Genomic DNA, 244,805 nt, shown 5'->3' with positions numbered 1-244,805 from the left:
GATCCCAGCCTATGGAAACCACCCAGAGCGGTGTCAGGAGCTTCCATGGGGCAAGAACTGAAGCCACTGCCAACAACCTTTCAATGCTTTCAGTATCTAGAGCATCATCTGATAGGCTTTTTTTTAAAGCAGACACTCCTGCTGAACACGAACGTATTTCTGTGTGGTGAGCAAGAATGATGGTGCAGATCAGTTGGAGCACCCAGTCAGTGGAGAAGAGAAATGCCTCTGATATTCTCCTTATACACTGCTTCTCCGTTACTGTCTGTCTTGTCTACTGCAAGCTCTTCAAGATAAGGATTGTCTCATCCTGTTTGTTAGTATAGGACTGTTCCAAACTGGATGATGATCTCTCTAATACTCATGCTCTGTGGTTACAATACGGGCTTAATCTTCAGCAAAGGAGATTTAGTGTAGATATTAGGAAAAACTTTCTAACTAGAAGTGTAATTAAGCTCCAGAATAGGCTTCCCACGGATGTTGTAGAATCCCCATCACTGGAGGTTTTTAAGAACAGAGTTGGGCAAACAGGTGCTAGGAATTATTTAGATTTTCTTGGTTCTGCCTCCATGCAGGGAGCTGGACTTGATGACCTCTTGAGATCCCTTCCAGACCTATGTTGCTATGATTCTATGAATATGGCAGCGGCATTGTCTTGGTCTTGATCACAATCTCTACATCTTCCTTAAATGTTAAAGAACATCCAAGAAAGAAGACAACATAAGTGTATCATTAGCAATATTTATACAAAGCAGTCAGCGTAGCTGAGCTCACCTATGTCTTAGGTCTGTGTGCGATCTGCATTGGGGCAAGTTTTTGGCCATCATTTTCTTTGAAAATCACATCACAAGTAAAATATGATGCCATTAATTTTATATTATAGCGCTTTTCAATCAGCCTTTCTCCCCAGTTCTCCAGGTATGCTATTGGTCAGTTGATTTAACACTAGTTTATTCTCCTAACTTTGATGTATTGCTTCATATGCTGTGGAAGTAAAACGCTCCCTTGTAAGAAATAGGTGCAAAATGCAATGACCCAGATCCTCACTTACTTGCATTTTGCATTACTCAATTGACTTCAATGGACTTATGCCAATTTACATCACTGAAACTCTGAAGGTTTGTCTACACTTCAAACACTACAGCAGCACTGCTGCATCTGCAACTACACTTTGGCACTTCAGTGATGGGAAGGATTCTCCATTCAACATAGGTAATCCACCTCTACAGGAGGTGGTAGCTAGATTGACTGACGAATTCTTCTGTCGACTTAGCATTGACTCTGCAGGGGCTTAGGTTGGTTAACTACATTGCTTAGGGGGTGTGGATTATTCACACCCCATGTGCAACATAGTTGGACTGACCTAATTTTCTAGTGTAGACTAGCCCTGAAGGCTTGTCCACATGGGGAAAAATGACAACATAATTATATTGATGTAATTATACCACTATAATTATACTAGTATAGCTCTCTGTGTGAACACTTATCGCAGAAGAAGAGTGCCTACATGGGGTGTTCATACTTCTATAATAACGCTAGTAAATTTCCCTCTGCAGGCAAGTCCTGACTCGATCAGTACATTTTCTCCCATATTTATTGTTGAGTATCTGCTGAAATCAGCTATTAGATTACAAAGCTGAACCAACTCTGTATTTTTTCCCCAGCTCTGGTTGGTGATTTAGTACAGCCCCAGTAGCACCATGATGTCAACACCAGGCACATCCACAAAAATAAACTTTGCAGCCTTGTGGACACAAGGCTGCTAAAGATAATTCACGCTCCCACCCAAAAAAAGCAATTGTAAACCATTTTGAGATTGCCATTGGGTGTGCCTGGCCCCTTTAGAGGACATTTACATTATTTTTAGCTTAAAAGAGAATTAATTATGCGGGTAAAACAGAGCTCCCTTTACAGGAACATTCCAGAAGGCTGTGACATGTTTCTACTAGTCAGCAAATAATACAGGTGGCCAGATTGTACCGAGTCACAGTGCTGCCTGGAGTTCCTTCTAGTGTTCTCCAGATGCACATTACCCCCACACTCTAATGGCTTTAGATCAGAGACTTGTGCCTTAATTGCATAATGTGGTCCAGGAGGCTTTATCAGTGTCTCTGTAAAGTATCAATCCCTTTCAGATATTTCTGAAGTTGTGTTAGCATAAATGTGTCAATTAAGAGACTATTTCCAAAGTAAATGCATGCAGCTGTTTATGTACTTTAACTCTAAAGACTAACAGTGCTCTACCTCTACAATCCTTTTGGAAAGATCATTACATGGGGATAGCTACTCTGGCACCGCCTGTCTGAAGAATCATTTTGATAATGGAAGTGGAGGTAAATGACTATCTGAAAACAGTAAAGCTCATCAATTCCTTCTTTGCCAGCCTAGGAAACTTAGCACTTAAGATGCCATTGACATCATAGAAAGGAAAGCACACTTTAAAATGGGATGGAAAATGAAAGCTCTCATATTATGTAGCGATAAAAGAGACAACAAAACTGATGACAGCATCATATAGCCTAAAACATAGTGTATTTATGTGCACTGCAGTTTCTAGAAACTATTGACCTAATCTGCCTTCATTTTTTATCGATACAACCCCATTGACCTCAGGCCAGTGGGGTTAATGGTTGGAATGGCCTTCCATAGAATAATGTACAACCTAAAGGCCCAGTCTTTCAGCATTGTGTGTATATTTGAGTGCCTATTTTACACGAGTTTGTGGCAAATCGCTAGATAAGTGTGTGCAGTGTTGAAAAATTAGACCATAGTAAGCTTTTGATGCCCAAATGTAGGATAAATCTACATGGTACGCTCTCTTGAATGATTAGTCTCTCTTATGCCTGTGAATAGAAACCTGAAGACTTGTGTAGCATAAATGTCAAGTGCTTTGGTGGGTTCTTGTCTTTTTTTTCTTTTTTTTTTTTTTAAGTTCTTTTCTCTTACAAAAGAATTATAGAACTGTAAAATTAGACATGGAAAATACTCGGTCTGTCCCCCATGGCAATGCATCAAGAATGCCACATCCAACCTATATCATCAAAAGAACACATGCTATGATTAAGTTTTTTACGAAGTCTTTTCAGTTCTAGCAGTGAATGAATAATAAATACAGGCTTTCAGGGGAGGTGGTGTAGTCTAGTGAAGTCAACAGCACTATGAGACAGACCCCAATGTAACTAGAAGCAGTATTTGGCCCCTTGAAGAGAAGCATGCTATTGATTATGTTAGAATTAATTTTTAAAAACTCAATATTCAGGATATGGGAGACCTGAGTTCAGTTCCTGGGTCTTTTCTGGATGACTTTTGGCCAGTCACTTACTCTCTCTGCACCAGTTCCCCTTATGTTAAAATGGGTATAATAATCCTTCCTTTTTCTGTCTTATCTACTTAGATTGTAAAATCTCTGGAGCAGGGACTCTCCCTTATTATGAGTATGTATAGTGCTTAGCACAATGGGATCTGATCTTGGTTGGGATCTCTATACTAATAGTAATATACACTTTTAGGTTTTGTCATTAGATCTTTAATTCTATCCATCATGATATTAGCTCATTTTGCCCCCCAGGTTTGTAGACTTTGAAAGGGGAAGGTAGGTTGTTTGTTTGTTTTAAAGTCTTTGTACCCATATGAAATGAAGACAGACTTTCAGCCAGAAAAATGTGGGGAGTCTGTATATAGTGTGTGAGATGCCCAACTAATCATCCCCACAAAAAACTGAAATAAGAGAATAATCTTCAATGTCCTTTTGCAAACCATCTAGAAAGATGTGCTAATGAGAGAGGCTTGCTTTTGAAACCTTATTTTACCATCCCTCAAATGCCATGTAAAGGTTCTGTGGCTATGTCTTCACTACGAAAAATAGGTGTGGGGGTTTTTTATGTCAGGAAAGCTATCTTGATTCAAAATCTTGTAGTTCTTACTTTGATGTACTTACTTCAGGTAAAATTACCAATGACTTGTCTCCTATAGAAGTTTACATCAAATTAAACAAGTTACATTGTTTTACAGTGAAGACACAGCTTAAGGTTCTCATATAGTTTAAAGGAAAAATCTGCAACGATTTATTAGTGAAATGTATAGTTTGCTAGAGGTGGGAAGGCACTGCAGACCAGTGTCAATACTGTGCCATAAATCAGACGTAATCTGGTCTGTATATAGGATAGGTAACGAGAAACTCCCCACTTTTAAAACCTGTCCTGATACTGACTGACACCCTTTGTGTATTTTGGAATCACATAACATCTGAGCATCTGGTTCCCCACTGCAACATGTGAATAACAATAGAGTGACTTAGAGTTACTATGAGGTTGGGTAATGTTTGGAATAATGCTCGTTAAAAATTATGAACATTTCTATGCGTTTTTTCCAAAAAAATCAATTATTTTATTTTTAGGAAAAAGGATCATTTTTGGTTGGTTTGGGGTTTTTTTGTTTTTGTTTTTTATTTTGAGGTGTGAACATTTTCTCAAAAACTCTTTTCTATTTTCCAACCAGTTCTAAAACAGATGGCTTTATTCCCATTATAGGTACATCTTTGGCTGCCATTTCTTTCAATATGGGACAATAATATGTCTTGCTTACAGCATAGGCAGTAAGAGAAAAGTTCTCTGTGGGTACATCTATCCTGCAATAAAAGGCCCACTGGTCCAGCTCAGCTGACTCAGGCTCATGGGGCTCAGGCTGCAGGGCTAAAAACTGCAGTGTAGACGTCCAGGCTCAAGCTGGAGCCTGGACTCTTAGCCCCACCCCTCTCATGGGGTTTCAGAGGTCAGGCTCCAGTCCAGCCCAAATGTCTATGCTGCTTATTTTTATCCTTGCAGCCCAAGCCCTGCGAGGTTGAGTCAATTGGTCCAAGGCTCTGAGACTTGCTGGTGCAGATTTTTTTATTGCAGTGTAGACATCCCCTGTACGACTCCATTTGTAGCACTCTTGTTCCTGATCCTGATCCGTAATTTCATCTCACCCCAGTGCGGACACTGCAATACAGTGCTCTCATCCAGGTGAAGAGTCTCAGAAGAGATGTCAAACCCAGGTCAAAAGACTTTGCTAGTCGCCCCCCTGCCCTTGGGTTTTCTACATACTCTTCCGTAATGATGCTGAGAGGGCATCATATAGCACTTTACATTTTCAAAAGGAAGTTACAAATAAGAGGCTTAAGGAACCCTATTTCCCGCACTGACTTGCAATCTTTCCCTGGAGGCTCTTCCATGCAGTCCAGCCAAGACTGAACTTACTAACATACCTCTTTAGAGCAACAGAGGGGAATATTCGTTAGCAATGAGTCACTCCCTCCTCCCAAACTTGAACATGCCCCTTGGACGATGCTCCTAGCTCTTTTCTCAGCAAAGAGAAAGAGATCAGGACCAGGAGTTATCAAATTCTTCTTTGGTAGAAATCATTAGGAAGATGGAAGCTATAAGAACGTATGGTAATAACAGCAAAATGCAACCTTGATAGGGGGTTCAGAAACAACATGAAATGTTTCCCTAAACCTTTTTTTCTTTTAATTCCAGTGGAGAAAATTGTACAAAGCAATTAACATTTCTCTGCAATATTTGCAGCCCAAATATTGCAACATTGGCTAATGTCTGAAAACCTGAAGGTATCTGCATCAATTAGAAACAATCTGTGGAAGAGCAGAGAGAAATGCAAATAAGAAAGAAACAGCACAGCACAAATAATGAGAAGTGAATTTGATTTTTTTTAAATATTTCCATTTTTAATACAGGAAGTGTCATTAGCAATTGGCTAAACTAAATTCATGGATAAGTTTAAAAACACTTTATTTATGTCCCTTTAACTCTTATTCCGCTCACTATGATAAGGCACCGAGTTGTGGTATTGCCAAGAGGAACGTGCAAGCCATTATAGCAGTAATAGTGAAAAAGAGCAAAAGCTTGTCTCTTTCACGAACAGAAGTTGGTCCAATAAAAGATATTATGTCACCCACATTGTCTTTCTATTACAGCAGTGACATCTAGAGGATGAGAATTGCCTACATTGTCTACATCTTTGTATCCAGTGAGATCGGTGATGTTCTTTCCAAACCCTGGGCCAAATTCTGCTGCCAGTTAATCTGAGTTGACACTGGTGTAAGTAACTGAGAACAAAATTTTGCTCCATATATTTGTAAAAATCTACAGAGAAAACACTTTGACTTTATGCTTCTCAGTGCCTCATCAGAGTTCCATATTTAATTAACGATAGTGTTAGCTCTGCTACGGCAAACAATAAAAGCACACAACCACTGTTCTTCCTTCAATAGACAATGCATGCATACCTCCAATTAGTGTCAATGTATCTTGCTGCCTTCGGGATGTAATTGCAATGACTTGTAAAGATGCCTGTGTCAAATCTGAGTGAGTGGCACTGCAATCCTGTGTGCCAGGTCATAACCCCACTCACTCAGATTTAGCCCTCCCCATCCTCCCGCACCCCATCCCCCATCATGACAGAGGGCTGGGGAGGGGCCAAACCTGAGCCGGGCTGTGACCTTGTGCGCCAGGTCACAACGCCCAAAGCAAGGAGCGGCCCAGCCCCACAAGACAGGAGCCGCGGGAACTGCCACTGCAGGGTGAGTTGTTCATTTCATTTCACTGTTTTGTTCTATTTCATGTTATTTCACATTTCTGAGAAAACACGGAGCTCTAATAATAAATACAAGCAGGACTGGGTTAATTAGAGGACTGAGGACAACAGCCTTCTGAAGTGACCTTACCGTCATGTTAAAAGGTGCCAATGGCTGCCATCAGGTGAGTCTTTGATCCAAAGAAAATCACAGACAGAGTTAAAGTCAGTGAGCATTCCAGCCAAGCACTCTATCAGATTCAAAAGAAGGAACAAATGAGCGTCTTTCTGTAGCAAAGACAACTACAAACTATTCAGTACTCAAGCAGAAAGAAAGGAAAGAACCAAGAGAGGGCAACATTCAAGCTTTATTCCTTCCTCCTCGTATGGTGTTCTCTTTCATCAATCACTTCTCGGCAGCAGAAGTTTCTAGACATAGTCATAGTATTGTACTCCCTACTGGGACGTCCTTTATAGTAACAAACAACGGAGGCACACAGCAGCTCAGAACTTAGCAGTGTGGGATGCAGGGGTCCCTGGATTGCAAACACAGGAGTTATGATATAAGCTTTGCCACCTATGCGGGTTAGAGGCAGAAAACCTGGAGAAGCAGCTGTGAACATGACCCTTAGGACAGGCAGAGCCAGAACTTCTTGGGATCGAGCCCGCTGGAGTGATGCACCTGACATTTTCTGAACAGGGAAACTATCTGCTGTTGCCTGTTTCTACTGTGTTCAGGGAAACAGGACTTTGTGTAAATAAACAAGATTATACCGAAGAATTTAACTGACTCATATAATTGATTTCTCTTCCTAACAAAATACCCCTGTAAGGCCTGAATGGTGACTAACCACTTTGGCCAAAAGGGCAACATTACTCAATGTGGGCAGGTCAGTCAAATTCTTGTTTGTACTTACAATTTTTAATTAGGTTAAATATTACTAATGCTAATCAATCTCTCTTGCACCAGAGCAGAGAGCTCAAACAATCCCTCAGTTGCAGACTTGCCCTGTGTCCACACGCCGGCTGTTCTACACGATTTCAGCAACAACATTCAGCCCCCTTATTATTGTTTTATTTTATTATGGTAAAGAGTCCTGCAATAGCAGGGCTGGCAGGACTGCCCCCAATGCCCACAAGCAATGGGTGCACTAGAACTCTCTGTCTCCAGTCCCAGAACTGCATGGATTTGGTCTTCTGACACCTGGGAGAATGCAAAGTTCCTTCTTTGGAGGAACTCGTGTCTTTTCATTATGAAAGTATGTTCTTTCCACTTTGCATTTAACTTCACAGGTGTACATGAGAACAACAGAGACTAAGAGGCAAAGTTAGGCTGGCCTCACACTTCAGCATGAACTGTTAATCTTCCAGCAGCTCGGAGAAATGAGGAAATCTTTATTGGTAGAACTTTAACTAGCTAATCACTCTTGAGTAAACTGGCTGCTATTTTTAAAGCACTGGAAGATAAGCTAATTCTCTATTAAATTATTCCAAAGACTAAGCAGCATAAAGTGCCTTTAAAGTCAAAGGCACAGTTGATTCTCTCTCTGTTTTGGAAGTGGGGTTTTAATGGAATGTTGTTGGAAGGTGCAAACTAAGATATTGTTGCCCCTTGGCCCAAGCTGGTAGCCAACAATTGGGGCCTTGCCAGGTTGTTTCCATTAGAAGGAGAAATTGCTGATCGAGTCATGTATTCCTTTTGTGCAATCCTCTTTCTTTACAAAGAATGTTCATGAAGTTGTGTTTCCCTGGACACAGTAGGAACAACAGCTGGCCGTTTCCTTGTTCAGAAGCCCAAGTCTACCTCTCTAGTCAGTCCTGTGCTCCAGAGAAGCTTTCTTCTTCCCAGGACCACACTCACACTACTTCTCCTCACACACACATACACACCCACACACACAGACATTCGTTTCTGTTGTTCTCATGCATCCCAGCCCCTGCACTTGCAAATAGTCTATAGGGAAACTCCTTGGTTCATCTTCCACTCAGGCCTTCCTATACTGGTCCATGCCTTGCCTTCTATTGTTTTTGCTATCACGAGAAAAAGGGGCAATTAATTGCTCCCTCATTTAGCCTGAATAGAAGGTGGTGACCATGCCCACTAGCTTCACTGAGGTCCATGATTGCCTATAGATCAAAGACCGGCTTGCTGGCAAGCCCCAGCAGCTCCCAGTATAAGAATATACTAAAATAATATTCTAGGGCCAGATGCCCAGGAGTAGCCCCAATGGCACTAATCACAGGAATACGATTACTCACCCATGTAGTTGTAAAATGGAAATTTCCATCAAGAATGGACTCTGGCTATTTTCCTGAACATCTGATTGCCACTCCCTGATTATATCAAACACAAAGGTTACGTCTACACTGCACTTTAAGCCTGGGCTCTGACTCAGGTTTGAGCCCAAGGGTCCATTCTGTCCCCACACAAACCTGGTCAGCAAAAACTCAGGACCCAGTCCTAAGACCCTGCTGGGGATTAGTCAGAGCCCAAGTCCTGCTATGACTCAGGTCCAAGCCCTGTCATTTTGCAGTGTGGATGCAGCTCAAGCAGCAGTTGTGAGTCAGAATGTCTGAGTAGTGTAGTATGGAGATGTTAGCATGCCTGTGAGGCCTGGGTCCAGCAACTGTAAACTCAGGTTCACAATGCAGGGTGGACACTCAAGCACAGGCTTGAACACACCAAGCCCCACTCCCACAGACCCTCATTTAGTGTGCAGTATAGACATACAGAAAGAAAGCCTGCACACTTAAGTAACTTCACTACTCTAAATGCAATTGTTGTTCAACTGGATCTTAAACTTTCTTATCAAAGAATTTGTATGTAGAGCTGGCCGGGAAATGGTTTTCCCATCCAACAAATGTCAGGAGTTAGAAAAACTGAACTTGTCCCTAACTGTGATGAAAAGTCAAAATATTGAAAATGTTCACAAATTTAAAAAAAAAAATGTTTTTGGATTGGGTCAATCAAGATGAAACTTTTTGATTTTTGACCTTTTTTAACTTTCTAAATTTTTCAGTCTCAGTTGCTTAAATTTAGAAACAAAGTCATTCTGAACTGGAAAGCTGGAAGTTTTCACTTTGAAAGTGTCAAAAAAAATTTTACGATAGAATTTTTTCAACATTTTTTTTTTTTGTCAAGGGATTGTCAAAAATATTTTGCAAAGACTTTTGGTTTTGATAAATCAGCATTTGTGACGACACACAATTTGCTGACCAATTCCCATCCAACTCTAGCTGTATGATTCTTGTTTAGGTACTGATTCAGGAGAGAGTGCAAAGCATATGTTAAGTCCCATTGAAGGGATAAGACAATATGCATAAAGTTAAAGTTAAGCATGTGGTTTCTTGTAGTGGGCCTTAATTTTGTCTCCCAGTATGTCAACTGGTGTTTGGCCATATTTACTCCTGGGGGAATTCTGCACCACTGCATGCATGCAGAATTCATGTTCCCCACAGAAAAATGACTTTCTGACGCGGAAGCAAAAGGAAGCCACAAGAGTGGTCGTGCACCCCTCCCCAGCAGCATGGGCACATCATTTTTGGCATCCGGAGCAGCTGGTGGAGAGGTAATCCACCTCATGGGTGGGGATGCCCTGGCCAATGGCTCCTACTCTGCACCAGCCTGACCTGCTAGTCCCGGCTGGGCTGGGGGTAGAGGAGGATGGGACTTCCTCTTCCTCTGCAAGGAGTGTCCAGGGCCAGGTCAGAGCCACCCCCAGAAACCTCCCCTGGCTGCAGGAAGCTCCGCATACACACCCCATTTCCTGCTCCCTTGTCCACCCAACCCCCGTGCATCTGGATTCCCCCCAATTTGCAGACCCCCTTGCCAAGCCTCACACCCCCACACACCCAGAACCCCCCCAACCAGCCCCCCACACCTGAACCCTCACCCCGCTGAGCTTTACCCCCTGCATCCAAGCCTCCCTGCACCCAGACTTTCCTGCCAAGCCCCCATCCTGCACCCAGACACCGCCCCACTGAATGCCCTGCACTCAAACCCCCACCCTGAGAAGCCCACCCTCCCTTCACCTGGACCATCCTGATGACTCCCTAGCACTAAGACCCCCACCCCACTGATCTCCAACCAGCTGCACCCAGAGCCCCATCCCACCAAGCCCCACTCCTTCAGTTCCACAACACCCCCACAGATCCCCAACGACCTTCACCTGGCCCCCCTGCAGAGTCCCATTGCCCCTGCACCCAGAACCTTCCAATGAGCCCCGTGCACTCAGCTCCCCCACTGAGCCACCCGCACCCAGATTGCCCCACACAGAACCCTCTCACCCCACACCAAGCCCCTCCACAATTGAATCCTGCTGGGCTGATCCTGCCTGCCCACACCTGGTGCAGAAGGGCAGGGCCCAGGAGATGTTTCTGGGGAGGCCCAGCCCTTGTGTTGTGTCAGGAGCCTCCACATCTACGTATTGGCATATAAAATTTGCAGACTTTTAAAATAGTGTGCTCAGGATTTTTTATTTTTTGGCACCAGAATTCCCACAGGAGTACAGTACGTATTGTTAAAATGTAGTGAGAGCTGCACTTCGTACAAAAATAAAAAGACATGATTGCCAGTGATGAGATTGTCTTGACACAACAATACGAAATTTGGAGAACAGTAATTTTGCCAAGTGCAGGCCAATGAGTAATCACCAGCTGGATGCAATCCAGTGTTATTACAAGATTCTTTGCCCAGTTATCTGCTTCAGTCCAGGGGCAATATCTCCTCAGTGCTGGAAACTGTTTTACACCACCTTTATTGATAGGGGCCCACAGATGTCAGTACAGCCTGAATAACAGGGAAAGTCTCAATTACAAAAGGCTGTGCAGCTACTGGACATACCTGTTTCTGCAGAGCCAACCTTCTGTGGGAGTTTCCCCATAGCACAAATGTAACTGCACTCATGATGGGGAGAGAAATTTCCCTGTGAATAGAATAAATCTGTGGCCTAAGGAAAGATTAAGAGGATCCCACCAGTTAAAAATATCCAGTGCTGAATACGTTTAAAAACACTTTCAAGGGTGATTATATACATGCAGTCTCTTACAGCCGGAACGAGACTTTTAATTTACATTGTGTATTATCTTTGAAAACATGGCCTGTTTACATAAGGAGTTCAGTCATAGGTGCCACAATGTGATCCCAACAACACAAGTCACTTTGTCTTGTAGAAAGGAGGGTAACAGTAAATGACTTCATGCTTTAGAGAAACCAGGTTCAGAAACAGAAAATAGGCCATTTAACCAAAATGTTATAATTCTGTTTTCACGAGTACCATCCTCCTGGCCAGGGATAATTATTTTTTGTCAAGGTCCAAATGTCTTGGTCAAGGTCCAGACTCAAGAGGAGAATAATAATAATTAATATTAATAATGATAAGTAAATAAAAAGTTTTCAGGGTCCATTCAAAAGCATCTGGCGGTCTGGATTTGGCCCACACTATGCCTATTGACTACCCGTGCTGTAGGCCCCTATCCCTATTCGGGAAAGCCTTAAGTGCGTAACTTTAAATACATACTTAAATCCCATTTAAATCAATGCGACTTCTGCAGATACTTAAAGTTAAGCATCTACTTAAAATTATTTCTTGAATAGGGATGGACTTAAGAATGTGCTTCCCATTTTTCTGAATTTAGGGACACTAGTCCTTATACAGAAAAATAGGACTGGGCCCCAGGTCACTCTATAAACAGCTTGAAGGAGGGTCCTGGCCCATATTTAGTCGTGTGAATTCAGTGAGTATTTTGTGTCCACAAAGTGAAGTTTGATAGTGACAGCATGAGCCATATAGGGGACCAAATTCCACACTGGCCTAGGTGGGCACAATTCCACTGAGGTCATATTGGACCCACTTACACCAGTGGTCAATTTGGACCATGGTGCTGTCAAGGCCAATGCACAATAATCTCAGTTTATCAGAGACCTCAGGCTCTCCTGAGCAGAGACAACCATTTTTACCACATGATGGTTAAATGAGTGGTGACTGTACAGGAAGTGTGAAAATAAACCCTGGGGCCAACCAACTCACTTTCATTTGTAACTTTAACACAGATTTGAACCCATAACGTGCAACCCAGAGAAACACACAGGCCGCAATGGTAGCTGTGCGCTCTGACACCCTAGAAAATTCATTACAATTGCCAGCCAGCCAATACAGATAGCGGACATGAAATACAGCTGTGAAGCAGCACACTGGCATGATGATTGGGAGGACAAATCTCGGGTAAGAGTACCAAGGAAAACACATAGGCCCAGATCCTTAAAGTTAAGTGATTTAAGTGGGAGTTAAGTGCTTAATGACCTTTGAGGATACAGGCCATAATCTTATTAAAAAAGTACCTAGGGGTCTGCAACAGTACCTAGTGAGTTTCTAGGAGCAGAGGGGCACAAGCCCAACTGCATCAAAAGGCCCCTCCCTCAGTAATGAGGCAAATGGCCTTGAGCAACATCTCCAGGGGGGCTTGAACCACCATCCTTTAGGTTAACAGCTTAATGCAGTGATCCATATAGCATCACAGAGACACTGGGGAGAGTGGAATGGGGGTGTCTGTGACAGTATCTATTGAATCCTGGGGGCAGGTGGGCACAAGCCTGCCTACCTCTGAAAGCCCTCCCCAAGCCTAAGGGGAGGAGCTATGAGGCCCAGGGTTCAAATAAGAAGGGGGGACAATCAATGATAAAATGGGTGGGAAGGGGTGTGAGGGCTATAGGTTCAAAACCAGGGAGAGGTCTGTGACAGCAGCTGAGCGAGCGCTCTGGTCACTACAACTCTAATTATTTACTCCAGTGCAAATCACATTAAGAAGAGCTGGGCCTAATTGATGGGCTGAGGAGCACTAAGAGGCTAATTAAGCCATTAGGCAGCTGATACCAAAGGCACAGGAAGGCAGTAGGAAAGCAGAAAGAGAGTGTTCTTCCTTGCTTGGGTCAGGATCTGTGGGCTCTCTAGGATTGTAAGGGTGAGACTATATAGTGTATAAGGGTAGTGAAAAGTAGTATTGTAAATGGCTTAATGGGATGTTTGACCAGCAAAAAGGTCTTTGTGCTGTTTGTTGACTTGAGCAGCACCAGGAGAAGTGGGCTCTGCCGCAGTCTTTAATGCCCACAAAAGCAGATCATTACATAAGTTACCTTGACGTTTAAGGTGTCAGCTAAGGGAGCTACATACAGTAAACTGTATAGCACTGTGCCCAGTAATTTCAAAGCCTGAGGGTATTAAAAATGAAGCTTAGACCAGTCAGCCATCTCCTCCAGCTACTGTATCCCTATGCTACATTCTCATCTCATCAGCAGAAAACCTTCATTCAGTTTGTACTTCTGATTCATTTGAATCTGTTCTTTGCTCTCAGATTGATCTACGTCCTCCTATTGTATTTGTGATGCTAGGATGAACTGTTGAGAACATCTTGCTCAGCAACACATACGGCATTTGTTGTCAGTCCCACAGGAACCTCTGCTCCCTTGACTGGAAGCATTTGTAATAATTATTTTCATCTTACATTGTGAAAGTACTGTTCACATATTAACTAATTAATTCATTTCACATCCTCCTCCTCCTTCCCGCCCCCCTGTGGGAAATGAGTAAGTATCATTATCTTCACTGTCAAATAATCTGGGTCATAAGGAAGTTAAGTGAGATGGCAAAAGTCTCTGCTAGTAGAGGTAGGGTTAGAGATTAAGAGTTTCTAATTTACAATCCCCTATCTGTTCTAATAGATTTAATGTCTGTCCAGAAGGGCAAACAAAGGAGTTAGGTACCTAGTGTAGGTCATTGGACAAGGACAGCAAACTCCTGATGAAGTGAGGCATAGCAAAAGATGGAGAAGAAGAGTTGGACCTTGCTCCCATTAAAATCAATGGAAAATATCCTGAGTCTTCAATAGGCACGACTGCTTAAATACTCAGAACCAAATTTTCAAATGTGTCAAACTTGAAGTACCTAAATCCATATTTTTGCACTGATGTGACCTGTTTTTTCAAAATGCTGAGCGCGCTCAGGTCCTATTAACTTCCTTGGGAACTCTAGGTGCTCAGCAGCACCAAAAATCTAGCTACTTTAAGGTAAATGCCTATGTACGATCACCTTAATTGGAGCCTGAGTGAGTGAACTTTACAAGGCCTGAGCTTGGGAGGTGAGCACCTTACAGGTTGCACAAAAGCCTACCATGTTAATACTCTGCAATAACAAACACAAATCTCAAGTATATGAATTAATCAAGTGTGGGGTTTTTTGGTTTTGTTTTTTCTGAGCCTGCTTTTACCTGAATCATTTTCTTTCCATTCCCTGGAAGAAATAAATACTAATTTATGTTTCTTCTGCTGACATTTTTCCTGGTGTTTATCCAAGAGTAAAGTTCTCATGTACTTGTGCACTTTTTACACCCAGACCTCTGGCCCTGTTCCTTAATCCCACAATTTCTTCATACTGCAGATGGTTGTCCATTTACCTTCCAATTAATTAATTTCACATGACTCTACTTATTTACAGCATTCCTAACAAACTTTCCATAGAAAACAGAGATGAACTTAATGGCTTGTTAGAAATGCTGATTCCTATGAAGAGTGGTTATCTCGTACAGGGTTGGATGAGGACTCTCGAAGGGAGGAAGGAACAAGGAAGCTCAACATCCTTTGACAGTTAGGAAAGTATGACCTGTTTTAAATGACTATCTGTGTGTGTGTTGGAAGCAGAAATGCCCCCACAAGGTACAAGACTGCAGGGATGTAAATGAATATGTTGTACTGTATGGCAGCCAAAACAGCTATAACCTACCTTGATGTTATTCTGAATAAAATGCAAGAAACACCGTCTACTCCATAGCTCTAGATGATATTTCTCCCAGTTATCCCACTCATCTTCTTTAGTCTTGATGATTACCTGTTTTGTTCATTCCCTCTGAAGCACCTGGCATCGGCCACTGTCAGAAGACAGGATACTGGGCGATGGACCACTGGTCTGACCCAGTATGGCCACTCCTATAGATCACTTGATGACTCTCTAGGTTGTCTCAGCAATGCAAAGCAGCTAGGATAGGGGCTGAGGATCTGGTCCTTAAATTCAAATAACTTAATAAACTGGATCCTGGCATACTGATGACAGTTTCCAGGAAAAATTAATGGTATTCTATTTAATATAAACACAGAAGGTGACATTTTCAAAAGTGCCTGAATCTCTTAGGACCCTAAATCCTGTAGATTGAGGGAATTTAAGAGCCTAAATCACTTTGGTACTTTTGAAATTTTTATCCATCATCCCTTTTATTTAGTATGGGCCTGATTCTGCTTCTTTTACTTACACCAAGTTGGAAACGTATTCCTCAAATAGTCTCACTGCAATCAATGAGCTAACTAAGGCACTGTGGTTTGGTGGACAAGGCAGCAAGTTAAACAGCAGGAGGTCTGCATTCTATTCCCACCTCTCCCACTAACCTGCTGGTGTGTGGGCTTGAGCACATTACTTCAACTCTCTGCTCTAGTTTCTGGGCCTAATGATCCTTACCCTCCTTTATAAAGCATTTTGTGATCTACAAGTGGAAATAGCCAAATATTATTACACCTGGAGTACAATACTGTACAATGTAAGTAGACCTGTCAGAATTGGTTCCTATAATAATACACTTTATGTAGCACCTTCTATTCAGAGAGCATTAAGTGCTTTAAAATATGAATGATTAAGCATCAGAGCGCCCCTGCATGCTGAGTATCATCAACCCCATTTTATAGACAGTGCAGGCTGAAGCACAGAGAAAGGATGTGATTTGCATGAGGTCACATAGTCACTGGCAGCAGGCAAGAAGAGAGCCCAGGTCTTCCCCTGACTCCTAGCCTCATGTTCAAAACATGAAATCTTAACCCAAATCATGTTCTCTTGTTGCTTTAAATAAGCTGAATCAGATGCCACTGCCTTGCAGCATTCCTTTGATTTTCTACAGCCCGAGGGCCGAATCCTGCACTAAGATGTGTGTGCATGTGCCCCATTTCTACTGACTTCAAAGAGAGTCCTGTGCATGTGTCTGAGGGCAAACTTTGACCCTTCCTACTTCAAATGTATTTTGCGATAAGATGATTTGTATGAAGTGCTCAATTCCCAGTATAACTTGAAACAAATTCTGTGTTGTCTCCACAATACCATGGTGACAGGAATCTGGGAACCAGATTTTGCCTGGCCCTTATGCAGGGACATAGTGAGGTGTAAGCAGAGAGTATAAGGAGTTTCCTTCCCTTTGCGCAACCTGAATAAATATAAAGTCTAGTAGACAGAATCGCAATCCCATGCTGGTACTCCTCCATTCCCTGGGTGTGGGAAAGTGGCAGGGTTTCAGCTCATCTCCACTCTATGCATCAGTCAGAGGGGGAGCATGTAGGGGAGCAAACTGCACCCCGTCGGATGGATCAGGAGGCAAACCACTTCTGTGTACCCAGTGGATCAGGGAGGAATTCTTGAAGTAGAGTGGCCGCAGGTACTCTGCACCACTTCTAACACAGGGCCTAGTGGATAGTGCACTAGACCGAGATTCAAGAGAACTGTCCTGTCAGTGCATTTTGTGTATACTATGATTGAACCTCTGCTTTTGAAGCCAAATTCTGTTCCACTGTGTAAATGCCCCTACAATGTTCATGCACATATGTAGCAAAAGATACTTTGATCTTCAGGTATCATTCAGATGGGTGTGACTTTCAAAATTAGTCAATATCTTTGTAATACACATAACTATGAAATAGAAAACTAAGAACCTACTTTGTTGCCACTGAATTCAATAAAAGTTTTGCCGTTGATTTTTAATCTGAGTAGGCTGGTGGCTAATAAACAGTACAGAAATTCTGATCAGAATAGTGAGAAGACAACTTTATAGGTGGAAGTTGAATGAATTTAGAGTTATGCAGTAACTATAGGCATGGATGTAGCCAGAAATAGACCAGGATTTACAAATTTGTATTTCAAGCTGTTCCTATGTTTCCTTTTCTTACCGGATACCTGTGTCTAACTCCACCTGCTGTTTTAGTATGGTGATGTCATGTTTATTCTAGGAATTTAAAGACCTACTGTGAGCAGAGGGCAAAGGATTGGCTAGTGTGTCTCTGAGTTTTAAATTGCTAGCTAAGACTCTTGTCTATATTTTGGTAGGGAACAGCTTTTTACAAGGGTCATTGCAGCAAAGATGTAAAATGCCAAAACACTTGGAAAGAAGTCATCATCTTTGGAAAGGTTTCCAAATGTTAGTTGCAGCCAAACAAACTAATCCTAAAATTTCAAAGTCTCATTGTTGTACATCACAAAAAACCTGAAAATATTTTTCCTTCTAAAGCCCTGAGGCATCTGATTTTTTGGCTGCCTTCTGTTCTATCCTTTTACTGTGTCCTTTTTTTCTCATGGCCAGTCTAGGGCTCTTATTCCTTTTTCAGGCATACACTGACTTTTGTAACATAGTGTGCCTCAAAGAATCATCTCAGCTCTAAATATAACCTTACTCTTGTTCTAGTGCCTCTCTAAAAGCCACAGATGTGTTGGGGGTGGGAGGAAAGAGATATTAATAATACTCCTCAAATCCACTTGACTGGCCTTTATATTCCCTCAGCATCTTACATTTTCTTCTCTGGAGTATGCCTATGAGACAGACAGACAAGCTCAGTCCTGGGAGAAAGACACTACAATGAGTGACACAGAAAACTAGTAGTGAAGAAACCTCAGTAGGATGTGGGATTGGTTCATTTCTGCAGCACAAAACAACTGTTTCTACAATTTTGGGGTCATGGCCACATAGCTGTGGTGAATTTTTCTGGTGTGCAGTAGTTTGTATAGCTAATCTAATCTATTTCTGGTATTTACAAGGCACCAATCACTGTAACATCCAGGCACCAGATCACTGAATGGGCATCTAAAGCATTGTTTAGGTACATTATAATAAACTGGAAAAAACAAATAGCAAAGGGCTTGATTCTGCCTCCCACCTTGCTCATGATTAGCGGTACTTTACTCCGGGAGTAGTCCCAATAACTTCCATGGGACTACTCATAGAGTGAAGTACTACTCGGAGTGAGTAAAATTGGGATTATCTGGCCTTAAATTATCTACTATAACAAAAGTGAGAGAACACTGTGTCAGATGGAGTTAAGCTTTGGTTTGAAATGAGCAACTTCCCCATAGTAAGACACATTTGTGGCCAGCTCGAAAGTTCCAGAAACTCACTCTTGTGGTTTAGCTGCAAATTTACCTTTGTCCTACTCATTGTAATGCCAGCTCCCAGAGAAGTTAGTTTGTAAAAGGACAGTGGAAGCAAGTTTAGGATAGCCCCCAAATTTACATTCTGCTTATTAAAAAGTAAAATGAAAACTAACTTCAGAGAGGGCTATGCATCTGGATTCTTCAGGGACTCAAGAAAGCCTCCCAAATAATGTGTGTGTGTTATCAAGTAGTTTTGGCTTTGCCTAAGGGAGCTACTGATAAATTTTGCAAGATTGTGTCTTCTCATAGTATTTCCATTCCTGGATCGTGAAAATGTCATGAAGACAGGCTCTCTCATTACTTAGGCCCAGAAATGCCTCCCTCAGGAATTCATAAAGCACATTAAACTATAAACTTAAATAATAACATTAAAAGCAAACACTGAAACTGACAAACGCCCTTATTATGAGTAGAAATTTTCTATGGGTTTTTTTTAAAGGGACTCCACATACTTGAAATCTAGTCAGTTTTTAAAAAATGAGTTCAAGTTAGTTTCAGGTAGTACCCTGGCCTTGGCTCCCCCTGTTTATTTTTATGGTTTTACAATCACATTTTCTTATTTCCTAAGGGTTAAATTGTACTGTAGCCCTGAATGGCTGTGTAGGGGCGTAAGAGAGCATACGGCAATGCTCCCACACACACAGACCTGCGTGATCATGGGAGTCCAAACACAGGAACGAGAGCTGGTTCTATGGATCAACAACTCTCCGTAGCACACAGGGGGACAGAAAGGGACCAGAGATGCATAGGGAAGGTCAGGTATTTGGTGGACTCCTGGCTTTGCCCACCCACCACACATGTGCCAAATGGCTAAGCTAACAGAGCACAAAGGAGGGAAAGTGCTATGTACATCAATGGGCTGATGGAACAGTCTGTCTCCCCTGCTTGTGCATCAGAGGATCTCATGAGGAATTATGACTCAGAGGGGGACTGTTGAGTCAATTTTTTTCTCCTGAGGCAGTGCAATTGCATGACATGTCTTTTATAAGCAAAGCTTCAATTGAGCCCTATCTGCTTTTCTCTCTCCTGAAGTCCCCCACAATAACCCTAGATCTCCAGTTATACACACGAGTTCATAAAGTTACATATTGCAGGATCAGGGCAAACAACATCCCTTTGATTAAAATCATGTTTTTGTTTTAAGAATTGCTTTGCATTGTTCACACAGCAGACATTGCAGCAACGTCTTGCTATTATTATTTCCAGTTTTTTTTTGTTCAGTGCCTAGCACATTGATGCTGCCAGAAATAACGTATATAGCAACAAGAGAAACAGAAAGTGAAAATGGTCAGTCTGTTTCCAGTCTAAGGGTCTGATCCAGAAAATACTGAATCGCATGATTATTCTTTCACAGCAGTCAGTGTTGGTTTCCCAACTCCAGAAACAGCTCTCATTTGAATGAAGCTGCTCCAGGACAAGTCCTTTCTCTCCCTCCCAGACATACACAATTAGCTGCTCAGTTTCCTTCTCCTTTATCAAAATCAGCTCAGCAGCACAGTGGCTAGCTTCCAAAGCCATCCTGGTGCATGATCACTAATGCGTGTGCAGCAGCCTCTGTATATTAATGAGTGTCTGGACCATGACACACAGCTGTGTTCCTTCTATGCTGGCTGAGGGCCATTTGAAAATGGCCCTGATTCGCAAAAGATGGATAAATCATGGGATGCCAGCAGAGGGTTCATAGGAATTTGCTACTGTGACCCCACATCCCTGAATTCTGATGGCTTCTTGTAGCTATCCCACAATGCACTGTGAGAAAAATCCCAAAATACATAGAGCTCATCAGCAGGACAAAGCACCAGTGGAGACCTAGTCAGAATTCTGAGCACTTGTTTTGGAAAAAAAGTCAGTACCACGTGTCTACATTGATTCAGAGAGGAAGTAGGTAAAAGCTAGACATGTGGATGCAATTATTCCAAAACTCTTTATGCATGCAAACCTAATCCAGGGGGAAAATCACTTATGTCAACAAGCCCTGACATAGGAGAGTAACTTGAAGAAGCATGGCTCCCTAATGCCCAGTTCTTATTAATTCAAAGCCATCCCATTGACTTCAATGAGATGAATAACATGTGTAGAGATTACAGGATTGGGCCATATAATACAAAACTATTTGGGGCAGGGACCATCCCTCTGTTGTATGTTTGTGTGTTGCCTAGCGCAGTGGGACTAAGCCCTCCAGATGCAATCACAATGCAAATAACTAACCAGATCCAAAGAGTAAAGAAACAGCAAAAACAGCATTGCAAATTGGATTTTTAAAATTCTTGCCACTAAAAAACAGGCCAGGTCCTGAGCTGGTGTAAATGTCCCATCTGAGCATTGGGTAATGGATTTATTGTTGACACAGTACCAATCTATATAATCTTCCACTAAAAATTGATGTTGCCCATCAATATCTTTCTCCCTAATATGCATTGTATGATGGGGATCTATTTGTCCTCAAATAATTCTTGCCTTTATATTATCCAATAAGTGAACTGACAGGGAAGCAAAAAAAAAAAGTCCTCATTCATCAAAAGCCAAGGCTGATTAGAAGACACACAGAGATTCAAAGCAGATCCATCCATTCATTTAGAATTTTTTTTTTTCTAGCCAGCACAATAAAACAGTCCTCACTTCTGGGCAGACTTGTCCTCGTCCCTTCTGATAGCTCAGGTGTTAGCCCTCGCCCAGGAAAGAAGTTGTGATGATTTAAAAACGCATGATGTTCCTCTGGCGGTGTCACTTTAATGTAGGACGGGCTCTGAAGTGTCCTGGGCTGGACGAAGCCTTCTCAATTAAAAAAGGGAGTTTTGCTGCCTGTGTTTCCAGGAGATATTTGCACAGCTCCGTCGTCATCTTTATTTTAAATCTCCGATTGCCCAGCTTCCAACAGCCCGGGCAATCCATTCCCAGGCCACCTCCAAAGCTGAAGAGGGGCCGGTGTTTTGCTAACTGAGGAGGAGACGTGAAACTTTTTCTTTTTTCAAACACAACCCAGCACCACACAGCCAGCAGGCAAAACCATTTTTAACACACACACACACACACACACACACACCCAGTCTCGTTGCGCCTCGGTTTTCGGGAGAATACGGTAAACACGTCTGGATCACGTGTGTGTTTCCCCTGGATGAGTGTGGAAAGGGGGGGGGGGGGAAGGCGAATGAACCACAAGGGGGAGGGGGAAGCGTGCTCCTGAGCGCAGGGGAAGCGGTGCTGCCGGGGGAGAATCCCCACGCGAGCGCCCAGCCCTGCCCTGCCCTTCCCAGCCGGAGAACATGCCCGGGGCTCGCTGCTAGCGGGCCAGAGACAGGGACCCGCTGCCTGCCCCGGAGCGCGCGCGCCTGCGGCCGGCCCGGCTGCCTGCCTGCCTGCAGCATGGGGATGTGTTACAGCCTGCGTGCCCGGCTGCTGGGCGCCCACCCCTCCATCGCCTACGGCGGGGACGGGGAGCCGCACGCCGGCGGCCCGCTGGAGCACACGGACCCGCAGCTGATCCACAGGCTCCGGCAGGAGCTGGCGGCCCGGGAGAAGGCGGACAAGAAAAGGAGCAAGAGCATCGACAAGACGCTGAAAGCCGAGAAGCGGGAGTACAAGCAGACCCACCGGCTGCTGCTGCTGGGTGAGTCAGCCGGTACCGGCCGGCCGGCCGGCCAGCGCTACTTTGTTTCGGGGCGGCGGCGGCGGCTGCTGGGGGGTGGCGGGCAGGGGAGTCCGCTGACTTGGGAGAGAAGGTCTGGTTCGGCTCCCGGGGGCTGGCCGCCTTGACAGCCGGGGGTGGGGGTGCCTAGCCCCGGCTTGCAATTCCTTGGGCGCCTCTTTTCTCCGCGGCGGCTGCCTCTGGGTCTCCCGAGTTTGAAACTCTCCGGCTTCGGTTTGGTTTTTTTTCCGCCCCCCCTTGCCAAGCATCCCGGAGCCCGGGAGGTCTGGCTCGGTGGCGCGGAGCTGGAGCCAGGGGGCGTGTTAGAAGCGGGGGTGGTAAAGGTGCGAACCCTCCGAGCGCCCGGCGCAGCGGTGCGGCAGGTTAACGTGGAGTGGCCGCGCTGTGATTGGGACAGGCGTTCGTCTACTGGCCCGGCTGCACTGCTGGGAACCCAAAGGGGTTAAGAGGTGACTTTAAAAATGGAAATAAACAGTTACATGCTGCAGGCTTGATTTCCTCCCCCCCCTCCCCCCCCGGTTATTCCAAGCAGGATTAGAAGGTCCTGTAAAGTGTTCAGAGTTTTTGATTCTTTGCTTCATGGGTTGTCCTTTTATATTGCAATTAAGGAATTTCTTTCACCCTATCCCTTTGCTCTAATCTGTGGTATTTATCGAGAGGAATCACTGTGGTGTATCTAGGCGCTGATAAATGTCTTTAGTCCAATTATCTTTTTATTTTTAATGAAACTGCGATCTGATAGGTATCCTTTAAACTGCTGTTGTATCTTCCAGCGCTAAGCATTGACTCTTTGCCAGTGATCTGTTCCATGTGATTCTTATCTGCGATCAAGATTATATCAGCACCAGCCTTTTACATTCAAAAATATGTATTTTGGGAGCTAGTCAGAAGCACAGTGGTGGAGAGAATTATTGGCATCCCTGGGAAGAAAGCCAAGAGGGACCTAAAACTTTTTTCTTCTGTTTTATAAAGCATATAGTTTATGCCATAATATAATACATGAGGGAGGACTTCATCGTAAAACAGGGATCTAACCTCTTTGTAATTTGTGAATAATACAGTGTATCTTCTTCAAATTACAGCATTTACTCTTTGAGGACAGTGTTTTGTTTGTTTTTTTGAATTTCCAAGTAATCTGTTACTGCGTTAAAATAATGTTAAGTGGACCCTTTTAAGAAATACTTTAGTTAGTTTAATTTATTTTTTTCTCCTCAGCAAATAAATTGCCAAGTTTTGAAATCTGCAAACTTTCACTTCATGACTATAGCTAAGGTCTAGATCACTTTTGAAAGTTTATTAAAGTGTGAAAGGCCCTGATCCTGCAGTTTACTGTGTGGGGGTGGATTGTGTCACCTGGGCAGAAGCCTGACCTAAGTGGACCTCTGTAACGGCACAACAGTCTGACTTCACACTGTAAATTGCAGGATTGAGGCCTTAGTAATAACCACTTCTATTTGTGGGTTTGATCCAATGCCTCTTGAAATCAGTTGGTGTCTTTCCATTGACTTCAGTGGCTTTTACATTACGCCTGAAGTCATCATGTTGTTGACAAATATTTTCATTTATCTGTATTTGTCACTGAATAGATGTTCCAGAATCTAAGGCCTGGCCTACACTACAAAGTTAGGTTGACATAAGTCACTTTGCTTGCTCAAATTTGCTTCTGGCTGATATAAGCACCTTATTACAGCAGCACAGTAAAATCACCTCCCTGAAGGGCACAGAGCCATGTCAACCTACTGAGGTTGACACAGTGTGACTATAGATACTGCATGACTTGTGTTGACTCTAACAGCTGTCCCACAGTGTCCCATTCCCTGGGACAGTGGCTGCTCTGGTCACTACTTTAAACTCTACTGCCGTGAGGTCACAGAGACTGGCAATCACGTACACACCACTTAAAGCCCCCTGCATGTTTTTTAAATGTCTTTTCCTGACTCTGCACCTTGGTAAACACACCTAGCAGCTCACCCCTCTACCGTGCAACTGCCCATCCCAGCTCCATGCACTGGATGCATTCCTGCCTGGAGCAGACAGGATTTTGGGCTTTTGAGGAGAAGAGGCGCTGCAAGCACAGCTACAGATCAGCCATAGAAATGTAAACATCTACAGATTGCACAGGGGATGCAAGCAAAGGGTTACGACAGGGATCAGAAGCAATGCCATGTGAAAATGATGGAACTTTTCCTGGGGGTACCACAAGGCCAGGAAGTACAACAATAGAACTGGCGCTGCACTGCGGACCTGCTCCTTCTACATGGAACTGCATGCTATTCTGGGCGGAGACCCCTCCACCACCCTCCAGAGCACTGTGCATACCTTGGAGGAGTCTGAGACAGAGACCCCTGTCATGAACAGCAAGGAGAAGGACTGGGGAGACATGGCGTGGGACTCCAGCCGGGCTGCAAGCCAGGACTTGTTCTGAGACTCTACCACAGGCGAGCAGGGATAAGCCTGATGAAAGGGAAGAGAACCGAAGTAAGTGCGTGCATGCATTTTTCCTTACAATGCTTAAATTTCAAGATGGTGCCCAGCCCACCCCCAACCTAAAAAGAAGACTGTATTGACCTTTCATTGTTTTACTCCTATCAGAAGAGGTTGAGTTGGTATCTGCTTTTCATTCTCTTGTGGGATTAGGTAGCTGCTGAGGCAGGAGGGATGGGAGGACGGACATGTTTATGTGCATGGGGACATCCCTTCAGTTTTTCACGTGGACACTGTAATCATCTCCCGAAAGTTTCTAGGGATGGCTGCCTTATTTCTTCCTCCACAGTAGGACATGTTCCCTACTCTGTTCATCTGGCACCGTTGAAGTCCACAGACTAGCAGCGTATGGGCCCAGGCAACCTCGGAACACCAATAGCAGCTGTGTTCTTTGTGCTTTTGTTACCTGCAGGAGTGAGAGATCAGCTAAAACCACCAATGCCTGTGAAAAACCATGTCAGTGTTCAATGCCACTGGGCTACATTGGAACCCATGGAACCAGGGACTGAAATTTTACAGCTTTGTGCAACAGAAAATCCATCCCATCCCATCCCATCCCTGGTGAGCAGTACTCACCATGGCTGGAGCTGGAGAGCCCTGCTGTGCTGAGCAGCTCCAAAGCAGAAGTGTCAATAAGTGTTTCTTATTACAAGTATTTGTGGGAATAACTTTCAAAATTCCCTTCCCTTATCTTTCCCTTTCTGTTGTGACTAGAAGTTCAGTGGTATGTATATTTATTTTTATCAGCGGCTTCTGGTGTAGCAGCCTTGAGAGGTGTCCCCTCTGCATCTACAGAACACCTGACCCTGATGAGGAGCAGAAAGAAGAGGAGTAAGATGGATATATTCTGTGAAATCTTGCAAGCCAGTGCTGGCATAAGACTGTGAACAAAGGGCTTGGAGGGCCAATATGACCAGCAGCCTGGAGAAAGACAGAGGACAGGAAAAAGGCCCAAAGAGTCCCAGCAGGACGAAGAGGGAAATGCACCAGGTACTTAAGAACAGCCATACTGAGTCAGACCAATGGTCCATCTAGCCCAGTATCCTGTCTTCCAACAGTGGCCAATGCCAGATACTTCAGAGGGAATGAATAGAACAGGCAATCATCAAGTGATCCACCCCTGTCGTCCACTCCCAGCTTCTGGCAACAGAGGCTAAAGATATTCCAGAACATGGTGTTCCATCCCCGACAATCTTGGCTAATAGTCATTGAAGAACCTATCCTCCATGAACTTATCTGTTGTTTTTTGAACCCTGGTATAGTTTTGGCCTTCACAGCATCCTTTGGCAACAAGTTCCACAGATAGATTTTGTGTTTGTGTGAAGAAGTACTTCCCTTTGTTTGTCTTAAATCTGTTGCCTATTCATTTAATTGGGTGACCTCTAATTCTTGTGTTTGTATAGTAGTAAATAACATTTCCTTATTCACTCAGTTTATAAAATCATGACTGGTGTGGACAATCATATCCTCTCTTAGTTTTCTCTTTTCCAAGATGAAAAGTCAGTCTTTATAATCTCTCCTCATATAGAAGCTCTTCAATACCCCTAATCATTTTTGTTGCCCTTCTCTGTACTTTTTCCAATTCTAATGTATCTTTTTTGAGTTGGAGCGACCAGATCTGCACTCAGTATTCAAGATGAGTATACCAGGGATTTATATAGACAAGAGGCATTATGTTGTTTTCTGTTTTCTTATATACTCTTTTCTAATGGTTCCTAACATCATTAGCTTTTTTGACCACTGCTGCACATTGAGAGGATGTTTTCAGAGAATTCTCCACAGTAACTGCAAGATCCCTTTTTTTTAAGTGGTAACAGCTAATTTAAACCCCAGCATTTTGTATTTATAGTTGGGATTATGTTTTCCAATGTGCATTACTTTGCATTTGTGAACATTTGAATTTCATCTGCCATTTTGTTGCCCAGTCACCCAGTTTAGTGGGATCCCTTTGTAACTCTTCATAGTCTGCTTTGGACTTCTTTATCTTGAGTAATTTTGTATTATCTTCAAATTTTACCACCTCACCTCACTGTTTACCCCCTTTTTCCAGCTCATTTATGAATATGTCTGGTCCCAGTACAGACTCCTTGGGGAAACCACTATTTACCTCCATTCTGAAAACTGACCATTTATTCCTACCCTTTATTTCCTATCTTTTAACCAGTTACTGATCCAGGAGAGGACCTTCCCTCTTATCCCATGACTGCTTACTATACTTAAGAGCCTTTGGTGAAGGATCTCGTCAAAAGCTTTCTGAAAGTCCAAGTACACTATATCCACAGGATCACTCTTTTCCACATGTTTGTTGATCCCCTCAAAATATTCTAATAGATTGATAAGACATGGTTTCCCTTTACAAAAGCCATGCTGACTCTTTTCCAAAAAATTGTGTACATCTGTGTCTAATAATTCTGTTCTTTAATATAGTTTCAACAAGTTTGCATGATACTTAAGTTAGATTTACTGGCCTGTAATTGTTGGGATTGCCTCTGGAGCCTTTTTAAAAAATTGGCGTCACGTTAGCTATCCTCCAGTCATCTGGTACAGAAGCTGATTTAAATGATGTGTTACATAACAGAGTTAGTAGTTCTGCAATTTCACATCTGAGCTCCTTCAGAACTCTTGGGTGGATACCATCTGGTCCTGTTTAATTTATCAATTTGTTCCAAAACCTCCTCTGACACCTCAGTCTGGGGCAGTTTCTCAATTTGTCACCTAGAAAGGATGGCTCAGATGTGGGAATCTCCCTCTTGTTTTCTGCAGTGAAGACTGATGCAAATAATTAATTTAGTTTCTCCACAATATCCTTATTCTCCTTCAGTGCTCCTTTAGCCTTTATCCTCAATCATCCAGTGGCCCCACTAATTGTTTAGCAGGCTTCCTGCTTCTGATATACTTACAAATTTTTTTGCTGTTGGTTTTTTGACTCTTTGGCCAGTTGCTCTTCAAATTATACTTTCACTTGACTTGCCAACATTTATGCTCCTTTCTATTTTCCTCATTAGGATTTTACTTCCAATTTCCAAAGGATGCCTTTTTTGCCTCATGCTGCAGTAGAAGCTCATGCATTTAGCTCAAGAGGTCCCAGGTTTGATCTCCACTACTGACACCCCTGCCCGTGGGTTGGCGTTATACTTTCTTTCACATATAGTAGCACTCCCCCACAGCCTATTCTGTCAGTCCTATATATTTTGTTACCCTGTTATTATTATTACCTTTGAATACCTGGTATTATCATTACCATTGATTATCATTCCACAAGTTTCTGTATTGCCCATTATATAAATATCCTCACTGAGTAAGATGCACACAAGTTACACCCATCTTAGTATTTAGACTTCTAGCATTAGTAAATAAGCACTTATACAATTTTCACTTTTTAGCTATCTGCCATTATCTGATGTAATTGAATGGGACTATTTTTCAGTTGACTTTCCTGTCAGATCCTACCTGAACTTTATCATCTTCTATCCTCTCCTCCTTACTAGTATATAGAGAATCCCCATTAATAGATCCTCCCCTGAGGGATGTCTCCATCCAACCGGTGTGCTCCTCCACACCTGTTGGCTTTCCCCAGCCCTTAGTTTAAAAACTCCTCTACAACCTTTTTAATTTTACATGCCAGTGTGACGCCCATTCTTCCTGTATAGGCTCCACCTTTACCAAAAGGTTCCCCAATTCATAATAAATCTGAACCCCTTCTCCCTATGCTATTGTCTCATCCAGGCATTGAGACCCTGCAGTTCTGCCTGTCTAACTGGCCCTGCACATGGAAATGGAAGCATTTCAGAGAATGCTACCAATGGAGGTCTTGGATTTCAGTCTCTTACCTAGCAGCCTAAAGTTGACTCCAAGACCTCTCTCCTACCTTTCCCTTTGTCATTGGTATCTATACCTACGTTGGTTGTACCATGACCACCAGCTCCTTCCCAGCACTACACATAACCCTGTCCAGATGTCTCAAGAAATCTGCAAACTCTGCACCTGACAGGCAATTGACCATGCAGTTCTCCCAGTCATCATAAATCCAGCTATCTATGTTTCCAGTAATTGAATCCCCCATTACTATTACTTGTCTCTTCCTAATAACTAGGGTTCCCTCCCCCACAGAGGTATCCTCAGTGTGAAAGGATACCACAATATCATCTGGATGGAGGGTCCCAACCATGGGGTCATTTCCCTCCACTCTACTTTGTGGTTCTCCTTCCTTGAGACTTTCATTCTCCTCAAAAGCACAGAAGCTGTCAGACTGGGGGTGTGACTACACTACTGGAAAGTCTCCGTCTCCCTTAGCTCCTCCAGTCACAATGGAGAGGAACTAACAGCTAAAGCAGGGCCACTGTGATCCAGTTCAGCCACTCAGGTCTCCAGAGCATGTACTTGGTCTCTGAGGGCCAAGAGCTCCTTACACCACATGCACCCATAAGGCAGATGATCATACATACTGCATTCAGTGCAGTAAACTGGATAGCCCCCCACTCTGATGCTAGACTTCTACCTGGATTCTCTTTGTACTCCTGCAGCTTTTTGTGGTTTTTGTTGGAGGAGGTGGTTATTGCTTTAAGTTTAGAGATTGTTAATCCGGTGTATCAAGCTCTCCCACTCCCTCTCTAAAAACTCCCGCACAAAACTCTCCTGTTAGCTGCTCCTGTTTGCTAGCCCAATAACATAACAGGTCTTCTCAGACAGCAAATGCTGCAGATCTTGGCTGACCAGACTCTCCACCCTTTGCAACCCTTGCAGATCTTCATAGTCGCAGCTCCCTGTACCCCCAGTATACCAAGTGCCATCACAAGGTGCACCCCTACCACTCCATGCTGGGAGACAGAAAGGAAACTACAGCTGCATATATACCCACCAGCAGTCTCACAGGTCAGTTTGTGTATAGCCACAACGGACTATGGGTGCACTCAACTGGCCATACGTGTTTACTTCCTTTCCAATTTTAAATTATCAACCAATTAAGTTATGTTAAAAACTTGCTTTCATTACTTGCAGATTTTCTGCACTGTTTTTTTCCGCTCAGTAAAGTGTTTTTGGAGAATGAAATTATCTTTATTAGTTCAAAGCAAATATTGCAGAATGCATAGCAGCAGTCAAAGCAAACAGTACTTAGACTCATTAAAGATTAGAGTTGGAAGGAACCTCAGGAGGTCATCTAGTCCAATCCTCTGCTCAAAGCAGGACTAACCTCAGCTAAATCATCCCAGCCAGGGCTTTGTCAAGCCACACCTTAAAAACCTCTAAAGATGGAGATTCCACCACTTCCCTAGGTAACCCATTCCAGCACTTCACCACCCTCCTAGTGAAAAACTTTTTCCTAATGTCCAACCTAGACCTCCCCCCACTGCAGCTTGAGACTATTGCTCCTTGTTCTGTCATCTACTACCATCTACTACTTCTGAATGCACACCAAGCAGCACACTCTAATTCCGGTCATGTTATTCCTTTTCCTTTTCCATGCTGCCTGGGCACAGGGAACATTTAGAGCACAAGTGGCGTTCTCCCTGCTTTCAGTTTTGGTGCCTGGCGCCACAGTGACTTGTAACATGAGGAAGAGCATTTGCAGGAACAGTACTGTTCAACCGCTACAGCTGTACCCTGGAGTATGCTCAGTGGGACTGGAGCACATTGTAACGGGCATATAGGAACTGTGTGGGGATGGAACATGGTCCGTCCCTACAGAATTTAGCCCTGGCCTCTAACAAACTTCTACTGTGCAAACTTTACATGTGCAAATGGTGATTTTTCAGAGGCATACAACTCAGCCAAATTTGGGTATATTTTCTCAAGGGTGGCAAAAGGCATGTAGCTGACCCCAGGCCCGGGCCCCAACCAAATTTCAAGTCCCTTCTCCAAACCATGAAGGTGCTAAAGCTCCTCAGTGAAAAGGTTGTTTTCTTAACACTTAATGTTTTTTTAACAGTGGGCAGAACAGTGCATTCCCCCCCCCCCCCCCCCCCAACCTCGTTCTTGAAAACAATGTAATCATTTTTAATAAATTTTTTTTTATTTTAAATCTGCCCCAAGCAGACAGCTGGAATGGAAAATTTCAGTTTGAATATTTAAAGTTTGGCATCAACTGGAAACCGAGTTTTGATGGAAAGTGCTGGACAACCTATGGGCAACACTATCGGATAACATAATTAGGTTATGACAAAAGGTGCTAATGGATAGCACATGAGGAGTCACTCATGTATAAGCACCCTGCTCGAAACTCTCCCTGGAAAGGGCTTGAGAGACCATTAATAAGTGCTTTCAGAGATATTAAAGCTTTCATGGGAGGGAAGGAAGGAGGGAGGAAGGGAGAGAGAGAGAGAGTGTGTTTTAAAACACTCTCTTTGTCTGAGCCCTTAGACCAGTGGTCCTCAAACTTTTGGCCCCGCACTCTCCCTTACTCCTGTCCACACTCCCTGCACCCTCCCACCCAGCTGGGGCTGGGAGTGAGGCCACTGTTTGGGGGAGGGGGGGGGTTGTAGTTGGGGATAGCCTCGGCCCTGAGGACTAGGCCCTGCGGACCACGGTGGCCAGGGGCTGGGGCGGGCCTTGGTGGCCAGGAGCCAGGTGCTGAGGCCGCGGGCTGAGGTGGGGTCTGGGTGCTGAGACTAGAGCAGAGCTTGGGGCAGAGCGGGCCTGGGTGGCGCTCCCTCCCCACCCTCTGTGGGCACGCCCCACAGATTGAACACCTCTGCCTTAGTCCTTTCTGAGATTCCTTTGTGTTGCACAGCAAAGGCGCAAAAGGAGGATTAATGAGCCGGTCACCTATTCCAGACCACACTTTCTAGGGAGAGATTTAGGTTTTCCAGGTGTAAAGAGCAGGGGCTGAGGGAAACAGAGGGTCACCGAGTGTGTCCAAGCGGTTGGATCTTTCTGAATTAGTGAAAGTCCCAGAGAGAGACAGACCCATGGCAGCTGCTTCTTGGGATAGGGCAGTGGTGCCTTACCTGAAGGAAGCAGCCTGGATAGTGGTTGTACCCTCCCCTGTTCAAAGGAACAGGGCTTGTGTACATGTTTTAAATTTAACAAATTACACTAAGAAAATACCTTACTCATCGATATCGGTAATGATCATAAGAGCTCTGGAGTAGGAACCAGAGTTACACCTAGCGTTGTCTGAGGGAATCATTATATAGTTAGCCTTATGAGCCTTCTCCCCAGAAACAGGTTGCTAAAGCACTTGGAGCCAGGCAGACAAGCCAGCAGCACCTGCCTGTACAGTTCTCAGCAGCAAGGTAAGTGTTTACTGTTACTTAAAAAGTCTTCAGAATCTTTTCGCATGTTATAATAGCAAGTTGGCAACAGCTATTACGATACCTGCTCCAAATGGGAAACTGACCTACAAGGCCTCGACACCGGCTTTTGTTCAGCAACGGGTTAGTAGTGATGATAATGTTGTTATCCCTTTTGACCCTGTATTGGGAGACTTACAGGTTCTTTCTGTTAGGAGAAATTGATGATAGTCAAGTATTTCTTTGGTGCAATTCTCTTTATTTACACAGCGTTTACCCAAAGTCCTCTTTCCCGGAACACAGTAGGAATCAAACAGTAGACCGTTTCTTTGCTCAATATTCTGCTGATCACTGTCTCCATTTCTCACCCAAACTACGCAATGGTTTTCCAATACTGGCAAACTCAACAATATATTTTCTATAAGGCGCAGAGTCCTCCAAAACTTTGCACATCTATGAACATCTGGGGCGTTGGCCAGTTCTGCACAGCCTCAGTTTGCTTTTCATCCGTGGAAATTCTCCCCCTTACTAATTGTGTAATCAAAGTAAATTACCTCTTTTTGAAACAACAACACTCTCTTCTGGGTCAGTTTCAGTTTGGCAGCCTTAATACCACAGACCATCTGTAAATGTATCAGTTTAGAAGATTTTAGTATGCACCAGGATATCATCTAGATATAACAAATAGGCTGAGAGAGAAAATACCCTCTGTTTGGTGCATTAAACATGCCAAAAGCCATCACTTTAACACAGGCCTTGTCATGTTGTGAAAAGTGTATTTCCTGTTCTTTGGATCCACTTCCACTTTCCAATACCCACTTGGACAATCCAGTGTGAAAAATTAGATTAAACCTGCTATGGCATCCACTGTATCATCTATACATGGTAATGGTTAAGAATAATTCATCCTTTAGTTAAAGGGACATCCTTTAGTTTTCTGTAGTCCACATAGAATCTGGGGCTGCTTTCTTTTTTCTTAACCAGAATTTGTGGTGAGGTCCAAGGAGTGATTGAAGGCTCATTTATGCCTTCCTGATAAATTTGCTCAATGACCTGTAAAACTTCTTCCCTTTTTGCTACAGGTAAACAATGTGGTGGCTGTTTGATGCTGACAGAAAACAGTCTGTTAATCTTGTGCTGGACCAGAGCAATACAACCTGTATCTTTGTTGGATCAGGAGAACAACTCCTGATTCCTAATCGGAAAGTCTCTTAGAATGCTTTGCTGCTCCTCATTTATATGTACAGCACTGCATGGGAAAGTTCAATAGAAACTCTGGGAGTTCACCTTCTCCCGCTTCCTTCTTGTAGTTTTCTTCTATACCAGCATTTACTAGATCTATTGGTTTACATTTTGTTGCTGTGGTTCTCATTATGACTATTTGCTGCTTATTAGAAACATTCCACAAACTGGAATCTGTTCCTCCTTTAGATCGTCAAGAGCGTTAGCAGCTAAAATTTCCTTGAGATCCTGGGTTTTAAAGCGTGTTTCAACCATTCACCATCTTTTCTTTGCTGGGAGGTTACCACAGGACGTAGTGGTTACAGCATCTGCCCTGGAGGCAGGACAACTTGTTCACTGTAAACCAATTGCCTAAAAATCATTTACTTCATATGGGTCACATCTCTAAAGAGAATTTCCACGGACTGAATGTGTAGGACACCTTTCCTGATATTTGTTATGCAGTTATTAACCATAATGAAATCCAAACCGATTATTAGCTCATCTGCTATCTTGGCTATCTAGAGTCCAGTTTGCAAGCCCACTTTCCCCGTGTTTGGGCAGGTGCACATTCCCCAGTCATTGTCTCAATTTGAGACCAACTAGGAGATCAGGTTTATGAATCCCCATTCCCGGTCGTTTTAGCACGTCTAATCTAGTAACTGTTACGTTTGAGCCAGCGTCTATTATTCTTGTGTGTTTCATAGATCCTACTACACACTTAATACCCAGACTCCCATTATTTTTGTTTAGCTGCCGAGACCTAAACAAAAACTGTGCAGATGATCCTTGTATATCCAAGCTTTGTCCCTGCAGCTTGGTATCCCCCAATTTCCTGAGCTGGGTGAACGGCTTTCACTAGACACTTGTGCTCTGTCCTGTTCTGTCTTATATTTGTAACAGTCCTTGATTATGTGGTCAATTTTTTTCACACTACCAGCATTTAACTCAACTGCTTCCCTGACTTTTTGTGCCATTGCCTGTTTTCTCTGTATTACAGACTGAATCATCAGTTTCCCTAAATGTTCAAAAATGTCGTCATGAGCCTGTTTAGAATCCCTGTTCCATCATACGTGTCAGACACACAGCTGTACTTACAGGGCTCACGTTGATCAGCTTTCATCTTCCTTGCTGGTGGCTGTTTCCATTTCTGGTGAACTGTTGCAAGGAAATATTTGAATTCCACGGCAAATACCACAGCCTCTCCGAGTAACTTTGGCCTCCTGTCACAGACTTGGATTTGCAGATCAAGATCAGTCTGAATGTCTATAAATTGGTCCATTGCCGATTTATTCTGGCATTGCGTGTTAGTACCTGGATATTCCAGAAACACAAGTCTCTGCAGGTCCTCTGCCAGTTCAGGTAGTGTCTCTTCTTTCCCTCTCCTAGCCCTTAGCTGTGCCCTGTAGCCTGGTTGGCTCCAAACTACATATCAAAGGCTTGCACCAGGTCTGGATAACTCAGTCTTTTTTCTGGGGCTAAATTGGGCCTCTCAAGTTGGCTGCTAGAGCCTTCCTTTCTGTTCATCTGTCCAGCCATTCATATGGGCTGTGATGTTGAATTGAGCCAAATAAGCCTCTCAGGGAGTCTTGCCTTCAAAGATGGTGTTTTTTTCATTAGCTGAGTTGAGACCATCTGACCTCTCCCCTCTGGGCCTCTGTGGATTACAAACAGGATAGTGTTGTAAATGTCCTGTTACCCAAGCTCTGTGGCTGGCTCAGTTCCATATCCAGGCAGCTGACTTCCACTATGGTCTGTGACTCTTTGATTTTCTTTTCAAGGTGATTTTTTTTTTTTCAGCCCCTTAAGTCCTTGCTGCAGCTCATCTCTGTTAGTAAGTTCCAAGTTGACCAAAACTTTCTCTGTCTCCCCTCTTTCATAGAAAACCTTCTGGTCCATAGCAGTCCAGTTGCCGTCACCTCACTGATCCATCTTACCAGTCCAGAGAGGGAGTGTTGCGCTTCCCAATTTGCCCTGACAATTTGTAGTTGCTGCCCCAACAAAGCTTTCATCTCCACCTGCAGGTCATCTCTCAGTCCTTTCTAGGAAGCCTCCCATGGGCTACATTAATTCCATTTTTTAAACCTCTCACTCTTTTAAATTCTTTTGGCTATCTTTAAGTTTTGTGAGCACCTCCATTATTTTGGTTCAACAGGAATGCCAGCTCACAATTTCTCTACTTGGAAACTGGATCCTACTATGAACACCAGAGTTACTTCTTTGGACCTGAGCAGTTAGCCAATATTCAGGGTCTTGTGGGCTGTTCCCTTTAGGAGAATAAATTGATGATAGGTATTGGGTGCAGTTATGTTTCCCTGAACGCAGCAGGAATAAAACAAGAGACAGTCTCTTTGCTCAATTTTCCAAGCCTCTTTTTCCAGCTGGCACTCTACCCAAAAAGCTTTTCTCTCCGCTTTCCCTCAAGGTGAAGCTACAAGTGCCCCTCTAGCGGTCTATGGCTTTCTGTTGTGTTTTTTCTCTCTCTCTCACTCACTCACACATGCTTGCTTTCACCAACACAATACCCAGCCTTCTGCATTTGCATTCAGCCCCCAGCGAATCCCCTCCACCGACATCACTCAGTTCCTGACCAGCCTGTGTTTTGGGTGGCCTGTGGCTCCTATTGTTCCAGCTATATTATCCCAAAAGGAGCTTAACCGCTTGCTTCCTTTTAACCTGAATAAAAGGTGGCTCTTAAGCCCGTCAGCTTCAATGAGGTTTTTGCCCAGTCCCCACTCTAGCAATAGTCTCTAGATTATGGAGCGGGTGACCACCATATAACACTGTCTGAACTGGATTGTATAACAGCTTCAGATATTGCTTTAAGAAGTTAAGGATGACTTGGCATAACCCCCAGCAGGAATCAGAAGTGAGCAAAGCATATAGACTGTGGCTGAATCTTATCAGGTTCCTCTGCAGCAAAAAATGAGGCAATATAATCTCGTTCTCCAGAGCAAGTAACTAGCCTGACTGAAAGGCTGACTCAGTAAAACAATAACTCCAGTTTGTTGGTACTGGAAATCCCTGTTTATAGCCTTCAGTTACAAGTTCAGAGCGTCATTGCCAGCCAAGCACAGTAACAATTAAATTGTGACACACAAATCTTGTCTACACTGTAATTTTGGAATGAGTTTGTAACCAATTAGTGGCATGGTGGGCTCCAAAACGGTTGGTGTTAGTGCACCACATGGCTAATTCTTGACTAGTAGCACTGGCTTCTAGCAGTGCTTGGCCTCTACCAGAAGACTTGGCTGCCATATGGTTGAATGTCTTCCTGTAACTAAGATGGCACTGTTTGTTTTCAGTGCAAATAGAACCTCTTAAAGCCACCTGTGTAACCAGTTGGCCTAGTCCTCTTTCCTCCAAGCAGTGTGTGCAGTGAATATTTCTGAGTGTATTTCCCATCCCCATGATATGACATAGAAAGAGCCCCAGTAAAGGGAACTCAGAGTTCCAGCAAGAGATGAAGGGAGGCTGAGACCCTCAGCAGGGGAAATAGAGAACCCCAGTGGGAAGGAATCCCAGAAAATGTGATGGGCACTTGAAACTCCAAAAGAAGGTGGCTGATGGGTGTGTGGATCTGTCTGTGTGCGGAGGAGGTAATGTGTGGATTCATGGGAATGTGGTGGGGTCCGCAAGTGATGTGTGTGCAAAGAGTTGGTTGAGTGAGCTCATGGGTGTCTCTGGATGTTTTAGTGGCAGAGATGGAGTGATGGTATGGGGAGGTAGTACAGAAGGAGGACGGAGTGAATTGAAGCAAGAAAAGTGAGGTTGGGGGAAAAATTATGATAATTGGGAAGTTTGGGATGGGGAAGAAGATGGAGGAGGAGGAGGAGGAGAAGGGGGGAAGAGAAGAAAAAAGACTAAAGGGAAGGTGGAATCTTTTTGAAAAAACATGAAGGGTAAACCTTGGAAAAGAAAGTGAGAGAGAGAGAAGAAGGAATAAATCTAAAGAGAAACATCCTGAAAGACAAAGGAGAGAAGATCATGTGGGACACTGCTCTTGCTCAGCACACTTCTGTGTTCCCTGACATCACCTACTAGCTGTGAGATATGATGATTGGAAAAAGGCAAATATAATGCCCATCTTCAAGGAAGAGAAGAAAGAGAATCCAGGGAACTACAGACCGGTCAGCCTCACCTCAATCCCTGGAAAAATCATGGAGCAGGTCCTCAAGGAATCCATTTTAAGGCACTTGGAAGAGAGGAAGGTGATTAGGAACAGTCAACATAGATTCACCAAAAGCAAGTCATGCCTGACCAACCTGATTGCCTTCTATGAAGAGGTGACTGGCTCGGTGGATGTGGGGAAAGTGGTGGATATACCTTGACTTTAGCAAAGCTTTTGATACAGTTTCCCACAGTATTCTTATCAGCAAGTTAAAGAAGTATGGGTTGGATGAATGGACTATGAAATGGATTGAGAGCTGGCTAGATCATGGGCTCAGTGGGTAGTGATCAATGGCTCCATGTCTAGCTGGCGGCCGGTAACAAGTGGAGTGCCCCAGGGGTCGGTCCTGGGGCCGGTTTTGTTCAACATCTTTGTTAATGATCTGGAGGATGGGGCAGATTGCACCCTCAGCAGTTTGCAGATGACACTAAACTAGGGAGAGTGATAGATACAGAATGACCTAGACAAATTGGGGGATTGGGCCAAAAGAAATCTGATGCAGTTCAACAAGGACAAATGCAGAGTCCTCCACTTAGGACGGAAGAATCCCGTGCACAGCTAGAGACTGGGGACCGATGGGCTAGGCAGCAGTTCTGCAGAAAAGGACCTGGGGGTAACAGTGGATAAGAAGCTGGATATGAGTCAGCAGTGTGCCCTGATTGCCAAGAAGGCTAATAGCATATTGGGCTGCATTAGTAGGAGCACTGCCAGCAGATAGAGGGAGGTGATTATTCCCCTCTATTCTGCATTGGTGAGGCCGCATTTGGAGTATTGTGTCCAGTTTTGGGCCCCCCACTACAAAAAGAGTGTGGACAAGTTGGAAAGAGTCCATCGGAGGGCAACAAAAATGATTAGGGGGCTGGAGCACATGACTTATGAGGAGAGACTGTTTGTTTAGTCTGCAAAACAGAAGAATGAGGGGGGATTTGATAGCAGCCTTTAACTACCTGAAAGGGGGTTCCAGGGAGGATGGAGCTAGGCTGTTCTCGGTGGTGGCAGATGACAGAACAAGGAGCAATGGTCTCAAGTTGCAGTGGGGAGGTCTAGGTTGGATATTAGGAAAAAGTTTTTCATTAGGAGGGTGGTGAAGCACTGGAATGGGTTACCTAGGGAGGTGGTGGAATCTCCTTCTTTAGAGGTTTTTAATCTGTGGCTTGACAAAGCCCTGGCTGGGATGATTTAGCTGAAGTTAGTCCTGCTTTGAGCGGGGGGGTTGGACTAGATGACCTCCTGAGGTCCCTTCCAACTCTAATATTCTATGATTCTATGATATCCTGCGATGCAGCGTCATTCGTGCAGATATGAACCATCCCCAATGGATCCTTGCCCATCAATTTCAGAAGCCTACCCAATCTTAGACTGAGGTCTTGTGTCTTTTGTTCTGGGAAGGCAGCACACCATCCTGTTGTCCATCTTTCCCTTGCAAAATGTTCTTTTGAATCTTCTGAGTATTGAATCACTAATAAGGCTCGTCTATCTTCTTTGGATGGTCAGAGAACTTCAAAAGATTGGGATGTGGCCTGGGGAAGTATTTTTCAAAAACTAAAGGAACCTGCTTTGAAAATTCAGCCGATGCTTTAGGAGTTCGCCTGTCAGGCTGCTTAACTCTGATGTATTTTTCTAAACATCCCTTTCGTTTTGAAGAAATATTTCTAGCGGTGGGAAGTGAACTGGTCTAGAAAACTTAACGTGGCCACTGCTCCATTTAGCCTATCTCCTGCAAGGCTAAAAATGCTACACACAACTGGAAAGCTGGCATTGGTATCAAATCTAATTGAGGCCAGATCTGACTGCCACTAAAATCAAGAGCAAAACTCACACTGACATCAGTGGGACCAGGATTTGGCTCATGAATCATAACATCATTTTCAGTAATTCTGCCTTAAGCATTGTGTTTCAGGCTGTGTCACAGTATATTGTGAACCTTGTTTCCCTGTAGCACTGCTGACCTTGTCACTTCAACATAGCTCCACTATGCAGGAGACCTCCTCTGAGAATTAGGTTCAGAGTCTTTAAGTTTTAAGAGTCATCACGGGGCCTGGCTTTCAGAAGCGCTGAGTCCCCACAACTCTAGCTGGAGTCACTGAGAGTCTGGTTCACATGTATGTCTCTTGAAACTTCCATTCATTTTCTCACCCTAAAACGTCTTGAGCCTATCATTTCTCTATGCTGTTTCATAATGTTTTGGTTCTGTCATTGGCATTGGTTTAGTGGAATTCCTCCCCTTGAAATCCATATGGATGATGTGTCAATTCTTTTCAATTTAGGCTCAAAACATTAATTAAAAAACCCATTTTAAGCTAATATTTGTGTTGCTGGGTGTTTGTGTTCCACTCGTTTTGTGGTATATGTTTGCGCCCTTGAAAGCCACAGGGAGTTCTGTCTTTGACTTCCGTGGGAGATAGACATACCCATCATGCTCTACAAGATCCTGATCTCACAGGGTCAGTAATCCCCTCAACATCCTCTACCACCCGTTGATGTCTGTGATTATTGAGGGCATTTCCTCCTACCTCACAGGATTAGGTCCTAAATCAAGCGCTTTACACTGTGGTGCAACTCTTCAGTTTAAAGGGAGCTGAGTTTTCCTATCTATGCACCAGACCCTTCTGTGTATGCACCGGGCCATACTTCCGTTGTTCTTTCTCCCTCTTAATTTTGGTCCTATGCTTGTACACAAGTATATATAACCATTTTATTTTAATTTAATTTAATTTTTCCTTCTGATTGGTATAATCAATAATCGTATAATAAGAGGCTTGGTAATTCTCTCAAGTGAACAAAACTCCATATGCTTGTTGACTGAATGGAGCCTCTGAAAAGTGATTATACTGGATGTATAGATCCATAGACTTCTTGGGTTTTTGAAGGTGAAGGATTTGTAACAAGAAGGGAACATTAGCTGTGTGACTGGTTCTAATTTACATTTGGCTCAGTGAGGTATTTGAGAAACAAGAGAGCTTGTATTTTATAAATAGGACAGATGGAATATTTTTTACTTCCTCTGAGTTCCCCCGGCAAAGGAAACCTATAGTATCAGCTGATTAGTAGCCTGTCACAAGCTTTGTTGTCACTTAAAAAAACAGATGACTATTTCCTGCATTGGGTACCTTAGCTCAGGGGATTTCAACTTGGAGGTGAACAGCTGTCAGGTGGTTGCTACCACCTTCTGCTTCCCAAATTGCTAGATGGGAAGGGTGGGTCCTGGCTCCGTCCCGTCTAGATGGAAAGAGGGCTTTGGTGAGGGTGGAGCATTACGAGTATGTAAATGTTGAGACCCATTGTCTTAGCCTGTCTACCTGTTTTCCTAGTCTTTCTTTGCAGTAATGTGCTGGAAGGCGGCTGTTGAAAACCCCAAGGGGACCCTGGTAAAGGTCTACCCCCAATCTGCACGAAGAGTTTGCATGATTTTCCTGGCTCTGATGGAGTCTTTCTGCTCCTGCTTTCCCCTCCCCCACCCCCAGATGCAACTAAATCACTCAGACCTGAGAGGACTTACTCTTGTAGCTCATAAAAATGCTTCCGGAGAGATTTTTTTGCCTTGGGAATGAACCAGATTTCCCAGAGATGGTACCCCCGCCACCTGCCAGAGGTCTTAACCTACCTCTCACCCCACACCAAATCATAAAGGTTGAACATTATGCTGTGCTGACAGTAGGCTCAGAATAGTTTTCAGGACCAAAGTACAAAACATTTCCAGCCAAGGGCAGCTTCATATAAGTTTGTTTGTTCAGTAATGTTTTCTCCCTACTTGGCTATGGTCATGAGGAAGTGTTCTTATGTCAATGGAAAAACAAATGAATAGATGGCCCAGCCCCTCACTTCTCCCATTTGTGAACGCACACATATCGCTGCTTGTCACGATCTAGAAGGAAAAGAATTGCGGGAGCATTTGTTTAAAATATCAGCAGCCCATCCCTTGGTCCAATAAGCCCCCCACAATGAACTAAAGATGATTTGTGAGGGATTTCTTACTTCCTGCCCCAGACTGCCATTAATAGCTGACGAGTTTCAGCCGCATGGTAAATAGAGTGATCCCTGTATAGAGAGGGATGTGATATTGTAAAGCACGTTAGGCTAAAAGACGCTGATGATAGCTTATTTGTTAAGTGTTTTCTGAGTAGAGCTGAGTGAAATTTTTCCACCAAAATGTTTTTCAGTTAATAATGCAGATTTGATCGCACTAAACGTTTTGCATGAACTCACGTCCATTTCACTGAATTTTTCATTAACCAAAAAAAAAAAAAAAAAAGAACTACAAAAATGCAGCATGTCAAAATGTTTGTGTTTTGGTTTCAATGGTTTTGAAACTACTTCATTTTGTAATTTCCTTTTCTTTTTTTAAATAAAACATTTTGAAATGCCTGAAATTAAAATGAAATGTTTAGTTTGACCCAAATTGATTTTTTTTACTTTTTTCAAAATTGCCAACAAACTGAAAAATCCGTTATTCTCCCAGCTCTAGTTTTGAGTTACACCGGATGCAGAAGAAGACACAATCCCTGCCCCAAGCTGCTTAAAACCTAAAGGTGCCCATTTCAGGAAGAGTCACAGGAAATTGCTGAAGTCTTTTATGACCCTATTTTGGGGAAGAGGTAACGCCAGCATTTTATCTGGGAGATTCTCACATCTACATGGGGATAAGTCAGCAGCATTTCTCAAACCAGCATCTATTACGAAATATAACCGCACAATCCTGTTGGCAGAAAGAGCTAGGAAACATGATCAAAATATTTAGGGTAAACATCTAAAACCTGCAGTTTGAATCAGCATTAGGAGCATTAATTAATTCTTGAAACACATTGTTACCTCTCCCTATTTCTGGCTGAAATAAAACAACGTGTTACTATTACACTAGAAATCAATGAGCTTACCGTAAGAAGCTAAGAAGCTGTAAAAGGTGAACCTTGCTGTGCCCTTCACACCCTGCAGTCCTTGTGGCCCACAGGTGAAGTGAGCACAAACTAAGGGGTCTCTACACCCTCTAAATGCTGTAGAAAGGGTCCCCGTGTCAGACAGTTCCAGATAGTCCTGTATGATCACAAGGAGAAAAATGTTGGCTAACATGTTAAAATTCTAGTGTAGACAAGGCAAACTGTAGTTTTTTAACATGGGTTAGCTGGTCATGCCTCCCACCTAGGGATTACCCAACCAGTTAATACATGTTAAAACTACAGTTTCTGGCATTTACACTAGGATTGCTCCACATTAGGTAACATATGTTAAAAATGCACCTCCTAGTGTAGATGGAGCTTAATTAGAGTGTTGGGTGCAGTGCTGTGGCCCAGGAATTTTGCCTTAGGGAGTATGTATTGGCCACTGGCACAGCCTGGACTAATGGCCACACAGGGGCTGCCTGGCTGAGGGGTTGTGAATACCTTCCTTCCTCATCACTACAAGATTCTCTGCACTATTCCTTGGGCTTTGTGTGAGTTACACGCCCAATGCACTGGAAGTTCTTGGAGTGCAAGGAAGAGAGGGACCAAAGTACATGGTTCTTAACTTTGCTGTAGTGCTTCCAGTCATGGCTTTGCATTTTATGTTCCTTTTTATGTGAGGTCTATTTTCATACATCAGGAAGGCTTTTTAATTTCTATACACTAAATTTCTTCCGTTGCCTTTTGCTCTCTTCACACCATGGCACACAGGAGTTGCCACAGTAGATCAGTCTAATTGTCCCCATAGTCCAATAAACTGACAATGGCCAGTAACAGATGCAAGAAACCCCATGGTAAGCCATTAGAAAGTTTGTTGCTCATAGTGGGAGTTTGCAGCTAACCCAGTCAATTGGTGGTTGACCTATGCCCTGAAACATGTCTCTCTGTTTTAAAAAGCTTTTACAATGTGTGTATTCTCATTGAGAAAGACAAGATAGATGAGGTAACATCTGTTATTTTTCGACTCTCTTTATCCATATCAGTGTTTAATCTTTCTTGAAACCTACACTGCGCTTGATCTTGATGACATCTTGTGGAAGCACATTCCCCAGGTTTTCTCTGCAATGTTTTTTTTTTTTTTTTTTTTTAAAGGTATCGCTTTTTAAAATGTTGCTGTTCAATTTCATGAAATGTTGCCTTGCTCTTGTATTGAGAGAGGGGAAATAGGAAAACTCTTTATTTTGAATGCCTGTGATGTCCCTTATTGTTCGTTTTTGTCACTAAACTAAAACAGTCCCAATCTTTTAAAATAGGAGACTGTCCACACCTCTGACCGTTTTCATCCCCTATCCCTGAACCCCCTCTATTTCTGCTATGCCATTTTTGAGGTGGCCAGAACTGGGCACAATATTCCAGGTGAGGGTATCTGACTGACACACATGCAATTACATTGTAATATTTTCACTTTTAATTTCTGTACCATTCCTTATCCGTCCTTTTTGTTAGCTGTTCTGAGTGCTGGTGCACATGGAACAGAGATCTTCATTGAACTGTGGGGAATAGAACTTAAAGCTCTGTTCCTCTGTCTGCCATAGAAAAAAAAAAACCACCCAGAAATGATTGTATCAATGATGTGAGGGAAGGGCTGTTTTTGGCCAAGCTCCCTATCCTGTTCAAACTAGCATAGCGATTGGCAGTTTTTGGTAAGGTGGGATGTTCTACTCAGCAGTGGTGGTGTCTGTCTGGCTGTTGCTCCTTTTGGGTCAATTCTACATTGTCTGTGTCGTCACCTGTAAGTTTAGGCCATGGTTTTACTGCCCCCGTGATGAGTGTCTGCAAAAGCTTTTCAATAGGGATGTGTTGGTGGAGAGCACGGCTCTATTTTCTCATCAGTACATTAGTTTTTATTTACAAAAGCTGAATTCAACAGGTTTTCAGAAGAGCAGAATCCTCTGAACCTGAGATAGGACCTCGGTAATTTGAGATCCAAATTCTAGTTTTCTGCCCAATGACTTGGAAATATCAGAACATTCGGTGATGGGAGAGTTCTTTTGGCTGTTGTAATTCGACCATTTATTTTTGCAATTTAAGCATTAACAAGGGTCAATTCACTTTTGCAACCATTTTATAATTAAAAATATTACTTCAATGCTTGGGCTGACATCTGTTCTAGGAGGGAAGAAAATTAAGGTCCAAGGAGCCGTGAAGGTGAAACTCAGCTGTGTTGTGGATGATCTTCAGCATCCCTGAAGCTAGAGCAGGGCTGTAACTATGCAGAGGGAGCTCTGTATCCATTTCACATCATAAAGGGTGCTCCATTTCAGTGTCAGATAAAGTGGTCCATAGAGGAGATTGGAGATGGGCCTTCAGTGTGTTAATCCCGGAGCCCTAAAACCAACTCAAGAACAAGGGAATCTGGGGGAGAGAGAAGGGATGAATGGTACCCACTGTGCTATCAGGCTGCCCAGAGCCCTCTAGCTTAATTGCAATAGTTCCCAACCTGGAGTGCGGGACCCACTGAGGGGGCACCAAAGATTACAGGGGGTCCTTGAGGCTTCAGTAATATTGAGGTCATTTAGCCCCCCGAGCTCCGTGCTGGGCACAGCCCCTCCAAACTCTGTGCTGGCCGGAGCAGAGGAGCAGCTCCTCCAGCCCTGCACTGACTCAGTGTCTGGCCAGAGAGGAGCAGCCCCGGCCAACCTGCTGGGGCTCGCCTCCATTACCCTCAGTCCATTAGGTACGGGAAGAGGCAGGGCCACACGGGGCCATGTGGTGGCAGCTGTGCCAGGGAAGGCTTAGCTTCTCACTCAGGTAAGAGTAATTTATTATTATTTATGTAATTTAGTGTTGTTATCATTATCATTACACTCTAAGGTGGGGATGGAAACGATACTGATATACAGCCTTCTGAGGAGCTCTGTGTCAACTGGGGACACCACTAACATGGGGACTATACCACAGGCATCATTTCTACCCTCTTTATTGATGCTTTGTGCCGCTGAGCAACATAAAGGGGCCCATACAACAACGGAGACTCAAGCCCTTTAGGTGAAATGATGAGGAGTAGCTGTTGTTGCAGCTCCAGGGTTTGAGAAACAGTTGCATTTATCCCCACACCACTTCCTTAATACCTGTCCTTGCACCACTTCCTTAATACCTGATTAGCCTGGGCTGTGCCCAGAAGTGGGAGGTTTTCACCTTTGAAGAAATCAAACAACCCAAGGTGAGCATAAATATCATGCAAAAGGGACATTGTTATTCAGAGGTTTAACCTAGTCAAGTTGCTGTGGACTGCGGTAAACAAAGACTCTTGGTCGGCCAGGGAGTACAGTTAGATCAAGGTAACCATTCCACTCTGTTCAGTCTGTCCCAGCCAGCTCTCTAACTTTGCATATGTTAATTTTCACACTAGCACTGAACAGTGAATTTGCATTCTTGACTTTCACTGAGTCTATACATTCTGCTTGCTGCCGAATTGAGCTTACGGACTCTGATTTATAACATTTTTTGGCTGTAAAAATACTGGTCAATCCAAGGCATAAAGTGAAAAATCATTAAAATAATTTTACAATGAAAGTTACCAGTTCTCTTGATTTCTTCCTGAGCTACTGCAGGAGTCTTAATATTTAGATCCTGATTGGGAGCTGTGATTTAAACTGAGTAGGTCAGGAGGAGGAAGAAGGGGGGAAATGTGACTGTACACCACTCCAGATTCTGGGACTGACCTGAGATCAGTGGAGTATCCAGTGTAATCTAGAGGTTGCTCTAACCTACTCGTGGCTGCCTGTGTAGAAATTGGGCATAGGCAGAGTGCAGTAGTAGATCTCTGGTTGTGGCCCCTTAAATTGTTGCAGTGGTTTGAAGTATGGCATTAAAATGAGAGATGGGGAAGTTTTATTTTTTGTTTACAGATGTGGATTTGTCCAGTCTTTGTTTCTTTGTGATGCATAAAAAAGAGATTTGTTTGAAAAGGACAGGGGTGGTGGGGTAGGGTAAGCTTGCAGTTTTCCCCCGGATTGGTTTTTTACATTAGATATCTCAAATCTCACTGTCCCTTTTTTTAGCTGGAGGGCTGTTGGGCACACTGGAGAATTTGGGGGATCTTTACTCATTTTTATTGCGCTCCTCTGGACTTTCTCCTAATTTTCCCTTAAATTTGGTGCCCAGAACTGGACACAGTACTCCAGTTAAGGCCTGATCAGTGCTGAGTAGAGCGGAGGAATTGCTTTCTCATGTCTTGCTTACAACACTCCCGCTAATACATCCCAGAATGATGTTCGTTTTTTTACAATAGTATCACATTGTTAATTCATATTTAGTTAGTGATCTACTATGAGCCCCAGATCTTTTCTGCAGTACACCTTCTTAGGCAGTCCTTTCCCATTTGTATGTGTGCAGCTGATTATTCCTTCCTAAGTGTAGTACTTTCCATTTGTCCTTATTGAATTTCATTCTGTTTATTTCAGACCATTTCCCCAGTTAGTCAAGATCATTTTGAATTTTACTCCTGTCCTCCAAACTGCTTGCAACCCCTCCCAGCTCTGTATGGTCTGCAAACTTTCCAAGAGTACTCTACTCTCTGGCCACTATCCCAATCATTTTTGAAGCTATTGAATAGAACTTGACCCAGGAGTAGATCCCTGTTGGACCCCACTCGATATGTCCTTCCAGATTGATTGTGAACCATTGATAACCACTCTGAGTATACTTTTTCAACTAGTTGTGCATTCACCTTCTAGTAGGTTCAAATTCCAGGCTACATGTCCCTAGTTTGTTTATGAGAAGATCATGTGAGATATATCTCAACTTTAGCAGGGCTTTTGAGACTATCACATCCACTCTTTCTTCCCATCAACAAGGCTGTCACAGAAGAGTATGGAGTTGGTTTAACATGATTTGTTTTTGACTGTTACTTATTCACTTATTTTCTTCCAGGTGCTTACAAATTGAGTGTCTGATTATTTGCTGTTGTTGTTTTGTGTTGTTTTCTGAGGTTTTTTTTAATTAGAATTAATAAAGTGTGCTGCAAAGGAAGGGCTTACAAGACTTTGGTGAGGTGGTAGTCCTTGGGGAGACAGGCCAGTAGCACTATACCTGTTTAACTCAAACTCCTGACAGATATTTGGAAGACAGGCTCTATGTGTAGAATGTAACACACTCCTCACTTCCCCTGTGGGCTGACAAATGCCCTCTCCATTTCTCCTGTCTGAAGACAAATGCTAGGACAAGGCAGCCCTGATTTCTAAAGTGGCAAAAGACACAGAAAAAATCATACTTTTTCAGATTTTAAAAAATGAAAGGATTTTAAAGTCCGTTTCCTTGACACTATTCATGCACTCTGTTTATTTCCTACCTTTCTTTCAGCATCTGTGAAGTCTACAGGCAGTTTAACTTTCAAATTCTGGGCATTGCAATGTTTAGGTGGCAAATACTACAGGGGAAGGTTTGTTTTAAAAAATCTGTTTTCATTTATTTATTTTTTTAATGATGAAAACATTCCTTTTGGACTTATGCTTAATAAAAGCTTGTTTTTACAGTGTAAGTTTAGGGTTACATTTTAAGTGTACGCTGTCCCTTTAACTTGCCCATGTTCTGCAGGATTCCACTACTGTACTGTATATAAAAATCTCACATGCGCTATTAGAAGGCCAGTGGTAATATGCAAAAAAAAGGGCCAGATTCAAAGCTCTTTGAAGTCAATGGGAGTTCTTCAATTGACTTCATTGGGCTTTGGATTAGGCCCAAAGGCTCTGATTCTGCAAACACGTGTGAGTAACTGTGCTTGCATGAGCAGTCTCACTGATTTAATAAAATCATAGAAGATTAGGGTTGGAAGGGATCTCAGGAGGTCATCTAGTCCAACCCCCTGCTCAAAGCAGGACCAACCCCAACTAAACCATCCCAGCCAGTGATTTGTCAAGCCACACCTTAAAAACCTCGAAGGATGGGGTTCCTCCCTAGGTAACCCAATCCAGTGCTTCACCACCCTCCTAGTGAAAAAGTTTTTCCTAATATCCAACCTAGACCTCCTCCACTGCAACTTGAGACCATTGCTCCTAGTTCTGTCATCTACTACCACTGAGAACAGCCTAACTCCAACCTCCCTGGAACCACTTTTCAGGTAGTTAAAGGCTGCTATCAAATCCCCCCTCATTCTTCTCTTTTGCAGACTGGACAAGCCTAGTTCCCTCAGCCTCTCCTCGTCAGTCATGTGCTCCAGCCCCCTAATCATTTTTGTTGCCCTCCGCTGGACTCTTTCCAATTTTTCCACATCCTTTCTGTAGTGGGAGGCCCAAAACTGGGCAGAGTACTCCAAATGAGGCCTCACGAGTGCTGAATAGAGGGCAATAATCACTTCCCTCAGTCTGCTGGCATTTCAATGGGATTATTCCCATGAGTCAAATTATTAATGTGAGTACGTATTTGCGAGTTCGGACCCAAATAAAGAAATGTATTTTTAAGTCAGTTTTATTTTAATGAATTGAGTAGAATATTATTTTCAACACATATGCTTGCGGGAGAGGGGACGACTTTCTTCTAATAATCCTATTTTGTAAAGGTCTAGGAATCAGTTGCTTCCAATTTAAAGCTAAGCAAAAAAATAAATATTGCAAAAAGAAATGTTTAAGATTCAGTGTTCAAGGTTTACTCTGGGGGGAAAGGCAGGGTAGCCTGATAAGTTATGTACTTGACCGCATGTAGTTAAAAATATTATATGAAATATAAACTTCCTTGTCTGAAGACTAGGTTTATACAGCAAGTCAAACAGCACAAAAAGCAGTTCTCCTCCCTCCCCCCATAAGTATACCTTAACGCTGAAGAATCCTGGAAATTATACAGGGTGTGTTTTTTTTAAATGTTGATTTTGACTTCTTGCCTGGTACCAAGTGTAAAGTCTTTCCAAGGAAATGCTTAGAAGACACACAAAGGAACCCTAACACTGCTGCCAAAGCTTAGCTTTAGAAAAGTGTGGGGAGAGGAGGGGAATCTGGACAGGTAAAACCTCGTCATTTTGTAATTAAATCCACTTTTTTTGTACACAATGAACATATACTTTAAAAAAAATCATTTTACCTAATACTTACGTGGTTTAGTTCGTTCTTTGGCCACTAAAAATCAAGTGATGTGCTCTCTTTTTTTTCTAGTTTTTGGAAGGTAAATTTAAAGATTGCTGGAAACTGGGAAGCTACAATGTAAAGTGTCAATGAAAAGCAATGACTCACTCGTTGTTAATATCGCATAATATAAGTGCAAGCAACTGATGCAAAATTATGGACATAAACTGAAATAACTCTGAAAATGTTTTTGCCAGTCAAGCAGGAAAGACCCCACCCTGAGAAGAGAATATGTTTTCCCCATCATACTTTGAAAGACAATGAGGAAGTATTTACATCTCATGTAAACAGACCCATCAAGCTAACAAGGGGAGACGGCAAGCCTCATGCTATCACAGCGGGGAAGGAGATTGACGATAACATGTCTAATGTTCATTCAGTTGCACCAGAGGGCAGAAACTAAATGATATACATTTTAGCAGATAACTCCGGGGGTAAGGGGAAACCAGCAGGGCACTTCCTTCAAGATAGACTCTGTTGTCTACCTGACAGCTGGAAATACCTTTTTGTCTGGGGGGAACCTTCAGAAGAATCCATTTCGAAGGTTCATTGGACTATAAAAGAAAGGAGCAAAGAAACCCCCTATTATCTATCTTTCACCTAAGAAGAAAAAGGTAACACTCCTTTGACTTTGGAGGATAGATCCTGACCCAGGACTTTTTTCAGCCATCTTGATAGAAACATATGGTGAGGATCTTACCTTGAACCAAATCTCGCTTGTTAAGTTTTAGTTACTAGAAAGTGTTTAATCTTTATTTCACTTGTAACCATTTCTGACTTTAATCCTTATACTTGTAGTCACTTAAAATGTCTCGCTTTGTAATTAAATACACTTGTTTTATTTTGAATCTAAACCAATCCAGTGCTGTGTTTGAACCGAACTTTTTGGTAACTCCAGTTGAAGTAACAAACCGTTGAATGTTGACTCTTCACAGGAGCAATGAATCTTAACGTTCCTCTGATTTGTTCCAGGACAGGGCTGGACATTTCAGAACGCATGTTTTTTGGGGAAATCGGGGGTTGGGGAGAGTCACCTGACTAGTTGTTACCCAGGGCAAGTGGAGACAAGTAGAAGTCTGTGGTATTGCAGGCAGGCTCCTGAATCCAAATGTTGGACCAGGGCTGCCCAATACATAGACATAGAGTGTGCGCCTGTTGTTGATGGTGGCATCCCAGGTAGTACATTACCATGTAACCCTGAGTGCCTTACAATGCCTGGTTACTGTAAAAGACGAGAGAACTCTTCACTGGTCGGGATTGCTCCCCAGAATGTGACACCCACCCTCCTATAACACCAATCTCACCATTCCCATCAGTTCCTTCTCCCACTCCCAGCTTCGTCCCTCCTTCACTCTGCCCCTGTGGCTGGCATGGCCGCCCAGTCCTAGTAACCCAGGCTCTTTCCCTCTCCTCCTTCAAATCCCTCTGGCAAACCCACTCCTGATGACCCACCACTATATCTGGCCATCTTGCTCTAAGTGAATAACAGTTCATAATAATAAAAGCTAAACTTCCGAACAAAAACAGATCTCCAAGGAGCCCTAATTAACCCAGGTGCTTATGCAAATCTCGGTAACCCTTGTTTCACGGGGCACAAATACCCTGTAAGTCCTCACAGTTTACATGACCAGATAATTACATAAAACCAAATTTTGCATGCTGAAGTTAATAAAAGCAATAGCTGTGCATTTGAGGGTAGATTTGGCATGCAGCAGAGGGATGTTTTGGTGATAATTACCATATCAATTATAGATGCTGGCGACTAAATTGAAGTTGGGTGACATGGTGGTTTACCTTCGGATTGACAGCACTAAACCGAACATCAATTCATAGCAATCTTACGGAGCAGAATGTTGTCAGCTGTTTCCTAAATTTCCATTCCTCGGTGGGAGGGATGAGTAATTTTGTTTTTGGTTTGGCTGGTTGGAGAGAAGGGGATTGATTTGTCCTCGTCCCCCCCTCGCCCCACTGAATGTGATTATTTTTACACTCTCTCCATCTCCCGCACCATTAAGTTTGTGTGCAATTAAGTTTGTGTGCACCATTAAGTTTGTGTGCAATTGTGTACAATTGTGTGAAAACCTTCCCCTTTCCCTGACATTCAGATCTGTCTGCAGGATAACTTTCTCCCTGCACCTGATCAGAGTTTAGCCAATATCTAGTCTGTGGCTGAAGTTAATTGCTTTGTGGTCCTTGCTTTCGGGTCCCAGGCTTTCCATTACTCAGCCACTTCCTATCAGTTGAGTATGCATAGACTGTTACCCTGCAATGGACATGATCTTAAGGGCCGTGCATGTGCTTGTGCTGAAGATACCCTCCTCAACCATGAGAGTGGCCTTACAGTCCTGGTTAGCCAAGCCTTGAAACGATTGCTTGCTTGTAAATTCATGGGGTGACACCATTTGCTGGCTGGCATGTGTATCACCATTGTTCTTCTGTTGGATTGAATGTTGGACCTGCTCGGAGATAATAAGGATTATCTCTTCCTACTGAATAACAAAGAAGAAATCAACCTCAATACTACACAGCTATTGTTACTCCAGCTAACAGAGATTTGCCTGCAGCAGAAGTGGTAAAGTGCTGCCAGCCTTCGTGATCCGAATGATGCACTATATCTCAGATGATGCCTGGTGTTAGTCTAGCTGATGACTATGATGTTTGAATATAGAGAGAGCAACATATTAATGTTGTTGCTTTGGCCATGAAAGAACACAGGAAATACTAGCAATCCAGAGCATACCACATATGAACAGTTCAGTAAATACATTAATACAAAATTTTAAGATTTTTACATGAACAAGAGTCACGTAACTCAACATTATGATTCCCACAGCAACTGTAACTTGGCCACATGGCATTTTTAATTAGAAGCCTCATAATTCAGTATACATCTTAGGTTGCTGACCTACTGGGTTTTGTCTAAAAATTGTAATAGCATCGAGTGTCCAGCAGAGGGCAGGAGGCAGCACAATATTGATGCTGTTTAAAAAAATACAGAAAATGTCTTACAACCCTTTCAATTTCAAAAAAACGTTATGGGTACATTATCTCTGTAGATTTTACTGCATTTTAGTTTAGTTTATTCCCAGAATCCTGGTTGTGGTGTTGGATTTTTTTACGATGTCCGTTCTTCAGCTTTGTCTCCAGATGGAGCCAATATTAACTATGGATATATCTCCAAAAATATACATAATTAGCAATAATACTTACCGTTTTTCACCTTCAGATCATAATGTCCTTTACAGAGGGTAAGTCTGTATCTATTGTCCTTTATGTGGAACTCAATTTATATCTTTTTGGACCTGATTCTGCTCTGATTTACATAGATTTTTATACTGGTGTAAAGTCTAAACAGAATTGGACCCTTTGCCTCTAGATTTTTCTGTCATAACCATTACTGTGGTATCTGAGTGCCTGGCATATACTTCAGCAACCTGTCCTGATAATTCATTCTATTATTTATTTTATTTTGAATAAAATTAATTCTTCCTTAGACGCCTTATTTGCTCATACTGATTCTTAATTTTTAAATGATCTGAGATCTTTACTGGTGAGAGGAAAAAAGGTGTCTCTGTTAATGATCAGTTCTGTTTGGTTTTGCATCTTGAACTTATTTTTAGTCTTTGTTATCTTCTACAGTAAGAGCAAGCCCAGCTCATGTAACCTTTTCTCATAATTTAAATTCTTTTGACCTGGTGTCATCTTTGTTGCAAAGTTTCACCCACTCCAAGGCAATAAATACCCTCCTTGTGGTGTAGGAAATAGTATTGCATACAGTATTCCATTTCGCCCCCCTAAATAAACAAATACCTTAATGGATATTTTTTGTGGCTTCCAGACTATAATGTCATTCAAGTGACATTTTGAGCTAGATTTTGAATCCCCTGAAATACATCAGGACCAATTTTCAAAGGGCTTCCAAAAATGCTTGTGCAGACAAAACAAAATTAGTTTGTGTATATGTTACAGATGCATTTTATGAGTGCCTTTTTTGGAAGCCTATTGAAAATAAAAACTTCTTACATTTTTGTTTTAGGTAGAATTTTCTGTTTTAATCCATTTATTAATATAGACTTTAACCTGTGTACATTGCCATGAAATAAATTAAATACCTTTTTGATTAGTAAACTGACTTATTTGGGTTTTTTAAAATCATTTTAAAACCATGTAATTTTGGACAACTTATTCCCTTCCCCAATGAAAAGAATCTTAATTATTTTAAAGTTCCCCAAAGGAATTGAGACAAAAACCTGGCTCATAAAATGAAAACAATAGAATTAGTGCTGCAGGTTTGTCAGTTTCACAGACTTCTTTAAGGGTTAAGGACTAGATTGGAAAAACCTGTGTTGGAGACAGGAAATTCTCTGTATGCTCCATAGGGTGGAGTCCCCTTCAACCAGTGGAGAAAAATGGGACAATTTGGGTTTATAGCACTAAACCCTACATTTTCAAAGGAGTTGCAAAGGATTTAGCTGCAAAACTGTCCTTGACTGGGAATTGCATGACTGAATATCGTGCGATCCTGGAAAACTTTGGAGTGAATCTATTGTACAGCACTCAGAGTGGGATGCATTGAGTAATCTGGCATGCATATGTCCAGTGATTTAGATTTCCTGTTGAAGACTGAGGAAAGCTGCCTCTTAAAGAGACTATTCAAAAGTCTATGGGAAACCAGCAATCAGAATAAACATACTGTGCTGAGCCAGCACAAATGGCTTGATTGATTGACAATGGATGGAAAGTATTAGAACTTTTCTCTTAGAGGAACATGCATCTGGCTTATTGCAATAGGTAGAGCAGTTGGCACCTGATGCAAAGAAGCCATATTTAATACTGCAGCTACAAATCATGAGGAAGTTTCCTATACTGTAACCTGAGATGACTAGATGAATAATATTGATATATTTTTCAGGCTTAAACAGGCACTGAAAATCTTTTGAGCAGTTCAGCTGTTTGTTGGTAGAATGTCTAGACACAATTGTTTATTTTGACCCACACAGATACTTCTGGTTGTCAGCAGTTTAATTGTCAGGATCTCTGATAATTTTATACATGTGGGGGGATTTTTGTGTTTTTAATCAGCTGATTTTGTCTCACACACTGATGGGATTTGTAAGAGATTGTCCATATCTATAGCCTGAGTTTATTTGGGCCAGGAGAAGAATTCTAGGATTATGAATTAATTATTTGCTTAGCATGATTGATGTGGTCAACAACCTACTATCACAGTTTCCTAAGAATATAAGAACGGCAATACTGGTTCAGACCAATGGTCCATCTAGCCCAGTATCTATCTTCTGGCGGTGGCTGGTGTCAGATGCTTCAGAGGGAATCAATGGAAGAGGACAATTTATCGAATGATCCATCTCCTGTCATCTAGTCCCAGCTGCTACACCATCACGTTGGGCCATTCCAAGAGTTCCCTCTCTGGTCTCTAGCCATCCCCAGTCTCTGGGCAGGAACTCTTGTCCTGCTGCCTTCTGAATGGGGTTTTTAAGGCTGCACAGCTCCCTTTGCTTACACTGTGATATCTGCAGCAAGCCAGTCTGCCTAAAGGCAAACACCTATGCTTTCCTTTCTCTCTGCAAGCTGTGAAAAGTGCATTGCCAGCAGCTACAAGGTACCACATGGCTCTTTCTAAGCAAGCACCTTTATTTTTAAGGTAACAGAGGAAACATAATAAAAACAATAAACAGATTGAAGCAGCACTAAACATACCAGGATCTAAAGATTCAAACACATGCCTTAAAGACTCAAGAAGCAAAATCAATTCATTTTAACAAAGAGCAGGTTGTGGTGACTTCATTACAGTCTGTAAGTACCTACATGGAGAACAAATATTTAAGAATAGGTTCTTCTGTGTGTCTCGCAGAGGAAGGTATAACGTGATCCAATGGTTGGAATTTGAAGCTAACCAAATTCAGACTAAAAATAAGGTGTGCATTTTTAGCTCCACCACTGGAGCAATCTACCAAGGTTTGTGGTGCATTCTCTTAAATCAAGCTTCGATGTTCTTCTAAAAGATCTGCTCTAGGAATTATTTTGGGGAAGTTCTGTGGCCTGTGTTGAACAGGATGGTAGACTAGCTGATCACAATGATCCCTTCTGGCCAGGCTTTGAAATCTATGAATCTGCAAGGCTCTGGGCAAGCACTAGTTCTGAGCAAGAACATCTCTTTGTGTTTGTGCACTCAAACACTTCTTGTGTGTGAAGTGTAGCGATAAATAATGTCTCATCCATTGTGTGGCCGGATGCCTGCAAGATGCTAGTGGAGCTCCTGTGTTTTACAAGAAGAGCTATAGCTGAAGTTCTAAAGTTGTGGCTTTGAGAAATGAGGGATCCCTGGTAAGTCGCAGTGGGAACAAACTTTGTAAAGTATATGGAGGAATTTCGCTCTCTCCATGGGAGCAGTTCAATTAGCCAGAACTCTTTTACAAAGATGAGGCAGAGCAATACTAGCCTCGGCTATAAAGGGTATGTCTTCTTAGCACCCAGAAAGAAAAACTTCTGATCTAGGTTTGGAGGTGCTTTCAAGCCCAGGCTAGCATACCTGGTTGAGTAGAGGGATCAGTTAGAACCTAGGTTCTGCTTTAACTTGGGCTGTAATTCCCTCACTTTGCAATGAGGATGGGGGCTAAATCATCTGAGTACTGACAGTCCTCCAATGAGCTTCCCACAATTCTGCCTGAAGGACAGACAAGTTCTCCCACAATTGATGCAATTGACTGGGAAAGGATCCTAGAGAATCTCAGTACAGAGAATTGTGGCTTATGGTTGGACACGCATGCGCACGCGCACACACACAGAGAGAGGACTCAGTAATGTGAGCAGGACGTTGCAGTGGGGATGCTCATACCAAGGCTAGGCTAACCTGGTACCAATCACCAGGGGTTAACTGTAGTGTAGACACAACCTAGATTGCTAATTTATAGTGATTATCTTCAAGAGAAAAGACTTTTACATTTAAAAAAAAAAAAAAAAAAAAAAGACCCAGGATCCAGAGTTATGGCTTTCCATTAACTTCATTTGTGTGGACGCACTGGTCATGGCTGCACTGTTCAGTTCCTTTCAGAGACAAAAACCAGAAGCTGCAATCCCATATGTCAAGGGAGCCACAATGCTTAGCTCACACAAGAAATTGTTGTAAAGTCAGTGACTGATGGGTTTTTTCCCCACTGAAAGTTAGATAAAGAACCTCCTGTATATATAAGATGGAGTTATAAGGAAAAGGAAAATTAGGAGTGTAAGATGTGCCATACATTTCATTAAAAGATGTCCTTTTAATATTAATGTTAAAACTATTCTTATTACAAAGGAACAATTGCTTTTCTCGGTGGCTCCTAATCTGCTGTTGTACTGTAGCTTGAAGCAGTACAAATCTATCGAAAATCAATTAGCAAAGCATTTCTAAATTGTGACAAGACATTGAACTTCTCACAGAGGCTGCCTTCAAGTGAGCCAGAGGACCAGAAGGAATGGATTATCAACAGCCTTGCAGTGGAGCCCTAAGAAGTCTCGTTCTCATTGGGGCAGATGGATGTTGCAGTTGGCACGTGTGTAAAGGATGTGAACGAGAGGCAGCTGCAACTGTAAAGCCAGTTGGGGGAATTTTATTTGTAAGTGACATTTTACGTCTTTCCAGTTTATTGCAAACTGTAGGAATGGTTTAAGGCCAAATTCTGGACTTAGATACACAAGACCAGCTCCCATTGACTTCAATAGGCACTAGTAACTGAGAGCAGTCTGGCTTAGGGTAAGTCTACACCGTTTTTGGAGAGCACAGGAGCAAGCCTCCCAGATTGACAGACTTGGGCTAGCAGGGCTCTTACTAGTGCTCTAAAAGCCCATCCCCTCCCTAGGCTTTAGAGGCCTAACTCCAGCCCAAGCCACCTCTTCAAAGCACTGTCTATGCAGCTATCTAAGTATAGTTCAACTCTTCAGGGATGTGGCAGGTAAAACAAGGAACTCCGGCTTCGCACAGAAACTTCTTAAATGGACATCTCACTCTTAGACACCACAAGAGAGTTACAGATCTATGTAAGATACTAAACATCTGAATGCAATCCCTCCTCAGAGTCCTTCCCACTCCCAAGAGGAGGACTTCTGGGTGCAACCAGTCTCAAACCTTTGCACCTGTGCGGCTTGTCAAGCCTGGAGATAGGTAGGCCTTTAAAAGGGAGGATCCCTACTCAATGCAGAGTGGTATTCTGAAAGCATCAATGCTCCCCAGCCCATGGAGCAGGGAATGCTGACTGGGGGAATGGCTAGAGAGCTGTGGCTATGCAGGCCTTCTCAGAAAGGAGAAATGTCAGTACTTCCCTTTTTTTCTTTGGTTTCCCAAAGGCCTAGGACTCTTCTTTTTGTGGACTTTGGAAGCATACTGACTCTTTTGGACTGCTTTAGCTTCTTCCTGCAAGGGGGCCAACACCTTGATCTGCACAGCAGGAGGTTCTATGCCCTGAACCCTGAGACAGAAGCAGCATCCACCCTTTTCCCAAGGGGATGCTAGAGATGTAAAGCCACTGCCTGGGGCTGGTCCTGGACCAGTGGGACTAGCCAGGTTAGGAGAACCACAGGACTGCCTTATGGGGAGTTCAAGATCTACAGGACACCCATCCCAGCCATAGACAAGAGCAGTAGCTGGGCAATTGCCATTGCCAGAATTTGAAACCCTGAGTTGCAATGCAGATTCTTTCTGCGAACAGGGCTGAGGAGGGTCTGCAATCAAATTTGCTGCCAGGAACAATGAGGTGATAAAACCCCCATGCCTGAGGCAGTTGCCCCATTTTTCACTCTGGGGACAATGCACAGATTGCATCATGTGATTTAAAAAAAAAAAAAAAAAACCTGGGAAGGAAAGAACCCAATTACCGGTACCTCATTGTACTGCTGCGAATACCTGCGACTAGCACATGACATGCCTGGGAGAAGACCTTGTCCTGAGCAGTGGCTCATTTCTACTGGCCCAGTGTCCGCTAAAAGGTCAGAGAATACTATGCCTCCTGCCCAATCAGTCTCAAATAGTGCACACCTGTGAGGCTTGTCAAGCCTGGAGAGGGGCGGGTCTTCAAAAGGAGGATCCCTGCTCAATGCATGGTGGCACTCAGAAGGAGCAGACCTGCAACTCAGAGCTGTCTGGCCCCTGGAAGCTGGGATTGCTGACCGGAGAAACAGCTTGAAAGCCTTGGCCACCCAGAAAGGAGACAGGCCTCTACTTTGCTTGGGTTTTTTTTCCCTCCCCTTGTTGGCTTCCCAAAGGCCTAGGACTCTGCTTTTAGTGGGCTGTGGGAGCATACTCACTTTGTTTGGGCTGCTTTAGCCTCCCCCACCCCAGCCCCCAAAAGTGAGGTGACACCTCGAACAGCACAGCTCAAGAGCATTGCCTGGACTCTGAGACAGGAGCAGAGCCCACCCTCTCCCAAAGGGGTGCTAGAGAGGTATCGCCTATTACATTGTCATAGTTCAAAACATTTTGCAGTGATGTCCAGCCAATTATGATACGCTGTATTCAGTTTATCAGATGACCCAGAGATCGTATCAGAGCTCCCATTAAACTCTAAGACGTTTTGTTTTTTCTTAGTCATTGTAAATGTCAGCAAAGCTTTATTTATGTTTCCATATGACTTTGGTCCTTTTCTTTTGGACCCGTCTGCCCCAGGGTGAGTAGAGCTCCTTTCTTGCAGCAGTGCTTGAACTTGCAAATTGTGACTTCCCCGCGTAACCTTATCTGCACTTTCTAGGCAGGAACTTCTCTTCATTCTTTTCAAGTCATAAAACACGGCCATTAAATGGAGCAAATGTTTTTATTTCATCCACGGTAAATGGATCAGTCAAGAGGCTGGACTGAGCTTTTGCTGACATAGATACTATAACAGCATTTCTTTGGTGGCCCCATCAGTTTCTGCAGAATATAAACCTTTCATTTATCCCAAAAATCATCTAGCCTTTCTGGTTTGAAGACTGAGTGTGCCCTGCAGACTGAAATTATGGGCCAAATTCAGCTCTGGCATACGTAAACACAGCTACCACTGATTTGCATCCTCTGGCACTATGGCTCACTTTGGTCCAACAGCTCCAAAGACCTGATCTTGCATGTTGCTGAACATCTTCCCTAGGTGCTGAATGCCCTCGACTTCTGTCAGCCAGTTTGGGCTGATAACGCCCAGCACCTAGCACGAGACACTCAGCGCATTCTGGAATTGTCCGTAGGCGCTTTGAAATGCTAACTCTAAAGCTCAGTCTCGGTGTTATTTAAAATACCTGTGCTGATCGTGTTCACAGACAATTCCAGCTACTTGGAGTTTGTGGGCAATAATCTGGGATCATGTGATTCCCTCCCTCCCCCAAAAGCTCTAAAGTATTAAGAGGAGGCCTGTGGTTTCAGTCTGTCTGTCTGTCTGCAGACTCTGGAAGGCAGCATGGCTCTGAGGCCCATTCAGGCTTCCCAACCCAAAGGGCTAGTTAAAAAACCAAACAAAGCTGAAAAAAATAAAGAATTCTGTTCAGGTTGGGGCCAACAGATACAACCAGAGAGATACAGTAGCAAAGGAAACCGCTAGAATCAGGTATGCATGTTGCTGGGTTTTTTCAAAGTTTCAGTTCTCTTTAATTTAACTGAATGTAGCAGCAAATAGTCATGTTTTATCCCTGGAAGTAAGGTATTTTTTCTCGGATACTTTGTACTAGGGTATTATTTGTTTCCCTTTCTTTTCCTACGTGTTAGACGAGGATTCTGAGATAATTTGCAACCATTGCCTTTATTTTAGTAGCTTCACCCATGCTGTTTCCATTACAGATTTATTTACCGTATAGGCCTGGTCCTGCAAACATGCATAGAAACATTAAAGTCAGTGAGATTATTTACATGCATAAACTTTACTCCCATATGCATTTGCAGAATTGAGGCTATAGTTGGCTTCAAATTAATGAACTTTTTGTCCATGCTCATGTGCTTACTTCAGTTCGTGCTCTCAAACTCTCCTGTTACAGTATAGATACTGTTTTTGGTAATGAAGATTATGGTTGATCAATCAAAGTTTCAAGGCATAAAAATACTATCAATTTTCCAAAATATTCCCAGGGAAACCTTCATTTTTCAAAAGTCTCAGGAGCACACTCCAAAAGTTTCATAAACTGAGTGAGGAAATGCGTCTAAGGGTTTCAGAGGTATTTCAGATGAAAAGGAATTTCATGAAATTCAAATTCATTAAATTGGGCCTAACCCTTTTTGAAATGAATGGCTGGTATTAACCCACATGAAGACTTCTCGTTTCCCTAAAATTGCTTTCGTGTGATTTTGTTTTGTTTTTGTTTTTCCTAAATACCAATACATATTTGTGTTGGAGAAAACTGCAGTAGTTTAAAGTGCTGCAGTGAAAATTGTTGTTGAGCACGGCAGCCAAAAATACAGAAATAGCACTAAATATGAGAGTCCTGTGATATAAAAGGAATGTTATCAAATGCAGAGCTGTTGAATGGAATCTTTTGTCAGGCTGGCAAGTTATAGCTTTACTTAAATAAAAAAGACGGTTTCTAACACAACATGCAACATTTTGCTTCAGACTGGAGCAGGAAGGTTTGTGGGGGAGGAGGAGTGATTTACTTAAATAAGGAAAGTCACAAACCTTTTCATAGTACATGGAAAACTTGCGGTGACACAGGAGCGCTAATAATCTGATCCAGGGAAATCTCTGACTTCATTGGGGTTCGGATCAGGCCCTGTAGCCCTGCAAGAGAGATGGAGGGAGAAGGGACATGGCAGAAGGGGTGCAGACGGGTGGCAGTAGAGGCTCATCACCATTCAGTGCCCAGTGAATTCCAGTGGTTCCAGATAGGCAGTTGTGGAGAGAAAGTGATGACAATCACACAGCCACAGTGAACCTAAACCCACAAAAGTTGGGTGTAGAAGAGCAGTGGCAGCTATTCCTGCTCCATAGGCCAAGGACTCAGGTTTAGAGGGTGACTTCCATCCCCCTGACGCCTTCTTAGTGTGCTAAAAACCGCCCCTTTCCACTTCGTGCAGGGGAAGGTGAGTAAAATCTGGAGAAGAGAAGAAAAACAAAAACCCTGTCCATCCAAAGCTAACAAAACTTCTTTCTCTTCCTCCCCCAATTTATCACTTCCTCATGTAAATATTTTAAATAATAACTGGTGCTAACCTTGAATGTTTAATGCCAGAATGGACCTCTTTCATTATTTACCACAACAGTGGGGCCACTGTGTTACAGCAAGAATGTAAGTAGCCGCTAATGTGGGTAACTGATATTGTAATAGAAGGATTTAGTTCATAACAAAGCTAACTGGGACGGCTTTGGATGAGATAAATTTGTTACAGCAGCGCCCTCAAGTGCTCTTGCACTTTAAAGGTCTGCAAGTGACTATCGTAAGCCACTTTTTCTTTTCTTTTCTTTTTTTTCCTCTTTTCTTTTCTTTTTTAACTTGCAGGGGTTTATGATTCTTCTGTAAAATCTCATGCCAGGTTGACTCCAAATTCAGTCTCAACGAGAGAGCGCAAATTATTTATTTTTTCTGCAAATTTGCTTTAAAAATGTGTTTTGCTTTTTAAAAAAACTGTTAATGCTACTTTTAAATAATAACAGCAGTGCAAAAGAGTGTATACTGGTTTCAGGGTTTGTTCGGGTTTTTTTTTTTAAACTGCTGTATGGTAAATATGATTCTGTTCAGACCAGTTCTGGTAGGAAGGGCAGGTTAGAAAAGAGGTCCCAGATGCATCTTCCTCACCCACCCAGCCTGACAAAGGGCCCAGATCCTGCAAGATGCTAAGTGTCATCAGCTCTCCTAGTACTCAGCACCAACAGAATCAGGCCCTTATTTTATATATCAGAAAGACTTCAGCTCCCAGGATGGTGGTGGCCCAGTTTAGGTTGTGAATTTAATGGATAAAATTAATCTCTGATGTGTCTGGAGTTACCTACAGGATGCTTTTGTCTTGACTTTACCGGTCAGTTACTATGTCATTTAGGGGGGTGATTTTCTTCTTATCAAAGTAATTTTACTAGTACAAGCCCAAGTGTGGATGTAATTATACCAGAATAAAGCACTTTTATACTGATTTGGCTGTATCCAAACATACCACTTTACCTATACCAGTATTGTTAAAACGGTACAGGGCTTCACCACGCTTACTGGACCATCGTTTTATTTAGTAGAATCCCATCTCTCTCACCTTGTTCATCAGCAGTTCATCACTGTATCAAGGGCCCCTTAATTACAGGTTCAGTCCCTGACTTTCTAGCCAATAGGGTTCACAGTCCTTTCCAAGGTTGAAGTGACTTTACTTGGCTGACAGAATGCCAACTGTATGGTTCTCTAGAATCCACTTTCCCCGCAGCACTGGCTGTGCCTTCTCCTCATGACTGTGCTTTGCCTTTATTTAAAAATACAGGAGCGAACCCAGCTGCTCATAGAAGTGAATCATGTGACTGTGATTCCTTAGAGTGCAATTCAATAATAGCACCTAGTGACTAGCCAGGACCCTCACCGCATTTGAAGGAGTAATGAATGTTTGGGACATTGGAGAAAGCAGAGAGAATCACTCTTTTTTAAAAAAAAACAAAAAAAAAAAAAAACACATCTGTGTTATTAAAAGTCCCTAAATTTTAGAGAGCCACTGTGTACAGATATCTCAATGAACATAGGCTGTAATATTCTGCTAATCTATATTGTATACAGTTCCAATGTGTGGTGTTTTTTACATAGCTTTATATGGAATTGCAAAGCCAAATTCCCCTTAGTGATATCAATTTGTGGGATAAAGAATTGCAACATTTAAACCATGTTCTGCTGTTAATATTTGTGCTTGGAAGGAAGGTTGAATGTACCCCAATATTCAAGATTCCTCAGCTTTTCAGGAAAAAAACAGGACCACAAGTAAAAGAAAGGGAAGGGGGAAAAATCTATAAGTAGCTAAATTGTTTGACTCAAGAGGAAAATAAATAGCCAAAGTGTCTTAAAAATTAACAAATCTAAAAGATCAGTGATTGAACTTAAACTAAATAGCCTGGGGATCATGCTGCAGAGATTTGTCTGCTTGGTAACAGGCTTCACTTTCTGGCTATTGTCATTGACTTAAACTTTAAATAAATAAATATGGACACTTTAGAGCCTTTGTGTCAAATTCTGGTCTCAACTCTGCCTGTGCAAATTTGGAGTGACTCCATTGCAGTGGAATTACCTTGGATTTACACCAAGGTAGATGAGAACTTCTCTTCTCTAGAAAACGTTACCATGCTTGAACACAATCATTAAGCGTTGAGTTCCCTGACACGATCCTAACCACAATTGGCTAGTGTTGTGCCTGACATTGTTTGGGGGAAAGGATTCTCACAAATGATTAAGTGCTGATTTTCTATGACAGCACTATGGAAGCTATTGCTGCTTGTGAGGATTTGATTGTTCCCTTTAATGGCTGCAGATAAGTTTGATTCATGTGAACTGTAGGTTTTTCACCTTTTGGCCATCATCTAGTAGTTGGAGCACACTTCTGAAGGTGGTAAGATCTAGGTAGTCTTCCCAGCTCTGCCACAAACTCATTTTGTGATACTAGGTGGGCAAACTGGTGAAACACTGATGAATGTACCATGGTGATCATCAACAGGAAGGGGATACAATATCTGGCTGAATACTGAAGTCTGGGGGCAGGGGGAGAGGGAGCAGGGGACAAATAATAGGCACCTGAATCGTATCAGTGGCCCTTCTGTACAACTCAGGAACCCCAGCCATGTAAATCCATCAACAGCCTCCTGTGCATTGCCCAGTTTTATTATATCTGCCGCTGCAGCACCCTCTTAATAGCAATAGCACCTTCAAGACCACAGTCCTGATAGTTCATCTACCAACATCAAAGTGGTGAGTTGCTGACTGGTAGCAATCCGGGATAGTGAGGTTCTAGATGGTGATGGCCACATGCTTGTCCACATTAAGGCGAATTCTCATGTTGGTGTGCTGCTGCAGCTCCAGGGTGAACTCTGCATAGAACTTGAGGGGGGAAAAAAAGGCAACTTCTGCATCCTGAAGTTCAGCTACCACTTCTGGTCATCCCAGTTCTGCAGCACTATCCTGCCCCACCATTCAGTGCTGGTTGGCCAAGCTCAGAAGTGTTGCTTTGCCGACTGAAGCCATTCTAGGAGAATACCCTCCAGAAGGAACTGCTCAGTGCTGTCACCATGGTACTCCTCTTCTTCCTCCTCCTCCTGTGCTAGCAGTATTTGTGCAGCATAATGGCAGCTATGCTGGTGGCTCTCTCCCAATTCCTCCAAAGCCATCTGGCTGTGTGACAGTCAATACATCTGGAGCACCCTGTTTATGTTCATAACTCTAGAATTATGGCACTCAGCAGGCAGAATGAAGGAAACACGGACAGCAATTTGAAAATGGTGTTGGATTGCTAAACTATGGGACAACAGGAAAGGAATCCTGGGAGTTTTAGTTTGACCCAAAGTCCCGGAATTCTGGTAGATATCCCAGAATGCTGTGAGAAAAACCCCAGAATGCATAGTCTAGTGGCAGAACTTTTCTCCATCTGCCTAACTTAGGTATCTGCCTAAACTGCTGGGTTGTTATTTCAGAAAAGCACAGAGCTGTGTGGATGCAATCATTCACACAGGAAGTATTTTAAGTCAACATAAACAAAGCAGTGTGGACATACTCTTTCAAGATTGTTATAGTGGAAAAACAGTGAAAAACTTTCCCGAGTAGACAAGGACTAAGATAATGTGATTTACCTGCTGAGAATCCAGAATTGAGGCGAATAGCCAGACACGCAAGTAACACAAAAGTTTTAAAAGGTGTAAATGAAGGTACTTTACAGTGTTGCCAGCTCTTGCAATGTTATCACAGGTCTCATGATAGATAGATAGTATTTTTTTCTTAATGTCACAGCTTCTGGAGTCATGGGATTATCTCAGCTTTCTTTTAAAATAATAAAAAAGCAAGTTTTTAGCTTTCATGGCTACAGAAAAAGGATAGAAGATATGCACCTTAAAGGATCAAAAGTCAGAGAACAAATAAAAACTATCAAATTGATTTGTTTTGGTGTTTCTTTTGGGGTTTTTTTGTTTTTTAGTCTCATGATTAAGGTACTTACGTTTTTTGGGTCTGACCCATGCACACACAGGGTTGGGCAATACTGAAGTAAGCCACTCTAACCCCTTCTAACAATCTTCTAGTCTGTTAATGTGTAACTTATACCTATTTATGCTCCTTTACACCCACTTGCTGATATGTAATTTTCACTCCCTCTTAATTTGGTCCTCCAATGCTTTTGTAAAATGAGAATACCTACCTCCCAGACAAACTGTGAGGCTTAGTTAATTCATGTGCATAAAGTGCTAGCAGGGACAAAAGTTAGAGGCAATAGTAGTAGCTGTTTAATATCTGATGTGTCTAATTGGGGGAATATCCTCCACTTGTAGAGGACCTGACTGTACCTCTTGTTTCAAAGTCCATCACTCATTTTAGTCTCAAAGTTACTTACATTCCACACAGATTTTGTGTCCTCCTCCCACTCTCCCCCCCCCCCCCCTTTTTTCCTTCTTTTTAACATCAGAAATAAAAGATCATGGAAGTGTAAAGCTGTGGAATGAGTTCATTATACTGGAGAAATTAATCCCAGAGGTTTTGAAGTATCCTGTATGAATTTTGTGTGTTCTTCCTTTGGAGTCTTGCGCACTCACTGTGTCCCACACTTGGAAGATCTGGGATGATCTATAGTTTGTTTCTTTCCACCTGTTATCCTAAGGGCGTGTCTGTAGTAGAGCGGCACAGCTCCAGCAGTACCATGGTGTAGATGCTTCCTACGTTGATGGAAGGGGAATGTATTTAAATCATCCCTCCAAGAGGTGGTGGCTAGGTTGACGGAATAATTCTTCCATTGACCTCACCGCATGTACACCAGGGGTTAAGTCAACCTAACCATGCTGCAAAATTTTTCACAGCTCTCAGCCATTTAGCTAGGTTAAGCTAAACTTTTAAGTGTAGACCAGGCCTAAGAGTCTGATCTCCCCTGGAAATTACAGTGATTTAAGTGTGTGCGCTTTGGAGGAGTTTTAGTTGTCTGACCCCTTTAAATGCCCAATGAGCTCAGGTAGAAGGAACGCAAAAACCGCCAGTCATCAGCCAGAGGCCCCGTCAGCAGCTCCAGGGCAGGTCGGGCCAGTTATAAATGGATCATGTGTTGCTATTTTTAGCCCGAAGAGGATTGTAAATATGAAAGGGTATAAAGTGCAAAACTTAGCAACAGTCCCGTTTGTTTGCTCTCTTCCCCTCCCCCCCGTCCTTGGACAGGAATGTGCTTGGAGAGAGGAATGAAGCTAAAGCAGGAGGAGATTTGTTGGGTGATGAAGTTTGGACTTTGCACTGTGCACATGTTGGGTGGTTTTTTTTTTTGTTTTTTTTTTTGAAAGGGGGGAAGGGGGAGGGTGAAGACAAGCTTTTCAAATATTGTTTTAAGAACACAGCTCTGCCAGAACTGATGCACAGTAGAAATGAAAAAAAAGAACTTGGGGAATGGAGGAGGACCAGGAGTAGGGGCCATTTTGGGGGAGCTAGAGGGATGTGTGCAAGAAGGAGCGTGGGTATGAGGAGCCAGTTGTGGAGGGTGTGTGTGAAAGAGAGAGAGGGCAGTTCAGGGGGAAAGGTTGTGTGTGTGTGTGTGGGGGGGAGGGGGGGTAGTTTGACTGAAAGAGTGTGTTGGGTGGAGAACTGGGGGGGAGGAGCAGATTGCTGCCTAGCTGAGGACAGAGTTCAGCAAATGGAAAGCACTGACATTTATAAAAATAGCAACAGCTGGTTTAAAAATAGCATCTGGTGAAATAAATGTGCTGTAGCTTGTGAAAGTCTCTTGAGAACATTTCCCTTCTCATCCAGTCCTGCCCTCCTGCTCCCTATCCCTCCTGTAGAGAGAAATCCCCAGGCAAATCCCTCTGTAGAACGAAAGACTCAATCGGTGACTTGTGCATGGCAGAAAATGAGTTTTGGCTATTTTAATTTAATTTAATTGTTTTAATGTATTTGTTTTTGAGATTCAGTGCCAATGAGGGAGGGAATATTCCCATTTTGCTGAGCCTCATGCCCAGGGAACAGGAAAGACAAATTAGAAGTTTCTTCTTTTTCCCCCCTTTATTCAGTTTTTCTGGGTTTATATGTTTGTTTTTTGAAATACTTTTCTTTTGCTTTTATCAAACCAGTTTTGAATGTTCTTTTCCTGCTCCAACCCCTCAATGCTGGCCACAAGCAGCCAGGCAGATGGATTATAAATCTTCAACAGATTTGCAGATCTTTGACTTTTAAGAGCAGCAGCTTTCCCCTGCGCTCCTCCATTTCCTATGGGAGATGTTGGGATGCAGTGGCGTTCTACTGTGTTTCCTACAGATGAGAAGGTGCAGGCTCTTCTCCAGGGGACTGTGTGATGGCAAAAGGGAAGCCATTCAACTGTGTGATAGAAAAAAGACAGAGATCTTGAATAGCTTTTTTCTTTGGAGCAGGGCATTGACTGGCCCCCTTTTCCTGCCAGAACTAGAGAGATTAGGGGATCAAGGAATAAGGTGGTTCCAGAAAATGGATGAGGGAGGGGGGACAGGAGGAAGGTAATGGGCAGGCTTCCGTTAAGGAAGGACAGGGGACTTGGGGAGATTCTTGGCTCTGATGAATGTGGAAAGATTTGCAGCTTTTTTAAATCGCTCGCAGCCCTGGCTGTAAGCATGGTGCTTGTTTTGACTGGACTAGATAACTGAGGCAGAAACATTTAGAAATCACAGACAGACAAACCTGTTATTGAAGCTCTCTTAGCTGATTGGGGGTGGAAAAAGTGAAGTTTGTTTAGTTTAGAGATTACAGTAACTTTCTTAATTTTCTATCAACACATCTAGAGCATTCCACCCCTATTAATCACCCAGGTGAAAGACATCCATGGATCTAAAAGTGTGTTATTTTGACTTTAGAACAGCTCACTTCCTAATCAATCCTATTTTCTCTTTAACTTTAAACATTGTAACTATAGGCAATAAGAAATGAAATATCCCAATAGTGTTTTGCATCCAGAGAAACACAGAGGCGTTCAGACCACACAATTTTGTTGAACTATTACAATAACATCTGGAGACTACTGAGTCTAGAATGGAGTTTAAACAATACTTTTTTTTTAAAAAGCCTGAGATTATCCCCAAAGGTGTTTTGTCAGATGTTTTTCTGCAGATCTCTCTCATGTCTTGTGTGTACATTATGTCAAGCTAAAGTGAATGAGAAGGTGAATGTCCAGCTAATTGCTTTTTTGAGGATTGGATATTCCACAGCTTGTTTCTCTAGGTCATTTTAAATTAGTTTTGATGTTTAAATATACTTCATATGAAGTAGAACTCATTCCTTTAACCAGTGTAATTCAAAAAACAGAAAAGTGCTTTCATTTACTATAAAGTAAATAGAAAAAATGTTTTTGTATTCAGTTAAAACTGTTGCCCGGTTATGTCTGTTTTATTTTAATTAAGTTGCTGGTGATTTTTTTTAATTTGATCATCACTTACTAGACTCAGGACAATTAACAATGCAGAAATTTCCGTGCATAAATCCAAACTGAACATTCACTTTCCTATCCAAATATTAGTATGGAAGAATATTGTAGATTTTCCATGTGGCACAATAAGCAAAAAAAATTATGTTGATGTGTTGATTTATTCCAGAACCAATCAATTGGTATGGTTTAAATAAGTAAGAAATGCTTTTTGCCTATTTAATAATTTGCTCACATATAGCACTAATTGCTAGATGTCTAAAAAATATATTGACCATCTCTAATCTTCAACAGATTTTTGGTTACAATGTGTGGACTGTTCCAGAAATCATTATTCCAAAGGGACTGTTTTTTTGTTTTTTGTTTTTTTACACATTTACTTTCTTCCAGTCTATAATTTATTGTGCCAAAAATGTTTGGGGGGGGGGGAAGGAGGGGAAATTAGGTAAAATGTATTCTGAAATTACTCTCTTGGGAGTCTGAAAATGAATAAATTAGTAACTTTTAAACCTGAAGATGTAGTTTGAGATGCAGTTGATGAAAAATGAAGAGATTCAGATACATACAAGATAATGAATGGAAGATTTCTTAATATAGTTAACTATTTAGTAGTATTATGCTATGTGAAATTGTATACAGTTGAAAAAAATATAAATTGTATTGTCAGTATAGGATTGCTGTGAAATATATTCATGTTAAATTAGAATAAAAATTGTAATCTGTTTATCGTACTATTGTAGCCCAAAGCTGCTTTATCAGTAATGTATGAAATAAGCCTGATCACTAACATCACTCTGCTAGAAAGTTCTTAGTGTTTTCTCTTTGAGTTATTCTACTTCATGCTCATAATAACACATTCTTTTTCCAGATTGTTTTACTTTTCTCACTTTTAGAACACAGTTGACACCTCTTTTCATGCTGATAATTAACAGCTAACTAAGAGTAAAGTACTGGGATTATGCCATTTTAGAGTAAAAGAATTCCACAATTTATATTTTTTCACCTGCCTGAGAGTTACATAAATCAAACTTGTAATACTGCTATTTCCAAGTTAAAAAATAAATAACAGTAATATGTAAACTCCTTCTGCAGCTGGCAAGGTGTTCAACATGAAGTCCAACAATTCCTCCAGTAAAAACACAGAAAATGATTAAAATGCCAGTATATAGTTTTAAAACAGCCTCTAAACTAAAAAACAAACAAACACCAAACCCCTAAATAAATACATAAGTAAGGGAAGGAAACACATGATAGGTGACACGTGATTTTAAATGGAGAACATTTATAATTAGAATGCTAGATAAACTTTTTAAAAAATTTAATTTAATATGGTGGCACAAATAAAGTGAGGTAGTCTGGGGGGGATTTCAAATATGAGTCAATTTTTATAGGAGTAACATGCTCTATTTCTTAGGCATGAAAACAGAAAGTACTGTTGGACTATTTTATTTTTGTTTGTCTGTCCAAAATGACACTGACATCAGTAGAAGTTTTAGATTAGGGATTCAGAATAGAGCCCTAGAAAGTTAACAGAGATGTGACTCTTCATAAGGATATTAATGCCCCTAAAAGAATTACATTAACTTATGTTTTTCCTGGTGAATTTATCTGTTGTCTGACATCATACAGGGCACATAAAACATGAGAGAGAAAAAGCAAATTTTGAATAACTCCTTTGATATTTGGACTTCTAATGAGGAAAATACCTCTCCATTCAATTTTTGAACTGTAAATGAAAAAACTAAACTAAAATAACTGGAAAGCCACATCATATGTATTGCAGCAAATTTCCAGATGGGATATTTGAAATACTGGAGAGTGTGTCCCTTCATTTTCTGTTTGTATTAGTTAAAATATATATCTCTATCTTTTTAAAGAACTAAATAAAAATATCATTCTGAATTTTAGATCCAAATGAGAACAATTTAGGAATCATTAAAATTTTCCTTCATCAAAATCATGGAAACATTTCATTTATTTTTAGATCTTATTATACCTAATGAGATTATAGTTGATCAGATTTTCAGTTAAACATGAGATAAGTATCAGATTCATACTTAATTTAGTCCATGTAGTTTTAAAATATGCTAAAATCCATGGAGACTATAAATTGATATCAAATTAGTTCACAAATATTTTAGGGTTTTTTTTGGTTTTTTTTAAATCTTTACGCTATAAACTCTTTGGAGCAAGGATTCAACTTTGTGCCAAATGTGGTATACATCCACAGTATTAAATATTTAATAACAATAACTACATTTCAAAGAAAATGTAGTAGGAAATCTGCTATTAATAGAAACTATTGCATATAAGAAATTTATGAATTTTAAAATGGGAAAAACAAATAATTTACAAAATGACTATAACACAGACATTTAAACATTTAAAATCTAAAGATAAAATTAAAATAACAGAATCAGCCAGTTGATGAAAATGACAAACTCAACCCCACGTACATGTATTCTGGGAAGTAATAACATATTTCACTTTTATATGGTTTTAAAATTGCATTTTTAAATAACAGAAGCAGTGTAACCACTGAGACATTAATTGGGGAATTTTAAATTGATCCCTTATAATTTTTGCTGGGGCAAAATTCATAAATTCAGACAAGGAAAATTGTGTTTTCTTTTGGTGGAGGAGGATGGAGTCAGCTCATGTTTGCTGAGATTGTTCAAATCATGAAATCACCATATACTTATCTTCCTTAATTGAAAAAGACTGATGGCTAGCTTGGAAAATTGCACAGAACTGTGTTTGACAGATAATCACTAGAGGTCTTATGCTGCTTTCTTGGTGTTCCCAGATCAACCCCTTTCCTCACTTATCCCCTTTCTATGCAAGGAGTGCAGGAACAAACCCTTAAGTAACTTTATGCTAATATTGCACTTGTTTTTGTAAATTCACACTAGACAAAGGGGACATTGTGAGGGGCTTGGCAAAGCTCATTGGTCAATTATAATATTTGAAAAACCAAACCCACTGAAGGTTTGGATCCTGGTCCTCTCTTAAAAATAAAATAATCAGGAGTACTTTCTTGAGTTAAGCGAGAGGATAAGAAGGCTCGGGCAAAGCTTTCAGTGCCCTGTTTTGCAGACCTTAAAAGTATTGTCTTTGCCAAAGCATCAAGGATATTTCAAACTGAAAAGACAAACTCTTTAAGTTCTCTCATGTTAAAACCACTGATATAATAATTAACAGACACAACTATGTAACACTGCAACCGGTGATAATCTAATACAAGAAAAAAACATTCAAACTTAATGCTAGCAATCCATCCCTAACTAATTTTTGCTCTTGGACATGGAAGCAAACTTTATAGGTGACTATGATCTGAAAGCTTTATAGCACTTTAAGATAGTTAAGGTTGAAGTGTCAACCTCCACTGAGAAATTAATTGTTTTGTTCACCTGTGTTGCAACTAAGTTTCTGAGCTCTGATTTCCTGAGAGTTATTTCAGAGTCTTTTTCAATAAATCCCTGGATGTGTGTAAGAGTATACATGATAGACTGTAACAACTCTGAGGGCCTGATCCAAAACCCACTGAAGTCTATGAAAGATTCCCATAGATTTCAATGGGCTTTGGATCAGGCCCAAACAATCATGTCAATGTGCATTTCAGATTTTTGCAACCTTGAGTGTAGAAAATCTGTGTTTAGAAACTTGAAAATAATAGCTGGTTGATCCACGTGGCTTTAACCACTGTGAAAAATATGTATTGAGGATTATTTAGTGATTAGTAGTGCTTACTCAGACAAAGCTTTTATGCTGTGTAAATCCCTCTGTCATTTTGGGAAGGAAAAGCCAAATATCTACTGCATACTGTTGACCCCTTACCAAACCACTCAAAAATCTCTTCCTAAGACAGCATATGCCTGCTGAAAACAGACGCCTGGGGAGCATTACGAGGATCCTCTACAAACAAATGAAGAATCTCCCGAAGAATCTCCCAAATGAAGAATCTTCCATTGAGAGGACAGTTCTATTCAGCACAAACAGAACTGCTTCAGTTATATATTTCTCATCATATCCATCTTGCTCTGCTTTAAGAGGTTGTGAATGTGCTCTCCTACTGCTAGGTTTGCTTCTGTGAGCAGATACGCAATTTGGTTTAGTTGAAATGCCTCGCAGTTTGTTGTACCAAATCCATGAAAGAGATCTGTCTTCATAGCACTCTCTCTTTTATTGAGAGGCAACATTTAAAATCAGTATAAAATTCCTCTAGCTGTCTTTTGAGGTGACTGGCTTCCCTTATCTCACTATGCTATTGATTTCTGTAGGGCTTTATATGAATTTAAAATAATAGAATCTTAATTGCATAGAAACACTTAAATCACTGACGATGGATCGGACACAACTCCCCTTCCCTAAACAGTCAAGTTTTGTGCAGGGAACTCTGCTGTGGGAGATGGGTGATAGGAGAGGAATTATTCAGTCCATCAGCTAGAAAAGCAGACCCAGTTCCTCCAGCCTCTGTGGGTGATTCCCTTCACGGGAGCCGCATAAACATTATTATTCAAATGATCTTCATGCAGCTCTAGTGAAGAGGCTACTAGCACTTCCATTATAAGGGACAGTTTTCAGGAGTTTCAGAAATTAGCTGCAGCTTGAAACTTGGCCACACACAGTCTCAACTGTGATTTTTGTCCGTCATGGGCAGTACTTCCAGACCTGGCTCCCTAAAATTAGGCTCTGTATTTTTTGCCCCTAAATTTAAAATGGCCTGCGGAATGACCACAAAGCCAATGGGAGTGGCAGGTGCTCAGCAACTCTGAAAATCAGGCCTCCTTTATTTCGGTGCAAAGATAGGAATCTAAGAGCCTCACTGGAGGCAGCCAGTTTAAAAACTTTAGCCTTTTGAAGTTACCAGCCACATTGATCCATTATTGTTCATGCAGGTGAGTGAGTCAAATGTAAGAGAACAAATTGACTGCATGCTGCCTTGCAAATCCTGACTTGCATTTAACTACATATTGTAATTCAGTGCTGAGCATTCACATCTCCCATTCAAGATAGTGGAAGCTGCAGGCAGTCAGGACTTCTCAAGATCAAACTGCTGTTCTGTGATGGTGCTTGGCCTGAGAAGCTGCACAGCAGGTCAGCTTTCCCATATATGGGAAAACCGTGCTCTAATTTTTAAAGCTCTGTGTTGTGGCCATGCTGAATATGGGAATTTTATAAGCCAAGTTGGATGCTTGTTGTGATCTTTTGCATGCCAGTACCCAGAACGCAGTAGTTCTAGTCTTAGCTCTAAGCTCAGTTGCTGCCTTTATGCAGGCAAAGTTCCCAGTTATTTTTCTGGGAACTTTGCTTGAGTAAGGCATGCAGGATCTGGCCTTGTGTGATAGCAGTGCTGATCTCTGAGATCTGGACACAAATCAAACAGCTGGGGCATGAAGGGGTGGGGAAAATATTCTTTATTCTGCTAAACATATAGTACAACTTTTTTTGCCATTTTTTCTTGGTTTTTCTTGAGTGTCTAGCATTTTGTAATCAAAAGTATGAGAATGATATTACCAAAGGTTTATGGCACACGGTACTACAAAAAGGCCAATATGTGGCCATTGGGTCTAATCCAGCCCTGGTGTAATCAGGCTCAGGGGAGATGCTCCAAGACTCGGACCCATTATTCATATTTGGGCTGTGCTAATATTCAGGAAACATTTGACTTCCCAGTACAAATAGCCTATTTGCCAACCCCTACAGCTGGACTTCTCTTTCTTCCTTGGCAGCAGCTGTCCCTTATTCCTACAGAAGAGATGAGGAGGCTGCCATTAGGTGCCGCTGAGTAGGGCCAACCCTAGACCAAATGGTGCTCAGGCAAGGAGCGTCTTCATCACACCCCTCCCCCCCATTTGTTAAACTTTTTAATATCTTATTTTTTATTGCATTTGTAGCCCATTTCATGCCTCTGATACATGATTTGCATACATGATTTTCGTATAAGGCGATACATTTTTCCTATGTCACTAACAACAAAAACAGCCCCCAAGCACAGCACCATCTGGGTCACCTACCCCTGTATCTGGCCCTGCCAGTGAGCACCTCTTCCCTTGACTCCAGCTTCTTATGGTCCTCAGACCTTAAAGGAGGCCCAGGGAGGCCTTTGCTCGACCAGCTGGGCTCCTCCTTCCTGCAACGAGACAATGGTGGACAGAATACTTGAGTATTAGTCAGTTGTATTTAGCCTGAATTTGGCTTTGCTTAGGTCTGTCTGGTTCATCCATTCATGCCATAGACAGATAACAGGATGGTAATGGTGTAGACTTAGAGGCCATGTCTGCATGATTCAGGGAGTTGTAATTGACAGTGGACGTCACCTACAGACGTGGCTCCAGATCTCCAGGGGCCCACTTTATTCTCAGTGAACATCCCCAAAAGTGTGTTATGCCCCCTGTGGGAATGAGTGTAGTGTAGATAAACATTAGCTCACTATAATGCCCTAACTCTCTGGGCTTAAGTACTACTTGTGTGGAAAGGGGTTTCACTGTGACATAGTAGTCCACAGTGCATATTTGTTTCCAGCATAAAACCATCCAACAGTGTGGTGAATCTGCTGGTCTGGTCAAAAGGGTTTCAGGACTGAAAGAACAGGTTGCAATGGTAAATGTGCTAGTTAGGAAATAAATAATCGCTCATGTAAGGATTTATACTAAGCTCATCACCACTATATCAGAACACATTTCAAGGATTACTGAAACCATAGTAGGCCAATGATCTATTTACTGTTTGGCAGTCCTGGATTGATGGATAAGTGCAATCTAATTATTTACTGCCTGCCACATGAATTAGTAACCTGGGGTGTGTGGACTTGACAAGTATGCCTGATCAGAAGCTGAAAATGAAGGGTCTTTACTTTCCCTTTTCTGTACATGATATTAGATGTCTGCCCAAGGGGATGAAATGCCTGCCTGGACTGCTGTTTTGCTTACATTCCACTTCTGTCTACATTCACCCATGTGCACTTTGGAAAGAGAGCACACAAGAAGTTACATTTGGCTACAGTACCAACTGGGGAAAAAACAGGACAACCTTACTTCCTTCTGGGACAACCTGCTTGCAGATTGAGGTTCTCCTTTGGGCAAGTCAACTTACAAAAAAAGAACACTTACCTTACAGAGTAGGGTGGAAAAGAGTTGTCTGTTCCCTGCCCAGATTATACCTGGCCCTGAATCTTTAAATAAAAAAGCAAAGGGATTGCTTCTCGTTAGAGAGTAAATGTATCAAGCAAGTTAAATTACATCATACAGTAGCTGCTTTTCTTAAAATGTTTAATACCCTGGGTTTCCTGTCATTGGCCTGCTAACTGCCTACGCGACTTCTAAGCCAACAAGTGTTCCGAAGTACCTGGTGGTGCTGTTAGTGGCTGTCCTGATGTTTATCCATTGATTCGGGGTTGCAATGAAAACACTCCTTTGATGCGAGCTTGGCTCACTGGTCCAGCAACAGAAGTGCTAGCATGAGCAGAATGGGAACCTAGTATTTTTTTATAATGAACTTGTCTAAATGCAGCTGTTTTGCAGCTCTTCCAACCCCACCTCATCTGCTGAAATCTGGTAACTTTTTGCTCCCTTGTGTCAATTTTTGTGTGTGCACATTCCATCTCACTATACATTGTTGTTCTCAACATGCAACCTCCTGGAGGGAGGGAGGTTATAATAACCACATTAGAGGTAATACTTGTGAAACTGTGGCATCTCTTCAGCAATATTAGAGAAAAACATTTTATGGGTGGAAATTAGAAAAATGCAGCAGCCAGTATAAAAATTGCCACTTTTGGGCAGCAGCTGCTTGGTTCTACCAAAGTTAAAGGGCCAGACCTAGAATTAATTGCTTGGAAAAATAAAATGGAAACCATGCAGCAGCAGAGATTAGCAGAGACCATGAAGTTTGTGTTATATATATCACAATATCCATATCTTGAAAACTATTGATGCTATTATGGAGCCATGGTCCTGATTCCATGGTTAAAGATGGAAACAGCTGTCTATTATTAGATCTATTTTTAATCCCTCCTCCCCAACTGTGTCTAAAGAACAAACCTCCTTTTGGCTTGAAAACAGTCATGTGAAATCTCAAGTCAGAGGAGACATTTATGATCTGGAGAAAATTTGAAGCAATTGGTCAAGGTTGTTTTTTGAATTACAGAGAAGCAAAAATATAACATGAGGTTGGGTATGTAGGGGGATGATATATAAATGATTTCAGAACACAACAGCACATGACTACCTTTAAAAGTTCCTAGTATTTACACAAGGACTAATTTATATTAGACTTTGACCAAACTGGCTTTAAAATAAAAAATCAGAGACCAATGAACACATGAGTGTCCTCATTCAGCCCTTCTGGAAAGCCGTGAGGCTGCTGTGGTTTTTATACCTTCCCCAAAAATCCTGAGATCTGTAGTTAAGCTGCGTTGCCTCCTTTTTCAATAGCAGTTCCTGTCCCAAAGGATCAAGCATTTCAGTCAGAACAGAAGTAATAAATATGTAAGGAGTAGAATAAGTCCTCAACCTTACTTCTCCCTCTATTAATCCTGGAGTTGCTTCGACTTTCCAGTGTCTAACACTGGCTCAGAGCCGAACATGAATGGAAAATGAATGACAGGTTGCCATTTCTTGAGTCTGTTCTTTTGTGGCTTGGAGAAATGCTAAGCTCTAGTTTTTCTTCCTCCAATGGAGAAAGCTACTGGTGCAGGAATTTAAACTTTCACTCATCAAGCAAAATGCTGGTGAGTGAAAGTTTAAATCCCTACTCCTTACCAATTTTTAGAAAAATGCTGAAGTGGTAAGTAACGCGCGCGCGCGCACACACAGACACACACCCCTGCTGAGCATCAGAACAGCAGTGCAAATGTTGAATTTTATCCTGACCCTATGCCAGGCTACCTCAGTAAACGTAAAAGGAAAAACTCATTTTTGTGGGTTTTTAATGAAGAGCCTAGTGCTGAAAAGTGAGTTAATGTGTTTGATTTGCCTTCTCTTGAGCTGTCAGTTACACCTTCTTGTGGTGACTTTGGTAAGAAATTAATAAAGCGCAAACATTGCTCTAATCATTTTTATTCCTTGGCGCAAATGCGTAGCAGATTTTGCAGCTAGAGAGATGTGTTCACTTGACAATTTGCAATCTATTAAGTATCGTTTCAACATCTAGCTACTTTCTCCCTGTTTTCTTGTCATAATTTGAACAAAGTAGTGTGGTTACTCAGTTAGGCATTTGGTATGTAGATGTGGCCTTTGTCTTGTGTGTTCCTGCTGCTGAAATTCCAAGAAGCCCCCGTGTGTTCAAGACTGTAGATTGTCAAATTGATTTAATGTCAGGATGATTTATTCTTCAAATCTACATTTTGGTAACTTGTGTTCTGTAAAGCTTGGTCATTTTCCTTTTGGAATCCTCTCTCCAGATGTGTGTGATGCTTTGTCACGGCATGTAGGACCGGGAGGGGGGCTGAGCAGTTGCCACTCCAATTGATGCCAATAGGAGCAGCGGGTGCTCAGCCCCTCTGAAAATCAGGCCATACTGTTTGACTCACTGTGCGTGCTCTTGGTTTCGCAGCCCCAAACACTTGATTGTGCTGACTGATATCTTAGCCTGAGTCTGTGCAAGGGTTCTTAAGCGTTTTTTCCCCCACCATTGCTAATCCTAGTGATGCTCCATCAATGGCTCCTGCAGCATTTTTACCACTGTGTAATTTATCCCTTCTCTCAGAGCATGTTGTGCAGAGATTAGGCTCTGCCCTTTGTGGACTGAAGCTAACAAGGGTGCAGTGAAAATGGAGGGGATGAATTGGACCAATATCTACATTAAACTGCTTACAAATCTTCAGTTATCCAATAAGCGAAGTTCTTATTTTTTTATATCTTTTTATTTGATAATAACATGGCTCTCTTCCGTTTTCTCTTATTGTTTAATTGGCTCTTCTCCTTTTGGCAAAGGAAGTCTGCTCTCTCCTGCCATGATTAAAGCTTTTTACAGACAAATCTGAGGGGAAAATGCAAAGCAAATGTCACCAGATCCTTCCAAAAGGAAAACGAACCTCAGAACGCTGAATGTTTGCAGCAGTCCCAAGGAAACAACACAACAAAGCTAAGCAGTATTTATGGGAACTGAACTATCTGCTAGGAGTCCTGCATTTCCAAGGGAAGCAGAAACCTGAGCTATGAGCTGGCTAGCTTTCCAGTGCGAGCAGGGAAATGAACATATTACGCTCGCTAATGGCCTTTGTTGGGAGAGGTGCAGAGCCACCACGGGAGTGCGAAATGAAATCAAGCCATGGGGAAGCACACTCCCTTCCTCAAGCACAGGGAGAGCACACCTGGTGTGCTGCCCTTGGAGAGGGTACCTTCTGTGTCAGGTGTACAGGGAATAGGAAGCATGGCCGTATCTATTAAACTAATGCTGCCAGCGGCACCAGCCCTGTGGAGTCCATTGTGCATCTTCTGTGTAACCCAAGGCCAGGAAAGGTTGTCTCCCTTTCACAGCTGCACAGGGACCACACGCAGGCAAAGGACCTGACGCTGCACGTGTTTAACACCACATGTAGTGTACACTGCTGGAAGTTTCAAAGGACAGAATATTCTCCGTCCTGACTCTTCAGTAGCCCTCCCTCGGAGTTAAGTGTCAGCTGTAAGGATGAGTTCCTTTTGCACACGTGAAGAATCCATAATAAAACATTCTATAACTATCTTCCCACAGGCCTGCTCTAGGACTGTGTCTGTTGAAACATCTACTTTTACTTTGACAATGCTTTGAAGATATTTGATTTATTATGAGTAGATTGCCTGACAGTCGCCATTTCAGTCTATCAACACAGATCTATATTTGTCTCCTTTCTGGGACATAACGAGGTATTGCATTAATCCATTATTTGGAAAAGTTGACTTTTTCAGATTGTAAAGCTCCTTTCAGAGGTTGGTTGTTTGCTTTATCCAAAAACCATAACTCTTTAGAAATACCAAAAAAGTTAACAAAATAGATGGAGACAGCAACCAAGTCTCCCCCTCAGTGAAAGCTGGTGAGTGCGTGTGCAAGGACTGGATCCCTGCACAATCTGCCACATCACAGCAAGACATCAGCAATTGCTTTTTCCTTTTCAAGTGCTTGTACAGATTCTCTGTGTTTTCTACCCCCATTTCAAGTTCAGGTTTCCATGCACACACGTTAGACTTGTAGTAAACATGAAAACAATTACAAAGCAATTGCACCAAACTGCAGTTTCTTCCTGGAGCAGAGATGGGTGAAAGCAATGTCTGTGCTTGTTCCCTTTTGTGCTATCTCTGGTGCTGTTCACATGAAAAAGGTAGTTTTGACCAATCCTGCATGTGCCCTCCATCAAAATGTAACTTTTTGTTACCGTCCACAGTGCAAATAAATCAAGAGCTTGTTTTGAATGCAGACATGAAAAAGACGGAGGCAGAGACTCACAAATTGTTGTTTTAGGGCTGACAATGTGTGTTTTGCTGCCCAGCAAACACTGCACAGCCCTTCCACCAAGGAGAAATAATATAGTGTTCTTAGAAATCATAATTTTTCATCAGTCTATAACGCTTTATCGTGGCTGATTTTAACTGAACCAAATTGACAGGCACAACCTCTGAACAGGGGTGTTAGGGTGGATCGGCATTTCCTCTTTGCTTGAAGAGAACTGTGCATTAGACACATGAATCCAGTCAACAAAACAGACAGAAAACAGAGCAAAAGGATTAAAGGTTTCCTCCAAATCTTGGAGAGTTCCCTCCTCTCCTGTCTCTTCACAGAGTTTGATACTCTGATACGCTACAGACGCAAAGTGTGAATGTAGCACCAACTGTATATTGCACCCACAAAATGCTCTGTGGGAGTACAGATAGAGACAGCACAAAGCCCAGCTCTGCACTGCTTGAATTATATAGGAGTTGGGGCGGGAAGGCTGCTATATTACATTTAGGGCCTATCTCTCTTCTGTCATACGGCCCCCTTACTTCTTACCGCAGTTTAAATTGAAGCAAGCCACTTGACATTCAAGGGACCTCTACTTTTTCCCCCATCATTTGAGCATTGCAGCTTCCATTTCCTGTGTACAGGCTCTCCCTCAATTGAGCGACACCCCTGCTTCCCCCCTGAAAAATCATGTGGAGTGGAATTTCACCAGCTCTGTTGCTGTTTAGGTCCTCTTTATACTCAAGAAGCAGAGCAGGATTTGCCCTCCTCCTGTTGGACCTTCTCCTTGCCGTAGTCCAATAGAAGAGCAATACGGATGTGCCTCTTGCTAAGGCCTGAGGGGAACTTAATGGTGCATTTTAAAAAACATTTAACAATGAGGGTAGAAAGGCTTCCTTCTCTCTGAAAGTCAGCACCTTTCAGAGGGCAGCACCACCTCCCCCAGTGCAACTTCACTTGAACCTGGGACTTCTGACCCAGAGATGAGAATGCTGAGTCACACTGGCATATTTATGACCAGTGATAAGTAGCTGCAAAGTCTTGGCTTTCAGATCAGCTCTGGTTTCTTCTCTGGAGCACTTAAGATCTTTACCTGCCCTTCTCTGTGCTTCTGTTTCCTTTCAATCCATCCAAATTCTTCCTTGTGCCCAATTTGGTTCTAACTCTCTCTTTCCTTTATGTACTCCCCACTGTCTGGTTCTCCTGAAGTCTCAGGGGCCTCAGGACACACTGGATGCCTCTGTCCATGGCGCAGCACTGGAGCATAAACAATTTATGTAGAATCCAGATAGCAGTCCAAGCATTCTCTGTTAAGAACCAACATCCATATTAGCTGGGATTCACCCAGGAGAGTTGGGCCCCAAACCCTGTGGTGGTTCCACTGCATGTAGATTGCTGTGGGGGGAGGATGTTATTTGCATCTGGTTTTTGCATCTTTAGGTGCAAAAAGCTTTTCACCGCAACCAGTAAGGCTAAGCCCAGCTTTCATTAAAACAAACTTTGTTTATTTTAATGAAAGCTGGGAGTCTCACATAATCACATGATTCCAAGAGATGGGGGATTAAGGGAAACACCAAACATTATGAGACTTGACAACATGACAAAAAAGAATTGAACATGCAGAAAGATCTGAGCGTAGTACTTGGACCTGTTCAGAACTGGTGGGAACTAGTCCACTCCTCCCTCTGCCTCTCCACTGAGGGTGACTATCTGAATTTCCAGGTAAACCACTTGAGAAGTACAGGACAGAGATAATTTTTAAGAGGCGGGCAGCACCCTACAATTTTTCCAGCACCAGCACAAAGAATTGATTTCTTGTTTAAACAGCTGTCCTTAACTCCTTTTTTTAACTTGAAAAGCAGCTGCAGTGCAATATATAATTTGTATTGTATTACTTAGAGACCAACTTTTTCACATGGGAATTTGAATGGAGCCCCAAATAGCAACTTAACATAATATGGGGATGATGGAGAGGAAAAGAGGGGTGCCCAGCTCCCTCTCACAACTAGTTTGGCCATGTAATATCAGCACATTTCATGGGCAGCAGCATCTATGAAAAAAGATTAATATATTCTAAGGGCAGAAGGGACCATTATGATCATCTAGTGTGTTCTCCTCCATAACACAACATAACTGAAATTCAATGCAGTAATTTCTGCATTAAGCGCTGTGTTTGAGTTATTGTGTAACTTTTAAAAGCTAGCCAGTCTTGATTTTAAAAGTTCAAATTATAATAAGTGCTTTCAAACGCAGACAGCAGCTATGGAAAATATTCCAAACATATTATGTTCTTTTAAAAAAATTATTTCTGCGATGTCATCGGCATGCTAATAAAATGCCATCTGATGCTTCTTGGGAGGTTTTCTTACCACCCCATTGGCAAAGGTCCTTTGTGTATTGTATTAACCTTTCCACAACATTTTTCAAGAAAGTAAGAAGAACATTTGGGGAATGTAAAGTAGTGACGTTGCAAAGGAGAGACTTTGGAGTTGGAGGGAAGCGACTCTGTGATATTTAGTTTCTCTTTCTTGGAAGCATTTAGAGGAATCCCAAACAACGACATTTTCAATTTTCAGCATAAAGCAGGACTCCTGCTGGGCCAGCTCTGCTGCAAAGTTCTGGTACAGATCATTTTGATTCCCGAATAACATAGCTTATTTTAGTGACATTTTTATTTCACAGTTAAAGTGTATGGATCCTAGTCTAATTCACTATATTTTGGAAAAATCCAACCATCGGATACAGCAGTAACAGCCAGGATTGATTGTCAGCCTCCTTTTAGATTTTCCTGAAGTTTTCTCCATAATAGCTACAATGTAGCTTGTTGTTTAATTTCCTTTTGGTGGGAAAACCCAAAAAAGTTATAGAAGTATTTAATGTAAATATTTAGGCATAAAAAAGAAGAGACAATCCGATTATTTATTTAACCTTTTCAAAATTATCTTATTGAGATGGGTAGGGACATTTAAGTACCTCGCGGGAAAGCTTATTTTTAGCAAGGTGAGTGCAACTGCTTTTGTACATATACTATGGATGCTAGAAACATACGTGAAAGATCGTTCGTAGCTTTCTGTATTTGCACTGCAGCCTCATGCCTAAAATCTCAGCAATTTGGGTTTTGTTTTGTTTTATGGATGGAGAGATTCAAATCAACAGACCATTTGCCAAATTGCACTTTCAGAAAGTTAAAAACATGCCTCCACCTTATGCAATATGATCCAACTACCTGAAAGGGCTTCACACTTACAATCAGTTGCAGTAGCACATACCTTGCTGTTGCATAGACCTAAATAAATGGATTGGCCATCTGCAATTAATTTGCATTTTACAAATAGTTTGAAAACTGAGAAGTCCCTATTCTGGACAGAAACAATCTATTTTTAGCTTTTCAAGCAAGTCTGTTTTGTGTTCTTTGTGAGTCAGTGACATTCTTTCAATTTTTTTCAGCTTAATTAGCACAAAAGAAATCGTAATCTGAGAAGGCAGCAGAAACAGAAATTCCTGAAAACCATGAATATCCAAGAAAGTAGAAGATGGCAGCTTTGTCATTGTTGCCTAGGTGCTTTTGAAAATCCCATTTGGTGCCTACTTACATTTAGGCACTTCTGAAATTTTTAACCTCAAAAGAAAGTTTCATTTGCCCAGCCAGCATCAGTATGAAAAGATTGTCAGAATTATTCACAGAAACCTGTTCAACTTCTTCTGCAATACTTATTCATGAACCGGCCCCATGACAACTTGCAAAAAAGATGTGCACTAGAAAAGTGCATTTTATAAGCAGCTAGTGGGTGAATTTAGCTCCCCAAACCATAAGCACCTTTCAACACATGAAGCTAGGTAGAATCCATGACTATCATCCAAAGCAATGTGTCATTTTGAATTGGCAGTTTGGGAAACCTTACCCTGAAGAGTGTAATTGACTTGTTTAATGCTGACTGGTTCTGAGACATAACATCGGTACTTTACAGGTGAGATTTCGTCAAGTAAGGCAAACCAATGGCTGCTCCTTTGAATTCAGCAAACCTCTCACACCTACATCATAGGCAACTTTGAAAATAGAGGCCTAAAATAAGTTTTCGGGTTTTTTTAATTTTGTTAAAAAATGTTGTCACTGCAAAAGTTCCACATCCATGCTCCCTATATTTAAAAGGGTGTTTATGTGTTCGTGTACCCATGAAACATTAAGTTCTAAAGTCCATATGAGAATGAAAACTTTAGTGTAAAAAGATAAAAGAATGTTATAGAACCGTCTAGAAGTATAAAGAAAGGGTATGTACTATTACATCTCGGATTAGAGAGGCATGGGGCTAATGAGTGGAATCAACTGTCAGAGAATATTGAAGAGAAAAGAGTGGAGTTGTGAACTAGTATATGAAACTTAGTTTGCTGAAATTTAGACACTTCTGGAAGGTGAGAAGGGTATCCCATACAATGTTCTTTACAAAGCTGTCTTGCTCATCTTAATTTTTAAGTCTTCATTCGTTGGATTTGCTAGGTGTTTTTCATTCTAACTGTGGTAAACGTGAAAGCTGCTGATCAATACTGCAAACTGGTGTTTAATGTTTAGCGATTACTAACCATCAGTGTAAAAATTTATCTGACTCTGTGGGCCTAATTCTCATGTGCACTACAGTCTCTCTATAACGAGAATTATGTATGCATAAGGTTGAAAGAGGTGATAGGAAACAAATGACTGAATGGACTAAAGTTTTGTAAATGGATATATTTCTCCTGAAGTAAATGTAAATATTGTCAAGAATTTATAGACAGGATTCATGCTCATCTCAAAATATATGGTCCTATGTGGCCAGCTCAACACCAAGGCACTGGGCTTTAGCCCATTAGGACTGGTTTGATTGAAACGTCATAAGAAGCTAGGTGCTGAAAAAGCAAATAAATTGACTAACGTGCATGAGTATCTATAAGCAGACACAAAAGAATGGCAGGCCTTATTAATTAGTGGGCTAAGACTTGGTTCCTGTGTTTTACTTACAGAATTGCAACTCTTTATTTTGGAGAATGTGTGTGCTCTTGTGTGCATGAGGAATAACTATGCTTACAAAGCGAATCACATACTAGGTGTTTTGAGTTTAATTTCATAAAGGCTTTGTAAGGGTTTTTTCATTGAGTATTTTCACTGCATTTAAAACAAAAAACTGTGGGCTTTTCAGGTTGGTGGAAATATCAGCAATCTTGCACAAAGTGGCAATCACTTACTTGTGCTTTTGTTTGAGAGAGGGTGAATTTCATCCTTAAAGTATAATTAAGTACAGTAATAAACAGGAAATTGATCCTAAAAGTTTGATCCTCTTTGCTTTAAGTTCCATAAGAAAGTCTGTTTAAGGTATCTGTTGTGAGGAAATTGATTGTAAAACACCTATTTAGTGTAAAATAAGTAAGGTAGTGAATCATACTATTGGGTTTTATAGTCCAGCTGGTTACTTGCCAATGTAAACGACAACTTAAAGGTTTATTTTTACTACAATTTATTTTCATGTACATTTCAGACATAGTTTGATATGAACCATTCCAATTCATCCCTAATTGCCAAGAGGAGTAGCTACTTAACTACTTACTGGAATAATGTTATTTATAAAAGAAACTGACCCAAATTGTCACCTCTAAGGATTGCATAAACCTCTCTTCTACTTTATTCATTTTCTTCTTACACGTTTTCCTCTTCTAAGAGTAATAAAACGTTTCCTTTTTTTTAAACACAGAGATTACATCTATTTTTTTTCTCTGAATGGCCTTGCTACCCAATGTGTTGTCTATTGTCGAGTCATATTATACACTGTACAGGAGTCAAGTCTTTAGACCATTGTATTATTAAATAATGGTAAGTACTCTTTTGCTGCTGAATCACTTACAGGAAAGATGGGTTTATCACCTATTTACAAGTACAGCAGAGGCCCAAAATATTTCAAACATCTCGATATATTACATAACCCTTTAATCAGACAAATTATTTAAATGGAATAGCGCTTTGCAACAGTGCTAACATACTCTGCTTGCAAAATATTAAATAGAGTGAAATATAGTACACAGTGCAGTAGAACCTTTCATCTCTTGCTTAGCCTCAGAATTAAAAATGAAATTGCTCTAGTTAATAAATATTACTTCAGGAGGAAGGGTTAAAAAAAATGACTTTGATATAAATGTTTGCAAATATTTCTAGGAATTACAGAAGTCACTCTACAAGTTGGGTAAGGCGGCCACAAAAAGTCCTAAAGGAGAGAGAGTCTCCAATCAGAATCCTGCATCCAAGCCCTCCTGAACTGTTGAGCTAGATTCAGAGTTTACGGCTAGGGCACCTTCTTCCTATAAGCAATGGGAAAGTCTGTGTTGCTGCTACAATGGTGAAGGAATCGCAGAAGGGTTTCCACATCCTCTCATGCGCTGTTGATGTGCAGTCTGCAAATGGGGGTTCCAAAGTGAATTATGGGAGCATAGGCATGTCAAACAGAAGTAGTGGGTCCAAGCATAGCACATATCCACATGCTGAAACTTGGAACCCAGCAGCAGCCCTTTTACTCAGGCTCCGTAATAATCAAGATAAACGGACCCGATGTTCACATGAGCTGAGCACTTGCAGTGTACAGTGACTTTAATTGGAGTCATAGCTTCTCAGCACTTCTGCAGATCTGGTCCATAGTTATTAGCTACAATATTGCCCAATTCTGCTCACCTGGAGCAGGATCATTATCCCTTTGTTCCTCACAGTGCTCTTAGAAGAGGAAGACAAACATTCTGAAAATATGGATTTCAGTAGGAGTTGTATGCATGTTGGGTCTGCACTCTCCAGGCTTTAGAAGAGGGATACATACTCTCTAATCTTAAGAGGACACTTATTTGGGACCTTGGTGAAATCATTAAAGTCTGCAGGCAAATAATCTTTTGTTCTAAAATTAAAAAATAAAATAATACACCACTTTGTCACCAAGAAATTAAAAAAAGTTCTTCATTATATTTGCTATGCTTTTGAAAACCAGTCAGACAGTAGAGGGAGCAAAAGTTAACTATTCTGAGAGCCATGCGATGTTAACATTCATGGCACCATAAACCAGGCTACTACAAATCAAACATAGAAATAAACAACTAAAAGCCATGTTGGTTTGTGGTCTACAGGAAATGGGGGTGGGAACTGGAGTTTGTCAAATGGAACTGGGTTAAACTAAGTATTACCAAACAACTGAGAGGCAAAAAATGGCACCTTAACATAGAATTTCTGCATATTTCAAGGGAGGTTGTATTTAAGTTCCTGGATCTGAACCTGCCTCTCCAGCTTGGGGTCTGGGTTGGATTCAAAATCATTCTTGCAGTTTTGGTGCCATTGAATCTAAATGTGAACTTTGGTCCTAAACTAGCCTGGAAATCAAACCCCAGCGTTGACTCTTTAGCCCATCTCTGCTAAACAATTGAGAACTGTACTAAAAAAAAACAACCCACCCAACTAATTATAGAAAGTAATCGATCATGGCCCTTTGACTGTAACACAAAATGCTTTGCGACTGATATGCTTGACAATTCAGAAGCCAGAATATATTGAGAATAATGTATGAATTGAGCCTATGCTGGTCTTTTATTTTTCAAACATACAGCATCTCCAAGATGCAATTTTCTTACCCAATGAGTCACATGTGATTGTGTTTTGAAGTACAGTGGTTGAACTTGGATTTGTAGCTGAAATGTAAATTTTCTTAGGGATCATATTCATGAATTGGTTTATTAGAGCTAGAGAATGACATTTACATGACAAACTTTCTGATATAAAAGCCAAACTCAATTGGCTGTAAACTTTAACATGTAAAATTATATAGATCAAAGGTTAGATGTTACATTTAGAGAGAATGTAGGACAGCAATACATGAATCTGCTCTGCTCTCTTTATCAATTTTTCCACTAAAATTACTTGAGTTGAAGTTAACTTTTTACTGCTTAAGAAGATTATAAGGTCCATAGAAAAATAATTCAGACTGCTTAATTTTTAAAGCTTTTCTAATAAGAAAACTTCAAAGAGGTTCCTTTCATGACAGCATTAAAATAAAGCAGGTAGAGTGAAATGTTCCTACACTGGAATGTAGTTTGAAAAATAGATTTTTTTGCAGCCAAAGATACATCCATAGAAATATTTGTACAAATTTGCATAAAAAGACCAAAGTGTATTTTAGTGACTAAACTTTTTATTAAAGATAAATATAATAGTTGATAGTGTGACCTTTTTGGAGATATGACTGTGTTCAATTGAGGATTCCATTTTGCTTTGTGAATGCCATTTTGTGATTGTTACCTTTGCTGCAGTCCTCACTATGTGTTGTAATAGCCATGTTGGACTAAGATATTCAGTCTGTGTTGAAAACCAGGCATAAGCTTAGTCAGTCTATTCTACAGACTGTGTGCTGTGATAAGCTGAGGGGCAACTCGGCTAATATTGGCCCTTGCTAGCTCTCTCATTTTGTTGAATGATTCTTCCCTATTGGAACAATGAGTTCTCTACTAGCAGGGACTTTGACTTTGAATGGCTCTCAACGACTACCCCAACCCAGCAGTGGGATGGGGAGATAGGACTGGAGCATGGAACTGCCCAGCTATAGCGCATGGGCAGAATGGGAGGGAGATGGTTTTATAAAGAAGGTTAGAGGAGGTGTCTAAGGACTTGTAAGCAGAACTTGCTGGAGAGAGTGAAGGCAGGAGAGACTCTTCCTTGCTTAAAGATGCTGGCCAGAACCGGGACTTGCAGACAGGGTGAGATCAGACTGGGGATTGAATTCAGGGGCTTGTTTCCCATAGATCTTTAACTCTACGGTGCTTTTTTAAAGAGTAAAATGTGTATGGTTAGGAAGTCCTTTACTAAGTCTTGGTTCTTGTTTTACTCTCCCATTGTCCCTGAAGAATTTTTCTAGAAAAACAAGAGTGGCACAGCCAGGTGGACCCTTATCTTCTTACATATATATTAAGGAGATGGTAACAAATACGAATAGTAAAGAAAAACAGAAGAGTTGAAGCATTATACGGTATGAATTACAGTAGGTATATATTGTTTTTGTAAATGTTATATTGTAGGTTTTTTTGTGTATCAGATCATCCCAATTGTCCCACTTTTCCTCATATAGTTCAATAATTAATCTAAAGAGGTCAGAAAGTTGCTCCATTTATCTTAATGCTTATATTCTGATCAGCAACATGTCTGTAATTGATACTTGTTTTTGTAAGCAAAGTTTGCTTGAAATACATTTTTCATCTTCAATCACACAAATTCTAAGAACAAGTGTCTGTCTTAATTTAATCTCAGCAAATCAGGATATTTTAATAACACCCTAGTAATGAGAATTTGGGAGGTCTATTTCTGAAATAACTCTTGCATCAAATTTCTAACATCAAAGCAGAAGCCATTTGACTTGGGCCAATCCTCAGAAGCTATGAAGATGATTCTCTATACTGTGGCAGCAATCCTTTGCTGTGGATTTTGGGGCAGATAGCTATGGAACTATGCCAAGATATCCTAGCTGAGGATCTGATTCTTTGTGTCTACTTTGTTTTTTTAACACACTGCATTTTAGATGTAAAAATAGCTCTTTTGTTATCTTTCACTGAAGTGCAAAACTGAATCCTCGTTGGTTTGGTAAGAAAATATTAGCAGTTGTGGCTTGGATTTAATCAGTGAGGATGAGTAGTTTGAGAGAGAAACTCTGCTACCGTAGCAAGAAAAGGAGGCTACATGTTGAGTACAAGGGAAGTTTGTTGCTTGGGTGAGGGAGGGACGGGTCGTAGACTGAGTAATCACCTACGCTATTAAGCCCTTCCCACTTTCAACCAGTTCAGCAAAAGAATTAATCTTGCTTAGTAAATCCATTTCCCTTCCAGTCAAAGGATCAGAACAAAATATTTGTTTTAGAATTGGTAAAGGGTGTAGAGTATAGGAGTGACATAATAATAATTGAATTCTATTTTAGGATCATAGCTATGCTGACAGAATGTATGTTCATTCACTCAGTGTAGGCCCCGTCTCCCCAAATAAGGGTAATAAAGTAAATTACAGCCATCAGATATCAATACACGTACTATAGCAAGTATAGATTAGGGCAAGCAATACAAGACAGGGAACAGATCAATTGATTAGACAGTCCCCAAACCACTTTGGAGTGCATGAGGCTTTAACAAATGTACTACATCTAACATGCAAGAAACAAAGACAAATAACAAACTTAAGCTAAAACCACACTCTGCTGTACTGTATCTAGAAAGATGTCAGTCTTTCACATATGTATAGAATACATACAGCTGCAAACTTACCTGAGCAGAGTTGGAAAATCCACTGACCCATGTCAAGTCGGACACTTCCCTGTGCAATTGTGGATACCAGCACATTCAACTTCTTTAGATATATGCTTTCATTTAAAAAATGAATGAGTGTTATTGGCACTCTGAACTTCTTAACTCTTTCAGGGACAATGTGACAGGACAGCAAGGCTTAGCAATCATAGTCACTTTACTCTTAAACAGCACTAGAGAGCTACAGGTCTCTGGAAAATAACACGGTCCTCAATACAGCCCATATAGTCTGATCTCACCTCTCCTGTGAGTCCTGGTTTGGTCAGCGTCCACAAGCTAAGCAGCCCTCCTGACTTTCTCTTTCTATAACCTGGTCTTCCTGCATGCACAGTTTCTGGGGCCAGAAGGGACCACTGTAATTGTGACACTAGGGGATGTTTGTGCTATATTGTGAGCTCCATTGTTTTGTGAAACACATTTTGATTGTAATTTTCATTTTGGAGGGTGACCTTCATCTTGTATTGCAACTTCCATTGCACATTACAGCATCCATTTTGTAGTAGGGGCTTGACTGAATGACTGCTGAGGAGCTGGCACAGAACAATCTAGGGCCATCAGCTTTGACCATCTCCCGACTAACAGCCCACTCACAAAAACAATGAATTCTCTACAGAATCCATGGATGGGGTGGGACTGCGCTGGACTTCCTCAGCCTGGGCACATGACCAAAGGGGTCAGAGATGATATTTAAGGGGAAACAGCCTCCTCAAAGAGAGCATCTATAAACTCACTCACTAGAACATTCAGGGAAAGTGAACACGGACAAATCAAACTCCACTTTTCATTCAAGTGTATATTCATGGAAAATGCTGTGTGGCAGTCGTCCAACTCTAATGATGATAATAATAATAATACACATGCCCATGCATGAGCTAGGCCAACAGGGCAGAGGACAAGAAATACAAGTTAAAGCTGAAACCTAAAGAGGCAATACAGGAACTCCAGGCCCCAAAATGTCCTCTAAAAGTTTGGTTGTATTTCAGTTTGCCGACTAGGATTCTCCTTGCAGCTACAAGATATTTCAAATAACAAAATCAATTCAATCTATCCCTTCTTGTGTGTGTCACTATAGGCAGCACTGTGCATGCTTAGCACGTGTGCCACTTTGCTACAGAGACACTCTCAAGACTATTCGTTTTGTTTTAAATGATTTCAAAGTGGCTTCTGAAATCTTCCTCTGGAAGACGTCCTTGGGAGACGCCTTCCTGACCCGGTCATTTGCATGGAATTATTGTCTTCCTCAGAAGTACTCCATTAGACCAATTCACAGGTAAAATACTGCAGGATAAACGTGTGGCTATGTAATCTGTGTACAGTGTGTGAAATGTGGCCAAGTGAGAGAAACCTGCATGGAGCATAGGACTGTCCCTCCTTTATATGTCAGCGGGGACTCAACGCAGTTTCAAATAGACTGCAGCAGGAGAAGTCACTAGAGAGGGGTCTGCCAGGAGCCCCTTCTGCACCTGTACTTTCTTGAATCTAGTTACTCCAAAACAAGGCAGAGGACACACACAGTCTCTGTTCTGGTTCCAAGGCTGGCATAGAAGCCAGGGAGGATTTGCTGCAGCCCTACCACTATGGGGATGGTGGGGTGTGAATTCCATCTGAGTCTTCACCTTTGCAGTGTTCCCTACACAAATCCTGATTCCTCAGCATTTGTGCAGTGAAGGGTGAATTTCTACCAACGTCTCTTTACTAACACAAATACAATGATCTCACAGACTGAAGAGGAGAGAGTGATATACGGAGACAGTTTTACAACATTCATTAATGTGGCGCTTGCAGGAAGCTTAGTAACTAAGGGCCGAATGCTATAAGGTGCTGAGCATCTTCCATTCCCACTGAAGACCATGGAGGCTGAATATGCTCAGCACCTCTCAGGACTGGGCTCTCAACTATGAAACTTGCTCACTGTTTACAAGTTGATTGCTTCAGAAGTGGCTAGGTTATTCTTACTCCGACAAGGGAGCACACGTGGAGCAATGGAAAAGCAAATTCTGTATTACAATACCAAAGAGCATAAAGCAAACAGGTGACCTGTAAAAGAACAAGCCATTGGGTTTCTGCACTGTTTGTTTCTTGCTGGTGGATAAAGAAGGCCTGGAATATGTGTGTGTGTATGTATGTTTCCAAAAAGAAAAGTCTGCTTCTTTGTGACCTTAAGTATATAAAATGTGGGGACTTGTTGGGAGCTCAGATGAGAACTGGGAGGTTTCTGAGACCGTCACTGAAATACAAGAGTGTTAAAACTTTAACAAAGCCATCTTTTCTCCCAATTGTTCGAGCAGATGTTTGAGTTTAATAGGTAATAATAATAAAAAAGCTTTGCATTCTAATAAAGATCATCTCCCACCTCCATCATTATTATTATGATGATGATTTATATTACAGTAGTGCCTAATGGTCTCACCTAAGATGGAGGCTTCACTGTGCGGGGTTCTGTACATAGTCATAGGAAACAATCCCTGCCCCAATGCTTACAATGTAACTAGGCAAAACTGACAAAGGACAGGAGGGGAAAGAGAGACATAGAGAGGGAAAGTGACTTGTGCAAGGTTGCACAGATCAGAGGCAGAGCTTGGCTTAGATCCCAGGTATCTTGAATACCAATCCAGTGCTCCATCCACTAGACTACACTACCTCTCCATTGACCTAACCATTGACTTCAGTGGACTTTTGATCAGTCCCAGGAACAGTTTTACTTGTATAGAACTTCCAAAATCATAGTCCTGTTAATTCTCCAGTTATTCACAGTGTCTTCCAGGAAAAAAAAAAAAAACAGTGTAGATAAGAATTAAGCCCCAATTCTACAACTGCATCTGTGTGCTGTTTGGATGCAGCTTTAGGATAGGGACCTTAGTTTCTAATGTTTAAAAAAAAAAAAAAAAAAAAAAAAAGGGGCAGGAAAAAATATATTTTTGAGAACCCTTTCAGGCCTTCTGTGCTAAGTTTAAAAAAAAAAAAAGGGGGGGGGGGGGCGGGCAAAAACTCAATTCTGTTTCCTTTTCAGGTTACCTTTAATAATGGCTGTTGGTATTGAGAGTAGTATAGCTTTGTCACACTAAAACATACTATTAAACTATAAAAGCTATTTTGTGTGTGAACGTTTGAATGCAATTTGAGTTTAAAATGTAAAAATTGGCAGATGGTTTACAGCACATTAAAACCCGTGACAATGTACCAAGATCTGTTTAGAAATCCTGTTCTACCCCTTCCTGTTACACTCCATAAAATGAGAATGCTAGGTCAGTCATTAATATTATTTAGGGCTAACCTGTGCACTGCCTAAAGAACAGACTGGTAATGAAATTGTAACTCATAATCTGCCTTTCAGCTCCCACCCTGCTCTGGAGGGAAAATAATCTATGCCAACTCTATCCCTGGCACAGATTACACACATTGGCCAGTGTGCTAAAGCGGACAGGAGGGAGTGAATCAAATAATCCATCCATTCCCCACCTAGGTGCATGAGAGAGAAAGAAGGGCCTGATGCCCTCTTACTACTTTGCATGGTAGGTTTGGGGATTTTTAATTTTTTTTTTTTTTAAACTTCAGGTTTAGAATTTTTATATTCTTCTGTTCTACTGGAGAGGGAAACTTTTCTTATTGGCTCTCTTTGTATTGGTATATTCATAAAGTGTTTTCTGTTTGTTCTTTTGGGAAAATATTGATGACACATCTACTTATTAGTGACATGCACATTTTATTGCACTCAAATACTATGATCATTTCCTATTGGGTAGAACATACTGTTGCTCTACCTTGATAGTTTCTTGATCTACCTGGATTTCATTGATGATAATTTAATTTTTGACCTGGTTCACCTGTTAATGCTTGTTGAATGCTTTTTTGCTGGGGACTGCAGGGGGAGAAAATTGCATAGGCTGATAGCTCCATTTCCAGTTTGCTTTGTTTTTTCCTTATTAGATTATTGGTTGGCTCAAATTTATTTGTTCTCCTTAAATTGGCTTGAGGTTACTCAAGGGTCCCTTGTTCACATATCAAAGGGCAAGCAGGAGACTTTGAAACTCTCTTTTTATCACTATGTTGTTAATTTTGAGCCCAAAGGATTTTGCATGATGATAGCTGGTGGAAGATGGCTCCATCTAGCAAAAGTGTAAATAGTAGACTAGATTCACTGCAAGAGGTCTTTGGGATCTCTGGCATTTGAGAGCTCCTCATAGGATTCGATGAGGCAATGACAGAACTAATCAAGGCAAATAAAGGATGGATCTGAGTCTAAATCGTAGCCTTAATTAATCATCACATCAGACTGGTGGGAAGGCCAAAGCTACTGGGAATTAATTATACTGAGAATTGTAAGTCTGATCGTGCTTTACTGAAGCCCTAACCTAAGAGCATAGGCATTTTACTCGTCTATTTATCATGCTAAATTTAAAAAAACAGAACAGCCTGCAGAAGAGAGAAAACACATCTCTAATCAACACATGAGTGTGCGTTCATACACTCAAAGATACAGTGTGTACCTTTAAAAAGTGCCACCTGGTTGAAAGATTTCACCGGTTCCAGAGATGCTTCTTATTTTTACAAGGGGGAATTCTCTTAGGCCTGGTCTACACTAGAGAGTTTTGTCGACAAAAGTCACCTTTTGTACAAAACTATCCTGGTGCACACACTGCAATGACCCTTTTGTTGACAAAACTGCCAACTTTTGTCAACAAAATAAAACCACCTCGACAAGAGGCGTAGAGCTTTTTGCGACAAACTTTTAGTGACAAATCGTCAGCGTAGACACTTCTGTATGTTTTTGTCACAATAATCAGCCTCCAGAAATGTCCCACAATACCAATCCTGACCACTCTGGACATCCGTTTGCACTCTGCTGCTCTGCAGCCACCCGCCCCTCCCCCTTTGTAGTTGCGGTAAGTTTGAATTTTTTATTCCACTTCCTGCTTGGTCAGCATGGAGAGCTTGCATCTCATCTTCCCAGCTGACCATGGCGACTGCACGCAACAAACGCTCTCCTGCTTGGAGCACACCGGAGCTGCTGGATCTGATGAGCATTTGGGGGGTGTTTGCCATGCAGTCCCAGCTCTGCTCTAGCTGAAGGAACTTTGATGCCTACGGCCAGATTTTTCGTACCATGGCAGAGAAGGGCTATGAGTGGGACACCTGGCAGTGCCGAGCTAAAATCAAGGAGCTACGGCAGAGCTACCACAAGGCCAGGGAGGCAAACCGTCGCTCTGGTGCAAAGCCAATGAGCTGCCACTTCTACAAAGAGCTGGAATCCATCCTCAGTGGCAACCCCAAATCCACCCCCAAGATGCCCGTAGACACCTCCGGGGCCACCAGATACTGGACTAAACCCCGACAAAGAGGTCATTGATGAGGAAGTGGAGCTGGAGGATGACCCGGAGCTGGGGAACAGTACGGTTGCTGAGGTTGGGAGTCAGAAGCTGTTCTCAACTCCAGAAGGCTACAGCCAGCCCCAGTCCTTCAGCTCAGGCACTCAGGAAGCAGGAGAGGGGAGCTCTGGTAAGTGTTTGGAAGCTGATGCTGCTTTTGTACTGGAGGCAGGGGGATCCTTAGCTTTACTAAAACATACAGGTATGTGAAGGGATAGAAATGCACAGGAGTAGTTGTGTTTGCATGTGCTTTCCAGGTCCATTGCACATCTGGCAGTACAGCTAAGAAGCATGTTAATGCACGCTGAGATTTCGTGGGTATCCTCCAGTATGACCTCTAAGAAACTTTCTTGGAGGTACTCCCCGATTCTCTGCCTCAGATTCCTTGGCAGAGCAGCTGTGTTTCTGCCCCCATTGTAGGTCACTTTTCCATGCCAATTGGCAATCACTTGAGCAGAGACCAAAGCAGCGCACAGTCGTGCAGCATAGGGATCCAGTTTGAAGCTGCTCGTATGGAGGAGATGCATCCTAGCATCCTTGCTGACTCTGAGGAGCGAGATAACTGCTTCTATGGCCCCTGCCTGTGGAGAATGGTGGCACAATTTGAAATTTCTGTTCCCAATGTACCTGCATTTATGCCCCAAGCAACCACCCACCTAGAACCTAGACCTACTTAGATGGTCTTGGCCCCCCTACCTCACCAACTCACCATTCTCAGGCTGATCAAGGAGCTGTACTCTGTGCAGGGGGACAGTGAGAATGAGGTGTGTTTCACAGTGATTCACGTGTACTGTTAGGGCACTCACAATAATGGTTTTGTGCACTGTTTCTTGTTCTTATGCAGACATGACCTTCGCAGCCCAGGCCCCTACACTGGCGGACCACCTACAACTGATAAGGAAGCAACCCTGGAGAAGCAAGGAGGAGATGTTCCAGGAACCCCTCCAGTCCTCTGAGGCATCCAAAAGAGAGAAAAGGGCATGGAGACCATCAGTGTCAGAATCTCAGAAGATGGATAGACAGGAACGGAAGGAAAACCAGGAGAGAATTTTAGCTGGCCATGAGCAAATGGTCAAGGCCATGGAGGAGCAGACAGAGCTTCTAAAGACAGTAGTGTCATTGCAGACACAGTTCATGCAAGCTCGCCCCCCCCCCCTTCAGCCACAACAGAAGTTCTTCCCCTGCACTCCACCAACTCCCCCTACACATTCCTACCAAAGTCACGGACCATCTTGTTATCCCCTTCATTCCACCACCTCAGACAGCTATGAGAATGACAGCTGGACTTACACATAGCTGTCATAGCTGGCACTGCCCTCCACTAGTTCCTCCCCTCTAGGATTTGTTTGTGTTGTGTGCTGTTTTGTGTTTAATAATAAAAGTAAGCTCTCAAAACAAGAAGCACTCTTTATTTATGTGTTGAACATGATATATGCACCTACCCCCGACACACATGTACAGCTATATAGTGGCCATAGAATATCACAGCTCAGTTTCAAAAAACACCTGAAGGGTTCTCATCATCAAAATGGGCCTTCAATGCCTCCTTTATACATTGGCCCCCAATTGTGCTCCTCTAATGCCCCTGGCATCTGGCTGCTCGTATTCTGATGCAAGGCGATCTGCCTCTGCGGTCCACTGGGGGGCAAACTTCTCGCCCTTAGTGTCACAAAAATTATGGAGCACACAGCAGGTGGCTATAACCACAGGAATATTGTCCTCATTTAAGACCAGCCTGCCATAAAGGCATCTTCAGCATGCCTTTAACCTGCCAAATGCACATTCAACAGTCATTTGTCACCTGCTCAGCCTGTTATTGAAGCATTCCTTGCTGCTGCCAAGGTTGCCAGTGTAAGGCTTCATGAGCCATGGCATTAGTAGGTAGGCTGGGTCTCCCAGGGTCAATATGGGCATCTCAACATCCCCTATTGGAATCTTTTCATCTGGAAAAAAAGTCCCTGCTTGTAGCTTCCGGTGCAGACCAGTGTTCCTGAGGATACGAGCATCATGAATCTTTCCTGATCAACCCGTGTTGATGTCAGTGAAATGGTGATCCACAAGCGCCTGAAGTACCATCGAGAAGTACCCCTTCCTACTGATGTACTCTGTTGCAAGATGGTCCGGTGCCAGAATTGGGATATGTATGCCATCTATTGCCCTGCCACAGTTAGAGAATCCCATTGCTGTGAAGCCATCCACTATTTCACGCGCATTACCCAGAGTCACAGTCCTTCACAGCAGAGTGCGATTAATGGCCCTGCACACTTGCGATAACACAGCTCCAACGGTGGACTTTCCGACTCCAAACTGATTAGCGACTGACCAGTAGCAGTCTGGAGTTGCCAGCTTCCACACAACAATTGCCATATGCTTCTCCACCAAGAAGGCAGCTCTCATTCTGGTGTCCTTGTGCTGCAGGGCCGGTACCAGCTCTTCAGAATTCCATGAAGGTGGCTTTGCACATTTGAAAGTTCTGTAGCCACTGCTTGTCATTCAGACCTGCAGAACAATGCGATCCTACCACTCAATGCTTGTCTCATGCACCCAAAAGTGGCGGTTCACTGGGTGCAGATGCTCCGTGAATGACAACAGTAATGCAGTGCTGTTTGTCTGCATGTCACTCAGCAGATCAGGCTCCTCGGATTCCTGTTCTGATTCGGAGCTCATGATGTACTGCATGACCAGCCATGAAGTATTCAGAACACTGAAAGCAACAGTGGAGAGTAGTGCAGGATCCATCTTTTCAGATAGAGATGATGGGCGTGCAGTAAACGGCGGGGAGCTGTTGAAAAAATGGCACAAGTCGCTGCCAGCAACGCAATCAGTGATGGCATGGAAATGCAATGCACCATGGGACATTGAGCCAGCACCCATGCTACTCCGTGCTCCTCTCCCTCATCCCAGAATTCCTAGTGCAGAAGCTGCCAAGTTGTATGGTTAGATAGTTGCCCACAATGCACTGTTCTCACTGTCAATATTACAGCACCAAGTGTGGGTATGTTTTTGTGACAAAATGAGTGCTGTGTGGACAGGCACGAGCGCTGTAATTATAGTGCTTTTTTAATCCGTGAAAAAACTACTGTCGACAAAACTTTCTTGTGTAGACAAGGCCTTATACCTTCTGGAACATCAGCGTCATGAACCTGTGTGGCAGCAGCACAAATGTGCTTGAGTAATCATGGAAATCTCCCAAAGAAAACTCTCACTTCTGCTCAAGGGCCCAATCCTCCTGGGTGCTCAGCACCAGTGGAATTTTTTGGCGCACACTGTATTAATTAATTATTTTTACCCCTGATTACTGTAAGTCCTCTAGAAAACAATAAAACCCTAAAAACAACACTGCCTCAGAGTGGAGTAGAAGAAAAGAAGGCGTCCTCATCTTTCCTTCCCATACAATGAATGTTGTTAAAAGAGGGAAACCGGGTTTAGACCTTACCCTGAAGGATGCTATGTTATATACTTAGATGGGGGAGTAACAGGTGTTTGATAAGAAAGGATCAGCCTCCTTTTCTCTTGAGATTACACCTTGGGAAGGTCAGCATTCCAGTCCCACGCTGCCACAGTGCAAGAGAAGATGACAGTCCCTCAAGTCGACTGGTCGTATGTTATTTAACGCTTTAAAGAGTAGAGGTGATCCAGGTGCATGAACTAGACAGCATTTTCAGATGTGGATACCCTAGTTAAACAAAGTCTAGTTCATTGCTTGTGTAGCTGGGGGATCAGAGAGGACTTTCCTCTTTCACACAAAGAAAGCTGATTACTTACAGAAATCTCCTGAACTCTTTGAAAGGTTACATGTGAAGTTTACAGTTTACTTGGTTTAAGGCTGAATCAAAACTGAATGAGGGAGTCAAAAGTATGGCTAGACCATAAGAGCAATTTGTTTTAGATATACACAGAACCGTGATCATCTGAGCACCATGTCCCCTTAATGAATGGCCTATAGCAAATGGGCTGCCTTCATTTCAGAGACAGGAACAAAAGATAGTTACATTCTCCTTCCCAGGCCATGAATCTTTGCCTCCAGTTAATCCTGGTCCTCATCCACCAGCAACTGAAACACAGAGTATCCATAGCACACTGGGCTGACAACCTTCTCAAAAGCTTCAATACTGCTTGAAACTGGTTGCTAAGAGATGCTCAGGATGATTAGTCTTTTTTTTTCCCCCCTTCCAGATCAGCACACTGGTTTGGTAGCAACTTCTTATTACCCCATTCATTACAGCCAATAGTTCATGGAGTCATGCAACTGTGGGGCAATGCAATGTACTAAGTGTAATCATACAACTGTCCCAGGTGAAAACCACTAACTGTTCCTTGTTTCTGAGCTGAAGCCTGTAGAGGGCTGAGCACCCTCAACTCTCATCAAATCTAAATAGTCTTTAATGGGAGGTGAGGGGACAGAGCACACCTCCCCCCCCCCCCGCCCCCCAGGATCAGGCCCAAAACTTGTATTTAGAATCAGGCCCTCTGTCTTCAATCTCACTATAGTGCAAGTCAAAAGTATTTCTAGTGAAGTCAGTGGAGTTTAACCATGTGACCTCCGAAACCTAAAAGGTTCTGTCCATTCAGTCAGAAAACAGGAGTAAAGGAAAGACATTTCCCAAATGTCTGTTCATATGAAAAATTTGTTTAGAATTAAACAGCTGCTATTAAAGAAACAGTGTCAACCTAAAATGTAGTCAGTTAAGAAAACAGTAAGTTAAAGTGGTTTCAAAAACTACACTTGCACCTGGATTTCCATACCAATTTATGTGGTTCATCAACCAAGAAAGTGTACAAATATACATTTAAATACAAATATTTGATTTGATGTTCTCTAATAAGTGTTTTATTTATAAAAAATGACACTTCTTCCCTACATGCATTGTGTAATTAAAATTGGTATCCAATAAAGTTTTATAAACTTTAATTGAATAGTTAAACATCCAGTTCTGCAAACATTTAGGCATATACTTAGCTTTAAGCATGAATCCTCCTTTCAGGAGACTATTAAGTTTAAAGTCAGTAAAGTTAGACATGTGCCAACTTGTTTGCAGGATCAGGCCTAGAACATTAAAATATGACACTAATAAATAAAATTAAGATAATTTAATCCTAAATTGGATAAACCAATCAGACTACAATGACATCAGTGGGAGTGTACCCTGCAGGAACCATTATGCTTTAGTGTTTGCAGGATAGGCCCCTAATACATGGTGAGCTTAGGGGGAAAATTCAGTAGCTGTTTAACAGTACACAGCACCACTCTAAAGAAATCAGGATGGAGGAAGAAAAGTAAAATACTGATTTTGTCTGAAAGGGGTGGGGGAATTTTTAGGAGGTAGAAGGGAATTACTTCAGTTGGAACTTGACCAGACAGTAAAGTTCACATACTAGAAGTGCCATGGGATTTACTGAACACAGGCTCAGGACCTTGGTTTTGCATGTCAGACAAACAAGGATGCCCTTTAAAGGGAAAATTCCACTGTTCTGCTTGTTTGCACTGGTTCTGTAACCCAACCACTAAATAAAAGGGCGCATAGGAGCCGGCGTACCCAGTCGCCTGTCCCCACATCTCGTCTCTGGGACCTGGACGGTGCCTCCCTGGCTGTTTGGTTTGAAGAGGGCGCCTCTAGTCAGTAACTCCTGACGTTTGGGTATCATGTGAATGTTTCAGTTCCCATGGTTCAGTGTGTGAGCTTGCTTGCCCCACCCCATCTCTCTCCCTTCTCTATAGATCTCAATAAATATCTCTCTCTCTCCAGGAGAAATGCAAGAGAGAGGAGAAAAATAAATTAGGGGAAGAACCCTCTAGTGGGGGGAACAGTTTTGCTGTGGGGGGGAGACCAAACCGTCTTTTACCTCTCTCTCTCTCTCCCCCCCACCCCTCCCCGCCCCCCACTCCCTCTGTTTGCTGGAGAAGCCAAAGGATTCAGCAGCCTGGAAACCTAATGTGAAAAAGCAGCAGCGGCAGCAGCAAGGAGGGGGGAAAAAAAGGGGGGGGCCTTGGACTGGAAAAACCACCATTAGGGAGGAAGAAGCAGCGGCAGCAAAAGAGGAAAACCCACACGGCCCAGAGAGGAAAAGGCACTCATTATCCAGCTGGGGGTTGGACTGACCCCTTTGGGTGCTTCAGCCCTTTGGAGCGGGGGGGAGAGAGGCAAGGAAGAGACATTTCTAGATTCTCTCTGTGCTCCGGATTTGGGGAGGTTTCTCTGCCTGGAGCCTGTGCCTTGGATCTAAGGAGGATTATTTTTTCTTTGAGGGGGGGGTGTGGACCTACAGCTGGATTGGTGTGTTGGAGGGAGGGGAAACGGGGCAGATTTTTTTTTCTTTTTTTAAATCCGAACTAACCGGCGATCCAGCCCGGGGTGCGGAGATCCCCTGTTTTTGTTTTGTTTTTCCTCGGGAAAGGTGCATTGAAGGGATTGGAGCGGCGCGGGGTAGGGGGGGGCGAGGACAAGCTGCAGCTGCTGGGGAGGAGGCCCGGCTGAGCAGCAGCAGCAGCAGCAAAGTCATCGCCATCGGCCCCCCCTTGGCTGGCTCTGCTCTCTCCATGTCTCTGGGCAGCGGCAGCCACAGCAGCGAGTAAAGGGGGGGAGGAGGAGGAGGAGGAGGAAGAAGAAGGGAGCCTGGGAGAGTGTCTCCCTCCCTTCCCTCCCTCCCCCCAGCAGCCCCGGCCAGCCTCCTGCCCCCTTCCCCGGGTCCCCCCCTGCCGCCCCCTCCCCAAGATGGGCTGTTTAGGGAACAGCAAGACAGAGGATCAGCGCAACGAGGAGAAGGCGCAGCGAGAGGCCAACAAGAAAATCGAGAAGCAGCTGCAGAAGGACAAGCAGGTCTATAGGGCCACGCACCGGCTGCTCTTACTGGGTAAGGGGGGCCCTGGGGAGACGGGCCTGGGCGAGCAGCGCTGAGGGGCCGCGCACCGGCCCCTCGTACTTGGTGAAGGGGGAAGCCTGCGGGGAGCAGGTTTGTAGGGCCGCGCACCGGCCCCTCGTACTGGGTGGAAGGGGGGGGGGGGTGGCTGGGGAGACGGGCCTAGGCGAGCAGGTTTATAGGGCCGCCCCCCGGCCCCTCGTAGTGGGTGAGGGGGGCCCTGGGGAGACGGGGCCTGAGGGAGCCCGTCTGTAGGGCCACGCATTGGGCCCTCGGCCTGGGGGAAGAGGCCTGGGGGGAAGTAGGTCTGTCGGACCCACCCATCGGCTCCTCTCTCCGGAGTTAGGGGGGAGAGCGGCGGGGAGGAAGGTCTGGGCTGCTCTCCCTGGAGTGGTCCTAGCTCGGGGGCAGGGGGGTGTTGTGGGAAGTAGGGCTCTAGGGCCACCCCGTTTCTCTCAGAGTAAAAGGGGGAGGCTTGTGGGGCCTGGGAGAAATAGGTCATTAGCACCACCCGTTTGGGGAGCCGGTGGGAAGAGGTGTCTAGGGAGAAGGGGGACAGGTTCCTGGGGGAGAAGCAGGTAAGGGCCCCTGCTGGGGAATGGGGGACTGGAGCGGGGAAGTAGGCCGTGGGGAAAGGAAAGCCCATGGACAAGTGGCTGTACAAGCAGGTCTATAGGGATGCTCATTGGTTCCTGTTACTGTATAAAGGGGGGCCAGGAGTAGGGAGAGCAGCTGGGGCTGAGAGGGAGTCTGAAGGAGAGTAGCTATGGGAAGACAAACAGGTCTGGGGATGGGGTCTGAGAGAAATCAGGGGTTTGAGCCCAGAGGGAGATGTGGGGGAAAACAGATGTTCAGAAGGAGCCAGTAAATCTTTGGGGCCTACACTGGCTCCTCCTAATAGGTGAGGGAGGAAATGGGACTCTGGGTGGTTGAGGGTGGGGGAAGCAGTTATTTGGGGATGAACACATTTACAGGGCTGCCCCACTGATTCCACTTACTATTGGGGAAGGAGGAATGAAATAGGCACAGTGAGGGGAGATGAGGGGGAGCTCCCTCTCTGTTAAATAGGGAATGGGCAAAGGGAAATGCACCTTACACCCTATGCTGTGGAAGAGAGGTTGGGAAATGGATTTTTATGGAGGGGGATACTGTGGTGGAAAAGAGAAGGAGAAAGTGGTTGGGGGAAGGGATGTTAATCGTTGAGGGGAACAAGGAAAGGGATTGGGTGTGTGTGAATATCTGGTGTGGAGGCAGTGAAGTGTAATGTCATGATAGGAAACAGGCTGTTTTTTCAAAGGGTCATGGACATGTACTCTCTCCTCTGTCATGTTTGTTGCCATTATTTTTGTTTTTGAAAACCTAGTTAAATGTTGTATTCTGGGGAACATTTATGGCTTGGTCCTATATATGTTATTTTTAACATATTAGTCTGGGTTATTTGTATGTGTGCTGTTTTTGAGCGGATACAATTAGAAATACAGGTTGAGGTTTAAAGGGCGGTGAAGGCCCCAACATTACAATAAAAAAAATTAACACGAAAATGTTCCAGGAGCAGGCAAATTCTGAAATGTTTTTAAAATGAGATGTAAATATGAGATGTTAGCAATTTCAGTCACTATAGAGTGTATTGGTTGTGTGTGTATTAAGGGTATCTTTTTGTGTGAAGGAGAGGTGGGCCCTTGTTAAAAGAGAATCAGTTCTGGTGTGAAATGACATCTTAAATTTTTTTGTGGAGTGCAGACTTTGAGAGAGATGCTCATAAGTAAAATTTGTAAAGCGTCGGGAAAGAGGCTTGGCATAAATGGAGACATAACTAGAAGAATTATTGTAGCATCCATTATGCTTAAGGGTCTGTCAGCATTCCCATAAAAGACCCCCTTTTCAGTACAATTTGGCTTTCAGTCTGGGGGGAAATTTCAGCCGGTGATTCAGGAGGCTGACTGCTATATAAATATTCACACAGGAAAGTCTTATAAAATGTGTTTGACTGTTTAAGTAAATGACAAGATTTCAAAAATAGAAGACGTTTGGTTGTGATGTGTTTTTTTTTGTCTTTGATAACAGAAAAATGGCTCAGATATCTGTAAATGAAAACTTGCAGGCTTTTTATAATAGGTGTAAGACCTTTTTGTGTTTTTTTTTTTTTTTAAATGCAAATGACCCAGATGTTGAGATTTAAAACAGTATCTTTCATGTATTTATGTGAAATCCATAATACACATATCTTAATGTTAAAATGCCTGTGTCTGTATAATATTGTCTTATGCTTATCCACATTTGTAGAGCACTTGAAATCTGTAAATGAGAAACTGTACGTGCAAAGTATTATAATAGTATGTTGATAAAATATTAAGAATAATACAGTGTAGCTAAATACATTCCATCTGATGGATCCATAATACTGTTCTTAGGCCCCAGTCCTGCAAACACATACATGGTTATCTTTACTATCCTGAGTAGTCTTCCTGAGATCAGTAGGACTACCCCATGGTGGTAAAGTACATATGTAAATGTTCACACTGTTGGGGCCTTTATGTATCCCTGTTGTTCCATAATGAGCTACACATTTTAGAAATGGTCTCCTTCAGAGCAATATATAATGCTTCAACTTGGTCTACTTATGTTCTATCTGGTCCAAAGAAGCCTCTGACTCCATGGCATGTCAATGACACATTTTATACTGTTTTTCTCTTTTAAAAACAAAAACAAAAAAACCCCCAAACACCTAGAAAAGGACATTAAGAAACTGGAAGTCAAAATCTGTCTGAGGCAATGGTTAGGAAATCCAGTGTTAGAGTTGAAATTCTGTTATTAATTACTCTAAGAGTATCATCAGATGCAACATTCACTGCAGTACATAGGCTGTTTCCAGTTGTGGAGATGACCCAGTTTCCGCTTTAACTGGGAATATTCATGGTTTTGATTGGTTCCGATCTCTATTTTATCAGTTGGCATAGTGGGGTGTTTTTTTTTGGCAGGGGGATGTGGTGTTTGTCTACATGAAAAGGTAGGGCAGAAACTATTCTTAACCTGTCAGTGAAAAGGGGAGAAAAGATGAGTGAGGTTTTGGCATCTGGGCAGCAAAATGTCCAAAGAAACTTGTTTGGGCGGAGGGTAAGACTATTAAGGGCTGGGGGGAGGAGAGGGGGTAATCCAGCTTGTATGGGAGAAGGGAGAGGTGAGTGTCTCTATCAGAAAACAAATTTTGAAATATAACGACTAAAATGCAGTTTTGAACGTGAGACTCAAAATGGAGGCTTGTGCTGTCAGAGTGTGCTAGGGAAGGCCTGGCATCCTAGACACCCAAACTGTGCATCCATGAACCTATCCTGAAAAGGTCTGTGCGTACTTTCTCTTAGTGAGACCCAGGGTTACAGCGGGGGAAAACAAGCAGTCAAAGGATGCTAGAGAGAGCATCTATGTGTCTGTTTCATGAGGGCAAAGGGGGTTACTCCTGCAAAAAATGTCTGTCTGTTTTACACGGAGAGCCACTGATCTGAATGTGTGGATGGTTCAATTGGATTTTGTTGCTGAAGCCCTTTAGTATGCAGGGGGAGAGGGTACAACAGGCAACTAGTAAGGGAAAAAGCAGGCTCTCTCCACAGCCTAGGCTCAGTGAATAGGGTGGGGGGAAAACAGAAAGATACTGCTTATAGGAAGCTGACTAAAGTGAAGGGGCTTTCTCTTTAGTTCAGGGTGTGTGTGGGGGTGGGAGAACAGAGAAGGGCTGCTTGCAGGATGCAGACTGGAGAGGGCTTTATCTGCAGCCCATAGGGGGTGTGAGTGGTTTGCAGCATGTGGCGAGGATTGGGGAGGCTGCTTACAGGATGCGGACAGGGGTAGGAGGAGGGAGTTTTTCTGCAGATGTGTGGGAGGAGAGGTCATAGGGACTGCTTTCCATTTTCAGATGACAATGTCCATATCTTGTATATTGAGTGGTTAAGTTTCAGTATTTGTGTGCAGGGAGCTGCATTTAAGGATCAAAGATTTTGAGCATCTAACTGAAAAATGCTTTTGATTCACATGGATTTCACTGACTTGACCTTTCTTTCCACCAGAAAGTGGTGACCAAATGAGAAGATTCAAACTTTTCAGTTTCTCCCCCCACAGAAATCTTAGTTTCCCCTGTCTCTTCCTCCAAACCCCTCAATCTACTTTTAACATTGACACTAGAAATAATGGACGATGAAATCCTCCAAGATTCAGCTCTGACACATGACTAGAGCTGAGCATTTATTTTTAGCCATGACTGCAGTTTCCTGTGGCAATTACTTTTTTTCTCTCCCTTTTTGTTCTTGCACTAAGTAATTCAAATGTTTGGATTTTGCTCCTGAAGAGAAGATTCTTATATGCCCCTGCATCATTCATACTTCCTTCTGAAACTGATTTACTTTCATTTTCTAGGTGCTGGTGAATCTGGTAAAAGCACAATAGTCAAACAGATGAGGATCTTACATGTGAATGGATTTAATGCTGAGTAAGTGCATTCATCTTTTTCACTCCATATCTTAGGATTTGTGTACCATACAATAGTATCTGCTTTTTGTGTTATATCTCAGTATGTTTCCTTCTTAATATTACAACTTTGAGAGTTTAGCTATGTGTGTTTTAGATGAGAATAATCAATGTTCTTATGATATGCAGTTTGTCTGGAAGAAGCCAGACACTAGTAATAAATAAGGGGCATTGCTATACAATGATTTTATCAAGGCTCTGTGTATCAGACTTGATTAAGACTAATTTTTTTTTTTTACTGCAGTTTCTTTCATGACATGGCTGACACTGATTTACCTCTGCTGTAGCACATTGATTCATGCTGCTGTAAATATTTTCTCTTGTTAAATTCTAAAGTACAAAAAATACAGTTTTCTTTGTCAAACTAGGAGGTTGTTTCAGTATCTTCATTATATACTCTGATTTGTGAGGTTTTGGGGTCCTGGGTTAGATTTTCTTTTCTCTTCCTGTATTTGTTGTTTGGCTACAGTCATGTATTAAATCATGCTGCTGAAAGTTTTCTATGTTTACACTTATATCTGTTCAATTGTTCAGCAGCTTTGATGGGGAAATAGTATTAAGCATAAAAGTCATTCTTATCAATAGTTGAGTTTTTAACTTTATGTATGGTTAACACAACTTTGCAGCTTTATCTTCATGCTATATCAGGTGGTTGTTGTTATTTATTAGTCTTCTGTACCATTAACTGGGGAAAGAAAAAAAAACAAAAACCAACCCTAGAATTATATACCTTTTGGTTGAGAAAGATCTTTGTTTTCTAATTTTTCACTTAATCCTACTGAGGGGAAATAAAGATTCCTCTTGACTTTTGTTTATGCTTGCAGACACTCTCTGTTGTATAGTAGACAGATATTCCAAAACCTGCTTGAGAGAGGTTGTGTGCTCTTCAAATTACAGTAATTCCAACTTAATTTCTGGGCATTGGAATTTCAAAGTCCTGCATCTTTTTGTTAGATGTTGTATCGTCATTATACTTTTTTCAATGATAAAATATTTTTCCATTGAGTGATGTTTTGACGTTCAGACAACTTCATGTAGTATGTGAATCTTCTGTCTTGGAGGATTGGTTTTTCAGTAGATAATTCTTCAGTAAGAATGCCTGAACTAAACATCCAGCCAAGGAACCTGGACAATACTTCTTCCTAATCCCCAAACACTAGTTCAGCATAAAGTATACACACTCTCGGAAGAAAGTTTAGACTGATAATAAATAACAAGATCCTACATCGGCCTTTTAGCTGCTATTTGTAAAGAATATTTTCTATTTGCCCTAGACAATATTCTCTGCCTAGGGGCCCAATCCTGCAAAATCTTACTCATGCGAGTTATTTTATCTAATTTAATTTGAATAGACGGGTGAAGGGTTGCAGGATTTGACCCTGATGTAGGATCAGATGCTGAGAATTGCTAAGTATCTGCAAAACCCATTGATATCAATGGAAGTTACAAATGCTGAGTATCTTTCAGAAATTGGCCCATAAAACCAACACTAAAGATATTAATGGTTGTAAATGAGATGTTGTTAGTGACTGAGTGACACATTGCCTTTATACATTTCCTCTATCACTAGTAAGTGTTGGGACATTTCATTACATGGAAATCACAGAAGAAAAGCAAGTTGTACATACTTGAATGTGTGAAAAGCATGTTGCGTGGCATCTAAGTTTTTCAGTTGCTACCAAAAGAATAAATAAATCATAATTTACCCTTCAATGGTAGAGGAAAAGTGTGTTTAAGCACGTTGAGGACCTTGCAGATTATACACTCGTTCCTTAAATGATTTAAATTTTTCTCAGAATGAGTTATTTGCTCCCTACATCTTCCCTTCTTTCTCACCCATCCCTCTGCAACCTACCCACTTGATTCCCTGCCAGATTTTCAGCATTTAAGAGATAGGGGGGTTTAGTTTTCTGGTCTAGTAAATTAAACATTTATTTTTTTTCTTATTTATCATACCAGTCCCATTAAAAGAAAAGTCAAGGATAAGCTTAGTCACATATACAACAAAAAATAAACGTATGTGATGAATGACCTGTGGAACTCATTGTCATGGGATGTGGTGATGGCCAAAAGTATAACTGGGTTCAAAAAAGATAAATTCATGGAGGATATCTCCATCAATGGTGGTTGTTCAGGATACAATCCCATGCTTGGTGCAACCCTAAACCTGGGACAGCCTACAGCCAGAAAGGGAAGATGGGGTGGAACGTTCCACCCCCCTGTTTTATAGCTCCCCATGAAGCTCTGGTACTGCATGTCATTGGAGACAGGATATTGGGTTGGATGGACCATTGGTCTGACCCAGTAGAGCACTAATGTTCTTATGATGGATAGTTTGCAAATGCTGTAGTGCATTGTAAGTGAGTATTCATTAGTGTAATTATCCATTGGAATTCCTTCAACTGTCTACCATGGTTGTGGTTTTAAATCTTTTCCAATGATGTGGGTTAACTGCATGTGTTAAAAGAAATCCAGGTTGTTAATACTGTTTAAAAACTGGGATGTCCTGGATTTGGACACCTCTGTGATGTGTGTTACAAGCAGAAAGAAAGTACATCTTGTAAAAGAAGCCTGATGTGCTTTCAAAGAATGAAGTAGGTAACTTGGTGGAGCAAAAGTTTTTTCTTTGTTGGGCAGATATTTTAAATTTCTGCTAACTAAACATCCAGTGCTAAGTATGCTAGTTTACTGCAGTGATTTTTATATTCTGCCTTTATTCTATATCAGTGGTTTTCAACATGCGGTCCGTAGATCCCTGGGGGCCTGCAGACTACGTCTAAGATTTCCAAAGGGGTCTGCACCTCCATTCAAAATATTTAGGGGTCCACAAATGAAAAAAGATTGAAAATCATTCTTCTATATCCAAAGCAATTGTACCTGAGCACCCACACTTGTCCTTGGTCCTACGTGTAGTATTTATCTAGGTGAAATCTTTGGTGAAAAAAAATAAACTAGAAAATTGTCCTTGTGAGTTTCAAATTCTTGATTGTTTTAGCTAATTAGTTATCTGAGGATCTGTGAAGGTGTTCCAAGTAATTAACATGTTTAATTGTTAACTTGACTGAGGTGAATTTGAGGGTGGTTAAAGTTTTTTAGTTGGGTTAACTACAGCAAAGACTGGTTCAAAAAATCAAACATTGGTCTTATAAATTATAGCCTGGTTGTGAACAGCAAAAATGTCTTTCTTCCTTTTGTGAGGGTAGGAGATAGGAGGGAAGTAAATCATTGTGGTAGGGGTGAACAGCTGCTATGGTATTGGGGAAGCAGGACATAGTCTACAGTAGAAATATCTCTAGGGTGGGATTTTCAGAAGTGTTTAGCATTGGTGCAAGTACTCACAACTGTTATAGAAGCTATTGAAATGGTAACACTGAGGACTGACATATCCACACAGCAGTTACAGCGTGGGCACTGGGAGTGCAAACTTCCTCATGCTATCTTTCCGCTGTGCCTCATCATTGACTAGGAGAAGCCACCTTTAAGGATAGCTCAGATACCTTCCCTACCAAATCCTCTGTGCCTCCACAAGACTGCCAACAATGGGGCCCCTTGTGATGTAGCAAGGGTTTAAATTTGGCACATATTAGCAGGAAGCCTGCAACTTCCCTTCCCTCCCTCCTTAACTTTTTTAAACTGTCTTATAATGAGAATACTGCAAAGAAGCAGGTCTGTGCTGCTGCAGGTTGTCTTTTTCCAGCAACTAGTAATAAAGTTAAATTGATAAGATCCTTCTCTTGTTGACTTTGCTTCTCCTTTGGAAACTCTATGTGCAGGATTTAATATATCAGCCTTGGTGAAACAGGAAGGAGGAAACTGAATGGAGAAGACAGGGACTGACAGAAGGAGGGGCTGATTTAGTGGTCTAGTCTGGTTTAGGGGTTAAAAAAAATGGTGTTTTGTTCGCTGTGTAATCCTGTAGGCAGTGTACTCTGCCTCTGGGAAGATGATTGCACGTCCTTGCATTGCCTCTGGCCTGGTTGCAGCTTAGATTGACAGGCTCTGGAGGGAGGGTCACTGTCCTGTGTGGCATCAGAAAGGGAGGAGTAAACAGGAGAAATGGGCAATTTGGAAAAGCCTTAGAAGAAAAGAGGAGAGGTTGAAATAGTTTGACAGAAATGAAACACTGCTGGAAATCAGATGTTGAAAAAGAGATAAATCCACTTGGAAGAGTGACAAATAAGGGAAAGATGGCTTTGTAGTTAGTAGATTTGGGTTGTATTTCTGGCTGAGTCAGTCTTACTGCATGACTGTGGATAGATCAACTAAGCTCTGTGCCTCAGTTTTCCCATAATACATATGGGGATATACTTAAATACCGCACATGCTTAATTCCTAATATTTTTAAAGCACTTTTTATATAAGGCTTGATAGAAATGAAAATTATTTATTAAAGAGAGTTAGGGAAACTGGCCTAGGGAATGGGAGAAACAGTAGACATGATATATCTTGATTTTTAATAAGGCTTTTGACACAATCCCCCATGACAGTCTCATCAGCAAATTAGGTCTTAGTGAAATTATGATAAGATGGGTGCACAGTTGATTGGAAAACCATGCTCAAGAAGTAGTTATCAGTGGTTTGTTGTCAAATGAGGAGAACGTATCTAGTGGGGGTCCCACAGGGATCTGTCTTTTTCTCTGGTACTGATACTAGTCAACATTTTCATTAATGACTTGGATAATGATGTGGAGAGTGTGCTTATAAAATTTGCAGATGACACCAAACTGGAATGGGTTGCAAGCACTTTGGAGGTCAAGATTAGGGGTGTCTTAAAAATGACAGTGATCAGTTCTCAGTGTTCACTTAATCTGCAGCAAGAGAGAAGATTTAAATTAGGTATTAGGATAACTTTCTAACTATCAGGGTATTTAAGCACTGGCATAGAGTTCCAAGAGCTTGCCCACGTGTTCAGGGTCTAACTGATCACCATATTTGTGTTGGGAAGGAATTTTCCCTCGGGTCAGACTGGCAGAGACCCTGGTGGTTTTTTGCCTTCCTCTGCAGTATGGTTTTTTTTGCCTTCCTCTGAAGTATGTTGCACAGGCCACTTGCAATGGAAATGGTGAATTCTCCGTAACTTGAAGTTTTTAAGCCATGATTTGAGGACTTCAGTAACTCAGCCAGGAGTTAGGGGTCTGTTTCAGGAGTGGATGGGTGAAGTTCTGTGGTCTGCAATGTGTAGGAAGTCAAACTAGATGATCACGATGGTCCCTTCTGACCTTAAAGTCTATGAGCCTTTGTCATTGGACATTTTTAAGAACAGGTTAGACAAACACGTATCTGAGATGGTCTAGGTATACTTAGTCCTTCCTTAGTGCCGGGGGCTGGACTAGATTGCCTCTCGAGGTTCTTTCCAGCAATGCATTTCTAGACTCTGTGATCAGAATTCAAAATAATGTTGACAAATTCAAGAATTAGTTTGAAATCAGCAAGATGATATTCAGTAAAGACAAGGGCAAGGTACTACACTTAGGAAGGAAAAATCAAATGCACATATACAAAATAGGGAAATAACTGGCTAGGCAAGAGTATTGCTATATAGGATCTGGGGGTTAATAATGTACTATAAATTGAATATGAGTTGTCAATGTGAAAAAGACTAATATCATTCTGGGGTATATTAACAGGAGTGTCATACATAAGATACAGAACATAATTGTTCCTGTCTATTCAGCACTAGTGAGCCCCCAGATGAAGTACTGAATCCAGTTCTGGGTGCCACACTTTAAGAAAGATGTGGACAAACTTGAGAGAATTCAGAGGAGAGCTACAAAAAAGGATTTAGAAAACTTGACCTATGATGAAAAGTTAAAACAACTTGGGCATGTTTTGTCTTGCTGACAGACGATCAAAGGGGGACCTGATAAGTCTTCAGCTATATTTAGGGCTGTTATAACCAATATGGTGATCAATTGTTCTCCATTTCCACTAACAGTAGAATAAGAAGTAAAGGGCTTAATCTGCAGCAAGGGAGACTTACGTGAGATATTCAGAAAAACTTTCCAACTATAAAGGTAGTTAAGTCTGGAATAGGTTTCCAAGGGAGGTTGTGGATTCCCTGTTGAAGGTTTTTAAGAACAAACACCTGTCAGAGATGGTCTATGTATACCTCAGTATGGGGAGACCGACTAGATGATTAGAGGTCCCTCCCAGCACTACATTTCTATGATTCTGTGAAACAGAATTGAATAGCTTAGTTTTCAGGGCTATAGGAGGGATTATGTCTGAGTTCCTCACTGTTAGTTTTTTTTCTAAAATAAAATTAGATATAAACCTACCCAATCCCCTAAAGTTTTGGAACTTCCTTTTCCCACTAAATTTTAAAATAGCTTGAGGGAATGTGGAGATATTGTCTGAAACACAATTTAATCCCTGTTTGTACACTAGTGCACCAGACCACAATCATTTTGCATAGGCCAGTGAATGACAAAGTGTGAAACTGTATGGTCACTGTCAACCCAGATTGGATTCAAACAAGTCATCACCTTACAAGTAAATTAGTTCATATCACAATACCTATTCCCCTCTACCATCCAGCTCCCCAGCATACACAATCTTTAAATAATTCTCCAAACCTGTCCTTTGAAATGCATTTTTAAACAGTTGATATATAGTAATTATTAGGCTTGTGGTTTTATTTTCTAAAGCTTGGTCTTGTTTCTTTATTTTGCAATTTAAAAAAAAAAGTGTTATGACAAAGGGAAAGAATTCAACAAAGTCATTTAGAAGGAAGATTTCCCTCTTCCTTACAGATAGGATATTACACATGCAGACATTGTTCCTGTGTCTTCACTGTTTGTTTCAGACTGTGTACAAGAATCATTTTTTCAGAATGGTCTTGTCAGTGCATTGCCAGGAAACATAAAGTGACTTTAGCAGATTCCTTCCTATTAACAGCAGAAACAAGTTTTTTCTGATGGTCAAGTAAAACTCACAAGTTTCTCAATTTTTTGAGCCTATTTAGACGTAAAGGCCTGCAAACTCGAGTCAGAGAACACATTTTTCTAATTAACTGTTTTAGAAAATAGAGGGAGCTTCTGTTGTGCAGGGTTGGCTTGGTTGGTTTTTGTGTGTGTGTGTGTGTGTGTGTGTGTGTGTGTGTGTGTGTGTGTGTGTGTGTGTGTGTGTGTGTGTAGGATGTGTGTGTGTGTAGGATGTGTGTAAGATGTGTATGTGAGAGAGAGAGACTTGGGTTTTCAAAACTCCCATTCCACATTCCAGCTGAACAAGTAGTCATGGATTTTGATAGGGGTCTGTGTTGTGGAATGTGAAATAAGGAGTGAATGAATAAGGGGGGAGGAGGAATTTATTTCAGTTTATTGTATTATAAGTCTTGTCTTAAGAATAAACGTGGTTGTCTTTTGATGATAATAAACTGGCAGTGTAAGTAGCTTTATGTATCAGTTGAGTAGATATTGTGATTAAAACTCAGTCCTGCATATACCCTGCAATAGATGCAACCACTGCTTTATGGAAGCTAAACATTGTCTTCTCTTTCAGTCTGATGGAAGACTATTATATCTGATGAAATAAAACAACTCGGTTGTTGAGGTGAAATTTTTATGGAAAACGTTTTAATTTCTAGAAAGGAAAATAATCACCCTTTTTAAAGAGCACAGAATTCGCTGTCATGTTCTCTTCATCTTTCTTGGAGGACATTGTTTAGCCTTTGAGTCGCACACTCAGTTGGGCAGTTGTTCATGTCACCTCCTGTAGGCTTTGACTTCCAAATCAACCATCTCTTTCATATTCTTATTAAATTAGCATTGAAAGCAGTGGCTCTTGAGTTGGAGTGAGATTCCCTCTGAAAGGAATACACATGCAGGACAAGAGAACCTCCTCATGGGGCAGTGTATAATCTATGTGCCAAGCCCATCCTTCCGGAACTGCTAATACTTCATAGCATCTGTCTTGTGCTTCACTTAAAACAAATGCTGATGTCCTCTAATATTGAACATAAATCTATAAGGGCCTGATCCAAAGCCCACTATAAAGCTATTTATTGACTTCAGTGGGCTTTGAATCAGGCCCTAAGAATATATTGTCTCATACACTGAGCTGAATTTTTTAAAAATTTGTATTCACTTAAAATACTATAACCTGCAGACCGCTGACACACACCCATACTTGAGAATTCCTTAAAAAATGGAGAGTCCTGTCTATTTCTATCAGAATCATGTTGCTGTATAAAGGCTTTAGTTTAAACCAATGGTTCCCAGCCAGGGGTACGAGTACCCCTAGGGTTTGCAGAGTTCTTCCAGATGGTACATCAACTCATTTCAATATTTGCCTAGTTTTACAACAGGCTGCATAAAAAGCACTAGCAAAGTCATTATAAACTAAAATTTCATACGGACAATGACTTGTTTATACTGCTCTATCTACTATACACTGAAATGTAAGTACAGTATTTATATTCCAATTGATTTATTTTATAATTATATGGTAACAATGGAAAAAATAAGCAATTTTTCAATAATAGCATGCTGTCTGATTTTGTAAGCAAGTAGTTTAAGTGAAGTGAAATTTGGGGTACGCAAGACAAATCGGACTCCTGAAAGGGGTACAGTAGACTGGAAAGGTTGAGAGCCACTTAAAGCACACCATTGAAGAGAAGATTCAGACTTTGTTTTTTTTAAAACACACATTGCTTGAAAGAATGTTTTATTTGCAAATTGATTGTCCTCGTGATTTATTCTCCCTCAGTAAATTTGCTAGATTTTAATTGCATATGAAAGAATAACAGCACTTTTGATGGCAGACTATGTAGATATATTTATTTTTTGGGGGAGGGGGGGAGAATCCTGCTGGTAAAACAGTTGTTACACTGCCAGTTTGTGTTGTTGCAAGTAAAGAACTCTTTGTCTCCTGAATTATTGTTCCTGGCCTTGTAACTCGACATTTGTGCTTGTATTTAAATGTTGCAGTTTTCTGATAAACAGCAATGGTAATCTCTTCCTTTAAACTACATTTACATATGTCACAAGCAACTTGATTTATTAAGTCTTTACTGCATATTAGGAGGATTGTACAAAAATATAGCATTTGCTGTCACTTCAAGTTTGAGGTTTAAATTTCAATAAAGCTCTTTAAGTATGCATAGTGAGTCTTCAAACTAGTACAGAGCTTTAGAGTTAGAATTCTAGAGGGCTTTGAGGGCAGTGGTTATGATTACAAATAGTGGAATAAGCATGACTGATGTCGTCTGAGAAGCAAAAAGGAAAAATAAAACAGTACTTAAAGATGAATGTCTGCTGAAAATCAGTTGTAAACTGTTCTAGGACTAACTGTGTGTGTGTTTGTTTGTTTTTTGTTAATTATTTTTTTGCCAGTGGTTAAAACTAAAACAAACTTCGGTGGTCTGTATCTCATGACTTTCCCAGGATCTCTCCTTTTCCTTCCCCCTTGCCAAAAAATCACCTACTGCTCCAGTAAAAATGTAGCTAATTCAAAACATGTTTTAGAACACTTTGTGACTGATTGGAGCCAAAATACTCAGAAAATATCAGGGTGTAAAGGAGATGTAATGTTATTTTTCAAAGTAATCTGTCCCCCTGTCCATCATTTCAAACAGTTAAATTTTTGCATTGTAACTGTAGAGCAGAATATTGTCTTCTCTCTAATCTGTTGCAAAACAGCAATCTATAGCTGTATTATCAAATACTGCTACAAAACCCCAATTCATTCCAGAACAAAACACAGAGCTAAATAAAAGTCATTGGTCAAACTAGGGTTTCATGTAATCTCTTCATATCCTGAGCTCTTTCCTGAAAAAATTTCAGTGTGTCTTGCTTCCTCCTGTCATTCCCTTCTAGTTCCCTCAAGAATTTGATCAACATGCTGTTTGCTATATTCCTTCTGTGGCACAGAGTCTGTGCCCAGTTTCAAGAATTCCTGTCTCATCCAGCATCATGAATGTTGTTTAGCTTTTTATTTGTCCACGCTCTTTAAAATGGGCAGACCAGAGGATAATCTGGTTCTCTCTCCCATAAATGTTTTCTCAGTTAAAATTGCTGTTTTCTTGACATTTCCAGTTGGGAAAAATTAACACTTTTGTTCACGGACAGGATCTTCCTGAGCTTCCCAGACTCATGGAGGGTTGCATTTTTACTTTTAAAACCATACATTCAGATTATTATAACACTTTGAGTCTCTCCCTATTTCAGCAGAAACTCCATTTTTTCTGTGTCCTTGATCAAGCATAGATTTTCTGCTGGGAAAATTCTAGCTGAATTCTGTTTCTCAAATTCCAGTGAGTTGGTCCCATCAGAGATGCTTTATTAATCAATACAATATCTTTGCTTCATGCTCCTTCAAACCAGATCTCTGAATGGCTTGGCTTCTTGCGTTGATGGTTATGTTCTGTGCACAAGGAGTTTCAAACTTAAGGGTGAAGATATGATTGTATTATACCATTTCTGTTGCTCTTTATTCAGTGATGATGATGAGGGAATAAATTGCCATAAGGCTTACTAACATTTTGGCTTCAATTTTTTTGTGCATCCTTTCATGATTTCTCTAAGATAGAGACAGGCATAGTTTAATGCTTTGGAGTCACATATGCAGCAGAGCCTGCTGAGATTCATCTCCATCTTTATTTTTAGACATGCCTTGCCTTTGTAGGGTTATAAGAACATCAGAATGGCTGTATGGGATCAGAATAATGGTCCAATATTGGTCTAGCCCAATATTATGTCTTCCGGCAGTGGCCAGTGCCAGATGATTCAGAGGGAATGAGCAGAATGGGGCAATTATGTGATATATCCTCTGTAGTCCAGTCCCATCATTGGCAGTCAGAAGCTTAGGGAAACCCAGAGTATGGTGTGGCATTCATGACCGTCTTGGCTAGTAGCCATTGATTGAGCTATCCTCTATGAACTCATTTAATTCTCTTTTTTGAACCCAGTTATATTTTTGGCTTTCACAGCATCCCCAGGCAACAATTCCATGGGTTGACTGTGTGTTGTGTGAAGAAATACTTCCTTAGGTTTGTTTTAAACCTGCTGCCTATTAATTTTATTGGGTGACCCCTGGTTCTTGTGTTATGTGAAGAGGGAAATAACTCAACCCTTCTTTATTCTCTTTCCCCACACCATTCATGATTTTGTAGATCTCTATCATATCCCTCCTTTCCAAATTGAATAATCCTAGTCTTTTTAATCTGTCCTCCTGTGGAAGCTGTTCCATACCCCTAATCATTTTTGTTGCTCTTGTCTGCAACTTTTCCAATTCTAATGTATCTTCTTTGAGATAGGGCGGCCAGAGCTGCATGCAGTATTCAAGATGTGAACGTATCATGGCTTTATATAGTGGCATCTTATTATCTATCTCTTTCCTAATGGTTGTGCTGGCCACATCTGTAATGAAGTGTTGAGGCAGAGCTAAGAATGATTAAATAAATTGTACAGTCAAACCTCAATCATCCAAAAATTTCACTAGCTAAAACGAGGGCATGTCTGATGATAAGGATTAAAGGCATTGAAAATTCCCTCATTTGCTCAGATTAATACAATATCACCTATTCTATTCATATAGTTGAGGTTTGACTTGCTGGTGCACATGTGAGAACTTGTGACTTAATACATGCACAGTAGCAGCCCCTTTTCATCATGAGTTACATGTTTTGCTTTTAGATCTAAGTACATACTTAATTATAAGTTGGTGCTCTTTACAGTTGGCCTAGTTATTTGCAATCAACAGTACTTACAGGTACATTTTAGGTACCCACTGGACAAAGTTCTCTACTTTTTGAAGAAGATAATTGTGGCATAACTTGACCAAATGTTCCGCTTTGTGTAAAATGTTCTTAGTATTATAAAACTGCATTAGGGTTGTGACCTGATGGATTAGTTACCTGTTGTTTACTGTATTCTCCAAAGGATTGTTAAATAAGTCACTGTGTTCATTTGTATTTTTAATCAAGGCATGAGAAAATAATCATCTGTCCCTGCTGAACCTTCTAGACTCCCAAGAGCACTGAGCTAATGGAGTGGGTAGAGGTGTGGAATACTTCCTTCTGAGGCTTCAGATACTCTCAATAGACATCACATTTAGACCTGACTGGCAACCTAATTGCTAGCTAAGGGATTTTCCATACAAATTAATCTTATGGTTTTGTCACTGCCTTTTTAACTATTGTGATCCAAATACTGTCCCTATATACAGGTTCCGCACATGCATACACTTCAAGAGCTGGAGTACAACATTAATAGATCATTTTGATTCTATATAGAAAATTTTAGAAAATGTTTAGATTCAATAGATAACAACATTACAGTAGAAAGTTGTGGTTTCGGTTGCAGTAGGCTGCTTTTCTAGGTTTGCATTTGGGATGATGGTTTACTCTTCTCCCTTGGTATTTTATTTTCCCTTCCGTGAAAGACTTAGACTGAAAACTGACTGAACAGAATTCAACTATATATACAGACAATAGATTTCCAAAAGTGTCTTTACCTCCATTTGAAATGTTTTAGGGGTTCACAACTCAAAAAAGGATGAGAACCACTGCTCTAGTGGTTATGAAGTGGTAAGAATATAAAAATAGATCTTCTGTGTGGAAAGCTGCTTCAGTATGAGCAGTAGGCATTACAAAACCTTCAAAGGCAGGGATCAAAGAATCATAGATTGTATGACAGGAAGGGACCTGTAGAGGTCATCTAGTCCAGTTCCCTGCACTTATGGCAGGACAAAACATTATCTAGACCATCCCTGACAGGTGTTTGTCTAACCTGCTCTTAAAAATCTCCAGTGATGGAGATTCCTCAACTTCCTTAGGCAATTTATTCCAGTGCTTAACTACTCTGACAGTTCAGAAGTTTTTCCTAATGTCCAACGTAAACCGCCCTTGCTGCAATTTAAGCCCATTACTACTTGTCCTATCCTCAGAGGTTAAGGAGAACAATTTTTCTCCCTCCTCCTCATAACAACTTTTTATGTACTTAAACTATTGTCATGTCCCTATTCAGCCTAGTTCTTTCAGTCTTGCCTCATAGGTCATGTTTTCTAGACTTTTAATAATTTTTGTTGCTTTTCTGGACTTTCTCAAATTAGTCCACATCATTCCTGAAATATGGCACACAGAACAGGACACAATACCCCAGTTGAGGCCTACTCAGAGCAGAGAGAGCGGAAGAATTACTTATCATGTCTTGCTTGCAACACTCCTGCTAATTCATCCCAAAATGATGTTTACTTTTTTTGCAACGGTGTTGCACTGTTGACTCATATTTAGTTTGTGATCAACTGTGACCCCCAGATCTTTCTGCAGTACTCTTTCCTTGGGATTCATTTCCCATTTTGTACATGTGCAACTGATTGTTCTTTCCTAAGTGTAGTACTTTGCATTTGTCCATATTGAACTTCTTCGTGTTTACCTCAGACCATTCTCCAATTTGTCCAGATCATTTTGAATTTTAATCCTATCCTCCAAATCACTTGCAACCCCTCCCAGCTTGGTATTGTCCACAAACTTTATAAGTGTATTCTCTCTGCCATTATCTGAATCACTGTTGAAGATATTGAACAGAATTGGACCCAGAACTGATCCCTGAGTGGTGATATGCTCTTTCAATTTGACTGTGAACCACTGATAACTGATTGGAAAACGGTTCCCAAAGAGTTGTTATGCTCCCACCTTATAATAACTCCATCTAGGTTGTATTTCCCTAGTTTTGTTTATGAGAAGGTCATGCGAGGCAGTATCAAAAGCCTTACTAAAGTCAAGACACCCTACATCTATCACTTCCCCAGCTGTCAAAGAAAGCTATCAGGTTGGTTTGACATCATTTGTTCATGACAAATCCATGCTGATTTACTTATCAACTTACTATCTTCTAGGTGATTGTAAATTGATTGCTTAATTATTTGCTCCATTATCTTTCCGGGTACTGAAGTTAAGCTGACTGGTTTGTAATTTCCCAGGTTGTCCTTTATTTCCCTTTTTTTACAGATTAGAACTATATTTGCTCTTTTCTAGTCCTCTGGAATTTTTCCCATTTTCCATGACTTTTCAAAGATAATCACTAATGGCTCAGATATCTCCTCAGTCAGCTCCTTGAATATTCTAGGATGTATTTCATCAGGCCCTGGTGACTTGAAGACATCTAACTTGTCTAAGTAATATTTAACTTTGTTCTTTCCCTATTTTAACCTCATATCCTACCTCATTTTCACTGGCATTCACTCTTAGACATCTAATCGCTACTAACCTTTTAGGTGAAAACTGAAACAAAAAGTCATTTAGCACTTCTGCCATTTCCACATTTTCTGTTACTGTTTTTCCTTCCTCATTGAGTAATGGGCCTACCCTGTCCACGGTCTTCCTCTTGCTTCTAATGCAGTGGTTCTCAACCTATTTATCATTGTGTACCACATTCAAAACTACTTGTATGATCCTGAGGATGTCACATGGACCACAGCTGTTTGCTCATTGGGCCGCAAGCGGAGAACCACTGTTGTAATTTATTTGTAGAATGTTTTCTTGTTACCCTTTATGTATCTAGCTAGTTGAATTTCATTTTGTGCCTTGGCCTTTCTAGTTTTGTCCCTACATACTTGTGTTATTTGTTTATATTCATCCTTTGTAGTTTGACCTAATTTCCACTTTTTTGTAGGACTTTTTTTGTGTTTCAGATCATTGAAGATCTTTTGGTTTAGCCAGGGTGGTCTCTTGCCATACTTCTATCTTTCCTACACAGTGGGATAGTTTGCTCCTGTGCCCTTAATAATGTCTCTGAAAAACTGCCAACTCCCTTGAACTCTTCCCCCTCCTCCCTCCCCCTTATACTTGCTTTTCATGGGATCTTACCTACCAACCCCCTGAGTTTGCTAAAGTCTGCCTTCTTGAAATCATTATCTTTATTGTTCTGTTTTCCCTCCTCCCATTCCTTAGAACAGTGTTTCTTAACCTGGGGGTTTAGAGGGGTCGCAAGTGCAGAGCTGGTATTGGGGGTGGCAAGAAAGGCAATTGCCTGGAGCCACAGGGGTGCCATGAAACTAAGTTACATGCCTCAGCCCCGTGGGGGTGGGACTCAGGCTTCAGGGGTACAGTAGTTTGGAAAGGTTAAGAACCACTGCCTTAGAATCATGGACTCTACCATTTCATGAACATTTTCAACCATTTTTTCCCTATTTGTCAAACTCGAATTTAGAACAGTCTCCCCTAGTAGCTTTTTCCACCTTCTGAAATAATAAATTGGATAACTTGGCAAAGGCTGAAGCTGATATTGAAAGAGCTGGTTTCAGCAGGAACCGGCAGTTTTAAGATCTTAGGGCGTGTATTGTTTTCGCTATTTTGAATTCAAATTAATATAATTGTCCCTTCCCTCCTCCCCACAAACCCACATGAAAAGAATATTATTAAGGTTGTAAAGTCAGGCATTAAAAAAATTAGGAAATGCCATAATTAAGGTTGCTTATGCAACCTTAATTCGGCCTTCTTGTACATCTGCATTTTTATGCCATTGCTACCAGCTCTGCCCATAATTAAAGATTAATAAATTTAAAATCTCAGAATTAAACTCCAAAAAATCAAGCAGCAATCTTGCTACTTTTTTTTTAACTCAAAAAACAAAAGCAAATCCTGATACATTGATCTGGAACTAACATACTGTCATCACCTAGCAAATTAAATTGCCTTGGAAGTTTCAGAGTAGAGAACTATTCATTCTGTCCGCTCATGACTGAATACCTTAGTTTTCAGTCTGTTGCCTAAGGAGGTGGTCTCAGAAGCACACTCCTACTTATTTTGTGAATGAACGTAATAAGAGGACATTTACTCAACAGTCAGACGTAGCGATGTAGCAAATCCCTGATTCAGATTCATTTTGTACATAAAATAATTAATACAGAACGTATTTTGAGTTGTTCACGTAGGGTCCATCTACACTGCAATTAAAAAACCTGCGGCGCTGAGTCTCAGAGCCAGGAACAGCTGACTTGAGGAGCTCAGGCCGATGTCTGGGCTCTGAGACTCTCCTGCGATCAGAGAACAGGCTCCAGCCAGAGTGTCTATGCTGCAATTTGTAGCCCTGCAGCCCAAGCCCAGGTGTGCCACGGCCATGGCCCAAGTCTTTTATCACAATGTAGATGTATCTGTCGTGTCTGTGAAAGAAAGAAAAATGAGTGCCAGCCATGTATTTCCTTCACAATGTGGCATGCATTTCAGTGCTGTGCACCTTTTGTGTTCAGTCTCATGCTTGGTTGTATTTAGATGCTGGATGACCAGTTAGGCACTTTTGGCAAGAGACTTCCATTTTGCCTTTGTATGGAATGCAACAATATAATATGGGAATCTTTCTCTGTGTCATACAAATAAAGGCAAAAACTGAATGCAAATTCACAGCATTTTATGACAATACATTTTCCTGCTGTTCTGCATCCCTCATGAGACAGCTTATAAAAATAGGACATTTTGAAGGTTAGAGAGGTTCTTTGGGAGACAAGATGGGTGAGGTGATATCTTTTCTTGCCCCAATTTATGGAAAATACTTTGAGGTTACCAGGGGTGCACTTTATACTTTGAATTATAATCCAGCTGCAAACTATCTAGATGTTGATGAATGTGCAGGCCTGAAGAGATCAGGGGGAAAAATTTAATAATCAAGAGGGAAGATCTATTTTTCCCTAGGATGAGAGTGGGTTGGCATATTGCAGATTGTGGTGGACTTGAGTCAACTGGTGATATGTTACTCTTCTTGCTGTTAATATGGACCCAGAACCATACCAGAAGGTGTTTCCTAGGGTTAACAGCTTACTGGGATGACAAAGGCATCCACTAGAGCAATTGTACAGCACTATGAGAAATTGAAAACCAAATAAGATAAATGTCGATCGGTATCTGGGAAACAAGATATCTGAGCATGCCTGAAACATAGTTTTCTGGGGTTTAGATATACAATTTAATACATTGTTTATTGTTGTTAATCATTTAACCCTTTATAAACTAACTGTGCATGAACTTAATAAAAAGCGTGACTGCAAACTCTTAAATTTTCGGGTACAAAATAAACATGATACAAAAATTAATGTAGCAGATTCAGATCTCTGTTGCTTTTGTTTCTGTCTGGCTTTAGTTTCAACAAAACAGAGGTGCATCCATTTACTTTGTGGAAATCCTCTTCATGGCAAAAATGGAGGAGGTTTGGACAATACAATGTAAATACATGACAAGTTTATTTTTTGGATTGTTTGTGGTAGCTTTTTTATTGTGTTCTCTTTTTTTTTTAGATGGCCTTTTATCTCAAAAATTGATAGCTACTTAAAAATTAATGAATACTGTCACCTTTTTTAATTTCCCCTCTAAAAGTAAATTTTTCTTTTATTCACTTGTATGTGTGTTTAAAAAAAAAAAGTGGCTGCTAAGGTATTGTCTGGGCATTAAATGTTTTTTCATAACAGTTCCATAGCTGGATCCAGGGAGGAAACCTAATGAATCCAAGTTCTTTGGAGGGTAACTTTCAGTTCTGTTACAACTCATACATTGGGTTTTATTAATTTAAGTGCACTAAATCATCTGTTGTCAAACTTCTGTTGCTGAAAATTAGTTCTGGAAGAATTGATCAAATTGCCATACAAAAAAGAAACATTTTAGATGTACTTTGCTTAAAATCTCTAAAGACAGATTTTTAAGGGTATTTATGTGCCTAAAGATACAAATAGCAGCTAGTGGGATTTTCAGGCATGGTGTAGTCAATGGGAGTTAGGCACCTAGGTGCCTAGTGAAACCTTCAGAAATGCCTATCTACATCTTTAAGCATCTAAATGCATTTTAAAATCTGGCTCTTAGATCCTTTCTTGCAAGATACTGAGTGTCCAGTGACTTCAGTGAAAATCACCTCCTAAGACAATTTGAATGCCATTACTCAGATATCTCAGAAGTTGGATTGTGGGAGCCCAGGAGTAAACCTGTAAACATTTTATAGTGGATATATAATTTTAGGAGAAATAAAACAGTGGTTCCTTGTTTAATGCAAGGAGTCCTTTATTTTGAGTTCTTTAAAGTCACTAACTTCAAGAATCTTTGGTGTTACATGACAACCTCTGGCTGGCTGCCAACAACTTGTTTCCTCCTCAGTCTTCCAGAAGTTTTTATTAATATATTAAAATGCCCTGCATATGTCTTCAAATTGCAGAAGAACTGGAAGTTGTTAAATTGCAGCGTGGCCCAAAGGTGGACTTCAGGTTCACAGTATCCATAATGCCTCTTGATCCTAAGAAGAACTTTTAAAATTTTATGAAATGCATTTGAAGTTTAGATCTTACAACGTCAATATAGATGTGTAGTAAGATACTCCAGGGTGTGTTGACACTTAATGATTAATATTTGTGGCATTTCCTGGATATTAATGACTGGATGTGAGAGTTGATGGCCTGAGGTGAAACCATTGCCAATTGACTTTTTTTCTTCTCTCTCTCTGTTAATGGGAAAATAATAAATGTGCAGAGAAGGCAAATAGATATCTTGAGTATGTTCTGCGGCACAACACAGAGTCTTTTACATCACACCATAACCTCCATTCAGCATGGCTATTTTAATTTTTCAGTTCATGACTTCATATTCCTACAGGTATCCAGGTACACAGCTCATGTTGCTAGTTGTCCAGTAGGATTACTCCATCAATTCCATGACATTTTGTCAAGTCTGCTGTTATGGTTTGGTTTTTTTTGATTGCCCAGTCTGTTGTCAGTAAAATTTAGTTGATAGGAGAAGTGGTCATAATTATGTAAGCATAAGCTACCAGTAAAGCATGTCTTCCACTGTACTTTTAATATTAAAACTATCTCCTAGGAAAATTTGTGAGGATTTAACTAGTCAATGTCTGTACATCACTTGAATAATCTGTTTGCGTGATTCCATTTTTAATTTTTTTATGAACTTTTGCTCATATTTTTTTCGTTAGCACTAACTATAGATATGTGTTTGAATGGGTTAATTTGGAACATTTCATTCCATTTTAAAGAATGCAGGCCCTGCAGGTAATTACTTTCTTTACTGTGATGTATACTGGGTCCAGATTTCCTGATTAGATGATACCCAACTATAATGGGTAGTTAGTAGAGATTAGTATGGTGAATTGCTTTACATTTTACAGCTTCAGTTAGACATATTATCAGACGACCTCATAACTGTCTTTTTGCTTTTAAAACAGTATCAAACAAGAGTCTGTCTATTACAACATCACATTTCTGCACGGCAAGTGTTGTTAATATTCACCTAATTTAAGAATATGTATTTGGGAGGATACATTTTGTCTCTTTTTCTGTTAAATTTCTTCAGCAAAAACAGATTATAAATGGCAGGGATTGAATCTTTCAGTGGAGAGTCTCACATTTCCTGCTTTAGGCAGGTGAAACAACGCTGAGAAGGCTGTATGTCCATGTCCACTTAGATCTCCAAATAGGAATATTAAGTTAAACTGTTTGTATCCCTTTAGAGTAATTTATAAGAGGATCCTCCTGGAAAATGATTCTTAGATTTTTGTCATTTGGATTGAAGGGCTTTATTATATTTTTCCATTAATGAAAAGGCATCTTTTCATTGTACAAATCAGTTCAGTCTTAACTCAAGAACAAGCATTGCCAAAATCTTGTGCTTTGCCCACTGGCTAAGAAACAACTCCCTTTTTAAAGTACACCATGTCTTTATTTGAACTCCTGCAGAGTTCAGGATAGGAATAGCTGAGGTTTTTTATACCCTTTGACAATTGTCTGGCTATACCAAAAGGAGGATAGGAGACACTTGATATGGTTTTAATCAGGCCACAAGTTTATTATTAGATATCTGGGACTACCTGGCAGATAAGTGTACAGTTCAGATATCTTGTTCATTCAATATCTACCCGGGGGGCTTGCGGCTGCCCCTGTCTTTTTCCATCCAGACCCCCAGCCAAACCATGTTTGTGATCTTACTATCCCCTCCCCGAACAAGGGTTAAGATGGGTTATAGGAAAGAGGAATTGGCTTCCTGCCATACCAATCATGGGAGCTTTATTTTCTCTGCCTAAATGCTTGGGTGCAAATTCTGAGTTCTGTTGTTCTCACATAATGCCTGTGCAGCAACAAATTGGATCAATAAATGTGTCCAATCTGTACTGTTAAATTATTTGTTTAATAATGGCTAATTTATTTTATAAAGCTTTTCTACAACTATGTGTATTTAGATATACTAATTGTGAATGTAACTGGACAACTATAATGGAATTTGTATATTCTGATTAATGCATATTGGTTAAACATCAAGAAAGCTATTTCTCTAGAATATAATATCAGATTTCTCTATAAATATGCTGATGTCTGTATAATTTATTCCCTCTCTCATATCATTTAAAAAAAACAAAAAACACCATTAACTAATGTTGTACCGATATAAAAACTTTACGTATACCAGATGTTGATGTGTATAGTAAAGCTGAAGTCTTTTTTCCAATTAACTCGATTAATTGTAGCTTCTAGACCTTTCAATACACTGCATTATGAAACTTTGCATGAACTTGAATCTACGTATTGGTCAGACTATATGGTGCATATTTTTGCTGAAATACATTACAGCATTGCACACAGGCTTTGGGCCTGAATCACCACTCTCGTACTTTGTGTAATTGCTTGCACTTTTCAAAAGGGGTGTAAAATGAAACCAAACCAGGTTAGTAGTGTTCTACACTGGGGTAGCCCCTGCTTTGCAGAGGTGTAAGTAACTCCATGAGAAGCATAGAATCAGCCTCTTAAATGTTTGTTTTAAAAAATTTACGTGAAAACCTGACTTTGTGAGCTTTCCTTAAATAATAATAATAATAATAATTAATAATTAATAAATATTATCTGCAGACCTCCCATTAACACAGTGCTGGTGACATTCAACAACAAAAAATTTGAAAATCTGACCGTTCTTAGTGAAGTGCATCTATATGAATGCTGGGCTGGTCAAGTAAAGTTGACTAAAATAATCTCTTAAGCAGGAGCAGGCAGAGCTTCAGTTTATAATGCAACCCTACATTTTTCTATCCCCAATTCTTTGTGTGTTCTGGCTCACAGTAAAGTAACAATGACTTGAATCTCAGAATTCTGAAGCAGTCTCCAGTGTATTTCAGTCAGGATTCTAGACCATATCAGGAAGGACGGTGGGATGGAGTAGCAGAGGAGTGAAGTGGAGGCTGAATACAGGAAGAAGTGATTTTCAGAAAAAGCTATAAAAGGCAACTACTAAGAGACTAGCCAGTTTACACGTGATACTTAAAATGTACTAAAATATCATCCTCAATAAATGAAGGGGTTAAGAGCTTATTAATGACTCATTTCTAAAATTGTAAAATTAGAATATTAAATAGTCTAACGAAAATGTATGCGTTTTAAATAACTTGTAAAATAAACATTGTATGGTTAGATAATATGCTGTAGAAGTGTAGTGTAATAATTATTTCTTCCTGATACCTTAGGTTTTTTTCTCCTCTTTTTCCGTTGATTCTACTCTCCTCTCAATGTTATCTGTATTTATAAAAGTAGATTAAATCCTGAAAGAAATCACAATTAGTTGAAGGAAATAAATGCTCTCATTCAAGACCTCTCCAATTAACAATGGCAAACTCTGTTAAGGAAGATACCTGTGCAATTAGCAAAGTTGGTGTAATACCGATTTCTAACAGAGAGGTGAAAGGATACAAGCAGTACATAAAGTAACAGAGTTGTAATGTCCCTCTCACTTTATGAACAGGATTAGGAGAGGCTTTTAAAGAGTGGAAGAGAAGGAAGAAAATCCAAAACTTGCATTACAGACCCTACTGTGATATTGCTGAACAAGCTCATCACCTTGAAGCAAGTCAGGGTCACAACCTCTAAGATGATGGTATGCCAATAATGTCGTCCCTTGTGAGGTGACCTTGTCCATGTGAAATCACTGCAATGATGTTTGCCAGGAGTTCAGAAAAAATATTTAGTAGATACAGTGTTTTGCAAATCCAGTGCCTGGGACAGGGATGGGCCTTTATAACAGGAATTTAATTCTCAAAAAGAAGTAATCTTTTAACATCCAGCCTTCTGGTCAAGGCTAATCTAAAAGTTTAGCAGTTGGTACTAGTTATGCTCTTAAAAACCATAATTGCAAACTTTTGCCAATGTCCACTGCAGTTCGTACCCATTTAAGCTTTTGTAGATAAAAATAGTCTGCTGTGATATAGCAAAAGAAATGTAAAGCTAAATCGTGAATGTATTTTTTTTTCCCTCCTACTGCAGAGCTTAATTGAATGGGCACCACCGTGGACATTAGAATATTTAGTTAAGGCACATGTGTATTGTGTTTGAAAAACTAAGATACTGAGTCAAGGTCATCCCTGCAACTCCACTGAAATCAGGGAAGAATTTGAACTATCTATGTCTACAGTGTGTTTTGGAGCCCATGGGAGTGATCCTCTCAGCTCAGTTCGATAGACTTGGGCTACTATAGTTTGCACTAATGCTTTAAAAATAGCTGTGTAGACAGCACTTTGAAGTTGTGGCTTGGGCCGGCGCTTAGGCTCTGAAGCCTAGGGAGGAGAGTGGCTTCAGAAACCAAGCTTTAGCTCAAGTTGCAATTTCAAAGCACCATCTGTGCAGCTATTTTTAGAATAGTAGTGTGAGCCCCACTAACCAAGGTTGACAAACTTGGGGTTGCTCCTGCTTGCTCCAGAATGCTGTGTAGACCTTTCTAGTCCTAGGATTCGTTTACACGTAGAGTTGCACCAGTTTATCTTCAAGTGTGATTTTAAGCAGACAATAAAACCAGTGCAAACTACGGTGTTTCAGTCTAAGCCTGGGTTCTTTTGCTTTAATTTAAGTTGTTCAGAAGTAGATTGAGGCTAAACCAAAATGCATCCAGTCGGGTTTGCATCACTTTAAAGTGGCACAAGTTTTTATGTAGACAGTGCTCTCTAGTCTTTGATTGCTGGAAACAAAATTCATTTTCTTGATGTACTTCTCTGTCTCCAAATTGATGAGGGATCTACTGAAGATGAGCAGGAAGATAGGTAGATGGAATCTTTCAACTAAAACAATGTTCCCTGACACCAGCTGAAGACCTTCAGACCTAGTGGCTGGATCAATGGCTGTAGTATGCAGATAGATGACTTATGCAGTATGTCTTGGAAGGAACTGATTTTTTTTAAAACTGTTTTTTGATAGTATTGATTGTTTCCAAATACCTTTCTATATATCGTCATTATCTGCTGCTAGAGCAAAGGTTTAAAAACAAAGCAAAAATAGAAGCTGTGTTATTTGTAATCTAAATGAAATGACTAGAAACTAATGTGGTAAACGATTTAAAGGCACATGTAAATTCAGTGTGGCTCAGTTCGTGGGACCTTGTAGGATCAGGGTCTCCACATCACTAATTCTCAGAGCCATTTCTAAAATCCTCGTGATCTGAAGTTTGTAAATGATTCAGTCATATACTGAGTACATTGCTGTCAGCATATGTTTACATTTATGATTCTTGATAGAACCCACAGCAGTAGTTGCCAATGGGGCAGGACAAATGGAACATAGACCCCAGGCTGTGAGCCGATTTGTTACTGTTCCAAAACCAACCTTTTGAGGCTGTTTTAGTTTGGGGCATATTTTTTGACTTTCAGGATTATTAAACAATCAAATGGCATCCAGTAACCAAAAATAAATAGTACAGTAATGGAACATAACTAAAACTAGTTGATTTCCCAGAATGACTGTTTTATTGAAGTTGTCAGAATGAAAGTATCTTCTTTCATTAGAACTAAAATTTCTGTGTAAATGGTACAATCCTTTTACAAGTTTTATGACTCACCTATTTGATCAAGTACTACAAAAGTGTTGCAAAAACACTTAGGATGTGTTCTGTCTCAGACCTGTTAAATAATGAAGAACCTTCACAAGGAGAGGTACAATATGTCCTTAAACTAAATTGCAGTCTACAGATTTTATATTACCTTCACTACTTCCATGTGTCTTTACTATATATAACTGGAAAATCACTGTAGCCCATTACATATGCTCTTTCACTACTAGTTGTGGATCAATATAGCAGTAGTGTTAAGAATGAGGGAAATATTGTATTCAAGAGAAAACAGACTGACATCCATTTGATATCTCCGTAACAGCCTAAACAATGGCTCAAATTACATTTTTTTCCCCTCTGTTTTAATTTGGAGATCAGCATGTTGCTTGGGGAAGAGGCTCCCTCAGCTGCGGTTCCACTAAAGAACTTACTTTAGGGGAACATACTATTCTAATGATAGAGATGTTCCACTCCTTTGTTGTGGCCCACTGGTTCAAGAGGTTGCTAACTTGTAAAAATCAACCACGCTGCCCAGAGGTTTAAGAACTATTGTTCTAGAACACCCAGGGACAAAGTCCACTTAAGTAAATGATTTTTGTGAAGTAACTAATTTACTGTCTAATATTCGTATATTTTCCCTCTGAAATCCAGTGTTCATGCTGTCCGGCTTGCTGCTACCTATTGTGGCACAGTTGGACGAGGGCTGAAAATATTGCCAAAAAGGAACAGTAACAGCCAAAGCTAAAGGTGGTTACAGGACGTTACCAATCTTCGAGGTTTGCTTGTACTAGTGTCCATTGCTTTAGTTTGAGTTCTTCATGCTTAATTGAATTGGCAAAGCATGGTCCCTTGTGGACTTCATAGATAAAATGCTATCTTTTTCTTTTATGTTGAGGCTATATTACCTATACAAACAAGTATACAAAATAAATGTGTGTGGTTTAAAGTCTGGACACAAGGAAGTCATTATAACTAAGTGGGCTTGTGATATAGTTTCCAGGCAGCCTTCCCGAAAAAGGCTAAAAATCCAGTTCACCAATCAGGGGCAAAACAGTAAGAGTGTAAAAATTTGAACTGTTCACTTGCTACATAAGAAGTGAATCTTTAGAACCTTATAGAACCACTCCACTGTCAGGATATATTTATTTAATATGATAAAGGTTTACTGAATAGCAGAAGAAAGTATGTTAATTATTTCTTATAAATCATTTGTGCTTTCAAATTGAAAAAATATAACTTGTGCTTATTACATATTTCTTTTATGTATGTATTTTATGTATGTTTTATGTATATTTCTCCAATAACTAGAATGCCCTATTTCAACTGTCTTTTCTTCTGCCACTCCATTGCTGAAGTTTTAGAGGTGGCTGTGGATCCATTAGTGAATTTATTGGTTACCCAGTGTTGTCTCTCCCTTCTGAATTCCTCTTCAGAGACTTGTGTACACATAAGTGTGTTTGGTTTGTTTTTGGTTTTGTTTTTTTTTAAAAGAGGGTGTATCAATGGGACAGCATCAACTTTAAATCTAAGTCAGTTACAAATGAAGAGTTAAACCTTGTTTGGGGTTACTTTAGCAGTTCCAGAATCCTCCTCCCCTTTTTTGTGTTTTACAGTCACACTTTCCTATTTTAAAAAAAATGTTCTCTTCTTTAGTGCTCTGTGAAATACCCGCACAAAACAGGAGAAACTGACTGTACAGCGAAAAAAATGAAACTGAATGTTTAAAAAGTGCAGTCAAATGTATAAAAGAACCAAACTGAAAAGATAGAGCATTATCCCCTCTTAATCTTTCAGTTTTATTAAACTTAAGTGTTACTTGTAGCAGTAGTAGGTTTTAATAAAAAAATCAGAATTGAGATTTTAAAGATGACTGCGTCCTATAACATGAAAAATATACCTTCTCAACTATATTTTGAGGTTAATAATTACAAATTTCCCTCAACTCTTCTAGAAGACATTTGAACACTGCTCATACACTTGCTGCTTAACAGACATCAAGTGCACCTATTTCTTCCCTTTTCTTACGTGTCGGAAGATAAGGCATTTTTCATCTTTCTAGGGGACCATTATTTGTAACTGAACCAACTTAATTGTACTCAGATCTTCAAGATGTTTTTGACAAGGATGGGAATTGTTTAATGGATGAAATTTACCTTTGCACAGAAGGCCACCACCATTTAAGCACTCAAAATATGGCTTTTAATTGAGATTTAAGTAGCACATTGTCCCTGTGCAGATGCTGATCACAAGGGCTAATTTCACCCAACAGTAGAAACATTTTGCTTCTTCTGGCTTAGAGAGTTGGTTTGTGCCATCTGTCATTGCAGATAAAATTTCCTATAGAGAAATAATAGTTTCTAAAGCATAGTGGGTGGCCTATTCATGCCTGACCTCCCTGCATGGTAGCTCAAGTTCCACCTGCTATGAGTCTTGTTCAATCCTTGATCCCTCCCCTGCCCCCCCAGCAGTAATCCATCATGGTAGCTTGTCCAGGCACCATTCACAAATATCAGAACTTCTCCCATGGCGAAAAATGCACTCTGAGTATAGCTCATGGCTATTGTGTTTGTGTAGCCTCCTATCCAGCTGCCTCATCTCTCTGTAAAAATGTAGTAGCAACAATGGCTTCACCAGGTAGTGCAAGAAGAGGTTTGTTTCTTAACAGCATTAGCATCAACATATTTAGACCTACATCTATATGCAGATGTTTTGATCTCGGGCTGTAAAGGCTATTTAATGGGACTAGCTGACCTTCTATTTGTGGTGGGGGTTTTTAATTCTCTTGTATAATTGATCATGTCTGCTCCTTATTGCACAGAAGTAAGCAAAAAATTGCTTCAGCTTGACATCAACAAATCCATGCTATATAAAGATATGGAGATTGAACATAAGAAGGAAATGTTCCACAATTTTCATCTGTGAAGCACCCTTTGGACCAGTATGAGCAACTCCTAACACAGAGGGCTAGGATCATCAAAAGACTCTGAGGAAGCAGGTAACCCCCATTCCAATTTAGAAAAAAAACAAGTGAATTTCAGTAGGAACTGAGAACCTTGCTCCCTTAGGCTCCTTTTTGAAAATTGCTTAGCCATCCCAAGTATATACCCATGGGGCTCAGGTAGGCTTGTACTCGGCATGGCTAAGCCCTGGTGCTGCAGCCCATGCTACCATGGCTACACTACTATTTATCCTCATGTTAGCTCTCATCGAGCTAGTGTGAGTATATGTAGATGAGTGGGGAATCGCGTTCCTAGCTCATAGTGTAGATGGGTTGCTCACGTGTCACATTTAATTTCAGGATTCTCCATCCAGAATTGCTAGAACACAACTTTTTTGTTTTTCCTACATTGGAATGGTGGTTACCTGCTCCCTGAAACCTTCAATATAGTAATAAAAGATTTGTATGTGAAAAGGAATTTAGAGTAATGAGGACTATATAAGAACTTAGTTGTATAACACTGAATAAACTAGAGATGGGTCTGAACGCCAATTAGGATTTTGTTCCAAACTCTTCCAAACTGTTGGAGGTGTTTTGAATCTAGACTAAAAATATCTTGATTAATAAGTTAATCATTGGAAACTGTGACAGTTCTGAAAGTCACAAGAAACAGATTCAAATTAAACTGTCTGCACCTTCACTGAAAAGGAAAGAGGGATGGTCCAGTGGTTAGGACACTAGCCTGAGAGACCTGCGTTCAAGTCCCTGCTTTGCCACAGACTTCCCATGTGAATTTGAGCAAGTCACTTAATCTCTTAGTCCCTCAATTCCCCATCTGTCAAATGGGGATGATAGTACTTCACAGGGGAGTTGTGAGGTATACAGATACTATGGTACCGGTACTATGGTAAGTGACAATGAGTGTGATTCCCAGCTTGAGTAGACATATACTCGCAATAGCTCTGATCAGACTATTAGCATAGTCACAGTAGCACAGAGTGGCGAGTGCTAGCCGCCCTAAATGTGTATCCATAGGGTATGTCTACATTGCAATTAAAAACCCGCAGCTGGCCTGTGCCTGCTGACTTGAGCTACAAGGTGGGAGGCTACCAGAGCTCTGTGAATAGTTAAATGGCCTCTTAGCCCAAGCCCTCCAAGCCCAAGTCAGCTGGTACAGGCCAGCCACAGGTGTCTTGCAGTGTAGACATACCCACAGAGTCCAGCAGGTTTGTAATCAGGATGGCTAGACCATGTCTCTGCTCGCTGCTGCCTGCACTGCTGCAGCTACTCTACTATTTTTAGCATGCTAGCTTGATGAGAGCTGCCGCAAGTATATCTGTGCAAACTAGGAGTTGCAGCCCTAAGATTAGATGTACCCCTAGAAATAGGAGAATAGGGTAGGATCATTAATTACAGAAACACAGTAATCACAAGACAGCTCAGCAACTGTTTGCTCATTTCAGATCTCTTCACTGCTTACAAAACTAGCATTGGAGTTTGGAAAGGGATAGGGAGATAGCAGGTGGCTTCACTTTCAATAGCGGGTAGATCGTGTTTCTTTGAACAAAAGCTCACCATTGTAATGATTATTTTATTGTCTGTCATATATACATGCAAGGATTTCTACACTTGTTAAAACTTCCTAAATAAATAAATGGTTTAAAAAAGAAACCGCTCTAAATTGGAAAAACAATGGTATTGGAATAAAGAGTAAATTGGATGCCACATTACTACACTATTTTAATGCATGGAAAATCCTGGCCAAAATTACAAGGACTCTGTCAGCAGTTTAGATTCTAAATACTGTGTTTTTGGTTTTTTCTAATGTTACTTTGAGGAAAATGTCTTAGACTTCTAAATTCTCTTTAAAATGTGTACCATTCTATTGCTAAGGAAGTTGCAGAAGATATCTAGGGCCTACACAAAAACAATTGTTTTGTAATCTATCTGCTGTCTGTACAGAAGCAAGCTAACAAAGTGACCCCAGAGTATCAATTACGCTCATGAACAAAATAGCCATGTTAGTTCAAGTTTTATTAGGAGCACTGAGGGCAAAAAGAAAATGTATATATTTTGCCAAATAGGTGAAAATCAGTGGGAAAAGAATATCATTTCCAGTTTCTGAGAAACTAAGGCAACCAACAGAAAACTAAAAACATGAAACTTCAAGACACCATGGCCTTGATTCTCCGCTGCATCTGAGCAGAGAGTTTGGAACTGCACAAGTTAGGGCTGCAGACAAGAAGCCCTAATTTAGCAGAGGGACTTTATGCCATAGAAAAGGGGGTGGGTATAACAGAGTTACCTCCTCCTTCTTGTCACAGTTATGAGTGTGCAGAGGTTGACTTACACAGGAAGCAATGCAAAGTGGCCTTTGAGAACCAGCGATCCCGCCCCAGAGTATTGGACATTTTCTCTGTATTATAAGCTGTAAGAGATCTCTGGTTTGTGTCTTGTCTGATTATAACAAAGAATAAAATACACCAAGTATTTTTAAATGGAGAGAATTTAGTCTTATAGGTCACTTTTCATAGAGATATTTGGCCATCGAATCCCTTCAGCCCTTGTAATTTCTCAGCGACTCTGCTGAAAATCACACAGTAGTTACATAACTGTCTTTGGAAAAATGTGGTATGGTCCCAATTCCGAAGAGAAGATTGCATGTTGAGCTTTTCTGATTTGAAGTGTGTGGGGAAAATTAGACACACATCCTGTATATAGTATTGAATGAGATTGGTTTGAGCTGTCTGGAAAGTGGCTGCAAAGCATTTTTCCAAATTATGTCCCATTTTCTTTTATTTATGTTTGTAGGAAGTCTTCCTATAATATGGTAAAAATCTCACCAACTTTATTTAGATAACAGAAATTTACAACATTCTCTAGAATGTTGGGCAGAGACCAAGAAAACAGCCTATTCTTTGATGTTTTATAGAATTTTCGAACAAGAAAATCTTAATGCAGTGTATTCTTGGTAATGCGTTTTTTCGGTTGAATTGATCAAAATAATTGTTAAATTAAAGATACAAACAACCTTGGTCCTTTACGCAAATGTGACTTTTTCTCATATATTGTATATACATATTCAGGAGTTTGTATAACATGGGTGTGCTAAGTACCTGAGGCAACAAGAGATCAGAATTGAACTGTTGAAATTTTTCCTAGATTCATGTTTTTTGTCCCCATTTTGACACATTACCTTGATATCTATATAAGTAAACAATGTTTGAGAGTTTATTGTATTACAAAGGTTTTTGAACTGTTACTGCTAGTATTTTATTTAGAAGAATATGCTTAATTAGTGATTAATTTGTCAAAGATAACTTCCCTCCAGTGAATGTACCCATTTTTGTATAGATAGCACAGTTAGCAAAAATGTGGGAATAATACTGGGCTGTAAAAGAAAAACAAAGGTAAACCAAAGATACGAGAACATCCTCCTTTTAAGAGTTCATATAAAGTTTTATGACTAAATTATTGGGTTATATTCCCAATTCGTAGAATAGCCCATATTTCCATGTTTACATAAAGAGAATTGTGTTTGACTTGCAGTTAAATTTTGTTTTCTGAAGCTTTTATAACTTCTGATGGAGAATAATGTTCATATTTCATAGCTAACATTTGGATAATTCTATTATTTTTCCCCTCTGACATAGCCCACTTAATAAGGGCTTGATCCTGCAAGGTGCTGAGAGTGCAGTGGCCCCAATCCTGTCCAGGATTTAAACACATGAGTATTCCTATTAGAGTCAATGGAATTACTCATGGGTTTAAAGTTAAACATGTGCTTTAAGGGCTTCACTGGCTATCTGCCAGAGTTGTCAGCATCTTGCCCACATTATGGACTTATTTCTTGTAAAATTATTTGAAATTCTTTGTACTGGGCAGGACTTCATTGGCCAGATTTTCAGAATGGCTCATTTAGATGCCCACTTTACATGTTTAATTACCCCATTTGTGCATGCTGGAAACATGGTTTGCATGTGCAATCCCGATAATTGCATATACTAATTGGGTTCACAAATGCGCATGCACAATCCTTAACTTGGCAGGTAGAATTATAGGTTTTTTTTCACAGAATGAATTTGTACTGTTTAAGTAGTAATTCCCTGTAAACAGGTCAGTTTTTTTTTTTTTTTTATTGAAACAATAACAGGGCATTATCTATAATTTTAATTAACATAGCTTTTTAATGATATCCAGCTTTTTAATCATGACCATGTCCACCAAAGTAAATCACAACTAGACTACTTTATTTTTAAGATACTGACAGTTACACATATGGCATAGTACTTTAATAATGATGGCTATGAATCTAGGTCTTCACAACACTAAAATAACTGGTACTGGTTTTCAACTGCTCCATTGCTACTGGGGTTGTAAGCATTTGTGTAAATAGAGCTCAGGCCAGAGCTCTACGCACGAGTATTCTTTAATCCCGCTCCCACTATTATGGCATTGGGTCCTGCGGGACCTGTGAGATCCCAGTCCTGTTGCAGAGCTTTACACTAGTCCCATGCAGGGCTGTAGCTCAGGCATTTTTGCATTTAAAAAAAAAAACAACAACTTTATAAAGTTATACTTAGGGTTCCTTGCTCTCTGCAATTCTCTGTCCTTGGAATTTACTGCAGAATCCTGTCTTGATTCAGAATTATACTTCAGAATCAAGTTTCTAGGCACATGGTGGTGAAGAAAATAATTGATGCAGTGGTGCCCACTTGAGCGTGCAGACTGCCTAGTTCTGAGAAGTATGAAATGTTCAATTCATCTCAATGGCATGTTAACTCTGAAATATAATTATGCAATTTTAATTGACAATGTTAATTATTTCATTGCTGATCATTTTATTGCCGGCTAATATGCTTATCCCACACCTCTAAAACTGCCTCCCCCCACCTTTCAAGAATTCACATCCCTTATGCAACTGCTTCTCCCTGATAACTTCTGTAGTGCAGTTATGTTTTTAAGTCAATATTAAATCCTGCAGCACATGGAAATTTTTAAAAAAAATTGGATTAGTGAAAAATAAACTGATTTTAAGATTCTCAAATTAAATAGCAGAGGTGATATAATGATTTTAAAATTAATTTTCATGCTCAATAATAACCCAGTTTTAAAAAATTAGATCTGAAGCTGCTGCAGAATCTCCAGTAGAATGCAGGGGACTTCTAGACACTCACCACAGAATACATAGGAAGGAGTGCCTTGGTTATATCTTCCTTTGAGAAATACACAATACAGGAATACAGTCTGCCCTTCAGACTGAAGTCTGTAACTGAAATTGAGTCAATAATTCATGATGAATTTATTTGAATTTAGCATCGTTCTTTGTTCAGAGAATATACAAACAGATGGTCATTTCCCCATTTTTTAAAAAACCTCTATGAATTGATAGCAAATAGTTTTCTGCAAACAACTGAATTTGTTGGGCGAGCTGTGATTGATTAGATCAGTCACATGGCATGGTCTCTGCTTCTTGATAGGATGTGTTTGTAAGAACTTTTCTGGTCCAGTTATTCTTTTGTATGAATTTCCATGAATACTTGTGCATGCAACTTTTAAAATCATTTTCCACAAACATTCATGTCAGCAAGCCTCAGTCACTTACCTTTTGAGTTGGCTTTCTACAAATATGCATGTCTTGATGGGCAAAAAGAAGGTGTGTTTTAAATGTGTTAACTCAATGGAGTTAGTTGAATGCAATTGAAAGCTTCATTAAGATGTCAGCCAACATGTCTGAAGCCACATTAGCTGGCTGTGTTGTCATTTAGGCACCATAAGCATCTCAATGGGCCTTTGTGCTCATGTTAAACTGACTTAATCTAGTAAACTTAATTGAAAAATACTTCTTAAGAACAATAGAATGGCCATCCTGTGCCAGACCAATGGTCCATCTAGCCCAATATTTTATGTTCCAACAGTGGCCAATGCCAGATGCTTCAGAGGGAACGAATAGGACAGGGTAATTGTCAAATGATTCATCTCCTGTCACCCAGTCCCAGCATCTGGCAGTCAGAGGCTGCACATCCAGAGCATGGTCTTGCATCCCTGACCATCTTGGCTAATAGCCATTGACGGACCTATCCTCAAGGAACTATAATTGTTTTTTGAACCCAGTTATAGTTTTGGCCTTCACAATATTGCCTGGCAACAAATTCCACAGGTAAACTGTGCATTATGTGAAGAAGTACTTCCTTTTGTTTATTTTAAACCTGCTGCTTGTTAATTTTATCGGGTGACCCCTTGTTCTTGTGCTATGTGAAGGGCTAAATAGCATTTCTTACTCCTTTTCTCCACACCATTCCCTCTCTATCATATCTCCCACCCCATTAGTCATCTTTCTTTCAAGATGAACAGTCCCAGTTTTTTAAATCTCTCCTCCTGTAGTAGTTGTTCCATACTCCTAATTTTTGTTACCCTTCTATATACTTTTTCCGATTCTAATCTTTTTTGAGCTGGGGCAACTGGAACTGCATGCAGTATTCAAGATGTGGGCATACCATGGATTTATATAGTGGCATTATGCTATTATTATCTATCGCCTTCCTAGTTTTTCCTAACATTCTGTTAGCTTTTTAAGTGCTGTTGCACATTGAACGGATATTTTCAGAGAACTATCCACAATGACTCCAAGATCTTTTTTGAGTGGTAACAGCTAATATAGTTCACATTATTTTGTGTATATATAGTTGGAATTCTGTTTTCCAAAGTGCATTACTGCGCATTTATCAACATTAGAATTTCATCTGCCATTTTATTATCCAGCCATTCAGTTTTGTGAGATTCCTTTGTAACTTTGCAGTCTGCTTTGGACTTAACTATCTTGAATAATTTTGTATCGTCTTCAAACTCTGCCACCTCAGTTTATCTTTTTCCCCCAAATCACTGATAATATGAACAGCACTGGTCTGATTACAGATCCTTGAGGGACCCTGTTATTTACTTCTCTCCATTCTGAAAACTGACCATTTATTCTTACTCTTTTTTCCTATCTTTTAACTAGTTAATTCATGAGAGGATCTTCCCTCTTACCTTATGACTGCTTACTTTGTTTAAGAGCCTTTGGTGAAGGACCTTGTCAAAAGCTTTCTGAAGGTCCAAGTCCATGTTTGTTGAGCCCCTCAAAGAATTCTGGTTGATTAGTGAGGCATGATTTCTCTTTACAAAAGCCATGTTGGCTGGCTCCCCCCCCCCAAACAAATTGTGTTCCTCAATGTGTCTGATCATTCTGTTCTTTACTATAGTTTCAACTAATTTTTCTGGTACTGAAGTTAGTCTTACTGGCTTGTAATTGCCAGGATGGCCTTTGGAGCCTTTTAAAAAAATTGCTGTTGCATTAACTATCCTCCAGTCATCTAGTACAGAAGCTGATTTATGCAAGAGGTTACATACCACAGTTAGTAGTTCTGCAGTTTCATATTTGAGTTCCTTAGGAACCCTTGGGTGAATAGCATCTGGTCCTGGTGACTTACTACTGTTTAATTTTATCATTTTGTTCCAAAACCACCTCTATGAACACCTCAGTCTGGGACAGTTCCTTAGATTTGTCACCTAAAAAGAATGAAAAAGTTTGAGAATCTTCCTCACATCCCCTTCAGTAAGACTAATGCAAAGAATTCATTTAGCTTCTCCAACAGCCTTGTCTTCCTTGTGTGCTCCTTTTGCATCTCAGGTTGTTTGACAAGCATTCTGTTTCTGATATATCTAAATTTTTTTTGCTGTTTGTTTTGGTCTTTCGCTAGTTGCTCTTAATTCTTTTTTGGCCTGCCTAATTATGCTTTTACACTTGACTTGCCAGAGTTTATACGCCTTTCCATTTTCCTCAGTAGGATTTTACTTCCAATTTTTGAAGGATGCCTTTTTGCTTCTAGCTGCCTCTTTTACGCTGTTGTTTATCCATGGTGGCATCTTTTGGGTCCTCTTACTTTTTTTTTTTTTTTAATTTGGGGATATACTTTTAATTAAAAAAAATACCATAGTAGAGGCTCAAAGTTTCCATGCAGCTTGCAGGCATGTCACTCTTGTGACAATTCCTTTTAATTACTTGTTAATTAGCTTCCTTATTTTCTGTAGTTCCCCTTTTTGAAGTGAAGTGCGACTGTGGTGCACTTCTTTGTTTTTTTCCCTCCTTAACAAGGGTGTTAAATTTAATTACAGTATAGTTGTTATTGCCGAGCAGTTCAACTATATTCACCTCTTGGACCAGATCCTGTGCTCCATTTCGGACTAAATCAAGAATTGCCTCTCCCCTTGTGGGATCCCCAGGGCTAATTGCTTCAAGCAGCAGTCATTAATGGTGTCTAGAAATGTTATCTCTGCATCCCGTCCTGAAGTGACATGAACTCAATCAATATGGGGATAGTTGAAATCCCCTGTTATTGAGTTTTCTGTTTTTTGTAGCCTCTTTAATCTCTCTGATCATTTCATAGTGACCATCACCATCCTGGTCAAGTGGTCAGTAGTATATTCCTGCTGCTATACTCTTTTTTATTATTCAAGAATGAAATTTCTATGCATATAGATTCTATGGCCTGGTCTACACTTACTGGCAAATTCAGCGGCGGTCAACAGGAGTTGTGTAACTTGTGTAACTTACGTCCTCTTCCTAAATTCTGTTCTGTGCGCCATCTCCACTATGTTGCACCGACGGGAAAGGCGTACCCGTCGATGCAGCATTATTCTTTTTTCATAGGTGGTTTATTAAATGGACTTCCGGCTCTATTTAGCGGATCTTCACTTCCGCTCAATCGTACTGGACAAATGGATCTTTATAAACATAGCCTATGGTACAGTTTGATTCACTTAAGACTTTTACTGTATTTGACTCTATGCTTTCTTTTACATATAGTACCAGTCCCCTGTCAACACAACCTACTCTCATTATTGTATATTTTGTACCCTGATATTAGTGTCCTATCGATTTATCATCGTTCCACCACATTTCTGTGATGCCTGTTATATTAATATCTTCATTGAATACCAGGCACTCAGGTGAACCTATCTTCATATTTAGATTTCTAGCACCCTTTTTGCACATGAAGACAGGGACAAAAAGGGAGCGAGAGTGACCATAGCTAATTCATGTGGGAAAAATATAAGTGAATATTTGTGGAAACTTGTTTTGGAGAATTTGCTGAGCTTTTGGTATAATGCTAAATTGTACTTACTTACCTACCTCCTGTTTTTCTTATTTATAGGTTAATATCAGTTAAAGATTACCCTTCTGAAATATGTACATTTTTCATGGGCCAACTAAGACACTTCTTTTTAAAATCAGTAGATAAAATTTTATTTTGTCACCTATCAGTTTGACAGTCAAGAACTTTCAAAATCTTCTGTCTAGCATGTTGTAAGCCTAATTTAGGAAGTGTTTAAGGTAATGAGAATTACACTCACTAGAGACATTTAAAATCATAATATTTTTCACTGAAAATAGTGGTAGTATTAGCACAAGTGGAATGTGGGACGGAGGGATGCCGCATTGGAGTAATTTTAGTTTTTTCACCTTATAGTGCCTTGCACCCACACACAAGCTTTGTTTAAAGCAAATTATTTGGCATTTTAGGCTATAGTAAATAATCCTCCTTCAGACAGGAATAATTTAGCTTTGCAGTGAGTCTGCTCACTTCAAGGTGTGTGTAGACACATTCCTAACTACTCCACTACTGGCAGGCCTCCCACAAAGCGTTGCTTCACACCTGGATTGGCCAGTCTTTGATTGCAAAAACGCAGTCCTGAGTGCCAGCATTTAAATGGAGAAATGACAACCAGTCATGACTCTGGAGCAGTGGAGAGCACACAAATACAATGTCACCACAGCACCCAAGAATGATACAGTACGGACAATTTTCCAGAAAGCATCCCAGACAATACCACGGCAAGCACCCAAGACCCCAAAGAAGGCACCCTTGTCCCCATGTATACCATCGAGTCTGACCAGAGGAGATTTTTCCTGGGCAGCCAAGAAATGTACAGCACAGCAGATTCAGAGATTACATGAACACCATGCAGACAATCAGACTGAAACGGCTGTGGAGGACAGCCAGCCTGAAAATATTGCAGATGGGGAGCTGTACCAGTAAGTATTATGTGCTGTATTACAGCACAGCTGCATAGGGGGATTTAAACAGCATTTTGAGTGTGTGCCAGCTGTCCACCACCATGATGGGCACAGTGAGGAGTCTCTCCCTGCCTGCTTGGCTTTAACCCTCCCACACATTTTCAAAATGGTATCTGTGAGAGAGACTTAAAGGCACAATGTTTATTTCTCTGCAATATCAAATCCTACAACCACACTTGCCGCTTCCAAATGCCCCTTCCTGAGCCACTTCCTGGTTGTGCTGCTTCCCTCCCCCATCCTCCCTCATACTCCTTCCCCCCTGCTCAAGATATTGACAACATAGGGGTTAAAAAAAAATCCAATGTATTGCATGGTAGGCTGTCACGAAGTCTCTCTGGTCTACGCCCAGCTTGTCAGCAGTATCCTGGGAGTGACCCCTTTAGTGTGCCAAGCCCCAAGGACTCAGGCAGTTCCACAGGGACAAGTCTGTGGCCTTCAAGACTGCAAGACTCCAGGACTTCTGTGTATCTTGAAAGCTTGTCTCTTCCAACAACAGAAGTTAGTCCAGTAAAAGATGTTACGTCACTCACCTTGTCTCCCTCAGCTTTTAGCTAATTTAAGATTTGAATGACGCAAGTTGCCCAGATCAGGCTTCAAAATGGGTAGATATTATAAGGCATTACGAGACTTTCATGGGTATATGAAACTCGGACTCAGAACAATTACTGCAGAATTTTGTATGTTTTGCAGTGCACTTTATGCTGATAGGTAGGTGTCATAAGAGAGAATTTAAGGCAATGACAGTTCTCTCTTTTGACATACACATTGCAAAGCAATGTATCTCTCTGGAAACTGCCCATATAGCTAGTGTTTCCATTCCACGCCTGCATCACCTGGAAAGACAACATCCTGGCAAATCTCGCTGCTGCATATCTTCCTGGATTGTGCCCTTTTTGAACAAAACCCTTAATTGTTTCTTGTGGATAATTTCTTAGGATAATATTCTCCAGTGTAAGGACACCCTGCAGAAATGCATGTGGAATTACTAACCTATCCCCTGTGGCCCTCAACAACCACCATCCCACCTAAAAATACCACTGCCAAACCCTTTTCCCTGCCCCGAAGTATTTTTACAGTCATCTTATCCAAGGGGAAAATAATTTGGAAGCCTTACCATCTCAGAGTGAACCCTCTTAGTAGCCTCACAAACCTCCATGATAATAGCGCTGGTAGTTGATCTAGCAACACCAAAGTGGTTAGCTACTGACCATTAGCAGTTGGGAATAGTGAACTTCCATATGGTGATGTCCACAAGCTTCTCCATGCTGTGGGGAATTCTTATATTGGTGTTCCACTGCTGCAGCTCTGAGTCAAGCTCTGCATGTGTCTCTAAAAAGGTAGTCTCTTCCACGTTGTGAAGTTCTGCAGCCATTGCTGGTCATCCCCACTGTCCCACTGGTCAGTGCTGATTGACTGAGCCCACAAGCTATGCGCTACCAAGTAAAGCTGCTCCAGATAAATGCTCCTGCCGAAGTAACTGCTCAGTTTCATCCTTCATCCACCTGTAGCAATATCATTGTGGCATCCTAAGCCACCAAGTCAAATCCATCTGGCTGCATGACTGCCAGTACACGTGCATCATCCTCTTCCTATTAGTGACTGTCATGATTGTTGCGCTCAGCAGTATGACTTCCGTGCTACCTGACAACAGTTCAAAAATGGCACTGGCAAACTACAGATGAATTATGAGAAGCCAGAAGAGCAATCCTGGGAGTTTAATTTAACTCCAGCTCCGAGAATTCCTATCAGGTCTGGTAGGCATCCCATAGAGTGCATCGTGAGAAATTGTGAGCACTAGAATGCTGTACTGTGGGATATCTTCCCAGAATGCAGCAAGGTTAATTCAAATGAGCACAGAGTTGTGTGGACACAATGATTAACTATTAAAGTATGTTTTTAAACTGGCATAATAAATCATTGTGGATGCACTTCATTTCAGGATAGTTAATATTGTTGCCTTAAAATGAACAAAGTAATCTGAGGTGATTCCCCATACAAACAAATCCTACTTGGAGAACTGCTTACACTTTGCCAAAGTGTTTTAAATGCACAGCATGAATTAATAAACCTTTACTTGTCAACACCTAACCCAAAAAGGGGTATGTGAACCCGCTCAGGAGTTTGGGCTGTTGGGTTGAATGGGTGGAGGGATTTTTGCTGCATATTGTTTGATTTGTGTTTGGAGAGGAGTGGGGAGATGGGTGACAGAACACAGAGAAACTGAGGAAAAAAATTTGGAAACAGAGAGACTCAAGGCTTGTCTACACAGTGGGGTAATGTACACTACATGGATGGTATGTGTAGACCCTGCTTGTGTGCACTAACTGTTCCCTACATGTTTCAAACAGCTGTACATTTAAAGCACACTAGCCAGGTTTACATGGGCCAATTAAATGTGTAATACATTAGTCTGACCTGCATATCACAAACTACAGAACCTCAGCCACCCACTACTGTTATAGGCCCATGACCTGTGGTCGAGTTACTGAAGTCCTCAACCTTGATTTAAAGATTTCAAGTTACAGAGAATCCACCAAGAGAATTCTGATTTGGTCCAGTGTTTGGAGAAGCAGGACTTTGTACATTCCTTGTTAATAAACTAAACTGTATTGAAGAAATACCTGACTATCACCATTTTCTACTCCTGACTGGAACCCAGGGCCCCAAACTTTGACGAGCTGCTTGTGTCGAAAAGGAGCAACATTATGTATATTTGCAGCTGATTGTACATTTTTGGATGAGGATTGATGTTTGGCTGACTCCGGGACACTTGAAGCTGGCTCCATTTGAAATTTGGTGTAGTGTGAGCAATTTCAACCCTGTATTAAATCTGAGTATATTTTGACCAAGTTATTCAACCACCATTTTTAAATAGATATTATTTATAATTGAGTAAAATGAGCAAAGAAAATGAACACTCTAGCTAACATAGGTTCTGATTTACACTCTTATGGACCAAAAAAAGAACAGTGCAGAACTTGTTAGCCCAATGTGGTAAGTAGTTGGTATCTAAAATTACTAGTGGAAAAAAAGAAAAGCAAAATCCTTAAATTGAGAAGGGAGTTTCTGTAGGAGAAGGAAGAATTCTCTTCTGGTGAAGTAGAAGATAATATAAGAAAAGGAAACAACAGTTCTTGATCCAGCAGCAGGGATATGCTATGATCAGTGAGATGTCTTCAGTCCTTCTGACATATAGACATGGTGTCATTAGCAAAATAACACCTGAAGATTTGTCTCTGTGGAGCAGCAGTGTACACTAGTGTGGTGATTTCTAAAGCACACCAATGTGTTTGTGTGCTAAGTGGCCCATGTAGACCATGCTAGTGTGAATTAAAAGTTCCCTTGTGTGCATTAACATAGTGCTATTTCTAACCCAGACCCTTTACTTTTATCTCCACTCTTCTGTTTAAACCTCCCCTTCTCTGTGGAGTGTCTTTTATTTTTCCTGTGCACCATTTCTCTTCTTCCTCTTTCCTTCTCATTTACTTTTCATCCTCTGGCAACCCTCATGTATATCAAAGAGACGGTTGCTGGTAAACTAAACTAACCTACTGCATTGTCTCAGTCGTGCATTAGAAAAGCAAGTACTTTGATTCAAAACAGGTAGCTTTTTGGACTTTATAACCTTATGATAATGTGCATAACAAAAGAATTTTGGTAAATCAAGGCTGCAAAGTTAGGCTTACTCCTGAATTGCTAAGTAACTTGGGAAATTTCTGTAAATATGTACCCTAATTTAGTTATGTTGTTGTTGTCTTCATAATACTGATGATTTTCACAGCCTGTGGTCCTAGTCCTGTAGATCTTGGATGTATTATTTGGTATAGATTGGATATATTTTAGGCAGACTCTAAAATGGTACATTTTTTACTTTTTATCAACTTTCATAAGAGAAGTAAATAAATGTTAATGCATTTTTTGTGAATATTAATGAAATACATTAGCGTATTAGTGTAGCTGAAAGAGTAACTATGTACAGCTACAGCAAATTCAAATGCAAAACACATTAGCCCATAAAATATTTTTTTATATGTAATATAAAATGTATGCTGTTTTTAAATGAGCACTGTGATATGAATTACTTCTTACCCGCGGGAGGCTACTCTTCTGCTTTCTAATTGTGACGAGCTCTTGCTAACATACAGAGGGGGGTGAACTTCACTTACAGTGGCTATCAGCCTTTACATTCATTTGTAAAATGTGAAAAGCAAATTGATATTCTGTTAGTTCAGTGCAGGTAGATATCTTTTTGCATTGGGATACAGAGCCAAGTGAAGTTCTTTTTTTGTGTACTTTATATAAATTATGCTGGTTATACGTACTATTTTTGTTTGGCAGCTAAGTTCTTTTAACTAAAAATGTTGTTATTTTATAGTGTTGCCAGTTACAAATTGGTAGGTTTTTTCCCCCCCCCGAAAGTTAGTGGAATGGTTATGGAAGCAAATTCAGGACAATGAGCTAATTTTGTCACTGCTTCAGAAGTTTGAGGTATTTCTTCAATAATGCCCGAGACATTGACCATAATAAGTGGCAAAAGCCAGGTGGTTAACAATCCTGAGGAAGCCAAAGGCAGTTAATATGCTATATTAAAAAAAGGATATATCCCTCGGGTTGTCTCAGTTGGCAATGTAGATTTAAAGGAATTTTGCTGTTTGTTGTTTGCAGCAATCAGATAAATATTTAGTAAAGTATAGTGCAGCCTGACAGCTACAGTAAATTGGCAGCACCCTAAAATAATTAATAAGTGTGTCAGCTATGTTTTTGGGAAAAGTTACGTAATCTGGACCTAATGATCACAAGGAAGAGTTTCTGTTTCCAATCAGGCAGCCTACCTATCCCTTTATACCCTTCAGAGTTCTGGACAGGCTGGCTGTTGGCTGAATAATACATTAATGCTACTGAAGGGAGGACTGCTTTTTCGCAAGCAAAGGAAATGCATTATGCTTAGGACACTATTAGTTTCTTACAAATTTTAAGGCAGGCTCAAATAAAAAAGCAAACATCCTTTAAAAATGAATGACAGCTTAGCTTACTAGAAGGTTTAATTATTGTACTCACATTACAGTAGGCCTCAGTATATTATGTTTTTCAGGGAATGTCCCTTCTTTAGGTGGTCTTCATGCCTGGATTAACTGACATCATAATCCACTTTCATAAATACGCTTCACCCTCATTAGAAGTGTTTCTCTGTTCAGAGGTTTGATGTACTATATATGGGAGTCAAAGTAAAAGCAACACTGTAATCACCTCTTCACTGCATCTTTTATAACACTCGGTGTTTTGTTACTAAAAATGTTTTTATAATCCGGCTATGGAGTTCGCTGTACAGTCCCCATTTTATTGGGAAAATGTTTCTCTATCACTTTTAAAAAATAACTTAGGTACTTTGTGAATCTTGAAATGATAGTGGCAAATTGTAATGCATTTTTTTCACTTTCTAAGGAAAAAATAATTAAAACAGTTTTTTAACTCTGAATTTTTGAAGGATCTGGATTTTCTTTTCCAGCAGTCTCACTGGAGACCTGCCATAACATATGGAGAGAAGTATTTTTTCTTTATCACATCTTTATATAATATCTTTAATGGTAACTATATTATAGAAAAAGTAAAACACTCTAATTTTAAACTTGTTTTATTTCTTTGTAGTATTAGTATTCTTAACACCTACAGTACTGTACCCATTCCTTTATAGTACAGTACATGCTTAAACTCCCAGCTGTTCTTCCTGAACATGAGGTTGAATGAGAGGTTGTTTCTCTGTTCTGTCAGTTATTTTAACCAGTAGAGCAATCATGTCACACGTTTTATTAATGTGACCATGTTTTAATAATTACCATAACACATTTTATTTAATGCCTTCAGGCTAACAGTTGATTTCCCTCCTCCTAGCACTGGTTAATATTGGTGGCAGCAAAGATCATGAAGTCAGTCCACTCTTTGTTAATGTAGAAGTTCTAAGTTTTTTCTAAAAGGTTCCTATACCCATTTTAAAGATGGATATTCCGATAGTTCCTGGGTTCTAAAATAAAATGAAATAAAACAAAAGTTACAATTAAATCAGACTACAAAAAGGCAACTTGCTTGATAGCCTGCTGGCTATGTAGCATTTGATAAAGCATTGTAAAGTCAAAATGAAAAAGTAGTCCTCTTCTTTAATGGAAAATCATTAGGGCACTGATTCAGAAAAGTATTTAAACACATGAAGTGCTTTACTGAATAGGGATGCTTTTCTGAATCAGGGTCTAGGCTTGGACTTCAAGGAAGGGTTGAGTCTGTTAAGTTTTAAGGTGATTTGTGTTTTGACTTTCTTCCTTGTTTGAAATTAAAAGGTCATATTTTTCATGGTTCCTCAAATAGGGTTTAGTGGCCTTCATGATAAATGAATGCAGCTTTCCTCCCTCTCTTTTAAAAAGCCAAAACAACATAGTTTGATAACTATTGTTAAAACTGCTCAGCTGCAGTAGAATTTAACCTTCTGTTTTGGGCTGTGTGGACTGATCAAAGCCATGTTATAAATGGAGTTTTAAAAGGTGCTGTTAAAATCTGCATGGATCTATGTATACCACAAGTTGTAGAAAAGTCATATGGAACTGTCAGTATAATAAATAGGATTGTTGCCATAATATTATATCTAATCTATTTCCATGAAAAGATTTTGTTTGGATGTAAACATTCCCCTGCAGTTTTGGGGATTGTGCTAACACACAAAAGCCAGAAATTGAAACAAACTAATATATTTTCAATTTTAAAACGGAATGTTGTGTACAAGTAAACAATCAACATTAATGGTGAGATGTAAGTGTTCTTTTAAATGTAGTTTTTAAAATCCGAGGTGTCATATTATTAAGACCAGAGGAAAAGCTGTTTTAAATTAGAAACTATTTTTAACCTGGCAGTGTTCCTATAAAAATAATTCTGGCAATCGTGAATGGGTGGTGATGTTTTCAGAACTCAGTAGGCTTAAAATATTTTTATAATTTGTGAAAATAGTGTTTATGTGAAGAGATGAATTCACTACACTTCTATAAATCCCTGAATAAAAGCTGGTACTAAGTCGCACTTTTTAAAAACAATTGCACTGTACATAAGATATTGGCTGAACTATTGATGAGCATGTTGAGTTTTCTGAGGAGTGAAGCACCTCATTGCCATGGAAAATGTATGCTTAGTAAATATTATAAAATACAAAATGAGATGATACATTCATTGCTGTGTAATATGTTCTTTGTTTACAGGACATGCCACAGGGCCATGGCAACAACAGAAATAGGGGGACTAAGTATTCCTGTAGTAAAGATGGTGGTGATTACTTAGCAATTTGTTAATTGTGGGAGTGTTTTACACCACTTCAGAAACCATTATCACTTTATTGTGCTAGTGATAGCTTGAGGATCTGTGAATGTAAATATGAAAGATTGACTAAAAATCAGAATGAAATATTAAATGTATAGTTTTTGTTGCCCGATTTGGAAATTTCTCATGAATGCACTTTTAGCAAATATATTGAGAAAAATTTCTAAATAAAACCTTATTTGTTTTGGAAAATAATGTAATTATAGTTGATACTTTTACTAACAAACAAACATGCATTAATTCTTATTAAGGCCATGTTGGTCCCAGGATATAAGAGAGACAAGGTGAATGAGGTATTATTTTTTATTGAACCACCTTCTGTTGGTGAGACAGACAAGCTGCAGAGCTTACACAGAGCTCTTCTTCAGATCGATATAAGATATTACCTCACTCATCTTGTCTCAAACATTATAACCTGTTTGATTTTTTGTTTTGTTTTCAATGCTGTGCCAAAATAAGGCGAAGTAATTAAGTATAACCATTCTTTGTTTGATCCCGGTCCTGCAGAAACACTGACACTGTGTCGAACTTGAGTACATGAGTAGTCCTGTTGACTTTAGTAGAACTGCATACGATAGCAGGTTCAAGCCCTCTTTGAATAAAGGGGACAAAATCAAACCAGAGTAAATGAAAGTCTCATTCTGTGAAGTTTGAATCAGTTCCCATTTGCTTCCTGCCTTCCGTCTTCTCTCATGGCTAGCAGTTTCATTTTATTGTTTTTGTTTAATGTTTACCCTATTCTGTAAGAGCACTAACCTTTAAAGGTGGGAAGTCACAGTGGTTAATACAACAATTGCATTAACCACATATCCAACTTTTATGTCCTGTAAAATGTTAGTGTTCTTGTTATGTGCATAGGAGGGAATCCCTTGTCACCTCTTTAGAGTGTGTGCGGGGGGAGGGAAGAAAATGAAAGGAGGACAATGGGAAGGAAAAGAAACAGAGGCCTGCTCTCTCTATCTCCCCTTTTCTTCCCTTACTTATTTTTCTTAGTTCAGTGCTTCTGGCCTCAACTGGCTCATTTGCCTTTTTCTCATCAGTTGTGCCAAATCCCTGGAGCAAAAACTGGTAGTCGTCAAATACAGTAAATTCAGCATTAGGTGGTCTATAGGTAGATTAGGAACAGAACCACAACTGAGACTTCAAATGTATTTGATGCTAGAATTCCAATACTCTGCCTGTCTGCATCAAGATACCCTGAAGCCTCAGTGCAAGATGCCTTATTTCTGCTGTGTTCTTTCAGTCCATAAGTGCAATGCTTGTACCACAATCGGAGCTTAGCAGCCCCCAAACCTGTAGCAGGTCACAAAATCCAACATGGCAAGCTGCTACTGCACTATTTGTGTGTTCTTGGACTTTGTCGTCTTCTCCTAAAGGTTTTTATTCACATTTTATTCCATAAACAGATTTCCTCACCCATCTCCAGTCAACTATGTCTGCCTGTATTATTGTTGAAGCAGTATTTTTTCTTCAGCTCTTCTTCTGCATTCCTGATTGCTGATTATACTTCCAGTTTTGTTTTGTTTTGTTGGCAACTTGTGAATAATTGTAGAGATGCAAATACAGTAAGCAGTACTTCAACTGAACAATGCTCCATTAGCTCAACAAAATACAAATAATGATCCACGCACTGAGAGTGTTCTGTAATAAATAACGTCATGGATATAAAAAGGATTACTTTACACTATTGAGTTTGAGGTTTCACTAGATGTAATGAGTAACTGACATGAATTGCTTTACAACAGATTTGGCTATACATAAACAATTTTTCATAAATAGTATGTATCAAGAAACTAATAGTATTTATACAGTGTTTCTCACCTTTAGGGCTGTAAAAGTTACATTGTACATTTTAAGAAGTCTACAAGTTGATAGTGAATTTACTGCATTAAGATTCATGGTTACATCAGGCATTTTTAATATGTTGAGTATACATCTTAGTATATTTAATATTAAATATTTAATATTAAAATAACTGTTTTGTCGTCAGATTTGCATATGGCATACATTACATGACATACCTAACGGATTTACCTTGAGAATAGTTTTGTTAGAGACAATGGCTCTAAATTAGACATGATACAACCAGTCATCAAATTCAGCGGAGTTGCACCACCGACACCATAGTTGTATTTGGTTTATTAATACCTCTTTTTATTTTCCATGCAGATAATCCCAAATAAAAGTATTGGCATACAGAATATTCTAAGTACTGCAGCATTTTACAGCCTTGTCGTAGCTGTGTTGGTCCCAGTTTGAGAGAGGCAAGGTGGGTGAGGTAATATCTTCTATTGGGCCAACTTCTGGGGGTGGAAGGGACAAGCTTTTGAGCTTCACAGAGCTCTTCTTCAGGTCCTGAAGTAGAAAAGTTTGTTTCTTCCACCAACATAAGTTGGCCCAATAAAAGATATTACCTCACCCACTCGTTCCCTATATTTTGTTGGTAATTCTGTGTAATAGATTAGCCCTTCTATTCGCACTATACTTTGCATGTTCGTGTGGTTAAATTGTATATCTCCTTCTGGTCTGAGCTCTCTGTTTGAGAATTTTTTCATCTCTGATTTTCTTTTCACCCTTGAGTCTTTGTGTTACACTGGTCTGCTTTTCTTTTTCTTGGTAACTTTTCCCTTTTATCTCTTCATTTCTGCTCATCTAAACAGCCTCCAGGTATTTCTATTCTTTACACTCAAATTAATCCAAACCTGCTTGATCTACAGAAAGTCTTCTGTAGCACTAAAATGAGTTCCTCTCCATCTAAGACTACAATTTTGATAAGTTTATATGGGTTTATTATGATTAAACACATGTATTTGAAATCAAAATCTCATTTTTCCTACACAGGTAAGATAGTTGGTGACTTAACTACAAATGTATTCAGTAACTTAGTGGAAGTAAGCAGGCATCTCACTTGTTGGGGTTATGTTTCATTTTAATGAAGTACTTTTTCATTTGCATTCCACTTCAGAAACCTCTCTTTTTGTGGCACATACATTTAATTTGTATATTTTCTTGGTTACAGGGAGAAAAAAATGAAAATTCAGGATATTAAAAACAATATTAAAGAAGCTATAGAGGTAAGTCTACAACCCATTGTTTCTAGTTGCAAAAAGCTGTTATTTAACCACTAACTCAGTAACAAATATGTTTTTTCCCCTCCCCTCTCCCTTTCTTTGCAGACAATAGTGACAGCAATGGGCAATTTGGCACCTCCAGTTGAGTTAGCCAATCCAGAGAACCAGTTTCGAATCGATTATATCTTAAACTTAGCTAACCAGATAGACTTTGATTTCCCACCAGTAAGTAAATTTCCTCTTTTGGTTATAATCATGCTTTTTGTGTAGATGTTTATTTTTCACCTGTATCACAGTAGATGTTTACAAAACTAACAAGCAAGTCCATAAGACTTCTTTACTGGGTACATGGGAACTGCCATACTGGATGAGACAAGTGGTCCATTGAGACCAGTAAACTCTCTCTGACAAAGGCCGGTACCAGATACTGGAAAGAGAGGTGCAAGAAACCCCACAGTAGGCAAAGGGTGGGTAATTTTGTCCCCCTTAAAGATCTCCTTCTAATCCCTAATAGTTAGAGATGGTTTAAGCCCTGAAACATGAGGTTTTATATCCCCTTCCTAACTTTTTTTTTAAATAGCATTAGCTGTTATGGCTAGCTAGTCTTGTTTTCCGTATAAATGACCAATCCCTCTTTGGATTTCTTTTTGTGTTGCTTAATCAAATAAAATATATAGCAACATAACTAAAATATGCAGGACTGAATTGTGGGCCCTCTCCTGTTCCTCCTATTCCTCTTAAATAGCCAGTCTCAATCTGGGGGGAGGGGGAGTAGGATTGGCAGAACTGATGGTGCACTGCTGCAAGCTAGCCTGAACAAATAGGGTGGGGTGATGCACAGCATCCAGCGGTGTTGAGCTAGTGTAGGGATGATGCATGCCATACCTTTTGGAAGCATGGTGGCAGAGTTCTGGCACTGACTTCAGCCTACACACCACCACAACTAACCTGTTTAGAATTACACTTAGTGTTCCCTCTGCCGGACTGCCCCTCTTCACTCCCTGAACCTCATAAACCTAGCCAATGACTTTAAAGCCAGAGCAAGCCCAGAGTAAATGAGAAAAGGTGTCATTAGTTAACTTATTTTCTGAAGCTATATTTGCTGCCTCTGACTTGCTAATGCTGTCACTTGACCTTGGAGACATTCAGCAGTCCCATCAAAATAGAAGTAGCATCTTATGGTTTCTTGAAAAACCCCTTGAAAGGCAGTTTTGTTAATTACCTCAGAGCATATGATATTTAGTTGTAGTGTTATACTATTGATTCCAATGGCAGGATTCAGAAGACTTATTCTCATTACTTCATGGGTTCCAGAGGACTGAGGGGTATTTTACCATACTGTAACAAAGTCAGGATCCATCTAGTCCCATGTTTTGTCTCCAGCAGTTGCCAGCACCAGATGCTTAATAGAAAGGTGCAAGAAGCCCTGCAGATGTGAGATAACTTGCCCTCGCAAGATTTTTACCTATCTAAGCTTTAGAAAGTTGGTTAAACCAGTTAGCCTACAAAACCAGTGATGGAGACATTTTATAGCTATTATTGCTGTCAAGAATTTTCCTGCACCTGTCAGCCTACACAAGGAGTAGCCTCACATAACTTGTATCTAATGTTCATGTCACAAATGACCAGCACTCCAATGGTGGGATTGGCATCGTGGTCTCTGAATCCAGTGAACCTGCAAAGTTCAACACTATCAGAAAGGGGTGGTAAGGTCTTTGCCCCTGAGCCAATATCGTAAGAATACCAAAGTAGTGATAGTAATTGGCATAAACAAGCAATCTCTGTAAAGCAGTTAATTCACATGAGATTTTAATTTAAAACTACCTCTCTTATTGTTAGTATGTCTGCACATGTTTTATAGTTAAATGAAAAGTCTTGTGCTTTAGTACAACAAAGGATTCCTTATTTTGAGTGCAATAAATAATTAGAAGCATTTCTGAGGGCTAAAGCACCACCTCCCCACTCGCTCTATGTGCTCTTGCATTGGTTTACTCCCTACACGTCTCACCAAGACCAGCATTTTGTGGTGCTTCAGGTTGAGACATAAAATAATGTGATAAATTCCTATGATACTCTGTGATCAATCTCTGGTCTTTATATCTGACTTCTCTTTTGGCTTGTTGCAGGCCTCGGAGTTTTAGTCCAGTTAATGATAGTTGTGACTTTTTCCATGAAGCAAGTGATAGTTGTATAGTCTGGGAACTGCAGATAATTGAATAAACCCACAATGCATGCACACATGCATGTACAGTAAATTTAGATGTGTTAAATATACATTGATGAAAATCAAGAGGTTCAGCCTGGTTTTTTTCCATCCAGTCATAATCTGAAACACTTTCATCTGGATCCTTTCTCAATTCTACAGTTAGTAAAGATTTCTCTTACAGATCTGGAATAACCTGCGTGCTTTTCTCATAAATACAGGATTTCCTTGTTGTGCCTTTGAGGCACACTTATTTTGAAGGACACAAAGATGTACATGGGGCATGCTCAATATAACGTGGAATATTTGTTAGCTGTTATCCCTAGCAATAAAAATGGGTCAATCCTTTTCCAGTCAACCTGGAGAAACTTCGCCTTATTCTGTTTACAGATTAAGAGCTGAGTAAATTAACCGTCTGGCGTGAAGGCAATTTAGTCATAGAAATACAATTTTTAGGAAATGTTCTTTACAAATCCAGCAAGTTTAGAAACATTCACACAATGAAGTGTTTTTGGGAGTTATTCCATGGTCCTTAGTAATAGAATACATGAGCTATATTCATCCAGCATAAAAAGTTGTCTTCATGCTTTAGAACAGGGTAGAATCCGTGGAGCGCAATCTTACTAACTTTCAGATGTATTTGGACTTGTTTAATAATCTTCTTTCTGCTTCCATTAATAAATGACCCATTTTTACAATATTTAGTTTTGTGAAGGTTTCAAATTCTCATAAAAGGTAGAGAACTTCTAGGGATGAATGCAATCCCACCTCATAAGGATATTGTGCTGACTAATTCATTAATATTTGTAGTGGTCTGTGGAAGGTACTGAAGAAATGGAAGAGACTATTGAGTCTTCTGGCATAGGCAGTCAGTTCACCTGACTGACTCATAGGCCATTGTTTTTATTTATACAACTTCAACCCTGACTGTTCTTGGCATGAGCAAGGGGCTTGGTCAATGGTGTCTATACTGTTGCATAGACATCTCCATTCTGCCCTCCTTTTTTTTTTCCTTCAGCAAGGTGAGAGAGTTTAATAAGATAGTAATCACACCTTTTTTTGTATTGGGCATTAATGCTCAGGCATTTGGGATTTATTAGCAGTAGTAATATTTAATTGTATTTAAATAATAGACACTGTTTTGTACATTTTAGGGTCTGCCTCCTTTCTTTCCCATTTGTTCATTTGGAACTCATGTTCCAGCTGTTATCCAGACACTCTGCTCTCACTGTGGTTTTGAACTGGCCTTTTCTGTGAGGATATGCAGAAACTGCCAAGTAAGCAAATGGAAAAACATAGTAGAGAGAGCGCTTGGGGTGTTACATTTCCAAAATATAGAGGCATTGCCCTTTGAGGGCTATAGGTATTTAGTGCCACACCCTGCAAGGTGTTGAGCACCTCTCCAATTGAACTCATCTCACATAGTCATCTTCTAAGCACTTGTTTAGCAGGTGGTCTAGAAAACATGTTTTCTAAGTGCTGATTCAAATATAACCAGAATTTAACACCCACATTGCTTTTTGGTATTTGGGTTGCTTTGTTTTTTTCAGTTTGGAAAAGGGGGGGATGTGAGAGAGGTCTATAAAATCATGAATGGTGTGAAGGAAGTGAGTAAGGAAGTGTTATTTACCCCTTCCCATAACACAAGAACCAGCAGTCACACAATGAAAATAATAGGCAACTGGTTTAAAACAAACATAAAGAAGCACTTCTTTACACAATACAGTCAACCTGTGCAACTTGTTGCCAGAGGATGCTGTGAAGGCCAAAGCTATAACTGGGTTCAAAAAAGAATTAGATAAGGTCATGGAGGATAGGTCCATCAATATCTTTTTGCCAAGAGGTCAGGGATGCAATACCAGGCTTTTAGTGTCCCTAGCCTCTGACTGTCAAGCTGAGAGTGGAAGACACGGCTGGATCACTTGATGATTGCCTATTCTGTTCATTCCTTCTGAAGCACCTGGCATTGGCAATTTGTTGAAGACGTGATATTGGGCTAGATGGATCGCTGGCCTGGCCCAGTATGGCTTACTTAACATTATTCATTAGTTAATCTTCATGACATCCCTTTGTAAAAGGTAGGAGGTGTTTTCCTCATTTTGCAGAGGAGGAAACAGATATGAGAAGTTAAGTGACTTACCAGAGACCACACACGTCCTTGTTACTGGTAGAATTGGGTTAGAACTGAAGTTTCTTTAGACCACGCAGCTTGGCTACAGCAGAAGAATGAATTAGTAAAATTGTGTTCACTAATGTACTGAGTTAAAGGAAAGGTGTGTCTTTAACAGAACATAGGAACACACAAGATTCTGAGTTGGGAATAAATTTGATATATTGCAGTGTCTTCTTAAATATGACCTTAAATTGAGAGGACAGTATATTTGATGACATGGCTTAGTTAACAATTCAGCACACTTGGTAATGGACAACTAGATTTCCTGAAAACAAGTACTTGGTTTTTGTATTAGCATTTACTGGCAGGCGATCTAGCCAGCTGACAGTAAGGAGTTAAAGTACTTAACTCGCAGTAACATCCAAATGTTTGTAATCCTTGCTTTCTGTTTCGGTGTACCTTATATACCAGTGGCAAGAGACTAGGGGACTCTCTTGAAACTATGAACCTGCACAGAGAACCTTTTCTGTTTCGCTGCCACTTTTCCAAAGAGCTTCAATGTGTTTTAAATAGCACAGTATCCAATTGTCTTGTCTTTGGCATATTTTCAGCAGATAGTTTCTGACATCTAAATGTATAAATATCTAAATTTAGAAAGGGGACTGGCTGACTTATGGGATTGATAAAAGAATATAGAGTCTGGGTCAGAAGTGACCCCAAGTAGTCATTACCATCTGATGAATTGTTCTGTGGCCTATGAGAAATGAGAGGCTTCGGTCCCTATCCTGAAAACCTCCATGATAACTGGTGCATATTCGGGCAGCCCAAGCAAAGACAAAAGATGGAATGGACATAGACACTAAAAAGCTTTTTTATAAGATGTTGCCTTCAGATGAAATTTGAGGGGAAGCCCAGCACTTGCCATGGCCATGTTGTACCATCTCTGTTGATGAACAATGGATTTCACTCTTCAGGGACTGTAAATTTTGCACTGTTTATGAACACTAGAAACATTTTCAAAGAGAAAAATCCTAAGTAAAAAAAAAAAAATCCTAAATGATTAGAAAGTTTCTGACCATTTACAGCCAGTTATGACGGTTTCTCTAAGCTACTCATGAATTTGTTGTAGTTTGTGCTTCCCAGGAGAACCACTTGCCTGCGGACAGCAAGAGATTCAAAACCCTTTGTCCTGTATCGCCACAGTGAGAAGCGTTTTATCAGTGTTCAGAAGTTCTCAACAGTTTGGAAGTATCTGAGATCAAATCAGCTGTACAAAAAAGGTTGCTGTGTGTTGAACTAAACCCAAACAAAAATCTGAAAAAGTCATTTGAGTTGCAACATATACTTTGTTCATTTGACAAATGTATTTTAACTTATTCTTTATAGGAATAATAATGAGTGCAGTTTGTGTTAACATGCTTATATAATATATATACTTGGGGAATATTTTAAAACTGGTAAAACAGTTTCAACATATTTCCCAAGTATATATATATACATTAGATATGGAATATATTACATTAGATATAGAATATATTCTCAAAACAGTATTCTCTTGCTTACTGGGTAAAAGATAAAGAGCTATTTATTTATTGATCATGCCCATTGTACTTTGTAGTGTTCTAATAAGCATTCTGTTGTATATTTTGTAAAAGTAATGAAGACTTATGTAGTAAGATGAGATCTCAGTCTAGCTCTCTGTGAGAAATGTGGGGGCAGGTGGAAACCACTTTTCTTGATGGTGTATGCAGCTTGGAAAATTCTAACTGGTGAATTTCTTCCTTTTTATTAAGTAGCAGCTACTTTGAGTGAGTGAGGTGAGTGAGTGAGAGAGCGAGATTAAAAAATAAAGACAACCCTGAAGACAGCATCAGTGTCCTTCACTGGAGGTTTTTAGGTGAATAGAAAACTACGTCATTGAAACCAGGGTTTAAATTTTGAAACGGAACGATTTTTTTACTATAGCAGGAATTTATGGTTTTAAATTTTCAGTGAGCAGCATTTTTTATCATATTAGATCATATTCTCTCATTTTCCATGTAATCAGAATAATAAATGCTGTGTAGGGGACAAACCTGGTGCTTAAAAACTGCGAGAACATCACAACACTATGTTTGAGGTTGTAGGGTATGCATATCTCATCAGTTAAAATGGAAAACACAAACCAGGCCATGCTGTTATTTCAGTGGGGTTCCCTGAGGATGGTGGGAGTTATAACTGAATGTGGCCTTGATCACTCTTTTCCTTCATGATTTGGTTGACTTTTGGTGTAACACAACAGAATAGCCCCTCTACAGTTTCAGTGAGATGTGAAAATGAACCTTTTTGGCCTGGGAAAAATAGAGTGACTGTTTTAGATAATCTTGACTATCTTTCTGTCCATCTTGAGTTCAGAGAGGTGTTGAACTAGAAACATGGTGGAGGTGATGAATTTACTCATGCTCCCCATAGTTTGCAGTGTTGTAGGGAGGGTTTCTCCACCCCAGTCATGATTCATGGTGGTAACATCTCTCTCATTTCTTTTTTGATTGACTTTGGCGGTGGAGAGGGCAGAAGGGGAAGAGGAAGGAGATTTTCTGGCTGTATGATCCTGGCCATAGGATCCTTTTCCTTTCCGTGACCAACCAATTTAACTGGTGCCGTCAGACAGAAGCCAATTATTTTGGGCCAAAGTCCCATTATAGTTCTTCACTGGCTTTAATAGTATTGGGATGCATGGCACAGCATTTGCCAGAGCCTAATTTTAATTGGGCTGAGCTTAGTGAGTCAGATACACCCCTAAAGAAGACAAGGTGGCCTGGGAAATTCAGGAATCCATAGTTTCCAGAAATGGGGTACTTGCTTCTCATTCCAGAAGGCACTCCAGCTCTCTGTGGTAGATGGCTTGCTGGATCTAGTAAAGTATGTTTTTTAACAAGGAATTGCTGACTGGGCATGCTGTTGGTGGGCAGACCTGTTGGTCCCAGGTTATTTTCAACCCAGTACCTTCAGTGTAGCTATTTCAGATCTCTTACTCTTAATGTGGCGGAATGTTCATGTTTTGACTCCTGGCTGGTCTCCCTCAGTATGAAAAAGTGTTAACTGGAGCTTGTATGCTGCCAGAAAATGTTCTATTATGTTGGAAACAGGACAAAACCCCTTATCTGTATGGAGATATGCATCATTAAGTCTCCTGTCTCTGGCTAAAAGCTATCCTCTTGTGGCAGGTAGATTCTTCTCTTCTAGATTGAATTAAGGATGGTTGAGTCTGGTGTGAGTGAACGTGTATGCTAATTTTCCTGTAATTCTAAATTTGAAATACTGGAGGTGTTTTAAGATCTTGCAGGGTGCATGGAGGTGGGTACTGGGGGGGCTGCTGCTGGGCTACAGGGGTATGTATGTCAGTGGCATTTGTTATGAATATGTGTTGGTAGAGGGAGTGTTGGCACAAAAAGGCAATCATTGATATTGTTTTGGTATATCATTCATAAGTTTTACTATTAACATATTTTAATGTGCTATGTACTGTGTGAACCAATAACTTACTAATACTGGTTTTCATTTTAAGTAACTGCAAAATCCAGTCAGTCTACATAGTCCCCGTGGTTGCAGGAACACAACATTTTTTTCTAACTGGTCCTTTAGAGTTGTGTGTAGAGTCTGTAGTTGAAGTCACATTATGTTAAGCTATTTTGCAGCAAACAAAATCTTAAGTACAGAAAAAAGTATTATAGAAGTGCACTTTGTGACTTCTCAGGCTTTTGGATGAAACTTTTTGCAGCAAACTGTTCTAATGCTTTAGCAGTCTTGAATAGACTTTCCCTATGTTACCTGGGGACGAGGGGAGGATGTGTACACTTGCATTCATCTCATTACAACTGTTGCATTCTCTCTTCTTGCCATATCTCTACCAAATGCATTCTTCACAATCGCGCTGCTAAAACAGTGGCTTTTTTATAGCAGTGAGATTTCCTTTCTGTCATGAAGAAGTGCTAAAATGAAATTTCTATATACTTGTTGAAAATATATGATGTATGTTTTGTCAGGTGGTTCAAAAATATTTTTGGAAAATTTAGTGGTTTCTGTTTAACAAATTACTCATTTAATTGAATTTAGACAAGCTAGTTGAGATTAGTGTTTAATAGCTTGTGATCTTTATTGAGTTGTTTACTTTATCTTTCTCTGAACTTGTCTGTCTGCCTATTGCACCTAACTGTAAAGCAGTGACACTCAGAACTCAGTGGTTCAGAAACCAAATTAGCAATCAGCATTGCCCAGAAGAACAACAGTAATGTGAATTCTGTGTGTATAAGTGTAAAATGACTGACCAAATATTATTATTTTATCAACTACAATTGGTTAATAACATAGTAAAAACATCCTAATCAGTTAATAACTTAGATTGGTTAATTAAAAAGTGTTTTAATATCACGTTCTGCAAAGAGCTGCAGGAGACACATGAAAGAGCCACTTGCAGCTCGCAAGCCTCCATCTGAGTATCCCTGCTATAAAGCATCACTCTTGCTTGCTATTTCCAAGTTTGTACTTAACTTAATAATTGACCAGAAGAGTGTTTAACTACAATGAAAGGTCACTTAAACTCTCTTGACATCACTTCCATTAACTAGATATTAAAAATTCTAGCTCCCTTTTAAAATTCTCTACCAGAGCAGTAAGGGTTATTGAAGGAGTTTGGTGAATCTAGGTAGAAAGGAAATTTAAGAAAATCTAAGCAAGATTTTCTAGGTACATAATATTGTCTCTTACGATTAGAAATTACCTTCTCTGAATCATCTGCACAGGAAAATTGTTAACAAAATTCAGATTTTGCTTGTTCTTGCACTAATTTCTATACAAAATATCACAAGTATGGGGTATCTGATTTTTTTTATCCAGCTAAATACACTTGCCAATGCTGAAATTTCTGCTTACATTGATATAGGCATATAATTCCCAGTAATGTTTGCTATATGTGTATGGAAAGGAAAATTAATCGTTCTGTGTGGAAAGAGTCAAATGTTGTTGCCCTCTTAATCTGTAACCTTTCTCTAGTAGGAACCCGTGGTGAGCTGGAAAACAGAGAAACTGTTATCTGAAGTGTCTGTGTACAGCAGGGAGCATAGCATAGCCATTAAAGAACAGGACTTATGGGCAGCTCTGCTTTCTGCCACAAACTTTCTGTGTAACCTTGACCAAGTCACTTAACTCGTGTGTTGTATTTTTTTCATTTATAAAATAGGTGTGTGTGTGTGTGTGTGTGTGTGTGTATGTATGTATATCTCTGGAGGTCTGTTTATGAGGCTTACTTCACTAATATTTATAAAGTAGTTTGAGATACTCGACTGGTAGGTGCTACAGAAGTGCAAAGTGTTATAACTCGAGAATTTTACCAACTTTATTAAAAAGCAATAAGACAGGATCCAGATACCATCTGATTGGATGCTTGAGCCTCTGTTGTCACCTCCTTCCACCACCTCCTCAGTAAAATTTCCCTTCTAATAAATAGGCAAACAATTCAGTTAGCCTCACAGGTTTGTTACCTGAAGTGAGTTTGACAAGACAGAACTACAGGACAAAGACAAAAAGCTTCAACAGTACAAATAAATCCTCAATATTGATGAATTAGGGAAAGAAGTGTTTTATAAAGCCTATTAACAATGGGGGCTCTGACTTAACCACTCAGATTAATTTCTGTGTTTTTCATTAAAAATATAGAACTACTATACTAATTAGATGCAAGCATAACTGCTTGTTCTTGCACTGATTTGTGCTACGTGGCTACGGGAGATATGTATTTTTTTAAATAGTAAAATCTCACTAATTCACACTTGGCTAACCTTCAAAGCTGTTAATTCTCAACAAAAACCCCACTGATGTCTCCCCACTTTAATAGCAGAGACTGTAGCAAGGTTTTTCATTAGCCCATTACTTTTACATGTGCTAGGATATTATGAAATTTCAACACAAAGAATTGAAACTAAAGTACAATTGTCAACATACATAAACTATAAGTATACTTTGTGGTGCAATATCCTTGGTTTTTTTTAAAATCATACTTATTCACCAAAGCTTGATCTTGCAGAATGTTACTACTGGGCTTGTTGCACAGTAGTGAGGTGACTCCAACCTGGTCACTTTCAGTAGTATGCACTATACCTGGTGATAACTTTTTGCAGGATCAGGGCCTAACTTACCGAATTGTGTAGGATGCATTGGATTTTCCAATTACTTGTTTCAATTAGTTTGATTTTGATATGTTTCAGATATGAAAGAATAGGTCCTATTTTACTAGGTCCATGAAACAGGAAAAAATTGAGTCTATTACATTATCAATGCAGTCTACAACTTACAAAAGATTTTTTTTTTACTAGTCTATAGTCAGCAAAGACGTCAGTATCTCTAGCAAAGTAGCTCTCTGCTGATATGCTCTGTAAGTAATCTCTTTTCCCTTTTCTGTTCTAATATTGGGAGTCAGTTTTATTGGTTTGTCTGATGCATTCCCCACCACCATCACCACCTTTGTTTGGAAGTGTTTCCTAGCTTTGCTTTTAGATTTGTATTTATTTTTCCTACAGGCTTCAGTTGTAACGATAGGTGCTGGAATCTGGTTTCCACTCCTAAGGAATCAAAAAGGCAGAAGGCTTGCTTTGCAGCATGCACCACTCATTCAATGTAGAAATTCTCTTGAAGCCTGTATTGAGTATAAACATTTCATACAGTCTTTTGGAAGAGCAATAACATTATGGTACTTTCTAGCTATCGTCTTGTAATATAGATTAAACTTTGAATACAGGTCTGTTTGGTTTTTTTTGTTTTTAAAGTCCTATCTTGTTTCTTGCAAAGATATGAAATGGGACCTGTTATAAGCTATAAATAGCCTTTCTAACAATATTGCTTTTTATACAGTGCTTGGTTTGTTTGCTGCAATACTTCCTGCTTCTTAAAAAAAAAAAAAAAAAAAGTCTAATTTAGCTATTAAGTAAATGTGGCTGCAGCTGCAGGAATCAGTGTAGCCTCACCTTCTTTTTTTAATAATAATCCAAAGATTGTTGCCAGTACCAGCCATTCAGACTGCACTGAAAGTGAGGACACTTATCAGTACGTAAGTCCTAATTTGTCACATGCCATAAAATAGCATTATATGGTACATAAACTTAAGATGTTGTTGTTAGCTAGAAAATTGCAGGATTATGCCCTTTAGTATCTGCAGTGTTTTCAGCTAGGCATTTACACAGTTCAATAGAATTTTTTAAGAATTAAGATGTTTGTTTAACATCAGCAAACTTTCACTATTTAACTGATGTCACTGTCTTTCTGTACACGTCCTTCAGTGCTAGACTTAAAATTGTTCTTTAGCATTATGATACTGTACACAATGTTTGTTGTAAGTTTTTTACATAGTTTCATTTACTATCTCAAAATCAGACAGCTGTTGAAATATTTCCCCAATAAATAGGTGTAAACTCTAGAAATCTCTACAAAGAGAGAAATTGATCTGTCCCTTGGAATATAACAAGAACAGCTACATTAATTTTAGTTAGAAGAGAGTATAAAGAAATATAAACACACTCAGGGTCCAGTCTTGCAAACGGATCCACAAGCAGGCCCTCACTCCTGTTGTGGTCCCAGTGAAAGTTGATTAGTCTTCATGTGAGAATAAAGTTTTGCACAGGCAGAACAGCTTGCTGGTTAAGGATCAGAGTTTTGATTCTTTCTTAAGAAAAATTTTGTATAAGCCCTGGAATAGACACAAATTGCCATGTGGATAAAGTACAACAGCCAGCTTTATTGCTCTGTTAGATTATACATGTGTTGTCTACATTAAAGATGTGCACTTTCCAAATCTCCTTCCTAGATTCCTGCTCTCCAAAAAACCAGCTAGCATGATATCAAAAGCTTTCTGCTAACCTCAGGAAACCGTTCAGTTCCCAAAGTCAGAATACCTTCTAGGTCTCTCCTTTCCCATTGATAGGATCAGTGAAAGCATCTCCATTTTTTTTATAAACTATGAATATAATAAAACAGGCTAAAATTATATATAGCATAACACTATCTTCTAATGAATGTTTTTGCAGAAAATCTGGATAAAAGCTGCAGGACCTGATGCTATTCTTTGTAACTTGGGTTCATGAGCGTGAATTAGATTTAAAGGAGCATTCTGATTTAAAGCCCTCCATAGCAAACTGCTGAGTTATCCCAAATCATAGTAGTACTTTCAGATGCTTAATATAACTTTTATAACTCTGCTGAAAGCATATAGCTTGAACAGCTTATATTAAAGTCATGGTAGAGTTTAAACATTTTGATAGCTATAACTACATATGGGGGTAATAAATTGTACATTCAGAGCAAGATTTTTTTTAAAGTAGAAACTTGAGCTTCATGTGCATGTTTACACTTATATTTGCATATGATAATGCCTAAATACTTATCTGTATGGCCTCTTTTGAGCACATATACTGTCGTTGTGGATGAAAATTAAGCACAGAAAGCGTTGCATGGACTGGAGCCTCTCTTTAAAAATCAGACCTGTATGCTCTTTTGAATTGAGTCCTGGCTTATGAGCTTATCTGAGGGGCTAGATAACTTCATATAAACTCACTTTTATTAATCAACTTCTCCGTTTTCTGTCACAGATGTGAAATGGGAAGCCAAGGTTAAAATTGTTCCTGCCTTTTCAGTGTTTATTGGATAAGTAAAAATAAAACATTCACTGGCTTGCAAGGAAAACTAGGCAGCCTGCTTCTCCTTATTATCTCCTTGTTTGATTTTTTTTCTCTCCTTCCTTCCAAATTGTATGTGTGCTTTGTCTTTGTCGTACAAACCATTCTTTGAGTATTGCATACTTAGAATTTCTCTCTGGAAAAAAATGAGTAGGATGGTTTGAGAGAGATCCTCAGGCTTTTTTTTAATTTGCAAAAAAAAAACCCAAGTACGTTATTTCATTTTACTCTCTTCTGTTGATGGTCTCTGCCTAGCTGATTCAGCTGGCCAGTTATTAAAGTAACTCCTTTTGCTCCCTCCTTACACTTGCAGGTAAACCAATGTGCAGTATCTTCTAAGTATCAAAGTTTTTTTTAATTTTGTCCAATGAAAGAAACCTTTACCAATGGATTTAATGGATTTTACTTTGTCATTATGGAGAAGTAATTGCATCCAAAAGCCAAGTCCATTAGTGGGCTAAAAGCCACATTTGACTGTGATTGTGTAAGGTGATTTAGGCTATGTTTACGCCGCCGCCACCAGATCGATCTTTCAGGATCGATTGAACGGTCAGTGAGACCCGCTCAATCGATCCGGAAGTCGACTCAATAAGTCCACCCCCTCAAGTAGCATAGCGCTGAGTGTAAACAGCGCGCAGAAGCAGTCGACCTGAGTTATGCACACTACTTTGCCTAGTTTTCATCACTCCCGTCGACTGCCGCCGAATCGCGGGGACAGTGTGAACAAGCCCTTGGACTTCAATCCTACTGTTGGATTTACAAAGCACTTATAGTTTTGAATTCTTAGACCAACCAATCACTGCCATTGATTTAAAAAATAATCTATTTTTAGTAGAGGATAATCTGAGAAGATGATACAGTGCTCAGTAGTCTAGAAATGTTAGATGAAATTTGCCTCTCCTGCATAAAACCAGATTTGCGCTTTGCGCAGGCCACAAGGTGGAGATTTGTGGGAGGAGATAGATTTTTTTCTCTCTCTCCAACCTAAAAGGTGGCAGCAGGGCAACAGCACAGCCCCTTTATGGCCTCTCCCTTCCGTGCCTGGTTTGGAATTATGGCTTGCCACAATTACATAGGGTAATAAGACCACTAGATTTGAGTGTTTATTTTAAAATTTACCATGTACTTATCACATCTCTCCAAGCACATACAATACAAAAAGCAACTGACTTGATGGCAAAGGAGTCTCCCAATCCCCAATTTAAAAGACTAAAAAAATAAAATTCTCAGAGTGTTCTCAAATCCTCTCTGTTGCTCAGAGGCTTTGCAGTGTGTCCCTGGCTTCTCTGTTCTGTGCAGCCACAATGGTACAGAGGGCCTTGTGTGCCAAGGGTGAATTTACCTCATTAATGAGTTTGCCTCCTTCCAAAGGGTATGGCTGAACGTTAATAATTACTGGAAAGAATTACAGGGAAGTTGAGTGCCTCACCCAGGGTTACACAGTGAACCTCTGACAGAGCAGAGAATAGAACCCAAATCTCCTGACTCCTAGCTCAATGCTGTAACCACAAGTCCCTTCCTCCTCCCCTACAAAATGAGGTTGGTGTTTTTTAATGAGTGGTCACATACAAGGAAAAATAAAGCTGTAAGGGTTTGTGTAGCAGCAATGGCAGCCTGCATGGTGTATTGTTGCTGAGGAGAAAAAAGGGAAAATACATGATTGTGCCAGTGATGCCTTTTTAACCAAAGGCATTGTGCAGATAATGGATACAACACTGTGTGCTGAATACGGTTGTGTACTGAAATGCTAGCAAAGGAGAAAATGAAAGTTTAAACTTCACAGGCGCTTCTAGAGAGCATTTCCCCTCCCACCACTCACTCCTCCCCTTCCAGCCAACTCCAGTATAACTTGTGCTACCAGAAATGTGAGGACAGTGGAGCTGCAGGCAGTAGTCCAAGGAAGATGAAATATTTTGCTTGTTTCTAAGCATGGAAAAGTATTGATAATGGGACTGAATCCTCACTGAAAATATTCAGTTCTAGAAAGTGCTGAATACCCTGGCCTCTCCCGTAGAGCTTTGTGTTCAGCTTTGGAAACGTGCCAGTTACTAGAGAATATCTTAAACTATTCGTAGGTGTGTGCTTCCTGTGAGATAGCATCAGCACCATAGTCCCCTGAAATAGCAAGCAATAATTAGCACTTACTCACACCATTTAGGAATGTGGATGATTTCCTATCCAAATGAGTAGCTAATTAAACCTTGTATTCTGTTATTCCATAAATTAGTGTAACTACCCAAAGGGTGGGGATCATTTGGGTTCCTAATCTGAGTAGCCTTAACATCAGTAGTGCTCCATTTGATTTCAAATCTGAACAGAATGAAAGAAATCTGTTCCTCATGTATCTGATTATCCTAGAAGGAAAAATCAACCTTTTGCCGTTTCTGCTGGAATGTACCAGGGTGCTCTACTAGCATTCTGAGCTCCTATGTTCTTATACCCAGGTGTAAGTGGAATGCAGCAGTGCTGCTTGACTCTCATGAAAGTAAACTTTGTATGCCCACAGTTTATAGAGCATGGTTGTAAAGGAATTTGCAACCAAGGTTTTGGGGTTATTTTTATATATAAAAACTAAACAGCCTGGAAGAGAAATCTCCCCTGAGATATGGTTTTACAGCTCAGAATGTGATTTTGTTTGACCTTTACTCACTAGGTTTACTAGGGGATGACCTATCTAAAACTCTTATTATGAAACGTGTAGTTTCATGGGACACTGAACTTTGTCCTAACAAAATTGAATCCTAGTTTTAACCACAACATTGTGTAACTACTGTACACACCTTTTTAATAGTTTTTTTTTCTTCAAGTAACATTGACCTTAGCTGGAATCAGTAAACAAGCAGTTCTAATGTCAGATCCACCCTATGTTATATTTTACAAAGAGAAGGTAAGGTTACGCGTCCATGGTCCATGTTCCTGTAAATGTGGTGTCATGGTTTCAGTTGCCCTGCCAACATCATAATGCCTATAAAACATTGCTTCATAAACTACATTTAAAAAAGTCCCTTGGGTATTTATATATTTGGAGGGAACAAAGCCTTTCAGACAGTTTGTCCAGTTTTTTTCTTCCTTTTTTTTTTTGCTAATATTTTATCCTTAAAATGTCTCTCAGGAGCCTGATCTTGGATTCTTATTTTTTCCCAGGCCTGGAGTTTGTCTCCTGAGGATTATATTTTAAAAAAGAGAGAGAGAGAGAAACATTGAACTTCAAGTGTTCTTAAGTCTTTAACACTTTCTCTAGCTGACATTTATAGAACACTAGCTCACCTGAATGCCATTACTTAATTTATTAAGCATTTGTCTAAGTCCTCCATTATAAAGAGAGAATTTTAACTTTTGATTGGACTCTGCACTGCTGAGTAGAGCATACCCTTGCTCTCATCCAGTGTTTTATCTCAGCAACTTCTTTCCTGGGTGGAACACGGTTTCCTTGTCTCTTGTAAATAGTTTTTCCCCCTCCAGATGTCTGCTGAAACTCCCATAAATAAATATATGTAGGTTCAAACTATTGCTTATTCATTCACTGTGTTAGAGAATTCTCAACAGTTCCTGGAGGAACAAAGCATTTCCTAGTAAATAAAACAAAAGCAATTATAAGCACATTTCTTTGTCATATAAATTAGGAATTTTAAATATTATCATGTTACTGTATCATCTTCTCTATCTAGCCTCAGAATTTTCATGGACACTGTACTAAGAAATCTATCAGATTGTTATCCCCACTTTCAAGCAGGCAGTTCTAGTATTCTGTTACATATTCAGGCTTTGTTCTCTAATATTGCCTTTCCATGCTATAATGCGTTTGGGTTTTACTGCCCTACAAGTTGGAGATTTCATCTTTTGTTTTTCAACCCTCTCATCGATATTCTTGGCTCTTTTCTGTTTAGTGACCATACATCTTTTCCCATTGCTCATTTTGAAAGTGAGCCACTTACATTTGTTACAAGTATTGGTCTAGATCCTGCCCTGTTCAGAATATTGTGTGCATGGGGAGCTGAAAAGGGCATTTGGTCCTCCACAACCCACATTTGCTCTGAGTAGGATGTGATTCCTGACCATTCTAGCACACAAGCAAGAACTCCAAACATCTGCCCAAGTACTGCACTGATCCATAATCTAGAGTTTCAAGGGGAGTGTGGCCTATTGCTTAAGGAGTGCGCTCAAACTTGCAGCTAGCTAGCACGTGTCCTTGCCCAACATGCATAGTTTCAACTCAGGCCCTGTCCTCTCTGTAGTCAGTGTCATGCTAGCATGGTTTTCCTAACCTCTCTGGGTATGGATTATTTTCCTCTTCTGGATTATGTTATCACTGTGTCATAAAACTGAGTTATAGACTACTGAGGTGGCAAGTGCACAGTCTTGTCAAACAATGCCTATGCTAAAAACCATGTTAACTTCTATATTTGGGGGGCAGCTCCACTCAGCCCAATGGGGCTGTGCATTGGGGGGGGGGGGGGATTCCACACCAGCTGGAGGCTTGCAGTTTGGGGTTGGGCAATGCCCTCCCTTCCCCCCTCTCCTCCCAAATTTCCCCCATGGTTTTCAGGAAGAATCTCTCTTCACTCTGTTCAGGTATGCCATGTTGTCAGCAGTGGTTTTGAAGCTCTGCTGTAGCTTATGCCATTTCAACCACAGTTTAGATGTGTATTGTGCACCTGTTAATTAATTTTAGTGGCAAATTACATGGGATGAAGAAAACCATTCTGCTTATCAGTTAACGCAGACTGCTAGCACTACTTTACTTGTCCAATAATATGGATAACTTTTGGACTACGATTTTAGATGTTATAAGATTATGGGGTCTTATCTCTCATTAAACTGTCATTCAGGTTTGTTTTTAGTTCTCCTATTGAAGAGTTTCATTATATAGTGCAGGAAAAACCTGCATTGACACTGCTATATGGTGTGTTATATTAGAATGTGCCAACAAATGAATCCCTGTTATGGAAACAAAAAATAGACAGGTGAGGACTAGTCTTTTGGCTATTTCTTTCCAGGAAACTTCCCTAATACAAAATGTGACTGGTCATTTTTGGCTAATTTGGTTCCTATTTCATTGTTTTTATTGAGGATCTGAATCAAACTCAAAAGCCTGTGACTTGCTTGACTTCAGTTGGTATCTGCTTACCCTTTTTTTCACCTAAATATGAAGCAAAATTTTATTTTCCTTAAGCAAACATCTTCCCCCTTATCTTGTTCCCCTGGCTAACATCTGTGACTTAAATGGAACCTTAAGGGTTTTCTCCAGTTTTTCCCTTAACCCTTTATTATTGTTACACGCATCCTTCATGCAGGAGTGTTGATTTAGTTATACTAAAGATTACTTCAGAATCCTTAGAATGTAATTGTTGTAATTTTTAAAAATTGAAACCTTTTTAAGTGACCAGTTAACATGCTTTAAATTACTCAAATCAGTTGTTTAAATCAGTGGTCCCCAAACTTTTTAGCCTGTGCCCTACCTTACCCCTGTCCGCATCTCCCAACCCCCCAGCTGGAGCTGGGAGCGGGGCCACGGTTGGGGGGCTCTGGTCAGGGCCAAGTGTTATTGTAGTGTGCTGTGACCAGGTGGGCCACAGCCAAGCCAGGGACTGGGCGCCAAGGCCATAGCTGAGCCAGGGTTGGAGGCAGCAGCCGGGCCTGGAGCAGAGTTTAAGGCAGAGTAGAGCTGGGTAGTGCTCCCTCCCTGCCGCCCCATGGGGGCTGGCCTGGGCCTCGCAACGTCCCCCTGTACATTCCCACACCCCAGGGGGCGCGCCCCACAGTTTGGGAACCTCTGCTTTAAATGGAAGTGGTTTTCTAATAAAGGTAGAGCACAATTACATTCTGTGTCTTGTTCTCATCTCTCACCAGTTTTACACTGGTGTAAATCTTCCTATCTTAAAAGAGATATTCCTGATTTACACTTGTGTAAGTGATATCAGAATTGAGGCCTAAATGTTTGAGGATTTTTTAAGATTGCCCCAATATGGGAGTTTCAGGTATGACTGTAGTTATGCATGTAATTTTTTTTTAATTCTTACTTTATAATACACTAATCTGTTACTTACTATTTATTGTAGGTCCTGATTTTGAAATACCAATAAAGTTCAAAGAATGTGGACTTGAATTCTTTTTCCATCACATATGAACAGTTGTTAACCATATTAAAAAGATTGTATAAATATTGATAGGTGAAGTTCAGCTTAGCAGGACGGACACCAGAAAAGTCTAATCTGAAGTATTAAAATATTTTATTGCTAATTTCGCCCAAATTTCCTGCCTATTAAGACAGGAGGAGGATAAAGAAGATGGCCTTTCATTTACCCTTCTCACACTACTGTAACCCAAATGTTCTTCTTCGAGTGCTTGCTCATGTCCATTCCCAACTCAGGTGTGTGTGCACGCCACATGCACCGGTGCTGGAAAACTTTTTTCCCTTAGTGGTACACATACGAGCCGCTCTAGTGCCCCCTGCAGCGGTGCACACATGTGCCCGCATATAGGCGCCGCCGGCTCCCTCTCTCTCTCTCTGTTTCTTCTTGCTGCCAGTGAAGTGCTGGAACGTCTCTTGCCTTCGCAAGTTCTCTCACTAAACCTAGTGGTTTATTCTCTGTTCTGCTGTATATAGTTTGTTTCTTAGTTCTAGTTAGTTAGTTAGTTAGAGTCCCAGGGTCGGGGCATGCCCTGTTCACTGGGATTTATAACCTGCGCTTCATGTAAAAAGCCTATGCCACAGAAAGACCTGCTTCAAAGTTGTTTGAAGTGTTTGGGTGAAGTGCATGTCAGTGAGAAGTGTAAAATCTGCAAAAGTTTTTGCCCACGGACTGAGAGAGGCCAAGATATTCATCTCCGGGCTATCCTGATGGAGTCGGCACTCAGACCGGTGTCAGAACCCTGCAGATTGGACTCTGCACCGAGCATGACGGCCTCAGTACACGATGCACAGTGCACCTCTGGCGCCATCTTCCTCTTCTTGGCACCGGTCACGGTCCCTGGTACCAAAAAAGAGGCTGAAGAAGACTCGTGTGGAACGTGGTCGCTTCCCTGTGGCTAAAGCCAAAGGGGATCAGGCGAGACTCACGTCGGGCTGCCATTCCTCCCCGCTTCAGAAGGGGTCCCTCACCGCTGTGAGCATTGACCCCGGCACCAGGTGGTCCTCAGACTCCTGGTAGCGATAGAGGCCCTCACCTCTTAGTGGTGCCGTCGACACCAGAGATCTTCCAGGCCATGAAAGACCTCCTGGTGCTGTCCGTGATGCCGACGCCGAGGGATGGCAGGCTGCCACACCGTGATTTGGCACTGGTGGGTAATGTATTGAGGGACAGATCAGCTTGACCGTCTCCATCTTCGAGACAACATTTGCCGCTGTGTAGGCACTCCCTGGAGTCAAGACCATGCTCTCTGGGTCAGGATAGCGCCGGACCAGGCTCTCCAGAGACCCGGCACCGGGTTGAATACCGAAGGTGGCCCGGTCTGCGACATGTTTCTCTGGCACCGGGGCCCTGTTCGCCTAGCCCTTATAGGAAGCCGAAAGATGAGAGCCGGTCCTGTCACACCCATCATTCAGGCTCTCCCCACCTCTCACCGGTGCCGGTGCATCAACGGGCTCCGCACGCCACGAAAGATACTTGGAGTCAACACCACCCTGGCCGACAGACAGAAGCGACTCCTCTGACAGCTAGGAAGCTGTTCATACCAGGCAGGTTCCAGCTGCAATGCCCGGCTCCCGACGGTGCCACCTATGGCAGCGTGGCTGCAGGGACAATGGCCTGGTCCATGGCCTTATTGGGGTTTTCTTGTGGGGATGCCGCAAACCAGTTCTGGGAGAGAACATTGGTGCCGCACTCCTCCATTCCCCCAAAGTTTGGCACCGCACCCAGATTCAGGCTCTGATCGAGACGACTCACATGCATCGAGCCTGGGGTGAACCACCACACCCAGGGCAGACTCCTCCCCCAGGCCAGGTGCTGGCCTTATCCTCATCGTCTCTGGACAAAGAGGTCACGGGATCCTTGTCTGCGATGCCAGTAGATGACTTCAAGGTGCATCAGGACTTGTTGAAAAGGGTCGCCTCAAACTTGGGCCTCAAAATAGAGGAGCTGGATGAGCCGGTGGACGATCTCTTTAGAATTTTGGCCTCAACAGCCCCTAGCAGGGTAGCCCTCCTGCTCCATGAGGGGGTTGTTAAACTGGCCACGGCTGTGTGGCAAACCCGGCCTCTCTGCCCCCCATTCTAAAAGGACAGAGAGAAAATATTATGTACCAGCTAAAGGGTTTGAATATCTTTATACATACCCCACGCCAGGATCCCTGGTTGTCACAGCCACCAATGAAAGGGACAGACAGGAAAGTTAGCTCGACCCCTAAACACAAAGACACCCAGAGACTCGACTTGGTTGAAAAATTTATTCCATGGCCAGTCTCCAGCTACAGGTAACGAACCAGCAAGCACTGCTGGGTAGATACCATTTCAAAATATGGCAGTCACTGGACAGGTTTGCAGACGCATTGTCCCCTTCCTCTAAGCAAGAATCTGAGGCCATCTTAGAAGAGGGGAGATCGATGGCAAGGGCATCCCTGCAAATGGCCTCCAATCCATTGAACTTGGCAGCCAGGACAATGGTCTCTGCAATATCGATGAGACGAGTGTCATGGCTGCAATTATTGGGTCTTTCATCAGAGGTCCAGCAGTCCAACCAGGACCTCTTTTTCGACGGTATGGCCCTCTTCACTGAGCAAATGGACTCCAAGCTGCATGGCATGAAAGACTTAACAGCTACTTTGAGGTCCCTTGACCTGTATACACCTTCTTCATCTAGGAGGCACTTCAGGCTCCAGCAGGAAGAGCGTTCTGGGGACTCCTATAAAAAGAAAAAATAAAGACTATAAGAGACACTAGAGCCGATCGTCATCTGCTAGCCCTCACCCAGGCTCTAGCCGCCATAATCGAGGCAGGAAACAGGCATTTTGAAGGTGCGCCCGAGAGCAACCTGCCAGTTACACTTACAGATCCACCCCATCTTCTGTTTTCCTTTTGTTTGGCCTGTTTCCTCCCAGCCTGAGCCACCATACAGATGGCTGCTCAGTGTGGTGGCCACTGGCTACATTCTCCAGTTTGCCTCACTCCCGCCTTCCTTCCCTGTCCCTCTTCAGGGACCCCTCTCACGAGCAACTCCTTGAACAGGAGGTGTGAGCGCTTCTACAGGTGGGCGCAGTGGAAGAGGTCCCATGAGACTTACAGGGTTGAGGTTTTTACTCCTGTTACTTCTTAATTCCAAAAGCAAAGGGAGATCTGCGCAAAGAGCACTTAAGGTGCCTCAACAAATACTTCAGAAGGCTAAAGTTTCGTATGGTTTCCCTTGCCACCATCATTCCCTCTCTGGATCTGGGCAACTGGTATGCCACTCTATTTAAAGGACACTTATTTTCACATTGCTATCTTCCCTGGCCACAGGAAATTCCTGAGATTTATAGTGAGAGATTGCCATTACCAGTTTGCGGTGCTCCCTTTTGGCCTCTCGACTGCGCCAAGTCTTCACCAAGTGCATGTTGATGGTGACGGCACACCTCCACAGAAAAGGAGTGCAGGTATTCCCTTACCTGGACGCTTGGCTCATCAGGGACAGGTCTAGATCTCAGGTTCGGGCCAGCATCACGGCTACCCAAAGCGTTTTCCAGGCACTGGGTCTCCTAATCAACAAGCAAAAATCCACGTTAGTTCCTGTGCAGAGGATAGAATTCATTGGGGCGATGCTGGATTTGTTCAAGACCAGAGTGTTCCTCCCAAGGGAGTAGTTCCTGACAATGTCAGAGATCGTAACCCGCATTTTGGCCCACCCTCTCATGACAGCGAGAGTCTGCCTTAGCCTCCTGGGACATATGGTGGCCTGCACTTATGTGGTTCCCCATGCCAGGCTGCACCTCAGACCCCTCTAGATGTGACTAGTGTCAGTGTACTCTCCAGCCAGGCACCAACTGGACAGGATACTTTCGGTGCCTCTGGAAATACTTACCTCCCTGGTTTGGTGGACGAGCCCGCGCCAAGTGCTCTTGGGAATGCCCTTTGAAGAGCCCCAGCCCATCAGTAGTTCTGATCTCAGTTGCCTTGGACTTGGGATGGGGCGTTCACCTGGGTCCCCTACAAACCCAAAGCATGTGAACCTCACAGGAACAGCTGTGCACATCAATATCAAGGAGCTCAGAGCAATTCGTCTGGCCTGTACGGTTTTCCTTCTGCATCTATCCCACAAGGTGGTGCAGATCCTCATGGATAATTTGGCCTCGGTGTACTATATCGACAGACAGGGCGGGGCCTGGTCCCTAGCCCTGTGCAAGGAGGCTATGCATTTCTGGACTTTGCATCACTCATGGTATTCGGGGAGATGCATTGCTATTGGGCGGAGTCAACAACCCGTTGGTGGACCATCTCAGCAGGTCCTTCTGCTCTCACCACGAGTGGTCCCTCCATCCAGAGGTAGTGACCCGAATCTTCTAAAGATGGGGCAATCCCTGAGTGGACCTCTTCGCCACCAGGACAAACAGGAAGTGCTGCCGCTTCTGTTCCCATCAGGGACTCAGTGCAGGCTCTATCACAACGCCTTTCTCCTTTCCTGGTCAGGGAGTGTCTTGTACGCCTTCCCCCTGATTCCTCTAATTCACAAGATTCTTCTGAAAGTGAAGAGAGACAAAGCTCGGGTTATTCTTGTGGCCCCAGCATGGCCCCAACAACATTGGTTCGGGATGCTGCTGGAGTTGGCAGGACCCAGGCAATGGTCCCTGCTGCTGCAACCAGACCTCCTGTCCCAAGACCAAGGTCACTTGATCCACCTGGATCTGGCCTCCCTTCACCTGATGTCATGGCTGTTCCATGGCTGAGTCAGAAGGAGCAGGCCTGTTCATCCCAAGTTCAGCGTGTGCTCTTGGAGAGCAGGAAACTGTCTCTCATATCGGCTTATAGATCGAAGTGGAAACGCTTCTCCTGTTGGGCTGTCGAGTGTGGCATTTCCCCGATGAAGGCATCAGTTCCAACTATCTTGGAGTATTTGCTCCCTTTGAAGCAAGGGGGTCTGGCCTTCTCATCCATCAAGGTCCATGTGGTGGCCATATCTGCATTCCACCCCTTAGTAGGGGGTGGAACAATTTTTTTGCACAAGATGACAGTCAGTTCCTTAAGGGATTGGAAAGGCTTTTCCCGCCAATAAGGGAGCTTTCTCCTCAGTGGGACTTGAACTTGGTCCTCTCCAGGCTCACGGGGCCCCCCCTTTGGACCCTTGACTTCGTGCTCTCTTACATACCTGTCCTGGAAGGTGGCCTTCCTGGTGGCTATTACGTCTGCCTGGCGAGTTTCTGAGATCAGGGCGTTAACATCAGAACCACCTTACACAGTGTTCTATAAGGGCAAAGTCCAACTACGCCCACACCCAGCCTTTTTGCCTAAAGTAGTCTCTCACTTCCACTTTAACCAAGATATTTTCTTACCTGTCTTTTATCCCAAGCCTCACATCTCCAGTGAAGAGAGGCATTCATATTCCCTTGATGTGCGGTGGGCCCTGGCATTTTACATCGACAGAACTAAACCTTTTTGCCGATCAACACAGTTCTTTGTGGCAGTTGCAGACCGAATGAAGAGGCTACCGTTTTTTTCCCAGCGTCTCTCGAAATGGATTACGGCCTATATCTGGACCTGCTATGACCAAGCTGGGGTCGCACCTCCAATGGCCCTGACAGCCGACGAGAATGCAGGCATCATCTGTGGCCTTCCAGGCGCATGTCCCTATATTGGACATCTGCAGAGCAGCTACCTGGTCGTCAGTGCATAACTTCTTATCCCACTACGCCTTGACGCAACAAGCTCAAGATGACGCTGGCTTTGGTAGAGCGGTGCTTCAAGGGTCACCTACATGAACTCCTGCCCACCTCCGGGGAGACTGCTGGTGAGTCATCTAAGTTGGGAATGGGAATGGAGCAAGCACTTGAAGAAGAAAGAATGGTTACTTACCTGTGATTGTTGTTCTTTGAGATGTGTTGCTCATGTCCATTCCACACCCGCCCTCCTTCCCCTCAGTCGAAGTTCCAGCAAGAAGGTGGCGCCTATATGCGGCACATGTGTACGCTGCTGCAAGGGGTGCTAGACCTGGCTCATATAGGTACCACTAGGGGGAAAAAGTTTTCCGGCACCGGTGCATGTGGCACATACGCGCACCTAAGTTGAGAATGGACATGAGCAACACATCTCGAAGAACAACAGTTACAGGTAAGTAACCGTTCTTTATCGTGGGGATGACAGGACACATCATAATGAGAACAGTGTTGCAGGCAGGGCACATTGCAGATATGGATGTCAAGTCCAAACTCAGCCTTCTTGCTGTCTAGCCTGGAACTCAGGAGGCGCTAAAAGCCAGAATCTGGTGTTATTTTCCTCCCCTATAACATCATGACAAGAGGAGCTTCTCCTAACCTCCTTCCTGTATAGGTAGAGGTATAGGACTGTTAAGTGCTTAACTGTCTTGTTTCTGTCCTGCACCAGGTTGTAGTATGAAATGCTTTGGTTATTTTCAGCATGGCTACCCTGGCTTGTTCTGGGGCAATGTCCATTTTTAAATTGCTTCCATGTTGAGTTTCCGGGGAAGTTTTAGGGTTGTTTTTTTTTATGGTTTATTTTTACATTCCTCTGTTCACATAAGCTTGCTGCTCTTAGACCTACTTGCTGTGGTGGATATTCCTCACAAGAAACCCTTCCTATAAAATATGAGTAAGACATCAGAATGGGAGTCCAGGAGTTCTGTTCCTAGTTGTGCCAGAGATTTCTTCTAGGATCTTGAGTAAGTTATCCAGTGACTGTGCTTTGGTTCCTTCCTCGCAGGGGTTGAGACTAAATTTGTTAATGTTTGCAAAGCATGTTAGGGTCCTACGTTGAAAGGGTCTAGAAAAGTGCAGTGTATTAGAGTTAACATACTTTTAAATCATCATTAATTGGGTAAGTCTATTGCCTTTGACTCTTGGTGCATTTGGGAGGTGGGAGACCCCTTCTCTTACTGATTGAGGGGCCAGCCAGGGACTGAAGGAGATTTGACGGTGGGATGTTCCAACCTCTAGGTATGAGATTTGGGCATTTTACAGGTTAGTATGTGTCACTGTCCTTTTGACTCCTTGGTTGTGTTTTGCTCAAATGAGCCAAAGTGAGACATTGGTGTCCCTGGGTGACAGTTTACGGTAGAAAGGGACTGGAGTTAACCTGCAAGGGTCAGACTGCCCATGGATAAGTGAGAGCTGGATACATGAGAATTAAATTAGTGTAGATTTTGCCACAATCTCAAAAAGCTTTTGGTCCTTTCTATCCATGACTACAGTAATAAAAGGAGCACAAGTTCTTTGTCATGGCCTTCAAATAAATAGAATGTCAGGACATCGAACAGTCTTGGAACAGAACATACTGAACAGCTCCAGTAAATCATTCAGCTGTTAATATGAAGTAAAAAGTATAATGAAATTGTGGTAGTTTTATATTTTCTCAGTTGTTTTGCTGCTGTTTTGAAGAGATGCATCAAGGTAACAAAACTCTGGGGCAAAAGAAGTTAGTGGGAGAGATGGTAAGAGTGGTGGAGGAAGATCAAAAGTACGTTGGAACATAAAGTTCAGATCTTGGTAGATGCAACAGAGGTTCATTGTTCTAATACATTTTTTTCATTAAGCTACTGTTTCTTTTCTTCTAATACAAACATACATTTGCAGCTCTTGAGGAAGCTATATGCATAGCTGAATTTTCAGTTAATTTGTGTTTTAGTTCATTTTTATGCTGACTACTGATTTGAAAAAAGAGACTGAATATTTTAGTGCATATTTGAAGATAATTGACCTGTTCGATGATGTCTTTCAATTTAAAATGCAAGTCTGTTTCAATTCTAAATGTACATCAAACTGTTGAGCTAGCTATCTCGAATCTGGTGGGGCAATTCAAGTTCAGCTATGAGAAAATTCCATGGAAGTGCAAATCGATCTTTCTCTTTTTCCTTCTTTTTTCTTTGGTAATGAAAACAGCAGAGACTTTGGGCAACACATCCTTTCCCTCACTGTACTGTGAATAGCTTTATAACTAAAAATAAACTCCAAGTTTTGGGACCAGGGAAAGGAGAAATCAGAACAAGAAAAACCTAGAAAATACAAAGCTTTAATCAGATGGCAACTCCTGGGGTAGGAGATGCCTTCTAGCAATCACCATTTATTTGGAACACAGAAGCGCAAGTACCTCTACATGTCTGTGTAGGTTTGAACATAAATGAACCAGTCTGTGTTTCTCATTTTTTTAAATTAAGTGAGTAGATTCCTGACACTTTCAAAACTATAAACAGACTTCAGATTCAGGCAATATATCACCCTTGAGTGAGGAGGAAAAGAATAAAATAAATATTTTTATCATAGCAGATTTGGGGAACTTGAAAGGTAACCAGAGTGTTTGTTATGGTCCAGTTTAAATGCCTCAAAACTAAGTTTAGAATTCTTATTTTTTCATTTTAATTTTTTAAACATTTATTTTCAGCAGGTAGGGTAAATGACAAGCCTATCACAATAATAAACCTCTTTCTGTGGAAATTTACTCATGTGTCATTAATAAATAGACTGAAAAAATATTCTGATGAGGTATATAAATCATTCCGCTAGATGAATGTGGCCCTGTAATAACACCTAATCTGTTCATGGTATATGTACATATTGAGGAACTAAATGTGTGTTAATCAGATATAGAATTTACTGCTGTTTCATATGCTGTCATTATGATAGATGAACAGCAAGTAGGCCTCAGAAGTGATGACCCTTAACCAAGAGCTCCCTGTCTCCCATCTCTGGATTTAATAATGGTATTCCAGCCAACTGTAACATGACATAGAGAGATGTGGTCTTTGGAGACAGTCAGCATGTTGAGTTGCACTTAAAAGCAAACTGAAAGCCAGTGCAAAGCTCAAAGCACCGGTATTACCTTTGTCTTTATTTATTTTTATTTATTTATTTACTCTCTGTGCATATGAACAGTTCAGGATCTTACTGCTTGTATCAGGAAACCCTCAAAGTTGGGTATTGAACCGTGTCTAAACAGGCCTTCTAAGCGATCACTTACATAGCAGGGAAAACAGTCATCACTGGCATGAAGAGTCAGTCAGTACAATCTACAAATTGTGAATCATCTCTTGGAGAAGGTAGATTTGGATCTGCACTCTTCTTATAGTTGAAAAATTAATTAACTAATTAAACAAAAAATCTTAAGACAAAAGAGTTCCTTTGCATGGTTTTATTTATATGCCCTGGTCTACACTTACCTGGAGATTTGGCGGCAGTCAATGGGAGTTATGCAAGCTACACAGAGTAGCTTGCGTAACTCCTGTTGATTACTGTGCTTCCCTTCTGCACGCCGTCTTCACTGCACTGCGCCGACGGGAACTGCGTTCCTGTTGACGCAGCACTATGACACTTGGGGTGGTTTACAAGCGTCAATTTCCTGATTGATTGAGCGGGTCTACACTGACTGCTCAATCGATCCAGAAAGATCGATCTGATGGCAGCGACTTTGCTGTCGTCAGTGTAGACATACCCTATGTCTTTTTGGAAAAGTGGCAGGTTTTTTGCATAGCACATGCTTTCCAGTTTGTATTACATCTGCATTCTGGGATGGGATGTTATTGTTTCTAAATTTCTTTTGTAGGTCTGTGTCAAAGTACTTTTCAACTATTTGCATCACCATATACTTGGAACATAATATAGCATGTGATGTTTATTTGTCTCCTCTTCCCCATTAGTTGATTAGTGTACCCTTATTGTGTGGAACTGGAATTTGTAGATATATATTTCTTAGATAATGTAAATGCACAGGGTAAACTGAAGATATTGTGCATTTATTTTTTCAGTAAATGTATTGAGGGTTTTATTTGTTACCATACGTATTTTCTTAATTAGGATTTTGACTTATTGCATGGAATATGTATTCAACATATTCATAAATGATCTGGAAAGAGTGAGATGGCAAAGTCTGTGGATGGTAGAAAACTACTCAAGATGGTTAAGTCTAAAGCAGACTGCGAAGAGTTACAAAGGGATCTCACAAAACTGGGTGACTGGGCAACAGAATGGCATATGAAAGTCAATGTTAATAAATGCAAAGTAATGCACATTGGAAAACATAATCCTGACTATACATATAAAATGATTGGATCTAAATTAGCTGTTACCACTCAAGAAAGGGATCTTGGAGTCATTGTGGATAGTTCTCTGATACTCAGAGTTTTTTAGTTCTGATGCACATTAACAGAATGTTGGGAATTATTAGGAAAGGGATAGATAGTAAGACAGAAAATATCATATTGCCTTTTTATTATTCCATTAATCCTCTATTAATTCAATATTGTGAGCAGATCTGGTTGCTCCATCTCAAAAAAGAGGTATTGGAATGGGAGAAGGTACAGAAAAGGCCAACTAAAATGAATTAGAGTTATGGAAAAGCTTCCATATGAGGAGAAATTAATAAGGCTGGGGACTTTTCACCTTGGAGAAGAGATGACTAAGGGGAGATATGATAGAGGTCTGTACAATCATGACTGGTGTGGAGAAAGTATATAAGGAAACCTTATTTACTCCTTCTCAAAACAAAAACTAGGGGTCACCAATAAAATTAATAGGCAGCAGGTTTAAAACAAGCAAAAGGAAATATTTCTTCACACAATGCACAGTCAACCTGTAGAACTTCTTTCCAGAGGATGGTGTGAAGGCCAAGACTATAACTAAGTTCAAAAAAGAACTAGATAAATTCATGGAGGATAGGTCTATCAGTGGCTGTTAGACAGGATACGCAGAGATTGCTTTTTGCCAGAGGCTGGGAATGGCTGATGGGATGGATCATTTGATGATTACTTGTTCTGTTCTGAAGCATGTGGCATTGGCCGCTCTCGGAAGACAGGTTACTGGGCTAGATGGACCATTGGTCTGACCCAGTATGTCTGTTCTTATATTCTTATCTATTGGTGGAGAAGAAAGTACCTGTGATTTTTGTTCTCTGCAGGTAGTGATTTTTTTTGAAAGCACTTAAATCACTTAGGAGCCAGCTCCCATTTTCAGACGTGGCTTAGGCACTTGGGAGCCCACATTTCATTGAAAAAGAGTGGGACTTGGCATTTAAGTCACTTTTTTAAATGGTCACTTTAGTGCTTTTGGAAAATTTTACCCTAGATCCATACTAAGTCACCTACTGTGCATTGGAGTTGTTGTTTGAAATTGGCGATATTCTGTGTACATCTTTTGGTCACATGGCCTGTGGATTCCCCAAGAGTTCTAAATTATTTTAGTTTGTTATTGAGCCTCTGTGTCTTGTGTCTAAAATCAGGGATCTGGCTCTATCATGGTCTCTACCTTTATGTAAGAATTACATGTAAGTATGCATTGTTTAAAAAAAAAAAAAAGACTCGGCACTGATTTAGCAATGTAAATGTGCTAGCCACTGTAAATGGTGAACTAAGTAACACAAGGAAGGTAATATCAAGAGTTGGCGAATGAGAGAAATTGAGGAGCAAGCTTTTCCAAACAATTGGTGGTACTTATTGAGAAGTACAGACAGTGTGTTCAAAGCTGTACATGTATGAGAATGTGATCTGTGCCCAGAAAACTTACAATGTATTTGAACACGGACAAAACAGTTCAGAGACAGAGTATCAGATTGTATAACCTCAAGCTGGTGCAGAAATCTAGCTGTGTTCTAAAGTTAGCACTAAGCATGTTACATGGTTCATAATTATAAAACAGTTAAAATTGTTTTTCTTTGTATGTACATACTCTTTTTCTTGCTGACTTTTTCCATCTGTTTTGCTTTCAGGAGTTTTATGAACATACAAAAACACTTTGGCAAGATGAAGGTGTGAAAGCCTGCTATGAGAGGTCTAATGAATATCAGTTGATTGATTGTGCACAGTAGTAAGTAGTACTTTTTTCTGATATAGTCAATAGCCACAATTTTCTTTGTGATTGCAAATGATAGAATCCACTTTATTTCCTGATAACATCTCTTCTGTCCCATGAAAAAAAAAAAAGGTTTCACTGCATAGTAAACACATCTTAATCAGCCACTTGTGGGACTACCAAAAACAGTCAGCTAAAGGTGGTCTTTACATGTTAAACAAAAATTATACTGCAAATGCAGGAGATACCTTAAAAAGGTCTTGACAGGGGACTGTTTTTTTCTGAGATGGACTGCATCTTAATAGTGTGCCCGAAAGCCAACCCCTTCTTCTCCATTGACAATCACTTGAACCCCACCTCCTTTTCCATTGGCAGTCAAATAAAATCCCTGAGGCAACAGCACCTGTTTACATGGAGCAGTTATATTGGGGAAGCATTTACAGTAGAACCTCAGAGTTATGAACATCTCGGGAGGTTGTTCATAACTCTGAACAAAACAATATGGTTGTTATTTCAAAATTTTACAACTGAACATTAACTTAATACAACTTTGAAATACTACAATACAGAAGACAAATGCTCCTTTCCCTTTAATTTTTTAGTAGTTAACGTTTAACACAGTACTGTACAGTACTGTAGTTGCTTTTCTTTCTTTTTTTTTTTTTCCTCTGTAGCTGCCTGATTGTGTACTTCTAGTTCCAAATGAGGTGTGTGGTTGACTGATCAGTTTGTAACTCTGAGGTTCTACTGAACTTTATTTGTAGCTTTTTAATGCATTTTAATAGCTGAAAAGAAGGAGGTGGAGCCACCAGCCAGCTGCTCATGGACAATCGGCAGGGACTGGATGAACAGTTCATGCACAGTTCAGAATGGGAATCACTCCAATCCCATATTAACATTACTATGTATAGTCATAATTTAGGCACATTGAGACGGGATGAAAATTTGCAATTCTTCACTCATAGCATAGTTGAGAAGTTTGGTTGTTTTACTGTGTTACATTTGTTTTATAAAAAGATTACTTATACTTAGGCGAGAAGGATCCACCAGAAAACATCTAGTTCTCAAGTGCATAATGAAATCTTTTTTATTTGAAAGAGTTATAGTTGAAAGGTACCATCTATTAATACTGGAGTCTGTCTTTCTCTTTAACTTTTGATAGAATTCAAAAGTAAGATTTTGTGGTTGAGGAAACAGTTGAATCTCTAATTATGAGAGGCCTGGAGTGCTTGTGTGTAGGACTGGGTCTTTCACAAGTTTAAGAGCATTAGATAAAGTAGAATATGACTTTGTCTCTGTTTAACCCTAGACCAAAAATAAATGTAAAATTATCATTGCTAGAAAAGCTTGGCACAGTTCTGGGTCTTAAGAAACCACTTTAAAGTTATGCCAGTGTTTCTAGTACAATTTTGTTTGACCTGCAGATATTTTTCTAGTCCTTTACATGGTCACTTAGTGGTTTAATTGTAAGTTTATTCGTTACACAACAAGAAATATTAAAGGGTTTTGGGAGTTTGATGTGTAACACTATGCCCTAAAGTGTTGCCCTTGTATTGTCCTTACTAACGGAAATAGTAAAAACCATGTATTGTTTCTGGTAGTGTTTGGTTACCTTGCTATTTCTGCTAGCAGAAGTAGGTGGTAGTGTTTGGAACTTGTGCTCACTCGTCATGTTGCTGTGTACTGGAATGGGATAACAATTTTATGTTTTGCTTTAAGATGATAATTCAGGAGAAAACTTTAAAATATTTTTTCCAGACATTGATGATTGCTGGACATTGACTTTATGTTGAATCAGCAGTCAGGAATGTCTTTTTGTGTTGGTTTTACCATCCTGCTCCATATAGTAGAACTTTGATTTTTACAGCATGAGTTGTTCAACCAAAAATAAAACCTGACCACTGGTGACAAATTACAGACATTTTTCTAAAATATTTTTTACTGTCCAACTTGTTTTTAATTTATTCTGTAATCTCAATGTTTGTATTGATGTAATTTAGAATTTGTTGCAACTTTGTGGTAGTTCTTTTTATAAAGGATTTTTTTCTTGTTAATCCTAGTTCCTTTTTTTGGTGCTTTTAGACACTGCACTATTTTGGGGTTTTTTTGTTTGTTTGTTTTTTGTTTTGTTTTTTTAAATCATCTGAGGACCAAAAGGAAGATGTTCATAATGAAAACTGTTTGCTCAGGAATTAACTCTGCTTTAAAATCACAACGTGCCTCGTTGCTACTGAATCTTCTAGAAAAGTGTCAAAAATTACTTTGGCAAAATTATAATGACAGGCTGATTGTTATCTTGAAATTAATCCAATGACCACATTTAAAACAAACAAAAGAAACCCACTAAAGACAAAACAGAGATTTAACCAGTAAGGGTTATTTTGGTTTTAGTGTAGAGTCAACCATTAATAATAGTAATGGGATTTAGGTTTCTATTCTGCAGTTAACTCACTCTTTTAAGTGGGCAGTTCGTTCATAGAAAATATCCAAGTTTTTTAAATTTTTAAAACTGCCAGAATAAAACAAGAAATTGGCACTTCTGAATTTAAATAACAATTCTATTATTTTTTGTTTTCAAAATAAATCCATCTTCCAGGAAGTGTTTTTTTGGTCCTCCAAAGTTAAATTTTTTTAAAATGTTCAGTGATTTCTGTCTTTGAGCTATTCACACTCTAGTTTCTATACAGTTTCACTGATAGAGGTTGACAGTTATCAACTCTTAAGGCTGATTGCCTTTTGTAAATGTGTGTATTATTTTTTACCTTAATGAAGATGACTAGGACTGCGTTCAAGTGTTTGTTGCTTAATATGTAGCTTTTTTACTGGTGCAGTCTAATTCTTACACATATAATAAGCACATTTGTACTTTTGCATACTAGTGTATTAATGTACAAAAGGGTTTGCAAGGTACAGGATTCTTAGGCTGTTTAAAACCAAGCTTTTCAGTCTTTTCATAAAGTAACAGTGAAGAAATCAGCTTGGAATGTATATATTTATTTGGTGTTCCAAATTTTGCTTATCAAAGGGGAACTTAACCCATCCCTGTGCAAAGCATGCATAAAGCCCTCACAAAAAGCCTTTGTGTGGGAAGAATGGAGGTTGAGAGGATGGCATCTGTCTTCAGTCAATGTAGTCCAGCCCGTGCTTTGCTGCTGTTCCACCCAATGGGCTAGCAGAGCAGCTACTGTCCCCTCCATTCACAACTTAGGCATTTTTGGGTGTGGATAGTGACCCTGTGACTCCTCCCTCTCCTTCCATACTCGCTGTTTGGAGCCAGCAGCTCTCAGCAGTGCAAAGGGAGCGTGGAGACAGGCCTGTATGGCCTTTCCACCTGCATGCCTCCTTGCACAGCAGCACAATGGAGGTTAAAATGATACAGAAGGGGGACGGCTTTCTGTACTAGGGTGAGACACACCTCAAGCCAGCAATTTGTGTGTAATGGAGTGTGAATTAAGCTTTATTTTTACTAGGTTTGAGGCTTGCAATTCTGTTGCTTCTCACTGAATCCATCTGCCTGTCCATAGTTTGCCAAAATGGAAAGACCAAGCCCTGCTCCATGGCCTAAACTGACCTCCATTCTTTTAGATATTAAAAAGTGAAATGATTTAGTCCTTTTAATCTCTCTTTTCAAGTGGAAAAATCTGAGGAGTTGGCTTGGCTTACTTCTGCTTAGCTTTGTTTCTCCTTTTATAGTTCTGGGTTTTAAAGTTGATTCTCTGTATTGAGAGAGAGAGAATAGCTATTTTCCAACAGGGTATCAGTGATACTTAAAATTGTTACTTCTGATCTTGGATCATGTTGAAAAGCAAGAGATTTTGGGATGTGCAGACTCACTCTTTCACAGGCCATGAAGAACCCACCCAGGGGTGTAGGGCAGAGGCAGTTATCCCAGCTGCCTCTCCCATCCCTGTGAAATAAGCCCATCCCTTATCTAATCAATCATATTTATAGCACACACATTGCTGTATTGTCTAGGCACCAGATTCTTGGAGTAGTATCTCTCTCCCATGTCTGCCCATCAGCTAAGCCTGGTAGTTACTTTATTCTGACCATTTTAAAACTTTTCAGCATCTTCCCATGGTAGGTTAATATTTAATGCATCCTAGATGCCTCTTTTTTTCTCTCCTGCTTCCCTTCCCCCCACTCAAATATACCTTATGATTAACTTTACATGGAACTATTCGAGAGGCCCAAGGCTGTAACATTAACTGTAAGGACAGCTCATTTGCTGTCTTCTGTTCATCACTTAGGTTTTTTAGTACCCTCCTTCCACTTCTGCAGCTTGAAACGATACACAGGTTTGCTGAGAGTAAATGAAATTTGTCAGCATGGAGGCATCCCTGTTGATTTTGAAAGAGTAGCTGCCTCTACTCATCATGAGCTTTACTGTACTTCCTGCTTACTAATGCTTGCAGTTTCAGGGGACGGGGAAAGAGACAGTTTCCCTTCCCTTAACTGGATTTGGTAACTAGTTACTTTCAGTTCTGTTTTTAGAAAATGTGTGGTCTAGGAGCTTTCATCAAATTCGCTCAATATGGAATGCACTGTAGGTGTGAGAAGGGAACTATATTGAACAGCAGAACTAGGACTCCTTGTCCTTGAATATTCTAGAGATTCGCACTGGAAAAAAGTAGAAGTGTTTATGGAAGTTGCACTGTAATATTTATCATCATTTCTGGCTAGTGATATAGAATACAGAAAACTCAAAGCAATGATAGATAATTTAAAAACTTCCCTATCTAGTCCATGAAGGGCACAAAAATGCATTTTTATTAACGGATATACAGTATTATTTAATACTAAAGAATGTAGGGTTTGTTGTCTCCATTTTACTGCACAAGGGTATGTCTATATGTACAGTGCTGCAGCATGTCTGATGAAGACGCTCTATGTCGATGGGAGAGAGCTCTCCTGTCTGCTTAAAAAAAAACCTCTGCAAGCTGTGCACATCAATGTTGTGTCAGTGTAACTTACATTGCTTGGGTGGTGGAATATTCACATCCCAAGAGACCTAAGTTTTGCCAACATAGGTGATAGTGTAGACGTAGCCAGAAGACTTGTTTATAGCACTAAACGCCCATTTCTTTAGCTTGAATTTTGTTGTCCTTTAATAAAACTTGACTACATTGTATTAATGACTGGGATAGCCATTGTGAATGATCAACTGAATGTTAATGATTAATGAGCAAGTGAAACTGCACGACTACAAACCAATGATAATCATCACCAAATACAGTTTGTTGCTGTTCTATGTATTGTGGTAGCACCCATGGGGGGAGGGCCCATTTTGTTCAGTACTGTATAAACACATAATGAAGTTGTGCTCCAGATTGATAAAGGTATTTAGGTGCCTAAAGATGCAGATAGATGCCAAAATGCCTTTAACACCTTAGTCCTCTCTTCTTTGATTTTGACATTTATAGTTTATTTTAAACTAGGGGTAATGTCAGTGTTCTGCAGTGCATTTGGTAAAAGTAATGAAATCTTAGGGCTGGTCTACACTGGCAACAGCAGTCGACGGGAGATGCATAAGCTACGTAATCTCCCCTCAACGTGCTTACGTTAACATACCACAGCGTCTTCACAGCGCTGAGTCGACGGGACGTCCTCCCATCTATGCTGCCTTTCAGAGAGGTGGACTAATTGAGTTGTCCAGAGAGTGCTCTCCCATCGATTGAGCGAGTCTACACCAACCCGCTCAATCGATGCCTGCCACCACGGCAGTGTAGACATACCCTTAGTAATGTGAGACCTCGCTGCAGCCTCTGCTATTACATCTTTCAGAACGAGGGAGATCACCGTTTGTACATGTGAAGTGTGAATTAATTGGGTTCTACTGTAATGCATTGTCTTAATGCCGTGCTCTTGATTAATCAGACTGCTTCCATTAACTAATTTTCATGGCAGTCTTTACATCAGTGTATCGGTCAGTCAGTGTAATGTTTATAGGGAATAAAATCCATTAAGGGGCTTATCTTATTTGGAGGGCTAGCTTGTTATCAGAAAACAAAAGTTGCACTGATTGTTGTTTCAAATACTTACCAAACCACATGATTCCAAAACACAAATGTATCGAGTTAATTCAGCAGGACCATAAATTTTGCTGTAATTTCTGAATGATTTAATATTATACTTTGTGAAACTGGGTACAATAGGAAACATTGTTAAAAGTATATAAAATAAAAGGAATGCATTAAGATGTTAATTTATGGTTTAGGAGCTCAAGGATCAAACTACAGTAATTGCTGCCATTTTTTCATGAGGAGACTTTTGCCTAATCAAGTTGTCCACCCAGATTAACATATTTTTGACCCACTTTAGAAATTGTGCCGTATACACAGCAAATGTTTTTAGTCAAGTGCAATCTTATCCCAGACAATCCTAAAACTAATCTGAATAACCATTTTAATGTTTTAGGGCTCAGCTATTCTAGGCAGGGCTGTTAGCACCAGCTATTACTAAAATTGCCAGATACTTCCTATGATAAGACCCTGTTTTCAGTTGCTTATCACTTTGCCACACGTCAATAATTTGGGATGAAATTTTGCATGCCAAGGGTCTGCCTCAGGCTGAATTTTTTTTTCCGGAAGATTTTATTGAATATGTTTCAGCCTTTTCCAAGAGCCAGGCTAGGGAAAAATGGATTGTTTTGCCCAAATTACAAAGATGTTTTGGGGTTTTTTTTGTGAAAAGTTCTAGCACTCCCACACTTTAGAGCAGGAACTTAAAATTTGTGAGGTAACCTTTATATCAGGTATATGACTTTTGCAGTCCCCTTGAAATCTGCCAAATTTGGCCAAGGTATAAACCTTTGAAAAATCACAGTTGGCACATGCTCAGTAGACTTCTTAGATTTCAGCAGCTAAACTCCCTCAAGATTCCCTTTGCACTGGGCATACTTCAATCAGGAGCTGAGAAATTGCAGCTCTGGGCCATCTGGGATCCAGGCACCTGAACTGAAGACAGGAATACCGTCTCTCTTGTGCTCTGTTACCTTCTGCTGACACCCCAATTTGAGTCCTGTGCACACACAAAAACAGTTAGCTTGAATGTTGTGTTCGCTGGCTCATCAGGAGGTATAGGCCACAGCTTGCTAGTTGGTACACTTTGTCAGTTGCTAATGCAATCTCTCTCTGCTTCTAGTACTATCATTCTGTGTGGTAATCTAGTCCACTCTGTGCAGCGGAGTGTTACTTTACAGTGTGGTCACTCTAACTCAAACTAGGTTAATTTAAGAGGACTTAATTTGAGCATAGATAATTCAGGATAAATCTGTAGTAAAGGTATTAGGGCCTTAGTCTTCACTGAAAACTTACATTGGCATAGCTACGTCTCTCAGTTCCCATGAGAGATGTAGCTATGCCAACCTAACCCCCAGTGTAGACAGAGCTAGGGAGACGGAAGAATTCCATCGATCTAGTTACCACCTCTCAGGGAGGTGGATTAACTACATCAATGGGAGAACCCAGCCCGTCACTGTAGTGAGTGTCAACAGTGAAACGCTACATGGCTGTCACTGTGCTGCGGTAGCGTTTTAAGTGTAGACGTAGACATAGCTCTGTGATGCTAGTCAAGTTGCTTAAATTAACTTTTCACACTGGTTACTAATTGTGTTCTCTTTTCTGGGTCCCCAAATAGAGACCCTGGGATCTGATATGCTGAAGTGCTGAGCACTTGCAGCTGCAACTGAAGTAATGGAAGTTGTGCTTTGAACATATAAAATACTATATAACATTAAGTACTCTGAAAAGTCATTGCTTGGGCAGCTGAAATTGGGCACTCAAAATTAGTGGATACTTTTTTACTTTAATCTCTCTGTGCCTCCATTCCTGTCTGTAAAATGGGATTAATAATCACTGGGCCTGTGAAAAAAATACTATGCCATCATGTAAATAACGACTGTATCATAATGCATGTGTACAAGGGGACCAAATTAGGGTTTCACTGGCAACCATACTTCTGTCATTTCCTAACTTTTGGGTGCTTGCTTTTGCAACCTTCATAATATTTTAACATAGTTTTTTTTGTATGTGTAATATTAGAAATAGCCGCTGCAGCAACTGGACCACAGGCTACTTCACAGATGTGCCATGACTTCTGATTCCTTGAGGTAATTCAGGAAAGTTTTTCAAGCTCTGGCAGCCACAGAGTGTTACACCCATTTTCTTTCTGTGAAGTCCCAGACTCCATCCAGTCTGGTGACCCTTTTAATGACTGCTTGGATCACGCTCAGGGAATCTTTTGGAAGACTGTATCCAATAATGAACTCTTATAGCTGATGTCAGTCAGAAAAGTTTTATTCAGATTATGACTGGAGATGGGTGAACCATTTTATAAATCAGAATAGACCTGAGCTCTTTAATAGTAATATAATAGTTAACACTTGTACATCATCTTTCATCCAAGAACCTCTTTTTAAGCCTCACAAACACTCTAGGGACAGTTGGAGCAGTAAGTGGTGGTCCCCTTTTACGGTGTCAACTAAGGCACAAAGAATTTAAGTGATTTGCTCAGGATCCCATAATGCCTGATCCAAAGTCCATGGAATGACTCATTGACTTCAGTGGTCTTCTTGAGTCAGGCCTATAACAAGGGAGAGGCAAAGTTTGGGTATAGAATTTAGACCCTCCTAGTGAATTTACACAATTCTAAGCAGTGGATTCTGCTGTCAAATATTTGAATTTCTGCTTTAATTAGCTTTGACTTGCTTAGGATACCTTATTTACCAGTTTTATTTTTGCTTCATTTTAATACTGTGCTTTTTGTGCACATCTCTTAGCTGGCACTTCCTAGTGTTGACTGGAGTGGAAAAGGAAATAGTGTGAGAGAGGCTATTTGCAAGCCATTTCACACTCCTCCAACATCAGGAAGAGCTGGAAGTAGCGTGAGAGAGCCTATTCTCACGCTATTTCCTGCTTGAATGCCTTGCTGTGTTTTCTCCTGCTGCTGTCTGCCATTTCAGGGAAGGAGAAAGCTAGGGGAGGTTGCCACTGTAGGTACAGTAGGACACGTCTTTTGCAGTTCAGCACCAGCAGAGTTACTTTGATAGCTTGAAAATGAGCCAGGCAACTCCAGAAGAACTTTATGAATAATAATTTTTAAAAATCATTTGTTTTTAAACTGCTTTAGCAGAAAGGATGTTGCAGCATAGCAATTCTGCATAATAGCACGAGCTGATAAAAAGCCAGCAGGCATGGTTGTATGAAGATTTTATTTTTAATTTGTCAGGATGTTGGAACTCTTTATTTTAATTTAAGTTTTTATTGTTTCTGTGAGTCTGCCCTGTAGCAAAGGGCAGGCAGTTAAGACCCCTCCCCCAGTTCACAACTTGATAATCCTCCTCCACAGTGACTGCACTGTATTGCACTTCTCTCTCACTCTTTGCCAATAAAGAGTGTGTCTCCCTGCTGAAAATCAGTCCTTTACAGCTAATACCTGGCTTGATGGGGCTGCCTTTGTGTTAACCTAACTTCCTTTTCCTAGTAATTATTAAAATGGCTCTATTTTTAACTTAATTTCTTTATTTAGTACCATTTTGGTTTGGTTTCTGAGTCCCATCCCTTGCCAGTGTTCTGTGAGCTACTTGTGAGGTGTCACATTCAGTATGCTTTCAAATAGGCCCTATGACAACCTATTCCATAGTATCTAAACATCCTAGAGACATTAATGAATGCATTCTTATGACTTCACTCGGTGGTAGGGAAATATTATCATCCCCATTTTACAGATGGAGAACTGAAGCAAAAAGATTGTGACTTGTCGGTGGCCACGCAGGGAGTCTGTGTGGAGTCCAGGAATAGATCCTGACCTTCTAATTGCTAATCCAGTGCTTTAACCACAAGACCATCCTACCTCACCCACAGCACATGATCATCACCACAGACAGATAATTGGTAACTAGAGCCTCATCCCTTAGGTAGTAGTGGTGGTCCACATCCCCAAACAAATTTAAGGGTGGCAGGTTGGGCTGGCTGCCTGACCCCCTAGGTACATACTTGGGTGGCTAGCCCAAGCCGCTGCCCATGTTGCTGCAGCCACACTGCTATTTTTAGTATGCTAGCTCAAGCAGAAATAGCACTTCTGTCTACCTGCACTGGGAAGCACACTCCTTGGAGAGAGGGAACAAAAAGACTGAGTTGGAACTGTCTCCTCCCAACCTGGCCCTGCTTCCACGTAGATCCTCACTTGCCTGCTCATAGCACACTCTAGCAACACTTCTCAACCCTGGAAACTGGCTTGTCCAAAATTTTAACACTGGATAATCCCCAGGGCCTTTAAGGTTTAAGGACGAACTATGATTCAAGTGCTTAGTGCCTGATTTTCAAAAATGAGCATTCATTTTTGGTCTAGGTTCCATTGATTTCACATGCAGGTGGTGCATTTGCTCATGCAAATAGTCATCCCTACACAGTCACTTGCATGTTCAAATATCCAATATGTATGCAAAGTAATGGCAACTGAGTTTACAAATTAGGTGTGCAGTTGCATGTTTATATTTAAAAAACACCCCAACCTACAGTTAATCTGTTACTTGAATAACAAAAAGTTTTCCATTAAAATTCTCTAGTTACATTTTGTTTATAGGGCTGGGTAGAGCCATAAGTGTTTTGTTCAAATAACCAGTTAGACTTTCTCCCTTCTAAAAGAAAGGCGTACCTTTAAGGTTATTGCTTGTTTTGAAAGGCAAAGGCATAAGGAGTCAGCTGGGAACTTGTATGCTGAAGTGACAAGCAGGGTGAAATTTTGGGTTACTAAAGAATATATATATTGATGCAAATCTGGAAGATCATTTGCCCAGGATATCTTCTATAGCTAACATTTTAATTTTAATAGTCTACTTAAAATCAAAGTTGATGTAATGAAAGAATGTGAACATATGAGTAAGCATTAAATTATAATTCTGAAAACAGATACAACTTGCAGAAAATAGTCAACGAAATGATACAGTACTGAAAGTACTTCACTTGAAAGTTAACATTCTACAGACTGAAGTGAAATTGTTATACGCCTGTGTTTCTTCACAAGCTTGCATATGTCCATAAAATTAACATTGTCTTAAAATAGTACAGTCAGGCATTAGAAATATATATTTAAAGACTTCCATGAGTCATTGATGAAGATGACAGATTTTCATGGTAAAAATGGCAAATTTCATTGATAAAGGATATTGCAGTTACATCACTAAATGGTTTGTAATGTTCTAATGAATATGAATAGTACCAGTGAATGACAACATATGAATAAACACTGAAACTTCTATTTCAGTCAAAGAAAAAATCTAGAGCTAAACTTTTTAAAGCAAACCTACAATAAGTATTGTTGTACTTGGTGTGTGAAGTCAGTCTGATACAATATTAATATTTGAAAATTTTGGCTGCATGCATTTCCCCCACAAACCTATTTTTGCAGTGAACCATATGCTTTGGTGGCAGTGATGAACTGAACTGTACAAATCTGCCCTTTCAAATTTACTGAGACTTTTTGAAGGAATGTTGAAGTTTGGTACAAAAGAAACTAGAAAATAGGTCAAAAGTTTGTGGTTCAACTTTCGCTGGTTTTTGTATTTTAGTTGAAATGCTTTTCTTCCCCAAAGTATCAACATGAGAGCAGTAGGATCGGAACACAATTTGAAAATTTGTTTTCAATGTGTGTCTTCATACATGAAACTCTTTTAGAGAGTGTGGCAGATTTCCGATTGGCCTTTGTTGCGTTTGTGAAGAGAACACTTTAATATGTAGATACAGACTTAATAATAGAATATAAACCACTATTACCAAAGTTCTTGTAATTATACAAAGGAGTGAGGGTGGGGAGCGAAACTTAAAAACAAATTTCTCTTTTTTTAAGGCCTCCAAAATTAAATGTTTCCTTTTTTGCAGTTAGTATTTTTTTAACTCGCAATCAAGACTGATTTACTTGATGGCCATGTGAGAAGAGTTTCAGTTCATTACTTGTCAGAGTAGATAAAGTTCATTTTGGGTTAGTGAGAGATGGTGTAAAACTGTTGACAGGTTGACAATAATTGGTGAAGGTTAGAGGCTTTGTAAGTTATTTTCAGTTTAACTGTAATGTCCAATACTTTTCAAATATAAATAATCCATTAATGTGTGATTTGATGGCTGTATTCCAAGTTCTCACTAAATAATTAATCAGTATTGCCCCAGAGTTGTCTCAAAATAAATTCTTCATGAAATTCATATTGGATTTTTAGTTGTACAATATAAAGCAGCACTCTTGAATAACAAACGTACTTCTCCAGTATTTTGTTTTTTGACTGTAAAACTTAATAAAATGTTAATGGGCTGAATTCATCCTTGCTGCAACTTTATTAAAGTCTGTAAACTTAGATCCAGGATGCGTTAGGCTTTATGATCTTTAGTTTTCAATAACTGTTTTAAGTAGCAGTTTAGCTTTTAAAGAATTTGTTGACTGGGTGAGGCTAAGTGGTGTGCCCTAGCTTATATCACCAGGAGAAGTTAGTTGGGTGTTTTGATCCTAGCCCTGTAGTAGGTGCCTCATCATAGTACCATCCTACAGTTGACAATAAAATGGGCACAACTGACATTTTCATCACAAGAAAAGCTTAAGGTTTAATAAGCAGCCATGTAGCATACACAGTGATTAGAAACATGTTGATAGAACTAAGTGGAGGAGTTTCACAGTGCTTGCCATCACTGTACTTAGCTCTAACGGATATTATTAGTCTTTCTTTTTCATGAGCATCAAATTTATGTCCTCCAGACACCAAATACATTTTTTTAAAATGTTGATGCAAAAGACACGGAAGTAATGGTCTGTATAAATCAAATTTACATTGAGCAACTTGTAACATTGGCAGACATATTTCACCTATAAACTGAATGCTGTGAAGTTTGCCGTCCAAAGAATGTGCATTAGCATCTGTATAACTTGGGGAAATTTTTTAAAAATTTTCTCTCGTGTTGGATACTTGGTTTATTTTTATAAAAAATAGACATTTTAAAATAAAATTTGAACCAATAAGAAAGTAGGTAATTTTTGTGCCAAATTTTTGGTTTTGTGTGCTGAAAGTTTCCTTTAATTTGCTTTGTTTGTAGAAGAAAAGTTGTTTTCAGTCTGTGCTGGAATGGATTTACCTAGGATGAAGTGTTGGGGGATTAAGGAGGAAGTGGTTGTGTTTCTATAAACTGTATATAGTGTTAGTTGCTTTTGAGGTACCAGTATGCTTAAATTGATTGTTTTGCTTCTCTTTGTTAACTTTTAATAGTGTAAGAAAAGGTGAAATGATCAGCAAAACTCTCTCAATGCAAGATTGTTTGGTTTTGTTTTCAGTACTAATTGGAAATGTAAATTATCAAAAAAAAATTTTAAACTGTATTGTACTTTTGGTTACTGTTCCTAGAAAAACCACAGCCCCCTTGAATGTTAAAAATAAATCAAAATGAGACTATTCTAACTTTCTTTAATATTGCTTCCTGATAATTAATTTTCATTCCCCCCCCCCCCCCCCCCGCACTCTCACCAACTCCCTTCGTGCAAACTAAAAAAAAACCCTTGTCTGAAGTTGTTTCGAGTTGTGATTGCAGGGGAAGGGGGAGAGGGCGGCATTTCTGCACAATATGAAAATAAAAAAGGAAGGTCTCTCTGCAGCTGTGTGCTAAGGCAACATCTGTTAGAAAGAAAATCTGTAGTCATAAAATGTAGTTATAAGTTCTAAATAAATACTTAAGGAAGCCAAAAAGAGTGCAGAGTCGACTGCGTCATTTTTGCATTACCTTCGTAACAGCCAGACTTGTATTTGCTGAGTGGATTTGATGATAGGCTAGTCGACTCCACTATGATTAAAATGTCATGACAGCTGATGTTAACTGCAGAATTCTATTGGCTGGAACAATCAGCCTTTCATACAGGGGACCTACAAGGGAGGTTCTCCATTTAGGACTGGGTGGTTCCGTGAAAGGCCCAGAGTGAATGCTGCTCTGGCAGGAAATAGCTTATTGAAGTGGTGTGTTTTTACAAAGCACTCTGACAACAGCAAATGTGGAACAGGTGTGTGACAGTGATATTTTTAGAATTCTACAGTTTACTCGACATTGTTTATGAATAGCCGCTAAGATATTTTTGCCTGACTTTGGAATCTGTCATTTCTAATGTTCCCTCTTAGGGAGCACTACATCTTGTAACATATAGAGCTTTTCTGAGAGCCCTTGTTGCTTCTGGTATGTTGACGCAGAGAAGAAACATTATGGGAGTGAGGAAGACAATTAAAAGAATGCATTTATCGTTATCAGCACCTAAAGAAACATACAGCAAAACCTCATACAATATCTATTTAAAAAAAAACAGAATAAAGCTGACAGTATTCCAAAAGGTAAAATACAATAGAAAAATTTTGACACAAACATGAATCTAGGCCAGCCCAGTTGGCAATGCTTAGCAGTGCCATGTGACAGCCAGGTTTGATTCCCAATCTTTCCCTAGGCTGGGAGCACTGCAGATGCAGCACACTGGGTCCCCAGGGTGAGAGAGTACTTAACATTGTTGTGTAACACTTTCTGTGGCAGATTGAGGAGCGATACTGACAGGCTTTTGAAGAAGGTGCATCTAGTGGCTATGTGGTGGGGGGGGATGATATGATTCTTTTTTTGGTAGTGGGAATAAGGGTGTGGGAAAAGTAGAGCACTTGGGGTCTTAGAGAAGTGGGGGGGTGGGAGGAACCCCAGGGATGGGGGAAAAGAAAAGGAAAAGATCTGCTAAACAGAAAATGAGGAAACATGACTAAAATGAAGTGTAACAAGTTTATCAGACCTGTGTTGTATGAAATGTAAGAAACTGTTTTGCAATGCCATATATTGTAATCTCTTCTGCAGAAGAAAGAAAATTTTTCATCAGGTTAAAAAAATCATTGAAAAATACTACTTATAATACATAACTAAATTAATCTTAAATAAAGCATTAGCTAGAAAATAAAAAAATTGGAAGCTAATTTTGAAATAAGCATGATTTATGTTACTCATTTCAATGTTTTGTAGGCAACATCTGATTTTATGGCTACTGGGATTTAAAACACTGTAATATAAACCAATAAACATATTCTAAATTGACTTTCTATCTGAATTGTATGAAAAAGAATAATTAGAGTTAATATAAAATCTATGTGGATGATACACTAATACTGCAAAATAGGTATGCACATCTAAGACCAAATCCCACAGCCTTGCTCACATGAATAAAGATTTACAGGATCTGACCTATAATTTGTATTCAAAATGCACTGGCAACCCAAGAAATTTTCTAGGCTGTTGAGTACTTTAGATCTACTAGGAGGGTTCCTTTCCCCCAAAGTGCTTATGTAAACTACAGGCAAAGCAAAAGCCAGCAAAGAGCTATTTTTACCAAAGTTGCTGCAGTTGGGGGAGGGTAAGGGCTTTGGGTCATGTAGGAGGGCATATCAAAGGGGCATAACCCTGCAATGAGCTATATCTAATGCTGATCATGTGGCCTGCCAGTACTGGAGCATTATTTAAATTAGATCATTTTCTGAACTGAAAAGAGATCACTGTATAATCACGTATGCTTAAAATCCTGGCAACTGGGGTTAATTTACTATTCCTCTTTATGTATTGTAAATGTTGAAAGTATTTGTGAAATTACTGAAGACCGTAGGTAGAATGCAGTAACTATCTAGCTCACTAGCTATCAAGATGCCACAACTGAACTTTAGCCATTCCTGTATAGACATTACAAAATCTTTCAATAACCATTAGAAGATAATACTCCAGACATCTGCAAAATTAGTGGCTGACAAGACAACTTTCTGCCTATGGTAATTTTATAACAAACGGTGAAAGGAATAGTTCACTTAACTCTTGATATTTTATCCTTCAGTTGAGTCTCAGCGATGATCTGGTCTTTATTTTACCTAGTTCTCTAGTAAGATACTAGCACTCACATTTTTCATTCCTGCTGTGCCTTAGTACTGTACATATTTATGTGCAATAGGAAGGATAGACTTGTGATTAAGGCACAGGATGAGTTCTATTCCTGGCTCTGTCACAGACTTGCTGTGGGAACTTGGGTGAGCCAGTTAATCTTTTTGTGCCTTAGTTTCCCCATCTGTAAAATAGGCATAATCCTTTCCTGCCACACACAGGTGTTGCAGTTCATATTTGCAAAGTGCTTTGAAATGTATGGGTATCAGCTATCAAATGAATTCAAAGTAATAATATATTCTTACATAATCATCATTCTGGTGGTAATGTCACTTCAGAAATTAGGTGTAAGGTGTATGTAACCTGATGTATCAGTAAGTAAAGTTACAATCATGAGCATATTGTGTTAGATGAACAAATCAGTAAAAATGTTTGCTTTTAAAGCAGTAGGTTGGAAGCTTTTAAAGGAGTAGGCTGGAAGGCAGATTTAAAGATTAGAGGATAACAATATATGTAAGGTTAGTGTTAATATCCTGATCTTAATTTAAATCATGTGGGTCGTTAATATGTTTATAAACATCAATAGATTGTGAGTTGTGAATTCCTTTCCATTCTTTCAGAGAGTGCTTTCATAGATGAGATCCTTGACTCTTCACTGTTTCTGCTAGAACACTTTATTTTCGGCCTGTGTTCCATGGAGTCGAACTCCTGTATGACCCACCCAGTTTATTACCAAATGCAATTTCCAGCTTACATAAACTGTTTCTGGAAGCAGTGATCTCCACATCTGTTCGCTTCACCATGTGTATGAAGTGCAGGTAGATGCCTAATTCTGTAGCTGATAGGGAGAATTTCACAAGGAAAGTGAGAGCAGAGGGAAAGGGAGAAAGCAAGACAGGACAGGACAGGTCAAATCAGAGCTGCTTTTATTCAAAGAAAATAGGGGCCTGCAACCAACTTCAGGATCAGAGGAGGTGTTGATAAGTTTCCCAGTTCTGCTCTGATTGGATCCAAGGTTTAACAGAGACTCATCAGGCAGTAACCAAAGTGCTGCGTAACCATGTTTCTTATTTTGAAAGATGACTAGAATCTTGTTTAAAAATAACTTTAAAATTCAAACCATTAAATTTGTCACCAGTGTATTTTCATCAGGCTCCCAGCTGTTTTCTTAGTGAAAAAATGAACTAAAAATAGGTAGGATCTTTGCTGTTGTATGCAGCGACTGGTACTGTATCTGTGTTTCAGCTCTGTCTTTCCTTAGAGAAGTGTTAGGTGATTGTCACCATAAGAGCTTACTCCTGGGCCTTATTTAAGAAAAGACTGCTAATTATGCCAAAATTATGTACAGTAGTTTTGTGATTCAGGCTTATACTACTAAGGAATGTCAAATTGATTTCCCTCAAGACAGCAACTCAAACTCTGAAGTCTTAAAGTGAAAGATTAGTCTTTCATCCATTAAGCTTAATCATCTTTCTACAGGGTAAAAGAAATGTTTGTAATAAATGTTTTAACAAATAGCTAGTTTTGCCTTAACTACAACAATAAAATTTTCCTACCATTATTATGAAGGTGTGGTATCTGCTCCACAGTTACGGTTTCATGAGCCATTCTGTTTTGTTCTGTGTAATTTAAATAAAAATGTAGTCTGATAGAGGGAGTGGTACTTAATCACCGGCTTGATACTGCATGGAACATAATATATTTATTAGTCTGAAACTGAAGTTTGCTTGACATCAAATTTTTTTATTAGAGAATACAAAAATCTGGAGTAGCAAAAGTCCCTTTTATAAAAATATGGACTACAGGACCATTAGATTGTAACATCTGTGTCTTAATAGTGAGTTCTGAAATCCTCTTCTGTCTCACATTTATTCCTAATAGCAACCACAGAGAGGGTAGTAAAAAGAATACTAAGTATGGAGAGGAGACATTATAGGTTTTGGTTGGACTTCCATATATATTTTCCCAAATGTAGGAAACGCTGTAACAATCTCATCATGAAAAGGATTTTGTGTATGGCTGACTTTTTGTTTGCTTGTTTGTTTATTCTTAGTACTTAAAAACCTAATTATAGATGTTTCTTCCATTTTTACCTGAGTTTGATTAATATCTGTGTTTTTGAAACCAGAAGAATAGTTGCTAATTCAGCACATTTGAGAGATTTCCTCTATAATTGCTGCCTAGAAATTGCTAATGCAATAGAAAAATCACACTTTTTCCATCATGTTGATGCTTTTTCTCTGTGGTACTTCCAACCTTGACTATACAGTCCTGTGATATTTATAGAATAACATGTGGGAGCATTAGCTCTAGGGAAGTTTTTTTTAAAAAACAAAAAACAACTTTAGCATTTAGAGTCACTGTCCAGAAAATTAGCAAACCTAATGTAAATCATACTGGCCAGTCTCCTGTGCTAAACAGAAAAACCATGGGACGTATTAAAATGTAAGTCTTGGAAATTAAAATTGTTTCATTAAAGAAAAGGAATATTATTTTCTTTTTAGTAAAATTGCAGGACAGAATTCCCTCTGCAGTAAATATTTTTACAATGCTACATTAAAGTTGTTATTTACATCTAATTTTCTTGCTCATGAACTGTAGATTTCTTCCTCATGAACTGTAGTTGGTGGTTTACCAAGTACACTGGCATCTTGACTTTTAGCCTTGCTAACTGCATGCTGGTATTCCAGCCACAAACTTGCTGTGCATGGTGTTGGTTTGATTCAAAGAAGATAAGTATGGTTACATAAGAAATAGCATTTAGATGTGCTGAAGAGGAAAAAAGATGAAAAAGGGCCCCTTACAGCACATCCTGGTAGGCCTCTTCTTGGCACTGGCTCTCAGGGTCATTATCAGTGGAGGCCAAACAATATGTTCAAGGTACTGAAAGCCTTGTTGGGCTGGAAAAGATTTGGAGAGTAAAGGAAAGATAGAACCAAAAGCTCCTATATTTAGTAGTTGCACATTTTTAATATTAACTAGTACTTAACATTACGGTTGTTGCATTCAAAGTCCTCTCTTTTACTGTGGAAAGTTTAATACTTTGCAGCAAAACATTTTACATTCTAACTATAGGAAATTCTTCAGTGGAGTCAAAACACTACAATGTGGTAAAAGTTGATATTTTAAGTGCAGCTACAATATTATTTAGTAATTGTAATCATATTTTATATGAAATATGATATAGCATGGTGTAACACAGCCCCATTTCATTCAGAATAACTTATTTCTTTAAAAATAAGTTCCCTACGGTATCTAACCTGGTTCTCTCTTCTACCCCCCCAGTCCCTGCTGTACATCTAGACTCTAAACCAGTGTTTCTTAACCTGGGGTTTTAGAGGGGTCGCAAGTGCAGAGCTGGTATTGGGGGTGGCAAGAAAGGCAATTGCCTGGAGCCACAGGGGCGCCATGAAACTAAGTTACATGCCTCAGCCCCGTGGGGGTGGGACTCAGGCTTCAGGGGTACAGTAGTTTGGAAAGGTTAAGAACCACTGCTCTAAACCATAATCCAGAAGCTCTAATTATAATAATGCAAAACAAATGGAAATCCTGAAATTGTCTTTTGCACTGTAGATAACACAGATGCTAAGTTACAGGTATGAGTAATAGGTGACCCAGAAGAATTTTGTGTGTTCTGAATCATTCCACCAGGGCTGGTATGGATCTGTGAGATGCCTAGTGTAACTTTGAACTGATTAGTAGTACTCTCACCTCTGGCCCTGGAAGCAGTGAGTGCAAGCTTCCCACTATAATTTGGACTCATACTCAGGGCTGTCACTGCAATACTAAATTGTGCTGTGCAATTAGCAGTACTGCCCTGCAATGCGATATTGTAAAAAGATTTTTACCTTTGAATGTCTAGATAAAAGTTAATGTGGTGTTTATTCTTGAACACTGCTTTGTAATGTTCAGTTCTGTTCAATTTGTCATTAGATTGTCTAAATTCTTCCTTTTTATGTTGAAGATGAAGTAATTGAGGTTCAGCACTTGCAAGGGGAGGAAAATGAGGATGGAGAGAGCTGTGAAAAAATCAGTGTTGGTGAGGGAAATCTTAGAGGTGTCAAAAGTGTTCAAACAGGTTTTTAGAGATTCCTGGTAGCATCTGCAGTTTGGTTGGGAAGAGTATAGATGGAGAATTTGGAGGCTTTGTGTCACAGGTTAAACTAATGAATGTACACTCACTGCAGCCCAGCTCCTTCTCAACTTTGGTGCTACTTCCTGCACATCAGCCCAATTTTCCATTCATGAATTTTGTAACTTATTATTTATGCAAGCTGGTGAATTAGCATCTCTTGATACTGAACCAGAGAAAACACCCAACATGGCGGAAGGAAAACAAAGGTAATGTTATTCTTCCAAGCTTCACCCACTTGAAATATGAAAATGAGACATTGCTCTCAGTAGACTGTGCAGCTGTTAAAAATCTCATTATGTGTGTTCCTCTCAACTCTGTGGACCTTCAGTCTTTTACTAGTGTAACTCCCACCCATTAACTCCTCAGGCTTGGCTCCCTTGAGAGGGGCTCAGAGGTCCTGCTGCTTCTTGACTGAGGATGGGAAAAATAAGTGTTTGTAATATACCAAGTCCACCCACTTGTGACATCAAAATGAGCTATTACTCATAGCTGATTGTGTAAATATTCATAATATATTTTCCTTCCTTCCTGCAGTGAAATAGTCAATTATGCTAACTTTTAAATTGTCATCACTGGGCTTCTGAATAACATCCGTTGAGATGAAGGCCGCACATACCTCTCAGAACTGCTATTTCACACTCTCCACGTACTCAAGCAGATGTCACAGCATTGCTTTGCACTGGATCACATTTACAAGGTTTACTTCGCAACAGCTAGTGACTAACTTTAAAAAGAAAAAAAAAGTGAAAGCTGGGCTTCTGGAGACTCAGAAGGCAGCTTGAAAGAGGTGCCAATATGCATAACATTACATAACTGCCGAGTTTGAGCCCTAGCACAGGTAGTTTCTGTTAAAGACTCCTGTGCCATCTGCCAGCCTTGAACTGGAGGGACCACTTTGTGGGGAGTTAATTTTCCAGGGCCCATTCAGCCCCCTGCTGATTCTGCTAACAAGGATGTCAGATGTGATAGTGCTTTTCTGTGATGTGTACTGAGACCACCAGATCATTTTAAAACAACAGTTTGTCTGAAAGGACCACACTCTCCACTGCTCCTTCATTATATCATTTTCTTAAGTAGATAAGTTAAAGTTTTGAGAACAGGGGATATAAACAATCCCTCCAATTTCCTCCATCTTCCCGGTTTATACACCTCCCCCCTACACACACACACCAACTCTAATGCTGTCTCCGCTCCATTCTTTGCGGCATCTGCCTCCTCATGCATGAGTCATTAAATCACAATAGAAATCCCTCTGTATGCTGAAATCAAGAGACATGATTCTTGGCTATTAGAGAAAATGCTAAAGTAGTGCCTTGTTGGGACTTTTACATTCCCTGTGTTCATATCTGTCTAAACCCTACAGTTGTTTGTCTTAAAAAATGTTGATGGTATAGAGGAGAAAAAAACTACACAATGTTACTAAGTTTTTTTTAAAATACTTGAAAAATAAATTATATTCCATTTTTAGCACACAGACATATTTTAAATTATTTAAGATTCTAATGCTAACTTTTGGAAGTTTTCTTTAGATGGTCTTCAGTTTGAAGTTCAGACTCAAAATGGAAGTGGGGGGGGGAAGCTATCTTTCATATTTCAAAACTGATGGAAATTTTGCTCAAGAATAAACTTCTCACAACCAGTAGACGTGGACATAAAGTGGCACCAAAATAGTTTATATGTTTTATTCTAAAATGGCATATCATGCTACTCGCAACAGCTGGATAGTACCTGTCTGTAAAACTTCCATGTTCTGTGAAGTTTCCACTGCAATTTTAAAATTTAAAAACTTAACAAAATAATTTTGTAAATAGTTCTGGAAACTGATCACTTTCTTTAAAATTTATTCATGATAATTTCCCTGAATGAAGGCAGAGGGCCTTATCCAGATCTTGGTTGTTTATTAGATTTTGCATCTAGAAAGAGAAGTGAGGAACATGAACAGGATATCTAAGTGAACTCCAAATAGTAAGTTTGGATGGCAGGTAGATTTATGATCTTATGTGTTAAGTTTATATCAAAATAAGACTACATAGGAGTAAATTTTCAGAAGGGCGGCCTCTCTTTCGTGTATGCCGATTATGCCCTCAAAATTTAGACATGCAACTTTGTCCTCACCTTTGGGTATGGGTGCAAACCTCTCTGCACATGTGCATATGGATACAAGACAGTTAGGCAGAGGGGCAAGTGCTCTCAGTTGTGCACCTAATTTATTTTGTGGCAGAAAAAAATAGTCACAGATTTTTGTAGGTGACAATTTCTTAGGGCATTTGCACCTGAGAGAAGAAGGCAAGGCCTGAGTGACTTTAAAATATATTGAATTTTGTAAGATCAGTATTGGAGCACGACCTCACTTGTCATAAATTTGATTAGAAATCAGGTTTTTAATGCGTCTCTGGTATTACCCTGCATGACCAAATGGAACGTTTGTCAGAAGAAAGGATTGTAATTCTATATCCTAATTCAGTTCTGGAGCACTGAACTTTTTGTAGGAGCTTCAACAGTAGATGCTGATTTGTGTATCTCCACTTGCAGAGGCCTGGAGTTGTTTTTTCTTAAACTTGAAAAAATAAAAATGGGTAGCTTGCCCCTAAGGAAAACAAAAAAAGAAAAGAGAGTTGTGAACTGTTTAAGCTGTCAACTCCAGAACAGGTATCGACAGGTTGCTTCTATAAAGGAACTTACTGCCATTCCAGTCCCAACTGCCTGCAGCAAGAATCACATGAGGATTGGCATGAAGATGTGATGTGGATTTGAGCTTCCCATGTGGAGAACAAGTAAAAAAACTGACTTTTTGCAAAAGAATTTTACTTTAAAATACAAAACTCAGTACCTTGTTTGATGACGATAAATGATGGACATTTACCTTCTGCTGAATTTACATATTGTATTTTTAATTCTAATGAATTACCTGATATATTAATCTGAAGAACTTTTGTATTTAAGTATATTCAAATGTTGGCAGGTAGGTTCACACCGTCACCATATTTTGAACATGACTACCATTTGTCCTTACTTTGACCTGGCCTATCAACTATTTGAGTTCCTGAATCATTCCTTATCTTCCAGGGAAACCAGAATCCTGTATTCAGAATATTCTCTCTTGTTCTCTAGGAAGTGAGATCATTGCATCCCTGTTCCACTAGCTGTCTATGATTCCAATTCAAAATTCCATTCCCACTTTTCAGAACTCTCTCTGTTGGTACTATGCAACTTGCCTGGGGGAACCTAAAGTTTAGACTACACTGGGCATGTGCGAGTAAAGAGAGGAAAAAAGGATGTTCCTGACACTACCACTGATTCACTGTTTTGAGTCACTGAATCTGTGTTGTTTGACCCATTTGTGAAATGAGAGTAATACTTTCCCATTTCAAAGGCTTAATGTTATATAGAGCCCTTCATAGCCCTTGATTGGGAAAAGCCATGGAAGTATACATTATGATCACTTCTGACCTATTTTTCACTTAGCCCCATTGCTTGCTGAATCCTTTTCTACAGTAAATGCTTGGTTACACTTTCAGTACATCACTCTAACTACCTGAAAGTTTCTCCTTTCTAGCCACCAAGTCACTTCATCTATTTAAATTTCACCTTAAAACATTCCTGTTCATTTTAGCTTAATGAACCCTAAACTCTCCTCTCCTTTCCCATCCCTTGTAATAACACCTTCCTTTCTTTTCTCACTCACCTGCTGTAATTAGTCTGCTGGTTCTTCATTGAATCTTCGCTGCTTTTAAATGTCAACTTTTTACCCAATCTTCTTCCATATCTACCTGCATCTAATTCTTCATTGTTCCCTCTCCCATCACTCTGCATTTTGTCATCTGCATGAAAGACGCTAGAAAAATACACTCTATTTTATGTAAAATCATCTCATAGTAACTTATCAGAAATTGTAAAAATCTGATGTTTGCCTTTCAGAAATCTGACTTCTCCACTCCAGGGAAGATGTATTAATTAATGTATTACATTAGAAGATGTATTAATTAATTTAAATTTTAAGATTGTACTGATGTGATAAATTATTTATACTGAGGGGAAAATAATTTTACTTATTTGATGGCAGTGGAAGGAGCTAAAGATCATGGGGACAAATTCCATATAAATACTTAGTTGGCACACAATTAAAGGATATATTTCATCAGGTTTACCTATTTTTTTTCATTCTTCAGAGAGGCCCATAATAAGGGAAAATACATTTTGCAGAGCACAAAGACTGTGGTCTTCCTAAAAATGAAATGTCCCAAATCTCATTGCTGGTCATTATCAGTTTAACTAAAGGTGTGTTTTAAATTTAATTTAGCTCTGTATGGACACACTTCAGTTGGATTTAAAATAGATCGTATTGATTTTAAATTAAATCAGTAATTTACTATCTTCAGATACATCAATATCATCCATTATAAGCCAATTTGAGTGTCCACACAGGAGTTTGCATTGGTTTAATTAAATCAGTTTTAAAATGCTCCTTTAATTAAACTGGTACAAGTTTAGACAAGTTCTAAGGGCTTCAGCTGAGGACATCCCATTCTGTTTGGCACTACATGGACTCTAGCCCTTATAACCTACAGCAGCCATACTCTGTCAGCTGGCTCTGACGATCCATAGAATAGCTCCCCATCAGCTCAGACCCCATGCAATCCAACTTGTGTAGAAGTAAGCCTCTGTGACACAGTCCTGTGTCTTTTCTCCACACATCGTCAGTCCATGAATAACTGCGTGGCCTTACCCTCAGAATTATATTGTCAAGGCCAGCACACATTGCAGCTGGGAGAGATGTGTTCTTAAAATTCACCAAATTCCTCAGCAAGAGAAGGTAACAGTCCAGCAGCAGCTGTGGAACATTATAATACTATGGAAGTAAGGAAAGATAAAGCATGTCAGCTGACATCATACAGCTACATGTTTGGTTCATATCTGAAAAACACCAATAAGCACCTATCCCCTTTCAGATAAACGCCTTCTCCTTTGAGTGCTTGTTCATGTCGATTCCAAGTAGATGTGTGTGCCGGAAAGTTCTTCCCCTAGTGGTATCCATAAGGTTGTCTCTGGAGCCCCATGGAATCGCACCTTCACGACACCATATATAAGGCCCTGCCAATCCCTCGCCTCTTCAGTTCCTTCTTACCATTCGTGACAGTCACTGTAACATCAATTTCTCTTGCTTTGCAAGCGTTTCCTAGTGGTTATTTTGAACTGATATGTGTAAATAGTCAAATAATTGAGTTAGTTTGTAGTTGGTAGTTTTTAGTTATAGTTGGCTTAGTTAGTTAGGACCTTGCTTATCGGGGTCACCTTCTCTTCTCTAGGTCTGGAGCATGCCTCGTTCCCCTGGTTTTAAACCATGTGGGGCTTGCAAAAAGCCCATGCCCAGGAGCAATGCCCATACCTCTTGTCTAAAGTACCTCAGGGAGACCTATCGGAATCGCTGTAAGACCTTCAGGGGATTCCACCCTAGGACAAAGAAAGAGAGGAGTCTCAGAGGTTGAAGTTCATCCTAATGGAGGCTGCTCTCCAAGCACACTCAGTGCCGAGCCTGGCTGAGCTGACACCTAGTACATCGGCTTCGCTGCAGAGTGCACTGGCGTCTGTAAGAGAGAGAGCATCGAGGAAGGACTCTGCATTGAGAGACCTCTGGCATCATCATGGATCACCGGCACCAAGAGACACCTCACAGTGGTACCACTCGCATTCTCCTGTTCCATATATGAAGCAGTGAAAGATGGACGGGGATGCTCATTGATGCCCAAACCAACAGAACGTAAGTGCTTGAGCAAAGTGCGATCTGTGTTGGGCAAATCAAGTGCTGTACTCTGAGCCACAGTGCCATCGAATGAGTTCGGTGCCTTTGGATTCCCTGTCCGAGGAGATCCGTGAGGAGGACCCACAGCTTTTTGAAGTGGCTAGGGAGCTGATAGAGAGCATGGCACCACTGTCCTGTCCTGGGTGGTCTCCCATCCATTCTAGACCTATGAAGCCTCAATAGATTCATGGGAAAAGTTGAGGTTCTGCATGGTCTCTTTGGCCTCGATTATTCCCTCCTTGGATCCAGGGGTTTGGTGTGCTGCCCTCGACATGAAGGATGTGTACTTTCATGAGTCGATCATTCCAAGTCACAAAAGATTTCTTTGGTTCATAATAGGAATGTAAAAATTAGTTTAATTAAAAATCCATTTAAGCGTTCTAAAAATAGAACGTTTAAACACTTAAGCGCTGGGGGGAGCCATGCTGGGCTCAGCTCCTCACTGCCAAGTGAGAGCTGGCTAGCTGCCTCTCCCCCCTCCCGCCACGGTAGCTGGGCAGCTCTCACTCACAGGGAGCTGAGCCGAGCCCAGCTGCTGCTCACCACTCCCCCTGCGCTGGGCTCTGTGCCTCCACCCGCTTGCGGGGAGCCGAGCCCAGCCCAGCTGTGACTACCCCCTCACCCACGCCTGCGCTGGGCTCCGCGCCTCCCCCCCCAGCAAGAGCTGCCCAGCTGCTCTGGCTGGCAGAGAGCCAGCCCAGCTGCCACTCCCCTCCCCCATTTAAACAGTAATCAGCTGTTTAAAATGTTTAAATAGCTGATTACCATTTAAATGTTTAAACGGTTAATCTTTTATATCCCTAGTTCATAATCAGTCAGATTCAATACTAATTCATGGTACTTCTATTCGGCCTTTCTGCGGCCCCTCGAGTGTTTACAAAGTATATGGCGGTCATTGCCGCATTCCTGAGGAAGTGGAAGTTACAAGTCTATCCATACCTCAACAACTGGTTGGACAAAGCTTGGACCAGGGCGCAGGTGGAGGCAGATGTACAACTGATAAAGTCAACCTTCGTCAAATTGGGCCTCCTGGTCAATGTGCAGAAGTCGACCTTGACTCCCACTCAGAGGACAAAGTTCATAGAGGCAGTGCTAGACACAAACCAGGCCAGGGCTTTTGTTCCAGAATCTCAATTCTGGACTGTATGCTCCACATAAAAGAGTTAAAATGGTACCCCACCACCCTGGCCCGAAACTGACTGAAACGGATATGGCCCTTACAGCATGTCGTTCAGCATACCAGACTGTCTCAAACCACTACAGACTTGGCTGGCCTCAGTGTATCATCCATCCCAAGACCACATAGACGGGGTAATCTCGTTTCCCCCCTCTCTGTGATAGAAACCCTCTATTGGTGGCTCAATCCGTAGTTGGTCTGTGCAGGAGTCCCCTTCTCCACATCTTCCCCCTCGCTGTCCCTGATCACTGATATCTCAGCGATGGGCTGGGGAGCCCATCTGGGGGGGCTCAGGACCCAAGGCCTCTGGTCCCAGGCAGAGTTCTCACTCCACATCAATGCAAGAGAACTAAGGGCAGTACGCTTGACCTGTCAGACTTCTAAGCCCACCTGAACAGTAAATGTGCATCAATCATGATAGAAAATATAACAGCAATGTTCTATATAAAAGATGGAGTGGAGCATGCTCCTCTCCCGTGTCAGGAAGCCCTCAGACTCTGGGACTTCTGCATAGCCCACTCAATTCGCCTCGAGGCGTCCTACCTGTCTGGGTCTCAGAATGAGTTGGTAGACCACCTCAGCAGGTCTTTCTCCACCCGGATGTGGTGAATGACAATGTCCAGTGGTGCAGAGTTCCCCACAAAGACTTGTTTGCGATGAGATGCAACAGGAAGTGCATGCCGTTCTGCTCCTTCCAGAATCACAACCCAGGATCAGTCACGGACACGTTCCTTGGACAGACCCATCTGTTCTGTGCATTTCCGTCCATCCCACTCATTCACAAGGTCCTTCTGAAGGTCAGGAAAGAAAGGCCCTCCATAATTCTGGTAGCCCCAACATGACCGTGCCAACACTGGTACATCATGCTCCTCAGCCTCTCAATGGAAACTTCTATCAGTCTGCTACTGGTTCCGGACTTAATCACCCAGTACCACAGCCACCTTTGTCACCCCAATCTAGAGTCTCCACCCCACAGCATGGAAGCTCTGTGGATGAACCCTCTGGAACTAAAGTGCTCCGAACTAGTCAGTGAGGTCATCCTCGGCAGCAGAAAGCTAAGTAAGTGGGCCCTGGTGGAAGGCTAAGTGGAAAAGGTTCTCCAGCTGGTCAACGCAGAAGGGTACTCTATCTACGCTGTCATCAATACCTTTCATCTGGGACTATCTGTTACGTCTCAGACAGTAGGGGTTGTCAGTGTCATCAGTCAAGGTCTACCTAGCTGCAATCTTGACATTTCATCCCTGGGTTGCGTGCTGTTCTGTATTTGACAATCCATGATGGGGTGTTTTCTTAAGGATCTAGAACTTGTAATGTCAAGACTGATGGGTCCTCCGTTCGAACTTCTAGCAACATGTTTGCTTCTCTATCTGTCCTGGAAGGTAGGCTTTCTAGTAGCCATAAGTTTGGCCAGGTGAATCTCAGAAGTCAGGGACCTCACCTCTCAGCCTCCTTATATGGTTTTCCTCAAAAACAAGGTTCAGCTGCGCCCTCACCTAAATTTTCCTCCAAAGATTGTCAAAATTTCACTCAAAGTAGGACATATTCCTTCCATTTTTCTACCCAAAGCCACACACCAACAGCCAAGAGCAGAGGCTGCATACACTGGATGTTAAACGGGCTTTGGCTTTTTATATCAAGAGGACTAAACCCTTTAAAAAAAACGATGCAGCTTTTCATAGCAATATCAGACAGCATAAAAGGCCTTCTGGTATCATCACGAAGAATCTCTTCATGAATTACATCATGCATCAGGGTGTGTTATGACCTGGCAAAAATACTGGCTGCAGCACTGGCAACTCATTCCACAAGGGCAGAGGCGTCCTGGGCAGTGTTCCTTGCTCAGATCTTGATCCAAGATATGTGTAGAACCACAACGTGGTTGTCTGTTTACACCTTTGCAGCACATTACACTATTACACAGCAAATCAGAAATGATGCTGCATTTGGTAGAGCGGTACTGCAATCTGCAGTTCACTGAACTCCAATCCCTCTTCCTATGGATCTGCTTGGGAGTCACCTTCTTGGAATCAACACGAGCAAGCACTCAAAGAAAAAACGATTATTGACCTTCCTAACTGTTGTTCTGTGGGATGTGTTGCTCATGTCTGTTCCAAGACCCACCTGCCTGCTCTGTTGGAGACAGCTGGCAAGAAGGAACTGAAGAGGCAGGGGTCAGCAGGGCCCTATATACGGTACCATGAAAGCATGACTCCAGGGGGCTCCAGAACCGACCCTATGGATACCATTAGGGGGAAAACCTTCCAGCAACTGTGCACACGGCATGCACACACCTACTTGGAATGGATATGAACAACACATCTTGAAGAACAACAGTTACAGTAGGTCAGTAACCATTTTTTCCAGCAGACAGGTGGGACAAAAACATTTGTGGAACATGGATGTAAGAAGCTAGAATAGTATGGGTCTGGTCAGCCAAAATTGATCATGAAGGAGTTGTTTACACCTTGAAACTCAAGAAAGTTCAGACGAATTAATTAAAGTTAATTGTGAAGTTAAAAGTGAAGTTAATGCACATTAGTTTAAAAAACTATGAAAGCCCATGTGGATGCACTCATTGACCATCCACATGGAAGTTTAAAACTCTTTAACTTACATGCATTAACTTCACACCTTTAGTTAATTCATCTGTAGACATGCCCTAATTCTTCTAGCTTGATGGTATTGAGGGTGACTAAAGACCATGAAAGCAAGATTATTTTAATTACTCATATAAAAGTACAAATTGTAGTATTTAACATATGCACCTTCTCAGTGAAATAATTGAATAAGACATGAGTCTTCCAGGCACCTCCATAGAATTTCATTCTTCTAGACAACAGTTTTTGTCTGAGAATTATACAACGTTAAAATCATATTAAATAGCAAGAAAGGCAGAAATTGCTTAGGTATGTCATAGAGACAGCTTTGATCATTAACAGTCTAGGAATGCTAAGTGCTATTAACTTTTACACAAACTGTACCTGATCTTAGTTCCAGAGCAAACATCATGAAGTTAGCCTTATTTAGGAATAATATATACCATTATCCTTCATTCCAACTTGAATTAACATGTGGACTGTTTAAGGGATGGGGGGGTCATAATTTGACTTCATTAATTCAAGTCTGTCATTTTATTCCAAACTGAGTGGTAAATAAATTAAGATGAGCCATCCAAATAAGCTTTCTTTTCAAAAAGGGATAAAAAACTTGCACAAGGTCACTACACTTTGAGTTCCCTTTAGGCTTACATCTAAATAACTGTCCGGGATGAGGGATGCTGAGTCACGGGAAATAGTATTCTGGGTGCACCTGTGCCAAAGAAACGGTTTTTATTATGTTTTTGTCAGAATAAGGATTATGAATCAGAATTGGTTTCCATTTTTATTTTATATGCCAAAATTCAGGGAGAAGAGGGTTTGCCGGGGCGGGGAGAAAGAGAAGAGTTTGTGTTTTGGGTCACCAAACTTGAATAAGTCATAGGGTTTGTTCTGTGAACACTTCAGGCTGCAAAGAAGGAATAAAAGGAAACATGATGGACTAAACTATATTTATTAAAAAAACTTTTGCACCATAGCTGTGATTCTGTAGCATCTGTAATGTAGACATGGCCTGAGCAATAATGGGACAGGCCAGCAAGTCAGGGAAAGCAAGAATCTAGTAGCCTTAACACCCTGCACAAATGGCATGGAAATGGTACGGCCGCTCCCGGACTACGGGCTGGGATAGCAGTAGAACTAGTCGGGGATTTTTCAACTAATAGTTTTTGTTGAAACCAAAATGTCATGAAATAGGGTCAGTTTTTACAAATCCCCTGACTAAAAAAAAAAAAATTGATGAAAGTTTTGAATTGTCTTATTTTATTTTCATATTTTAGAAACAAAAAATCCAGTTTTCTGGTTCAAAATGATTTTTCATTTAGAAATTTAAATTTGATTGAAAAATTTTAAAGTAAAAAAGTCTAAATCAAAAAGAAATATTTTGATTGACCTGAAAGAGGGGAAAATGGGTTTTCAGTTCACTAACATTTTCTAAATTGACTTTTCGTCCTGATTTGGGAGGGTAAACATTTTCAAATATTCATTCACAAGACAGGAAAACCATTTCCTCCCCAGCTCTAGGACCAGCCCCGAGTGCTCTGCTACAGAGTTAATTTCTCCATCATCCATTACTCTCACTCCCGCGCTTCATCCATACAAAGCCAGAAAATTTAGACATTCTGTGAGTGAAGAGGATTCCACTCCTAATTATTAAAACATTGAAAAATGTTTCTGTATTCTTTCTTTGTTGTGTGTCTTTTGATTCATGCTAGATGAAGCTTGGCATTGGTTTCAGTTGCTTACACCAATCCCAAGCTTTTGGACTATCTTTTCAGATTAAATTAATGGAAATTCTGAATTATATGCAACATACATGCTATGAAATACATCTTTCCAAAGAATTTGTATGAAAGCTGCTGTTTTTCTGAAATATGCATTGTTCAAATGGCAAACGGACAAAATATATGTGGTTAATGGGGAGGAGGGAAGCTCTCATATATATTTTAGTCTGGATGAAACTTACTCTACAATTTTTAGAAATGAAAATATCCATGTAGGGACCTAAAGGAATCCTGTGGGCTGATGGTGCAGTTTGCATTGAATGCCTGTATTCGTGTCTTTATGGCATTTGGAAGATATTTTACCGTGGTTTAAATGCTTATTACAGCTGCACTACTTTGATTATGTCTGCAGTCCCCATTGTTTTTTGATGAGCTACTAAGACTTTATATTTTGTGAATTGTCTTTTTTCTTGATTATAGTATAAAATGTGGTTACTTCGTTAACTGCTCTAATCTCTCTCTCTCTGTTTTACATCACAATGGCTGCTATTTCTGATCTCTGTGAAATCATGTATTATATATAACTTCAAAAGTCTTATTCCTAGAAGGTTGGTGTATCAGCTGGTATTGAAAATGCTGAATCTCTTGATTGTACAAATGTCTGCAGTCGGGTAATATTGGCGGGGGAGGGGAAATTAACATATTTGACATATGTATGTGCCCACATAGATAATTTGGACATAATTGAATGGGTAGATCAAGAGTGTGTGCTACAAATTAGAAAATTCTCTCATCCATGAAGTGAAAGAAAATGAGTGTTTAAAGGCACCATAGTCAAATAGGGGCATTGGGAATTGAACTAACTTATGCAGTGACTTAAAGGTTTTGCCTTTCACCTCTGAATACAGGAGTTCAGATTTGACTTGAGTTGCAAGTAAAAGTAATTGATGATCGTAGTCTAGTCTCCATTATATATTTGTTCTTCAGAAATCTCCATGCCATGTGGGACAAAGTGACAGTATTTGCTTGTGAGAACTAGAACAAGAATAGCTGTAGTGCTGCAATTTAGGAGATGGCAAAGTAGTATGAGGACGCTTACAAAATACATGATCCTGAGAGGTGCTGAGCACCTGTAATTCCCAGTGACTTGACGTGGAGCTAGTTGCTCAAGCCCCTTTCCCATCAGACACATAATGTCTGCCTGTCTCTCATCTAGTTATTGTAAGTACAGAAACTTACTGAATTCAGGCCAAAACCTTAAAAATATTTTTTTTAAAAAGGCCTCACAGGCAAGTGATTGTACTGTTACAGTCTTTAAAGTGGCATGGTTTGCCACAGACTGCAGGGGGTGGGGTGGAGGAAATGGAAAATAGAGGTATCGGGCATGATTGAAGCTTTCATGTTAAGTAACATAACTTGTTTTATAAACTTACCATAAATTCAATCCTGCATTAAAAAGCAATCAAAGCTGTTTCTCTACCTCACTCTGATTGTCTCTGTGTATGAGTTGAGAGACGCATTGTACCTTTCCAACTTCTCTAACTGCCTGTGCCTACTTTTATTTGTCAAGCTGGGGCTAGGCTGGCCCCATTCCAGATGTGTCTCACAAGATTTGGTGCTGATGATCTATTTATAGAACTGTGGTTCCATTGTCATGACAACCGTGCTAGAGGCCAAGGCGGCTGGGAGCTATTTCTGGACTTGTGCTGTAATGTAAAACTGATTGGGAAAGTTAGTGCATCCTCTAAGCCAGACTAACTTTAGATAGGCAGAGAGAAAAAAGACATCCACAATTTCTTTAAATACACTTTCCTTTTGTCCTACCTTTTCCCTATTTGTTCTTTTCCCCAGCAGTTTTTGAAAAGCATGCATTTTCTACTCTATTGCCTGTAGTGAAACAAAATGCATTTCAGGTCCTGTGGCCTCTTGTGGATTACGCTTTTAATTATGCAGTTTAGGAAGCGATACACGTAACCAAGCTACATTTTTGTTTTTAAGGAAGGGTTTGGTTTTTTGTGGCAACACAAAAATAATGGTTTAATTTATGATAGTTGCAGTTTTGTAGTTCTTCATATCTAGTAGTTTTAATATTAAGATTTTTGTGTGTGCTTTGTGCTCTCCACACCATATAAGGAACTGTAACCTTGATTACCGCAAGATGATTCCAAATATATGGAGTCATACTTTTCAACTTTCTCATTATTTGCTTCAAAATTAGACCAGTGGTGTCCCTCCGCCTCCAAGTGGTTGGAATGCTGTGAGGTTATTCTGTCATTAAAGCTGATTCTTTTCTCAAAACTACTTTTATGTAATACACACACACACACTTTTTAATATTACATATAAATAAATTCTAAAGGTTGGACCTGTGCATCACTCTTTAAAATGTACATTTAAATGAGGACTGTCCTGACTAATAAATAATTGACTCAAAACTGGACATATAAAGAAAGTATATTTCTAGCTTAATGGGGATCTTTTTACTGAATAATTGTCTTTTGGTTTATTGCAGCTTCATTACTTATACAGTTGTAGGAAAGCTGTTTTCTATTATAAATCTCGGTTTTTAAGGTGCCCTAAAGGGTCTGAGAACTTGAATGTAAAATCTTACCCCAGTAACATTTTTTTTTAAGTGCAATTCTTATCTCATGATTATAAAAGTATAATATTCGTTACATGCTTTCTTGGGTGCCTGTGATTTGAAAGCAGTTCTGTTTGCGTTGTTAAACACAGTTTTACAAGTATTTTAATTAGCCCATAAAACTAAGATTTTGGTGGGATTCTTAACCCTTTCTTGTAAGTTTTCTAAATATTACTGTGCGTACATGAATTTTTTTTAAGACCAGTAAGAATTTTAACATGCCTGCATGACCCACGTTAACCTGAAAAATTCCATCTTAGTGAACGATTGAAAATTTCACTTTAAATAGCCTATGGTTTTTGTTTTAAAAAAGCTGGTGTTAGTATTTCCTCTTTGGATTTTTTACTAAATGTTGAGGAAATATCGTGTATCATAACTTCATGATAAGTTTGTATTTATATACTATCCATAATTGCAGAGACACCATAAAGATTACGAGATCTAATATTATGTCAGCAGTTTAGTTTTTGTTTGCCTCTATATCTCACCAATTTTCTACTGTGCCTGCCTTCTCTGTTTCTCTTAGTAAGTATGGTATTAGGAATATACAGGAAACCTCTGACACTAATTTAAAGAGTAGGATTCTTGTATTTTTCAATATCCTGCTTGCTCCCAAGAATAGAAAGGACAGGCAGAACAGAGGGACAGCCGACCTGTGTGCTTGCGGCTGCAAATAAACCTGGTGCCCTGGATTATTTGTCAGCATATTGACCTGGATGAGAAGCTGGGGTTTTAACAGTGTTGTAGTTCTCATTTTTCAGGGGTTGACAAACTACTCTGGATTTGTTTGGGGGGAGGCGGGGGTCTACTTTCAAGTTACAGTACAGAAAATTTTGGACTTCTCAGCCTGAATGTCCCTTTAAGGGGAATATTATATAATTATGCAGTAACTTAGAACTACGTAGTTGCAGAATAAACAAAATCTTTGAGGAAAGAATTTGAATTCTCAGATATTGAGATCACTTTTGCTTTTTAAAAAGCAACACCTAAATAACCTTAAAATTATTGTAAAGAGACAAAAGGCAGAAAATTCAAAGTAAAAGGTGGTGATCTGTTTTGGAGTAAGAAAGGCACATGTTGTTACTTACAAATACTATCTTAAATGACACTAGGACCTAATCTTGCAGTCCTTGATGAGGCAAAATTGTCATTGATTTTGATGGGAGTTTGCATGGATAATGACTGCAGGATTAGGCCCTTGATTGATAAAATCATTAAACAACTAATGGTTTCATTTTCAGACACAGAAACTGAATTGTGACTGCTTCCTCGGAGATGGCCCTAGCTATGACAAATAGGACTGTGATTAGTCCTAAATAATAGTGTAGTAGTAATAAAAGCAGAGAACTGAGAGGAGGCCTGAAATCCGTTCCTACTGGCTCAGAGTGTGACCTTGCACAGCTTTTAACCTTTCAGTGGCTTGATTTCTCCATCTTTAAAACAGAGTGACTAAAATTTGTCCTGCAGTGGGGAGGCAGGCATTGTGACCCTCATTTGATATCTCTAAAGTTCTTTGAAAGTCTTATATGAAGGAGCTTTAAAACTCCACAAAGTGCTAGTACTGCTAAGAGAAATAGGTTTCAAATAAGTGTTTTTGTGTAAAATTGAGATTGAAATATTTTTAAATGTGTCATGTGCAGTGTACTCGTGGTAAATTGTGGGGTGTTAATGTGTCAGAGAAGGGGGTCTAGGAAGAAAAGTCGGTGTTTGTTTCGTTTTGTTTGTAAATTCAGGTGATGACTTTACAAACAAATAGTATCTGATAGGAATAAAACTTTTTCTCTCTGGAAATAGATGTGTTTGTTGAAGGAGACCTTTGCTATAGTCTCCTAGATTAGAACAAAAGCCTCTCTTAGACTGAGATTTAGAATTTTTGCTTGTCTGTCAACTACTTTATCAGATTGCAAAGACTAAAATTTCAAGTTACTGTTTACTGAGAAGGTTGGCAAGTTTTCCCATTTCTTCAGTAGGGGAAATAATCTTCAAGGAGATGCATTTTGATTACTGTCCAGCTCTTGCAAAAAAAAAAAAAAAAAAAAAAAAAAAGGTGGCATTAGGTGGTTGCATGCGGTGGGATTTTTAAAAGAGATTATATACCTTTTTAATGGGGAAAATAAGTGGAACTTCCCTCATTGGGACTGCAGCCTTGGTAATTGTATGCTAATAGCTCTTCATTTTTGTTTGCTAAGCCGGACCCCCAAATGTGAACACACAGCAGTAGCAGAAAAGATTTCTGAACAGATAATTCTTAAACTCCAGTACTGCTGAAAAGGGAATGAAAATAAGCAGGTCCTTTTATCTGGAAATCTTATCTTGCTTGAGGAATGGCAGGTTTATTAAAATTTGGAACAGTCTTCGGAGTGTATGCTTCAGTTACTTACTATGCTGCCACCCTCCTCTCTCTCTCTCCCTCCTCCTCCCCCCCCCTCCCCCCGATGCTATGGCAAAAAGGGCAAAAAAGGAACCTGTGTGTCACCTTTCTGCCTGAGCTTTGTTTAATAAATGCAGTTCCTAAAAAGTGGAAGGGAATTTGATGTTTCCCAGTGGTTTATATCTCCTGCATTTTATGTGTCCCCTTCCCTTCCGTGAGAAGGTCTGGTTTTTTTTGCAGCTCATCTCAGTTTCCCTTTAAGTTTTAATACAATGAATTTTAATATCTGAGACAGAAGTCTGATGCTTTACTAGGTCCTGCTTCTGTTGAAGTCAGTTGGTTTGTTTTGCCATTGCTAGCTGCAAATTAACTAAAATCATTTAAAAAAAAAACCAACCCAAAAACCCTTCTTCCTAGCACTGTTTCGGGGGGTTGGGGTTTTTTTGTTTGATAGGGTAGATCAAGGTCACCTGTGCCTATGTGATAATATTTTGCAGAGCAAAGATCAAGTTTCAGGACTGGGGTTTGTGAAAATTGGGAATGACTGCTGACTGAGTGGCAGGGTTGCTTTCTGAAAAATAACTTCCTCCTCGTCTCAACAAAAGTGGCATAGAGAAAGACAGTGTAGCTTTTTGGTGTTGGGTTTTTTTGTTTGTGAGTGTTTGGTTTTTTGTTTTTGGAGTTTTTAGCAGAAATAGTTACTGATTTAGTTTGATGGATTTTGGCTCCTTTGTTTCTAAAACACAGCAACGGTTTTTGCTGTTTATTTCATTACAGCTGTCTTTGTCTGTCCCTCTAAACATCCCAGAGTCCATAGCAAATTTCTTCCCAACTCCTCTTCCACAGTAGATGGTGATGTCCAGTAAATTGGAAGACAAGTGTGTCATCGCTACATTTTCTGTCTCCAGCCTGAAGTCCCATAGCTGAAATCTGTTCAAATACATTTTTAGAGCTAAATTCTCTGCTGACTTAACTGGGCACATCTCCACTGGAGTCAGGGGAATTGTGCCTGTTTACCCCAGTGGTGAATGCGGCATGCAGACTAGCACTAAAATGTCCTCACTCAAAACTTCACATTTTGGACTGATCATGAGAAGAACTTCAAAGAGAAAAATAGTGATTACGATAAATGCGTACATATTTTTGATGGAACATGTTAAAATGAAGCCAAAGTTGTAAATGTCTCAATCCTACTGGGTATAATCTCATTTACTGGATAAATCGCATACTCAAAAAGAGGTCAGTCTTGATTTGCAGTGTCTGGGTAGTCTCTGGGTATCATCCTTTGAGCTTTCTTAAGCTCTCTTCAGCGCCTCTCTCACCCTCCCCCCAAAACCACACACTTTAGTTACAGCAGGAGAGATGATAGCTTTTCCATTGCTGTTTGGTTTTCTTTTTGTCTTTTTCTTATTGCAAATATCACCCTAATTTTGCAGATAGGCAGGCTCAGTCAGTTCAGGGGGTATTCCTACCAATATGTATTGTACATTTATGTTTCAGTATGATTTTCTTGTGTATGTTTTTGGAATTAAGGTCTCTAAAACACTTTTCATAAAGAGGAATATGCACAGAAAGGAGAGCTCTGTAACACTTACATTGCTGTCTTTGTCCAAAAATGCTGCTGGAAGGATGACTGTAGGTTTTCTGGTAACTGTCGCACAATAACAAACTTTCCTCTAAACTAGTTTTGTTCTGAATATCAAACTTTATTGAATGTTGGAACTTGTTTTTTGGGGAAGAAGAAAGGTTTATTACATTCAAACTTATTTTACCTGGCATGGATGTAGCTGTTGGAATTCATCTCCAGTACATTACTGCTTCTCCTATGTGACTGGTGTTTTTCAAGGAAATCATAGTCCTAAAAATAGTCTGCATAAACAACAGTAAGAGGTTTGTACTTTCAGTTCCAGGTTTTAGAAATCTCTTGTTGTTGTTTTCTAATTGCCAGTGTTTCCAGAACCCATTGAGTTTCTTGTGAAAGGAAAAAAAAAGAGCTTGTGGAAGCTGACTATAAAATGTTACACTTAAGTGTATATTGCGTGGAAAGGCTGGGATGTTTCAAAGTTGCATAGGTGATTAATATGACACGGTTCATAACATAGCAAGAATTCCTGCACCAAACATCCTCCTGCTTATTATGAAATGTACATTGTCACCACATGTTCCTGGGACTGCAGTTTTAAAAGCAGAATGCCTTTATTAAGTGGAGAACGGTTTGTCTAGTCTGAATCCATAGATAGTCTTATCCTGAACACCCTGATTTTTAATTTTTTTTAAATGGTGTTTGTTTTTTATTTTAAAAGTCATATATTATTTGATAATAGTCTGGAAGATTTGAGAACAATCCAGTATGGGCAGTGGCAATACAAGTTTCCCCACACTGCTCTGTCTTCATGCCTCTAGCCTGACCTCAGTCTTCAGCTGTATCGCTGTGAAAACATTGTCAATAAAAGCTGATTTTAAGGTTTAATTTTTTTTAATAATGCTACCTACCACTGCTTCCTAAAAGAGAGCCCAGTGTTTGTTTTTAAACGTGCAAATCTGGAGATATATAAAATAACATGGTCAAGTAGTGATCAAAATTCATTGCTGGTGACTCTTCACTAGCCTGTGAAAGGAATTGATCATTTTAGTTCAGTTCCAAGTGAACAATGTGTACTTCACAAAGCCAGTGCTAGAGTTGGTGCTAATTTGCCATATTTGTACTCTTAGCAGAGTGGCCAATGATTGAAAGAGTTGAGAGTTGAAATGCATTGTCCAAAGTCTGTAGGAATGGGGGAACTTGCATTTCCACTGCTTGTGCATTCCTGTACTATGGACATCTGAGTTTGGTCACAAGGAATTTGTGTGGCACATTTCAAAAACACAATGCTTCCAGACTGTAGTAAAAAAGCTTGTACCAAAAAATTGTACCAAAAAAGCTAACTGCAGAGATATTTTCAGGTCTCTTTGCATATGGAAGCTGTATACATGCTTTGCAGCCAGGATACCTGCTTGGTATTGACAAGTGTGATATGGAGAAGTTTGTAGCATTAAATCTGAATGTTGCTGTAAGCACAAATACTTAGAATCTATGAAAGGTGAGCTGGGAGGGAAGAACATTTATATAGTTGAGCTGCATTGGTGTCAGTGTACACTATAGGCTGCTCTCTGCATCTATTGTTTATCTCTGTGCTAGTGGGGGATAAAGCATATATATGAAGGCATTTTCTTGATAAATGTGTGAGCATTTTGGAACTTTTTAAACAAGTAATTAATAAAGGGGTATCGAGATTTTTGTTTCCAGTTAAAATGAAAGGAAGTAAGAAGGGAATGATTACTTCTAAATGCATTTTAAAGACCACCTTAGCCTTGCTGTCTTCTTTAGTTACAGTAATCAATTTGAGTAATACAGATCTTGTTATGGCTAACTAATATTCCACTACCTACTCTGGTAAGTAAGCTAAAAGAACTCCTGCAAACAATCAAGGGACAGAAAAGTCCTACCTTGCACTTAATTTAATTAACAACAAAATTGGTGCAAGGATTTCACCCATTTTTTTTTAAATAAAGTACAGTAAACAGTGTTTTACTTTTGTAATAACTAAATATAATGCAATGGAAGAAATATTTTTCCTAATGTTCTAATGTTGGGGATAGCAGAGGTACAAAAGCAAAAGTTATATTAATGTTTAGATATTTATATTTATTCCCACAATTTGTAAAAATAAAACTACTTGTGTGTTTCTTAGCAGTGAAACTGTTTTGGTGAAAACTGTAATGAGACTATCAGAAGTTTATTAAAGTTGTGTTTCTGGCCCTCTGCTGGATACTGGTAGACAATGCAACTTTTTTTTTATATTGCTGTTGTAGACATAGTACCATGTGTATGTTAAATAATTTAAACCTCTTCAGCATTTTAAGTATGAAATGTAAAACATGCAAAAAATCCCCCCAAATGCCTGATATGCTTTAGGTGAAGCCTACTGCAAAGTTGTAATTAAATTTTAGATACTGACCACGAATTTATTTGACAATGAAAAATGACATTTTATTCTTTTCCGCAGTTTTCTAGACAAGATTGATATAGTCAAACAAAATGAATATACACCATCTGACCAGGTAAGTAAAATTGTGTTAAGAAATTATATAACATACCCACTATCTATTTCTCATTTCCAAGAATAACTAAGCTTTGAATTTTGCAATATATAATTTAGCTTCCTTTTGTTGAATTGGCAGCTGCAGTCACCATTGTAGGTGCTAACTTGTGTTGTATGATGTTTAATATGGCAATGAAAATTAAGATTAAATTTATATGCTTTGTGATCCCAACTCAAGTGTATCAGTAGCAAGAAACTGTGAAGAAAAAAACTTCCCAGATTAAAGTAAAGGTCAAATATCTGTGTTAGTAAAAGCCACCCCTTATAAAGCATTTGAATTAGAGCTTCATAAAGTCAAAGCCACCTAGCTGAATAACTGCTATAGACATTTCTTCTTAACTTAGATTTGGTTTACACTTTCTCAGTCCTCTTGGCTACCAGTGCAAGCTAGATCTCTATGGAAGGCAAGGAGCCATGTTGCTCACAGTTAAAGATAGCTTTCCAGTCCTTTTTTATATGTTACCTGTAAAATCAGAGGACTGCCTTTTATTAGTTATCAAACTAAACTGAATGGCAGAATAGCCTACCAGCCAATGGTCTATCAATTTAAAACAGCATTTTCTACAGGACATTATTGTTGTAGTGAAAATGAGTCTGACACTGTGTTTTGTAATTACAGGGAAGTATAGCACAGCAAAACTTCCTTTGCAAATGATACCCATTTTCTGGCTTGGATCAGAGCATCCAAAGTTAGCAGAAGCTAAATATCAGGTTTTCTAAAACTTCAGCCATGTTTTGCCCAGTCACAGTGGAGTTATCCTGTTTTCATAACATGCCCACTTGCATGCAGAATCATTTCATTATTTACCCCCCCAAAAAGCATGCTTAAAGTACAGCTTGTACTTCAATTACTAAGACATAAATTAACACTATGGTAGAGTATGAAAATGTAAAACTAATTGGGCTAGAAAAATCTAATTATAACAAATGGTGGACCAGTTACTACTTCATAATGCCCAGGAGCCTGGATGAAGCCAAGTAATCAGCCGTTATCAGTTTTTCAGTACATAGCTGGATTGTACTTTAACTATATAAGCAAAATATGTAGCAGTCCTTGATTTTATTTATTAAAATGCTGTTCAACAGTACATTTTAAAACACGCAGATCTGTTACAAAGTCCTGATCCTGCAATTGGATCCACACACGTGAGCTCTTGTGTTTGTCCGCAGCCCCAGTGCATCCAGCTGCAGCATCAGGGCCAAAAATTGCTCGCAAGACTTATCCCACATGGCCCAATGAATAGATATCTAGATACAGAACAACAAAGCTTTCATTCTACTAAAATGTTTAAACTACATATTGAATTTTAAAGGTCGTGCTGCTATGGATAGATTAGAATCAGAACCCTTCCCTTAAAAAGAATCCCATTCCAATGGACCAGAGGTCTGTAGTAGGATGTGTTTTGTTAGGGTTTGGTAGAGTTTTCTATTACTGTGGCTGCTCTAACAGTAACTGATGCTTCTAAACATTTCCTTATGTCAAAACAGCCTTTGATTATTTCTTTAGAATCTGTAGCAACTCATTTAACTCGTATGGAACAAAATAAGGTTCTTTATGTTACTTGGCTGGCTCATCATAAATTAAGGACCCGACCCTGTTGTAGATTTTATGGCAGGATCAGGGATTAAGGTTCAAGAAGTAGAAAAGTCAGTCTTTGATTTAAAAAGAAAAAAGAGCTTTCTGACAAATTGCTTCCTCTTCAGGTGCAGTCCCTTCTCTTTAGGAGAGAACAGCTTCTCAAATTACCAGATTGAATGGTCATAAAATAAGCATAGTCATTTCTGGTTTGTAAATTTTCCCCATAGTGGATGATGAACTGAAATTTAATTTATGCTTAGTGTTATCTAACCCCTGTTTTCAGGAAGGATTAGAAGCGCAGACAGACTCTTACCCACTTATAAAACTGATTTTCTTTGTCCCTTCTAAAATCACCTTTTCATCTAATTTCATCTAATAGTCTACAGTCCCTTCAGGGTTGGTTCTTCTAATAGTCCCTTCAGAGTTACTGGAAAAGAGCTTCATGCATAGGTAGCTTTGTCAGTGTGCTTTATTTTTAAGACAAAGTGGGTGAGGTAATATCTTTTATTGGACCAGCTTCTGTTGATAAAAAAGACAAGATCTGAAGAAGAGCTCTGTGTAGCTCAAAACTTTGTCTCCTTCACCAACCGAAGTTGGTCTAATAAAAGATATTACTTCACCCACCTTGTCCTCGAATATCCGGGGACCAACATGGCTGCAACATTATTTTATTTTTGTCAGAATAGGGATTGTAGCTTTTGTTTAGTTTGCAAATAATTTGAGGTTTTGTTTGAGGACCAAGCCACCAATCCCAAAACATTATGCACATGCTTGACTTTGTTCACATGAGTAGTCCCATAAAGTATGTGCATAAGTTTCTGCAGAAACAGTAACCAAAAATGTTAGTTTTCCCAGAACTGTCTCAAGCAACAACGAGTTTTCATCTTTTGTTCCTGAGATTAATTTGGGGTGAATTTATTCATTTACCCTTCTAAAAACTGAGTTTCTTTAAAACTGTTTCTTTTCTTTTCTCTTCTTTTTTTTTTTAATTGGGATCAATTATCTGTATTTCCAAGGAGTGAGACATTAAAAATAAACACAGATTACTGAAAAGTTTCATTTTGAATTGTAGCGAGATTAGCCTGCAGATATTACATCATAAATTTGGCAGCAGCTTTGTGTGTAATTATTAATTATGTGCTTTCTTGGGACCACTAACTATGGTGGAGCTTCAGACAAGTGAAGGAGAATGTCCATGTGGAATAGTGCTTCTCTTCAGATATTTTGAAGATGGCCACTTTTGTTTTTAAACTTGCATTGAATTCTAGAGCCTGACCGCTTCTATTTTTTTTTTAAATTTAATTTTGTAATTATTGGAGGTTTTTTTTTTTTTTAAATAATCATTCCTAACAAATGGATCTAGTTAGACTGTTTAAACTTATGTATAAGTGTTCAAGAAAACTAGCAAGATTGCAACAATTTATTGTTAAAGAAGTCTGTAAAATGGAGCCATTTTGTTTAATGATTTAACAGTATTGTGTAACCTTTGGGTTTTGTATAGCTTTGTGACACTTTAAGCTTAAACAGTGACTAATTTATGATTGTTTCAATATAATACCCGTGCAATAAGGGGTGCATTCCTTATTGCACTTTTAGCGCACCCATATTCATTAATATCCTACTCCATTTTTAGAGTCTTATCTGTATGGTCCAAGTGTAAGAAACCATTTGTAGCAGTGTCCAGTACAGTCACAGTAATACCAAGATTAGTAACCATGGTAATTTAAGTCCTGGATTTGGAAAACCTTCAGTCAGATTCAAAATGATGTTTCCTGATAGAACATAAATTAAGCCTTGAAAGTTCATTTGAAGCCTATCTATTTTTATGTGCTTCTATGTCAATTGCCCTTATGGCTGTCTACATGCTTTCCAACCCATACAAAACACCTGTGGGGGCTTTTGCTTATTATGTACCCAAGTGTCACAACTTTCTGACTTTATGGCTACTTCACTTGTTGGCAGCAGTGAGGATCTGATTGTTTTGTGTGTCTACAGGAAAACTCTAATAGGATGAAATTTTTAAAAATCTATTTATTTTACATAACATTCCATAGTTTGAATTCCTAGGTCTTACCAATAATGACGTCAGCCCCATGCCTTTCTCTAGTAGCCAGGCTTTGGGAATAAAAAGAGAAATCTTCCACAAAATGCCACTTCATTAAGGTTGCTGCAGCCTAGTCCTGGAGGAGCCTCCTAACCCTCCTCTCCTTGCTCCCAGGAGGACCTTAGGATCTGCATAGCACCAAGTCTGCTGGCCCTGGCCCAGCGCATATACTCCTCATCTTCATGCAGTTGCAGAGAGAGTGCAGTGTAGCATAGCTCTCCCAAAAACCTGCCCTCCCTCTCCTTGTGCTGTGGAACCACACTGATTCTGTTGTACAGGGACCCACAGGAGACCGTCTATGCTCCTCATTGTGGGGTATACTGGCCTTTTCAGACAGGGGCTCTGCTACCCCATTCCAAGAATTGTATCGGAAGGGCAGACCTGTGGGATAGAGGAAAGGAAATGGCCGCAACGTTGCAGTTTGTGATTTTATTATACAGTTGCCAAACATTCAGAAGTGATGAGGTTGACTTAAAAGTCATGAAATTTTTAAAATAATACATTTGGAATTCTTTTAATTTGCCTCTAGTGTTGGAGCCTTTAGGGAGTCACATTTTCAAGCTTTTCGCTACAGCCATGAGGACTAGAAGCATGGTTTTTAAATGAAAGTTGAGGTTCTCATATAATCACCTGGCCCCTGGTACTGAGGATTTAAGAAAACATCAGATGTCTCAAGACTTGCAAAAACATTGCAAGAGTTAGCAACACTGAGTTTGAGAGAGAACCCAGGCTACGGTCTGTTTTGGGCTTGGGAAGAGGCCTGGAAGTGTGGGCAAATTCAGGACTCCCAACCTCTCAGCCAAAAGCATTTTTAGGAAGTGTAGAGCCAGGGGGTGCTGGGGTGTCTAAGTCTCCGTAGCAAACTATGTTGGGAAGGGGAGCAGAAAATAAGCATCTTCTTCTCCGATAACAGGAGAGACAGGGGATGGAGACAGGAGCTGGCAGTGTCTCCCAATGATTAGAAGAACTCTAACTGCTTATGTCTCCTTTAATCTTCAAACCTTTGGAGAGAAAAGGGAATCCCATCAGGAAGAAGCCCTTTGTTTTCGCTTTGAGCTTTAATACTAGACTTTACAGTTTGGTTTTAATCACTACTTCCCTGGAGGAAGTCTGGGTTCTCTAGAGAAAGAAACCCTGAGGGAAGAGCCACTTTTGTTTTAAAAGGAATTTCGGTGGGAGGCAGGGGGTAGCCTTGGGGGGAATGTTAGCCTGTTACACTGCTGAATATATAAAGTCAGAATACTTTTGGTTATTTGGTAGATTGTTGTTCCTTTTCGGAACAAAAATGTGATGTTTGGGATGGCAATTACTGTGTGGTGTCTGTTGTTCCTAATTGTACTTCACCAATCTACAGGATGAGCAAACAGCATGGTATGCTCAGTTATCTATTTTGAAAAGCGTAATATTTTATTATCCCTATCTCAACATTTTAAGCATCTACTTCTCTCAAAGTGAAACAGTTCCATGTAGCCTCTCAGTCTTAATCCCTCACTATAGGGCATGTTGCTGTCTAGTGGGGGAAACATAAATGTAGGTTATTTTGCACTGCTGTGTGACATAGCCATCCCCTATTCACCTGGTGCACTACATGTCTAATTTTGTTGTCTTATACTCGAAAGTTTATAGTCAGATTTTTAAAAGTGTTGCTGTAAATCAGTGCAAGTTGTGGCTCACCATCTGAACATCAGACTTTTAGTGGATTCTTACAAGATCTAATAGATCTGAAAGTCACATCTTCAGAGGTGCTTGGCACCTGGATTTGCCGCAATGGGAGCTGCAAATGTTCACTGCTTCTTTGTATAATTTTTCAGGATTGGGACCTTAGATTTTCAACTTCGCAGATCTCCACATATATTCTCTGTTCTCTATAGCACTGAGCACATGAGAAACACTCATCAAATTATTATTTTTTCTTTTCAAATCTGGAGGTTTGAAGAATAATCAGATCCCTGCTTGAATCAATGACTTTTTCTCTTGTTATCTAGGACCTGCTGAGATGCAGAGTTTTGACATCAGGAATTTTTGAAACCAAGTTTCAGGTGGACAAAGTAAACTTTCAGTAAGTATCCGCCTTCATTTAGTAGTCAGAAAAGTGACACCTGGCAACAGGGATTAGGCAAAGAGGAGGAAATGCTGTCATAGCCCTGTTCATATGCTGGAGACAGCATTCATATTGCTGAATTTAACACTTAATGGAAAGCAAGTATTTTCAGATGCTTCTGTCTAGGAGCTTTACATATTATGGTTTAAAAAACACCATGAGAATTGTCAGATATCTTCCTGCTTTCGATTTAATGCCAAAGAACTGGTGATTTTTCTCAAGTTTATTTTTGATAAAGCTTTTTGATTACTTGATTTTCCTTTACTCTGTCTTTCCTTAAGCTTGAAAATAACTTTCCTCCTGATTCTGCTTTTTTTTTTAGATGACAAACATCTTTTCTTCTGTTTCTAATGAAGCTGACATTAAAATGGATACTGTTTATTTAGTAACAAATGTGCCTACAGCACTTGATCCTACCAAAATATATGTTTTGTGCATTAGTATCATCCTCTCTGATTCTGCAAAGCCAGGAGAGGAAGCAGAAAATGTGCTTTTCGGGGTAATATGAAAATAATGGGGTGATGTTTAGTTATTTTTTTAATTGCTCAGCAGTAGAGTTAAAAGAATATCATTATATACACACACACACACACACACACACACATTTAAAAGAGGATATATACAAAAACACGTTATTGGACAAATTCTGTCCTCTGATAAGGGCCTGCAGCACCCATTGTTCTCAGTGGTAACTGCATACAATCTGGCCCACAGAGCACAATTTTTTAAAGTAGTCACTTAGGCCCCAGCTTGTACAGATGGGCCCCTGCATCTGAATGGAGCCCTATTGACTTCAGTGGCACTTGGTGTAGTTTATGGGGCCAGCCTATTCATATCTCACTTTCAAGATCAAGACCTAAAGTTGTACTCTTAAAATCTTGTATTTGTTTCAGCACTAAGGGTATGTCTACACTACAGTAAAACACCTGTGACTGGCCTGTGTCAGTTGTCTTGGGCTTGTGGGGCTGAGGCTGTAGGACTATATAATTGCAGTGTAGACATTTGGCCTTGGGCTGGAGCCCGGGATATGGGACCCAACCCTCACTGGGTTTTGGAACCTGGGCTCCAATCCAAGCCCGAACAGCTACATTGCTATTTTTAGCTCCACAGCTCAAGCCAAGAAGCCCAAGTAAGGTGACCCAGGCTCTGAGACTCTCTGCCACAGATATATAGACACCCACAGATAACACTGTCTGAGCAGTTATCTCAATTTGTTTCCCCAAAATCTCTTCATTTTATGTCTAATTTGAATTCTGGAGTTGATCTGTACTCTGCCTTTTTAATTCTGTTTTGGTTTCCTATAGTTTCCTCTCCCTCTCCTTCTTGTTGCCTTTCATGTTGTCTCTTGGAGAGTGACTGTCAACCAGTTTTATCTAAATATAAAAGAACAGAGAAACTTTTTTCTTTGAACTGCTTCTGTGCCTCTTTTTCTTCCAGGTCTGTTGTGTTCCATATATAATAAAAGTTTAAAAGGGATTTGCTGACAAAGCTGTCCAAAATTTGCTATTTCAAATAGAACTGTGGAACTTTTAGTGCAGAGTTGCAGGGTCCACACAGTTCCACACGAACTATCCATCTGATGTGCTGTAGATTTACACCCTGGCTTGCCACACACTAACTTTTCATGTAGACAAGCCCTAAAAATACTATATTACATTTTGTGGGTCAGAGCCTCATTGCATTGGAGAATAGGCTGTTGCTCACACCTGCAGGTTCTGGCAGTCCTTTGTCTCATTAAGTTCTAAAATATGAGAGTCTTGGGGTTGTTCACATGCTCTGTTCGCATACAGAATTTACGCTTACTTTAAATACTGTATGTCAGAGTCAGGAGAGCAGCAGTATTTTTGTACAGTTAGTGACTAAGATTGGTTTTTCCTCTTTAGCATGTTTGATGTTGGAGGGCAGCGAGATGAACGCCGAAAATGGATCCAATGTTTCAATGGTAAGATTTGGAATTGATTTTTATTTTTTTTTACAAAACTTAAAAAATAAAAGTTCATTACAATATTTTAATGTAAATAACAGTGCATGAGATTTAACTCCTGTCCTCTTTAGTTGCCTGGGTTTAAATCATAAAGTGCCTCTTTGAATAGACAGATTGGCTGGAATTGTACCATCATGTAATCTATTGTAATTGTTTTGAATGTCTTGGGTGAAAATATGGGTGGGAAGGAAAGTAAGCTAGGTAAATTAAAAGAATTTGTCCAAACTTCCTGCTGCCCCAAACTTCTTGCTGTCACTTGATAAATTCTCCTTTTTATGATTTGCCCATGATGTGACAATTCATTTCCAAACTGTCTGTTCTGTCTTAACTAGTAAAGGGCTACATGTTTTATGTATAGGTACAGTATAAATATGGATGAGAAAATTAGAATGCTACATTATTGTGTGTAATAGAAGCTATGCTGCTGACTCAGTAGGTGCCACTCTTCCGAGTTAGTAGTGAGCCATTGCCGCAGCATGATGCTGGGTAGCCCTTTGGCGGTTCTGTCTTTTGGTTAAGATGTAAATTGAGGTCCAGAGTGGCTCTGCTCATCAAGTTTTCCACTGAGTTTTGAAACTATTTGCACCTTCTTAGCCACCCATGTATTTCAGTAGGACAGCATGTAAAACAGTCTTATAGAATGCATAAGGCCCAATCTAAATTAGAAAAACTAACCACCTTGCTGGGAAAAACTGTTTTGAAGCTTGTTCCTCTAGAATGCTAACTTAGCAAATTTGGTGTAGGTAGCACTTAAAAAGTCCTATGCACTTTTCGCAAGAGCTGGACTGTTAACACTTGTGTCCTAGCCAAAATTCATTATGAGTAATCTATTCTTTCTTAAACTCCCCCTTCAGTTTAAGTTGTCCATAGTCCTCTTTAGGTTCAGGACACACAATGTGTGTGGTTTTTGTACAGCTGCTGCATTCTACCCCATAGGTGTTCATATATCAGTTGTGTGTGAAGCATTTCTTTTGTGCACCTTATTTTGTAAAGCTAGATCTGGGAAAAATGTAATTTCACAAAATTCCCCTCCCCCTTTTTTTAGACCAGTTCTAATGAGATCATACAAGATGGAAGATGCTTGATAGAGGGAACATAGTTTACTTTACTTTTATTCAGCTACAGCTGCCACCGTAATTTCATCTGAGCAATGGGATATACATGGGACTGCTGTGCAATGTTTCCTTTTGCCCTACTAATAAAATATCCATTTAGTTTTCACCTTTGGGCCGTCCTTTTCCCGTTGCCTTATGATCCGCTTCATCTCTCCCACTTTGATGTCTGAGGTAGATGAGCTTGGAAGTCAGTGTGAGGGGTCTGGAGCAGCACAGCCACATAGAACCATAGAATCTCAGATTCTATGATTCTATGAATGTCTCCCTGGAAAGAGGCAGTGTCCCTCTGAGAGGTATAGTATGCAATGGGAGGAATTAAGACTACAACCATGAATTCACAATGAATCTTTTATTTCATCCTTCTCTTTTTTTCCCTTACCTTTTCTCCAGTCATCTTTCCTGTGTTCTCTCAAAGGAATACCAATTTAGAAAAAGGTTTTGAGAAGGGGCCATACTAATGTGATTTCATTGTTTGTTCTTTTATTGCCATGGAAGCAAAGGTATGGTTGGTCTGGGGCGTTCTCCCCAAAGGCATCTTTGCATTCCCTTCTCCCTGAGGCTCCCTAGAGTTGTATTTTAGCTTTTTAATTTCCTCTTTGCTTTTTAAAACTCTCACTTCTTTTTTCTCTGTACTTCACTTCAGCATTCTCAATTTTTTTCTCCAGTCTCTGATCCTTTCTTTCTTCTCTTTCTGTAGGTTCTTTCTATTCTTTTCACTCCCCTTCACTGACCTGCATCCCCTTCAGTCCTCTGACTTCCCACTCACCTCTCTCTTATGCTTTCTTCCCTACTGTCCCCTCTTCCTTATTTCTTACACCTAGAAAGCAGTAAGCAATAGATTCAGGCTAGCCCGTCCCCACCTTAGTGAAGCTGGAAGCTTTACAGTTTCATAGAACTCTGGGGTTCTTGAAGATTTTATCAAGATCTTAATGTTAACTACTGGGTGTTTCTTGATTTAGATGTGACTGCTATCATATTTGTGGTGGCCAGCAGTAGCTACAACATGGTTATACGAGAGGACAATCAGACCAATCGGCTTCAAGAAGCACTAAACCTCTTCAAGAGTATCTGGAACAACAGGTCCATGAATTGAAGTTTGATTATTAATTTCATATGCATTAATAACACTGTGTTATTTATAAAATTAATCTTTGGTACAAAGTGGCCCATTTCTGTTTCTGACATGGCCCGGTCAATCATTAACTTTGATCTCCACTGTAAGCCTGCTCTGTGGAATACTAACACACAGTATTCAAATCTAACTGAAGAAAACTGCACAGCATTGGGAAAAATGGTAGTCATAACACTGGGGAAAAAATAAAATAAGCTTAATAACTGTTTGAAACTGTTAGTACAACATATGAATATATTCTCTAAAGCAGTCGTTTTCAACCTTTTTTTCATTTGTGGACCCCTAAAAAATTGCAAATGAAGGTGTTTGGACCCCTTTGGAAATCTTGGGTCTGCAGACCACAGCTTGAAAACCACTGTTCTGTGGTAACAACAACCTTTCACAGACCTCTTAGACATAGTCTGTGGGCTCCCAGAGGTCCGCAGACCACAGATTGAAAACAACTGCTGTAAAGCATAGTGCATTATGGTTTTTGTTGTTAATGTTTAATGTCAGCCATACATGCTAACGATGTTCGGCTCCAATTTTCTGTAGGTGGCTACGGACCATTTCAGTAATTCTTTTCCTGAATAAACAGGATTTGCTAGCAGAGAAAGTTTTGGCAGGGAAATCTAAAATTGAAGACTACTTTCCAGAATTTGCACGCTATACTACACCAGATGATGGTAAGAGCATTGTTCTCATCTTTTTAATAAACTTGTATCATCAACGTACCGCTTCCTTGGGCTATGGTATATATTAATTGTGTATGTAACATTTATTGGAAGTTTCAGATCAATTTTAAAGCAAGCAAATTTGCAAAGTCGAAAGAATGTTCAATACCTTTCAGAAAAATTGTATTGTTAAATTACCATTAGAGTACCATTTGCCATTAGAGGACATTATACGTTAGACACACAAAGAGACGTCTCAAAATGATATAATTTCATTACTCACTTTGTTGCTGGACTCCACTGCAGCCTCCATGCAATGTTGGGATGCAGCAGTGTCCTTTTGAGGTGCAGTATTCCACCAGAACACCCTCGCTGTCTGTAGCAGCACTGGAGGTTCATTTTTTCCCTTATCCCAGATATGGTAGGTAGCAAGAAAGCCAAGATAACTAAGTGGGGTCAGTAATAATCCCCTTCTCCCTCCCTTTTTTAAAGAGAGATTCTCTAGGAAGTTTCCATCTCATACTACGTTATTTATAAAATAAATATACCTGTTACAGATTCGTTCTCTTTAATGACCATCACAGCCAGAGTAGTAGGGTTCAACCCAGTTAATGGCATTAGGAATCATATGGTGATGCAGGTCACCTGTAAGCTCCTTACAGAAGTTCATATTTGCACTAACACTTTCTTGAATTCTGACATATTCCTGACATTATGTTCACCACCATATTTTGTTGCTTTCCTTGAGTCTTACTGTTTTAGATAAAATATTATCATTCTAGTCTCTAATATGGTATATTAAGAACATTGTTTCTATTGCGTTTGAGCAGAAAACAAAGGCTAATTCATAAAGTTGATGATCAGTGGGTAAGTTTCGATTTTCAGAACTTTTACTATGAAAATCCTACTTTAACAAGATGCTTATTGTGTTATTGTTATTAACCAGCAACACCAGAGCCTGGTGAGGATCCCAGAGTTACAAGGGCCAAGTATTTTATTAGAGATGAGTTTCTTGTAAGTATTTTCTTTTTTTATATGTATGTTTTTCTATCATAAGCTGAACTGTTTGTTTGCCTATTTAACCTGCAGGCTGTGTAATACACCCAGTAGAAGTTTAAAAGGCAGTAAGCATTAGGGATTTTTAGTGACTTTTCATATATTTGTGTAGCAAGATACATGGTTAAATAATTAGAATAATTGTTGAGAATCGGTGATAGGGGATAATGGGTGAATCCGTAACCGCACTGACATCAGTAGCAAAATTCACATTGACTTTAGTTGGAACCAAGTTTTCACTGAATACGTCACTTCTTAAAGAAGTTGTGGTTCAAATCAATATATTATCTGCTGAATATTAATATTTCCATGTATAGTTCCCATCATCTCATTTGCCAGCTGATTAGTTTTAATAGCAATTGTTTGCTTTAAGTATTTGTATAATAAGTATCTGAATGGGGTGTCATTATTATTATTATTAGGACACTGAGCATCACAATAAAAATTGGGACTCATCTACACCAGCACCAAAAAAATATTGAGAGAGTTTGTGTGTGGTTTGTGAAGAGGGGCTGAAGAGTCACACGAGGCAAAATTCAGCACTCTGGAGGGGGAAAGTTCACTATGGGAGTTACGTGGGCCAATTCCACACCCACACACCTGCACATAAATTTCCCCATTAATGTGAATCAGTGAAATTATCTTATTTCTGTGGTTACATTTCAGTTCAAGTTCACAAATACTCAACTTTTTGTTCCCCTGATGTTAATCTTTTGGAGTTTTGCCACTGATTTCAGTGGAGTCAAGATTTCACCCTTAGGATTTACATAATATCCTCACCATCCTTCAGCTGAGGCTTGAGAGCGTAAATTTTCCAGTCAGTTTTATTTTGACACACTATTTCTCTGTATTATTCCTACAGAGAATCAGCACAGCAAGTGGAGATGGAAGGCATTACTGCTATCCTCACTTCACTTGTGCAGTGGATACAGAAAACATCCGGAGGGTTTTCAATGACTGTCGGGACATTATTCAACGGATGCACCTTCGCCAATATGAGTTGTTGTGATGGAGAGCACTTTTTTCTGTGTTTTGGACTCCTTATTCCTTATTAAAAAAAAGAAAAACAAAAAACAAAAACAAAAAAACAACCCTTGCCCACATAGGGTGGAAGAGAACTGTTGCAGTCTCCCTCTGATTCGCACCCCTCAACTTTTTCTTCTTGCTGGACAATAACAGCACTTCTAAGCTTGCTTGTGTCCCCTTCAGACAGTTTGAGATGGCACCTAAAACTTAAAGGCCATTTCCATGGGGGGTACCCTAACACTGTTGTTAACAAAATAAATTAATTAATTAAAAGCCCTGAATGTGGAGCACCTGAAAGGATTGGGGATAAAATTTAAAAAGTAAACAAAAACAACAACAACAAATTGGGGAGAGAAAACCTTAGGTAATTTAGCACTGTTGTGGGCATAATCATATAACCCATGATCTCAACTTTGTATCCATTCACTGCATCAGACAAAAGAAGGTGCCAAGTCACAGACCAAGTTTGAAGACAGACACTTGAGTTTGGTTCTCTGACTGTAATGTGGCTTTGAACGGAAATACTGACAATTCTACAACAGACCTAGACAGTGCAAAAACTAACCGCTACCTTTCAGAAGGGTATTTTTAAATCCAGTCTTGGTGGTCTTAAGATGACCATGGACGTTATGAATTGAACTGCGTATGGCCTGTGATTGCAGAAAGAGTTAACCACCCACTGTTTTCAGTTTGTCCATTGATGATCCCGTCTGCTATAAAAATCATTATCTGGACTTTAGTCCTCACGGTATTTCCCTTCTTTTTCTTCTCTCCTGCCCTCATTTTTTATTTTACTGCTGGATTATTATTCTTGTACAGACTGTAAAATGTATTATTTTGTACAACTTTATTGAAAAAATAACTTGTAGAAGATCTTTGTGCCTTGATTATGGCTGTACCTGTACAATGAGCTAAGATGTAAGTATGTTTGATTGCGCTGTACAGCTTTGTCAACCCTATCTGCAGCATTAGCTCAAGGTAGGGAAAATTTATCTGTAGTTTAGTTTTTCTGGTTTATAAAAAAAGGAAAAATACTGTTTAGTAAAAAACAAAAAAAACAACAAAAAAAAGTACAAATTGTGCAAAGTTAACCACTTTAAAAGTGAGGTCTTCAACAAGTGACCAGATGTTGCAGCATCATGCTTTTTAATTTTTAGCTTTAATTCATTTAAATCTCTATCCAAATGCAAAACATGGCTTGTTTCTACATAAACCAAATTTTGCTACAAATTATAAATGTTAGTCTTTGGTCATTCATAGTCCTTTTCGCAAAAGTCAAAAACAGAACAAAAACAAACACATAGGCATCATGCAGGTCTGGTGACCATCTGTAGACTGGGCCAAATATCCCACCAAACTCTGCTATCTTGCGTGGGCATAATACTACAAAAATAAGGTGTACACCGCCCTTGGATTTGGCCACTGAATTCCAGTTTCAAATGACATTATCTCTCTTTTAATAAAGAGATATCTTAGAACCTTTTTATTTTATATTAACTATATAAGTAGCTTAAAGTGAAGATGTGTGGATTTTTCTTAAACTTGAATAATTTATGCAAATTATATGCTTAGAACAACATGTGGTACAGTAAAAAGAAAAAAGAGCAAAAATCACTGTAGCAATAAGAGAGCATGTAATTTTAGTAACTACTACACTGCTTTATATTTTATACCTAGGTGTTTTATGTCTCTGTGAGTGTGTTACTTTTTCATGTGTCTAAACCTACGTGTACAATTTGTACAAAGAAATTACAGCTGTAATAACACATCTAGAACAGTGTTAGCATATATTACTGAAATGCCCCTCTATCCCTCCTTCCCATCTATTCCCCCAAACCAATCTGGATCTTAAAGCAGTGAATTTAAAAAAAAATTACCTCTTTGCCTTTCACACTAGCTTTTTTTTTTCCACAAGACATTAATTTCTTTTTGGGAAGAGGTCCAGTTTAAATTAATGTTAGGATGTGGTCAGCGATGTCTATGTGGCTAGATTTGCTACAGATACCAGATGCCTTTTTAATATTATGAAATGTAACTATTCAGAATTGTGAATTTTTGTTGCTTTTGTGGCTTCCTTTAATGAAGAAATTAGCCACCAAGTCCATTTCCACACATACAGAAAGCAAGGACTTGGTGCCGGTAATGTCTCTTTCCCCCATTTAATTCAAAATTACTAGGGATCTTTCAGAAGACGCTAAATTGTCTTAAACTTTGGCTGCAATTGCTAATCATATTTGAGAAACTTGTCTGTTCAGTTCACAGGTTTGGAAAGCTGCCATCTGAACCTTGTGAATCGATAGAAGAGCCTGACCCAAAGTAGCCCTCACTTTCTTAAATTGGAATCAGTACCTGTAGGTTAAGGGTTGGGGTTTCGATAGGTAAAAGTGGGATGCAAAAAGAAAAGGAAATAAAACATGAGCCTTAATTTTTGTTAAAGAGCCAAAACTTTTAAATTTAGTGCCAATCTTCGTGTTTTTAAGCATAGAGGGAGTTATATACAAGGGGAAAAAAACCAAAACCTAATGGTAGGGAGTGTAATCTCTGATCTGAGAGAAAGAAAGCACCTCCTTTTATAAATAAAAAGCTATGTCAAACTCCTTCCTCTGATAATGACCAGATTCACAAGCATATGTAACAAAGAAGAAATATATGACAATACCATTTTAAGAAACTTTCCTATAAAGCTTTATATGAATGGAAATGTTTAGGAGATGCTTTTTTTTGAGAGAGAGAGAGAGAGAGAAAGAGAAAGCAATGTATTGAAAAGTCAGGTTGCACATGTGTGGAGTGTGTGTCTTAATGTCTCAGTATTGCCTTTGTCAGTTTCTTTAGTAGTCCATGCAGTTTGGTGGCCTGGTAAACGCAAGTCTTATTTTTTTAAAACAGCTTTTCTTTTTTTGTTTTGTTTTTATTTTTAACACAAAACCATAAAGCTTTAATGCTTGCTATTTAATTAGTAACTGTTTTCTTCTGTCTCTAATATGGTAGCTATAATTTGCAGTTATTTGAACCATTCCAACCTAATGCTTAGTCATATTTTCTCAGTTTTGTTATTTCCCTCTCTCATTTATTTATTTGAACTTCTTGTTTTCGTAATTGAGGACTTTCGCCTTTTGTCTCATTCACCTATTTGGGAATTTCTGACCTTACATCCAAGACTTTACTGGTTCTACTCAGTATTCATCATGATGCTGAAGTGTAAGATACCTGCAAATGTAAACACTACCACTTATATTAATAAAAACAAATGCAGTGTTTTAGGGGCACATTTGCATCACTATAGTTAAGGCTGTGTCAGTATTTCCATTATAAACCCATGGGGGGGGGGTCTATACCTTGGCACCAAATTGCCCAAGCTAAATCTTGCCATACAAGGCTTCTGCTCAAGCATGATTTGGAGGGTTGGTTTTTATACAATTTCCAACAAACTTTTTGGTTCTGTTTTAAATTATACAACTGTTTTGTTGGACAGGGGTTGATTTAAAAAAAAGATTGGTTCAAGATATTTTTTGGCATTTGTATAACTCAAAAACGGTTTTGATTTAAAACATAACCTTTGGCAAGCCAGTAATCTACCATATAATCTGATCACTTGGGTATTTTGTAAAAATGATAATAAATCGTAGCAATGTCGTGGTTTCAAAATCAGCTACTGTGCATTTGCAGTAACTTATTTCAACCCGAGGATTTTTAACAGTATGGACTTAGTGTACATGTTCAGCAGCCAGTGTGATACAGTCAATAGTAATGTCTCTAGAGGTGCTTTCTATGGTCTGTTAAGGAAAATAATCCATAAACTGTGGAGGATTTACCCTACAAACCCAGATAGCTCAGATGGCATCAAAACTGCCCTCTTAAAATAGAGGGTAAAATCCTGGCCTGATAGAAGTCAGTGGAAGTCTTTATTTACCATTGACTTCATGGGGCCATGATTTCACCTAGCATGTGTGAATGGTGACTAACTTGAGGAACAGGAGCTAATTTCTATTGCCTTATACAGCACACTTTCAAAATTGGTACATGCAGCAGAATAATTGTTAACCAATAAATTTATGCATAAATTTATTATCTTTTATGTATAGGTTTTTCTGTGGTGCTCATCAGTGTAGTATCTGGGCACTTTATAACCATGAACATTCCTGTGAAGTGGGTTTGTATTAAATCCCCATTTTACAAATGGGGAAATGAGGTACAGAGAGATTAAATGATTTACCTAAACCATACAGGAAGCTGGTTGCAAATTTGGGGCTAGAACCCAGGTCATCTGAGTCTGTCTATTGCCTTAACAATGAAACCATTGGTTATTGGTGCTATATAAATGCTGAAGGTAGATAAAGTAATGATGAGCTATCAAATAATACAACTTACATTGGAGGAGAAAACCCCCTCTATGCCTTTTCATACAATACATGTATTTATCTATGTTGGCCGTCTTAGCACTGAATCCTTTTCCCTGTGAAATCAATGACAAAACTCCAGTTGACTTTAAAAAGCAGGATTAGGCACATAAAGTGGCAGCTGAGAGCAGTTAGCAACTTGCAAAACCAGACCTTTGTTCCTTTATAACATGTTGGGTTTGTACCACCCTGAAAAATATTTATAGGCAAAATCTCTTTGCATTTGCAGAGGAAAATAGTACCCCCTCTCCTTTCAGAAATACCAAGCTAAAGGTAAGCACTTGGAGAGAAACCCTTCTCTGCTTTAACAAACTTAGAAATGTTTTTGAAAATAAAATAAGTTACAAAGGGGATTTCTGAACCTCTGCTGATGGAATCTTTGACACCAAAAAATGACCTCAGGTGGAGACTGGCCAGGTGGGAGTTCCAGCCTAACATACAGAACTAGTTTTCTCCTATGTTAATATTGGTAGAACCATCCAAAAATGAAGTTAACCAGTTTGTTTAAATATTAAGCATGAAAGCTGCTATTTCATTTCTTAGGTCAATGTTAAAGCAGGATCGGAACTGCTTTACAGTATCATTCTGTCGATGTCACACAGATGTCGGTAAATGGCAGCTATCGGTATTGAGCTCATAAATAACCATTAACTGAAAATACAGTTATGTACAAATTTATTTATTAATGGTGAAAACTGCTTTTCCTCCTGTCTTCTTTTAATGTACTGTGCTGAGCTGAGCAAAGCTGAAAAGGATCTTCGGCTTACATAGGATGACAAATTGAATATGCGTCAACAGTGTGATGCAGTGATGAAAAAGGCTAATATCATGCTGGGGTGTATTAACAGGAGTGGTATATGTAAGACATGGGACATAATTGTCCCACTCTATGCAGCATTGGTGAGGCCTGAACTGGAGTACTGTGTCCAAGTTTGGGCACCACACTTTAAGAAAGATGTGGACAAATTGGAGAGAGTCCAGAGGAGAGCTGCAAAAATTATAAAAAGTTTAGAAAACTTGATATCTGAGGGAAAAGGTCTGAAGAGAGAGAGAGAGAGAGAGACTGAGGGTGAACCTGATAAGTCTTCTAATATGCTAACGGTGTTACAAAGAGTTCAGTAATCCATTGTCCTCCATGTCCACTGAGGATAGGACAAGAAATAATGGGCTTAATCGGCACAATGGAGATTTAGGTTAGCTATTAGGAAAAACTTTCTAACTGTAAGGATAAATACTGGACTAGGTTACTGAGAGAGGTTGTGGAGTCCCCATCACTGGAGATTTTTAAGAACAGCTTAGACAAACGCTTGTCGGGGATGGTCTCAGTTTACTTGGTGCTGCCTCAGCACAGGGAGCTGAACTAGATGAACCTCTTGAGGTCCATTCCAGCACTACATTTCTATGATTCTAAAAGGGGTGCAGTTTA

At 40.2% G+C, this 244,805-nt stretch overlaps 1 protein-coding gene across 4 annotated transcripts; it reads left to right on the top strand.

Moving 5' to 3' along the window:
• The first annotated feature begins 22,034 nt into the window (after positions 1 to 22,034).
• On the top strand, positions 22,035 to 242,238 carry GNAS (GNAS complex locus). 4 transcript variants are annotated; one of them, XM_067554160.1, is made up of 12 exons: positions 22,035 to 22,401; positions 107,441 to 107,513; positions 154,755 to 154,809; positions 154,912 to 155,031; positions 185,655 to 185,752; positions 226,137 to 226,191; positions 231,901 to 231,974; positions 233,900 to 233,958; positions 236,075 to 236,195; positions 236,782 to 236,912; positions 237,847 to 237,914; positions 238,819 to 242,238. In XM_067554160.1, exons 1-12 carry the CDS (start codon positions 22,158 to 22,160, stop codon positions 238,963 to 238,965), a joined length of 1,245 nt encoding a protein of 414 aa, XP_067410261.1. In that variant the 5' UTR covers positions 22,035 to 22,157; the 3' UTR covers positions 238,966 to 242,238. The 4 variants fall into 4 exon arrangements, with proteins under 4 accessions (XP_067410261.1, XP_067410262.1, XP_067410264.1 ...); XM_067554161.1 differs by lacking the exon at positions 22,035 to 22,401 and adding an exon at positions 101,644 to 103,030; XM_067554163.1 differs by lacking the exon at positions 22,035 to 22,401 and adding an exon at positions 103,112 to 103,129.
• Positions 242,239 to 244,805: the final 2,567 nt, after the last annotated feature.

This window comes from Emydura macquarii, unplaced genomic scaffold, assembly GCF_026122565.2.
Source record: "Emydura macquarii macquarii isolate MOO-44397 ecotype Brisbane River unplaced genomic scaffold, CSIRO-AGI_Emac_v2 contig_1483, whole genome shotgun sequence".
In the NCBI taxonomy this organism is placed as follows: Eukaryota; Metazoa; Chordata; order Testudines; family Chelidae; genus Emydura; species Emydura macquarii.
Note: the sequence above shows the minus strand (reverse complement) of the source record. Positions and strands in the feature narration are given on the sequence as shown.

Coding starts and splice junctions, on each gene's coding strand:
- GNAS (XM_067554160.1), top strand. CDS start 22,158: ATGGGGATGTGTTACAGCCTGCGTGCCCGGCTGCTGGGCGCCCACCCC. Junction 236,196..236,781: donor AAGAGTATCTGGAACAACAG/GTCCATGAATTG, acceptor AATTTTCTGTAG/GTGGCTACGGACCATTTCAG. Junction 237,915..238,818: donor TTATTAGAGATGAGTTTCTT/GTAAGTATTTTC, acceptor TTATTCCTACAG/AGAATCAGCACAGCAAGTGG.